Source organism: Natrix helvetica, assembly GCF_964273705.1.
Source record: "Natrix helvetica genome assembly, chromosome: 9".
Taxonomy (NCBI): Eukaryota; Metazoa; Chordata; class Lepidosauria; order Squamata; family Natricidae; genus Natrix; species Natrix helvetica.
The window spans coordinates 24,215,627-24,441,089 of record NC_138560.1 but is presented as its reverse complement, the minus strand read 5'-3'; the positions used below and the strand labels follow the sequence as shown (position 1 = coordinate 24,441,089).

The following is a 225,463-nucleotide window of genomic DNA, read 5'->3' as shown; positions in this document are numbered from 1 at the left end:
CACTCTACAGAGCAACATGGGTTTTGTACTGATTTTTTGAGGTCAATGTTTGTAGGCTGCCCAGAGTTAGATAAGGTGGGTAGCATATCAACCTAATACAGAAATAAATAAAATAAACCACTCAAATTGGTGAAGGGGCGTCTAAAGTTATATCATATACCATTTCTCATTTCTGCCCAATACTTGATCGGCTTACATTTATAAATCGTGATTTATCTGGAGCAGGAAGTAGATGTGGGGAGAAGGGGATCTCGCCATTTTGCTTGTTTCTCTTGATTTCACGCTTGAAGCCAAAAGATATTCTTGAAGTACAGGCAGATTTGAAAGAACTTTCAAGCCAAAGCTTTGGTCTTAAGTGACTTCTATACCTGGAAAAAATGTCTTTGTTAAATTCGTAATAACGAGTCTGAGGCAACTGTCAGTCCAACAAGTTTTAATGGAACAACAACTGGCTGACAGGAACACAACGCGGGCCGTCTGACAGCTATTTATACTTGCAGCTGTCAGACGGCTTAACCAATGAGAACTTGACAATTCTCCCGCCGGCTGGAGCCGCGCCTAGGCCAATCAGAGGGCTTCCCTGAACGCCCTCTGCTGGCCAGGCTCGGCAGAACTCAACACCCCTTTCCCCCAGATGGCGCATGCGTAATCGTCGAGGTAGCCTGGGCGTCTGCGCACGCGCTGGGAACGCCTAAGCGAAGATGGCGCATCGTCCGAGGTGGAAGGAGTGTCCGCTCCGCCCTTGTGACGAATCGCTGGAGGAACGGCTTCGGCGGGCCCAACCCCATGGAATGGATTCAACAGAACAGGTGAGTGAACCAGCGCGCCGGGAGGGCGATGCGCGGACTCGGAGACAGGGTTTTGTACAGGGTCGGGCCGGCAGGCGGCGTTGGCAGGGCCTGGTTGTGGCAATCCGCTGTTTGCGTGCGTTGGATCTTCTGCCGGTCGCCTCCGCAACAAGTCTAAATGCCGCCGCCAAGATCTCCCATCGTGGAGGAGGACCCTGTAAGAACAGGGCCCTGTTACTTCGGTGACTCTTCCCGGTACCCACTTCGGCTCCCCTGCGAAATTGCGGGCGAAAATTTCCTCCCCCACCAGAAAGGCCCTTGGGGGGGTAGAGGGGGTGAAGGGAGGAATAGAAAAAAGGGGATTAAGGCGGTCTAAGGTAGATCGGAGGCGACGGCCCATGAGTAATTCAGAGGGAGCTTTGCCCGTGGAGGAGCAAGGGGTGGTGTGTTGGGAACGAAGATATGTATGAATGCGCTCGGGCCATGGAAGGGCAGACATGCGGGCAAACGCATCCTTAGCGGAGCGTACGGCCCTTTCTGCCAGGCCATTGCTGGCAGGGTGATGTGGAGAAACGGGGGCATGGCGTATGCCGAGGGAGGTTAGGAAGGCGAGAAATTCAGAGGAAGAGAATTGGGGCCCGTTATCCGAAACGATGACATCGGGCAGGCCGTGAGTAGTGAAAAGAGCATTGAGGACGCGGATAGTGGACTTGGAGGTGGTGCTGGTCATTGGGAAGAGTTCGACCCATTTCGACCAGGCATCCACAACGAGTAGGAATGAGTGACCATCAAGAGGACCCATGAAGTCGATGTGCAAGCGACTCCATGGGCCCATAGGTGGCTCCCATTCCCGGGAGGCGAGGTAGGAGGGGCAGCCTGGACACCCTGGCAGGCCGAGCAGCACTGGACATAGGAAGTGATGTCTGTATCCATGGATGGCCACCAGACATAGCCGCGGCCAAGAGCCTTCATGTGGACTATGCCAGGGTGGCCGTCATGGAGGCGAGACAGCACTACGCTGCGCAGGGAGGAAGGAATGACCACGCGGGAGCCCCAGAGGAGGCAATCCTGCATGATGGATAGTTCCAAACGTCGGCGGAAGAAGGGCAGTAAGAGTGGGTCATGAGAGCAGGCTGCCCATCCTCGAGATACGGCGGCCATAGTGCGTAGCAGTAACGGATCAGTGCGGGACGCCTGAGCTATGTCCGTGACGGACACAGGCAGGGAGAGATCAGAAATGAGGGAGATAGAGTGCGTCGGGGCCGGATCTTCCAATGGAAGAGGCAGGGGGCAGCGGCTCAAGGTGTCCGCATGGGCAATGTGGCCGCCGGGCTTATAGGAAAGGGAGTAGGAGTATGCTGAGAGAAATTCCAACCAGCGGGACATGCGAGGTGACAGGATTGGGGGAGTAGGGCGGTCCCCGGCAATTATGCCAAGAAGAGGCTTATGGTCAGTAACTAGGGCGAAAGGCCGTCCATAGAGGTAATGGTGAAAACGTTTTACCCCCGCAACGGCAGCCAGCGCCTCCTTATCAAGCTGGCTGTAATTTCGCTCAGCCTTTGATAAGGTGCGGGAGTAAAACGCTATTGGACGTTCCGAGCCATCAGCGTAGGCATGGCTAAGGATGGCGCCCACCCCAAAGGGGGAGGCGTCACAAACCAAGGTGAGTGGGAGAGCCTCGTCGTATTGGGCAAGGACTGGGGGTGTGGTGAGGGAGCGCTTGATAGCCGCGAGGGCATGTGCCTCGCGGCTAGTCCAACTCCACGGAGTTGTGGAGTCGAGAAGGCGGTGGAGGGGTTCGGCCAGGGAGGCTTTGTGGGGAATAAAAGAGGCATAAAAATTTAGAAGACCAAGGAAGGCTTGCAATTCGGTCTTGTTGGTAGGGGAGGGGGCCGACAAAATTGCCTCTAGTTTAGATGGGTCGGGGTGGATGCCTTCGGCATCAATGCGGTAACCTAGGAAGGTTACGGCCGGAACCCCCAGTTTGCACTTTGTGGCTTTTAAATGTAGTCCAGCAGTGCGAAAGCGCTGCAGGACGGTGCGCAGCGTCTTGACGAGCTCCGCAACATTGGGGGCTGCGATTAATACGTCGTCGAAGTACGGCGTGACCCCGGGAATGGCATGGAGCAAGCGCTCCATTAACCCTTGAAAGATTCCCGGGGCCACACTGACTCCGAACTGCAGGCGCCGGCATTTGAATGCCCCGCGGTGAGTAACAATAGTCTGCGCAAGCGCGGTGGTGTTGTCCACGGGCAGCTGCTAGTACGCCTGCGCGAGATCCAGCTTAGCGAAAATGCGCCCTTTGCCCAGTGAATGCAGAACATGCTGGACAACGGGCACAGGGTAGGGGTGCGATTGGAGGGCCTTGTTCAAAGTTGACTTAAAGTCCGCGCAGATCCTTATGGATCCATCGGACTTTAAGGGTACAACAATAGGAGTCTCCCATGGGGAGAAATCCACTGGCTCAAGTATGCCCTGACTGATGAGCTTATCTAGCTCAGCATTGACTTTTGTTTTAAGGGCCAGCGGCAATCGGCGGGCTTTTAGGCGGATTGGAGCGATTGAAGGGTCTAGATTTAGAGAAATGGGGGAGCCGGTATAGCAACCGAGGGAGGGGTGGAAAACATCAGCAAATTCAGTAAGGAGAGAAGAAATGGAGTCAGAGGGGGGCAGAGGCGAAGGAAAGAGGGAGTGAACTCCAGCGATAGATAGACCTAGCGCCCTAAACCAGTCAAGCCCCAGCAAGGAAGATAGGGGGTTTTTTACAATGAGTAGTGGCAGAATGGCATGTCGGGAGCCGTATGTAATGTTAAAAGTCCCGCAGCCAAGCAAGTCAATGGGGTTCCCTTGGTAGTCCCGGAGTCGGCAGTCAGGGGGACCCAGGGAGGAACGGCGGACTGATGGCAGTAATGAATGGAAGGTGGCCCATGACATGATGGATCGCGCTGATCCCGTGTCCACCTCCATGGAGGTAGGAACCCCCTCAATGAATACGGGGAGGTGCAGCTTACCTCGGCCCTCCGCAGAGGAAGAGGCCGAGTCTACCAGCCATTCTGGGAAAGCTGCGTTGGGGTCGCCAACGGTGAGGGAGTTTTGACGCCGGGCAGGCATACGAGCAGTAGCGCGTGGCGGCTGCGGAGGTTGTTGTGAAGGGCGCCGGTCAGTAGGTGCGGAACGGCAAACGGCGGCAAGGTGTCCTTTTCTGCAGCATTGGTGGCAGAGAGCGGCTCTGAATCGGCATTGGGAGCGTTGGTGGCGGCCGCCACAACTGAGGCAGGAACGTGCATCTCTGGTTGATAGTGACTGCAGGCAGTCGATGGTTTGATCCACGTCAGTTCGGAACGAGGAAGCTGTAGATGGAGCATAGGTGGAGGCATTAGCCGCATAGGGAGAGGGCGGCAGGTAGGCAGATGGAGGTAGATGGCTGAGGTGGCTGAAATCCGGCGTGGATTGGTCAGCCATCTCGTAAGCCCTGGCATCGTCGACTGCAATTTTTAGGGTGAGCTCAGGGCGAGCCAGGATCCGTCGATGCAGTTTAACGTCGCGGAGGCCGTAAATAAATTGTTCTAGCAGAGCGTCGTCGAGATCGCTGAATTCGCAATGTATAGCCTCCGCACGGAGGGCTGCAATATACTGGGCGATGGTTTGGCCGTCCTTTTGAATGCAGCGACGGAAATACTGACGGCGGGCAAAACGAGATGGGGCGGGCTTGTAATGGTGTTTGAGACGGAGGATTAGCTCGTCCCACGGCAGTGCGTGGGCAGGATCCGGGGAAGCGAGAGCCCGGGCTGTGGCAAACATCTCCGGGCCGCAGTAATTCAAGAAGATTCCTCTTTTCCGTTCCATGGAGAGGCTGGTGAGGTCGTGGGCTATGAGGAAACACTCGAATCGTTCGAGAAAGGCTTCCCATGCCTCAGCCTCAGGCCGGAACGGGGAAAAGACGGCGTTGGAGGCCATTGGTGGCACCGTGTGAGGGTCCGTGTTGTATCCCACCTTCGTCGCCAGTGTTAAATTCGTAATAACGAGTCTGAGGCAACTGTCAGTCCAACAAGTTTTAATGGAACAACAACTGGCTGACAGGAACACAACGCGGGCCGTCTGACAGCTATTTATACTTGCAGCTGTCAGACGGCTTAACCAATGAGAACTTGACAATTCTCCCGCCGGCTAGAGCCGCGCCTAGGCCAATCAGAGGGCTTCCCTGAACGCCCTCTGCTGGCCAGGCTCGGCAGAACTCAACAGTCTTTGACAATAAATGACAAGTCAGAGTCTAGAAATCTGGCTTGAAAATTCTTCTGCGTTAACCCAGTGCAAGGACTCCTTGAGCCAGAAGTGAATCACTCACTGGGCAGGTCCCTGGCTATGGTCTTGTTCCAGGCTGGCTGCATTGATTTGATACCTCACACCAGTGGTGGGATTCAAATAATTTAACAACCGGTTCTCTGCCCTAATGACCAGCTGGGTAGGCATGGCTTGGTGGTCATGTGACTGAATGGGTGTGGCAACTTGACATCACTCATGTCGATGGGCACTTCGCCTTAGCTGTTACAATGTAATAAGGGTTAACCGAGAGGCAGTTTCTGTAAGCAGGGCAATAAACATTAGGCTAGAAACAACGCCAGAATGTTTCTTTCCTGCCTTCCTTACAGGATTAGCCCTGTAAAGTGGGAAAAAACCAAAATGTGATTTCTTCCAACAACTGGTTCTCCCAAATAGGTGCGAACTGGCTGAATCCCACCACTGCCCCACACACTTCTTAACTAAAGTTCTCATCCCAAAATTTGTTTGGCTACAATGCCAGGATAATAAAATGGTTACTTAAAGGTATTTATTTATAGCAAATGTATCTGCAGCTTGACATTTTGACTGTCATTGGAAAAAATTAGCAAGTAATCTTGACTGCCTAGTTGGGTGGGAAAAGAAGATGCACATTACTGGTTTTCTATTACGGTCGTACTGATATTATAATTTAACTTATTAAATATATTCTGGGTAGCTTATAAAATCTATACAAAATAAGGGAGAGTGAGAATGAAAGTGCAATAAGCCATTCATTATTGTTGGAAGAAATGTCCTTCTGGGTTCAGTTCCAAGTGGGGAAAAAGACTCTGGAAACATGGAGGCTGCTTGGAAAGATGGTTTAATGGTGGACAGGATCACATGGCTTGAGCTCCTGAACAGAGAAGGGGGATCAGATGCTTCCAGATATTGGGTGAAGAAGAAAAAGGGGCAGAGATGCTGAAAGTCCCTGGTTTTATGCCCTCTCTGGCCTTTGATCTTGATCGTGTATTCTGATTGGCTGTCAGACTCCCATGGGGCCATGCAGGGGCAACTCTCTAGGCTGTGTTTTGAGTCCAGGTTTGGTTGAGCATTGCTTCTTCCCAGGTGCCCTGTGGTGAGATGGGTAAAGGGCTAACGCTACCATGCCTTAATCCCATCACCCTGGAGCTGAAAGGGGAGATCTTTGTTATGTAGAATAGACTGACTCAGGCATTTTAATGGCCCATTGTCAAAGGTGGGGGCTATTAAGAGTGAGTCTGCTTCCTGTCTAAAAACATGTTTCTCCATTTCTTATCCAGGGAAATCTAATATTCTGCCTTTTCAATATTTCCCAGGATATTTCATTTTTCTAGGAGAGGGAGAGGTGGGTGCTAACTTCCTACATTATGATACATAATTTAATGTGATACTAATTTGTGCTCAAGAAGGAAGATAGCTCTGCTCTCTAGACTGGGCTGCCTTGAAAGGGGAAGGCAGAGGTATGTTGGACAGAAGAACTGCTGATTCCTGGGATTCCTTGGCAGGAGGAGAGAAATCTTTTGCTAGCCAGGCAGCTATTGTAGCAGTGAGAGAAGGAGCAAGCGGGCATGGTGGAAACCCCAGTTTGTATGCGGAGGCCATATGACAGAGTGTCATCTTGGAGCCTCTTTTTCTCTTTATCCAACACTTAGAATGTGGCCACCTGGTGTCTGCAGTGGAGTGGAGACCCCAAAGCAGTTGGATTCCCTGGTGGGAAAGGTCTGGAGTGGCCATGACCACCTTGTGGACAGGCTGTTTGGGGAATGGGCTGAGTGGGACTGACATTTCTTGCCAGTCGATGAGAGATGGGGGTGGGGAGGGTGTTCCCTGCAAGGCTGGTAAGTGAGGAAGATGACAACTGTTGCACAGGCTGCACTGGCTTCCAACTTCTAACAATTCAAGGTACTGGTCATCACCTTCAAAGCCCTTCAAAGGAACAGGGACAGGCTCCACGTTTTCTGAAGGACAACTACTAATCCTACCAGGTCAGATAGGGTAGACACCCTGTCGGACCTGCAACCATCTTCCTTTTGAATCTTTGGCCTGCCATACTTTCTATCATTCTACTATGCATTTTCTATTGTGGGAAAATGGGAGGGGGGATTGTACGGAGCTAGATGATATGTAGCCATAACAACATTCTTTCTAGAAAGCCAAGGTCATCCTTTGTCTCTGCACCTCTGCACCTGACCAGAACTGGAGGGGTGGAACTGCCAGCCTGGCAGTGGGAGATTGGACCATGGGATGGGCTTGTGGGTGGGTGGGGGCAAGATCTTGAACTTTCAACTGGGTGGGGAAAAACAGGAAACTTTCAGATTCGGGTTTTCCCTGATGTGCCAACATGGCTCTCTTAATAAGTTGGAACTTTGAGCAATACTTTACCTTAGACTCTGATTTACTTTTATCCAAATAAGTTATAAGCTCTTATAAGTTTTTATAAGAGTTTGCTGAAAGATGGGCAGCTATAAAAATGTTTTAAATAAATTAATAAATTACCATTTTTTTAAAATGCTGAAGTTGACATACATTTTTAACAGAGAAAAAAATGTAACCATTTAATATTAACCTATCAGGATATTTATTTATTGTTATAAACTGAAACAAAGATTAGAACATTAATAATATATTAATTACCTTCCACTCAGGATTATTAAAGATGACAATTACCCTCATTCATTATGATTATCAATAATTAGGATAAGCGGGAAGAATAAAGTCATCAATAGAACACAACAGATTACCATCTTAAATACTAAAACAGCATGAAAAACATTAACTATCAGATAAAGAAAAGTGGAGGGGGGAGGGGGAGAGAGAGAGAGAGAAACATCCCACATACAGTATATCTGAAGCCGTGTTTGTCCACCAGATACTGGAGACGATTCTTACGAAATGGAAGAGATGGGAGCCTCTGGAGAACCCATTTCCCTCAGCACCTTATCCAGCCATTTTAAAGGTCCATGAAGATGGATCTCCACCCAACAAGGGGTACTGGTGATTGCCTGGCGATGGTATCCTGCTCCCCAGCCCTACAGAAGAGACCAACAAATGGTAAAGGATGAGATGATTGTGGCTGCATTCTTCATTCTATTCAAGAAGACACTTTCTTGATTTTAGTCAAATACACCCATTACCTTTCCTTTGCATTTTGAAGTACTAAGAAGTCATTAAATTGTGGATAGGGTTAGGATGCATCTAATAACTGTCAGGCCTGCAGCCGTCTTTTCTTTTGGATCTTTGGCCTGCCACACTTTCTATTATTCTACTATGCATTTTCTATTGTGGAAAATGAGAGGGGGGATCGTACGGAGTTAGATGATATGTAGCCATAACGACATTCTTTCTAGAAAGCCAAGGTCATCCTTTGTCTTTGTGTCTCTGGAACTGCCAGCATGACAGTGGGAGATTGGACCATGTGATGGACTTGTGGGGGGGGGGCAAGATCTTGAACTTTCAACTGGATGGGGAAAACCTGGAAGCTTTCCGATTCGGGTTTTCCCAGATGTGCCAACAAGGCTCTCTTAATAAATTGGAACTTTGAGCAATACTTTGCCTTGGACTCTAATTTACTTTTGGATGCTATTTGGAACCCTGACAATAAAAATATGTGGACTTGGAGCAAATTGCATTAGTATTACTTCAACAACTCATACAGCATTCTTCAGCAAGGAAGAATTAAGGAAGCTGAGTCTAATACAGCGCTACATCTGCCAGGCTTTCAATTCATTAAATGATTTTTCATCTCCCTCTGGGGTAGGCCTGATTTCTATTCATACTTTTCCTACTTAAACCACACAATGCTGTTGTTTAAATTATGCCACTTTTTGAAGATGTAATGATTATGTAAGTGAAGTCTCTATTATATAGTTTCTCATAATGATTGAATTTTTGGTTATATTTTCAAAGTTAAACCTGAATCTGAAGAGAGTGAGTTCTCTAATACAGAAGCCTTTGTGGAATTTTAAGCAGATCTACCATCTCCTTCCAGAAATCAAATTCAGAATGAACTTCCTGTTCTAAGTTAAAACAGAGGGATGTAGGAGAAGAAGTGGCAGAACCTGAGGGCAGAATGAAAAGAGGGATCAGCCTAGGATTCCTATGTAGCTATAAGTGAAGTCCAACCAGTCCCTTGATTGCCTTTGACTCTTATCTAACTCTAACTAAGTGCTGACCATTAGTTGAAAAGATTCCTGCGAATAGGCTTTTAGCAATAAATCAGTTTCATGGAACCTTCACATATGGTCTCGGTCTTTAGCGCCTGACAGTTTGACTGTTTTGCCTTATTCATAATATTGACTAATTAGTTTAATTTGCTTTTGATGCCTTCCGATTCCACCTGACTCTGCAATCCAATCTAATTTTAAGTATTGTGCTAGTCTTGTTTATTGGTTGTTCTTGTTCTGCCTCTTCAGAGTGTGGCCTGTGCATATTGTGCAAGGACTTCATCAAGTCCTTGACTGCTGCGAGAATGAGCTCTCACCCTGTCTGTTAGATGCCTCTGACAGTGAAGGGAGCCATGAAGACTCCTTATTTCTTTTTTTAAAAGTTTTTTTTTTAAATTTTAATACAACTTTATCCATATTATAGAAACAAAGTGTTGACTGGGTCTTTCCTTTTACATCCTCTCATTTACACAATCCATTTTACATCATAGCTTAGCTTTCAGTCAAATTATTTTCTTCCATTATTTTCCATTTTTATACTCATTTTTTCTTAATACATAAACAATATCTTCCATTGCCCCTTCAAACATTACACCAAATTATCATTCCATATTTCTCTATTTGTCTACTTTACTATAAGCAATGCACATCCTGTAGTTACGTTTTGACATTGAGAGGGAGGAGCCTCCTTATTTCTTGATGGAGAAGGAAGAGGAGTCATGTTTTTCAAAACAGTGCTGAGCAAACCCTGGGTTAACTAGGCCTGAAAAGAAGACCCCCAAGATCCCTTCCATCTCTATGGTTCCAAGTTCTATGAAAAGCCTTTGGGGGCCAGAAAGCAGAAGAACCGGTATAGAAAAGCCCAGATCCCACCTTTGCTGGAGAGGCTGTGTTGGCCTTTTCTTGATGCAGAAGTCACTCTAGAGAGGAAAGCCAATCTCTTCCCAGTGTCTGTGTCCAAGGAAGTACACTGCAGTACCAGCAAATTTGGTCTCCAGACAATTATGAAAGCTGCATGTCTTATATGAGAGGCTAATACTACCTTGTAGCTACCTTTTTCTCAATGTCCCTTTTCTGCAGTTCCAATGTATACCATTGAAAAGGCAGAAAAATGTCCCATTAATTCATTACCCCCCAACAGGTGCTTTCCTATTGTCATTGGCAGCACAGGAGGGTAATAAAATAGTCTTCCCCAAATGTGAGGCATGGGCAAGCTTTTCATGACTCGATCTGGTCTTTCTAGATTGCAAATGCCTAGAGGGGTGACTAGAGTAGTGAAATGCCAATGTGTTGGGATATTCTGAGCTGCAAAGCCCCAAATCTTTTGCAGACACCCTAGTGATAGCAACCAAGAAGTTCCTCAGTTGAGGATGCGCCCAGTGCCTGTTTGAAAAAGGCCTCTGGGACCATGTGAATATGATGGGGCTGCATCCCCAAAGAGCTTCTCGACAAGCTGACAAATAAAAGCCACCTCCGCTGCTCGCCTCGTCTTTAAAATATGTGCCAGAATGGAAAACTTCACTCAAAAGAGAAAGTACGGCTCTTCCAGAATTAAAATGCTGAACTCACACAAACACATAAATGCTCACAAAATCCTATCAGCCACAAGAATATAACCAGAGGTGGGCTGTTGGGGGTTCGCAGGGGTTCAGGAGAATCTCTAGCTAAGGTTCTGTGCAGTTCAGAGAACCCCCCAAATCCCACTCCTGGCTGGCCCCGCCCACCCCTCCCCTCCCAGGAGTCTCCACGCAGCCCGCTTTGGACGCACAGAGGCTCAGGGAAAGTTTGGGAAGGCCTTCTGGAGCCTGGGGAGGCCGTTTTCGCCCTTCCGGAGGCTCGAGAAAAGCATTCAGAACCCAGGGAGGGTAAAAACGCCCCCGCCCTGGTGCAGGAGGCCAAGTAGGCCACACCCACCATGGCCACGCCCACCCAGCAACCAGGCAGAGAACCCCTTGCTAAAATTTTTGAAGCCCACCCCTGGCTATAATCATTTACAAGAGCAATGAAACCATCAGCAACATTCCTAAACCCCAACTATTTGGAGAAAATATATCTGAGCTTAGTGAGTCTCACTCCCAAGAAAGGAGGTGCAGGATGGCAGCCTTTAGAAATGGTTTTAGCTCAGGTCCAGTTCTGAGAGTCCCCAAAAGTTCAAGGAGCATGGAGATGGTTTTAGACTGAGGGCTGTTCTAATTTTGCATACAATCTTGAAGAAATCATAACTAAGGGAGTCGGAAGAGCGCTCTTGAGAAGGGAAAAGTAAAACATATATTCTGTCTTCCACAAGACCAATGAATTGCTATGGCTGAAAATGGAAAGGCAGCCAAGGAGCAGCCCATGTATGGTTCACTTGGAATAATCTTGGACATAAATTCAAATTTAAAGAATTTTTTATTCCCTCTTGTTAGAGATCACTCGTAATTGAAGTCACTAGTGCTAAGACAGTGGCACAAATTTCAGAGAGTTGTGATCATTTTTCACTTCTTACTTGTTTATGGAGAAATACGGAGATACAAAACTTAGCGCATCTCTTGATCTTCTGGGAGGGAAATAGGATTAGAATTAACACAGTGCAGGAGGCTGAAGCCTTCATTAAAAAGCATCTCTCCCTCCTAGAGGACGGACACAGCGAAGGTAGTGAAAAGGAGAGCAAGGTACAAGACGAGGGGGGGGGGTTGAGCCTCCCTCTGGAGACAGGGAGGAAGGAGCAATATCGAAAAGGCTCAGGTCACAAAAATAAAAGTATTTGAAATAACAGTAATTGGTGATATTCTAGAAAGTGACAAAGGAAAAATGATTAAACACATGGTTGACAATATAAGAATAAGACCTTGTTTCCTGCTTATCTTTTATATTTTGTTTTTAAGATTGTAAAAAGTGTGAGTTTTGGATGGATTTCTATCACTAGCGTGGGAGCTGCCAAAAATTTTTATATATCCCCTTACCTTTCCCCATAAATGTATAAAAACCAATAAAAATTTTGGGGGGAACAAAAACTTAGCACATCTCATCCTTTTAAAATGTCCTTGTAACGAAGAGGCCAATCCCATTTTTTCAGCTTTATAATTCAAGACAAAGAAAGTTCTTACTTTAACAAAGCTTATCCGGATGAAGCACATCTTGGTGAGCTCGGAGACTGCCTCAAAACCGTCGTTAACCGACTGGGAAAGCAGCTGTGCAAAGAGTAGGTTGTTGAAAATCTTCAGGTTGTATCCACTGGGGATTTTGCAGATGGTGCTCGGGTGGAGGCCGCACTCACGGTTGGCATTCGAGCTCTGGACAAAAACGCTGCAGTCGCTCAAACACTCAACAAAGACCTCTCCCCCTACATAATACAGGTGGACACCTTCAGGAGACAAGAGGGACCAAGAAGGATGTCATCCAACACAGATCGAAGCAAAAAGTCTCTTGTTCTAAACTACTTCATGATACACTAAGATTGGGGTATTGTTTCGTGATGGACAGAATCAGTTGGCAAGACAAGCAGACTCGGCAGTCCCAATGCTAAAGATACCATTTTTGCTGTGTGGCAGTCTTTTCAGGAATCCTGTCAGGACTGCTATCCTGCTACGCTATGCACTGCCTCCTTTCAGCCTGCCATGCTTAATGGGGAGGGAGAGCTGCAGGGTGGGATTGGGGGGGGGGGGGGGGTTAGCATGAGAAGAATCAAAACTAAGCATTGGATGATAGCCATAGGCCATTGGTCACACTAAGGAATGCAGAACCATCCAGCCGGCAAAGACAATGACTGTTACCCAAACAGTTTGTTTGTACCTAATTGGACACTAGATAACCATGGGGGAAGGTGGGAAGAAGGGGACGTCAACTGTATGCTTTGGGTATGAAAACCTCAGATCCAGCTTTGTTTCTTCTGTAACCACGTGGCTTTTGTAAAGTGTACTTTTGCCTGACTTTCTGATCTAACTGACCAAGTTGGTCACTTCTATGGACAGCAAAACGCTCCATTTAGCTTCCATATTTTTGACATGGAGCCCACTTTTATCTGGGCAACCTCTTGTCAACTGTGGCCTTGCTCACCATTCTGGGGGGTTAAGACCAGGGGTGAAATTCAGCAGGGTCTGACCAGTTCTGGAGAACCGGTAGCGGAAATTTTGAGTAGTTCAGAGAACTGGCAAATACCACCTTTGGCTGGCCCCAGAGGGGGGGGATGGAGGTTTTGCAATATCCTTCCCCCAAGAATGGGGAGTGAGTGGGGATTTTGTAGAATCCTTCCCCTGGAGTGGGGAGGTGTTAGATTGGGTAATGGATAGGCACACACAAGCTTAATGGTAACAACAGCTCTTTATTAAGTACAACAAATGAGAACAATCCAGCGAAGGTTGAGTCTGACAGCAGCCCTTTTATAGGGAGCTGTCAGGCCCTTTGACCAATAGAATTAAACCTCTGTTCCCGCCAGAACAGAGGACCTTGGTGGAAACCACTGCAGTTAGAACAAATATCTAAGACCCCTCCCCTCTTGGATGGAACAATTCTACTTGTTACGTAGTCACTCAGGTAGACGGGCTTTTGGGTAGCTCTGCCTGACCTGCGCAGTTCAGTAGGAGGGGTTTCCTAGGACAGGTCGCACAGACCTGTTTGCTCCACAGCTCCAGTTGGTGGAAGCTCCTGGAACCTTTCACAGGCCGCAGCTGGAGCTTCTAGAGCCAGTTCGCTTGGAGCTCACTGCGGGCCTGCAACAAAACCAGATAAGATTCCTGGTACCCTTGGACTTGAGCTGGCCGTGGAAGGAGTGAGTGTTTGCTCCGTTTGGGTAGGGCTTTGGCTAACTCGTGCAGGAGTTACCTCTGGTTGTCTTAAGAGTGGAGTTGGAGAGGTGGCCACAGAGTTGGTCAATATGCCTTCTCCAATTCCTACCGTCCTCAAGCTCTAGGAGGTAAGAGTGAGGGCCGGTGATGCCTATCACTGTGGCAGGAATCCACAGAGTTCCCCCGGCGTAGTTGTGGGAATATACCGAATCCCCGATGCTAAATTTCTGAGTCTTGCAAAATCTAAAGTTTCGAATTTTGCTTGTGGAGTCTGGGGATAATGAGGCAGAATAATTGGAGAGTAGCCGGTCTAAGTGGGACCTTAGCCAGCGACCCATGAGAAGCTCGGAGGGGCTTCTCCCTGTAGTGGCACTGCGTGTGATGTGCTGAATTAGCAAATAGTGGTCAACCCGTGTTTGCCAATCACCCGGGTCCATCCTATAGAGGGCCTCTTTTGCAGATCTCACCATTCTCTCCACCTGACCATTGGAGGCTAAATGGAATGGTGCGACCAGGGCATGCCTGATTCCCTGAGCTGCTAGGAAGGTCTCAAATTGCATGGCCATGAATTGGGGCCCGTTGTCAGAGACCAAGATGTCGGGCAGGCCATGTGTGGAGAAAAGTCTCCGTAGCATCTTGATGACCGCTTCTGCCATAGTGGAGGTCATCAGGACTACCTATAATCATTTCGAGTAGGCATCCACAACTACGAGGAATGTCTGGCCATGAACTGGGCCAGCAAAATCAATGTGCACCCTAGACCACGGTGCTTGAGGTCACTCCCACTCCTTAGCGCGCGCCTCTGGGGGAGCTGGTCTGGACTCCTGGCATGGTGTGCAGGTAGCCACCCATTCTTCAATCTCCCTGTCCATATTAGGCCACCATATGCAACTCCTAGCCAAAGACTTCATCCTGACAATTCCAGGATGCCCTACGTGTAAAGCCTCTAATACTGCAATGCGCAGTTTGGGTGGAACAACAACCCAGTCCCCCCACAGTAAACAGCCATTTACAACTGATAACTCATTGCGTTTGGCAAAATACATTTTGAAATCAGCCCCAACAGGCCCCTTGGGCCACTCCCTCCACACCCAGTTCAAAATTTGTGTGATGGTGGAGTCCTTTGCAGTGACGGGCAACGTCTCAAGGCAGTTAATGAGCAGGACTGGCATCTCGGGGGTAGAGTCAGCAAGAAGTTCAGGCAGCGGGCAGCGGCTTAGAGCGTCAGTGCCCCAAAGTGGAGCCTTGTCGGTGGATGAGATGGTAGGAGTAGGCAGCTAGGAAGATGGTCCATCTGGTCATGCGGGGTGATAATGACACTGGGGTAGGTCGGTCCCCAGCCAGTAAGCCCAACAACGGCTTGTGGTCCGTAACCAGTTTGAAGTCCCGGCCATATAGATACTCATGGAACCTCTTTACTCCGGCCACTGCAGCCAAAGCCTCACGGTCCAGCTGGCTGTAGTTCCGCTCTGCGGCAGACAAGATCCTGGAGTAAAATGCAATAGGAGCTTCAGTTCCGTTGGGCATGCAGTGGCTGAGGACGGCGCCAATGCCAAATGGGGAAGCGTCGCAGGTCAGTACCAACGGCAGGGTCTGGCTGTATTGTACCAGGAAGGAGTCTGCCGCCAGGAGTCGTTTTACCACAGCAAATGCGGCAGGCTCTGCTCTGCCCCAGGACCACTTTGCGTTCTTAGCCAGGAGACGGTGTAAGGGCTCAGCAATGGTAGCATTCTGTTTAAGAAAGACGCTGTAGAAATTAAGGAGCCCGAGGAACACCTGCAGCTCGGTTTGATTGCGAGGTGTGGGGGCGTCCTGAATTGTTTTGTTTTTTTGTGTGGTCGGGTGAATCCCAGAGCCATCGATTAGGTACCCTAAGAATTCAACCCTTGGCAGGCTAATTTGGCATTTCTCTTTTTTGAGACGGAGACCTTTGTCTCCAATTCGAGCCAAAACTGTTCGTACACGTTTGAAAAGTTGCACCTCGTTTGCAGCCGATACCAAGATGTCATCGAAATAGGGGATGACTCCTGGAATCCCCTGCAAAGCCATTCCATGACACTTTAGAACAGTCCTGGGGCGATACTAACGCCGAATTGCAGGCAGTGACATTTTAATGCACCCCTTTGCATCACAATGGTTTGGGCCTCTGCCATAGCGCCATTTACAGACAATTGTTGGTATGCCTGCGCCATGTCCAATTTCGCAAAAAAATTTCCGGGGCCTAATGAATGAAGGAGGTGCTGTACAATGGGTACAGGGTAGGCGCTTTGTTGTAGTGCTTTATTTATTATGCACTTGTAGTCCGCACAGATGTGGACAGACCCGTCAGATTTGACAGGTGTCGCTATAGGGGTCTCCCAGCATGCGTGATCGACCGGCTCTAGGATTCCCTAGCCTACGAGCTTGTCAATTTCCCTGTCAATTTTGGGGTGAAGAGCAAAAGGTAGTCTCCTGAGTTTTAGCCTTATTGGGAATATGTTGGGGTCCAAACTAAAGGAAATTGGAGTCCCCACATACTTACCCAGACTGGTGCCGAAGACGTCCTCGAACCCCTTAAAGATGGCTTCAGTACCGTCGTCTTTCAAGGCCACCTCTAGGCCCAGGGCTTGGAACCAATCTAGCCCTAAGAAGCTCTGCAGGTTGCCGCTGACCACTGTCACTGGGAATTTCCCACTGAACTGCTTGAACTTCACCTGGAAGGTGCATTGGCCCATGATGGGACCTGGTTTCCCTGGTAATCGCGTAGGCGTTTGTCAGGGGTGCCAAGATGCTGTTTCTTTAGGCTAGGGATAGCCTGCTTTAGGGTAAACCACAGCATGATGGTCAGTGATGACCCGGTGTCGATCTCCATCTCACATGGAGAGTCCTCGATGAGGACTGTGACCTTCAGCTTTTTTGGCCGCCTAGTGTGGACTTGGCTGATTGACATGTGGTAGGTGACTCTGTTGTCGCCCTCTGAGCGCGTGGTGGTTTCTGCCAGGCCCCTTGGTTGGGCCTCTGTGGGCGGTTTGGTTTTGCACCAAACCTTTCCAGGCAGTGGCAGGAAATTTGCTTCGGCACACCTTGACGATATGCCCCTTTCGCTCGCAGCGCTGACAGGTTGCGTCGCGGAAACAGCAATCCGATCTGGCATGGTCTCCTCTGCAGCTAGCACAAGGCAGGAGACGCGGTTTGAATTTGCGCGCCGGCTGGGCACGGCTACTGCGCATGCGGCAGCTGTCATCTTCCTTGCCCTCTGAGCTCTCGGGTACTGCAGACTCGCGATGTATGTATGTACTCTTTCGTGCGTTTTGTGGAGTGCTTTGATGCTGCAGAGTCTCAGTAGATTTGATGGCTGATTCAGATGCCCTGGCCTTGTTCAATGCGATGAGCTGAGTGAGGTTAGATTTAGTGAGTAACCTCCTCTGTAGGTTAATGTCCCGCACGCTGCAAATTATGCGGTCCAGTATCAGCTCATCCAGGTCTCGGAATTCACAGTACGCTGCGGCCTTGCGGAGCGCTGCAACGTACTCGTTAATTGACTCACCCTCTTTCTGATTTCTGATGTTAAACTCATGCCAGCGAATGTGCTTGGATGGCTTGGGTGCATAGTGGGTCCTCAGCGTCTGCTGAAGTACAGACCAGGCGGCTGATTGTAGCGGTGTCGGCTCAGAGAGGTCTTTCGCTGTCTTGAACACTTCTCGGCCACAGTATCTGAGGAACATGTTCTTCTTGCGGCCTTCAAAAAAGCCCATGAGGTCGTTTGCCTCGATGAAGCAGTCAAATTGTAGCATGCACGAGTCCCAGTGCTCAGTGATTGGGTCATACGGAGTCGGTGGGGGGGCATGGCTATTTTGTGTTCAGAGAGTGTTTTGAGTTTGCTGCTCAAAAATGGCTGCTCAAAGCCACGCTGCCCTCCAGGCTGGATGTACTTGCTGGATTGCTACACTCTTTCAGTTCGCCTACTTGCCTTCCAATCCCATCCTCGTCGCCAGAGTTAGATTGGGTAATGGATAGGCACACACAGGCTTAATGGTAACAACAGCTCTTTATTAAGTACAACAAGTGAGAACAATCCAGCGAAGGTTGAGCTGTTAGACCTTTCGACCAATAGGCTTAAACCTCTGTTCCCGCTGGAACAGAGGAGCTTGGTGGAAACCACTGTAGTTAGAACAAATATCTAACAGGAGGGAATGGAGATTTTGCAATATCCTTTCCCCAGGAGTGGGGAGTGAATGGAGATTTTGCAATATCCTTCCCCCAGGAGTGGAGAGTGAATTGGGATTTTGCAATATCCTTCCCCTAAGAATGGGGAGTGAATGGGGATTTTGCAATATCCTTCCGCCAGGAGTGGGGAGGAAATGGGGATTTTGCAGTATCCTTCCCTCGGGAGTGGGGAGGGAATGGGGATTTTACAATATCCTTCCCCCAGGAGTGGGGAGTGAATGGAGATTTTGCAATATCCTTCCCCCAGGAGTGGAGAGTGAATTGGGATTTTGCAATATCCTTCCCCTAAGAGTGGGGAGTGAATGGAGATTTTGCAATATCCTTCCCCCAGGAGTGGGGAGGAAATGGGGATTTTGCAGTATCCTTCCCTCAGGAATGGGGAGGGAATGGGGATTTTGCAATAGCCTTCCCCTAAGAGTGGGGAGTGAATGGAGATTTTGCAATATCCTTCCCCCAGGAGTGGGGAGGGAATGGAGATTTTGCAATATCCTTCTCCTGCCACAGCCACCAAGCCATACCCACAGAACTGGTAGTAAAAAATTTTTGAATGTCACCACTGGTTAAGACATTGCTGGCCAGACCACCTTCACTCTCTTTCCCTTCCCCAAAGGTGGCAATCATAGTTTCTCTCCTGCTCAGACATCCCACCTTCTCTTCATGTATATCAATCTATTAGAAATATTGCTAATATTGTGAGGTCCTTCATAAAAAGCCAAGCCAGTCACAATTTCACTGATTTTCTTGCAGCCCAAAGAAGATTTTTTTGTAAGCCATTGAGGATGACCTCCCTGAACAGATACCACACTTTGACTCAGGCTGGCATGTGAGATGGTGTGCCAGGAAAGAGGACTATCGGATGTACCATTGGTTCTACCTCTAGCCTAATCTACCTCTTTCCTTCTATTACTATCTGAAAGGGCTTTGTGTATTGACAGTAAAGGTTTCAGAATCCAGCCAGAGATTTTGCTAAGGATTTGAGCCTCCTTTAAACATTCCACATGTGGATCTACCACAGCTGGCAGCAGCTTGGTTAATCCACCCTTGAAGTAGGATCAGATCTCACTTGTGTTTGCTACGAAACCACTAGGATATTTCCAGGCTGTATATAAAGTGGGAAGAATAATAAGAGTTCTATAACAAGACAATATTAAACCATATATATGTCATTACTTAGACCAGGGGTGTCCAAACTTGGGAACTTTAAGACTTGTGGACTTCAACTCCCAGAATTCCCCAGCCAGCCATGCTGGCTGGGGAATTCTGGGAGTTGAAGTCCACAAGTCTTAAAGTTCCCAAGTTTGGACACCCCTGACTTAGACAATTACTCAACTTGGGACCAAATTGGGACCCAAATTTTCATTGTAAGTCATCATGGTCCCAAAGTGAATATAACATGAATGAACTATAAATTTTAAAATTATATTGACTTTCTCTTATATTTCATAGTTTTATGTTGTCAAAATAGAAATGCCATGCATTCATTCTTATAATAGCTTAAAAAATAAACAAATAATGTTTACATTTTAGGAACAGACTTCCTAAATCACGAACAGAGCTTAGGAACAGGGTTCCTGAATCAAAGGGCTGGAAATAACCTTGGAGGTCTCCCTGCCCAAGACAGGAGACCCTAATACCATCCTGGACAAATAGCTGCCCAGTCTTTTCTTGAAAACCTCCAGGGATGAAGCATCCACAAACAACTCTGGGAGGCAAGCTGTCCATTGACTAATTGTTCTCACTATCAGGAAATGTCTCCTTAATTCCAGGTCAAATCTTCAACTGACAAGCTTCCATCACTGCTTCTTGTCCTATCCTCAGGTGCTTTGGAGGATAAATTGATGCCCTCTTCCCTTGGGCAGCCCTTCAAGTATTGGAGGACTGCCATTATGTCTCCCCTAAGTCTTCTCTTTGCCTAGTTCTCTTCGTCTCCGGACCCCTTATCATTTTTGTTGCTTTTCTCTGCACTGTAGAAAGTGTCTCAGCATCTTTTTTATATCATGGTGACCAGAATCGGACACAGTGTTCCAAGTGTGATCTCACCAGTGCAGTATAAAAACATTACAATCACTTGATATGATTTTGATGCTATCCCTCTTGATACTGCCTAGGACTGAATCGATTTTTCGGTAGCTGCAGACACTGCTGGCACATACTTAAGTAGTGGTGCACTGGGACTTCTGTATCTTTTTCTCAATTACTACTGTTGAGCCAGGTGCCACTATTCTATGCCTGTGCATTTGGTTCTTCCTGCCTAAGGGCAGGACCTTATTTTTCTCGCCACTGAACTGACCTTGTTGGATAGAGCCAAATGCTCAAGCCAAGTTCCTTCTGAATCTTGAGTCTATCTGATGAGTTCCCCTTTTATCCCCTTGTCTGGATCATTTATGAGGATATAAAGAGCACTAGGCCAGCGGTGGGTTCTGGCTGGCTTTACTGCCGCTTCGCTCCTGTGTGCGCGCATGTGCAGTTCAATTAAAATTGTTCTGTGTGTTCACAGAACTCAAAAACAAGATGGCGGTGGTGACGGCAGCGACCAGGGAACCGGTTTGAGGGCATGGCAGGCCTGGGTCGCTGCCGATTCCAGCAACCCAGGCCGAACCAGGCTGATCCGGTAGGAGCCCATCTCTGCACTGGGCCCAAGTCAGAACACTGAGGTACCCCACTGCATGTTCCCCTCCATGTAGATATAGTTCCAGCGAGGACTACATGTCACAGCAAGCTGTGAATCCGTCTGATGGTGGTACTGTCTATCCCACATTGTTCTGTCTTCCCAAGAAATAGGCTGTGGTCTATTTTGTCAAATGCCTTACTAAAATGCAAGCATACTATATCCACAGCATCTTTTTTATATCATGGTGACCAGAATAGGACACAGTATTTCAAGAGTGATCTCACCAGTGCAGATTCAGTCACATTATCAAAGGCGGCCATAAGGCTGGTTTGGCCTTATTTGATTTTAATAACCATATGCCGGTTTCTAGTGATCACCTTATTCCTTTCTAGATGTTCATAAATCCACTGCTTGATTATCTTTCCCAGGATTTTCCCAGGTATTGATGTCAAGTTTTGAACTGAGCCATTTCCCAGCAGTGTTTCTTTGCAATTACCTTTTCCGATGTGGTTTCGGGTGTTTTCTATGGAAGAATTCCTGCCAATATTAGAGAGAAATCCAAGGCAGAAGCGGTCCTTGTTTGAAGGATCTGTAAAGCCATCTATTAGTATACTTCGAGAAAAGGCCTGAAAAGTCTCTCCTACTCTCTTATTGAGTTCGTAATAGGCAATTGCGCACCACTGATCTGGTTCCTCATAGCTCACAGGTTGGGCATCTGGAAGAAGGTTTCACAGGTGCATGTAGGTAGAAATGCAGTAATAGCAATGTCATTTGTTTCATATCCAAATACTCTCTTCACATACACATTTAAAGAGCTGGCATTGCCAGGACAGAAAAGAGATATAAAGGCTAATCCTTGATTTATGAGCACAATTGGGACTGAAAGATTCTTTGCTAAGCAATATGCTCATTAATGAGTCACACCTGTCTCAAGATTTATAATCTCCCCCCCCCCCAAGTTGTTAAGCAAATCACTGAAGTTGTTGAGTGAATCATTCAGTTGTTAAGGAAATCTGGCTTCCCTTATTGATTTTGTCAGAAGCCCACTAGGAAAGTTGCCAATGGAGATCATGTGACCCTGAGATGGTGCAACTGTCATAGATACATGCTGGTAGCCAAGTGCCCAAATTCTGATCAAGTGGCTATGGGGATGCTGCAATGGTCATAAGTGCAGAGATCAGCGTCATAAATCATTTTTTTTCAGTTGCTAAATGAATGGTCGTAAGTTGAGAACTACTAGAAAGGACAATGAAAAATAATGCAATAAAACTAGTGTGTTGTGTCAATTAGTGTAATTAACTGAGTGTGTTACTTTCAAAATGTGAATTTCATTATAGCAATCAAATATATTTTTATTACTTTACTTACTTTTATCCTACTTTTATATGTAACTCAAGGCAGTGAACCTATCTAATACTCCTTCCTCATCCTATAATATTCCTATTTCAATCTAGGGTGTGACTAAATACGGAATATGTGCACTGTTCTGTTCTCATCTCAAAGGGCTTTTCTGAACTTGGAACAGCACAGGAAAGAATGAACTATGAGCCTATTAGTGTAAAATAAGGCAAGCAACAGGAAAACATGATTTATATAAAACCGTAGGCAGCAAAATATTCTTCCTTCCACAAGACCAGAAACTCTGGGTCATACTCAGGAATGAATGGCAGATGTTTTTCTTTCTACGAGGCAAAATCAATTGATGGCCTTTCTTGTTATCAAATGAAGCCACTATCTTCAACAACACTAGCAATAATCAAACCAAGTTAAGCCTATTCTGGTTTCGGTCTACTAAGTAGAACTATTTTGGCTAAGAGCCCTTGGGAGGAAAATCCAATCATTCGTGGGCTCATGAGCAGATCTTTCCCTAGGGGAAAAGCACAAGTCTTGACCTACCTCCAGGTCCACAGGGCAATGGTGGTGTTGATGAACTGCTTGGGACTTCCTCCTGTGCAGGGCATTTATTGGGCTTTTGTGGCATCTCTTTGGCATTAGAAGGAAGAAGAGATGCGGCAGCTGAAAAGAGAAAGCTATTTCATGACCAGCCTATATAAATAAAAGGAAATTACCTCAGAGCCATAGATATTTACTAAGCAAATTGTATTACTGCATTCAGTCAGATGCTTGCCAATGTCTTGCCATGCATACAAAGCTCACATTTCCAAGAACAGCATTGTGTTAAGGCTTCCCTTGATTGTATGAATAAATCAACTTAAGGTATACCCCAATTTTGTTAACAAGAGCTCAGGAAAGCTATTTTTTCGTACCACAAAAATAACCCTGTGAGTTAGTCTGGGCTGAGCAAGTGGCCGAAAGTCATCCAGCTCTTCTGTGCCTAAGAAAACTGAACCCATCTGCTTGCTCTGGTTTAACACTTTCATCAATTATTCCTCTTGGTTACTGTTGCTTTTATAATGCTGTGTTGCAACCCATCCAGAAGCTTCAAAGGCTGATTGAGCTATTTAAAAACTGTAAAATAAATAAATAAATAATAAATATGCCATTCTCCAACCCAAATTCGCAAAAGTAATACAGTTGCTACTACCAGAATTGCATGAATTTGTAGGCAGCATTGAATAGCATTAGCACTTAAGACTTATATACCGCTTCACAGTGCTTTACAACCCTAAACGATTTAGAGTCTCAGCATATTGCCCCCAACAATCTGGGTCCTCATTTTACCGACCTTGGAAGAATGGAAGGCTGAGTCAACCATGAGCCTGGTGAGATTCGAACTGCCAAATTGCAGGCAGCTGACAGTCAGCAGAAGTAGCCTGCAATACTGCATTCTAACCACTGCACCACCACGGCTCATTACGTTGGTTCTTATTTTATTTATTTTGTCAAGCATGTATAAGATAACAAATATGTATAAACATGATTATGAATACATGAAATGGATACAAATAAGTGGGGACAGTAGGACAGGGACGGTAGGCATGTTGGTGCGCTGATGCACGTCCCTTAAAAAAAGATGGAACATTTCACAAATGTGTGTGTCTTCCAGTTTAATGGCACCAAATTCTGCATTTTCTAAAGAGAGGTTGCAATAGATTCACTCCCACTGAGTGTCCGGGTACTGTTTTGCATACCTGTGAGCTCATAAGTCCTTTCTGGGGCAGCTGCATTTCCTCGGGTCACTGAGTAGCCCATGCTGCTTGTTGATGGTGTGTGCATATTGTGGGATTCTGGGAAAGGAGTGCAGGGAGGCTGCTTTGCAGGGTGAGGATCAGGATGAGTTGCACTGTTGGACACCTGTTGCTCACTCTCAAGAGACGCATTTTGGAATGGGGTCAGGAGGCTGAACCGTGGGCTGAATTCACTCTGTCTTGGAACCAAGACTGGAGGCAACACTACAAGAGAAGTTTTGAAAATAGAAAGAAGCTCTTTGGTGTCAGGCATACATATAGATTAGATATAGATAGACCATAGGGATATAAATTAGACGATAGATGAGAGCGAAAGAGAGAGATTACAATGCTAGATAAATAGAAATGAGAGAAAGACAGATTGAAAGAGACAGATAGGAAGAGATGACAGAATATAGAAGATATTGATTATATTGATGATATAGATAATAGATGGGCATGATACATAGATATAATACATAGATATTATAGGTAGGTAGATAGGTAGGTAGGTAGCTAGGTAGGTATGGAGAGAGATTGGGGAGAGGGAGAAAGAGGAGAATGATAGATGATAGAAAGGTAAAAATTATTGATGTATGACATGATATATAGGTGAGATAGATAGATAGATAGATAGATAGATAGATAGATAGATAGATAGATAGATAGATAGATAGATAAGATAGAGGATAGATAGATAGATAGATAGATGATAGATAGATAGATAGATAGATAGATAGATAGATAGATAGATAGATAGATATAAACATGATCAATAACAATGACAGATGATGGATGGATGGACGGACAGATAGATAATAGGCAGGCAGGCAGGCAGGCATAGATACTGTATATTTAATGTGGGGAAATGATGACACGATAGAGTTAAAAAATCTGCATGGACTTATCCAGGCATTCACCTTGAATTAAGAATGATTGCCAAAAAAAATTAAATTAAGGATCAAATGGTGCTGAATTATTGTTCTATCATCTAATCTAGAGTTCTCTGTCAATGATTTCAATTATATCTTTCCTGCATAACATTCAATACGTCCTAAGAAAGGAGCGAAAGGGACTTTACTATTTCAGCACCTTGGACAAGCACAAAACACAGGGAGAGGCACCAACCAAGGGCACACAATTACAAGATTTTCAGTATCCGCTTTGCTAGATCCCAATGGTCAGAGAGTGGCATCATAATGGGTTTTTAAAAGCACACAACTGTTTGTTTTTTATTTTTGTACCTAGCAGACAGCAGGCCAATTTACATGATCAAACAAGCAGGTTAAATATGATGGTAGAATTCACTTAGACCAGGGGTGTCCAAACTTGAGAACTTTAAGACTTGTGGACTTCAATTCCCAGAATTGCTGGCTGGGGAATTCTGGGAGTTGAAGTCCACAAGTCTTAAAGTTCTCAAGTTTGGACACCCCTGACTTAGACTAAGCTGCAGTTGAACAATTTGTTGAAGAAATTCTTGTTTGCATCATTAAAATTCACCTGCAGTTATAAAAAAAAATGCTTTGCAAAATTATCTGATTAAATGTAAAGAATCCAATTGTTTAAAGGGGACCCTATTTTAATACCAATATATCACTTCTTATTGCTACAGTATTTTCTGCCATTTCATCTGCTGAAAACTCACTCTCATAAAATATAATCAGCTACATAAAATAAGTAGCCTAACAAAAGGTCAAATCACAGCAACCAAACAGGAGAGAAAGACAATCTAATCTGGGACTATTGGGGGCGAATTATTACTATTGCCAGCACGTTGCCAATGCACTTGCAGTAAAAGTGAACTGGTCCCAGGAGTGAATTGCAACCCTTTGTATGCCCGTGGTCAAGACATGCTCATTCCTATTAATAAGAATGGCGTCTGAATCCCTCCTGTCTTTTCTTCTCTGGGTCTTGGTGACCTATCCCTAACTAAAAGTTTGCCTCTTGGATCTTTGATCCCTTTCTTTCAATTAAAGTTTCTGTATAGCTCCCTTTTTTTTTTGCACATAAGAATAATGATGCAACCACGGCAGGGCTCTGTCCTTTCCTAAACATGCAGCTGGCGGAATCACCTGGGGCTTCCACCCTTTGATAATGGTAAGGGTTGATGCAGACGTCCTTTGGCTTAGAGCCAAAGGGGAATTCACAGCAGGCTAGAGGTTTCAATTCATGCTGGGACTGCAAGTCAGGCCAGCGCCATACTCGGCAGTAGATGACATGCGGGTATCCTTTGCGGTGGAAGACCTGCATCCTTCCGTCCAGGGAGTGGGGGATGGTCACACATTTGCTGGGCTGCCCAGGACAGCTGAGGGCTCTCTCCAGTTCCTGCAAGGCACCCCTTTTCTTCATCAGCTTCTTCACCAAGGAATCCACTGCCATTTCAGCCCACTTTTCCTCCTCGTCCCCTTGCTTCCAGCCCAACAGCCTCTTCACAGCAGGGCCAGTAAAGGAGAACAGAGAGGTAAAACAGCTGTTGGAATGCATGAGGACCAGTAGATCTTCAGTGATCCAATTTCTTCTTCAGTGAGGAACTTCAGTACTAGAAGGGATGCTCCTTCAAAATCAGACTGGATTTTGCTTGACCGGTCTAAGTGTCTTCAAGAAGAGAGGAGTTCTACAACAGAGGGAAATTATTGTTATGATTCTCTTTTGAGTTTGTCACTTCCATTTTTAATCAGTATCATAGATTTTCAATCACCAAGAGTAAGGTGGCAGTTGCTGCAAAAAAAATTATATTATATAAATTACAATAATTATAACTTTGTATCTTCTCACAAAACATTTTTTTTAAAATCTAGGGAATACCTATCAATAAAGTTGGAAGAAACCTTTTCTTCTGATATTTCTTACCCAGGAAATGATGAATTAAAAATACATAGCAGACCTTTCTATTAATATTATTTTCATATTTTGGAAGCAATTACCATTCTCTGCACATTAGATATGAGACTTCGTGGGGATGCGTAATATTTACCAGAATGCCAGCAAGAGTCAACTGCAAACAGCAAAACAGGTTCAGCCCATTGGGGTAGGTGGCTATATTAAGTCTAATAATAATAATGAGATTTCAAAAAATCAAAATGATGGTAGCTGATGCTCCTTCTTTAATATGGTCAATTGACTCATTGATAAAGTATACTCCTCCTCCTCCTCCTCCTCCTCTACATTGGGAGGATGCCCAGGTTAGCAGAATCTCTGGCAGCCTCCTCTATGGAAGTACAAGTGAGATGCCACTCACTTCTGTGATCACCGTGCTGAAATTCATCCTATAGACAAACTCAATTCTGCAGGTTGGTTATGTGATCATGTATCACCACATTCAATCAATATGAACAAATATAGATATCAATGCACTGTGCTGTAATTGTGAAAGAAAACAGGAAAAATGTCAAAGGCCATGTTTGCATTTATGGGAGAACCAATCAAATCTAAGAAAACTATTATTTTAGAATGTGGACAAGGTATCCCTCTAAAGACAACTGGATTCTTGCTTTTTTTCTTGAAGATGTTTTACTTTTTCACCCAAGAAGCTTCTTCAAGTCTATTAACTGGTGGGGAATGGAAGATATTTATACTCTTTACAGTCAACTACTTAGAACTGAAGAAGCTTATTGGATGAAAAGTGAAATGTTTTCAAGAAAAATCAGGAACGTCCAGTTGCTTTTAGAAGGGGAAAAAAAGCACCTTTGGGACTGGATGACTGAGACCCTCCATAGAAATGTGGACAATATATATTTCAAAACTTGCTGTTGTAGGAAAAAAGCGACTACAGCAGTGGTGGGTTTCCTTTTTTTTTTTTTTACTACCTGTTCGCCTGTGTGTGCACGCACCATGTTTCTGTGCATGCCCAGAAGCGTCTGGGTGGGTGGGTGGAGCCTCCCGCCGTTGCCACCACCGGATCGCCCGAACCAGGAGCAACCCACCTCTGGACTATACAGGCCCCTCCTTCTTTCACCAATGGAAAGAATATTTGCATTGGGTGATGTGGGTTCAGCCCTTAAACCAGATGTGACTGCAGATCATCAGCCATGTGGATCCAGGAGAAACAGAGGTGGCTTCAGGAATGGCTGATTTCCCTGGACCGCATGCGCAGCATGGAAAATGCGTTCTGCTTTAACCAACAATCCAGCCAAGCAGTTTTGGTCTGCATCAAACTCATCTTGTTCTTTCCACTTCGTTCTGCCTTGGTCAGGTTCCATCTTTAGTACAGGTAGTCCTTACCACGGTTCATTTAGTAACGGTTCACAGTTACAGCGGCACTGAAAAAAGTGACTTATGATCATTTCTCACACTTACAACCTTTGTAGCCTCCCTGTGATCATGTGATCGAAATTCAGACGCTTGGCAACTGGTTCATACTTACGACCGTTGCTGTGTCCCAAGGTCATGGGATTGCTTTTGGGGAACTTCTGACGAGCCAAGTCAATGGGGCAGCTGGATTCACTGAACAACCGTGTTACTAACTAACCTCAGTGATTCACTTAACAACTGTGGCAAGAAAGGTCGTAAAATGGGGCAAAACTCACTTAACAAATGTCTCACTTGACAACAGAAATGTTGGGCTCAATTATGGTCGTAAGTCGAGGACTGGTTCTGGGCATCAGAGGGAGAATGGGGGGTTTGCAATGGGCTCTCTTAACCTTGAATGCAAAGGCAGAGCTGGCCGCCCTCGTGGTTGAAGCTCCAGTTGCAAAAGCTCTTTGGACCCAGAAGCTTTTTAAAGTGCAGGGAAAACGTTCAATGCGAAATAAAAGTTTCAGATATCAGGGCAAGGGAACGAGCACCTCAATGCTGACACGCACAAGCGCTTCGCCTCCTTTCCTATCAGGGACATGAGGGGGGAAAAATGCGTTTTGCAAAGCTGAAGCGATGCGCGGTTCAACCGCGCCCAAGAGCCCTTCCAAAACCAAAGAATTATGGGCTTCATCCAGGTTCCTCCCACAAGTGAAGTTGTGCACAATCGTATTGCCTTTTTTAACTGCAACTTTTGAGGAGAGTTTGAAACTTGAAGCAACTTATGGAGAAGAAACCTGGGTCGCTTTGCTTTGCTTTTTGGGGGGTTCCAGCAGCTCCGGCTAACCGTGGGAGTTTCTCCAGCCACACCGTTGCGCGCAAGGGCTGCTCCTGGAAGTGTTTTTACGCGGTGGTCTAGCTGGAGACTTACGGGCTTGCTAAGCGGGCGGGTGCAGCGAAGGGCCAGGTCGCACTCTCCCAACGACGGGAAGCTCCGGACTGCCTGATCTGGGGCCTGCCTCCCCCTCAATCCCCGGGCCGCGCCCCTCCCCACAACGCCTCGCCGCTGCGCCTCGGACGCCCGGCGTCCCAGGAAAGGCTGCGACCGCTACTTCCGAGACCCCGGCGGCGGCCCTGTCCCCAACCCCAGAGCAAAGCCCCAGAAAGTCCGCCCGTTTCTCCTTCCAGCGGGTGGTTGGAGCCGAGGGCCGGGAGGGAGGGAAGCAAGCGGCGCTGCATCCAGAGAGGCTGCGCTTGGGGAACGGCGCGTCCTGCAGAGCTGGACAGGGTGACAAACTTTGCACTATGCCAACCAGTATTAAGGTTACAATTTACTAAGCTAGAATTAGTTACTAACAACTAATTTCTGACAGTATGCAATAATATAAGCAGGAGCCAATCACAAAGCTTAATGGCTAATAAATGATTTCTAGCAGTCTATCAGCAGCAAACAGCAAATATTGGTTTAATCGGTAACAATTCTATCAGAGGTCTTCAAACTTGTCAGCTTTAAGACTTGTGGATTTCAACTCCCAGGATCCATGCTGGCTGGGGAATTCTGGGAGTCCACAAGTCTTAAAGTTCCCAAGTTTGGACACCCCTGCCGTAAACCCTAGTTAAAGAAAGCATCGCTCCATGCAAGGCGAACTTAGTTAGAGCTAAGTGCATGAGGTGCGGCTTTTTTTTCTTCTTTTACCGGGCTCGGCCGATTTCTGCTCCTTTTACAGGAATTTGTGCCGATTTTGTTTTACCATGCCGGGTCAAAAGGACTATGCAAAAAGTGTGCCGGTGTGACACTGGGCATGCAGGGAGACACACGTGTAGGGAAGAAGAGGTAAGAACACTCGCTCCATTTGAGCACCCCAAGGAGGAGTTCTCTTCCGAGCAAAGGGGCGAATGCAGACTGGTTGTGTGTGTGTGTGTAAAAAGTGTATTGTTTTTAATCTCATACATACATTTACAGGTATACATTCTCATAGTTATTATTCACATTGTGTATTAACAATTTTGAACATTCATTTTTCCATATGAAAATTAAAATATATAATCGGGATTGCTTTGCTTACCATCCCATACACCTATTTTATTTTACCACAACTCTGCTTTTCTTTCCTTTTCTCCCTCCCTCCTTTGTTCTCTACTTTCCTCTTTCCTCTCTCCTTTCCCTTCCCTTCCCCCCCTTCCTCCCCCCTACTCCTCTCTTCCTCTTCCCCTTCATACTCTCTCTCCTCCTCTCCTCTCTTCCTTTCCTCTTTCTATTGTTGTGGTTGCATATTTTCCTTTTCCTCTGGTGTATTTTCGGGATGATGTTCCAGCAAACCAGGTTCTATCTTTATGTTTACCATTTACATTCCCTTTTCCTCTTTATATTTTCCTATCTATTATTTACACATACCACATTCTTTAAACATATACTTGTATATTAATATTTTTCTCTTTCCCCCCTCTTCTCCCCTTTTTTCATTTAATAGTGTGTCATCTGGGTTTCTGTTTCCCTAATTTTTCTTTTCTATATTCTTATTCATACTCTTTTTCTAACCAATCATAAAATCTTCCCCATGTCTTGAAGTACACCGATTCCTCTTTATCCTTTATTCTCAAAGTTAACCTATTCATTTCCACACAATCCAATATTATTATTTTTTATTCTCTCTCCTCCTGAAGGGATCTTGTCTGCTGCGAATGCGACGTTTAAGTGAGCTTCGTCCCTTCTTGCGATAAAGGGTGAACGGGTGCTGAAGCTGACATTTACTAGGCAGAGGGTTGGAGTAAGGGCTTTTCCGAAGGTCTGGAAGGGAGGGTCCAAGGCAGGAAGACGAGCAAGGAATTTGGGAAGGATTGGACTCGGGAATGTTCCCAGCGGGTGGAGAGGAGGAGGGGAAGAAGGTCCAAATTCAAGTCCAGTTTGGTGGCAAGGCTCTTCATAAGGTCTCCTCACCTTTTCCCACACGGATCCTGAATTATTTCTCCAGAAACAACTCTGGGGGTCTTTCCCCCCCACTACCAGTTCTGGGGGATTGCAGCTCAGGTAGGCCACAAAAGAAATGGTGATCACTGCCAGGAAGTCACCCTTTGGGGAGGAAGATCATCCTGGATCAGGTTTGGAAATGGAGCGTTTCCTAAACCTACTTGGACTCTTTTGAGAATGCAGTTTTGAAGGCACCTCGTGGTCCGGAAGAAGGTCAACCATCAACAGAGAGATAAATGGTTGTTTATGGAATCAGTTGAAGGCGTGACTTTTAAAATGTTATACCTACAAATGAACAGACCTCATTTGCTCATTTTATTGCTGCTCAAGAGTCACTTCCAACTGTGAGATGGTTGGCAAATAAATTTAATAATAAACAATAATTAAAAATAATAATTTGGTCTTTTTTATTGTACACTGTCTTCACTCCAGTGCGTAGAACCACAGCTTATTCTTCAGAAATAACAGCTGATGTTCATTTGCCGATAAAGAATTGCAAAAATGTTATTTCTCTCAAATTTTACTAAATGACTTCATCTAGCCATTTTTTGCATTTTGCACCTCGCCCGTCCTGCAGGCGCCATCATTCGCCTGGCGCAGAGGTCTTTTTAGGTGGGCCCAGAAAGTGTGTGAGAAGGGATGCCCAGCTCGCGGAAGTGCCTGCAAGGAGTACCACGCGGCCCAGGAGCGGTTGCCTGGCCTGCCCACCCACGGGAGACGACTTGGGCTGGCCTGGGCACACAAGTGCTGGAGAAGTGAGGCATCTTTTGCGTTCTGTCTGCATCATGGGAGAACGCATCACCTGCCTCCCCTCAGCTCTACTCTAAGGTGCAGCAGCTGCTTTGCAACCAGTGGAAGGAAAAGATGGGCAGCAATTTTAAAAATTATAATAAAATTATTATTAAATAAAAAGATGGGTGTGTTTAATTCAAAAAAGAAAAAGACACGATGCACAGGAGTTGGGGAGCCTAGGATAGGATAGGATAGAATTCTTTATTGGCCAAGCGTGATTGGACACACAAGGAATTTGTCTTTGGTGCAGATGCTCTCAGTGTACATAAAAGGACAAGATACATTCATCAAGAATCATAAGGTACAACACTCAATAACAGTCATAGGGTACAAATAAGCAGTCAACAATCAAGAATCAAAAAGGATACAAGCAACAAAGTTACAGTCCTGCAGTCATAAGTGGGAGGAGATGGGTGATAGGAATGATGAGAAGACTAATACTAATAGTAGTGCAGCCTTAGTGAATAGTTTGACAGTGGTGAGGGATGTGAGGGACGCATAAATGATCCCCCCTTTGATTTATAACATTGATGAGAGCATTGGTCATCCATCCATCAGACACACTGGTCCTCATTGGCAAAAGGCGGCAGCGGAGGGCGAAAAGGTTTTGGATCCTGGCCCTCCGCCTCAGGTAATAGGAAAGGGGTTCCCCAGGAAGACACCCCACCCCCGGCCTCACCTCCCACTCTCTTCCCAGGCGCTGAGACTTAAGGGGGCCGCTTTGCTGCAACCTTTGTCAGGCGACTTTTCCCAGCCCTTCACTTCTGGGATTTAAGAGCAAACCCTTCACCCCCCCCACCCCCCCAAAATAGTTTGCTTTACTAGGGATAACGTCCCATTAACCTTGAAAAGCTTCATGTAGCTTGGCATGTTATCTTACAAAATAATACCTGTCAATTGGCCTTTCCGGGTGTAGAAAGGCCAGCAAAGGGGGCTGTTTGCAAACAGCGTTTTGGAAAATTGCTCTCCACAGCCACGTGCCGAGGCTGGCTTTCGTCTTCTGGTTTTCTGAAAAGATGATTTTCAATTGAACTGATTAGCTTTGTGAAAATCAGTTTTGCTGTCTTTGGCCCTTGGATTGCTGAGTGACTGCAACTTTTGGAATGAGTTTCAGTTAAAGAATGTACTTTCTTCTTCATTCCTCTCTCACCCCACCTTCTGTAGGCATGGAAGAATCACGTGCCAAAATGGGAAGAAATGAGTCCTTAGGTTGCTCTCACCCCAGAACCAAACCATGCTTATCTGTAAAGAAATGACTCCTTTCTGCATCTTTTCCTGACTTTCCTTTCTCCACTTTTGTTCTATTGAGGACACGTCTTATCCTGGCCAGCCTTCTCTTCTGCTTTCAGGGAATCTTTTAGGGGACAATAGCATTTTAAGTGAGCATGGTCTTCTCACTTGGGGCACAGGACAAAGCGCCTGTTACAAATTCTTACAAAACGGTTAGACACACCTTGTAGAAGGAACCTTTGTGTCGCATCCTTCTCAACATCTTTCCATGTGCCATAGGTTTGGCCCTGACTTCAAGGCGCTAGTTGTGCAGGCAACAAAGTCTTTAGTATGGCTTTAGAAAATGGTGGAACTTTTCAAGAATCAACCGAATGGTTGCAGAAATCCCTGGCAGAGGGGCCACTGTTATCAGCTTCTCCTTGGAGATGTGAAAGTGTCAGGCAGGTAGAGTATCACCAGATTTGTTCTAATAGCCAATTTCAATATGGGCAATTCTCGGCTTATGACCACAATTGAAGTCATGGTAGATGTTGTGGGTGACTACGGGAGACACTGAAAACATCCATAAATGCACGCTGGTTGCCAAGTGCCCACAATACAATTGCATGAACTGTCAAAACTTTGCAATTGGAAAATAAATAGCTCTAGGATGGTCTGTCAGTAACGGAAGATGATTAGGGGACTGGAGCCTAAATATATATAAGAAAAGGAAGGACTAGGGGTTCCAATATTTAAGGAGTTGCCCTAAAGAAGGAGTCAACCTATTCCCCAAAGCATCTGAACTCAGGAAAGAAGCAATGGATGGAAACTATATCAAGGAGAGAAGCATCCTAGAATGAAGGAGAAATTTCCTGACAGTGAGAACAATTAATTAGTGGAACGACTTGTCTCCAGAAGTTGTGGATGCTCCAACATTGACAGTTTTTATGAAGAGATTGGCAACTATTTGTCTGAAATGGTATGGGGTTTCCTTCCTGAGCAGGGGGGGGGGGGTTGGACTCGAAGACTTCCAGCTTTGAGGTCTTCTTCCAACAAGTAGCTTCCAACTCTGTTATTCTATGACTACTAACAGTGACTAAGTGACCAATCCTAAGTGGAAGACTACCTGTAAAGTATCATACAAAATCATACAATTTTGTCTATACTCTCACTTTTTTATTTTACTTCATACATTGGAGTAAATTGACCATAAGCAATATTATGGTAAGATGTTATAAGAATGTAAAATAAAATGTTTAGAATGATAAATATATAGAGACTTATGTTAGAAATATGGAAACAATAGTTATGAATACGATACTGTATAAACAAGACCTAAATGGTTGCAATTAGGTGGCATAATAATATGTATATTGTAAAAAATTGTGGATATAACCAGTATATTGCTGTTGCAAAGCTGAAACTGTGATGTAAAATGAAGAAAACTATATAATAACAATATATACATAAAAGGCGGGGGGGACTTGTATTAAAAATACTTTAATCAAAGCTCTGGAGAAAAGAAACGATAATCGGTGTATACAACAACTGATTCATTTTAGTTTACTGCAGTGAATGAATTTGCATTTATGTAAAATCAAAACATGTTAAATGAAGCACAATCTGTGGAGTCTTTGGTACTCCCTGAGCTTGGTTATTTTCTTACAGATGTTTCATTACTCAACTAGGTAACATCATCAGTGCTAGAGGGGAGTGGGGTCTGCTCTCTGGTTATAGACAGTTCAATCCAGTCAAAAGACTTCACAGTTCAGAGATATTTCTCTGGGCACAAAGTTCCGCGTAGGCATCAGAAAGGGAGTCTGGGCAGTAAGTGCTCAGTTTTGAGATCTTTCTGCCTTCCCTTAGAGGCTCCTGATCTTGCTGCTTCCATTAAAGCAATTTTGGGGGTCCCCAAAGTTTCTGGCTAGCAGGAACATCAAGACAAGCTGTAGGGACCCAGGGCCCTTTGGAATCCAAGTGCATGAAGGAGCGATTGCCAGGATATGAAGAATCATGCTCTCTCTAACATGGAGTCAGGGATTGTTTACCCCAGGCTGCAACTTTTGAGGGTGGCATCAGCAGTTGCACAGATTCAGAATGGTCTTCCACAGAATTTCCACTCTTCTTTGGAGATCTCTCATGGATTTCTGTGCCCAGACGCAGCTATGCAGATGGCAACGCCCAAGACTACCAAGACCATTCCCAGAACGGCCCCTATCAAAGAGAAAAAGCAGGAAATCAACCAAACCTGCAAACTTTGTTCTTGGGAGAGAGGAACAGGGAATTTTCAATTTCAACCCTGCTTATTTTGAGTAAATACAAAGCAACGAGGAGGAATGAATTTGCATCTGATCAAGTCATTAGACACCTACTTGGACCACCTATGTTTTCTCCAAGAACTTTCCCTGTTGCCACCGTGAAGACCAGGGCCAAGGAATTGCAAAGAGGCACAGCCAAGGTTAGATCTGAAATGGGAAGTGGAACATTTAGTACAGAATCATCGGATCAAAAGAAATAAAAACCACTGAAGAGGAGATAACCCTAATCAAATGGAAACTTTATCTGAAGGTTCTGTTTGGCTGGTGAATGCTGGGGGGTAACTCTGGTAGGCAATCCTTCTTCCTAAAAGCGTGTTAGTAAGATCTCCACATTTAGGGATTTTCACATAGGACAGTATTGACAAGGTGGCAGTTACTTCCAATACTTTGATTCTGCAGCATCAATCCAGCAAGCTTCACTTATCTATCTATTCTTTAACTGATCTCTTTCAATCATATGGGATCGGAATTCAAGAACTGCAATGAACATATCTTGAGAACAACAAAGTTGTCCACAGTGGGGCTCAAAGAAATTTAGATAATGTTTGATCATGTGATTAAAATCTGCTCCTTTTGAATGTGCATTAGAATTCTCAGTGGTTTTTTTTTTAGGTAATCCTGCTCAGAAATCTATTAAGAACTGAGTTATTCCCATTTTGGTGATACAGTCACAGAAATTAGATTTTTAAAAGTATGCCTTTCTGCAGTAGGTATCTGAGTAATCCCCCACAATGATCAGCGTTCCCCCCCCCCCAAATAAATCTTGACACTGGCAATAATTAATTAAGGACCAACCTGTGGATGCTAATGCGAGATAGTAGATGAATGAGCCACACTGGTTTACAATAAATGGTAACATGTACTGCAAGGGAAAAAAACATAGTTGGATGGAGAAAGCTTCGGGGGTTACTTAATTTAAACCAATTTCTGATCACCAGGAACAATGCAATCCCTGGTGTTCCAGTTATTGTAATGCATCATATATTCTTTTTTTCCCAGTTGTGTTCCTGGGTCAAAACAATTTTAAAAGATCATTGCTGACTAGTGGCTTTCTGAACAGTCTTCTGAGAAGAAAAGGGGCATTATTTTTTTCAAATATTCTGAATTAGAGAGAAATTTAGACAAGGAATTACTTCTCCATTGGGAAAGCTACTTAATGCTGTAATCAAAGAAGCAGTTAACCAAAGCCTGATTATTATAAGAATATCATCAAGTAAAAATAGAATTACATTTAATACCATACTAGTATCTTATTACAGTATCGTGTTAAGATTTAGAAAAAAATTATCTTGTGATGTGAACAGGCTGGTGCAGTCCAGGTACCTTCCATAGTATTTCCTTCCCCCAAACCTGGCCAGTGATCATTTACTTCTTGGGTCAGTAGGAACAGTTTGAATCTGTTTCATGGGCATGAAGGGATAATGTTTATCGTGAAGGGCATAGCCATTCAAAAATCATCCCTTTACTTGCTGCCAGTGCCCCAGAAAGTTAGTTCCTATTTCTAGTTTATCTTCCCTTTTAAAGAAAAATCAGCTTCCAATCCCATGTTTTAATAAAAAGACTTTTTTTTAAAAAAAAGGCAGGAGGGATGGTCTAATGAGCATGAAAAGAAATATCTGCAGGTGTAAAGATGCCCAGGCACAGGCAACCCAGATTCCTGTTGCAAAGGAGCTTCAGGTAATGGTAGGGGTGCCAACTGACAAGGACTGGGCTCTGTGAGCAACCTGGTCTCAAAACTGTGGGACACTCAGCATAGGATTGTTTTGAATTCCATGATGGAATGTTTCGCACTATAGAAGAGGGTTTCCCGTGACAACCTTAAGACACGTGGACTTCAACTGGCTGGGGAATTCTGGAAATTGAAAGCCACGGATCTTAAGTAGTTAAGATTAGAAAAATCAGTGTGAAGAGTGCTGTGTAAAATGGCAAATACCTTGTAATTCAGGCAAAGGAACTTTATTTCCGCCAGCATCTGCTGAGGTCTGCTTTCTCTCTTTACCTGCTCCAGACCCTCAGTTCCTCTTTTCAAAAATGGATTGGTTGTTCCCCAAAGAATTGCTACCAAAATCAAAGTGGCAACATCACCTGCAAGATGACATCTCATTGACAAATTGTTTAATGAAGTACTCACAGCAGGAGTTATTCATCCATTACAACTGTATTCCTTCCTAAGACAGTAATCAATGAATAATCATCCTTCTCTTTCAATACAAATGTACTGATGTTTTACAGATTTTAAGCTGCATGAAGTACATTCCATCCTGTTTAGCGTTAAGTCCTATTATAGGCAGTCTTGAACTTACCAACAGTTATTTAATGACCTTCAGTTACAACAAACCTACCTTGAGGCTTTATGACTTTGTTCATTTAATGACTGCTTAAAAAGGTTGTAAAATCATATTGGTCACATGACTGACCCACTTTTATAACTGTCACTACGTGCAACTATAGAGGGGAGGCTCCAATATGGCTGTCTGTCAAGGGCTACCTGTATATTAGTGAGCTTTGCTTACACCTAAAATCAAGGAGCAAGTGGTACAAAAACAAACATGGATACAAAATGCAATTGTTGTAAGATCCAAAAACTATATGGAAATGTTTATGCCAGAAATGTTGCACTATGTCCAATGTTTTTAATGTGTATCTAATAAAAAAACTTTTTAATTTAAAAAAAACATTCTTGAAGGAGAAATCCAGGGCTGCAATGTTACATTTTGCGGACTGGCGCAACCCACAGATATGAATGGAAAAGGATTTGCAGCACTTGCTTAATCCTCCTTCCAATTGCCCTAATCCTAACCCATTCACCCAGGTCAATAATCAAATTCAAATCAAGGCCAATAGATGAAAAGCTCTGTACCAGAAACACTTGGCTTTGGATGCACAAGAGGCCCTCAGGTCGAACCTTCAGTCTCTGGCCAGAAAAGCCAGGAGATCCATTTTCCTTGAGCAGATCCTATGCTGAAACAGTCCCTCCCAACTCACCTGCACTTCCTCCCCTCCCTCTTTGTACTTCTTATTTTGCCAACTTGGAGGGTCAGTGTCCCTCCCCAATTTCTAGAAGCCCCCCCCCTCCACACCTCCCAATCTTTGGAAGCAATTCTGAGTTCCCTTTGGGGGGGAAAAGGACAATACACACATTTATAATGGTTTCTGGGGGGGGGATGAGGGGGGGGTGAAGCACATGGCATGAAGCTGAGTTGCTTCGGCCTAGTGATTAACCTAATCTTGTGAAGCTTCTTCTCCGGTAATATTGTACTGCAAACTAGGGCATACAAAACCTTTGCCAGACCAATCCTCGAATACAGCTCCTCTGACTGGAATCCACACTGTATATCAGACATTAACACAATTGAGCAAGAAGTATTTCATGAGAAGAGTCATCCATTCCTCTGCTCGCAACAGAATCCCTTATGCCACCAGGCTCGACATTTTGAGCTTGGACAACCTGGAACTACACCGCCTACAGTCTAGCTTAGTAAGTACACAAAATTGCCTGCTACAACATCCTGCCTGTCAATGACTACTTCAGCCGCAACCTCAGTAACACACCAGCCAACAATAGATCCAAACTCAAGGTAAACGGCTCCACACTTGATGGCAGAATATACGACTTCAGCCACGGAGGGGTCAATGCCTGGAATGCTCCACCTGACTCCGTTGTTACATCCTCAAACCCCCCCACAGCTTCCGCCTTAAACTGTCTACCGAGGACCTCGCCCCATTCCTAAGAGGTCCCTGTCCTATTGTTTCCTTGTATTCGTATTCATTTCATATAGTCATAATCATGTTTATATTTATCCCCCTTATCTGGTGCATGTTTGACAAATAAACAAATTAGATTAAAATTAGCGTCCTCCGCAGGCGCTGGAGCTACAACTCCCATCCTCCCCAGCTAGCAGGACATTCACGACATTATCCCTAAAGGCCTCATCAACCCTTCGCCCCTTAAAAGAAACATCTCCCCCTCTGCCCCCCCATCTCTGAGGCACCGGAAGCGGCTCCCTCACCCAGCGACGCCATGGCGACGGGGGCACCATAGAGTCCCGCAAAGCCTGTCTTCTTCCTCGTGCAAAACAGCCGTCAGGGGTGGTGCTCTAGGCATACACCTCTATGGCTCAACCCTACATTGCGCTAGGATTCAAGCCTCGCTGGGGGGGGGGGGGGGGCGGGGAGTAGCGGCCCAAGAGACTCAGTCACTCGTGTATTGCCAAACTTTTGTGGGAGGCGAATTGGGTCTCTTTGCGGAGAGGGAAGAGGAAGCTTCCCAATGCAAAATGGTTCTTCGATCTCAAACGATTCGGTTCATTCCGACTCCTTTGGTTGAAATAAAAAGCCGTTGAAGTAGAGCGAAGTGTTATGCAGGGGTCAGTTTTCCTCTTCGTCTTCTATAAAATGACACATTCTTGATAGGAAACTCTATTCGCCCCGCCAATGGAGGCACTCCGAACAGCACCGGAAGTGGGTGCCTAGCCAACACTCTTCTCTTCTCTCTAGGCCTTGCAGGGCCGCTTCCTTTCCGGTCTGACCCGGAAGCGAAGCCTTCGACCTCACACCGGAAATGGTTCTTCGTGGTTTCCGCTCGTGCTGCCGGCCTTGTCCCCGCAGCCATGGTGAGTCTCTGCGTCTCTCGGATTCCTTCAGGCGAATAAATCGTTAACTAGATTCAGTTAATTAAGTCAGATAATTAATTAATTCAGACGTTGGTTGGCTTCCATTGGGGTGGGAGGCGAGCCCACTAGTTTTCCTAAGGCTCAAAAGGAAAGATTTCGCAGGTCTACGGGGAGAAGCGACTCGGGTTGAACCGATTGGCGCCTCTTCCGGCAGAAACGCAAAGGGATCAGGGCCCTCAGGACGAGGAAAGGTTCCCTAAAAGAAGGAACGTTTCACTTTGGGCCTAAATCAGGAGTCCCCAAACTTGACCACTTGTTGGACTTCAACTCCCAGAATTCTCCAGCCAACAGAGCTGGCTGAAGAATTCTGGGAGTTGAAGTCCACAAGTCTTAAAAGTGGCCAAGTTTGAAGACCTCTGCTCTAGGCCACCATGCTGCTTATGCAAGGAAATTGACATTATTCATATACAAAACAAACCTTTGTTTTTCAACCTTGGTAACTTGAAGATGTGTGGACTTCAACTCCCAGAATGCCCTGGGAAGCTGGGGGAATTTTGGGAGTTTTAAGTCCACACCTTGAGTTGCCAAGATTGAGAAACTGGACTAGAGGATTAGATGACAGAATCACAAGGGATCCTGAAGCCTAATTTAAGACTTCTGCTGGCTGGATAATTCTGTTTATTTATTTATTTATTCGATTTATCAGTCGCCCCCTCTCCGCAAAGGGACTTGGGGCAACGTACAATCAAATCAAATAAACAGGTGTTGCATGGAGGAGGTAACATCAATGTTTAACAAATCAGATACAAATGGAAAGCCATTAGGTTAAAATAAAGTTAATAAGTTAATAAGCAATAAGTGAAGACAGTTAAAACAATTTAAAAAACCCCAAAATTTACATTTACAATAATTAAAATTGCCAGGGAGGTTAGAAGGTTCTGATTAAGCCAGGCCGGCTAGTTGGAACAGGTGGGTCTTGAGTTTCGTGTGGAAGGAGCGGAGATCGGTCGTTATCCTGATGTCTGGGGGGAGGTCATTCCAGAGGGCTGGGCCCATCACAGAGAAGGCCCTACTCCTGGGCGCCGCCCTCTGACACTGCCTAGTGGACAGCACCCGGAGGAGTCCCTCTCTGTGAGAGCGAATTGGTTGCAGGGATGTATGGAGCAGAATGCGATCCCGCAAATAGCTAGGTCCTGTGCCATGGAGCGCTTTAAAGATGGTAACTAACACCTTGAAGCACACCCGGTAGACCACAGGGAGCCAGTGCAGCTCGCGCAGGAGAGGTGTTATATGGGAGTTGAAGTCCACAAGTCTTAAAAGTGGCCAACTTGGAAGAGCTCTGGACTAAAGGGATATTTTTATAAGCATTGTTCCTGTGCTTCGATTCAGAGGAGCTTGCAATAAAATAAAAATTAAATGAAGCTGCCCCAATAAAATCGAGGCATAACAATGCAGGCCTGCCATCAGTTCACACCTTGCCATGTGGCAAGGATGCCAGACCATCTCATCCATAAACAGCTGCTCTATGGTGAGCTGTCTCAAGGAAAGCGACAAAGGAAACCATACAGAGACATGTTGAAAGCCTCCTTCAAGTCCTTGGATATCGACACCACCTCCTGGAAAGCCCTGGCACCAGACCGATCGACGTGGCGCACGCTGATCTACCACAGCTGCCAGACCTCCGAGGATAGAAGAACAACTAGAGCACAAAGAGAAGGGAGCACTCCGCCAAGCCAGAGCTGCAAATGCTGCAACAAGGGTGCCCACACACGTCTGTCCAACATGTGGCAGAACATTCCGTGCCCATATAGGCCTTACCAGCCACCTGCAGACACATCGTGGACAACCCACAACCTGTTAGATGTTAAGGTCCTCTTCGAACATGATGAACGGTCATCATCAATGAATAACAAGAGAAAACAGAATAGCAAGATTCACTGCTTAGGAAAGCAATATACTCTAACCCTAAAAGATTTATTCCTGGATTTGTTTTGTATCCTAATTAATAGTAGTTCAAAGAAATAACAAAAAGCAATGAACCTAAATGTTCTACTAGAAGCTATATCCTGCTATATCTCTGGGCAACTCATTCCTGTTACTAGGGAAAGACCGAGCACAAAAATAGGTTGTAATTCTGGGCCTATTTGCTAGGAAGTATATCCTATTACGTTCACACTAAATGTATGGTCAGTTTTGATTTCTCAGTTGTTAACCTTTTAAGGGATACTTAGCTTTTCTTTTAACTTGGATGATCTCATCTTTTCTCACCTGTCCCAGCACCTATCTACACATCTTCATGCTTGAAATAAATAAATTTAAGGTATTTCAGTATATCTTTAGAGTAGAAAGGCATCCTGAGGGTGGAACTCTGCCTCACAACAGGAAGCTGTGAGTTCAATCCTAGGCGGATATTTCTCTCTCTGGGGACAAAGAATATCTGCTGCAGGTGCCATGTAGGCAGCTAACAAACAAACATTCAACTCCATTCAGTCACCCAACTTTCCCCCAGGTCAGGTGACTGCAAGGGATTACAGGATTGTTACATCTTTAAACTCTGTTGTCTTTTCATTTTATTTCTTTATTATTTTCTTATAGAAGAAATGTGTCACCTGTTTCACCCCTTAAAACCAACACCTGGAATTTCAGTTCTGTTGCCCAGCACATTATTATTTCTTCCATCTTTTCACAGCTGAATAGCAGCTGCAGCATTATGAATGATAAGGATATTTTCTAACATTGTCATTGGCAAGTAAACAGTGTTAACATCTTTTTTAAAAAATTCTCTTTACAGAAACCTATTTTGTTGCAAGGCCACGAGAGGTCAATTACTCAGATCAAGTATAATCGGGAAGGCGATTTGCTTTTTACAGTAGCAAAAGATCCGGTATGTTATCATTGAATGGTTACCTTAGTTTGTGTGGTTTTTTCCAGTTAGCCTAACGGAGAATCTCTTCCTACTATCCTAATAGATAGGAGAGAAAAATGGAAGGAAGAAAAATAGACACATTTTACTTCAGAATCAATTGCATCCTATATGCCAACTATGGATCCGTATCTTGTGTTTCATGAAACTTGGGAACCCTGATTTTTAAATCTTTCTCCCCCTAAAGAAAGGTGCACATGATGCATCAGCCCTATGATTGTCTTTGAAAGAAAATTTAAAAAAAAACTGTGGTGGATGGACACAGATGGTTGTAGGGTGAATGTGTCAGCCAAAGTTAAAGGTTTTGTTTTATTTCAGTGAATATTAGTCACCACAATCTATTGAAATCTAGTCAGAATGGCCTGTTCACAATATTCTTCCCAACCTATAATATCCAAGTGTTAATAATTAAGAGTTTGTGAAACCTGTTAATGGATTTAGTTTTATTAATGATTGTCCTTCATTCATCGTTAATTAAAAACTTACTACTTTCTTAATTTTACTCCATTATTATATAATCAATTCCAAGTCAATTTATCTTGTCTGTAAGTTATTGACTAATCAAAATATTTAATCAGGAAGTTGTTACTATGTACAGTTTTAATATTATGGTTTTATTAAATGTACCTTATTTTTCGTTTATCAGACTGTTAATGTTTGGTACTCTGTCAATGGTGAGAGGCTTGGCACATACCCTGGCCACACTGGTGCAGTCTGGTGTGTGGACGCTGATTGTATCCTTTGGTTTTAGTGTACAAAATCACATTTTTTCAAAGTTGCCTGAAAATAGCGCATGTATATATTGGAGCTGATCCTTCTGCCTGGCCCTCTCTCTCTCTTCCCCACCCCACCTCTTTCTCTCTCTCTCTCTCTCTCTCCCTCTCACACACACACACACACACACACACAATCATTGTGTCATTATTTTCAGAGATATTTTCCAGCAGATTCTTGAATATCTTGGAAGTAACCGATGTTGAACTGTATAGCACAGTCAAATGACAGTAGTTGATCACAGGAATTGTTTTATTTCATTTTGCATTCTGAAATAAAATGCATTATGATAATGCTTGTCATAATATAATTTGCCAAAGGTCAGTTTCACAGGAATCCTGGGTTTCGGCTTTTGGAAGCATTTCGTGAGTAAACCCATTTGAGTTTCCTTGGTTGAGAAAGTTCTGCTCTGCACTGCACTCTTTTTCCTGCTTAAAGGTTGCAAAGTCTTAGTACATGCATTTAATTCCCAGGGTTTGTATTTTGAAGCCATGCAGTAGTTCATGTCTTTTTCCTTCTGCTGCTCATTGTGTGTTTTGTGTGGCTCCTTGACTGCTCTTTTCAGGGGACACCAGGCATGTCTTGACCGGCTCAGCAGACAACAGTTGTCGGCTCTGGGACTGTGAAACAGGTGAATGTTAATGTCTGAGGAGGAGGAGGAGGAGGAAGAATGTTCTGATTATGCAGGATGAACAATGTCATGTTAGGAGAGCGGAGAATGGCCTTTGACTGCTATTCCCTTTGTGTGCTGATACAGTACCTGCATCTGGAAACTCATCTCAACACATAGGATTCATGTCTGAATATTATAAACATTTCTAAAAGCTGTAGTGGGGGTCTCGCCTGAATCAGCTTCTACCCAGATGGTTGGTAGCAATATGCTGACACCAGTGGTGGGATTCAAATTTTTTTTTACTACCGGTTCTGTGCGCATGGCGAGGCTTGGTGGGTGTGGCAGGGGAAGGTTACTGCAAAATCCCCATTTCCTCCGATCAGCTGGGACTGGGGAGGCAGAGAAGAGATGGGGGCGTGGCCAGTTCAAGGTGGTATTTACCTCTTCTCCAAACTACTCAAAATTTCCACTACCGGTTCTCCAGAAGTGCATTGCTATTGAGCATGAGTGGCGGGGAAGGAGCACGCGGATCTCACTATGTGAAAAGTAGCCCTCTGCTTTTATGCTAATGCAATGTTGCAGTCCTTGGTTTTTCTTGCTGCACTTGTCTTTTTACAGTACAGGTAGTCCTTGTTTTACAACCATAGTTGGGGGTCAGAATTTCTGTTACTCAGCAAGGCAGTTGTTAAGTGAAAAATTTACCTTTTTGTCATGGTTAAGCAAATCATTGCAGTTGTCTTTAATCCTATTTCCCCCATTGACCTTGATTGTTGGAAACCAGCTGGGAAGGTGGCCAGTGTTGGTCACACGAACTCAGGATATTACAACCGTCGTAAATAACATCCTGATTGCCAAGCCCCCAAATGTTATGGGGACGCTTCAATAATTATGAGCGCAATTTATGACTGGTCATAAATCTCTTTTCAGTGCCAAACTCCAAATGGTTGCTAAACAAATGATTATAAATTGAGAAAAATATTTGTATTGTTATTGCACTTTCTCTTATCTGCTGCTGGTGGTTTTTCCAGCAATCAGCTAAAAAGTTCTTCGTTTTTCCCCCCATCATGAAAATATTAGGAGCACTATCTCCTCTTCCAGTTAAAGTGATAATGAGCTATTGAGGTCCCATACCCTCAGGTTTTAGAGGTGTTTCTGAATCCATTCAGGAATAGGATTCGATCTAAGAATCTGCGATCTGTTTGAAGGCATCCTTTTGTGCAGCCTGTTGATGAATCTAAATGTATCTGGGGTGAAGAACTGTCTGGTGATGAGGAAAGTTGCTTTATAGACATGTGGTCTCAGTGTTTGGACTCCCACTTTTCTAATTCCAAGCGACCTCACTTGCAGGAATGGAGGATCTCATTCTGGCTGGATATACCTAACACATCTCAATCTGATGACAGAATTAAAATTCATTTCCAGGAATCCCATGAACCATAAATGAAGTCAAACAAGCTGGGTTTGCACAACATGCTCAGTCCTTAAAAAGCAACCCTGTTAATATTTTGCACGCATCTCTGATGTCTGTAGCTGACTAGACCTGTAGGTTGTGTGTAGGCACTTTCTGTAGACCTGAGGTTTTAGAGACCCTTGGAGGAGATATTTCTGAGTTTGAGGGAGCAGTGGGTCTTTCAAGTTGTACTTACTGCTTGTGTTTCATCCCCTCTTTAGGGAAGCAACTTGCTTTAGTCAAGACCAACTCAGCTGTGAGGACTTGTGGTTTTGACTTTGGAGGAAATATCATCATGTTTTCCACAGATAAGCAAATGGGCTATCAATGTTTTGTGAGCTTCTTCGACCTTCGAGACTCCAGCCAGATTGGTGAGACCTTCAGGTGTAGTTAGAATCAGGGTTAGGGTGGGAAAATTGTCTTTCCTCAAAGTTGGTGTTAAAGAATCTTTTTTTTCCCTTTTATCTTCAGAGAATAATGAACCTTACATGACGATCCCCTGCAGCGAGTCCAAAATTACCAGTGCGGTTTGGGGGCCCCTTGGAGAATTCATCATTGTTGGGCATGAGAATGGGGAGTTGAACCAGTTCAGCGCAAAGGTTGGTATGGAGGGTATTTGTGCCCCATCAAGAAGGTAACCTAACATCAAATACAAAAAAGTGGAGCACCACAGTCACCCTATCCCAAGGTCTGGGAGGGCAGATACACTTCTAAAGACATCAACAGGGTCATAGCCAGGTGACTCTTTGGGGGATACCATTCCAGAAGGCAGCCATCACGACAGAGAGAACATGCTCTTTGGGTCGCAATCGATTGATCAAGGGGACCTAAGTCCACCAGCTCTATCCGATCTGGAGAGGCGGAAACCATAGCAGATAGGTGGCCTCTTGCTCTGGGCCATGAAAGTTATTAGAGGCAATGACCCTTTAAATCTGTTGATGAGTTTTATTGGTCACCAGTGCAACTTGTGCAGTCACATAGGCAAAAGGTAGATTTAGAGCATGGGTGTCAAACCTGTGGTGTCACGTTGCCATCCCATGACATTTTGCAACTTTTTTCCCATTCAGGGAGTTGGGGTGGGGCTGGCTGGCTTGTGACGCATCCAGCCCATGTGCGGCCAGTTTGACACTCCTGATTTAGATTTTAACTACTGGAAGACACCAGGCCTTCCCTGACCTGGAATAGGTCAATAGTTGCCATGCAGACCATGATCTCCTGAACTATCACTAGGCAGCAAATTGAAGTTCCAAGTAGTAAAAGTCTTGGGGGGTCTCTGCTCATGAATTCCAGCAGATCAGGAAGGGATGTTGCTAAGTAGTAGGAAGGGGAGTATACCAGCAACTAACTCATCTATTCTCTAAAGACCAATTTTAATCAGAGTGTTGATCTGCAGATGAGGGCCATACAGAGCCCTTAGGGATTAATGGTGACAGTCATTTTATCTGATGAGCCCAGCCAACTTGAAATCAAAGGGGGATATAATTCTGAGAGGAGACCCTTCCTTGGGCCTTCCATCTTGTTTAAACAAGCTTCATGGGTAAAGGACATTGTCAAGTTCAAACATGTCTTTGATATTATTTTGATAAGATTGCCTGTGAAATATACAAAAGAAATTCAGTATTTAATATTACATATAATTACGGCGGCAAGGTTTGCCTTTGCCCAGAAATGGAAAAACAAATTAATTCCAAGCAAAGATGAAATAATAAGAAAGGTTATGGACTGTGCTAAAATGGACAATTAACAAAATAAATCCAGGGATAGAAGAAACAGAATACTACCAGATATAGGATAAATGGTATAGGTGGAGGGAGGGAGGGAGGAAACAAGGATCAATGAAGGAAGACAACAAAGCTCAAAAATAGTAGTTAAGGAGAATTAATACATATATATGTATCCAAGTGGTTTAAATTTACTAGAGGTAATCAGCCGATATAGCAGACAGAGGAGTACGATAAGAGTGTTAAGAATGGTGAAATGCAAATGAAATATAATAGAAGGGGAAACAATATAAGATGAGAGATATCGATTGGCAATTGCTATTAAAAAGAACAGGAAGCTTCTGTACGTATTGTATTGTGTAAATGTGGTGTACGTCTAAGTTTTGTGTGTGTGTATTTTACATGTTTGTAAATAAAATGGGGGGGAAAAGATTGCCTGTGAAGAATAAACGATTCAAAAGAAGTTGGATGTCATTAAATTATTGGGTGTCATTTGCAGCTGCTGGTTTTCTCCATTTCTCTGTAGTTTCTGCCTTCTGCCTTCAGAGCTACAGGTGGGAACACCCAAATGGCTCCTGGAGAATAGTAATTAAAAGTAAACATTTGTCCAGAATGGTATAGGGTGCCATGCTTGAGCAGCGGGTTCGACTAGAACAGGGATGGCGAACCTTTTCGGCACCAAGGGCCCAAAAGGGAATGTGTGTGCACGCCTGCGCCGGAAACCCGAAGACCAGGTGGCCGGTGCACACGCATGAAGACCAGCTGTCCAAAAGAACAGCTGGCAACAGCGCGCGTGCCCACAGAAGGGGGTCTGCGTGCCACCTCTGGCACACGTGCCGTAGGTTTGCCATCACGGGACTAGAAGATCTCCAAGGTCCCTTACAACCATGCTATTTTATTAATTATTAACTCGATTTGCCTTCTGTTGCTTAAGCAAGATGGCAATCTCTCAGCTGAGGCTTCTGTATTCTTCAAAAAGAGGATGGTAATCCTGCCATTATTATTTTTTTGTCTGGATGTTTTAGATGATATTTATCCAGAGTGGGATTCAAGGACTGAGCCAAGAATTCTCAGTGGACACCTTGCTTTATTATTGCCCTGCTTAATTTAGCACCAAGGTGGTGGTGATTTCATGTGACCTCAGACCATCCCTTTTGCTGATCCTTGCTAACTGACAGTTATAAGGACTGAAATAATATAATCTACCACTTATTGATTATTCTATATGTAACATGATTGTATCATTCATATATTCATATATATTTTAGATCCCACCTTTATTTTTGTGAATAACTCAAGGTGGCGAACATTACTAATACTCCTTCCTCCTATTTTCCCCACAACCTACCACCTTGTGAAATGGTTGGGCAGAGAGAGAGTGACTGGCTCAAAGTTACCCAGCCGGCTTTCATGGCTAAGGTGGGACTAGAACTCACAATCTCCTGGTTTCTAGCCTGCTGTTTTAACAACTAGGCCAAGCATGGCTAGAGTAAAGTAGCAATGTCTTTCCTTTCTTCTCTTCTAGTCAGGAGAAGTCCTCATGAATGTCAAAGAACATACAAAGCAGATCAATGACATCCAGACTTCCAGAGATATGACAATGTTTGTCACTGCCTCCAAAGATAACACTGCCAAGGTGAGTCTTTGTTGTTGCTGCTGCTTGCTGCAAAAGGTGGTGTCCTGTGATTGACCTGCATTTTTCAATTAAACCCAGGAAGAGAGGCTGCTTAGACAAGCTAGCTCTTCCTATTACTTTTGCAAAAGTTTTGAGATAATAAAAGTTTTGCTCTAACTTCAGTCAGATCATTATTACCCTCTGGTGGTAATTTTCATTAATATTTAACCTTCCTTTGCTGATGCCTAAACTGAGCCACTCTGGAGGTGGAAAGGGAAAGAAATCTGCCCCCCAAAACTCCCCTTTTCATGATTTGAATTTCAGAAGAGTTGTTAGGTCTCATAAGGATGAGCCTCTTGGCTGGAGACAATGTATTAATAAAGTGCTCTAAAACACTCATTGGGATAGTGGCATTTTCTTTGATGTTTTTACTCTTTGGCATCTTTCCTACAAATCGTAAATGTAAGCATCGGCACACAAATTAGTAGCCACAGGAAGCTTTTTCAACTTTCACCGGAACTCAGGAAGAGTTGGGTTTTTTGTTTCTGTTTTTGATTTCCTGGGCTTATTCTGGTTGCCCTGTTCAGCTTCCAAGCAGTGCTTTGTTGGGACAACTGTTGTTCACAGGATTGGGAAGGGGCTGTGCTCTGCTGCATGGCACTGATGCTGTACTTGGCATTTTCAGTTGATACTGGGGAAATTTAGTGCCTCCTTTAAAAGTCCTGATGCATCTATTTTTCTTGCAGCTCTTTGATTCCACAAATCTTGACCACCTAAAGACATTCCGAACAGAACGGCCGGTGAACTCCGCAGCACTTTCTCCCATCTTTGATCATGTATGTTGGTGGGCAACGTGTTGGGTTTCCCCCTCCCCCTTATATTTCCTTTTGTGAGATCTCCTTAGAGTGAGATTTGTATGGCTGTTGTGTGGTTTGTATGGGTCCTTCGCAAAGGTAAGTTTGTCTGTGAGATAGAAGTGTCTGGGTGTTTGCTTTTGGATGCTTTGCTTCTTGGCAGCTTCTGGGCTCTGCTTGATTGCTGTACAGGAAATAGGAAATGATAGAGAGAGCAAATGACTGTACTCCGCAAATGAGCAAAGTTTCCTTAGTGGGAAGCAACCAAATTTTAAGCCATGGCACTAAGCTGATCTGTATCCTCTCCTAATGAAAGGAATGTGAACTGGATCTCGTCCTCTTATTTTTCTTCTGGCAGGTGGTGTTAGGTGGTGGACAGGAAGCCATGGATGTGACAACCACCTCCACCAGAATTGGAAAGTTTGAGGCCAGGTGAGCTTGTTTTCTCTTCTGGTCATGAGGGATGTGGCATTGATTCACCCTCCTCTACTGCGTTCCCATGAAACCCAACTCTGCTTTCAAAAGATGTAAGGCGTTGCCTCACAAGCAAGTTACGCTGAAGAGCTATCCGACGTCCTTTTCTAATGGTGTCTATCTCTTTGTATCTTACTTACGGTTGTAGATATTTCCACCTGGGCGTCGAGGAAGAGTTTGGAAGAGTCAAAGGCCATTTTGGGCCAATTAACAGCGTTGCTTTCCACCCTGATGGGAAAAGGTAAGAGTCATCGGTACTTCTGGCTCTTTAGTTTCACCAAGACTTGGACTAAGAGCCCCAGGAATTTCACTCCCTTTTTTCTGCTTCCAGTTACAGCAGTGGTGGAGAGGATGGCTACGTCCGCATCCATTACTTTGACCCCCAATACTTTGAATTTGAGTTTGAAGTTTGATCTGGCTGCTTCCTTGACCTCTGATGCCTCTTTGGTCTTTGTGGTTCCAGCAGGATGGAAATCTTGTTTGTCCTGAGAGATGCTTAAGGGCAAGAATCAAACCGAAGCGGAGAATGACCTGCTACAGGTTCTCTGTGGGAGAGAATCTCTCTACTTCTACCCTGTTGAAACGGCTGCAGTTGCCCTATTTATAATGTGAGACAGGGATAATAAAATCTTCCTTTGCAAACATGAAAAGAAATATGTATGAATGTGGTAGCTAGGAACAAGCAGATTACTACTTTTTAAATAATGTTTCCATCATGTGTATGATTTGTTGACTTCAGAATTCATTGTTATCATTAGGGGTTTCCATATTGGTGGTTTTGCTAAGTAAAGCCCAGGTTAAACATATTCCAGGGTTTACAGTGTATTGTGAAATTATTGGGTCAGTTTATTGGGTTAGAGGAACATTTTTCAACCTTAGCAACTTTAGGTAGGGTAGACTTCAACTCGCAGAATTCCCCATCCAGCACAGGTGAGGCTTGACTAATATTAACATTTAAAAAGCTTAGCCATGTCAGCTTTATTGTCCAAATATAGCTATTGGCTCTAAGTTGGGAGGTGGTACGTATGAGCATCCAGATGGCTTTCTCGTTACCCAAAATATTTTATCTTCCATTTCTTTGATCTAAAATATTTTTTAAAGAGCTGTGTTTTATTTGTAACAGTTTTAAAAATAGACTTGGAAAATAGATCTACATATTCACAGTGCCACAGATAAAAGTGTTTGCTCTCCTTGGTGGATCTGTGTCACCAACTCTCCCTCTGTTTTCAGCTCTCCTCTTTTGGGGTGACCAGCCCATTCTTTGATTACTTCATCTAAAAAGGGGGTGATGCAGTGTACTTTCATGTTGCTCTGTGCAATTGTTGCGAGTCGGTTTGGCTGTTCGTTGCTATTTGCTGAATTTCTGCCCATGCTTCATCAAGATGCTGTGATGAACGGACCCAACGGAGAAATAAACCTGCAGGGAGAAATAATGGCCAGTTATCCATCTCTTTCACAAGGACAGACAGTCACCTTTTATATCTTTACAGCAATTCTTTATAAAGAACATCAGCCAGTAGACTCACTTAGCTTCCAGCCGCAGCATCTGGGGGAGACAGCCAAATCTTTCATAATTGCCCCAGAAGAACGGCACTGCCTAATTTTACATTTAAGGTCCTCAGAGTGCTTAGATATCCTTCAAATCTGCAGGTTTACAAATATATTTAGTAGACTTTTGAAATTCTCACTGAAATCTGGATAGGGAGAGCTTTAAAGAGGAGTCCTCTGAAGACCCAGGATTTGGAAAAACTGTTAGGCGTGTTTTTTACGTGTGAACTTGTATATCTCTTAAAAGCACGTAAAGGAAATGAGCAAGCAGCAAAGTGGATAAGTGGGTGAGGTTTTAGTTTCTACCCATCAGATGTGATTTGGAAATTTGATGATGTTCAGACAGCTGAAGTTCTTGAAACTATTAAGGTTATAGTAAGGTTGCTTCGGTATTACAGGTAGTCGACATATCCATTCATTTAGAGACATTTGAAGTTAGTGATGGTGCTGAAAAAAAAAGGATATGTCCATTTTTTGCACTTATGCGTATTGTGACCCTTCAACCACATAATCACAATTTGGTTTTGTATCCCTGCAGTTGCATAATCATAATTTGGGTGCTTGGCAACCAGCATCTACTACGACAGTTGCAGTATCCTGGGGAGAGTGTGTGTGTGTGCCACGTGATCACCATCTGTGACCTTCCCAGTCAGCTTCTGAGAAGCAAATTAATGGGGAAACAACAGGAAAGGTCGCAAGTTGTCTTGCATAATAACACATTTTTGTCCCTATTTGGTCATAAGGCAAGGACTGTACAGAATTCTGCAACACATGTTCAGACACCTTCCAGTCCTCCCAATTGCCTTCTATATCTTCAAAATCTGTGGAATTATTGCATCAACCTGAGCAAACGCGATGAAGATGCTTATAAAAGTCAGGCTTATTTTCTTATTGGTGTGAGATGTTTCACTGCTTATCCAAGCAGCCTCTCCAGCCTGAACAAGTTGCTTAGGGGAATCTGAACAGGCCATTGGAGTGTACCAATTCTTTTCGCACCAAGCTCAGGTTTTCTCCTCAAAGTGGAATAGCAATAGTACTGTCAGATCCGTGAATCTGCCATTCTTCAGGGGAAGAGGGGGCCCCTATACTTCCTTTAGACTTAACTATCTTTCCTCCCTGTATATCCTGTACCATGTAATTAATTGCTTTATAACTTCTAGCCTGGTGCCTAGAGGCCTGGCATTTTCTCACCTTTCGGGGAATGTGAGGAGGGAGGGCCATGTAAACTGCATCGCTCAGGAAACGACCCTGAGTAAGTCAGCACTTTCCCAGAGCATCTGTTACAGAAACATCTTCACACCTATGGATTGGACTGTTGGGCGGGGACTCTAATTTCCTTTAGTCCTGTTGTATTGCCTTAAGGACGCCAGATCCTGCTTTCCCTGCGCCCAGCTATCCCTCCTCTTTCAATAAAGGGTTCCTTTTGAAATGTTAAGTTTCAAGAGTCTTTACTTCTTTGATTAAGGCCTTACAAGCACTTAGACTTATATGCCGCTTCACAGTGCTTGACAGCCCTCTCTAAGCAGTTTAGAGAGTCAGCCTCTCGCCCCCAACAACCTGGCTCCTCATTTTACCCACCTCAGAAGGATGGAAGGCTGAGTCAACTTTGAGCCTGGTGAGATTCGAACTGCCAAACTGCAGGCAGCCAGCAGTGTCTCAAACCAACAAAAAAAAAGTCCAGTTGCCATGACTCATCTCAGACAACTTTTCCTGGATGACTGAAAGCCTTCATCAACATAGCACCACGCACTTTGGGAAAGAAACTTCTGAGGTTGGTGCAGGAGTTGCCAATGACTGTGTAACCAACTTGCCTGGCTGAGGAAGCTGCTTGGATGAGCAGCAACGAAGTGTCTCAAACCAACAAGAAAACAACTTCAGTTGCCATGAGTCAACTTCCAGACTCAGCAAGCCATCTTGCCAATGTTGGTCTATGAAACTGAAATCTAGAAGGCTTAATTTCATCCAAATTACAATGTCTCTCGCATGTGAGTGCTCTGTTCCAAAGCTTTGGACAATGTGAGTTTGTACTTCATATGGTAAAAACAGGGGTCCCCAAACTTGGCAACTTTAAGACTGGTGGACTTCAACTCCCAGAATTCTGCCAGCTATGCCAAGTTGGAAGACATCTGGGTAAAAGGAATGGTGGGTAGACCCCCTACCTTGCCAGAGTATCAAGCTCTGTGGCTCAACGGAGGGCCAGATGACCAGGGGGTTGTGCATGTAAAGGGGGTTCAGGTACTTCTCCCCATGGTTTATCCAGGGCCAGAGGCAATGAGTCTTCTCCCTCATTTCACACAACCTCCTGCAAGGAAGCCAAGAGCATTTTAGTCCCTCATTGGGTACGCCTGGAGCACTGGTTCTCAGCCTGGGCCACTTGGAGATGTGTGCACTTCATTTCCCAGGGGTCCCCAGCCGTCTTCCCAATTATCACATCCAACCAGAAGCCCACCATGTTAGGGAAGGAATACAACATTAATCTGATACAGGGGACACATGCGCCACAAAAATTACAATTGGATATCTGGGGAAGACTTGAGAGAAGCAAATGCAATCTAACGACTTAGTTGCTTTCCTGTAGCTTTGAGGTGTCCTTCCTTTCTTGTGGGTCACAACTTCATTCAAATGGGATTGTTGGAGATGCAAAAGCATGAAAGAACTATACTGTAGGTCCGTGATGGCGCACTGAGCCATATTTGCTGGCACGCCCGCTGTAGGCTCCGGTGCACACGCATGGTCTGGCCAGCTAGTTTTCGGCCTTCCGTAGGGCCGGGGGAGGCCACCTCCGCCCTCCCCAGGCTTCAGAAAAGCCTCCGGAGGCTGGGGAGGCCGAAAAACGGCCCCAACGGGCTAATTGGGAGTTTGGGAACGATCCAGCTTCTGTGGCCCCCAAGGAGACTGTTTTTGCCCTCCCCAGGCTTCAGGAGTCCGGACAGGGATGGTGTGCACATGCAAAAGGGGGTCATGCGTGCAGATGCAGGTGGGCGGGGAGGATTGAATTGGTGTGGGCATGCATGTGAAGGTTCCAAGAGTTGCCCTAATTAATTTACGAGCCCCGGGACGAAATTCAAAGTAAAACCATTGGTTTATTAGGACTAACATTTTTGCACGGACTTCTGTGTAGCTGAAACTAAATCACACTTAATGGCGTCTGACCATTCATCAATCACATTCTCCAACAGGACGTTATGGCAGAGTTCTGGACATGCGCATTCACATCCCAGTACAGAAATATGAGACTTTTACTCTGGCCAAAAGTATGCATGGCATTTCCCTCCCCTTCTCAAGGTGATAGTAGTCACGGAAACGCCTTAGGCGTTGACATCGCATGCCTGCACAATAGCACGCACGCACACAATTTTGGCACGCCATAAGAAAAAGGTTCGCCGTCACTGCTGTAAGTGTAGGTACTCCTCGACTTACAACCGTTCGTTTAGCAACCCTTCAAAGTTAGGACAGCACTCAACAAAGTGTGTTAGAACCAGTCCCCACACTTTTATGGCTATTGCTTCATCCTCACAGTCGTGTGATCAAAATTGGAGCACTTGGCAACTGGCATGTACTTATGATGCTTGCAGTTTCCTGGGGATCATGTGATTGACACGTGTGACCTTCCCAGCTGCTTCTGACAAGCAAAATCAGTGGGGAAGCCGGATTTGCTCAACAACCACGTGACTCACTTAGTAACTCTAATGTTTCTCTTAACAATTGTGGTGGAAAAGCCACAGAAATTCTGGTTCCAGTTTTCGTCATAGCTTGACTACCTGCACTTTTCCCCTCCGTAGCCATAGTTGACTCGGATCAATGAACCAGAATTAGACTTACTGCTTTTTATACAAGGTACAAGGAAAACTGGCCAAACTGGATTTGTTTTTATTTAATGATCTCTTGAACTGGAGCAACAAGCAAGGAACTTTGGTAGGGATGTCCACAAGGTCTGGTGGAAAAAGTCAATATGATGACCATAAAGGTATGATTGAAGCTTCAACTGTAGTACCAGAGGTGGTATTCAGCAGGTTCTGACCAGTTCTGGACAACCGGTAGCGGAAATTTTGAGTAGTTCGGAGAACCAGTAAATATCACCTCTGACTGGCCCTGGCCCTATCCTCTGCCTCCTGAGTCCCAGTTAATCGGGAGGAAATGGGGATTTTGCAGTATTCCCCTATGACACCCACCAAGCCATACCATGCCCACCACACCATGCCCGCCAAGCCACGCCCAGAGAACCGGTAGTAAACATTTTTGAATCCCACCATTGTGCAGTATCTGTACGATGTACACAAATAGGTGAGTTTTGATCCCACTGCTGTGACTACCAGTGACCACACACTGCAGGGTCCTCTGAACCCTGGTTCTGTGCCTCCCCGTGAGTGTTTTATCATGGTTGGTTTAGCCATTTTTGTGGGAGAAGCGCCGAGAACCACCAGCCAAGAGATTCCGAAATCTTGGTCCCCTTCCTTGCAAAAATGGCTGCTACTTCTATGTGAAACCATTCCACTTCCCTAGGTTGATTTTTCTCCTGGAGAACATCAGGTCCTAATGCTCAAATCCTGTGCATCTCAATTCTTAAAAGTAAAGGGAGAGTTCTACCAGTGGGAGGATGCTTAGGGCATCTTTGGTGGCTCAGATCTCTTCACCTGAGATATTTGAAGTGGCCAAATTAAGTGCAAGGCCATCCCTCCATGTCTTTCAAGGCCAGAGGCAGAGTCTGTTGGCACAGAATTCTCAGCCCTCGTCAGGAGGATTTGAGCCATCTTACTTGGCATCCTGCTCTCCCAGGTTGGCACCCCCAGCCCTGCCTGCCCCTCCTGGGTCTGCTCCTGCTTTACCTTTCTTTCTCATTGTTGCCCAAGAAGGTGCCACAGGGTGAGGCATAGCAATGCTCAAAGAGTGCCAGCAGAAGATGCTCACTGAATGCCAGTGAGAAGGGGAACTGGCGCCCCAGTTGCCAGATGCAATCAAGGAAAAGGAGAAACGTGGGCGCCTCCTGCTTGAGCCGGGCGTGTGCATAGGCGGAGTGGGCGCAGCGGAGCTGGAAGGGATGCCCGGCCTGGAAAAGTAAAAAAAGGTTGGCATCTAGAAGCAGAAAAGGGCCTTCCTGCTTCTTCCTGCTTCTTCCAGTAAAATCCAGGAAGAGGACAGGGCTGGAGACAATCTTTCAACAAGAATGAAAACTCAATGAAGTCAATCAAAGAAACCCATAAATATCAGCAAGAATGAAAACTGTTCCTCCTTATGATCAAAGGCCCATCTGTGTCACACAAGAGACGGCTAGCGTGTTTTACTGTGTAGGATGAGAGGGGGAGCCTGAGATCCTGCAAACGTTTCTAAAGTACAATTCCCAGCAGAGAGTTAAAGGCATGGAGCACTGGAAGTTGTACTGTGTAGCCCTGTGATAGTGAACCTATGGCACGCGTGCCAGAGGTGGCACGCAGAGCCCTCTCTGTGGGCATGCGCACCATTGCCAGCTGCTCTTCTGGTTTCTGGCACATGCATGCCTGCCTGCCAGCTAGTCTTCGCACGTGCTGAAGTGTCGGAATCCAAAGACCAGCTGACTGGTGCACATATGCCTGCTGGACCCCTGGTTTGAATGTGCACACTGGCTAGCTGGTTTTTGCACGTACCGAAGTGCCTCGTCTTCGGGTTTCCAGCACTCCAGCATGCGTGAACACTGCAGGTTTACAGCGCTGCAGTGTGGGTGCATTCCCATGCCTTCCAGTTTGGGCACTCAGTGCCAAAAAGGTTCACCATCACTGGTGTAGCCCAGTGGTGGGTTCTGGAACTCGTTGCAACTGGTACGGTTGCAAGTGGGCCTGGCATCCTCCACATGAATGTGCATGGCGCCCGCATGTGTCTTACCATTCAGCGAAGCCTCCGCGAGCCTCAACAACGCTGCAGGTGCTTGGTGGAGTGTTGCGCAGGCGCTGTGCGTGCATGCGCATGGAAGCGCCGAAGGGTTTAAAGACCGGTAAGGAGCTCGGGTGGGAGGGTGGATCCTCCAGAGTACCGTACCGGAACGATACCTGGTGCTCCGGGCAGGCTCCGGTACGCCCGAACCAGGGTGCACTGCCTGCAATCCACCACTGGTGTAGCCCCAACTGGAGAGCCAGAGGCTCCCTCACTGGCTCTGATGATAATATTCAGTGGCCACACTAAGCCATGGTTAAGAAATCCTTAACTTCCATTTTGTAAGCTAACCCAGAATCGGATGAGTAATGTGTAACATAAATACCCTCTGCCTCCACTTAGAACAGTGGTTCTCAACCTGTGGGTCGGGACCCCTTTGGGGGTTGAACGACCCTTTCACAGGGGTCGCCTAAGACCATTGGGAAACAGACACCAATTTTATGGTTGGGGGTCACCACAACATGAGGAACTGTATTAAAGCGGCATTGGGAAGGTTGAGAACCAGTGACTTAGAAAGAATTACAATCGCTTCCAATTTTGAAATTCTCTCTGTATTACTATTAGGAACTGTTGAGTTAAAAAGTACAACATGTACTTGCTTTCCAGTCATGGGAAGCGTGGACCTCATTTCCCAGGATTCCCCATGTCAATCCCCTTTGAACTGTCTCCTGCTAGTACCTGTATCCATTCCCGCTCCAGCAGTCCTTGGAACCCTGCCAATGTCCGGCAGGATGGATCCAGGATAACTTGGGCGAGAGCTGTCACCAGCAAGGTGGCATCCTTCCCTTCGGCTCCATGCACCAGGACGCAAGCCTCCTCTCTGGAGCAAGACACAGAGTATCTGGTTACACGGACCGTCTCCCTGACATGAGCCCATCCCCAAAGGTTGGGGCGCAGGGGGGACTTGCCCAAACGGCTTCTCCTAGGGGCTCCTCTCCAGACCCTTTCTGGGGGAAGGACCACAGGCAATCCTACCTTTCCAAGCACTGGGCTGCCAGGCAGGCAGCATTCAAGGCTTCCTTGACGTGGGACAACCATTTGGAAGCTTCCAGCCTGCTCAGCCAGCGGTCCATGTGGGCAGACGGGCCATTGCAGGCTTCTACCAGCTTGATGAAGCTTTCCTGGAGGGAGCGACCCCTGAGAGGTGGGGAGGGAGGAGAAAGAGAAGGAGAACTGCTTTGGTTAGAGAGTCCTGCAGCCAGTGGTGAAATTCATTTTTTTTTACTACCGGTTCTGTGGGCGTGGCTTGGTGGTTGTGTTGTGACTTAGTGGGCGTGGCTTGGTAGGCATGGTGGGAGAAGGATAGTGCAAAATCCCCATTCCCACCCCACTCTGGGGCCAGCCAGAGGTGGCATTTGCCGCTTCTCCGAACTACTCAAGATTTCCGCTACCGGTTCTTCAGAACCTGTCAGAACCTGTTGGATTTCACCCCTGCCTGCAGCTCACAGTCAGGGGTTTCTCCCACGGACCAGCCTCGTCCGGCTGGAGAAAGTGAGGTATAGTTTAGGGAAGGCTGGTTTCAACCTTCACAGGTGTCCATCTTTCTGGATAAGAAAAGCCACTCAGATATAAGCACCCACTGAATGCAAATGCCTACCACCCTCAACTTCAGAATTCACTCTTTCTTGCAGAAAGCATAAATTTGACTGAAAGCATATGGTTTTCTATCCCTGTTTTCTATTTCCTTGCAGGGTTTTAGATTTTATTTTCAATTGCTGTGCTGAACAAAGGTTCCATTAACGTGGGCCATTAGAAAAATTCTGGTGATCAGAGTTCAGGCATAAGGTAAAAGAGGCTTCCAGTTACATGAGTGAGTCATTTCCCGCAGGTTCTGTTTCCATTATTCTTTTTTTTTATTTAAAACAAAAAACAGCCCTGGAATTTGCATTTCTCCAACTGTTTGTTGTTGCTGCTGCTGCTGCTGCTGCTATTTCCTCTCTTACTAAGCCTCCAGCATGCTGAACGACTTGGTGAGGTTGGAAATCCACACATGAATCTTCTCTGGACTTAAACATTTTATTCTCCCTCTTGCTAACTAAAAGGGGGTGGGGGTGGGGTGGGAAATCTGTGATGGGAGAAAATTGCAAAAGAAATTACCGGCCAGTGGGTCACCTGGAGAAAACATAGGTTGTTCCAAGTATGAGTTAGAGCAAGGTTGTCCAAACTTGGGAACTTTAAGACCTGTGGATTTCTACTCCCAGCTGGTAGGTCCACAGTGGTCCACAGATCTTAAAGTTCCCAACAGATTGGACACCCCAAATTAGAAAATTTTAATCTCTTTCCCAAGCTTAGCTTTAAAAAAAGTATTTGTTTTATGGAATAGTCCTTTCACTCTAAGCCAGGGGTGTCCAAACTTGGGAACTTTAAGACTTGTGGACTTCTACTCCCAGAATTCCCCAGTCTGCTGGGGAATTCTGGGAGTTGAAGTCCACAAGACTTAAAGTTCCCAAGTTTGGACACCCCTGGCTTAAGCAATCTGCAAAGAGCAGTGATTAGGAGTTATCAGGCTGGTTTCTTCCACAGCTTTTCTAACAACGGGGAAGAATCCTACAATTAATCCGAGACAGTTCTAACTAATGCCCTCCAGATATGTTGGTCTACAATTCTCACTGTTTCTAGAAGTTTTCAGGGCTGATTGAGAAATATATTATTCAGTAATTCTTGGCCAAGATGACAAAAATCTAACCATAACACCAGTCTTTCACAGATCATCCTTTACTTAATTGGGGTAGGAATCGTTTTCAAGCTGGCTCATCCTGCTTAGCATCAGAGGCAGTGACGTGCGGTGAGCTTTACGGCTGGTGAGGCTGGTGACATCATCAGCGTGAGCTGCGGTCCCCTTCATGTTGACTCAGGAAGGAGGGGAATGGGACCACATCAGCCTCCCTCCTGCGCACGTCCCATTCCCGCCTTCCTAAGTCAACATGAAGGGGACCGCGGAGCGCGCTCCGCAGGACAGTAGCTCACGCTCCGCGATTCCCTTCATGTTGACTCAGGAAGGAGGGGAATTCCCCTCCTTCCTAACTCCTGAGTCAACATGAAGGGGACCACGGAGCGCGCTCTGCGGGAACGCAGCTCACGCTCCACAATCCCTCCTCCGCGATCCCTCCAGCCTCCCTCCTGTGCACGTCCCATTCCCCGCCTTCCTAAGTCAACATGAAGGGGACCACGGAGCGCGCTCCGCGGGACCGCGGCTCAGGCTTCGCGGTCCCCTTCATGTTGACTTAGGAAGGTGGGGAATGGGACGTGCGCAGGAGGGAGGCTGAGGCTAGAGGAGCCTCCTGCACACGTGGTCCCATTCCCCTCCTTCCTGACTCCTGAGTCAACATGAAGGGGACCACGGAGCGCTCCCTTTCCCGACCACGTGTGCAGAAGGCTCCTCAGCGCCTTTCCCCCTTTTTTTTAAATTTTCATGATGAGAGCGGTGCGGCTCTGCCTCCCCTGCCTCCCCTGACCGCACGTCCCTGATCAGAGGCATGGGTCACACCCATGTCAAGGAATTCTCAGGAGATCTTTTGATCAATGGCCAACTTGGTTGACCATTTGTGGGTTTTTTTTTTCAGTTTTGCTTTTTCGTGGTCATGATACACTGAAAGCACAGAAATCTGTTTTAAAGGGGTGAAAGAGGCTTCCGTGATGCTTTCAGAATATTACTTAGATGGGCTTTGTCTGGGCCTTCTGTTTAATATCTTCCCATCAGGCACACAGCACAAATAGATAGAGGGGCTTACCTCTCTAGAGCTCGGTGCAGCCTCTTCCAGCCGTGGTAGCAGCTTCGGTGCTCCAGGCCGCCCCCCATCACCCGGGCCTGCTTTGCAGCCTGCAGTGACCTGGTGTCCAGAATGAAGCCACGTTCCCCACCCTCCAGGACGGTGGTCAAGAGCAGCTCATCCTCATAGCAGCGTTTCCGGTTGGGCCCCACGAGGGGCTGGCTGCTGCGAAGCATCACCTTTATGAGCAAAGGATGGAGGCAGTGATGAAATTCAATTTTTTTACTACCAGTTCTGTGGGCGTTGCTTGGTAGGCATGGTGTGGCTTGGTGGACGTGGCTGGTGGGTGTGACAGGGGAAGGATATTGCACAATCTCCATTCCCTCTCCACTCCTGGGGGGGAAGGATACTGCAAAACTCCATTCCCACCCCAATCTGGGGCCAGTCAGAGGTGGCATTTGCCAGTTCTCCAAACTACTCAACATTTCTGCTAACGGTTCCCCAGAACCTGTCAGAACCTGCTGGATTTCACCCCTGGATGGAGGAGAGTGAAGGGGGGAGAGACTCCTGGGGAGGAGTGCAAATTGATCCATTGGAGGTTTTCCCAATGCACCTTGTGGCCATTGGTCAAGGACGCCTCCTTAAGCTTGGTCTTTTTTGAAAAGCTCATCCTGAAATGGAATGGGTTTTGGGATATGTTTTCCTTAAGATTTTTTGTTTATAAATCTGTTTTGTGCTCGATTTTTGCAACCCATTTTTTCTATTTTAGAGCATTTCATGCAGCTTTTGGGTTTTTAAAGCAGACTTCTCTTGATGACATATTTTCTAAAATGACAATATTGATGACCTGTGTTGCAAAAGTTAGAGAACTATGAATTTTGAATAATGGCTATGTTTCTGCATATTGGTTTGAAAAAGTGAGATTCTGAAAGTTTCCCCTTTTGGGGCAAATGAAACACATTTCTACATTCTTGTTGTGCTCATGAATGACCGTGATAAAGTCATTTCTTTCTGAATTCTCAATTCCGAAGCAGCACTTGGTCTGTTTTTGCCTGCTGTCTGCTGGGTGATGCTCAAATTCCTTTTGAGGGGGTCAGTGAGGGGTCTGGAGGCTAAACTGTACCTTGAATGGTTAATTAGGGATGTCCTGCCTATCAAAGAAAAGGCTTAGGGGTGATATGATAGCAGTCTTCCAGTACTTGAAGAGCTGCCACAGAGGAGAGAGGGTTGACCTAGTCTCCAAAGCACCAGAGGGAAGGACAAGAAGTAATGGGTGAAAGATCATCAAAGAGAGATCCAACCTAGAACCAAGGAGAAATGTCCTGCCAATGAGAACTATTAATCACTGGAACGTCTAGCCTGTAGAAGCTGTGGGAGCTCCACCATTGGAGGTTTTGAAGAAGAGACTGGGCAGCCCTTCGTCTGCAATGGTAAGGGGTCTCCTGCTTGGACTAGAAGACCTCCAAGGTTCCTTGCAACCCTATTATTCTATTCCTATGAAAGAATTATGTACATATTGATGAAGGTGACGCAGGCATGTTTAGTGTATCTGTTGGGTGTGCCAAAGCTGCCTGGTTCACTTCCCAGCATCTCGTGGTACAGAGGAGGAGTGTGGCCACTGGAGGGCATCTCTGTCTTCTCCTACCTAGTGCCCTCAAGTATTGGAGGATATGAATGCTAGGCATTGCAAGAGCTTCAGGTTGGAGGAGATTGCTGTTGCTAGTGCTGAAATGGAAGGCTACTTGTATTCACTAAAACAGTGTTGCTAAGCCTTGGTGACTTGAAGGTTTGGGTGATTCTGGGAGTTGAAGTCCACACATCGTCAAGCTGACAAGGTTCAGAAACACTGCACTAGGGTGGACAGCTATGGGGGTGAACAGCTAAGGATGTGTTGAGTACTGAGGAGCCTATCCAACAGGATGCAAACAGGATTTGTGGGGAAGAGAGAAGAAAAAGAGGGTTGGCAGTTGGACAGAATAAAAACAGGGAAAGGAAAAGGAAAAAGCATATATTTAACCACAAGGCTAGTTTATGCCCAGACGTTGACTGCCACAAGTGAAACGGTGAAATGAGAAAGGAGGTAGACCCACCGTCCCATTTTTTTTGTGATAGTAGCTGAGAACTGGGAATCGCCTCCCCTGACGAAATCGGGCGCTCTTCTGAAGGACTCCATCATCCAGTCTTGCTGGGACGATCACCAGTGGTGGATAACTGGGACAGACTCCAAAGTCTGCATTGATGGAACTCAGCCTCCAAGCCCCTGTCTGGGGGGAATAAAGAATGAAGGTGTTTGAAGAGCCAGGTCAAGTTCTGGTAACAGTGAGGCTGTTGGCCTCCAATATATTCTTGCTGAACGTCCATCCTACCAGAGGACATCAGTTGGCTTCTGATGGGGGTGGATTTTGAGATCTATGGCCACTGCTGTGTGCTACCAGGCTTGCATACGCTCCAGAACTCCCCTGGTACCACACACTTGTCTGGGTCCAGGGCCTCTTTGAAGTGGTAGATGAGGAGGCGTTAGGGCCAATCCCTCAGTTTTCCAGTAGCCTCTGGAATTCCCACACTAATTCGCTTGGGGGCCAGCCGAACCCAAACCCTAACCCTACTTCTCTTGATTTATTTTTTTTGCCACCATAGACAAACATGGTTCTCTTCCTACAAAGCTTTCAATGTTTCACATTTCCCACTTCCTGGTTGGTGGCATCAATGGACAACACAGACACACCCACACACAAAACAGAGTTAAATAATTGCATTGGCTTTAAAACCCAGCTTTGACATTGGGAAAAAAGTGGTGACCTGGAAAAAATAGGGTGAAAGTAGGAATACAGTATAGGCTGTCGACCAATTGGTAGATGATGAGGCTGAACTGGTAGTGAAGAGGATAGTCCTCAAGTTATGACCATAATTGAACCTGCCCCATGTAAATCATGATGGTTATAAAGTGGGCCTGTTTGTCACATGACCAACCCAATTTTATGACCTTTCTTCTGCCAGTTGTTAATTGAATCTCTGATCTTTAAGAGAATTCTGTAGTCATCAAACAAACCAAAGTTCACTATGGATGTGGTTTTGCCAAAAACTGGAAATAAACACTGATTTTGGGCAAAACCATCATAAAACATGGTTTATAGTGTGGGATGCTATAAAAGGCTATAAAGGTGGCCTGATTGCTCAGTGCCTGAAGTATGATCATGTGACCGCGGGGGGGGGGGGACTATCAGAACTTCAAATCCAGATCATAAGTAACCCCCCAGGTAGATTCATCGGAACTCCAAACAGTTGCTAAGTGATCAGTCACAAGTTGAGGTCTACCTGAATTCCATGCTACAAGACTAATATCATCTATTAGATGTAACTCAGTGGCAATATTTACAATTACAATATTTGCTAACACTATTGTTTGGGCCAGCATCATTTTCAACTTCTGATACAGCAGAGAGAGTAAGAACTTGTTAAGTCCTTTAAAATTAAAAAATAAAATAAAATTATTTTTAATACATATTTCTTATCAATAACATGAAAAGTCCTTGACCCCAGGCCACAAAATGCCCTGCTCTAGCTGTCAGTTCTGCCAGCCCTGTTTCCCTTGTGTGCAGCTACGCTCGGAGGGGGACCTATACTTCTCAAGAAGATCACCGGCCACTCTACTCACATCAGTTGCAATCTGCTTGTAATACTGCTCAGTAATGTGCGTCAGCCACCCAGTGCCCAGTGTTCTGTTCTGGGGTCTGTAGAAGAAGGGGTACATCATCATCACCGATTCCAGAGAAGAAAGAGCCTGTGGGAACATGGTTGGCCCGGCATGGTTAACAACAGGCACACTGTCAGGGTTCCAAGTAGCATCCAAAAGTAAATCAGAGTCCAAGGCAAAGCATTGCTCAAAGTTCCAAATTATTCAGAGAGCCATGTTGGCACATCTGGGAAAACCCAAATCTGAAAGCTTCCCGGTTTTTCCCACCCAGTTGAAAGTTCAAGCTCTTGCCCCACACCCACCAGTCCATCCCCTGGTCCAATCTCCCACTGCCACGCTGGCAGTTCCACCCATCCAGATCCGGTCAGGTGCAGAGGTGCAAAGACAAAGGATGACCTTGGCTTCCTAGAAAGAATGGTGTTATGACTACATAGCATCTAACTCCGTACAATCCCCCCTCCCATTTTCCCGCAATAGAAAATGTGTAGTAGAATAATAGAAAGTGTAGCAAGCCAAAGATCCAAAAGAAAAGATGGCTGCAGGCCTGACACACACATGACTTTCTCTATTTTGAAGTGTTTCTTAAACAAGCTTAAGACATTTTAAGATGCATGGAGTTCAACTCCCCAAATACTCCAGCTAGCATTGCTGCCCTTGATCCTTAAAACCCAGGCACTCATTTTGTCTACAGGAAGTCTTCAACTCATTCATTTAGCAACCATTCAAAGTTACAATGGCACCGAGAAATGTGAGATACAACCGGGGGTGGGTTCCTACCAGTTTAACAACCAGTTTGCTGAGCGTTTGCTTTGCTCACACATGTGCCAGGACTCACTTGCTCATTGGAGCGAACCAGTTCACTCTCAGCTTATTTTCAGAGCTACAGGTTTGCCCAAACTGGTCTGAACCAGTAGAATCCCACCAGTGGTGGGATTCAAATAATTTAACAACCGGTTCTCTGCTGTAATGATTCCTTCCAACAACCCATTCACCAAACTGCTCAGAAAGTTAACAACCAATTCTCCTGAAGTGGTGCAAACTGGCTAATCCCATCACGGATCCCACCCCTGGATAGAACCAGTCGTCCCACTTGCAACCATTATAGAATCCCCATAGTCACATGATCAAAATTTTGATGCTTGGAAACCAGCATGAATGTACAATGGTTGTAGAGCCTCAGGGTCACAGGATTGCCATTGGTGACCTACCCAGCAAGCTTCTGACAAGCAAAGTCAACGGTGGATGCCGGAATCATTTAACAACCACATGATTCATTTAACAACCACGGCAAAAAAAAACTTAAAATCAGGTGTAACTCACTTAACCGCCATCTTGCTTAGCCTTAGCAACATAAATTCTTGTCCCAATTGTGGTTTTAAGTCAAGGACTAACTGCATTAAAGTCTATCTGGGAAAAGGCAATCCATTTGGGTTTCATCAGTCTTTTTATGCCATCTAATATTTAACCAGTATGAAAGAGCTGAAAATGTTGTTCCTGGCCAGGTGTGAGATGCTTCTAGGATGGTAGAGTGAGTATGGGGCAGATGTTACCTAGCTGGGTCATGAAACATCTGCAAGAAAGCTGCCAAGCTCAAAGAGCACCAAGGACCTTCTCACCAAGTGAGAACCATCAACCTATGGAACTGAAGTTGCCCTCGGAAGTTGTGGGAGCTTCATTACTGGAGACTTTCAAGAAGAGATTGGACTGCCATTTGTCAGACATGGTGTAGGGTCTCCTACTTGGGTGGGAGGTTGGACTAAATGACCTACAAGGTTCCTGCCAACTCTGTGAATTTGTTTAATCTGTAAGACCATACTTACAGTGGGGTACATAGCATGGGACTAGGTTCCTTGAGGCTGCTTCCCATCAATTACATTGACCCATCTCCTTGGGTCCAGCAGGAGAGGCATCTTGCAGGTCCCATCAGCCAAGGAATGTCATCTGGTGAGACCCAGGAAGGAAACTTTTTCTGCCCACCATCCTCCAGACATGTTCCACATCCTCCATAGCCCTGACTCAGCTGGCTTTGGCAACGGGCAGAGGACCCTGGGGGGTCTGGTGGAGCTAGTGCAGTGCTGCACTGATTGCACTGATCAATGGGGATTCTCTTGGCTGTGAGTTCAAATGCTTTATAATGGGTTTTTTAAAGATATACTTTTATGTTATTTTGCTTGTTTTTAAATTAAATTGCTCTTTTTGATTGTTGTAATATTTGTTTTAATTGGCAGCGTGAACATAGCACCAATCTGCAAACTAAGCAGATCTCAGCTCCTTCAAGCACTTTTTATCTGTGTGAAAGAAACGGGGGCTTCTGGGGCTCCCCTGCACATGTGGGCCTGAAGCCAGTTTCATCGTCCACAAGAAACTGGGGGGAAACAGCCCCAGCTAAGCCCCTGCCGCGAACTCAGTGCAAGAGTTAAGGTTGGGTTGGCCAAATGCCAAGCACCACAAGATTCCCGGGCCGCCCATCAGCTTCTTTTGCAACCCTCCCTCTTCTTTCCTGTGCGAAATGAACCAACAGGAAATGGAGAGGAGGGTGTTGGAGGGGGGGAGGGGCTTCCCTGTTACGATTGCAAAGAAAGTGGTTGAACAGCAAGAGTTAGGAATATTTCTTCTCCTTCTTCCACATTCACTCCTCCTCTTACTCCTTGATCCTCAAAGCTGCAACATTTGGAACAGTGGTGGGATTGAATTTTTTTTACTACTGGTTCTGTGGGCGTGGTTTGTGGGTGTGGCATGGCTTTTTGGGCATGGCAGGGGAAGGATACGTAAAATTCCCATTTCCTCCCCACTCCTGGAGGAAGGTTACTGCAGAGGTGAGTTGCTCCCAGTTTAGCTGAACCGGTAGTGGAATTCAGGCCTGGGTCGCAGAACCGGCAGTGACCCAGGCCTGCCACGCCCTCGAACCGGTTCCCTCTCCACAGCTGGGGTGCCGACATTTTGTTTTTTAGTGACTGTTCATGCGTAGTTCACTGTAAATTGTTCTGCGCATGCGCAAAGAACAATTTACATTGAACAGTGCATGCACATGTAGCACATGTCTGGCATGCATGGGTTGCAAACCAGTAGTAAAACCGGCAGCAACCCACCCCTGGGTTACTGCAAAATCCCCATTCCCTCCCCACCCCACTAACCTGCTTTCCAGCTCCTCTCTCCTGTTCAAGGCAACAAAGGAAGATCAGCTGGGAGGCAGCAGGGGCGGGGCCAGCCTATTTGCCGGTTCTCTGAACTACTCAAAATTTCCACTACCGGTTCTCCACAACCTGTCAGAACTGGCTGAATGCCACCTCTGATTTGGAAGCAACTAGGTTGAGCTGAGTTTGGGCATGAGTTTAACCAGGGGAGGGAGCTGCTGGGTACAGAATAGTTTTGATATCTGGTTATAACTGCTTCCCAGAACTGCAGAACAATACAGGTGTGTTTTTTTAAATATAAAATGTATGTCATGATACATCCTGGATGAAACGCCGGCTGAATTTGCACAACCTTCAAGACCCAGCTAAAATCTGATGGGGGATTTTGTGGCTGAGGACAATGTAGGTGGGAACTAGGTACTTGGCCTTGGTCCTAAACCTTCCACTTGCAATAAATCAGGACAGGCACTCTGTACATGTTTAGGGACTATCCCTCCTCCAATGGTCTGGCAGCAGCTGGCTTCTGCCAAAATCCGGATAAGCTGACCTCACCTCAATGGAGCTGGCAATGTTCAGGCACTGCTCCATTCCAGGGATTTCCAACTGCAGAATTTTCAGGTCTTTGCATTTGAGGGTGATGGTGCCAGAAGGGTTGGCCAGCCTGTGGGAAGAGGGAGAAAAGAGACCCCGTGAGCTGCCTCGCAAGAGGCCACAGGCAACTTCCGGTAGTTTGCAAGCAGAAAGAACCTCATGTTTGTGGCAAGGGAGGAGGGGCATCAACGATGGAGACCTTCACTTCACAGCCCCCCAGTCACAATCGGAAAGTCGGGTTTGCGGATGAACAGGAAGTAAGCAACTCATTAACCCAGAAAGAGAGAAACAGAGGACTGCAAAGCTGTGATGGCTTCCCACAATACCACTAAGTGCATCATACACGGATGCAACCGATGCTACTTACATTACTCACATCATTGTCAGCTCATTTGCCCTTTTATCACCACCCTACAGAAAGTCCTAGGCCTACAACCACGATTGGCACTAGAAGTTCTGTTACTAAGCAAGGTGGTTGTTTAGTGAGCCATGCCCAATTTTACAACTTTTTTTTTTGCCATGGTCGTTAAGCAAACCACTGCAATCGTTAAGGGAACCGCTGCAGTTGTTAAGGGAATCTGGCTTCTCACCACTGCTTTGTCGGAAGCCAGCTGGGAAGGTTGCAAATGGTGATCCCATCAACCCAGGATGCTGCAACTCTTGCAAATGCATACATGCCAGTGGTCAAACACCTAAATTTGGATCATGTGACCATGGCGATGTTGTAAGGGCGATGGCTGCTATCAGTCACTTTTTTCAGTGTCATTGTAACTTCAAATGGTCTTTAAACTATGGTTGTAAATCAAGAACTACCTCTAGTGCTGTGCATCCTTTTTCCATCCAGATAAAATAAATCTGGAATAACCACCCTGTGTGGTTCTCGAAAACTACTATACAGGCCTTAATGCCAGACGAGAATGGCTTCGAGAACAGTCCATAATTTTTGGCATCCATTTATGGACAATATTTGGTGACCTTCTGATCTTCCAAGGGGCAGCTTCCCCCCTCTGGTGACATCCCTGGAAGGGTGAAGAGGTATCTATTTTCCGTATTTTCCAAACTTTTAGGTCAGAGGGACGTGGGAGGCTACAGGAAGCCTAACCTTCTTGACCCCACCTCAAACCCTCCTAAATCTAGCTACTATTTAAAATCTACAGATAGCCCTCAATTTACGATTCCTTTAGCAACTGTTCAAAGTTACAATGGTACTGACAAATTACAATTGTTGCTGCATGCCCATGATGATGTGATCACAATTTTGTGGTTTGGCAGTCAGCAGGCATTTATAACACAATATCTCAACTGCTTATGGAAAAGAGGCGCAAGGCCAAGAAGATAAGCACTCTGTGCATGCTTAAAAATATGCTCTCAGTTGAGATAATAGCCAAATCTGGGCTATGCCTGGCAAGACGTTGGATCTCTGATTATGGTGCCTGTTGCCAGTTCTCTCTACCCACTCCACCAAATTGTCCTGTCCTCGCTATCCATCAGGTAGAAAAAGGATACCAGGATGGCTGAAAGGTCATTCTTCACCTGTCTGGGATTCATTCACTTTCATTCCTGAAGCAAGACCTGGAAAGATGGGCTTCCCCCTCCCCGGTTGTGCAAATCAGCTGCAGAAGCCGAAAGTAGAAGAGGCACCATCCTGTCACCTCACTTGCTTGCATGTCTTGCGGTGTGAAAATGGTTAAGGCAAACCTGTTCTCTGGAGGGGAGGCGTTAGTCCAGGAGCTTTGATACCAGCTTAAATTCTGAATGCTGAGAGTCACGGGAAGGAAAGGAGAAAGGTTAGCATCATGTCCAAAATGCAGAGAGGTTAATGGGCACTGAGGTGGAGAGCACCCGGTGCCAACTTCAGTGCCCTCCCTCTTCCAGCTCGCTCTTCACTCTGCCACTCTGGGGGATGCCCAATTTTGCCTAGGCCGTGCCAGGAAGGTGTAAGACTCCTGGTTTCTTTTGGTCTCTTCTGCAGCCCCCCCCCCCTCAGTGAGCAGGTGATTCTTCTTCCCAAGTCTTGCAGAAAATTGTCACCTCTTAAACCCACATTTGGCTGCCTTTTGAAGAGCTGAGGAGCAAAAGGGGGCAAGAGGGAGCTTCAGCAGGGAACAAAGCCAATCCATTAGCCGTTAGAATAAGAAAAGCACACTGTTTCGCTCCCACCAGCCAAAGCCCCAGCCCAAGCCAGCCAATGCAGGATATTTGGCCTCCTTGCCTGATCTTTGCTTCTGATCTCACCATCCATGAGTGTGAAATGCAAAGAACCCTTGAGAGTGTATGGTGATATTTGGGTGGGCAAATCTCCTTCATTTGGGTCTGAATGGTCCACCCAAGTAGTTCAGATTGCAAATGAGAGAGTTTAGAGCTGCAATGGCATATTAGTTAGGCTTCTTCCGCAAAGCAGCAAACAAAGATTCTTCTAATTGTCCAAGATTAACTAGTGAAGTTTGATAGTGCAGTTCAAACTCTGTTAGGCGACATTTGCCTAGGCCACTTATTTCTCAATCTTGGCAACTTTGACATGTGTGGACGTCAATTCTGCAATCAGCCATGATGGCTGAGGAATTCTGGGAGGTGAAGTCCAGAAACTGGGGTTGGGGAGTGGAGAGAAACCATGATGAGAATTCCAGCCATGCAGGACAAAGCTATTCACCTTTTTTCAATGGCGTCCACATTGCGAATAAGGAGCCACAGCTCAGTTCTTCTCTGTTCCCTATTCCCTTCTGCCTGGGATGAAAAGAGTAAGTGATGGCTGGTGATAGCCAGTGTCCCTCGGATGGTCTGGAGCCCTGGACATGAGAGAACCACGCCATCCACCTTGGTGGTCTTGATCAGCTCAGCAAACTCCATGGTGGGAGGAGGTGAGAGAGCGTCCTGGAAGTGTGACAGTAAAGGAGGAGGAAGCTATTTCAGGAGAACCTCGGAGGTTAGGAAGAAAGCTGGCAAAGGCCACCTGGTCCTTCTGGTCCTTCTGTTGGCTTATGACCACAATTGGGGCAGGAACTTTGGTTACTAAGTTAGGTGATAAGTGAATCATGCCTGATTTTATCATCTTTTTTTTTTGCTCTGGTCATTAAGCAAATCGCCCCTGTTGTTAAACAAATCACACAGGTGTTAAAAAAATGAATGGTTGTAGGTTGAGGACTACTGAGGACTACCAATATATTATGTCTGTAAATGAAGGAATAATATAGTATAATATAGTCAGAGAGATCTGCCTGGTAAATAGACTTTTCCAGGTCAAAAATGAATAGAGGGTAATGCTTAAAACTAAGATTTGTGAGGTGCGCTGGGCTGAGAGAGAGTGACTGGGTCAAAACCAACCAGCTGGCTTTCCTGCCTCAAGCAGAATTAGAACTCGCGCATTAGAACTGGTGACTGGCCTCAAGGGACACAGATAGCTTCATGCCTAAGGTGGGAATAGAACTCGCCATCGCCTGGAAGTTGGCTCAAAGCCCCCCCCCCCCCCCCCGTTGGCTTTCATGCCTAAGATGGGGAAATAACTTACAATCTTCTGCTTTTAGACCAGCACCATTATTAGAATAAACTGGCTTACTTGCATTACTCCAGGGGTGTCCAAACTTGGGAACTTTAAGACTTGCGGACTTCAACTCCCAGAATTCTCTAGCCAGCATGGGGAATTCTGGGAGTTGAAGTCCATAAGTCCTAAAGTTCCCAGGTTTGAACATCCCTGAATTACCCTTTCTCTGCCCAGAATCCACCATTCTGTAGGCCCACAAACCCAGGGTGGTCTCCCCTGTTTCCATCCCGCCACCCCCACCCCCTCCTAGTCCTACTCAAGCAGCAGAGACAGCAAGAGAATTCTTAACTCTCTCTGGTTTCTGGGCAACATCAGTGGCAGTTGCCAATTGACCAGGACAGAGGCAGTTGAGCCTGTTCTTGTGCCTTTTACAAGCACTTGGATTGCGTCTGGTAGGTGGCTTTTTGATCTGAATAGCAAGGAGGAGGACAGCCCCCATGATAAACAGCACAGCTCTCTGTGGTTAAAAGTTGTTGTTATAAGGCCAGGATGGAAAAATTGGAAACTCAAACGAAGCATTCTGTTAATTTAGGGGTGGACCACACACAGTGTCTGCCAGATTTGAAAAACGGAGCTCCGTTCTATTTATAATAACCCAACTTCTGTCCAGGAAGACCAGCAACTGCCCTTTAGCTGGTAACAAACCGGGGTGAAATCCAGCAGTTTCTGACAGGTTCTGGAAAACCGATAGTAGAAATTTTGAGTATGCCACCTCTGACTGGCCCCTGAGTGCGGTGGGAATGGAGATTTTGCAGGATCCTTCCCCTGCCAGGCCCACCAAGACACGCCCACAGAACCAGTAGTAAAAAAAAAAATTGAATTCCACCACTGTAACAAACCATCTGGTGCAACTAAGCTTTGCTGAATGTAGTTGCACACTTTAGAGCAGCCCAGATCTTTCGCTGGTTGGCAGGAGCTTTTTAGTAAAAGAATCCTCTTTCTCAGAATACGGAAGTATTCCTCTGGACCGAGTTAGTGTTGGAAGAAAGCAAAAGAGCTGGGAGCGCCCACTTCCCTTACCTGAGAGCTGAATTGGGAACTGGATCTCCTCTGGGACCTGCAAAGGATCCCCCACCTAGTGGCAAAGACTGCAGGGGGCAGAGATCGGTCGCTCCGTTCCTGCCCCAGCCAGCCAGCCAGCCAGTCAGCCAAGCGATATTGGAAAAGGACAGTTGTGGAGAGACCTTGCAACAGCTGTTTGTTATGTTGCTGGGAGCTCAAGCTGGATCTTATATTGTGAAAGGGTAGAACAGGAACTGCACAGCACTTGGAGGGGGAGAGGCTGAGCAGGGAGGGAGAAAGAGAGAGCGAGAAAGAGAGAAAGAGGATGTGCCGCTTAAGGTAGCCCGGCTGTAATTTGTTTGTTTTCTTTTCCACTGTTAAAGAACTAGAAGAGATGTGTGAAGATATCAGATAAAGCATCGCTGTGATAAACAACTGCCACAAGTATGGTGGCCTTGTTGTTTCCTAGGACAGATGATGAGAAAAAGAGAGGCACGAAATTACCGGAACATTGGAGGAATTGAAACTCTGGGGGCGGGGGGGCGGGAGGAGGATTTATTGCATGATGATAAGATATATGTGCAGAATAATGCTTCATGAGCAAGATCTTCTTGACTCTCAGATATTTCCATGAAGAACTACAGGGCTGCACTCTAGTGCAAAAGTAAATTAAACAGGAAAAAAAATCTGCCAATACAGTAACTTATTTTATTTTATTTTATTTATTTATTTTGTCAAGCATGTATAAGATAACAGATATAAGTATAAACATGATTATGAATACAGGAAATGGATACGAATAAGTGGGGACTGGTTTGACCTACAATTGAATTATCATCCATGGCAACATTAAGATGTGTGGACTTCAACTCCCAGAATTCCTCAGGCAGCCAACATTGGTCCAAGGCAGGAGTCACCAACCTTTCGGACCTCAAGGACCACTAAATTCATAATTTTAAATCCCAGGGACTAGTAATATGATCTGCCTAATGACCGGCTGGGTGGGCATGGCAAGGTGGTCATGTGACTGGATGGGCGTGGGCAACTCGATATTACTCACATCAAGGGGCGCCTCCCCAGCCTCTAATTGTCCCTCTCCTCCCAGCCACTCCTGGCCTCCCCGCCTGGGCTCCTTAGGGCCCCAACAGGAAGCAGTTGTTGGAGCTAAGCAGCCACTCGGAGAAAAAGTTGGCAAAATAACTGGCTCAGTTCAAATTTGATCTGGCCGAGAAGGAGGCTCAGCAGAAGCACCTCACTGAGGACTATGAGCATAGGCTTTCCAAGCAGAGGGAAGACCTGCAGGAGGAGAAGGCCAGGATTCCGGCGCCTGGAGGCTCAGTGAGCTGAGAGGGTCAGTCAGTTCTAGGCCGTGATGCTGTCTCCTTGGAACAAGGCCCTCCGGCTCTTCACCACCAGCGTCGCTTCCCTCCAGCCTTCACCCAAAGCCCTGCACCAGGAGGCTGAAGAAGACCCCAAGTCAGAATTTCTGTCCCCCCTCCAACCTGCACAAAAAGACCCCGAAGGGGGAGATTTTCTGCAGCAACACAAACATTCATTGCACGTATCCAGCCCAGGGGCTCCTGATTTAGTGCAATATAAAAAATACAAATAATTTTTCTGTGGACCCCCAAAATTTTCTCATGGACCACCCTAACCCTAACCCTAACTCTAACCACTGGTCCAAGGTATTCCCAATTACTTTTTCTGACATCCAGCTCAAAGGCATTGTTTTCACAATATGTATCTTTGGAGTCAATGGGATGTCTCTGCATTTTAAAAGTCAGTCTAGACCTGTTGTAATCTCATAGCTGCAGTCCAAGTCCCAGTGAATTGAGCCCAAGATACAGTCTTTTATTACTTCAGCTTCTCAGTACTTGCATAAAATTAGTGTAATTTGCTGACATGATCTTAGTTTTTTAAAAATCTTAAGGAAGAGTTCAAGAAGAGATTTGCCTTGTTATTTTCAGACCAAGTAGTATCATCAGCATAGCTGAGTTTTTTGAGGCTTTCCTCAACTATTTTAGTTGCCTATTTCTTCTAATCCAGAATTTTTCTTGATATATTTGTTAGATCAGGGCAATGAGAGGACAGATATCTAACAATATTCTTCATGTTTGCTAAAGAAATAAAGTAACTTGACACTACTCATTCCCATCTTTGAACCCATTTTATTGTTCCATATTCCATTCTACTTGTGGTTTCTTGTTCTTAATAATGATTTTTCAATAACCCTGGCATACCCGTGCTTTTGAGAGCTGTTCACATTTGGTTGTGGTTTCCACAGTCAAAAGCCATTGTAAAATTAGTAAAGGTACCCCTTGCACATATGTGCTAGTCTTTCCCGACTCGAGTGGGAGGTGCTCATCTCCGTTTCAAAGCCCAAGAGCCAGCGCTGTCCGAAGACGTCTCCGTGATCATGTGGCCAGCATGACTAAACACTGAAGGTGCACGGAACGCTGTTACCTTCCCACCAAAGGTGGTTCCTATTTTTATACTCGCATTTTTTATGAGCTTTCGAACTGCTAGGTTGGCAGAAGCTGGGACAAGTAATGGGAGCTCACTCCATTACGCGGTGCTAGGGATTCAAACCATCGAACTGCCAACCTTTCTGTTCGACAAGCTCAGCATCTTAGCCACAGAGCCACCGTGTCCCTTTCTTGCAAAATTAATAAAGTCAAAATAATCTCTTCTGGAACTTCTTTACCTCTTCCGTTATATATTAGACCCATGTTTCTCACCCCAGCAACTTTAATATGTGTGGGGTTGAATTCCAGATATCTGAAAGTTGTCAGGGTTGAGAAACACTGCATGAGACATTAGCAAGATGACCTTGAAAACCACTGTCTGTTCTGAATCCATTTGTACTTTAGATAATACTCATTCCATGTATTGCTAAAATTTAAATTACAAAATCTTCAGCTTTAAAAGTTGTATATTTTATTCTGCAATGATCAATTGTACAGTAATAGGAATGGCATTTCTTATTTACATTAGGGAAAAACAGAACTATTGTGTTTTACCAACTGATGTATCCCAAGCAGATTGGGTTTTACCTCAGTAAGCCTGTGAGATGTAAGGATCTGCTGTGTTTTTCATTGCCAAATGCCTAGACGTAAATCAAGATTAATTGACAATAAAGAGTGGCTTTGCAGATGCTTGGACAGTGTATAAATTAAATAGAACAAACAAAGAAATAGTAATAAGGCATTGATGTTCTCCCTGATGGGTTGAAGACACTTCTAATAGTCCTTTGCTGTTGACAATAACGGATTGCAATGGATGAGTCTTGTCCACAATCCTTGGAAGACTCCAGATGGTTCATTCCTGATGAAGCATTGTGGATGCTGTCAAGATGATTAGGGGACTGGAGACTAAAACATATGAAGAACGGTTGCAGGAACTGGATATGTCTACTTTAATAGAAAGAAGGACTAGGGGAGACAGGATAGCAGTCTTCCGATATCTCAGGGGTTGCCACAAAGAAGAGGGAGTCAAACTATTTTCCAAGGCACCTGAGGGTAGAACAAGAAGCAATGGGTGGAAACCAATCAAGGAGAGAAGCAACTTAGAGCTGAGGAGAAATTTCCTGACAGTTAGAACAATTAATCAGTGGAACAACTTTCCTCCAGAAGTTGTGAATACCCCAACACTGTCTAGGCAGGGGGTTGGACTAGAAGACCCCCAAGATCCCTTCCCTCTGTTATTCTGTATAATCTATGTAAGGTGGGTGCTATTCCTCACACTCCAGATGTACACAGAAGAGTCTGGATTTGGAAGCCAAAGATGTTTGTAGCCAGTTACATTTTCTCTTAGGTCTTTTTCCACTCCCCCCCCCATCTGCTGTGACAAAATGAGCCTCTCCCTCTGCTCCCCACATGGATTTCCCCCCACCCCATCTGAACTTCCCACCTACAGGATTCTACATTTCAAGGGAGGGTTTCTTGTGGTGGTTAAAATGTAGGACTTCTTCTCAAACTAATAAATACCACATTTTTCCTTGGCTTGAGGGAAATGGATGTTCGATCAGCAGCTGTGCTGTGGGAATCCCACCTGGGTGGGGGATGTAAAGTTCAGTATGTCACACAAACCCAGAACTTTGGATTCATCAAGATAAAATGCTTCCAAAAGAGAGCTGGGAGTTTGTTTTTGAGCTGTTCCAGAAAAGTGAAAGATGCTTTGTGCTTTTGCCCCCAGGGTTCATTCACCCCAGTTCAATGCCCAGGGTTAGGTTCCTGCTCACCCTCTGGGGGCCGGCCTTTCAGGAAGGGGGCTGTTTGAGGGTCAAAGGTGAAAAGGCAGCAGCTAAAAACCAACACCAGCTGTGAAGGCTTGGTCCCATCACATGAGTGCTGGAAAGAATTCTTGAGCCCACGGAAGCCAAACGTACAGCATTATTTAGGAATGTAATATACTATTAACACTCTTATTGTCTGTTTGTGTTCCCAAGTTAACCCAAACAATGCATTATACCACAATGATTTTTAAATCAAGGCACCTAAAATCCACCAACTTAAAAAATGTGTAAAAAATCCAGGACCTCTTACGCTGGAGGACTTGAAATTTCCACAATGTTCAGACCGGTTTTATTGTCAAAGTTGTGGCTGTTCAGGCATCCCCAGGGCCAGGTGATTTGACTTGAAATGCTACCTGCCAGCTTCCCACAAGCAAAGTCACTGGGGAAGATGGCAGAAAGTCAGAAATTGCTCCCAATCCCACTGGCTTTTTTGCCTAAATGAGGTCATTCTGTTTATCTGTTTAAATAAGCAATTGTTGATTTATCACTGACGTTTGTTTGCTACTAAGAGGTTTTTTTTTTCTATTCATGATATACTATATTTCATAGATAATCACAGGACTATCCAGCACTGGAGTAAAAACAATATTGTCAGCCTAAAACTGAATGTTTCTTCTGGTCACAGCAGACAGCGTTACCCTCCGCTCAAAAATGTCCCAATGAGTCACAGAATTAAACCCATTGTCTACAACCATCATGGCCAACAGGGAGAGGATTTTCACGGGCTACAGTTCTCTGCTATCAAAAGGGGAGTCGCCTTGAAGGCACATTGTCCTTTTGGTTTTCCAACAGTCTACACAATTGCTGTTCCTTTGGACTTTCACCTTTCAAAGGAAATCAGGCAAGGCCTGGAATGGAACGGTTTGCCTGCTTGAAATGCTTGAGAGAGCTTGGTTAATGCAGTTTTATCCTAAGAGTGGGCAGTTAGAGTGCAGATAGCATCTCTTTTTCCAAATCTCCCACAGGTGTCGGACTGACAAAACAAACATTTAAAACTTGCCCAGATGGGATTGCCTCTTCTAGGTATTCTGTTTGAAGGACATGTTTTCCCTTTTTAGCTGTTTAGCAATGGATCCTTGAAAAAATGAACCTGAATGTTATCTTGGCCTCCAGCCAGGTCAGAGCAACCAGAATCAGATATCATTTCTCTAATGAAGCTTTACCCAAACTGATACCCTCCAGACAGCCTGGCTTGGAATTTAGAAATTTCCAGCCCCAGGACATCTGGAAGATGCCTGGCTGGGGCAGAATGATTAAATATGTTCAGGAAATCCAGTTGTTTGGTTCCACCTTAAATGAAGTGCAGGAACGAGACTGTGGCAACAAAGAAGTGCTCCCAGGCGCAGCAGAAAGTAAGAGTTCTCCACGGTAGACCTATGATAGGATTACACATGAAGAAACCCCCCATAAAATTGATTTGGGGGGGGGGTGGAGCTCCTACCTGCCAGCTATGGTCTTTCTTTCTGGGGAGTTTAAGCAAGCTTCTCCACCTCCAGAGCAGCATTTCTAAAGCTTGGCAAATTTAAGTCATGTGGACTTCAGCTCCCAGAATTATCTAGCTCCCAGAATCCCCAACTGAGATTGAGAAATGCTGTTCTGCAATATCCTCATTGAATAAGGAACTGACTGGTTTTGCAGGAAGCTGAGACAGAAATCATGAGAATAGTAGCAAAAGTTTCTAACAGCGGTGCTTAGGGTGTGTTTGTGGGGGGAAAAGGTCAAAATGGCAGTTTGTGATGAAAACACCACCCTTTTCTTTAAAAAGTACAGAGCTTTGATCAATTGGACCCCTTTGGTTTTTCTGAACCCTCCTGATTTCTAAATTTAAGAAAGGTGTTTGGATTCCCCAAACCACAGAGGTCAACTTCTTCATCATCAAAAGAAAAATAATAGCTCAAACTGAGAGATAGTCTCTGCATTCTGACTGGCTCAAGGTTGACTCAGCCTTCCAATCCTTCCGAGGTGGGTAAAATGGGAACCCACATTGTTGGGGGCAGGAGGCTGACTCTGTAAACCACTTAGAGAGGGCTGTAAAAGCAATGTGAAGTGGTATATAAATCTAAGTGCTATTGCTATTAGGAGCAGGCTAACTCTGCTCACTGCTAGGAGCTTGATCCTGATTGGCTCAAGGTTAACTCAGCCTTTCATCTTTCCAAGGCAGATAGGGCTGTAAAAGCAAAGTGAAGCGGTATATAAGTTTAATTATTGTTATTGCAATTTAAAGTGAAGGTACCTAGAAAAAAGTGCCACCGTCTTTCTCTTTTAAAAGACAGTCTTCATTCAATAAGGCAACAGTTTGGCTGATCCAGTATTCTGTTCCTGCCCAGCAACTTTGGATCTGGACTAAAAATCTCAGACAGGTGGGAAATCAGCAGCAGCCCTGGGAAACATACCAAGGTTACTCCAGAAGACAAAACATGTTCTATGCTATTTTTATTTTTTATTTGTAAGCCAACCAGCCTTTATGAATGGGTAAGAAAAATAAAATAGCAAGATGGATGGACTCAGCTGCAGAAGAGGTGGGTGCAGCATTAAAAGACCTGAAAATCCAGGTTGGGTGTAAATTGCCATGGACACCATCTATCTATGTGGTTCCTAGGAGTTAAAAATGACTTGACCACACATAATGAAGCAAATAAAAATAAAATATTTTTTGTAAAAAAGAAAACACCTCTTCTGGGTCAGGAAAGGCCTTAGAGAAGAAAGTTCCCTATTTGCATACTGAAGTGCATCAAATGGGTTGGTTTGTTAGAGTCAGCAGGAGGAGCTGCTGCTTTACTTTCCTTGTTGTCCCAGGGACTAAAAGAGGGCAGAGAAGATGTGGTAGGCCAGTGCCCCAATCAAGGTCTCCCCGCCTCTGGTTAGCTAAAGCCTAACTTTAACTAGCTCGATAAAAAATATTGTACTTTGCCCTTTCATCTTTCCAACTCATTTCAGATCTGGGTGGAGGATCCATGACTCTTCTTGGCTGGTGATAAGAAAAGGAAGCAGTGCCCACGCAGGATAAATTACTTTACACTCTTGCTGACTTATGTTCCTACTGAAACTTCCTTTCAAAGAATAGAGTGTCCCCGCCCAGCTGAAGACAATAATAGTATACTTCAAAAAAAAAACACCCTGTGCCATTCACCTCTGGATAATTAAAGTTCCTGCTCTTTTTTATATTTCCAAGGACTTCATTGTTTCAAGAATAAACAGCTTTTGTCCATGCACGCACACGTATATGCAGCGTGTACACACCGAGAAGGAGAGTGAGTTTGTTATTTTGTCCTCTGTGGAGAGACACTCTGTGCTTGGCATCTCTGCCATGGCCCTGGTGAGGTTCAAGGAGCTGGGGGAAGATGACCTGAACTTAGAAGAGGAGAACCTAGACAGCGTCAAGGCCTTGACAACAAAGTTGAAGCTACAGACACGGCGCCCATCTTATCTGGAGTGGAAGGCCCATGTGCAAAGTCCCTCCTGGAGAAATGGGCTGCGGGATGGAGCTCTGAAGACCCACCTGGAGAAGCAGGGTGAAGAGGCAGTAGGAGAGGAGGCTCAGGCCCAGGGACCCTTGAAGTCTGTTTGTGGATTCCCCACCATTGGTATGGCCTTTGAATGGCTTCGGATGGAACTGGTAAGTAGTTCTTTGGGTCTCAGGATTAGTTGGTCTAAAAGGGTCAGAAAGTCAGATAGTTCTACCAGGAAGCTACATTTGGGGTAATTATAATTAATGTCAATGAAATTTACTGGAAGACAGGGCAGCAAAATCCTGGTTTTTCAACCTCCAACCAGGAGCACCTATACTATTCATTCCTTTAACTTAATCTCTGCTGTTTTTCTGGGCAGTGGGCTTCTGGGGAACATAGGCAGAGGGGAAAACCCTTTCAGGTCAGTAGTTTTCAAGGACCACCACCCAGTCAGGAGCTTTTTACAAGCTGTGCTTCTCTGCTTCTGCTCCAGCTGTAAGTGAGAGCCTAAGCGTCCTGTCTGAGAAGGACCAACCTCTAGTTGAAGCCACAACAACAATATTGGATCATGATGATGATGATGATGATGCCATGTCACAGGTGACATCATTGACACACCTAGTCTCCTCTGATTATTAGAAGTGGGAAGTGTTTGGAAATGCTTTGAAACCTATTAAGTCCACTGGCGCTGGCTTCCTCACCTGGTACCCTCCTGGCAAGTTGGGGCAAGTGGTTGGATATATACAACTGAAAACTTTCAGGAACAGAGAACAGATCCTAATACAATGACCATAAAGTGCTGTGTTTGAGATCGAGCCATTCTATGGTGACCGTGATAGATATATACATCATTTCTTTTAGTTTTGCTTCCAGCTTTTTGCCGTCACAGTCCAAGCAAAGGAGTGGCTTGCCATGTTGAAGAAAGTGTGTGCTTAACACTACATTAGAATCTCTGGCTGCTTGTAAATCATTAGTTGGCACCACCAACGTCTTTTCTTCTGGCAGATCATATGGCCATTGTTGACTACAAAATTGCTAAATTTTGCCTAGCAACTCTGAGGACGTGGCAGTAAATATTACCCAACATTGCTGAGGTCTTTTAAAACTGTTAAATATTTTAAATATTGCACAAATCATTTGTTGTTGTTGCTCCCTCTTGAATCTTTACTACTGTCGAATCTTACTATGATGGATTTTGGGTGCATCTGCTGGTCAAGTAAACAAATGAATAAAGAAAAATAAACACATAAAGACCCAAATAAATCTTAGTTAGTTACCAACATATTTTATAAAATGTGGCAATATTCAGTGGGTAAGTAAATTGTAGCAATGTGAAACTCAGCAGTTTTCTCTCAATACTATATGTAATCAGAGTGCAGTCCCATATTTTAAGAAAAAGAAGAAGGGGAGCAAGATATTTGAGCAATGGGGAGTCCATGGCCATCCTGGACATCCTGGGGGGGGGGGGAAGTCCTAATATGTTATGTTACACCACTGTGATGATGTGAGTTTGACACCCCTGCCCAATATCATTCTGGACAAAGATAACTAGATAAATGGATAAAAAACAAAATAGTTTAAGGTAAAGTTAAAATACATTTCTAAAACAAGCTAACTAACATCTATGAATGAGATCCATGATGCAGTCTGTATTAAATTATAAAGTAGACACTAACATTATATTCCATGTAATATCATTTAAAATTCCCCCAAGAATGATAACATCTAGAATTTAGATGAATTATAGTTACCTTTGGCCAGCAAAAAATGAGCTCATCGGATCTTTCCTACTTCTGCGTAAAACTTAGCTGTATGTGCTGCAATGAGGGATACTTCCATCTATCAGCAGCATTTGACATAGGCTGAACCTGGGCGAACGGGTTTTCTACTAATCTGGTTCAGAGAGAATCTGGTTCAGAATCTGCTCCAGAGAAGGAACAATGAAGAAGAACATTTTCTGCAGTTTCCAAATCTTTAGAATCATAGGCACAAAGCAGTGGTGGGATTCAAATTTTTTTACTACTGTTCCGTGGAAGTGGCTTGGTGGGCGTGGCAGGGGAAGGATACTGAAAAATCCCCATTCCCTCCCCACTCCTGGAGGAAGAATATTGCAAAATCTCCATTCCCTCCCCACTCCAGGGGAAGGATACTGCCAAATCCCCATTCCCTCCCTACTCCTGGAGGAAGAATATTGCAAAATCTCCATTCCCTCCACACTCCAGAGAAAGGATATTGCAAAATCCCCATTTCCTTTCTACTCCTGGGGGAAGAATACTGGAAAATCCTTATTCCCTCCCCACTCCAGGGAAAGGATATTGCAAAATCTCCATCCCTCTCTACTCCAAGGGAAGGATACTGGAAAATCCCTATTCCCTCCCCACTCCAGGGGAAGGAATCTGCAAAATCCCCATTTCCTCCGAATCATCTGGGAATCAAGAGGCAGAGAATAGATGGGGGTGGTATTTACCGATTCTCCAAACTACTCAAAATTTCTGCTACCGGTTCTCCAGAACCTGTCAGAATCTGCTGAATACCACGTCTGGCACAAAGCCTTTCAGCCAATGGTACTTTAAAAAAAATTACTATACAAGACTGCAGAGGGGAGAGCATGGCGTCAGGCAACAGAGAAAGCTTTCCAATGGCTGGGTGTTTCTCACTATGTAAAGTAGCTGGCAGCAATGACAGGATATCTGTTGTGAGCTGATCACAGGAAAGCTGGGACCTTTCCTGAAGTTGCAGCTCAGGAATCACTTTGTGGGAGTAGAGTCATCCTGTCTTAAAAAGTCAACTCTCCTTGGAGACTATACACCAGGGGTCCCCAAACTTGGTAACTTTAAGTCTTTAAGCAGAGCTGGCTGGAGAATTCTGGGAGTTGAAGTCCCCAAGTCTTCAAGTTGCCAAGTTTGAAGACCTCTGCTATACATCAACCCCTGGTGATTCAATGCATAGCTCTCTGTAATTTTCTGAACCTGCAGTCATGTTTCTCAACCTTGCCAGCTTTCAGATGTGTCCCAGAATTCTAGGAGTTGAAGTCTAAAAGCAACCAAGGCTGGGAAACACAACTGCAATGAAAATGAAAGGGTGAATTTTGTCTTGAGAATTCTACTGCTCAAAGCAAAGTCTGCAGCTGAACTGATGGGTGTTTATTACATTTGTGTTTGCTCTTCTGGGAACAGGTGTGTCTGCTGGGCTAGGAAAGTGAAGATAGGAGCTGCAACAGTGCAATGAAAACTCTCCCCCGCTTTTTTTATGTGCATCATGAAACTTCAAGTTGTGAAACCCACTACCTTGGCATTTTTGGCCATAGCCTCTTTGTGGGCCTAACAGTTGTTCACCCTTCTGTCTGGAGATATTTTGTTAACCTCCTTCAAGAAATTAGGTTGTTACCTGTCCCTTGGGGCTATCTTGGTAACCCTTGGCTCTGTTTGGCTGCTTACTGGCCTATTTGCATTACACCTCATTGACTTTAAGCTGCTAGATGGAGAGAAGTAAAACATACTTCTCTCTCCTTCCCTCTTTCTCTCCCTCTCTCCCTCATCTACCTACCTACCTATTCTATCTATCTATTGGATCTCTCTCTCTCCCTCTCTCCCTCCCCCTCTCTCTCTCTCTCTGTCACACACACACACACACACACACACACACACACACACACAGTCTATTTACATAACTGCCAAACTCAATGCATAAATGACTCCAGGAGTCTCACAAAATTTTAAAAAATCAATCATATGCCCTGTTTTCCCCCAAAATAAGACCTCCCCGAATAATAAGCCCAATCGGGCTTTTGAGCGCAAATATTGCAACACAGCAGCAGCCATGAGGTGACCACGCTCGCCGCCTCCTCCACCTCAAAAATAATACGTTTCCCCGAAAATAAGGCCAAGTGCTTATTTCAGGAATCAAAAGAAAATAAGACCCTGTCTTATTTTCAGGGAAACACAGTAATAAAAATTCATAAAAACCCCAGTCTACCTCCCGTGGCAGCAGCAGCAACATAATTAAATCAGCCATTTCATTGTTTCCATCTTTTTGTTTCAAATCAAATTGTAAAGTTGATTAATGAACTGCAAGTTGTTTTTATTTGTTGAATCTACAGGGGTCCAATAGAAGCACAGTAACTTCTGTGCAATGGCACCGTGTTGCAGCCAATGTCATTTGCCCTCCTTTGCAGTCCCAGCAACACCCTCGGATGCAGGGGAGGCAAGTGAGGTCACATGGGTCGTGGGATTATCAGGCAATTTGTCAACTTAATATCAGTTGTAGAATTTGATCCCATGTGGGAGGGCATCACAATGTGTGTAATGTCACTGGCTTTCCCTTCTCCTCCTTCTAGGACCCCGTGCTAGGATCCAGCCCAGATGTTAGCATTCTTTCTTCAGTGAAGTGATGGATGTTAGATACTTCTCTCTTCAATTATAACCCATTCAGACCCAATTTTATGCAGTGGTTCTCATTCTGCCTTAGGCATGAAAGCTGGGACTTTGGGCCAGTCACAGTCACACTCTCACCATCCAGCCAACCTCACAGGGTTGTTGTTGTTGCTGCAAAGAAAATAGGAGGAGGACAGATTATTATGTAAAATTGAATCTGGGTTGGTGTTGGGTCCTGCCATCAAAGGTTGGAAGGGGTGAGAAGGTGACAAATGGGCAATATGATTGAGTGTACGAAATGACAGGTGAGGAAGTCCAGAGAAGCCCAGAACCAGTTTGTACCAGAGGCACCAAGGCCATGCACCCTGGGAAAGGAATGCGAATTGCCCACAACATTTCAGTGTTCTCATAACATTTTGGCGAGCTGCTGAATTGATGAAATGCAGACTGGACGCAGGGGGATCAGAGACAGGAGTCTTTTCTGTATCCTTTTCATGCAAGGAAATCTTAGAACAGTGATGGCTAACCTTTTTGGCACTGAGTGCTGAAACTGTGCATGTGCTGGAGCACCAGAACCTGGAAGAGAGCAGCTGGCCGGTGTGAAAGTGTGTGGCAGCCAGCCGCTCTTCTGGGTTCCATCGTGCACATGCGCACTGGACAGCTGGTCTTGGTGCGAAGACCAGACGGCCAGCCTGCATGCGCACACTGGAACCCAAAAGATCAGCTGGCCACCACACGCATGCATGCCAGACCAGTTGTCCGGCGCGCATGCACGTGATGAAACCCAGAAGAGCAGCTGGTGATGGCATGCGTGCCCATAGAGAAGGCTCTATGTGCTACCTCTGGCATGCGTGCCATAGGTTTGCCATAGGTTTGCCATTGGTGTACCTTAGAGTTAGTCTGACTTTACTGCAATCAACTTCCTTCAGTAAAAGAACCTTTTATTTCAACCTAATGGAGTCGAGAGTCTTCCTTTCCTAAGGGATCAGATTGGGGCAGGTCTGACAGTTGGTCAATGGGTCCAGAAGTTTATTCTTCCAAGCTTTTGAACTCATGCTGGAGCCCATCTCCAGGGAATTTCTTTCTACTGGAATATTTGCTTTGGGCTTTTCTGTGAGTTGTATTCATTTGGTGCCTTCCTGTTAGTTGATTGGTATGTTGATGGCTGACAATTTGGCTATTGCTACTTAGGAGTCTTCAGCTCCTAAGTAGCTAATAAGCTGGTGGTAAATCAGCACTCCTGTTAATTGACATGAGGTCTATTTCCCAGGCTTCAATCATTTCCCTGGACATCTTTGTACCTATTCGGCCAACAATCTTAGTAGCTGCGAAATTGAATGCCTGTCCTTGTTCAGGACAATGAGAGGCTACCAATATTCAGGTTTCCTCGTCTGACCGTCGCGTGTGTTCTTCCTATCTGGTAGTAAGTTCCTCCCTGTCTGTCTTACGTAGTCACAGGGGCAATCCATACAGGAGATCCAGTAGATTTGGTAGATTTGCCTTCATTCATGGGTATTATGTAAATTTGCTGTCTTATTTATAAAAATAATAAAGGCAGGATAAAAATCGAATAAATAAATACATTTGATCTCAGGCCAATCCTTTCTTCTTTCAGAGGAAGATGCAGGCTCTGGATCACCAGCTGGCACGGCAGCTGATGGGGCTGCGGGCCCAGATCCATCAGCTGAAAGTGGAGCAAGCTTGCCATCGTCACAAAGAGATGCTGGATGATGCCACCTTTGAACTGGAGGGCTGCGAGGAGGACTCAGACTTGCTCTGCAACATTCCCCCCAAGATGGCCTTCCTCTTGTCTACCCCTCTCAAGCACATTGGAGTCACCCGCATGAATATAAACTCCCGCCGCTTCTCCTTGTGCTGATGGACCTTCACCCCATTGCATGCTTGCTTGGCGCTTGTGGCTGCTGGCAACCAGAGGGTATCTTGGCTCCCATTGCCAGCACCTATAGATTTTGCACCTGTGTAGAGCAGTAGCTGATCTGCTCTGGGCTCACAAACATACCTGGACTGGCAATCTCAAGGAGGTGAGATGATAGACAAAACACATCCTAGTAGAAAGTAGGGAAGTCTAGGGAACTGCCTGGGGCAGCTTTTCTTTGGGTGAAGCACCCCTCAGGGAAGGAAGCTTTGCTACTTAGAAAAAGGAGATGAAGAGCAGGGAGCAATATGGAGCAAGAAGGACAGTGGGTATCCTTTTGGTGATTTGCAGGCTTAAGAAGGTTCTGGTGGAGAACAAACTCCAATCTGCAGGTTCAGAGAAGGGCAAATCCAAAGTTGCCAGCAATGCATGCAAAAAAGGAGCAGGATTCACAAGCTGCATTTTGACCTTTTTGACCTCCCCTCCCTTAAGGCAGGGGTGTCCAAACTTGGGAACTTTAAGACTTGTGGACTTCAACTCCCAGAATTCCCCAGCCAGCTACAAGTCTTAAAGTTCCCAAGTTTGGACACCCCTGCCTTAAGGTCTTCTATGCTGTGGCTCTCTGGACTGTCCTGTGGGCCTGGCCAAGGACACAGGAGGGGCACTGACCCATGGGTGAAATCCAGCAGGTTCTAGAGAACCGGTAGCGGAAATTTTGAGTAGTTTGGAGAACCGGCAAATGCCACCTCTGGCTGGCCTCAGAGTGGGGAGGGAATGGAGATTTTGCAGTATCCTTCCCCTGCCATGCCCACCAAGCCAAACCACACCCACCAAGCCACGCCCACAGGACCAGTAGTACAAAAAATTGAATTTCACCACTGCACTGACCTCAAGGGGAAAAAAATTTGCTGGTTGATATGACTCTTTTCCCTGGAAGGCTGATCTCCCCCTCGGCTGCTCCTCATTTATTTTGCCTACTTGTGTTTTAAAAGCTTGCTAATTGTTTATTATAAGTCACTTGGTGTGGCTTTGAGAAGCTGCGGTAAGTGAAACACTTCAAAAACAGCAATAAAAGGTGCCGTCAGATGAGCATGGTGTGTTGTTTATGAACGTGTACCTTTGCACTCTGCCTCAGTCCGGCTTCACTTTGGCTTTAGACTGGTTGGGCTTTCCCAGAGCTTTCCCACTTTCCTCTCTGTTTACAAATTCTAAAATGGAGCAGGAAATGAGCTCAGCTGAGTACGTAGTCTACACTCTGGTCCGCCCCCAACCCCCTCCCCCATTCAGAGCAGCTTTATCTTTCTCTGATTGTCTTCTAATTGTGCAAGCTGTTCTTTTTCGGGGGTGAGAATGGCACTAAGTCCATGTCCCAGGGAGCACAACCATCACCCCTGCTTTAATGTAAACCTTGGGTACAGGCAGGGCTGCCAAGAGGATTATTAAGTGCTGGAACAAGACTAGTATGCCCCCCCCTCACCTACACATGGACACATAAATCAATAATGTCCTAATTGTACATTTACAATGCACAGCTTTTTTGAGCTCCAGATTTTTGAGATGGCATTTTGTTACCATTCATAAACTGAAATGAAATATAAAATATATTCATCAATGAAATGAAATTAAACTTGCAAACTTAAATAAATAAGTAATGAAATTAAAATTCAGTAAATGACATCAATAACTGTTCACTGAGTTTCAGATTAATGAAGGTTATGTCAAACAAGGCTGCAAGGCGGTTTTTCTATATACACAAAGTACAGAGCTTGAAGTATATGTCCAATATTGTTTTTCTTTTTAAAAATTTGCTTTTGTAAAAAATTTTAAGAAAATCCCCTTCATGGGCCCCCTTTATGCTCCTTGGGCCCTGCAACAATGTACCGGCTGCCCTCCCTTCTCCTCAGGCCTGGGTCCAGGGCCTGTACGTTGCAAGAGCCAAGAGTCTCATGCTGGGTGAGTACAGGTGGACCTATGACCGGTTCCTTAAGGACTGTTCAAAGTTATGACCTACCTGCAAAAAGGCAGTGATGTCCCAGTTCCGAAGTTCCCATGGTTGCCTCCCTCGCCCACCAGCAGTCATACGACCATATTTCAGGCACTTGGCAACACTCTCCATTTACAGCTGTTCGTAGCAATCACACTTTATGATGATTTTGCTGAAAACTGAATGTTACTTCCGGGTTTTGGCCAAAACTGTGAACAATGAGTTCAATTCATGAGCATGGCGTTCGTTTTACGACCCTGGAGTTCTCTTAATGACCACTGCAAAAAAGTTTGTAAAATCTTCACGGTTTATGACCACCATGACATACAACTCTAGCGGGCAATCTCCATTACGGTCTTATGTCAAGCACCACCTGTAATGCTTCTTCCGACACCTTTTGGCTTCGCCTGGCAAGGATTTTGCTGCAAACCGAAGGGATTGGTGATAGGAGTTGAAACCACCATACTCTTCCTCTGTCCCACTTGCTGCCTGGAAGCTCTCATCCCTCTTCTGGTGATGTTTGGAAGGAAAATGATGACAGGAAATTGTCAGGCACAAAACATTGGAAACCAAAATGAATATAAGTGTATTTCATGCTACGTCTAAACAAGAATCTGAACTACTAACGCAAGGCAAATGGGCAGTAGATAAGGGTCAACAGAACAAAGTGGGCTGGACATAGATTTCTTGAGGGCAAGAAGGGAGTCTAAACTGATGATATGCTTGACCCCCTCCCTTGGGCTCAGCATGGTCATCTCCTACAAGAATCTGCCCATCCTTGTCCTTAGCAGGTCTTGCCCCCTATAAATGAGGAGAGCAGCCATTGCTAGCATCTTGCCTCTGGCAACATGGAGATCACCGGGGGGGGGGGGACCCCAAATTTTATAGATACTTTTCGGTGGCTTAAGAACTGATGGAGAATCCTGTAACCCAGCCACAAGGAAGAACTGAAACACAACTGTGTTAGCAAAAAGTGTTGCTGAACTTTGAGGATTGTCAAAATTCCCTTCCTTCAGCACCATTGTAACTTATTCGCTGAACAAATGGTATTATAAAATATTTTATATTGCATTATAAAATCAACATCATTGAACATTCCTTTGTTATTTCAACACATTATCATCAGTAATTTCACAAAGCTTATTAGTTAGTACCAATAGGAATCTTTAAGCAGTTTAAATGTTTCTGTTAGTAATGGGGTCATACATTATTACCCAAAGAGAAAACACTTTTATCCAATTTGGGGAGATTTCTCCTTTGGGAAGCACTGCTGTAAAGGGTATTTCCTCTGTTCAGTGACTTTTCTATTAAGATACCTCCATCAACACACCACATCCTTCTCGGCCCTGCCCTTGCCAATTTTCACTGAGTGTGCAACCAGTGTGCTTGTGTTTACGTTAGCAAGCTTGGCACAATTAATAAATTATATGAAAAGAAACCCCAGAGATCATGATTCTGTTGCTCTTTGTGATTTCTGCTCAATTCCACTTTTCTTCCCCCGGCAGTATTCTTTATTAGCAATCTTTATTATGGTTTATTAACCAGCAGGAAGCAAATGTAACCATGTGGTAATTGTAACTCTGGGTCAATGCTTTTCAACTTTAGAAACATTAAAATGTGTGGATTTCAATGTCCATAATTCCCCAGCCAGTATGGATTAAACTTATTGGTTTAAAATAAATAAATAAAAAGAGTACATAGAAGAATTTCCAACTAAAAGGAATATTTGGAACAGAAAAGGCTAAGATTAATGAGTCACAATAACACAAGAGTCGCCTTCAAAATGAAACCAAAAAATTCAGAGTGAAATCAACGAATATTTTTTTAAAAAAACATTTTTTAAATTTTGAAACAAACAAATACAGACAAACATAAAACAAATTTTTTTTCCAATTCCGTACTTTTTTGTACTTTTTTGTACATTCTCACCATAGTCCTCACTTACACTTTATATAGAATCTGTTATTGTCAATCTGATCTATATGTATACAATTATTATTATTATACATTTATCTGACTATAATTGTCATTACTTCATTTTATGTGAGATATTCCACATTTTAGGTAAATTTATATTAAGACATTTCATTACATCATCCTAAATCCATCCGGTAATAATACATTTTTATAAAATTCTTTGTCTAACCATTAATAAGTTAATAGTTATAGTCAAATAAATGATTAATAATGATAATACTGTATACATATATATTAGATTGATAATATGAAATTTTATATAATTTGTAAGTGAGGACTATGGAGAGGATGCATAAAAGTTTGGTAACCAAAGATAAACAATTTTATAAAACAATGAAAAAATTTTAAGGACTTCACTTACAAATCAGTCTCTGACAAACCCAGCAGGAATATATAATGATTGACTGGATCCACAGAATACAAAGCACAAACTCCATCGAAAAGACTAAGACAAAAATCGGTCCAAAACTTAAAGTTGAGCACAAGCCATGTTTGACTAACCGTAAAGAATTGTGTTCAGCTGCTCTTAGTGATGATCATAAAGATTATTTTATAGGCATCCATACAAAACCAAGCTAAATTGCCCATAATCTCAAGATTTATGTCCAAAAGGAGGAAATGCTTTGCAAGATTGCCATTGGGCGTTGTTCTTGTCACTAACCCGGAAAGGAAAAGGTTCACGCAAGAGCAACCAAATTGATGAAATTGGAGTAGGCAAGTGAAAGAGAGTTTATATTGCTGCCCATCTTGGAGATGTGACTCTCAGTAGTGTAAAATTTTTTTAAAACAAATCTAAAATCTAAAGTTAAATCTTCCTTCCTCCCTCCCTCCCTCCTCCCTCTCTCCCTTCCTCCCTCTGTCCTTCCCTCCCTCTGTCTTTCCCTTCCTCCCTCCCTCCCTCCCTCTGTCCTTCCCTCCTCCCTCCTCCCTCCCTGTCTTTCCCTCCCTCCCTCTGTCCTTCCTTCATCCTCCCTCAGTCCTTCCTTCCTTCCCTCCCTCCCTCCTTCCCTCCCTCCTTCCCTTCCTTCCTCTGTCCTTCACTCCCTCCATCCTTGCTCCCTCTGTCTTTCCCTCCCTCCCTCCCTCCCTCCATCCTTCCCTCCCTCCCTTCCTGAAGAGAAAGACAGAAAAGCTCCATACTGTTTTCATTGGATCCATTCTTATTTTTTCCAGTCTACTCACTGTCCTCATCTCTCCACCATAGAGTCCAGTGCCCTAGTTTATTTTCAATGTATCCTCTCCTTCCTAGCTAATTATTTCGGTGATATATTTTTGTGTGAAACAAACAAAAGTTGGCCTTATTCATCATCTCCCTCTGAAAAATCCCCCCTAGGCATTTTGTTCCAGAAAATATCCATAAACACTATCCCTTTTCAAATAAGAGAACAAACCTTTGAATCATTCAGCCACCAAGTGTTGGGCATGACTTTAAGTTTCAGAGTATTTGAATGAAATTTAATTAGTAGGAATGTCAGGATGAGGGGCCAAAAATCAATGCGGGGGCAGCGTAATCATCTGAACCTTACTGAGGTTAATGTCACCATGTCTCCTTTTTCCAATAGAAGAGCAATTCTCTAAACAGTTTCCTGGCTAGTCAGTTTTTTCCCATTCAGAAGTGAGAATCACTAGCTCTCTAGTGATGTTTTGTGAGGAAAATCAAGCCAAGAGAAAGCAAAGAGATCCCTTTGGACCCAATCTGGAGCATGGAGCTCCTCTGACATTTAAATAAATGTCTGGAAGCATTCCTGAAACATCCTTTAAATCAGGGGTGGGTTGCTGCCAGCATTACTGCTGATCGGCACGCAAAAAATGTGTGTGCACATTTGTACCCAAAAAGGTCTGCGCATGCGCACAACGTTAGAAAAGGAAAGAAATTACATTTTTGCAATAAAGATTGTTCTGCGCATGCGCAAAACAGAAAATCAAAATGGCGCCACCATAGAGCCAGTTTGGGTGCGTGTCTGGCCGAGTTACTACCTACTCGGCAGAACCGGGCCGAACCAGTAGGAACCCATCTCTGCTTTGAATCCATACCGTCTCTGTGTTCTTCCCAGTGTGATGGTTCCCAGAATTCAAAAGGCACAACAGTACAGTATGTCTTATGGCTCAGGAGATCCATAGGGGGCCGTCTGCAACACTCAACTATAGAACTACAGAAGGCGCCGGGGGGGTGGGGGGTGTGTTTGGCGCTGGCAGGAAACTTTTGGGGTTTGTGAACTGCTTTAGAACTTTTTGTGGTCAAACAAGTGCTACAAACAAATTTCTGGTGCTGCCTCTGCAGAGATCTTAGAGGGCAGGAAATCAGCAGGCAAGGTGGCAAGAGAGAAAGAGAGAGAGAAAGGAGAGAGAAGTGAAGAAAGCTTTGATCTTCTCATCTGCAGTCCTGTCTCTGGCTAAACAGTTAATGTGGATTAGCTCTGTAGTGTGATGACGAAGACCTTTCCCTCCCTTTCAAATTGTGGGAACCAAGGAGAAACTGGTTTCTTCCACCCCGACTAAAAGTAAGTAATGGAGAAGAACTGAGAGGAGGCTGAGTTCCAGACCCAAGCGCAGGGCAGGGCAACTGTAAGTTTCCAACCAATGTGTCAGTCAGCAACTATGGCCTCTTTATGTGGACTTAAACTCCCAGAATTCCCCAGCCAGCAAGAAGAAGGTTACCCTTTCCTTAGTTCTTTAGGTGGAATTTTCTCCCAAGGGGTTACCTACAGATGTTCTCCTAACATTTCCTTCTCTGGGAGTTGTAGGTGACATTTGAGGAAAAGTGTTTGGGCTGTAAGCGAATGTTATTATTGTTTGCGTATCTTTTTTGTTTGCTGGATTCAATTTAACACTGACTCTCTAGAAGTTATAGTTAAACGAGTAGTTTAACTACTAATGATAAGTAACTGATTTGTAAACAAGAAGTAGAAGATGACATGACTGCAATCTTTGTCCCAAATGTGCTTTCTTTCAAAAGGCAACTGGACAGAAGAAAGCCCCGTTGCCTTTTGAAAGAAAGCACCTTTGGGACAACCATCACCTGGAAGACTAAGAATCTCCGTAGACCGCCATCTTTTTTCTCTGTTTTAAATTAAGGAGATAAGTGTGTTAAGTGTACGAGGGAGAGATGCTAACAATATTCAGGCTTTTGTTCAACTTATATCTTTTGTTTGGGTTGAATTTTCAAGGCATCTTATGGCAGCAAGCTTGCAACCAACACAAGAGAAGATAGGATCATGGCAAACAGGCCCCTCTGTAACATAAAATGTAGGTGCTCAATAAATAAATGCTTGCCTGTAGGAATTTTATGAAGTAAACCTTAATGGAAAACAATAAATGCAATTTAGGGACCGCAAAAGAGACATATGAGAAATACAAGGGGTACAGGAAGCATTCAGGACTTCAAGGAAATGAATTTAGATATTGCATGAAATGTCAGACGGACTCGTAGGTGTCTTCTAAATGTGATGAGCTGCAATTGCTTTCAAAATCCAGCCAATTTGTTGGGGAAAGGAGGTACTTACAACGATTCACATAGTGACTGTCCAAAGTTACAATGGCCCTGAAAAAGTGACATACAACTGGTCCTCACACTTATGACCATCACAGCGTTCCCACGGTCACATGATCAAAATTAAGGCACTGGGCAATTGGCGTATATATATAATGGTTGTAGCATCCTGGTCATGTGACCGCCATCTGGGACCTTCGCAGGTGGCTTTTGACAAGCAAAGTTAATGGTGGAATGCAGTTTTGCTAACAACCATTTGATTCACTCGAAAACTCTTGATTTGCATAACAATCACAGCAAGAAAGCTTATACTATTGGATGCAACTCATCCAGCCAGTCCATTCAGCTTGACCGTGAGACAGTTTTAGAGCAGCATTTGATAGATTTTCCCACCGAGCATCACTAACAGGAGAGACATCCACCAATGACAACCACTTTGGAATGAGTGTGGCTGGGGGCTTAGGATGGAGGGCAGGTGCTAGGTGCTCCTTGCCAGCAACCTATATCTCAGGCTAAATATGAGTTTATTGATATCCTGGGAAACTGGGAAACTTAGGTCCAAAAGTAGTCCAACTGATAGGTTGGTGGGGCAAAAGAGGAGGATGGGCTGAAGTGGGAGGCAGTTTGCATAGCACATTGAGCGCACTCCCTGATTCTCTATATCTCACCAACTTTCAGGTAGGGTATATTTGGACACAGGTTTACTGGTCTTCCTATCACTTGGGGTGGAGTTGAAAATTAGCCAGACTTTTACCAATTTCTCAGCAGCTTCCAAATTGCTTAGGAGTTGGTAGCAAGTGGGTGATGGTTATCAACTTTCTTCTTTTTCATTTGTTGTAAACATTTCTTTTTTTTTTAAGATAGAAAGATCTCTTTTATTAATGAACCCAACAATATTTCTTCAGATTCAGGAATTGTGAACTCAAAATACTTGGGGGGAAAAACCAAGTTAATATTGCATTATTACCATAAGAAATACTGCAGCTCATAACTGGTAAATATATTGCAAAGCAAAACAGCTTGAAAAGGGGAAAGAAAAGAAAGAAAAATGGATCAAAATGGAATTAAAGTATGTTTTAATTTTTTTTTAAATTAAGTCCTTGCAAGCACAGCTCGATGCCATAGATCACTTTCCAAACTTGTGTAGAAAACATCACCCGATTACTTCCTTAATGTTGTAAACATTTCTAAAGCCCTTTCTATATTTTGCTTATTTCATTCTCTTCTATTGCTTTGAAGACCTTGACAATTTAATATAAAGCAATGCATTTTATACTTGCTTGATATAAAAAAAATGATTAAGGTTGTAAAGAGAGGAGAAGAGGAAGAAGACTCCAGATTTCAAATGCCTGTTCAGAAATTTCTTTCCCAACTCTGGCAAAATGCAAAATGTTCCTTCTACCGGTGACTCCCAGCCTCCTATAATTAGTGCTGGACAGGTAGTCCTCGACTTACAATGGTGCTGAAAAAAGTGACATGGTTGTTTTTCGCATTTATGACCATTACAGCATCCCCATGGTCATGTGATCAAAATCTGGACGCTTCACAACTGACTCATATTTATGACGACTGCAGTGTCCCGGGGTGCTGTGATTTCCCTTTTGTGACCTTCTGCCAAGCAAAGTCAATGGGGAAGCCAGTTTCCCTTAACAACTGTGGTGATTCACTTAACACAGGGGTGTCCAAACTTGGGAACTTTAAGACTTGTGGACTTCAACTCTGGGAGTTGAAGTCCACAAGTCTTAAAGTTCCCAAGTTTGGACACCCCTGACTTAACAACTCTGGCAAGTAAGGTCATAAAGCAACTGTCTTACTGAGCAACAGAAATTTGGGGCCCAATTGTGGTTGTAAGTTGAGGACTACTTGTACTGCCTCTTGAGGGATATCAGAATTGGTTGATACTAGGAAAATGCGATTTCCAAGTATTGCCCCTGTTTCACCAACTTAGTGTACCCACTATGATATGACATGCTCCAGGCAAGTGATTGTATTGCAATACAATAGTTGTGAATATCTGTAGCTCTGGTGTAGGATAAGGGGGAAGGTTTGTTCTCCAAGCTTGTGGGTAGGTTTCAGAACATTTTGTTACTAACTACTGAAGTTTGCAGATGATACAACAGTGATTGGTCTCATTCGAGACAACGATGAATCCGCATACAGACGGGAGGTTGAACAACTAGCCTCGTGGTGTGACTGGAAAAATCTGGAACTGAACACACCCAAAACCTTAGAAATGGGGGTAGACTTTAGGAGAAACCTTCCCATATTACCACCTCTTACAGAAAACTAGACAACACAGTATCAACAGTAGAGACCTTCAAATTTCTAGGTTCTATCATATCTCAAGACCTAAAATGGACACCTAATATCAAAAATGTCACCAAGAAAGCACAATAAAGATTGTTCTTTCTGCGCCAACTCAGGAAGCTCAAACTGCCCAAGGAGCTGCTGATACAGTTCTACAGAGGAATTATTGAGTCTGTCGTCTGTACCTCCATAACTGTCTGGTTTGGCTTCTGCAACCCAACAAGACAGACACAGACTTCAGAGGATAATTAGAACTGCAGAAAAAACAATTACTGCCAACCTGCCTTTCATTGAGGATCTGTACACGGCACGAGTCAAAAAGAGGGCCGTGAAAATATCTACAGACCCCTCACATCCTGGATGTAAACTGTTTCAACTCCTACCTTAAAATGATGCTATAGAGCCCGGCACGCCAAGACAACTAGACACAAGAACAGTTTTTTCCCCAAATGCCATCACTCTGCTAAACAAATAATTCCCTCACCACTGTCAAACTATTTACTAAGTCTGCATTACTATTACTATTAGTCTTCTCATCGTTCCTATCACCCATCTCTTCCCACTTATGACTGCAGGACTAGAATTTAGTTGCTTGTATCCTTACGATTTATATTGATATTGTTTCCTGATTGTTTATTTGTACCCTATGACTGACACTAAGTGTTGTACCTTATGTTTCTTGACGATTGTATCTTGTCTTTTTATGTATACTGAGAGCATCTGCACCAAAGACAAAGTCCTTGTGTGTCCAATCACACTTGGCCAATAAAGAATTCTATTCTATTCCTTATTCTATTCTATTTCATTCCATTCTCTATTCTATTCTACTCTACTCTACTCTATTCTACTCTATTCTATTCTATTGTTACTAGGAAACATCTTCAGCAGAGTTTAGGGGATATCAGTGTTGGTGTTCTGTTTAGAAGGGCTTCAGGTGTGGGTGTTAGGGTTGTAACCCTAGGCTTGGCTTGGCAATGTATTTAAGCAATGATTGTAACAAATGTATCTGTTACTTTAAATGCTAAAGAGATGTAATTGGTTTGTTACCTCAAGCAGCCATAAGAGGGAGCCAGAATGGCTGCTAGCTCTCTGTTAGATGCTGATCGGTGTATTGTGAGGTACTGTGGTTTGCTAGTGTTATCTGTTTTGTTTGCTAGACTGACTATTTGATAACTGAATGACTGAACCGTGTATGACTTGGACTGTTAACTGGACTTTGAATACCTCTATATTTCCACATAGTAAACTACTATATTTTATACTATTCAGTGTCCCTGTATGCTGGTTTGTGCGTGTTCTTGCCTACCACTCTCACTACGCTTCTCTGCGTACTCGCTCTCCTAACGGGGAGCTTACTTACTTAACACTGGTTATGGGCCCAGAGTGTACCAGACGTAGCTAAAGAGAGAGTTGGTGTTGATACGCATTACCGTATACAGATAGCTGTTTAGTTTGTAAGTTTTGCTAGTATGGAGATGATGACACACGCACCATCAGCAGATCTATCACTGATAACCCGGTTGGATGGAACAAACTATGTTTCCTGGTCTATGAAGTGCAGCCTACTCCTGCATACTGAGGAATTGTGGGATGCTGTACAGAATCCACCGGACGTGACTTCTTGGAATCCAGATGTTGAGGATGATGCCAAGAAGATAACAGAGTTTCAAAGATGCAATGAACGAGCATTGTGTATAATTGGTCTAACACTGACTGACCAACAGTTAGTTCATATTCGTGGGGAGAAATCTGCAGCAAGCTGCTGGGAGAATTTGAAGAAGATATATGTACATGACACTGTAGGTGCACATATATATCTTGCCTGCAAACTGTTTAGGGCATGTCTTCTGAAGGGTGGAGATATGTTAGCTCATTTAAACTTTATGAAAGGAGTTTTCTAAGAGCTACATGAAAAGGAACTTATTTTCTCAGAGTTACATCAATTTTACATCATTCTGTCATCACTGGATGAGAGTTATGATGATTTTGTATCGTCCCTCGAGGTCATAACCCGAAATGAACTAACATTGACTGACATAACTGCACGACTGTTGAAAGAGTCCAGAAGAAGGTTGGAAAGAGAACAACTGAGAGAGAAACCACCACAATATGAAGAGTCACCTTCAACTGCCTATACTGTTAGAAAATGTTTTTCTTGTGGGGCTAAGAGGCATATAGCTAGATTCTGTAAACATGCAAAACAACAGAATACTAGAAAAGCTAAGAAAAATGATAATGTCAAGTTAGGTATGTCTACTTTGACTATCTCTAGAAATGCACCAATAAGCCATGATTCATGGGTTGTTGATAGTGGAGCATCAGAGTGCATTTGTCAGCCTCTGCTTTGCTGCTTGCTTTCGGCTGCCATTGAAATGGGGAGGGGGGAGATAACATGGTATTTGGGAGGGGAAGCTTAAGCACAGGAGTGAATGAAGAAGGGAGTGATTTTCTCACCATCTACTGTGCATGCTGCAGATAGTGGAATTGCCGCCAAGGCCAACCGTCCGGCATACCAACCTGATGATGGGTTTTAAAGCTGCAGCCCACATGACACCTGTGGGGTGTGCGGATTGGACTGGGGGATGGGGTTACTAGGGGGAGGGAGTTGGGTCACACATTGATATCTATGATTACGCGCGCTTTTGCCTCAGATCTTGCTTTGCTAGCTGCTTTCTACTCATAACCAGTAAAAGTACTCTTAATTCTGAAAAATGGAATTGAGTGGTTTCTTTCTTGGTTACTGATGGAGGCTGCCCTGACAGCATTACTAGAAATAAGAATTGTTTTATAAAAATGTCTTCCAGCAAGCAATATGTATCTTTGGCAAATGGATGGAGGGCGAAAGCATCTGGTGAAGGTATGGCAAGGTGTTCATTTGTAAATGAGCATTTATCCATGTTGTATATACCTAAACTGAAATTTAATTTGTTATCAGTAAGAGCTCTAGTGAAGATTGGCTATGTAGTAACCTTTAGGGGAGATAACTATCATAGAAAAGGAAGGTAATAGGATTGCTGCCAAATTAACAAATGGTTTATATATTACATCTGATGACCATACTGCTAACTCAGTGTATGATAATGTGAAGCCACATGATGAATGGATACATCTGCTACATAGGCGTATAGGGCACATTAATTTCAAGATGTTGCAACAAACTGTTAAATTGTCAGAAAGAGTAAAGTTAAAACCTTGCAGTAAATATTTAAATTGTAATGTGTGTAGTCAGGAAAAGAGCAAGGTTACTCCAGCAAACAGATGTAATGGGTTTAAAACAAAGGAACCTTTGGAAGTTGTTTTTGCTGATCTAATTGGACCTATAAAACCCAGTTTGGGAGGTGCCTGTTATGTTTTGAGTATCATGGATCATTATTCAAGATACGGTTTCTGCTATTTAATGAAAGACAAGACAGAAACATTTCAACATTTCTTTAATTGGTTAAGGTTTGCGGAAAGAAAGATAAAAGCCAAGGTTACTACTGTAGTTACTGATAATGGGACGGAGTTTACCAATTATAAGTTCCAAACTATGTTAAAAAAAGCTGGTATTGAGCATAAACATTCTGCTCCTTATAGACCTCAACATAACTCGCTTGTAGAACGAAGGGGGCAAACGTTACAAGCCATGACTAGAACCATGTTATCCGATTCAGGATTGCCTGAAACATTATGGGGTGAAGCCATAATGTGTGCTAATCATCTACTGAACAACGTTGTAAATGCTTCTACTGGAGAAGCACCATTTACTCATTGGCATGGTAAGAAACTTGATTTGAGCTGCTTGCACATGTTTGGAGTTTCTGCATGGGTGCATATTCCAGCACAGATCAGATTGAAGGGACAACATAGAGCTAGGAAATTATTTTTCGTAGGTTATGACTCAAACCATTAGATCTTATAGGTTCTGGGAACAAGGTACAATTAAGATCTATTACAGTGCTAATTCAAAGTTTCTAGAGCATGTTGGTTGGGATAAATTGGAATTTAACAATGACGTAGTTATTGAAACCCAGGTATTTCCTAGTGGTAAAATAGAAAGACCAGCTATACAAATTAAAGAGGAAGTGCAAAGTCAGGATGAAGTGAAAAGTCAGGAGGAGTTAGAAGAATGGGAACAGATGCAACAAGAGAGTCCAATAGTGAGCCCTGAGTTGCCTAGGCATTCTACCCGTGTAACACGACCACCTGAGAGATATCAAGCTAATATAGCATGGCAAGTAGATAAAGTTCCTGCAACGTATCATGAACTATCCTAAAGAGGAGCAAATAGTCTGGAAAGCAGCAATGAACAGGGAACTGAAATATTTACAAGATCTGGAGGTATATGAGAATGTGAGATTACCACCAGGTGAAAATGCGATAGGGCAGTGATAGGGAACCTATGGCACATGTGCCACAGGTGGCACGCAGAGCCATTCGTCAGGGCACGCAAGGCGCTCTCCTGTCAGCTGGCCAGCGCTCATGCGCGCGCTGGCCAGCTGTGTTCACACTTTTTAAAAGCCCTTTTTCACCCTCCCCAGGCTCCCCAGGCTTTATGTGGAGAGGGTCGTTTCAGTGGGTCGTTTTGAGAGCTCCGAAGGCTTCAGGGACCATCTGGAGGCTTCCCTGAAGCCTTCGGAATGCTTAAAACAACCCTCCGAGCAAACTGGAAGTCACTTCCGATTTGCTTGGAGGGTCATTTTGAGTGCTTTGAAGGCTTCAGGGAAGCCTCTGAATGGTCCCTGAAGCCTCCAGAGGGCCTCCGGGGGGGAGAGGCTCTTTTCCCCCTCCCTAGGCTCCTATAAAGCCTCTGGAGCCTGGGGAGGGCGAAAAAAGCATGTAAAAATGGATGTCGTGCCTGTAGTTGCGTGCATGCGCACTGGGGGGTCGCGCATTGAATTATGGGTGCGGCACGTCTGCACACGATCCCCCTGCGCTCCCCTCACTTGTGGCACATGAGCCAAAAAAAGGTTCGCCATCGCTGTGATAGGATGTAAATGGATTTATAAGATTAAAACAAGTGTAGATGGGACTGTTACCCATAAAGTTAGATTGGTAGCACAAGGTTTCAACCAGTCAGCAAATGATTATGATGAAGTATTTGCGCCCAGTTTAAAGCCATAACATTACGTGCATCGTTAGTTTGGGCAGCTAAGCATGGATATGTAGTAAATCATTTAGATGTTGAGACAACATATCTCCATGCACCATTGCAACACACTATTTATTTAAAGAAACCTGAAGGGTTAAACACTGATAGCAACAATGATTGTTGGAAGTTAAAAAAGAGCCTGTATGGTTTAAAACAGTCAGGCTACGAGTGGAATCAATGCATAGTGAAGAAATGAGCAAGGATAGGGTTTAAAGCTGGAATGGCTGATCCTTGTTTATTTAAGCAAGAAAGCAATGGTATGATTTCATTATTGTTATTGTTTACAGACGATATAGCATTGATTACTAAAACAGAGCAAAAGGCTATTGAGATTATTACACTATTAAAAAAGCAGTTTAAAATAAAACACCTTGGTGAAATAAAGAAATATCTTGGTTTGAAGATAGATAAGACTAGGGGAGGATATAAAATATCACAGACTGAGAAGATCAATCAGTTACTCAGGAATTTCAAAATGAAACTGTGTAAACCAGCTAAAACTCCTATGAGTCAAGAATTTAGCAATGATGATATCAAAAGCCCAGTTTTTGATAAGAATATTTATCAATCCCTAATTGGTAGTTTATCTTATCTTAGCAATTGGTCTAGACCAGATATTGCATATAGCGTTAATCAATTGGCCAGGTTTTATGCCGAACCAACTGAACGGCATTGGCAAGCTGCTAAACATGTATTGAGATATCTGAAACAAACAATGCACTACTTAGAGCCTAAGGATGAGCTGATATTAACCACATACGCTGATACAGGTTTTGCAACTGAGGTTTCCACACGTAAATCTACATCAGGTATTGCGCTATTCTTGGGAAAGGTATTAATTGGATGGCGGTCTATTCGTCAAAAGCATTTAAGTTTATCAACAATGGAGGCTGAATTTTCATGTTTATCTTTGTTATGTACTGATTTAATTTGTTACAAGCAACTCCTGATAGATATGGGAATTAATGTTCGTGAGCCTATTGTTGTATATGAAGACAACCAAGCAGCGATACAGATGGCATCAAATATTGCTGTAAAGACAAGGACAAAGCATACTGACTTAAGATATATGAATGTACGGCAAAGTGTTAGCAGTAAAATGATTACACTAGAGTATTGTATGTATGAAGGAAACATTGCTGATCATTTTACCAAAGCTCAAGGTATGATCAAACATAAACAATGTTGTGATGTTTATGGATTGAGAATATGAAGTTGTGTGTAAATACATTGACAACCCAAGAGGGGAGAATGTTAGGGATGTAACCCTAAGCTTGGCTTGGCAATGTATTTAAGCAATGATTATAACAAATGTATCTGTTACTTTAAATGCTAAAGAGATGTAATTGGTTTGTTACCTCAAGCAGCCATAAGAGGGAGTCAGAATGGCTGCTAGCTCTCTGTTAGACGCTGATCGGTGTATTGTGAGGTACTGTGGTTTGCTAGTGTTAGCTGTTTTGTGTGCTGTGCCAGTGATGGCGAACCTATGGCATGCATGCCACAGGTGGCACGCAGAGCCATTTGTCAGGGCACGTGAGGCGCTGCCCTGTCAGCTCCCCAGGCTCCAGAGGCTTTATAGGAGCCTGGGGAGGGCGAAAAGAGCCTCCCCCCCCCCGGAGGCCCTCCGAAGGCTTCATGAGCTTCCCTGAAGCCTCTGGAGCACAAAAAACCAGCCCTCGGGGCAAACCGGAAGTGACTTCCGGTTTGCTTGGAGGGTCGTTTTGACTGCTTTGGAGGCTTCAGGGAAGCCTCCTGAAGGTCCCTGAAGCCTCCGGAGGGCTTCCGGGGGGCAGGGGAGGCTGTTTTTGCCCTCCCCGTGCTCCTATAAAGCCTCTGGAGCCTGGGGAGGGCGAAAAAAGCATGCAAAAATGGTGGGGCTCTCGCCTGTAGTGCGCGCATGCACACTGGGGGTATCGCGCATTGCATTATGGGTGTGGCATGCCTGCACACGACCCCCCTGAATTCCCCCCACTTATGGCACGCGAGCCAAAAAAGTTTCGCCATCGCTGTGCTAGACGGACTATTTGATAACTGAATGACTGAACCGTGTATGACTTGGACTGTTAACTGGACTCTGAATACCTCTATATTTCCACATAGTAAACTACTATATTTTATGCTATTCAGTGTCCCTGTATGCTGGTTTGTGCGTGTTCTTGCCTACCACTCTCACTACGCTTCTCTGCGCACTCGCTCTCCTAACGGGGAGCTTACTTACTTAACAGTGGGTGTGTCAAGTGAGGTGTCAAGTAATTGGTGTATTGCTGCTTCCAGTACCTATTAGTTCAGGGGTGTCCAAACTTGGCAACTTTAAGACTTGTGGACTTCAACTCCCAGAATTCCCCAGCCAGCTGGCTGGGGAATTCTGGGAGCTGAAGTCCACAAGTCTTAAAGTTGCCAAGTTTGGACACCCCTGTATTAGTTTATTCCAGGACTATCATGAATGAGGGGCACTATATTTTGTTACAAATTCATTTCATTTTGCATTTATTTATTTTCATTTCTAACTTCATGTGATTTGCTGGAGATCTTAGACGTTCGGGATTTTGAATCTGGGCTCATGACTCTGTCTCCTCTCCTGCCTTTGCAGACATTATGGGTTGCTGCTACAGTTTCGACTATGATGATGACTGGGCCATAGACGCTGAGATTTGTGAAGTGTGTCACTATCCTATTGATCCAGCCACCAAGCCAAAGGTGAGAAATTGCTCTGGTGTGCTCATCTGGACATTAATCCCCTAACTCCTTTTTGAAAACTCATTGAGGACCTATTGAATCCATGGTATACTTTAGTGTCCTGTATTGTTGGAAGAAATGTCCTTCTGGGTTCAGTTCCAAGTGGGGGGAAAGACCCTGGAAACATGGAGGCTGCTTGGAAAGATGGTTTAATGGTGGACAGGATCACATGGCTTGAGCTCCTGAACAGAAAAGGGGGGGGGGTCAGATGCTTCCAGATGTTGGGTGAAGAAGAAAAAGAGGCAGAGATGCTGAAAGTCCCTGGTTTTATGCCCTCTCTGGCCTTTGACCTTGATCTTGTCTTCTGATTGGTTGTCAGACTCCCATGGGGCCATGCAGGGGCAACTGTGTAGGCTGTGAGTCCAGGTTTGGTTGAGCATTGCTTCTTCCCAGGCGCCGTGTGGTGAGATGGGTAAAGGGTTAATGTTATCATAGCTTAATCCCATCACCCTAGAGCTGAAGGGGGATCTTTGTTATGTAGAATAGACTGGCTCAGGCCTTTTAATGGCCCATTGATAAAGGTGGGGGTTATTAGGAGTAAGTCTGCTTCCTGCCTAAAAACATGTTTCTCCGTTTCTGATCCAGGGAAATATGATATTCTGCCTTTTCAATATTCCCCAGAATATTTCATTTTTCTAGGAGAGGGAGGGGTGTGTGCTAACTTCCTACAGTATAAAGCAATGTTTCCCAACCTTGGCAATTTTAAGGTGCTCGTTTTAAAACTGTCACGGTTGGAAACACTGGTATAAAGTCTCACCCCAAAGTTTCCCCACCCGCTTATGTATTCCGACTTTTCTTTGAAATACGTGTTTTATCTCTGGCCAAGTTTTATACCTGATTTCACAGCCGACAGGATCAATTTTCATTTTAGCCAGATCAGGAAATATAGAGCATCATAAAACTACCAGAGAATAATACTAATCTCATTTGGGTGAGGAGGAAGCATTTTAGTTTATTCCATTGCATTTAAAAATGTTTCTACCTCACTTTTCAGCTCTCTTGCAATTACAGTCTGTTTGATTTCAGTTAGCATTGTTTCTCCTGCAGAGGCCCAGTTTAAGTGGTTATGAGTTGCACACTCCTCTGTTGGCAGCCGAAGAGATTCTACCTCCTGCTTCACCCCTTCAAGGTAAGCGTTTTATTTTCCTTTCAACTTTGGATGTTGGCCAAGGCCTTGCAAAGACTTGGATCTGTGCAAAGACCGGAATTCTTAGCAATGCAAGACCGGAATTCTTAGCAATGCAATGCAATAAATTTGTGGCATCTTAGGATTGGTTGGCAAGTCGAGGGGTTGGGAGGGGCAAACGTAGGGCAGAGAACAAAATAAGGGGACTGCATCCACAGGTGGGAGAGATTGCAGAAATGGGATTCACGTCTTATGAAAATTGTTACTCAAATTTGTTGTTGGCAACTTCTGGGAGTTAAAGTCCACAAGTCTTAAAGTTGCCAAGTTTGGGGACCCCTGCTCTAACTATTGTTTCAGCTGTTTCAGTCTCTATTAATGTAATTCTTTGGCATGTCAAAAGTCAGACTGGGCAAGAAATCTGATTCCCATTGAGGCGTCTGTGACATATTGACATATTGACACCTCGTGCACCACCCTGGGGACCTCAAGGACAATTCTGTCCTTTTTGGTGGGCATAGCATGGCGAGGCTTGGTGGGCATGACAGGGGAAAGATACTGCAAAATCTCCATTCCCACCCCACTCCAGGGGAAGGATACTGCAAGATCCCCATTTCCTCTCGATCAGCTGGGACTCGGGAGGCAGAGAATAGATGGGATGGGGCCAGTCACAGGTGGTATTTACTTTCCAAACTACTCAAAATTTCCATTTCCGGTTCTCCAGAACTGGTCAGAACCTACTGAATGCCACCTCTGCTTTTGTAGTATCCTTCTCCTGGAGTGGGGTGGGAATGAAGATTTACAGTATCCTTCCCCTGCCATGCCCACCACACCAAGCCACACCCAACAAGCTATGCCACGCCCACCAAGCCACGCCCAACAAGCTATGCCACGCCCACCAAGCCATGCCCACAGAACCAGTAGTAAGAAATTTTGAATTCCACCACTGGTGGCTTTGTACCTAAGACAGGACGAGAACTCTCATTCACATGATTTCTAGTCTTCTCCTTAACTTCAATCCAAAGCCAGTTCTTGTTAGTTCCCAAAAGATATTGTCCTTCAGTATTGTGGACTCTTAAATTCTCCCATAGAAAACCAAAGACATTTTCCTCATCTCACCTCTAGCCCTGCAAACCATGTTTGCTACTACCATATCCATAACTCCACTTCTTTGATTGCTTTTTTTTTTTTGTTCTTCAACCTTATTTTTGTTTCACTTTGGGATCCCCTCAGCTGCATCTACTCATGACTTTCTCATTCTTCTTCTTTTTGACCCGTTGGCTCTTCTTCCATATATTTATTATATTTGATTCTCACTCAACTCCTTGTCAAGTTTTCTTAACAAGGATTTTCAGATATGGTTTGTCATTGCCTTCTTGAGGGAGAGCTGAGAGAGACTGACTGGCCCAAGGTCACCCAGATGGCTTCGTGTTTGAGGAGGGACTAGAGTGTACAGTTTTCTGGTTTCTAAAATAGTGTCTTAAAACTACATCAAATTAATTGCCTTTGCTGATAAACCCAAGTCTCATTTCTGTAAATCTAAGTGGACAGTAGCAGCTAATTTGCTGTTATTTTTTCTTCTTTCAGCAAACTTTCATTCTTTGATATTCCCAACTTTTCAAAAGCATGTCTTTTCAACAAATATTTTACTAGGGCAGTAAATTCATGTACTTCCTTTAATTGTTCATCATTTATGTAGAATTTGCAATTCTCTGCTCTCCTGTTAGACACCCATACCTTGATATTGGATAGATTAATTTCAGATTCACATTCCTTCTTACATCAGAATAATCTTTACAAATGTTGCTGCAATGATTTGGAATCTGTCAACAATATAGCATTATTTACATGCATACACATTTGTCCACAACCAATACATGTCTAATGTCACAAACAGCATTTTAAAAAATATTTCCCATAAACCCATTCAAAAGCAAAAATGACAATAACCCTCCTTGATTTCTTCCTTGCTCAAATATTAACTATTTGCTAAGCATTTAACTGATTCACATGTTCTTTTCTTCTGTCATATACCACTCTCATTGTTTTCAGCTATCAACCAATTCCACATTCCATAACTATTTGCTTTAGGATACACTTTCTCCAAACCAACAAATTCATAATAAACTTCCTCACATTCATACATGCTTTAATGAATTGCTGAAAAGGACACATCTGTTCAACCCCGCCTAGCATAAAGTCACACTGCACTTTCTCAATTTTGTTAATTGGAATGGGGAGGTAGTGACAGATTTCATTTTCCTGGGCTTCAAGATTACTGCAGATGCGGACTGCAGCCACGAAATTAAAAGAGACTTGCTCCTGTGGAGGAAAGCGATGGCAAATCTAGACAGCATACTAAAAAGCAGCAATATCACCTTGCCAACAAAAGTACCAGTGGTAGATTCCTACCTGTTTGGATCGGTTCGGCTGAACTGGTAGTGGTATGATAGCCTGGGTCGCTGGAACCGGCAGCAGCCCAGGCCTACCACGTCCCCGAACCAGTTCTCCAGTTGGCGCCGTTAGGGCTGCCATCTTGTTTTTTAGTTCTGTGCATGTGGAGAACAATTTCTATTGAACTGTGCCTGCATGAGCAAATCAGCAGTAGCCCCAGCCAGAACCCACCTATGAAAAGTACATATAGACAAGGCTACGGTTTTCCCACTTGCAATGGATGGCTGTGAAGGTTGGACCATAAGGAAGGCTGTGCACCAAAGAATGGAGGCCTTTGAATTCTGGTGCTGGAGAAGACTCCTGTGAGTCCCTTGGACTGCAAGGCGATCCAACCAGTCGGTCCAAGAGGAGATCAACCCTGACTGCTCTTTAGAAGACCAGATCCTGAAGATGAAACTCAGACTTTGGCCACCTAATGAGAAGGATGGACTCACTGGAGAAGAGCCTCATGCTGGGAAAGATGTAGGGCAATAGAAGAAGAAGGGGACAGCAGAGAAGGAGGTGGCTGGATGGAGTCACTGAAGCAGCAGGCGTGAGCTTAAATGGACTCCAGACGATGGTAGAGGACAGGAAGGCTGGAGGAATGTTGTCCATGGGGCCGCAATGGATCGGACACGACTTTGCGACTAACAACAACAACCTTTTATACTCATTCAGTTTGGCATTACCTTCCAAGGACGAGTAATGCCCGTGTAGTTTTGCAAATTTCTTACTCCTATCCCTAGATATAAGAATAATAGAAGGATGTTTCTAGTCACAGACACAGTTTTCACATGTGTGTTAAATAAATTGCACAGATGATCCATAAGCATATTTTAACACAGTTTTATTGTCTGTACACACCTGTAGCCTTATTTCTGACATACCCACAACATTCATGGCTTCCTTTTCCTTCTTTTTGAATATTGATTGCATTTCTTTTGATTCCATTCTTCAATGCACGACTAGCTTTTCCATATAAATATTTAAAATACTCCTTTCAGCTTTTCCTCTTTTCAATTTAACTCCAGTTGTTTTCACCACTTTTAAAAGTTTTTTTAAATTGTTTCACTGTGTTGCAGGCTTCTTACGTAGCTTTCTTCACCCACTGGAAACAACATTTTGTGCAGAAGATGACCAGGCTGAGTCCGAGGGAGGGGTCAAACATATCATAAGACACAAGTCCCTCAAGAGATCCAAGTCCAGCTCACTTTGAATGCCTCTCTTATCTCCCGTTCATTTCCCTTAACTACCAGTTGGTCAGATTCTTGTAGAGAGCTTAAGGTTGCAATAAATCTTTATACTCATATGAATCTACCTGAATTTCCTGAAAATTATACACACACACACACACACACACACACGTATATACACACATACATACACATACGCATCTATACAAACACATACATACATACATACATACATACATACATACATACATACGTAAGTGTGTGTGTATTTTGACTCATTTGTTCTGGCAGCCATTATCTTCAATACACCTTCAGCTTCTTTTATTTCTGCATTCTCACGTTATCCTTCCCCATGGTCTTCACACATGTTCATAGTCTTCTGCAATGTAACTCATTTCCTTCTATCCTTAGCAGCCTTTACTCAGAAACCTGTTTTGTGTTTATGCCCTTTTTAGATAAACTGGTGGTTGCACTCTTTGATTATGAAACAACTCATGAAGGAGATCTGCCGCTTCGGACAGGAGAACAGCTGAGGATACTAGAAGAGTAAGCTGGCTTCCATTCTGGGGCACGATGTGATTCATCAGCAAAAGGAATGAACTCTTCTGTCTGGAAACAGCTGAGTTGCACTGAAGGCTTGCATTCCACTAAGAATTGTGTTATTGTCAGTAATATTGGCCAATAAGGACGTAGACATTTATTTATACTGTGAAGGGTTTCTAAGAGGGCTGTGAGAACCCTCAAGATTAATTCAGCTCAACTGATATAAAACTGCAAGGCCTTGTAAGTATGTATGTGTACACACACACACGCACACACACACACACACACTGACACACACACAACACACCATAGGTGGGTTCTTACTGGTTCAGACTGGTTCGGGCGAGTAGGTGGTAACTTGGTCTGCCATGCCCCTGAACTGGTTCTCTTGGTGTCGCCTATGGTGTTTTGTGCTTCTGTGCATGCGCAAAAGCAATTTTTTTGGTACACGAAGCACATCTCTGAGCGAACCGGCAGTAGCAGCCAGAACCCACCCCTGACACACATGCAACCACACACAAACACAAACCAAAACAATGTAAGAATTCCATGTTTTTGTCATGGTTGAATTCAGTCTCTGAGTATGGACTTTCTACCAAGACACACAAGTTCATTTACTGCTCCTAATCGTTCGTATATGCATAAGTTGTGAAGTATATTTAAAAAAGGGTTGGGCTTTGATTGGCAGGCTGCACTAGCCATCTTGATCTATTGGACACCCCGCTCTCCCCAATGGATTCTCTGGTGTTGGAGTACATCCCACCAGGTTCATTGCCCCGAGTGGAGGGATTGATAAAACACATCACAAAAATTCATTGTGCAAAAATTATACTGTGATAATAGGAAGGAGCTCCTTGTTTGGGACAGTGGTGGGTTTCGGATTCCGTTGCAACCAGTACGGCTGCAATGGGGCCCGGCGTCTTCCGCATGTGTCTTACCCTCCAGCCACGCCTCCGCGACGCTCCAGCTGCTTCGCAGAGTGTCACGGAGGCGCTGTATGCACCGTGTGCGGAAGCGCCGAAGACTTTAAAGACAGGTAAGGATGACGGGCGGTTGGGTGAGCCCTCCGGAGCACTGTACCGGAACGGTATCCAGTGCTCAGGGCAGGCACCGGTACACCTGGTACAGGCAAGCCACCACTGGTTTGGGACTAGTGCTTTGTGTCCAGCTGACATGACTAAAGGAACACAAAATGGAAGTAGTAGAAATAGGGTTGTCCAAACCTCCATTGGGTTCATTCTCTGCCTTTGTCTCTTGGGTAGGGATGGGGTTGAAGAATAAGGAGATGGACAGACAATTCTTCTCTCTTTTAGGACAGGAGAATGGTGGAAAGCTCAGTCTCTCACCACAGGACAAGTGGGCAATATACCATGCAACTTTGTCGCCAAGTTGAACACACTGGAGCAAGAGCCGTGAGTAGCAAGAACTGTTCTTCTCCATGCCCGTTAGCTACACACAGGCTGATTTTTAAGGGTATCAAAACAGGTAGTCCTTGATTTACAACCATTCATTTAGTGACTGTTCAAAGTTACGATGGTGCTGAAAAATGTGACAACTGGTCCTTTAACTGTAGCATCCTGTAGTCGTGTGATCATCATTTGTAACCTTTGTAGCCAGCTTTTGACAAGCATCAAAACAGGTTATAAAATCAAGTGTGATCACCTGATGCTTCATTTAACAATCACCACTTAACAACAAATCTTCTAATTATGGTTGTAAGTCAAGGATTGAGTGTAATGAGGCTTAAACCTCAGCCCAAATCATGCTTATTCAAATTTAGGCTATTGGTAAATTAATGTATTGATAAATCTGTCTAACTGTTGATTGCATTAAGAAAGTTTCATTTTTATTTTCTTAACAGAATGCAAATGTTACTTATGCAGGTACACTACTAAAGGAATGCATGTGTTTTTGTGTGTTTTATATATTTTTCTGCGGAATGAAAATTTATGTGTATTGTACTTTTAAAAAATGTAGCCACTCACACAAATACAGTTAGTCCTTGATTTACAACAGCAGTGAAAAAAGTGACTTATGGCCATTTTTCACACTTATGACTATTGTAAGAGCCTGTGATTTATATTTGTGATAAATCCTGTGATTTATATTTGGATGCTTGACAACTGACTCATATTTGGGACAGTTGCAGAGTCACAAGCTCATGTAATCCCCTTTTGCAACCTTCTGACAAGAAAGACAATGGGGAAACCAAATTCACTTAACAACCATGTCACTAATTTAACAATTGCAGTGATTCACTTAACAAATGTGGCAAGAAAAGTCGCAAAATGGGGCAAAACTCACTTAACAAATTTCTCACTTAGCCATAAACATTTTGGGCTCAATTGTGGTCATAAGTTGAGGATTTTCTGTATATTCAATTGCTAAAGTTGAGTCCTTCTCTGTCAGCTCAGCTCCTCTTCTCTAACCTTATACCCAGTAAAAAGAGTTAGACATCTACGTTCCAGACGTGGTATTCAGCAGGTTCTGACCAGTTCTGGAGAACCGGTAGCGGAAATGTTGAGTAGTTCAGAGAACCGGTAAACCGGCTGGCCCCACCCACATCTATTCTCTGCCTCCCATCCCAGCTGATTGGGAGGAAATGAGGATTTTGCAGTATCCTTCCCCTGCCACACCCAGCAAGCCATGCCATGCCTACTAAGCCATGCCACGCCCACCAAGACACACCCACAGAACTGGTAGTAAAAAGAATGAATCCTACCACTGCCATATTCCTAATATGTGGTCCAACAATCTCAATCTCAGCAACTCTGGACTTCAGCTCCCAGAAAGAGGAATTCTGGAACCAACTGCATTAGAGAAGACTGAGGTTAGAGAAGACTGAGCCAGGAGACCAAGGAAGAAGATGATGCTATCACAGACTATTTCATTGATCCTATGAATTTCTATTGTGAAACAAAGCAAATGAATAGCAAATCTGAGTAGAACTACAAAAGGTGAAGAAATTTGCATATATCACATGTGAACAAATGGATCCAGGAAACTAGAAACCTATCAGCCTGATATCAATACCTGGGAAGATTCTGGAAAGGATAATCAAACAATGAATCTGCGAACAACTAGAGGCAAACAAAGTCATAATCAAAAGTCATAATCATAATCATAATCAAAAGCCATCATGGTAGAAACAGATCATGCTAGACAAATCTTATTGCATTCTTTGACAAAGTGACAAAATTACTGGACCAGAAAAATGCGGTCAGTAAGGCATTTGATAAAGTAGAACACGGGTGTCAAACTCGATCGCGTCAAGGGCCGGATCATGATGCATCGCAACATTTCTTGCCTTTATGGAATCAGGGCGTGGCCTGCATGTGATATGTGATCCACGGACCCCCAGTTTGACAGGCCTAAAGTAGACCATAACCTACTACTTGATAAGATAGAAAAAAATTGGATTAGACAATGTTAGGTCGGGTGAATGGATGAGACAAGACTCAGGTTTCAGTGACAAACAACAGCTCTTTATTTGACAACTATTTACAAATCCAGCACTGTCCTGTCTGACAGCTAGCCCTTTTATAGGGAGCTGTCAGATGGCTCGGCCAATCGGCTTCGAGTATTCTCCTGCCGGAATGGAGGACCTTGGTGGAGCCTATTACTTGGCTGTCAATATGTAACACCCCTCCCCTCTTAGTTGGGCTAATCCAACTAGTGACGTACTGACCCAAATAGGTGGAGTGCTTAGGAACCCTCTCAGACCTGTGCAGTTCAGTTGGCGCCAGTACTTCAGTCAGGTTGGATGGACCTGTTGACTCTCCGGCTGCAACTGATGGAAACTCCTGGAAACTTTCCCGGGGTGTGGATGGAATTTTCAGAGCCAGTTCACCTGGAGTTCGCTGCGGGCTTCCAACTTCCCCAAATAAGTACTCTGGCTTTTTCAGGATTGAGAAGTCTGTGGAAGGAGTGTACGATTGCTCCTTTTGGGGTAGGTCTTTGGCTAACTCATGCAGGAGTTACCTCTGGTTGCTTAAGAGTGGAATGGCTGAGACTTCCGCTTCCGGGACCGAATGGCGACGGACGTGTAGTCTGCCGATCACTCCCTTGGTGGGCTCCGAAAGGAGCACAGGAGACTCGAACAAAGGGTCTCCTGCTGAAAGGTGGCTTGTTGGGACTCACCACAGTTGCGGCAGCCGGGGGGGGGGGTATTTTTCCCAGCTTCGCCTAGGCGCCAGGGAGCAGTGGGGGGGCGAGTGACGTCGCCTCTTCGCCGGACGGCCCTGGGAGGTTTCAGATCAAAGGAGAAGCGTGGCTGAAGGTTGGCAGCGCGGATCCCACCTGGTTCTCTTTGTTTACTTTGAAAGAAAGCTACAGATGTGCATGAGTTGGTGTGCTCTGGCTTTTGAAATGGAAATTAGAGGGGGGTGGTTCCTCTATTACCCCCCCTCGGAATAAGTGGCATTTAAAGGGACTCTCTCGGAGAGAGAGAATAATGACTGATTAGTTACTTGGACAGTGAATGAGAATGGCTTTTTACAATTGCCAGAAATGATTCTAAAGCTGACCTTCGCCTTTAAAAACAGGGAAAGAAAAACTTTTTGTGACTTCTCTCCCTGCGGAAGGGAGGGCCAAGATGGCGCCCGCCCTCCTTCCTTTGTCTACATATGAATGAAACTTATCCTTTGAAACTGCTCCCAAAGAGAAAGTAAAGTGGATTGTTTGCTGTACTCTCTCAAAGGGAAGCTGGGACCTCTTTCTATGGCTCTTCTGAGCTTTGATTATTGGAATTACTTCTTGGATTATCTCTCTATTGGAATTGTGGGTTTCCCTGCTTTTATTTGCCTTTTGAGGCCTGCTCCGCTGTGGAATCCCCGGACACCATTTTGCCTGGAAAGGATTTGCATCTCTGAACCTAACCAATGGCTGCAAGAAAACCACCAACTGGCAAGGCGCACTCAGCTCCGTCATCTGCTGCCCCCAGCCCCACAACGCAACAGTCTAAGATCACCTCATTGTTGCAGAAAGGAGGGGCTGGAGAGGACACAAAGGAACTATCTGTTACGGAAATGTTTAACGAACTTATGAAGGGGCAGAATGAAATGAGGAAAGAAATGGCAGAGGTTAAAGAAGAGCTCAGAGACGTTAAAGAACATATTGCTGGGAATAAGCAAAGAATTATGGTGTTGGAGGAGAGAGCAGCGGAGATGGGGGAGGAGCTTAAAACAACATGCAAGGAAAACGCAGATGTAGAAAATTTTCTGACAAAAATAGAATTTGAAAGAATGTCCTTTTTTCTTATATTCCAGAACCTGACAGAGGAAGAAAATGAAGATCTTAAAGAGATTATGAGCACAATTTTAGCAGATTATATTAAGGGAGATAAGAAACAATTATGGTGGGATATGGATCTAGCATATAGGATAAACTCAGCATATGCCAGAAGTCACAACGTTCCCAGAGAGGTACATGCTAAATTTGTCAGGAGATCCACAAGGGATGAGGTGCTTGCGACCCAAAGGGAGAGACCATTGAAATACAAAGAGGAACAGGTCACCATTCTTAAACAGATCCCCCCAAAAAATAAGAGAGAGAAGGAGGAAATATTCCCCCTTATCAAAAAAATTATACAACATGGGGGTCTGGTTTAAGTGGTTGTTACCAGAGGGGGATGATGGTCTTTTGGGAGGGAAATAGGCTCAGAATTAATACAATTCAAGAGGCAGAAGCCTTTATTAAAAATAATCTCCCCCCCCCCCCAGAGGAGGAATTTACTGGGAGTAGGGAGAAGGACAGCAAGACGCAAGATAAGGAGGGGGGGCGCTGAGGCCCCTCCGGGGGGCAGGGAAGAAGAAGCAATATCAAAAAGGCTTAGATCACAAAAATGAATGTATTTGGAATAATTGTAATTGTTGATACTACAAAAAGTAACAGAGAAAAAATAGTAGAGCACATGTTTGATAATATTGGTTAAATTTGTTCTGATGCTTTCTTTTATATTTTATTTTTAAGATTGTTAAATCTGTGAGTTTCTTGGGGGGATTTTCGCCACCAGTGTGGAAGCTGCAAAAAATTTTCTGTACACCCTTTTACCCTTCCCTATATATTTTAAAACCAATAAAAATTTTGCAATAAAAAAAAAAGAGTGGAATGGCTGAGCCGGCCTCGGAGTTGGTCAATGTGCCACCTCCAACTTCTACCATCCTCGAGCTCTAAGCAGTAAGAGCGAGGGCTGGCAATTTCTACAATTGTGGCAGGAACCCAGAGAGCACCCCCAGGGTGGTTGTGGGCATACACTCGATCCCCTATTCTAAATGACCATAGTTGGCTGGTTGAATCAATGGGTGATTGGCAGAATATTTTAGGTGCAGCCAGTCTAAGGGAGACCCATTAGTAATTCAGAGGGGCTTCTGCCAGTTGTGGCACTTGGCATACAAGTAGGAATTTTATCGATTCGGGTTTGCCAATCACCAGGCCCCATTCTGGATAGGGCTTCTTTTGCAGATCACATCATTCTTTCCGCCAGGCCATTGCTAGCAGATGGAATGGGGGACCCAGGGCATGTCTGATTCCCTGCTCTGCTAAATAGATCTTGAATTGGATGGCCATGAATTGGGGCCCATTGTCCGAGACCAGACCATCGGCAGGCCATGCATGGAGAAAAGTCTCCGTAGCACCTTTGCCATGGTGGTGGTCACGAGGACTACCTCTATTTCGAGTAGGCGTCCAGCACTACGAGGAAAGTTTGTCCATGCACAGGGTTGGCTAAGTCAATGTGCACCCTAGATCAGGGTGCCTTGGGCCTCTCCCATTCATGTGCAGGCACCTCTGGGGGAGATGGTCAGGATTCCTGGCACGGTGTGCAGGTTGCTACACATAACTCCTTGCCAAAGATTTCATCCGGACAATCCCCAGATGCTCTACATGCAAGGTCTGTAATACTGCAACTCACAGTTTGGGTGGAACAATCACCCGGTCCCCCCACAGTAAACATCCCCTCAATGCAGACAGTTCATTTTGTTTTGCAATAAATGGTTTAAACTCAGCCCCAACTGGTCCCTTGGGCCACCCCCTCCACCCCCAGTTCAGAACCTGAGAGATGGTTTTGTCTCTCACTGAGTGGCGGGTGACCTCATTTGATGACACTGGGCCAGCCTCAAGGCAGTCTATGAGCAAAACAGGGACCTTAGGAGTAGGATCATCCAAAAGTTCAGGCAAAGGGCACCTGTTGAGGCACCTGTTGAGCATGGCCCAAAGTCTTACCTGGCCGATGAATGAGGCGGTAGCTGTAGGCCACGAGGAAAACAGTCCAGCGGGTCATATGCAGTGAGAGGGATGCAGGAGTGGGTCGGTCCCCAGCCCAGAGCCCCAACAGCGGTTTATGGTCTGTGACAAGTTCAAAGTCTCAGCCGTGAAGCTGCTTGACCCCTGCCACCGCAGCCAGTGCTTCCCGGTCCAACTGGCCGTAGTTGCCCTCAGCGGCAGACAGGGTCCTAGAATAATATGTGATGGGGGCTTCAGTTCCATTTGGCATGTGATGGCTGAGGACTGCCCCGATGCCAAAAGGCAACGCGTCACAGGTTAACACCAATGGGGGAGTCTGGTTGTATTGCACCAGGAAAGTGTCAGCTGACAGCAGCTCTTTGACAGCAGCAAACGCAGAAGCTTTGCTTCTCCCCCATGTCCACTTGGCCTTCTTTCAGAGGAGCCGGTGCAATGGTTTGGCTACAATTGCTTTCTGTTGCAAGAAAATGATATAAAAGTTGAGAAGTCCGAGGAACGCCTTCAGCTCGGTCTGGTTGCAAGGTGTGGGGGCGTCCTGAATAGCTTTAATTTTAGCATTTGTTGGGTGAATTCTGGAGCCATCTACCAAATACCCCAGGAAGTCAACCCTTGGTGCTGCAATTTGACATTTCTCCTTTTTCAAATGGAGGTCCTTCTCTCTAATTCTGGCCAAAACCACTCGCAAATGTTTGAAAAATTGCTCCTTATTTGCAGCGGATATCAAGACATCATCAAAATAAGGGACAACTCCTGCTATCCCCTGCAAAAACAGTTCCATGATGCTTTGGAACAGTCCAGGGGCAATGCTAACGCCAAATTGTAATCTAGTGCATTTGAATGCACCCCTATGCATTGCAATGGCTTGGCCCTCCACTTTGATGTCATCTACTGGCAATTTCTGCTACGCCTGCACCAGGTCTAATTTGCCAAATATTTTTCTCGGGCCTAGGGAATGCAGTTTTTTCTCGGGCCTAGAAATGCTGGACAAGTATGCGCTCTGTTGGAGAGCTTCATTTAGGGTGCACTTATAGTCTGCGCCTATGCAGACAGACCCATCAGGCTTTACTGGGGTCACAATAGGGGTCTCTCAGCATGCATGGTCAACTGGCTCCAGAATCCCCTGACCAATTAGTTTGTCCAATTCTTGGTCAATTTTAGGTCGGAGGGTTAAAGGGATCCTCCAGGCCTTCAATCGAATGGGGGCTATGTTGGGATCAAGGTTAAATGCTATAGGAGTCCCCACATACTTGCCAAGACCTCCGCTGAAGACGTCCTCGAACTTGCGGAGCAACTCTTCGGTGCTGTCATCTTGGATGGCATTGATGCCGATTACCCCCATACCCAGGGATTTGAACCAGTCCAAGCTGAGTAGGCTTGGAAGGGAGCTGCTGACCACTATCAATGAGGGCAGTCCATCAAAGCTCTTGAATTGGACACAGAATGTGCCACAGCCTAGTATGGAGATGCGATTCCCCTGGTAGTTGCTGAGTCTCAGCTCTTGGTGCTTTTCAGACTCAGGATGGCCTTCTTGAGTGTGGCCCAGGATATGATGGTCAGGGATGACCCAGTATCAATTTCCATGCTGCACGGTGACCCCTCAATGTGGATGGTGACTCTCAGGTTTTTGTTTTTTGGTGTGCTGGCTTGCCAGATTTTTATCTGGAATGCTTCAGTTGATTCTGCTGTCTCTTGCTTCCACCGGGGCTTCCAAACCTCTCATCTGGATTGCCTCCGTTTCCCCAACTGGCTAAACACATTCTTCGGTTATTGAGCGGATGGTAGTTCCCCTTTGCAGACTCAGACCAGGTGCTCTCTTCGGTCACACTGCTGGCAGATGTTGTCCCTGAAACTGCAGGCTGATCTTTGGTGGTTTCCCCTGCAGCCAGCGCAAGGTGGGAAATGGTTTTCAATTTCACGTGCTGTCATCTTGTCAAATTGCAGGCAAAAATCCTCATCCTCGCTGTCAGACAAGAGGCCTCGCTCGATGTTCTCACAAAGGACTTCGACAACTCTGTGTGCGCTTTTCGGACTGCCATGTTTCTACAGCGTCTCTGTTGATTTTGTTGAGGATTCAGTAGCTCTGGTCTCATTGAGGCTACAGCTATTGAATCAAGGTTCTAACCCATGGAAGTAAATGGCTCTTTTTTTTTTACCGCAAGGCATCCATCCACCTGAATCATTTTGGCTGATGAGATTTGAGGGCGTGCTGTGGACACTACAAGGAAAGTAGTCACAGGGACTTTGGTCTTTGTGGTAACCACACTGGAGGCCTGACTGCAAGATGTTTCTCAGAAGCTATACTTGGAGAGTATTTAGAGGTTGCACAAAAAAGACAACCTCCATCTTGATCCATCAGGATCGTGGTCTAGTCATCACTGAGTACAAGTACAATCCATTGGGGTCCTTACTTTCTGTGCTCTAAAGTTGAGGAGGATTTTTCTCAGGGTAAAATGGTCTCAACTCCCAACCTAGTTCTTTAGGTCTTCTTGTGTTTTATCTTTCACCACTGTAATTGAGTCCCTCCACTTTGCTGTTGTTTGTCCTCTTTTCCCCCCTCCTTCCATTTTTCCCAACAGTCTGGACTTTCAAAGGAGCTGGGTATTCACCTAATATGTCAAAACATAACAATTGAATCCTTTGTGCCTCAACCAAGGAGTCTCCTTCAACATCAGTATTTGAAAGTGTTCTATTTTTATTTTTACTTTATTTATTTGTTTTGTCAAGCGTGTATAAGATAATACAGTATATATAAGTATATACAAGATTATGGATGCATGAAATGGATACAAATAAATGGGATTTATTGTTGGTGTTTTCTTTCTTTAAAGTCCAATGTTCACTCTGTTCACTTTCACAGAGGGTCACCAAGAGCATCTTTGTGAATTGCACAATTCTGATCTTTGTAGTATAGAAGCATAGGTCTTTAATTCAACAGTAAGAAAAGAGGGGCAACATTTAGGGGTTGAAAAGATCTTTACTGGGCAAATGGTAAACACTTTTTTTCTTAAGGCAGATGGGCTCATTTGGGAATGGTTTTGCAAGAAACAAAATATTTTGCCCTATATATGTTTGGATTGTGTGACACTACAATTTTCTTTTCTCTACTTTGTTCTTGTGAATCAATATAAATACATGGTTTTTTTAAAAAATAGTATATTTTATAAGCTATAGTGGAAATATTTATTGTATATATTCATTTTGCAGAGTGGCCAAAAAGGTTTTAAATTAAAATGTAAATGTGGCCTTTTCTTCTGTAATAAACAACCTTGTTTCATTTTAAGTCAGAATAGCTGCGGTTGCTTACGTAAAACTCTAAAATGCTCTAAGATGGGCTGTAGATAGAACTCTGTAATCAACAATGTGTTGTTTTTTGCAGTTGGTTTTTCAAAACCCTCGGCAGGAAGGATGCTGAGCGCCGCCTTCTCACTGCTGGTAATACACATGGTGCTTTCCTCATTCGAGAGAGTGAATCCACCAAAGGTAATTTGTTTAGACAAGGCTCTGGTCATCATTTCCTCTGTATTAGGAAAACGACAAAAAGATTGGAGAGGGAAACTTTAAAACAACTTTGGAGAAGTGTCATTACATGAGAGCAGCCTTCCAATATTTGAGAGGCTGTCAAAGAGAAAATGGCAGGATAAGAAGTAATTAGTGGAAGCTTATCAAAGTGGAATGGGGCAACTTGCTACAGCCAACTTGCCCTGGTCCCCTCGCTATGTCCAACTCCTCCAGCCAACTCACTATGGGACAACTCGCATTGGGCCAACTTGCTGCAGTTCAATTCAATTTAATCATTTTAAATAATTAAAAATTATTTTAATTTTTGTCATTCACATTTCATTTTGTCCCTCCTTTGGCATCCTTTCTTTAATGATTCTATTCCACCCTTTCTTCAATATTAGTGTAATTTTTGTCCCTGCAATGAGTTGGCCATGGTGAGTTGACTGCGGCAAGTTGTGGTAGACCCTCTCAAAAGGAGATGCGACCTAGACTTGAGAAGAAATTTCCTTTTCAATGAGAAAAATTAATCAGTGGAACAGCTTGCCTCCAGATTTCATGGGTGCTCCATTACTGGAGGTTTTTAAGAAGAGATTGGACAGCCCTTTGTCTGAAATGGTATCGGGCCTTCTGCTTGGGCAGGGAATTGGACTAGAAGATTTCTAAGGCTCCTTCCATCTCTCCTCTTCTGCATTCTGTATATCCCACCAGCCCCTCTGTCAACAAACATGGGATTCCCTACACCAGAAGCCCCACTTTTCTCAAGAAAATCATTAATTCCAACACAAAGGGATATTTGCAGCTGAGGAGTCCTTGACACTGTCTGAGCTTGGTTGTTAGCTCGCAGAGACATTTAATTACCCAACTAGGTAAGATGTTCAGTGTGAGGAAGAGTGGAGTTTGTTTCCTTATCCTTCATGCGTTGGTAGGTGAGTGTGGTTTTCCCATCACTAGTTCCTTGATTAGAGTATCATTGTATGCTAGAAAACATTAAAGCTTCTCCTTTATTAGCATTTTGTTTGTATGTTGATCATTTATGGAAAAATGTGTTTGCCTTTTTATGACTTATCCTGGGTCCCAGCCACTGTGTTCTGCTGGGGGGGAGTTTAAGGGGGGCAAGATTGAGAACCACTTCCTTCTAAGCTTCAAGGGCTTCCAGTCATGCCTATTGTTGCACAATTAGTCTGCTTTCTGGTCAGCCTTCCATTGTGGGGTGGGGGGAGGGAAAGGAGGGAGGAGAGATGGCTGATCCTTTGCATTGACAACATGGGTGCCTTCTTGGAAGCAGCTGGAGTCAAGGCTGGCCCTATCGTTGAGCAGAGGGAAGCTGCTGGCAGGAGCAACCATGAGAGGGTTATTTAGTTTTCTTGGAAGTACCAGCAACCTACTTTTCTTGCCACAAGAAAGCAACTCAACTGACAGAAAAATATGTGGGCTAGCCAGCTGCTGCCTCCAGGTGCATTGGAGAAGGTGAGCCCCCTTTGCTGTTGCAAATAGGAGATTCATTGGCTACTTTGGTTTACGTTCTGATATGGAAGCTGGCATAAAATCTATGGCATAGAAACAAACAAATAAGCAAAATGGGAAAGAGAGTAACCTTGAGAGCTAGTTTAGTCTTTTTTTTTAAAAAAAGTTTATTTTTAAATTTTTAATCTCTTACATACAATTACAGGTATACCTTCACATAGTTATTGTTCTTATTTGTATTGATCACTTTTACACATTTGTTTTCCCATATAAAAGGTTAAAATATACATTCTGGATTGCTTTGCTTACCTTCCCATACACCTATTTTATGTTATCACCAACCTATTTTTCCTTCTTTTCTCCCTCCCTCCCTTCTCTACTTCCTTCCTTCCACCTCTCCTTTCCCTTTCCATCTTCCCTTGCCTCTCACCTACTCCTCTCTTCCTCTTCCCCTTCCTATCCTCTCTACTTCTCTTTCTATCCCTTCCCTCCTTCCTCTCCTTTCCTCTTCCTTCCTTCCTTCCCTTTCCTTCCCTCTCTTCTCCTCTCCTCCTCTCTTCCTATCCTTTTCTGTTGTGGTGGTTATCTCTTTTAATCTCTCAGCTGATGTATTTTGGCATGGTATTCCCGCAAACCTATTCATACCGTTATACTTATCATTTCCTATTCCCCTTTCTTCACTATCATATCCTAACTATTTTATTCTATGTCTCATTCTTGAATATATACTTGTATATTAATACTTTAGTGCAGTGTTTCTCAAACATGGGCACTTCAAGATAGGTGGACTCCCAGAATTGTGCTGAGCTGGAGAATTCTGGGAGCTGAAATCCACCAATTTTCAAGCTACCATGATTGAGAAACACTGCATTAAAGTAGGTATCACTGTATCTACAGGCTTCCTCCTGCCTCTGTCTGATGGCTGACAAATCCAGACAGAGAATTTTGTTCAGCAAAGTTGCAGCCTCTTGTTTGCTCTTGCACAATCTGACCTAATTCCATACTGTCTGTATCACAATTAACAATAATTGTATGTTTTTAAGCTGTGATCTTTGTCTCCGATTGCTTTTCCCCATCCAGTTTCAGTAGCAACTTTTCAAGATGACCTATTTCATCAAAAGGCAGTTTTTGGGAGCAAAAAAGAGAAAAACTATTACACTGTGCCCTTCTGAATGTTTATTTATTTATTTGTCAACAAGTACAACAAAACAAGTATGAAAAAAATGGCACAAATAAATGGAGATACAGTAAATAAGCAAAACATACCCATAAACATATAAAAAGATGTAGGACAGTAGGACAGGGACGGTAGGCATGCTCATGCGCTTATGCACGCCCCCTTAGGAACCTCTTAAGAAATGTGTAAGATCCACGGGAAACAGCTTAAGGTAAAAGGTACAGGGGTTAGAGGAACTAACCACAGGCTCAGGTAGGATGTTCCACACATTTACTACTCTGTTGCTGAAATCGTTTTTCCTGCAATCAAGATTAGAATGGATTACATTCAGTTTGTATCTGTTGATGGCCCTTGTGTTATTGCAGTTGAAGTAAAAGTAATCATTAACAGGTAGGACGTTATGGCAGATTATCTTGTGCACTAAGCTCAGGTCGGAACGTAGATGGCGTACATGTTCGCTTGTATAGATTGGTGTAGTTCTCTTCAGACAATACACATTAGATTGATTCCCAAGTCCTTTCTTAACTGTCCTCTAAATCTCATATCCTGGCTGCTGCTTTGCAGATATCCGTAAAGTTTTCCCTTCTTTTACGGGGAAGCTGGAGGTGGTGTTGGTGCCACCAGCTTCTCTCTGTCAAAGACTTGAACATGTTGGGGTGAAAAGATACAATAGCAGAGATATCAAATGCTGAGCCTCGAACTAGCAGAACTGTGGGTAGTCGTCAACTTACAACCATTTGTTTAGAGACATTCAACAGCACTGAAAAAGTGACTTATGATTGGTCCTCACACTTATGACCATTGTAGCTTTCCCACAAATATGTGATCAACCTTTGGCCGCTTGGCAACCAGTGTGTGTTTACCACGGTTGTAGCATCTTAGGATTATGTGATGGGCAGCTTCTGACATGCAAAGTCCATGGGGGAAGATATATTTGGTTAACAACTGCACAACTCACGTAAAAAAACCGGCAGTGATTTGCTTAACAACCATGACAAAAAAAGTCATAAAATTGGGGGCAACTCACTTAACAGCCCTCTTGCTTAGCAATGGAAATTTGGGTTGTAATTGTGGTTGTAAATCAATAATTACTTGTAAATGTGTGCCTTGGGCAACTGCTCAAAGAAAGTCAAGAAGGCAGCCACAACAAAAAGAGGAAAGACCTACCCCATTCAATCCCATAAAAGGGATGGGGCTTTGATTGCTTCAGTGTGGCGGCCATTTTGACATTTTTGACTGCTTCCCTGTGTCCACTGACTTATTTCATCAAAAGGCAGAAGCTTTTGTGAGCAAAAATGAAAAAAAATACTATTAAAATGTCTCTCTCTGAACGTTAGCTTCTATAGATGGATGTAGCTCTCTTCCTACAATACACATCTAGTTTGGACTTCAAATTTCACTCCCAAGTCCTTTCTTAACTGTCCCAGCCAAGCAAGGAAGCATTTGGGAGCAAGGAAAGCAATGCCTGCTTGCCTCTCTCTCTCTGAGAAAGGGACAGAAAAGTAACCCCATTCTGTTTCTCCCCAGGCTCCTTCTCCCTCTCCGTGCGAGATTTTGACCAGAACCAAGGAGAAGTGGTGAAGCATTATAAGATACGAAATATGGACAATGGCGGGTTCTACATCTCTCCTCGTATCACTTTTGACAGCTTGCAAAGCCTGGTAGAACATTATACCAGTAAGGCTAAAGAAACTCCTAGAGAATCTCTTTTGGGTGGGGACTGGGCTGCCTGCTCTTCTCCTACAGAAAGACTTTGGGTCTCCCAATGCCAGAGATACTAATGTAGGGGCTGCCAAGTAGCCCGTGGTTTCTGTGGTTTCAGCACCTAATGCACTAAGGTAGTTGCTGTCCTGGAATTTGTACCATCCAGGGCAGTGTTTCTCAACCTCAGCAACTTTAAGATGTGTGGACTTCAGCTCCCAGCTCCCAGCTCCCAGCTGAAGTCCACACTTCTTGAAGTTGTCCTGGTTGAGAAGCACTATTCTAGAAGATGCTTTTTATTTGTAAAAATGGCTCCACCTATGAGGACGCTCTGGGCGGTCTTCTTCCATGCCCCTGCTTGTGAAGCTTCAATGCCAGGTGCAGACATGGTCCAGGGCCATCCCTTTGGCCTCCCTCTGATCTACTTACTCTTCTCCTTTGCCTCATCCTTTTCATAGGTAACACCGATGGGCTCTGCACCCGCCTTACCAGGCCCTGCCAAACTCAGAAGCCACAGAAACCCTGGTGGCAGGATGAGTGGGAAGTGCCCAGGGAGAGCCTGAAGCTGGTGGAGAAACTGGGAGCAGGGCAGTTTGGTGAAGTTTGGATGGGTGAGTGGGCTGTGGATTCATGTATACTCTGTCCAGCCATGACTTTCAATTCAAGAAGCCATACCTTTATTAGAAAAGGCTGCTATTATTATTATTGTTATTGTTATTGTTATTATTATTATTATTATTATTATTATTATTATATTTTTTGGAGTATAACACAAACAAGGTTTTGAAGAGGCAGATTTTAAAAAAAAAGTTTTTACACTCTGCAAACCTCCCAAAAATTGGCCCGTTTTTTGTCAAAAAATGGGCATGGATAGCCTTTAGGAGGCTTTCAGAGTGTTCCTGGGGGCTGGGGGGGGGGGCAAAATTGAGCAAAAAACAGCCCATTTTCCCCTCATTTCTGCCCTCTCCAGCCCCCAGGAGCACTCTGAAAGACTCCTAAAGGCTATGCATGGCCATTTTGGTAAAGGGGGTGGGAGGTTTCGGGAGGCCAAAAAATGTTGCATTCAGTATATAAGACGCACCCAGATTTTCAGCCTCTTTTTTGAGGAAAAAAGGTGCATCTTATACTCCGAAAAATACAGTATTATTATTATTATTATTATTATTATTATTATTATTATTATTATTATTATTATTATTATTATTATTATTATTATTATCCCATCTTTATTTTTTGTATATCCTTCTATGTAATCCTTCTTCCTCCTAATATCCCCATAACAACGACCCTGTAAAGAGGGTTGGATTGAGAGAGAGTCACTGGCCCAAAGTCACCCAGATGGCTTTCATGCCTAAGGCAGGGCTAGAACTCAGTTTCCTAGGGATTGGCCCAAAGTCACTCAGCCAGCTTTCACACCTAAGCAGGACTAGAACTCACTGTCTTCTGTTGATTGGCCCAAAGTTACCCAGCTGTCATTGTCTTAATTGTCTCCTATTTAAAAATTACTGAAGTAATTTTACATAATTTAAATAATTTGTTTGATGAAGTAAGATTTTCAGTATATACCAACTTTGCTGCTGGACTTTCAATTTAGTTCCTATCAAACTTTTTGTGGCAGGAAGTGACTGCTGAAAAACAGCGGCTGTGTTGGTATCACAATGTTAACCAGATCAGTTGCAACCCTGGAGGCTACATTTGCAGAAAATGCTGTGTGTCAGTGTCAGCTAGCTTCTTTATGGTGTGTCTTTATGGTGTGTGCTGTGTGTCAGTGTCAGCTAGCTTCTTTATGGTGTGTCTTTATGGTGTGTGCTGTGTGTCAGTGTCAGCTAGCTTCTTTATGGCTTGTGTGAATCCAACTCCTTTGATTATAGCACGTTACAAGGCATTGTGCAGATTCAGGAAATGAGTTAATTTCATACCCAAGTGAAGTATGTTGTATGAGCACAGCGTTTGGGTTCAGAGAGGCATGAAGGGCTCAAGGCTTGTGTCATCTGAAGAGAGGCATCCTCGTGTTTGCGTGCTGAAAAAGTTAAGATGGCAGTCACAATCCCACAACGGAAGTCCTACTCTGTTTTCACATGGACTATGTGATCCATGAAGAAAAATCCATGGCTTCAGTTGAGTGGTCTTGGTTCCACTCTTCATGGTTTACCTGACCCCCTTCCCCCACAAAGAGGCCTGCGGCTAGATCAAAAGGGTGGAGAGGCTGTTTTGATGACCAGAAGACCCTTCAACTCTTGACTTATGTCCAGCAATGGGGAAGTCAGGCTTATCCCTGGGCCCATATCTTCCCTCTCTCCCTCCGCAGGCTACTATAATGGCCATACAAAAGTTGCCATCAAGCGTTTGAAGGAAGGTGGCATGTCACCTGAAGCCTTCCTGGCTGAAGCCAACCTGATGAAGAAACTGCGCCACGTACGCCTGGTGAGGCTCTACGCAGTGGTAACTCAAAGGCCCATGTTCATCATTACAGAGTATATGGAGAAAGGTGAGCTTCTGCTAATGTTTCCTCCCACTTCACATGGATGCAGTTTGGTTCTGACATGGAAGTGGGGAATTTTGCAGGTTCCTTCTGATTCTAATATTGCTTTCAAATTGTGCTTTCCATATTTTTCTAGGGAAAGTCTCCCCTCCCCTCCCCCCTCCCCCTCTTCTCTTCCCTCCCCCTCCCCTCCCCCTCTCCCCTCCGTCCCCTCCATCATCTCCCCTCCCTTCTCCTCTCCTCTCCCCTCCCTTCTCCTCTCCTCTCCCCTCCCTCCCCTCTTCTCTCCCTCTTCCTTCCACTCTCTCCTCACCCCTTTCCTCTCCCTTCCCCTCTCCCCTCCCCCTTTCCTCTCCCCTCCCCTCTCCCTCCCCTCTCTCCTCTCCTCCCCTCTCCCCTCCCTCCCCCTCCCCACTCCCTCCCCCTCTCTCCTCTCCCCTCCCTTCTCCTCTCCCTCCCCTCTTCTCTCCCTCTCCCTCTCCCTTCCCCTCTCTCATCACCCCTTTCCTCTCCCCTCTCCTCTCTCTCATCCCCCCTCCCCTCTCCCCATCCTCTCCCCCCTCTTCTCTCCCCTCTCTCCTCTCCCCTCCCCTGCCCTCTCCCCTCTACTCTCTCCTCTCTCTCCTCCCCTTCCCCTCTCCCCCTATCCTCTCCCCTCCCCTCCCCTCTCCCTCTCCCTTTCCTCTCTCCTCCCCTCTCCCTCCACTCTCCCTCCCGTCACATGCACAAAATAGCTTTCAGTCAACTGTGCATGTGCAGTAATGTGTGGCACATGTGTGTGGGAGCGAAGTGAGCAGCCCGCGTGCAAAACACCCTCTTAGCAAACTGGTAGTAAAACGGTTTGGAGGAACCCACCGTTGTTCCTAGGGATCACTTGACTGTGTAGCAATGGTAAAGCAGTGATGACTTTGGGCGACTTGAGGGACCGCAGCTAACACAGAGCAATCAAGAGTGATGTTACGTTTCCTCAGCTGTGGGTTGGGGACCAGATGAAGGCATCCTGGGGACTTGGCCCAAAAAAAGCGGCCGGGGGAGGGGGGGATGTTGCTAGTCATGAACATCTAAACTCTAATTAGATGCAAGTGGAGAAGGTTCTAGAATTCCCATTCTGCCCCCATTTTTGATAACATAAAAATAATCTGCTCCATGATGAAACATGGAAATTCTATGGAACTGTTTCTTAGGCATTTTACAAAGATTCATTCAAATCTAGCATCTGCTTAATTATATTGGATAAAATGGCAGTATTGTTACTCTCAGTTTCAGGAAACTCCTGTCTCTTCTCCAAAGATCACCCAAATTGGGTGACCCTATCAAAATTTGGTCCAGTTTGATGGTAGAAGAATTGCAATCTTGACTGATCTTGGAAAACTAATCAGGATTGGCCTAATTAGGAGTTGGCTGGGAGACAGCTAGGAAATCCTAGGACTGTAAGCTAGATGGGAAGTTGAAATATAGCCATAGAAGATAAGACAATGGGAAACTATTTCTGTAACATTTCCAAGAAAAAGACATGGATATTTCCATGAAATTCTCAGTAACTGGGCTTGACATGACCTTAAACAAAACTGGTGAGCATTCCAAGGGATCATTGCCAAATATTTGTCTTCTCCCAGATAAACAGAACAGAACACTGCAGGTAAGTTTTTTTTATACTGTCACCTATTAGTATAGGTAATTCTCGACAATTGAGCCAACAATTTAAATTGCTAAGCAAGATAGTTTAGAGTGATTTTTGCCTGGTTTTAGGACCTTTCTTGCCACAGTTGTTAAGTGAATTGCTGCAGTTTTTAAGAGAATTATGCGGTTATGAAATAATCTGATGTCCTCACTGACTTTGCTTATACGTATAATGCTTAAATTGAAGAAAGTAGGGAAAAGCACTAGGCCACTCAGGTATGAACTAAATGATATCCCTGATGAATACACAGTAGAGGCAGGGGTGGGTTGCTACCGGCATTACTGTCAGTTCGGTGCATGTGCAATTCTATTGTCTATTGTAATTTTGAATTGGTCACTAAATGAACTCTTGTAAATCAAGGACTACCTGTAGTCTATTATTCCCTCTGTTCTTTCACAGCCAACCAAGTTATTCTGCACAGTTCCCTTTGCTCTAGATAGTCAGGCATGGAAGAGACCTTGCAGGATTTGGCACGAGGCAATGGAGAAAAGGAAGGAAATGAAAGGGTCTTGCAATTTAGCTATCTACAAAAGGAGCAAAGCCTGCCAGGATACAAAAATAGCTGGGGGATCTGGGAGGGGTTTCCTGCCAACTATTCTCTCCATCTTCAGAAGGCTGCAGCAAGGCTAGGCTCTCTCCAGCCCCGAATTAGCCATCAGGCAGAATAACAGCATGCTTAAGGGAAGGGGGGGCATCCCAGAGTACCACCCCTCTAGCTGTCCTGCTGTTAACTCTCTCCTGGCCACAGTTAGCATTCAGCATCCATGGAGTCTTAATGTCTTTGTCAGTTAAGCCATGAAATAGCCAAAGGACACCACTGCTTAAGGTATCAGTTGGCCTTCATCCAAATCTGGACTCTTCTCACTATGAATTAAACTAGTGGGGGGCTCTTGTATTTGAACTTTATAGTCCACAATGGTAGCCCCTTCCCTGTTGCACCCCAAAGCCAAAGGGTCAGAGGTTCTGCATGTTTGACACCGAACCTGCAACCCAGAGATGGATATACAGAACGGTAGGCAGAATCCACACCCTCTATGTACAGGCAGCACTGAAAGGACAAATCTTTTCCAAAATCCTCTGGGCATGAGGCAGATGATGAAGGGGGCAGCAAAACCCATATTATCTTCCCTGTTAAGCCTAAAATGCACACATCCAAACTGCAGGAGGACAGGTGCGTGAACAGATTCTTTGGCTACCAATAGACTTGTGGGTGTGTGCTCTGGTTGTTACTGGGTTAGAATAGAATAACAGAGTTGGAAGGGACCTTGAAGGTCTTCTAGTCCAAGTCCCTGCTTAGGCAGGAAACCTTGCACCACTTCAGACAAATGGATATCCAACATCTTCTTAAAAATGTCCAGTGTTGGAGCATTCACAAATTCTGGAAGCAAGTTGTTCCACTGATTAATTGTTCTCACTGTCAGGAAATTTCTCCTTAATTCTAGATTGCTTCTCACCTTGCTTCTTGTCCTACCCTCAGGTGCTTTGGAGAATAGTTTGACTACCTCTTCTTTGTGGCAGCCCCTGAGATATTGGAACACTGCTATCATGTCTCCCCTAGTCCTTCTGTTCTTCATATGTTTTAGTCTCCAGTCCCCTAATCATCTTAGTTGCTCTTCTCTGCACTCTTTCTAGAGTCTCCTAGATCTTTTCTACATCATGGCGACCAAAACTGGATGCAAATATTCCAAGTGTGGCCTTATAAAGTGGTATTAACACTTCACGTGATCTTGATTCTATCCCTCTGTTGATGCAGCCTAGAAGTGTGTTGGCTCCTTTGGCAGCTGCTGCACACGGCTGGCTCATATTTCAATGGTTGTCCACTAGGACTCCAAGATCCCTCTCACAGTTACTACTATTGAGCAAGGTACCACCTATACTGTACCTGTGCATTTTGTTTTTCTTGCCTAAATGTAGAACCTTACTGTAAAACCTTAGTTCTACAGGTTAGTATATTTCAGTTCAACTTTCTGTTCCTGAAAGTGCATTGGGCCAAACCTTCATCATTGCGTAGCATAGTTTTTCTTTTCTTAAATAATTTTTCTTTCCATGGGAGAAACAGTTCGCCAGCTTGGCACTTGCACTTTCTGTGGTCAGTTTCACCACCTGCCTGTTTTATCCCATTTAGTCAATTCCATCCCTCCCTCCCAATCATTCCCCCAAGCTCATAGAAAGCTCCCACATTTGATTTGCCAGTGGGATCCTTGCCCTATGTAGGTAGTCCTTATTTAGCGACTTTTCACAGTTATGATGGTGATGAAAAAGTTACTTTACAACAATTTACAACCTTCACAAGCCTGTAAAGCAAAGGACAGCTGAAATCAGATCATAAGCACAGTTAAAGTTTCACTTAGTGACCATTTTGCTTAACCACTAAGTTGCTGGTTCAAATTATGGTTGCTAAACAAGGACTATCTGAAGCCTAGAGTGCAAAAGTGATAGCAACTAGTGTCCAACAAATCTGTTGTGAAAAAGAGTGTGAAAAAAATCTGCAGAGGGGAGGGGGGTCAAGAAAGTCACGATGGCAGCCACAGTTTTATGATAGAAGCTCCAAATCTGTATGTGAGTTGCACAAACGTTTAAAAAGGGACAAGGTTTTCACTGTGCAGCTGCAGAATTTCCTTTGACTTTTTAAATCATATCTGCACATGCCAACAAATGATATTAGTAACTGTTGCAGCATATGCTATGAGTAAATCAGCTTTTACAGTGATAGAATAAAATGCCCATATCTTAAAACTGGCCATCTGGGAGGCCCACAGACATAACCAAACATTGGGACTAACATAAGAGGGCTGGATATTCTGACTCTCAGCAGCCATGCGCAGCAAATGAGCCGCCATGAATAACTGTACTCTGCCTGCTATTTGACCCTACAGTGTTCAACCTTGTGGAATTTGGAATTCTTGTTGATGCTGATAAGCTAGATGATATACTAGCTGATTTCCATCTCTCGGTTTGGGCCGCCAGGGTTTTAAATACATCAGTGAGAACGATTTCACACTCCGCTCAGCTCAAGAGCAAGCAATTGGATGGGGGTGGGTGGCAAAATATTTTGGCTCTTGTCTGTCCAAGGGATCATTTGCTTTTGTGCTGCTGCTGCTGCTGCACTTTCTTTCTGGAGTTTGAAAAGAAAACCAGAGATTTTCATTCTGGTTTACGGCATCTGGAACATGGTCGCATTTTTTTCCTGTGAGATATTGTTGTCCCCGCAGAAGAAATTGGCTTTGACTCATGACTGAGAAGGCTGGAGGAGGGGAAACACATCCAAATAAAAGGGGTATTTTGGTCTTTTCCTAGGATGGCAGAATACATAAAAAGAAATAAAAGAAGGATGTTTACCCCCAAAATGTGGCTTCTAAATCTGAGATGCAAATTTCTACATGGTCATTAGATAGCTGCAGAGGGATACTTTATGGCTCACTCTATTGGCCATCCTGAATTTTGCAACTTAGTTCTAGTTCAGCTACAGTTTGATTATCTCTGAGAGGAATTTTGTAGAAATAACGGAGCTATACCTTCTCTAGACCTTACCTGCCACTTGCAGAGAAATAATGCTTCAAGGATATGTTTTTTTTTAAAAAAATATAACCTTATAAGCCATCTTTCCCCAGTAGATTTCCACCAGATGTGTTGGCTTGGCATTATGGGAACTGTTGTTATTACATTTGGGGAACATTTTATAGAGATAATTTGGCATATGGCATAATTCATCTCTATTATGAAAAAAATAATAATGGGTGATACACAAAATCATTTCACTGTAGCAAAATGAAGAAATGACCTTCTACCCCAATTCTGGAATAGATCTCCCCACTCTATTGGGAAGAACAATAGCAAATGCACTTAGACTTGTATACCACTTCAGAGTGCTTTATAGGTCTCTCTAAGCAGTTTATAGAGTCAGCATATTTGCCCTCAACAATCGAGTCCCTTTTTGGGAGAGGGGGCGGTTTAAAAATCTAATAAATAAATAAATAAATAAATAAATCTGGGTCCTGAGACATGGCTTGAAACTATAAGCTATTTTCAAGCTATGTCTCTTGGAACAGAAGTACCTATATCAAATTCAGCAATGTAATTTATAAAAGCAGAATCTTGGAATGTAGCACTCCATCCTGCAATATTCCATTATTATTATTATTATTATTATTATTATTATTATTATTATTATTATTAGCGTTTATATACCGCCCCCTCTCCCGAAAGGGACTCGGGGCGGTGTACAGTCCGTACCAAAATACAACAGATTAAAACGTAGAAATAACTATATAAATACATGTATAAGAGGAGGGTAAAATATGCCAAACTGTACAGCTAATAAATAAATCAATACAAAAGTTTAAAATATCAAGTTAAATTTAAAACAATATCCCTCTAAAAACCAGTAAGAATGTGTATGCCAGGAGGTAGACGTTAAAATTATGCCAAACCAGCCAGTCGGAACAGGTGTGTCTTCAGTTTCTGTCGGAAGGAGCGGAGGTCAGTAGTGGTTCTAATATCGGGGGGGAGGTCATTCCAGAGGGTGTCGCCCGTTGGCATTGCCGCATGGACGGCACCAGGAGAAGGCCCTCCCTGTGAGAGCGGATTGGCCGCAGGGATGTATGTGGGAGGATGCGATCCCGCAGGTAACTAGGCCCTATGCCATGGAGCGCTTTAAAGATGGTGATCAGAACCTTGAAAGATTGAGAGAATGATTAGGGGTTTAAGGGTATCCAAATGTCGATCTGAGTTCCCAGCAGTAGCCCTTCTGAAGAACATTGGGAGTATCGGTCGTGTTGTGCTGTTGGTTGCTAAGGTCAACTACTGAAGAGGCAAGTAAATGCTGAGAATCGGAGACGGGAACATCAGTGTCAAAGAAGATAGCTCCAGAGATGGCCTGGGACCTGACACCAGGCGTTTGGCTCAGCCAAGTGCTGGAATGAAGGTTCATCACTTTTACCAATTTGATCTTCAGCATCCCCATCTATCCCCCATAAGGAATTTGCAATCAATTTTGGGGGGAATGCAATTGAGGAACCATACTGTAGGTAAATGTTGGAAGCACATCTAAATTCAACGAAAGCATAGAGTGAACTTTTCTTTTGGGGAGTGGGTCTTTGTACTGTAGGAAGTTAAAACCCAGCCCTCTCCTAGAAGAATGAAATATTCTGAGAAATATTGAAAAGGCTGAATATTATATTCCCCTGGATAAGAAATGGAGAAACATGTTTTTAGGTAGGAAACAGGCTCACTCTTAATAGCCCACACTTTTGTCAATGGGCTATTAAAAGGCCTCAGTCAGTCTCTTCTACATAACAAAGACCTCCCCCTTCAGCCCCAGGGTGATGGGATTAAGGCATGATAGTATTAGCCCTTTACCCATCTCACCACAGGGCACTTGGGAAGAAGCAATGCTCAACCAAACCTGGACTCACAGTCTACAGAGTTGCCCCTGCATGGCCCCATGGGAGTCTGACAACCAATCAGAATACAAGCTCAAGATCAAAGTCCAGAGAGGGCATAAAACCAGGGACTTTCAGCATCTCTGCCCCTTTTTCTTCTTCACCCAACATCTGGAAGCATGCGATCCCCTTTTTCTGTTCAGGAGCTCAAGCCATGTGATCCTGTCCACCATTAAACCATCTTTCCAAGCAGCCTCCATGTTTCCAGTGTCTTTTCCCCCACTTGGAACTGAACCCAGAAGGACATTTCTTCCAGCAGTACTTAGAATTCTCTAATTGTTGCAGCAATTTTAAGAGAGCAAGAAATCTAAGGAGAATTTCTTCCACATAGAACAGCATGGCTGAAAGAGTCTGGAACACTCACATCAAAGAAAAGAAGAAAGGAGGGAAGGAAGGGGGGGGTGTCAACCTTGGGAATTCTGGGAATTGAAGTCCAGAAGTCTTAAAATTGCCAGGCTTGGATGCCCCTTGTCTAGAATACAGAAAAGCCCTTCAAATTTATGTTCCAAATGTGAATAATGCAAGGGAACATTTTATCATCTTTGGTGGAGATGTAAAAAAGTTAGAACATTTTAGATAAAGCTATATATACCAATTCCAAGGATTTTAAAGGTTAATATACAACTGAAGTTGGAGAGTTTTCTTTTAGGATTGATGGATATGATATGTACAAAAGGAAAAGATTTGACACAACCCACAATGGAGGAACGGTTGGTGAAGATGATGAAGCTTGCAAAGTTGGCTAAATTGACTTCCTTGATTAGAGGAAAAACATCTACATTTATGGCTGACAAGAAATTCCTTATAGACTTTTTGTGGGAAACAAAAAAAAAACCCTTACAAGTTATGATTTTGATTATTAGAAAAAAAGATAAAAGAAATATACTAATTTTGACATAACTAAGGACATAACTAAGGCAGAATATCAGCAAACAGGCCCGAGCATGTAAAGATGAAGTGAGGAAAGCTAAGGCTCACAATGAAGAAAGGCTTGCCACAAAAGTAAAAATTAACAAAAAAAGCTTCTTCCAACATGTTAAAAACAAGAAAAAAGTTAAGGAAACAATTGGTCCATTGCTAGGAGAAAGTGGCAAGAAGTTGACAAGCAACAGGGAGAAAGCAGAACTATTTAACTCATGTTTTGCATCTGTCTTTACACAAAGGGATAAAACAGTCCAACCTATTAAAAGCAGCACCACAAAAATCAGATTAGGAACACAAATTGAAATAGGGAAGAAAATAGTAAGTGAGCACCTGTCTACCCTAGACGAGTTCAAATCACCAGGACCGGATGGATTACACCCCAGGGTTCTGAAGGAACTAGCAGACGAGATCTCAGAACCACTGAATTATATCTTTCAGAGATCCTGGAACACCGGGGAACTACCAGAGGACTGGAAAAGAGCTGATGTGGTTTCCATCTTCAAAAAAAGGAAAAAAATTAGATCCAGGAAACTACAGACCTATCAGCCTGACCTCAATACCAGGAAAGATTCTGGAAAAAATAATCAAGCAACGAATTTGCAAACACCTAGAAGCAAACAAAGTAATAGCCAAAAGCCAACATGGATTTGTAAAAAACAGATCATGCCAGACTAATCTTATTGCATTCTTTGATAATGTGACAAAATTAGTGGACCAGAGGAATGCCGTCAATATAGTTTACTTGGACTTCAGTAAGGCTTTTGATAAGGTAGACCATAACCTACTACTAGATAAAGTAGAAGAATGTGGGTTAGACAGCATCACCACCAGATGGATTCGTAACTGGCTGACCAACCGCACTCAACGTGTAATCCTCAATGGAACTGCATCTACATGGAGGGAAGTATGCAGTGGAGTACCCCAAGGCTCTGTTTTAGGCCCAGTACTCTTCAACATTTTCATCAATGATTTGGATGAGGGAATAAATGGGGAACTCATCAAATTTGCAGATGACACCAAGCTGGCAGGAATAGCCAACACTCCAGAAGATAGGCTTAAGTTACAGAAGGATCTTGACAAACTTGAACATTGGGCACTATCTAATAAAATGAAATTCAATGGTGAAAAGACTAAGGTTCTACATTTAGGCAACAAAAATGGAATGCACAGGTACAGTATAGATGATACCTCGCTCAGTAGTAGTAACTGTGAAAGGGATCTTGGAGTCCTTGTGGACAAGCATTTGAATATGAGCCAGCAGTGTGCAGCAGCTGCCAAAAAAGCCAACACAGTCCTAGGCTGCATCAACAGAGGGATAGAATCAAGATCACGTGAAGTGTTAATACCACTTTATAATGCCTTGGTAAGGCCACACTTGGAATACTGCATTCAGTTCTGGCCGCCACGATGTAAAAAAGATGTGGAGACTCTAGAAAGAGTGCAGAGAAGAGCAACAAAGATGATTAGGGGACTGGAGACTAAAACATATGAAGAACGGTTGCAGGAACTGGGTATGTTTAGCTTAAGAGAAAGAAGGACTAGGGGAGACAGTGTTCCAATATCTCAGGGGTTGCCACAAAGAAGAGGGAGTCAAACTATTCTCCAAAGCACCTGAGGGTAGAACAAGAAGCAATGGGTGGAAACTAATCAAGGAGAGAAGCAACTTAGAACTGAGGAGAAATTTCCTGACAGTTAGAACAATTAATCAGTGGAACAGCTTGCCTCCAGAAGTTGTGAATGCCCCAACACCGGAAGTCTTTAAGAAAATGTTGGATAGCTATTTGTCTGAAACTGTATAGGGTTTCCTGCCTAGGCAGGGGGTTGGACTAGAAGACCTCCAAGGTCCCTTCCAACTCTACTGTTGTATTGTATTGTATTGTATTTCTGTACTTATAACTGTGAAGAGGCGCTGAGCATATTCTGACTGATTTTTTCCCCTTCTTTCTTCTAGGCAATCTGGTAGATTTTCTCAAAACTGCGGAAGGCACTAAATTAACAATTTATAAACTGCTAGACATGTCAGCACAGGTATGAACAAAATAATATAATGGGGTGAGAAGCAGACGGAATGACTGAGGAAGAGCAAACAGTAGAAATCTTTTATTGGGGGGGGGGTGTTAATGGGTAAAAAAACCTTATTTTTAGGGATGAAAAGAAATGGAAGAAACACTGAACCTGGGAATTTAGTTGGCTGTAGCTTGAATATCTCCAGAACAACAGTTTCATAAGATCCTTAAAAAAGAGATCTAAAGTAGAAAAAAGGAGAAATGTTTTGATAGTGAGAACAAATAATAAATAGAACAGCTTGCTTCCAGAACCTGGGATGCTCAATCACTGGAGGTTTCTAAGAAGAGTTTGGACAGCCATTTGACTGGGATGGTATGATGCCCCTGCCTTGAGAGGGAGATTGGACTAGAAGACCTCTGAAGAGCATCTAGCCTTATGATTCTGTGTTCTATGGCAGGGGTCCCCAAACTTGGCAACTTTAAGACTTGTGGACTTCAACTCCCAGAATTCTCCAGCCAGCTAGCAGGCTGTCTATCTTGGCTCAGGAGCTTCCATTCTGAGGATACTTAGAAAGTGATTTCTGCTTTAATTAATCTAGTCTAGTCTTCATTGTCACTGTACAAAATAAATACAACGAAATTGGTTTTAGCCTCACTGGTGCAATCACATGACAACAAATAAAAACAACATACATAGTATAAGGAATAATCCCAATGCAAGTAATTAGGGAAAAAGAAAAAGAAAGAAAAAGAAAAACTAGTCAAACATTTAAACGTGTGTGTGTGGAGTGATTGTGGTTGTGTTTAAGAGTCTGACCGTCCAAGGATAGAAACTATTTTTAAACCTATTTGTTTGGCTGCTTCGATCTCTTCTGCCCGATGGTAGAAGTGCGAAGAGACACTGACCAGGGTGCGAATCCTCTCTGAGTATCTTCCTTACTCCTCTAAAGCATCTGGTGATGTCATCCAGTGGTGTTAGAGGGCAACCAATGGTTACTTGTGCCGAATTTATCACACTCTCTAGTGCCTTCCTGTCCATAGCAGTTAAACCAGCGTACCATACTGTCATGCAGTATGTGAGGACATTTTCTATCGTTTTCTTCTTCATAACCCTATGAAAAGAGCAGAATAGGACATTCACTGATTTGGGGCAGCCATTTGGAAGCAAGGGAGGAGGATCCAGAGGGCTGTAAATAAATAAATAAGGGTTTTTTCAGTCTGATTTATAGCAGGCTGGTTGTGAGGATACAATGGAAAGGAAGGGAGTTACACTTGACCTGCTTGCTTGGGAGGAAAGCTGGGGTGGAAATGCAGCACAAAAGTATGTGATGTATATCTCCTCTTTGTCCACCAAGATAGCAGAAGGAATGGCCTTCCTGGAGAAGAAAAACTACATCCACCGTGACCTGCGGGCTGCCAATATCCTGGTGTCCGAAAGCCTCTGCTGCAAGGTTGCAGATTTTGGGTTGGCTCGCCTTATGAAGGATGACGAATACACTGCTCAAGAGGGTGGGTCTCTTTTGCCTCTTTGGCCTTGCCAAGCAAGCAAAGCTTCTTCCTTCTTTTGGGGAGTGGGGGGTAGAGGACTGCAGAGGGGGTGTCAAAGGATTCAAATTCGTAGCTTCAAACACCCAATCCATTTTTACCTGTGGGGTGCATTGCATGTCAGAAGGAGGAGGGCTTTAATGGTGCAGTTTTGGTGATGGTGCACACTTTCTCAATCTTTTGTTAACTCCCTTAGAAACCCTCCTGCTAAGACTTCATTCTTCTGAACGGGCAGATGAGGGTCCACAAGTTATTCTGAAGGTGGAATTGGGCTGAAGTTGGGAGGGAAGGAGTTAGGACAGATGACCTTATGCACAGGTACTAGGCACACTGATTCCAAAAGGGTTTCTCAGCCTTAGCCACTGTAAATTGGGTGGACCTCAACTCCCAAAATTCTGGAGTTAAAGTCCACACAGCTTAAAGAGGCCAAGGATGAGAAACACTGGACCACAGTTGATCCTTAGGATGCAGGTGTGTGATGCTTGCCCAAGCTTGGCCAAAGGGTCAGAATCCTTTCTCTTGATAGGAAAACTGCCGCACTGTTTTAGAGCTGCAGCTGGCTGGCTTTGAGTTAGTGCCCCAGCCTGTTTCCTGAGAAAGTTGTAGCCCACTGGCTTTGCCTTGTGCATCAGCCAGGAAAGGTAGCAAGAGAAAGCTCCCTGCAACCCCGAGACAATGAGATCTGTGATTCCAAGTGCAGCTCTTTAAAGAGATCCCTGTGAGCAAATTAAGTCTTGACCTCAGCAACCTTTAAGAGGTGCAGACTTCACTTCTTAGAATTTTAAAAGTATTTTGAAGACTGCAGTGATTCCGTGGGGTTCTGGGGCATGTTATTTATTTAATTTGTATCCCGCCTTTATTATTTTTACAAATAATTCAAAGCAGTGCACATATCCATTATACTTTCCGTCTCCTATTTTCCCCACAAGAACCCTATTGGTTGAGGTGGGTGGGCTGAGAGAGAGTAGACCTGGCCCAAAGTCAGATATATTAAGGATGACTGAAGGTCCAGGAATGGGGAAATTCTCTCCAGTGTGTTGATCATCAACAAAACTCCGATTTTATAGATGAGGAACATTTTTGATGATGTGCACATCAAGGACGCATGGCATAAAATGCTGGCATTCCACAGTGTGCAGCTCCTTCTTGTGGCCGATGCAATGAAATTTACCAGTTTTCCTCCTGGGGAAAAGTAGTATTTCTTTTCCAGCCTTCCAACTCTCCTGATTGGCTGGAACTCAGTTTCTGAATTCGCAAGCCATAGAGCTAAGGGAATTCTGGGAATTGAAGTCAAGAGGGAAACTGGTGAGTCTATTCTGCACCAAGCCATCATTCTTACTCTCTTAAGATTTCTTCCTTCAGGAGCAAAGTTCCCAATTAAATGGACAGCCCCAGAGGCCATCAATTATGGAACATTCACCATTAAATCAGATGTCTGGTCATTTGGGATTCTAATGACTGAAATCATCACTTATGGTCGGATCCCTTACCCAGGTCAGTAAGTAGTGATCTATTTCCATTTGTGATCTATACAAAATACGTTTGCCTTTGTCTAAGGCAGAGTTTCCCAAACTTGGGCAGCCTTAAGATTTGGGGATTTCTTAATCAAGTTTCCATCTTTAGTGATTTCTTCAGCTTTCCAGTTTTGTGCAAATACAATTCTAGCCACAGTTATTACATGAATATACATTTTCTTTACTATATTTCCCTGGTAAGATACCCAACAAAAACAATACAATACAATACAATAGTAGAGTTGGAAGGGACCGTGGAGGTCTTCTAGTCCAACCCCCTGCCTAGGCAGGAAACCCTATACCATTTCAGACAAATAGCTATCCAACATCTTCTTAAAGACTTCCAGTGTTGGGGCATTCACAACTTCTGGAGGCAAGCTGTTCCACTGATTAATTGTTCTCACTGTCAGGAAATTTCTCCTCAGTTCTAAGTTGCTTCTCTCCTTGATTAGTTTCCACCCATTGCTTCTTGTTCTACCCTCAGGTGCTTTGGAGAATAGTTTGACTCCCTCTTCTTTGTGGCAACCCCTGAGATATTGGAACACTGCTATCATGTCTCCCCTAGTCCTTCTTTCTCTTAAGCTAAACATACCCAGTTCCTGCAACTGTTCTTCATATGTTTTAGTCTCCAGTCCCCTAATCATCTTTGTTGCTCTTCTCTGCACTCTTTCTAGAGTCTCCACATCTTTTTTACATCGTGGCGGCCAGAACTGAATGCAGTATTCCAAGTGTGGCCTTACCAAGGCATTATAAAGTGGTATTAACACTTCACGTGATCTTGATTCTATCCCTCTGTTGATGCAGCCTAGAACTGTGTTGGCTTTTTTGGCAGCTGCTGCACACTGCTGGCTCATATTTAAATGGTTGTCCACAAGGACTCCAAGATCCCTTTCACAGTTACTACTACTGAGCAAGGTATCATCTATACTGTACCTGTGCATTCTGTTTTTGCTGCCTAAATGTAGAACCTTACTTTTTTCACCATTGAATTTCATTTTATTAGATAGTGCGGTTGGTCAGCCAGTTACCAATCCATCTGGTGGTGATGCTGTCTAACCCACATTCTTCTACTTTATCTAGTAGTAGGTTATGGTCTACCTTATCAAAAGCCTTACTGAAGTCCAAGTAAACTATATTGACGGCATTCCTCTGGTCCACTAATTTTGTCACATTATCAAAGAATGCAATAAGATTAGTCTGGCATGATCTGTTTTTTACAAATCCATGTTGGCTTTTGGCTATTACTTTGTTTGCTTCTAGGTGTTTGCAAATTCGTTGCTTGATTATTTTTTCCAGAATCTTTCCTGGTATTGAGGTCAGGCTGATAGGTCTGTAGTTTCCTGGATCTAATTTTTTTCCCTTTTTTGAAGATGGGAACCACATCAGCTCTTTTCCAGTCCTCTGGTAGTTCCCCGGTGTTCCAGGATCTCTGAAAGATATAATTCAGTGGTTCTGAGATCTCGTCTGCTAGTTCCTTCAGAACCCTGGGGTGTAATCCATCCGGTCCTGGTGATTTGAACTCGTCTAGGGTAGACAGGTGCTCACTTACCATTTTCTTCCCTATTTCAATTTGTGTTCCTAATCTGATTTTTGTGGTGCTGCTTTTGATAGGTTGGACTGTTTTATCCCTTTGTGTAAAAACAGATGCAAAACATGAGTTAGATAGTTCTGCTTTCTCCCTGTTGCTTGTCAACTTCTTGCCACTTTCTCCTAGCAATGGACCAATTGTTTCCTTAACTTTTTTCTTGTTTTTAACATATTGGAAGAAGCTTTTTTGTTAATTTTTAACAAACAATACAGGTTTTAAGTCAATATGTTGCTGCATCACCTTCTCCAATCACAGAAAATATTAGAATGTACAGAAATGAGTAGATTAACACTAGAAATTAAAGGAAAGGAAGAATATGATTATTATAATATATGGGGGTTATTTTATCATTGGTTAGAAAATGAATATGGATAAAAAGTATAAAATTAAATAAGTTAGGAAGAGAAATGTTATAACAGAAGATATGTTAAGTTGTAATGTTAAAATAAGAATAGATGTATATAAAGAATTTGATGGTAAGCTATAAGTATTATGACACAAAAAAATTGTGCTCAAGACGACACACCGATTAATGAATGATGAAATGTTTGTTTTAAAGGGAAAAACATAAAAAAAACTTTTACACCAAAAAAAATTGGGGAATTTCAACTCCCAGAATTCTCTAGCCAGCCATGGTTGCTGGGCAATTCTGCAAGTTGAAGTCCACGGTTCTTAGTTGCTGAGTTGAGAAACTCTGCTGTAAGGTAGGGATTCTGGGGAAAGCACCACCCCACCTTTTTGGGGGATGCTTTATGATGCATTGGCTTTGTGGGGGTTAGGGTTAGGGCCTCACTTGGACCCCATCCCCATTCTCATTTGCTGCCTCTCTTGTGACTCCAGGAATGAGCAATCCAGAAGTCATCCAAAATCTGGAACGAGGCTATCGGATGCCGCAACCGGACAACTGCCCAGAAGAGCTGTACAAATTGATGTTGCAGTGTTGGAGGGAAAACCCAGAGCAACGCCCCACTTTTGAGTTCCTGAAAGGGGTCCTGGAGGATTTCTTCACTGCCACGGAAGTACAATACGAGCAGCAGGTGTGAAGATGCTTCAAGCCAAGATCCATGGGACACTCTTCTCACAACCAGCAGAAAAGACACTGTTGAAAACTTCGCCTTGCATCCAAGATGGTGGGGAGGGTGTGTGGGTACGGCAGAGAAGAAGGGCTTTATTGGGAGCCCAATAACTTCCTGAGAAGTTCATGGCTCATCTCTGGAAAACTCCCCCCCCCCTTTTTCAAAAGGAAAAGAAAACCAACATTCAAAGGTACCCGAAGGAACTGAGACGGCTCAGCTGGCGGGAAGCAAGCCTTTCTTTCTAAATTATTACTTTTTGCTTCAGCTGCTCTGTAGGAGGCACATGCACCTGGTATAAGTGGCAGTCCTTGACTTATGACCATGCCGAACCTGGCAATGGCGGTTCTAAGTTGTGAGAGTCATAAAGCAAATCACTCCTGTGACCGGACCTGTTTTTATGGCCATTTTGCAGCAGTCATAAAGCAAAAACGTTATGTGGTCATTAAGCAAGTCTATTTTTGCTAGTTTTTTTCCCCAGAAATTTAAAATGAATGCTGGTTTTCAGCAAAAACCATTGTAAATGGCAACCATGTGATTGTGGGGAAGACGCAACCTCAGAACTTCAAATCTACCAGTAGGTCTTAAGTAGTTTTTCAGGGGCAGGTTGTAATTTTGAGCAGTCGCTAAGTGACTGGTTGTAAGTCGAGGACTACCTGTACAAATAAAGAACCACTGTCTAGAAAGCTGTTTCTTAAGGCAAAGGTCCTCTGCCCCTCAAAGGTATTGGATTTCCTGGGATTGCTGTGCAACCAGGCCTGGCCATCCCAATGGTGGTCGAAGCTCCACCTTTTTTTATGTCTGTGGTGACCCTCATGAAGAAGAGAGCTTTGCTTGCACGGTTGTGGCTGCCATTTTGACTTTTTTGACCACACGTAGGACCTGACAAAGAGGAGGAAGGTGGAGGAGGAAGGAGGAAAGATATTTTACAGGTTACTCTAAGCGAGTGCATTTTTGAATCATTGTTTCTTGAACAAGACACAATAATTTTGGGTTCACATGTGACCTTAATCCGTGGCTTCCAAAATCACAGCAGTTAGGAAATTATATAATTTGATCTTTTCTATATGCACACATGCTTAATACATATAACTTATACTATGGAAAAATAAAATAAAAACTTAAAAAAAAATACATGTAAGTTATACATGCAAAAATTCTGGGTTTTCAATTGTGGATGATTGGTTTTGGTTTAGTTTAAAATTCCTAATGAGTTTTTTTTCTCAAAAGAACAGAACGTGCAGTAAATTGAATCAGGGGAAGCTTAAAAAACGGAGGGCAAATCATCTAAGACAGGGGTGTTGAAACTTGGGAACTTTAAGAATTGTGGATTTCAACTCCCAGAATTCTCTGGGAATAGCTGGCTAGGGAATTCTGGGAGTTGAAGTCCACAAGTCTTAAAAGTTCCCAAGTTTGGACACCCTGGTCTAAGATAAAAGTTTCGATAAGTTGAGTTAAAATAAGAGCAGCGAATGAGACTTTTAACTCAACTTAAGAATCTTTTAAGAATCCTTTAAGATTGAATCTTTTAAAAACTTTGATGCAGGATGTGTGTGAATTTTTCAAAAGGCGCAGAGCAGTTTTAAAAAGCAGAAGATATATTCATGTTTCCCCGCTGCCGGCCCGAAAACCATACATTATTTACTTGGGGGGGGGGGGGGCGCTTCGCAGGGGATACAACCAGAAGAATGTTTCCCCCTCGTATGAAAAATGGTACCAGCCCATCCTAAAAAAAACACCCCTGCGTTTCTCCTGCAACAATGGTACAGTCGGAGCAACTACTCGCCGCTCGATCTAACTTGTTGTCGCGAAACGCCCCGCCCTTCCAGCCTCCCTATTGGCCTTCGGCGGGATGCCTCCACTTGTGATAGGCTAGCGGGCGGGGAAAGGCTTCGCTGGAGGACCCGCCCTCTCCTCCCTTGCCCAGGCGGGCTCGGTTGCGTGGCGGGACTCTAGTCCGGACTCAGGCGCCGTCGGGACGCGGCCGCGGCGGCGGAAAATGGCGCTGACTCAGGGGACCAAGCGGAAAGTCTGCTACTACTACGACGGTGAGTGAGGGGGGCTCCGCGCTTCGAGGGCGGGGCTTAGGAAGGAAGGGGAGGGGTCAGGGGGGCGGCGGGAGAAGAAGAAGAAGGGGACTACACCTCCCATCGTCCACAGCGCTCTCGGCGGCCGCCACTGCGTCCCCTCCTCAAACCCTCGGAGCGGCCGGCTGGCTGCTTCCAGAGCTGGAGTCTTGGACTCCATCCCCCCTGCTTCCAGCCGGGATGCATGTGGGGCGGGTGGGGGTGGGGCTGCAGGGGCGGGGAAAGGGGGATTTTGGGGGGTGGGGTGGGGGGAGATGGGCAGGCGGGTAAGGGTGGGGAGTCTGATGGAGGGGGGAAGGGGCTTCCGCTCTCGGCACAACAGCCCTGCGAGGTCGGGCAGGCGCTGGCCAGAGGGACAACCCTCCCCCCCGCCCCATTAATTGTGGGGGAAGGGCCTGGTTGGCAAAAGCCTCGCCGGATTTGCACCCTCGCCTGGCAGGTGGGGGGAGGGGAAAGGCTGGGAACGGTTTGTGTGTGTGTGCGTGCGTGCGTGCATGCATGCAGTTGCCAGAGGTCCCCAACCTTGGCAGCTACATACACACGTACATATATACATGCATACATGTACCAGAAGTCCCCAACCTTGGCAGCTACTTACATACATATATACATGCATACATGTACCAGAAGTCCCCAACCTTGGCAGCTACTTACATACATATATACATGCATACATGTACCAGAAGTCCCCAACCTTGGCAGCTACTTACATACATATATACATGCATACATACACCAGAGGTCCCCAACGGCAGCTACATACATACATACATACATGTATGCATACAGGTACCAGAAGTCCCCAACCTTGGCAGCTACATACATACATACATACATACATGCATGCATGCATGCATGCATGCATGCACCAGAGGTCCCCAAACTTGGCAGCTACATACATACATACATACATGCATGCACCAGAGGTCCCCAACCTTGGCAGCTACATACATACATACATACATACATGCATGCACCAGAGGTCCCCAAACTTGGCAGCTACATACATACATACATACATGCATCAGAGGTCCCCAACCTTGGCAACTTTTAAGACTTGAGCCCAAGAGAAAATGGATAAAAGATATAAATAAGACGATGAGAATAACGATGTTTTATATGTTTATATGATATTATTACAAGAAAATATTCAGAAGAAAAATGGGAGAGTTTTATAACGTTTAAATGCTCAATATATTGTAATACTAAACTTAGGGAAATAATGTTAATATGAACGTGAAAGAACTGGCAAAAGAGGAACAATGTGGCACGGAGATGTTTGCATAAGGGAAAGATAGGATGTTTATTTTTGAAATTGAAAAATAATAAAACTCATTAAAAATGGATAAAAGAGGAAGAAAGGGGGAAAAGTTGCATTAGTAGATTAAAGGGAATTGTAATATGATTGGTATTGCTATGTGACTGATTAAGAAATGAAGAAATCATGATATATTGTTAATTGTAGAAAAACTGAAAGAAATGCTCTCTATGTTAAAATTTAATTAGAGGATATATATTGTTTGTAGTAAAATAGGCCAATAGAGAAATATGAAATGATAATTTTGGTGTAATTCCTGAAGGGGTCATTGAAGATATTGTTTATGTATTAAGAAAAAATAAAATAAAAAAATGGAAAATAGTGGAAGAAAATAATTTGGCTGAAAGTGAAAAGCAAGCAATGGTGTAAAATGGATTAGGTAGGTGAAGGACAGGATGTAAAAGGAAAGATCCGGTCAACACTTTGTTTCTATAATATGTGTAAATTTGTATTTAAAAAATAAAAAAACCCTTTGGATCAAAAAGAAAGAAAAAGACTTGTGGACTTTAACTCTCAGAATTCTGCAGAGCTGGCTGGAGAATTCTGGGAGTTGAAGTCCACAAGTCTTAAAGGGGCCAAGTTTGGGACCTCTGGCTATGGGGCCGTGCAGGGCTAAGGCTGACCCTGGGCTGCCAGGAAAACTGCAAGAGCCTCTTTACCCTTTGCACGTGGGAAGGGAAACTGGGCTCGGGAGGGTGGAAGGGAAGGGAGCCTTGGGGGGCAGCATGGAAGAAACCCCCCTGATGTGAGGCTGGGGGCTGCCCGGTTGCAGAGAGAGCAACTCTGATCAGAAGAAAAACATCCCCCATAGTCGCTAGTGCCCGTTTGGGGTTTTTCTGGCGCCATAACTTTAACCTTAGACTGTCTACTGTGGACCTCACCCCTTCCTAAGAGGTCTGTAATGGGGCGTGCATAAGCGCACCATCGTGCCTAACGTCCCTGTCCTACTGTCCCCACTTATTTGTACCCATTTCATTCATATTCATGTTTGTTCTTTTACCTATTATCTTGTAAACGATTGACAAATCAAATGGAAGGAAGACGATTGTAAGTGTAGAGAATTCCTGTCCCAGCTTTGTCTGGGCTCTGTCCTTCTCCTCCACCAGCAGCCACCTTGTAGGTCATGGATGTTCAACATTTTCTCAGGTTTACTCTCTGGGCCACCTGATGAAGTATATCCACAAACACGTATACGGGAAGAAATGACTGGGCGTGTAATATGCAGCTCACAATAGCGTGGCATGCTGTCACTTGGCATGTAATATGCAGCCTTTGGTGGGTAAGCCAGGCCCAAAGGAGAGAGCCTAGAGCAGGGGTCAGCAACCCACAGCTCTGGAGCCGCATGTGGCTCTTTCATGCCTCTGCTGCGGCTCCCTGTCGCCGGTTGGCTCCACAATTGATAGGACTTTCAGTTAGGACAGGAAGAGGAAAAAGGGCGCCGCACTAGAAGGAGACTCTATGGTGGGGTAACCAGACTTCTGGTCGGCTCCAGAATTGAACGGGGGACTTCCGGTTAGGACCTTTGTGGTTCTTTGAGTGTTTAAGGTTGCCGACCCCTGGCCCAGTGGCCCCAAGTAACTTTCATGACTGATTTGAAGAGAGGCTCCCAGTCCTGATCCGACTGCAACAATGGAAAGGTTTTACCAAGCTGACCGGAGGAGTCTTTCTACTTGCTGTAAGCATCTAGTAGGATCAAGCTCAGGATGTGAAGAGGGAGAAGACCCAGGGCAGCCATGGAGAGAAGGAGCACTGGATGGGATGTTTCAAGAAGCCGGGGTGGGGGTGGGGAGCAGCTGGTAGCGCGTTGTTGGTAGGGAATGGGATGGAACAGTGCTGTCCAAGTGTATTGGAAAACAATCTGGAGATTTAGCAGGGCTGAAAAAGTGAGGAGGGAGCTGGGCATGGACAGAGGAGGAAGTTGGTGGAAAATGAAGGGAAGGTGGTTGGTTTTACCATTGTGGCAATACCTTGGAAGGCCCCTTTTAAGTTCCAGGGACCGTTGTCCTACTCCAAAGAAATTCTTGGGCCTGTGATTGCAGGGAGGGGGGGGGAGAGGGAAGAGCTTTGTCTCCTATGTTTTCTGGATGAGGATAGGTCTGAATTGGACTCTAGGGCTTCCCCAGCTTCTTAAGCTAAATTCCCAGTTGAGGGATCTCCATTTCTTTCCTGTCTTCTCTGGCCTCAGAGCTGAAGATGTTTATCCTTGGAAGAAGCTCCTGGTTCTTTCTCAGGCCATGTATTTCCTGTTGTCACAAAAGCAATCCCCATTTCCCACATTCGCCTGGGAAAATCGGTCTGTTTCTAGACGGGGGATTGGTTTGCTGGCAATCACTTCTTCATCTCAGCCTCCATGGATGGGGTATTCAAAGCAATGCTAGGGACTTGTTTGCCAGGAAGGCAGGCCGTTTTCCAGGGCAAATATGTAATCCCACACAATTATCAACTGGTTTTGCAGAAAATGGGAAGTAAATGCCTATTTTTGGCAAGATGTCATGAAACATGGTCACATGACTGCAGGGCGCTAAATGTGGGCCACTTGCGGGTCACAAAACTGCAGGGTTGGCCCCCATACCTTTGTAACCAGGTCCTAATTATTCCGTGGCATGAAACTAAGCGACTGGCCATAATTTGAGTGCTATGTGTAAGTCAAGTAATCCAGGCATTTACTGTATATGGTGGCCCATTCCAGACTGAAAGGCTTTGCCATATAAGAACTCTGTGCCAGTTTGAAAATGGCTCCAGGCCAGTTTGATCCACATCACCTCTGTTCAGTAGCAGAACTGATTTATTTTTGGCTTGGCAGCATCCTACTTGAAACCACAGACAAATGCTATTTACTTGTTTATGGAAGTACTGTGACTTAATGAAACTCAGTGGTGGATTTCCCCATGAGGAGGAGCTCTTGCCTCACCCTTTCCCTTCTCCTGGCACTGGCAGGGCAGAGTTGGCTTAGTTGGCTCCACGGCTCCCTTGCCATAGGATCCCTTTGCCCTTGACCCAGAGGTATGCAAAGCCTGTTCAATACGGATGTGTGTCTGTGTGTATACTAATTGATTTTATTTTCCTTTCTCTTTAGCGGCCTCAGGGATTTTGTTGCTGTAGGAGCAGTATGTTGATTTTTCTCTCTCTCCTTGTTCTCAATGTTGTGAGGCAAATAGCAGTGAGGAGAGTCACAGAGGGCTTTTGATTGCCTCTTCTTGTAGGGCAGTCTTTCTCAAACTCGGCAACTTTAAGATGTGTGGACTTCAATTCCCGCCATTGATGGTTGGTTAAGAAGTTCTGGGAGTTGAAGGGCACACAACTTGAAGTTATTAAGTTTGAAAAATACTGAATTGGAATGTGAAAGTGGTCCTATAGTTGGGCCACCCATCTATCCTTGACACAGAGGGTTTTGCTTAACTTACTTAGATAAAGGTAAAGCTTCCCCGCGCACATATGTGCTAGTCGTTCCCGACTCTAGGGGATGGTGCTCATCTCCGTTTCAAAGCCGAAGAGCCAGCGCTGTCTGAAGACGTCTCCGTGGTCATGTGGCCAGCATGACTCAATGCCAAAGGCACACAGAACGCTGTTACCTTCCCACCAAAGGTGGTTCCTATTTTTCTACTTGCACTTTACGTGCTTTCGAACTGCTAGTTTGGCAGAAGCTGGGACAAGTAACGGGAGCTCACTCAGTTACGGGGCGCTAGTGATTTGAACTGCCAAACTGCTGACCTTTCTGATCAACAAGCTCAGCATCTTAGCCACTGAGCCACCGCGTCCCTTTTGCTTTACTTACTTAGCACCCTTTTATAGGTAATAATCAACTTACAACCATTTGCTTAACAGACAAAGTGACAACAGCAACGGAGAAAAATTGCTTATAATCAGTCCTTGCACTTACGATTGGTCCTTGCAGCATCCCTGCTGTCATATGAATGCCACTTGCAAGCTTCCCAGGGGGTTTCTGACAAGCAAAGTCAATGGGAGAAGACAAAGTTGCTTAATGACCACACAAATTGCACAGTGACCACTGCAAAAAAGGTTGTAAAATCGAATGTGGTTTATTTAATGAGTGCATCGCTTTGCAACAGAAATTCCAGTCCCAATTGTAGTTGTAGGTTGAGGACTATCTGCACCCTCTTCCACTCAGAAGTACATTGCTAACCCAGTTCTCCAACTGAAGGACACTCGAGAGCTGTGGACTTCTTCCAAGATGCTCAGCAATGGCTGTATTGGCTGGGGAGTTTTGGATGTTGGGCTCCATGGTCTTCAAAAAATACTCTGTGTGTTGTGTTTCATTTAGACCAGGGGTGTCCAAACTTGGGAACTTTAAGACATGTGGACTTCAACTCCCAGAATTCCCCAGCCAGCTATTCCCAGAGAATTCTGGGATTCCTTGAAATAAACATTGGCGAAATGACTTCGGTTGTGGCCAAGAAAACCACATGGAGGTTTCCATGAAATTCAGTAGGAGCTGAGTCCAGCTTAAGGAATTCTTCAAGGCAAGGGGAAGCTGCTGCAGGCTGCTGCTTATTATTGACAAAGTCATATTGTATGGGAGTGTTGCGTTTTGGGGTCCATCCCATTCCTCTTGCCAAGTTCTTATATTCCAGGTGTAGCACTTTTCAGTTGTCTGTTCTGAGGAAGGAGTTTTCTCCCCTTTGCTTTCTGTAAAAGAGGGCTGGGACAACTTGGAGCAGTTGGTGGTTGAACCCTGTCCCTTAGTTGAGAAAGGCTGAACCAACAGGCTCTCAATATGCTTTAAGGGGACCTGATTGACTCTGGGCCAAAGCATGCGTTCTGTCTGATATATTGAATAAAGCAAAGTTCACCACACCTTGGAAATCAAAACAGAGCTAATTGTATTACAACTTATGTTTATTCCTTTAAATAACATAAACATTTTGAGGAACACTACTTGGGGATTCGGCATGCTGCTTCTGCTTTTTGTTTTGGAATTGCCTCCTGTCCTGGTGGGAAATTGCTTTTATTGAGTTGAATTTGTGTTGAGATTTTGGGCGCGATTGAAAAAGATTTTTACTTGTAGTAGATTCCACACAACGAAATTGTGAGTGGATTCAGAACACCTGCTACCATGCGGTCCATGTCTCTGTAAAATGGGACGGCACCCCTGCCATGAAGGAAGGCGGATGTGCACGCGGGCCTTCAGAATTCCTCTGCTCTGCAGTTTTCATTTTGAAGGACTGTTTGGAGAGCTCTCTTACACCCCATTTTCATCCCACTTGCAGAGCAGAATTCAGGAGCTTTAAGAAGCTGCCCTGCTGGTTACCTACACTCAGAATCAATTTTAACCCAGCCTTGGCTGACTTATTCTGCCAGCTGAAGTCCAAACTTCATAAAGTTGACAAGGTTGAAACACTCTGCTCAAGAAACCTATTAAACTGAGGACTGAAGCTGTACTTGTACACGGAACAGTTCTTGCTTTGATGAGGTTACCTACCGTGTCTTATTTTCTTTTGACCGCCGAAATATGCCCTTGGCCTTACTATCGGGGGTAGGGTGGGGTATTGTCTGGTTTTGGGGGTGCAGGAAGCCCCAAGAGGCCTGTACACTCACAGCCGGGAGTCTGGCAGAGAGCGGCTCCCTCCATCTGCCGCCATCAAGCCCCTCCCCCCCCACGGTGTGTGTGTGTGTGTGTGTATTGTGAGCAGCCTGAAGATATCAAACCGTGCGTGCCCCCGTGTGGTGCTTCTGCTACTTCTGCTTTTGGCTGCACGTAAGGAAAGCAACAGAAGTGTTTCTTTCTCTCCCCAAACAACTCCTCTGTGGCTTCCAAACCACCAGCCAGGGCAGTGGCCCCTCTATGGTGATGGTCGCCAGAGGTCTCCCATTCCGCCCCTGCTCCGATTGCCCCACGGTCTCCCCAGCCAAGCACTGACCGACTGGAGTGCCTGGGGAGTCACCGGATGGGACCGTGTCCGGGCGCCTCGCAGGACCCTTGCCAGCCTCCCTTCCTCATGCAAGCCCCGCATGCTCTTCCCAGGCACCCAGCAGTGAGATGCTTGGCAGCCGTGCTGAGGGCAGCCCCAACAGACACAGCTCAGCCGGCCCAACCATGGCAAGCACTCCCCGCCCATGGCTGAGCTTGGCTGCAAGGGGCCGGCCGGGGCCTCCGCAGGTGGTGACGCCGGCGGCTGCAGCACCCGCAACGCTGCAGCCATCCCCGCCGAGAGAACTGTGCCCGGCTGCAACTGCTCCACCATGCAGTCGCCGTCCCCACTGGAAGCATGGAGGCCTCTGCTGCCACCGCCCGCCCTGCTGAGGAAACCCTGGCACGGCAACGCTTACATTGGGGCCGCTGGGGCAGGCGCTTGGTAGCGAGGCCTATGTGGATGCGGCGCAGGGGTGAGAGCGGGTGGCTGCCGCCATGGCAAGGAGCAGGAACGGGCGCTCAAGGTCTACAGTCGGTGCCGCAGGGAGGGGTGGAGGAGTTCTCAGGGATGTGGTTGCCTTGGGAGGGTTGGGGGGGGGGAGAGGACCTGTATGTTTGTGTGAGAGAGGGGGTGTGTGTGAGAGAGAGGGTGTGTGTGTGTGTGTGTATTTTCAGGGCAGGGCACATATTTTTGCCCACTTCCATACATCTGGCATGGCTTTATTTTCAGGACATGTCACATTTTCAGGGAAAATCCCTGAAGTTAAATTATGAAATGTCTACCAGAAAACAACCAAGCTCAGAGAGCACCAAGAGTTCCACAGTTGAACCCTGAACTCTTCCATTGGACCAGATCTTTTAACTCAAAGCTCCTGTATCCCTCCTTCTCTTCCTCCCCCCCCCCCTCTTGTTATGCTGCTGTCCATTCTTAAATACCTTTCTAACATTTCATTAGGTTGACATTGTAATGATAACGTTGTACTCCCCTCCCCCCCCTCTTTTCTTTGCCTCTTAGGGGACATTGGAAACTATTACTATGGTCAAGGTCACCCCATGAAGCCCCACAGGATCAGAATGACTCACAACCTTCTTCTCAACTACGGTCTTTACAGAAAAATGGAAATTTATGTAAGTTTTTTTTTTAAAAAACTGAACATCAAATTCTCCACCCACTGTTACTGACTGGGGCCTGTGGCTCAGAAAGAAGACGGAGAGCTACTACAAGGAAGCATTGCCGTCCCCTGTCCCGTCCCCCCCAATCACCCCAGCTGGAGGTTGTGATCAAGAAGGACCAGTGGACTTTCCTCCCATCTAGGGCTGAATCCTGACTGGAATAGAATAGAATAAAATAAAATAGAAAATAATAGAATAGAAAAGAAAATAGAATATAGAATAGAAAATACAATAGAAAATAGAAAAGAAAATAGAATAGAATAGAAAATTAGAATAGAATAGAAAACTAGAATAAAATAGAAAATAGAATAGAATAGAGAATAGAATAACAGAGTTGGAAGGGACCTTGGAGATCTTCTAGTCCAACCCCCTGCCTAGGCAGGAAACCCTACACCACTTGCTGGTGTACCTGGAAGAGGTACAGGTCATCTCTTTATTTGAGGCTTTTGTGGCTGCTCAAACGGCCCTTTTCAAGAACCTCCATAAAGCCAGAGCTGTGCTTGAACAATGTTCAGAAGTGACGGCCTCACCAAGTTCTCCTCCTCCCTTCTCTTGTCATTTCAGCGACCTTACAAAGCGAGTGCCGAGGAGATGACCAAATATCACAGTGACGATTACATCAAATTTCTGCGGTCCATTCGCCCAGATAACATGTCCGAATACAGCAAGCAGATGCAGCGATGTGAGTGAAAGCGGAGGGTGTCATATTTGCTTGGAAATCCTCAGGCATGCTTGGCTAAAAAATGGGCCCCTCTGTGGGTTTTTACTGGGGAGGGGGGGGGAGGTTAATGCGCTGATCAGGCTTATAACAGCAAGGATGGATGATATCGCCCCTGTAAAATCCATTTGCAGTATCTAATCCTCATCCCTTAAACGAGGCTCCTGATCCCAGTTGGGAAAAGCCTGGCCTGACATGGAATGGGTGGTTGCTTTCAGGTGGGATGGCAAACTGGCTTTGCACTCTCAGACTAGCCCCAACAAGCCTTTGATGTGGCTGGGACCTGCCACCTCTTCGTCATTTGCCATTCTTTCAGAGGAGGGGGTCCCCAAACTTGACAACTTTAAGACTTGTGAACTTCAACTCCCAGAATTCTGGGAGTTGAAGTCCACAAGTCTTAAAGTTGCCAAATTTGAAGACCTCTGCTTCAGAGTGTAACTTGTTAATATCCACTGTTTGTGTGCCATGGAAAGTTTGGTCAGTCATGCAAAAAACAGGTTTAGGCTTAAGAAGGAATATAGTTGTGTTGCTTGTGTTGAGTTAAAGCTTGAGAAATGTGCAGTAAAAACGTTCATCCTTCTGCCCAAGACGGTATGTCTTAACCACAGCAACTTTAACCTATGTGGACTTCAACTCCCAGAATTCCCCAAAGGCCAGCACCTTGGGGTAGCCTATTTCCCTGTGGTGTCCTGCCCAAGTACGGAGTACCTTGGAGATCCAGTGTGGAGTTCTGCCAAGCTCTTAAAGCTCTCAGTTGGCTAGAGCTCCGGCAGGTGGCGCCACCCCCAGCATTGTTAAATGCCAACGGACAGCTTGAACAAATCTGACATCTCCCTGTCATTAATGAGCATCTTGTGTTGGGGTTTCCCCCCCCCCCCCTGTAAGCAAGATATGTCAATGTAGTTGCTCAGTTTTTGCCTCATATTCATGTTTTCAACTCCAGTGGAAGGGCAGCTTTATCACACATGGTTCACAAATTATATATTTATATTTATTTATCAAATTTAGAGACTGTCCGTCTCACTCACAGAGTAACTCTGGGTGATGTACAGTTAAATCTCTCCTTCCCTGTCCTCCTTAATCAGTTTTCCAAACATAAGGGAAAGGTTCCCCTTGTACATATGTGCTAGTCGTTGCCAACTCTAGTGGGCGGAGCTCATTTCCGTTTCAAAGCCGAAGAGCCAGCACTGTCCGAAGACGTCTCCGTGGTCATGTGGCCGGCATGATTAAACGCCAAAAGCGCATGGAACGCTGTTCCCTTCCCACCAAAGGTGGTCCCTATTTTTGTACTTGCATTTTTATGTGCTTTTGAACTGCTAGTTTGGCAGAAGCTGGGACAAGTAACGGGAGCTCACTCTGTCATGCGGTGCTAGGGATTCAAACCGCCGAACGGTTTTCTGATCGACAAGCTCAGCGTCTTAGCCACTGAGCCACCAAACATATTCCCAGACAAATCTCTCTTGTTCTGGGTTTTTTTGTTTTTGTTTTCAAATTCTGATATTTCTATTTCTCTTTTTGTCTGAAATCATTGATGTGTTGTGATTAAACAAGGATTTCTCCTGTTGCTCTCTTTTTCAAGTCAATGTTGGAGAAGACTGCCCTGTGTTTGATGGACTGTTTGAATTCTGCCAACTATCTGCAGGAGGGTCTGTTGGTAAGTAGCAATCACAGTTTTAAAAATAAAAACCTCAAAGGATGTACGGTACTAACTGCGCTGCTTGTTCTGCTGAGGACCTCACTTTCATTGTGGAATTGCAGGCTGGGTGTTCTGACATCTGATTCCTGCTCCTTTTAGGCCAGGCAATGATGTGCAAAGTTGTTCTGAATTTAAAACATCCCTTTGAATGCAAACTATTTCAGACACTTTTGAAAAATGTCAGGATATTGATACAGGTGCTCCTCAAACTTAGAACCACGAGTGGGCCCAGAATCTCTGTTGCTGAGCAAGGTGGTCATTAAGTGAGTCACGTCCAATTTTATTACCTTTTTTGCTGTAGTTAAGCAAATATCTGCAGCTCAATGAATCACAGGATTATTAAGTGGATCCGTCTTTCCCCATTCGCTTCGCTTGTGGGAAGCCGGCTGGAAAGACTGAAAACGATGGTCACATGATTTCGGGATGCCAAACCATCATAAATACAGGCCTGTTGCCAAGTCCCCAAATTTTGATCATGTGATCATGAGGAGGGTGGGAGGACTTGTTGTAAGTTACATTTTTCAGTGTCATTATAACTTTGAATAATTGATTGTAAGTCAAAGACCGCCTCTTGTCCTCTCGAGCTCACAGAAGCTTATGCCTTTTAAGAAAATTTGTTAGTTGGAAAAGAGGCTATCAGAAACCTGATTTTTTTTAATCCTCCTATTAAGCATTTTGCTAAAGCAGCTGTTTTGAGCTTGAGACATTCTGTTCCATGCTCAGATCACTTTCAAGATGCTCAAAACAACTGTTTCCACACAGAAAGGAAGTGTTGTGGATTCAGAATAACTCCAATCAAAATGTTTTGTACATTCCATATGATACGTTCATGGATGAATGTTTCCAGAGAATGTTTTCTCTCATGCTTCCATGAATAGTCATTTCAGAATTTCAAACCAAGTGAGAGAGCAGAGATGACAAAGCAGCCATCCCAACCAGACCCCTTCAGAGTGCACTGATGATGTTATCTAGTTTGGTAATGAAACGTCTGTAAGAAAACCATCAAGAGAACACTAAGGACACCACACTGCAAATATTCTCCTCTATCGGTACCATTTAGAGCAGCGGTCCCCAACCTTGGCAAATATAAGACTTGTGGACTTCAACTCCCAGAATTCTCCAACTAGCTGGAGTCCACAAGTTCTAAAGTTGCCAGGTTTGGGGACCCCTGCTCTAAGCAGACACAAGGAACACTCCTGGTCAGGCATAGTTATGCATCAAGGCAAGGTCAGGGGATATGGGGGGCACATCCCACGCAAGCTTCCCCATCTCAGGCCAACAACGGCATTCATGTTTATGAAACGTGAGACATTATATAAGGCATGGGTAGTTGTAAAAAGAAGCAGATGGCAGAGGGTGGGATGGTTAAACAGGGTCATTGACACAGTAGTCCTGAGTTTGGGCAGATTCCGGGGGGGTGGGGGTGGGGGGCGAGGCTGGTTTGCTGTCGTCCATGGGGTCAAATGTCGTCCAATGTCAAAAGAGACCAATCTTTCCAGTTCTCCCTGTTTTGAGAATCGTTTAACATCTGGTTCGATAGCAAAAGTGGGCAGTTCCTTTGGGCAAGTGGGCAACTTGAGAACAGCTGTGGGTGCTCTCACAAAAGGGATACCAAGGAGACCCATGGGCAAAACGCCAACTGCTCCTCCCTTCTTTAGCCAGCCAGTCTGGTCCTTATTGCTCTAAGTCAGTGATGGCAAACCTTTTAGACACTAAGTGCCAAAACTGCACGTGCACATGCCCAAACTGAAAGGCGTGCGCCAGGCATGCAAGGGGACAGGCGCACATGCGCAGCAGAGACCCAAGACCAGCAGGCCGGTGGGAGGCGGGGCATCCCAATACCAGAAGTGTGACAAGAGGTAAGATCTTTTTTTCGTGAGCTTCTGTTTCTTCGTTTGCAGGGAAGCAGAAGCTTACAAAACAAACACCACGGAGATCTGACCTGGTGCGGTGGTGCGCATGCCGGCAGAGAGGGCTCTGCGTGCCACCTCTGGCAAAAGTGCCATAGCTTCGCCAGCACGGCTCTTAGTGATCCAAATTGACTTTTTCCCATCGGGGGCACCTACTTTTAGAGACTATTGTGATAGCTGCCATCAGGCATTTTTAATTTCTAAGTCTGCTGAGAGAACAAGTATGTGGCTCAGGGATGTTTTGACAAATTACAATGATACCAGAGGACACGGTTATACTTTATGCTCTAGCTTGCTATTATTTTCCAGATTATTTTTTAATTAAAATCAGGGAAGGTAGAGAAGCTGGCAGACACCAAGGGAATTTCCTCTGGATTCGGGGATCCTTAAATCCCTAAATATTTATCCAGATCTGTACAAATACTGTTCTCTTCCACAGCAAGCGCCGTGAAACTAAACAAGCAGCAGACAGACATTGCGGTGAACTGGGCTGGAGGCTTGCATCATGCCAAGAAGTCAGAGGCGTCTGGCTTCTGTTACGTCAATGACATCGTCCTGGCTATCTTAGAACTGCTGAAGTATGTGAAGCTGCCACTTTTATATGCTGGACCTAAATGAGATCGTCATCTTTTTTTTCTTTTTGAAAAAGTTTTTTCTTTTATTTTAATTTCATACATATAACCACAAGTATACCATTCCATCTGAACAGAAATTTGTTTTGTATTGTCCCTCAACCCAGAACTGCTGTCATTTGCTCTTCTGCTTTCAGTACACCATATTATACCCTATTTTACCGCCGTCTTATCTCCTCTCCCTTTCCTCCTTCCTACCTCCTTTCTTCCCTCTACCATCCCTCTCTTCTCTACTTCCCCTTCCTCTCTCCTCCTCCTCTCTCCTCTTTCCACTCCTCCTTTCTCTCCTACTTCTCCCTTCCCTTCTATTTCCCTCTCTCCGTCATCTTTTTGGGCCACTTTAGGATGTGTGGATTTCAATTCCCAGAATTCTCCAGCCAAGCATGGCCAAGGTTGAGAAACAGTGCTTTTATACTGTGGATCTAAATGAAATCTTCACCTTGTCAAAAATATCACATTCATTCTGTGCAGGATAAGCTACTCGGATAGGGACATATCTGATATGTTTGACACCATCATGAAGGGAATTTATGTATGAGACAGCCGGGGAGGCACAGATATTTAAATCTTGGACTTGTCATACATTGAAAGGCGAGTCCAAGAAGCATTAATTGGTCTGATAATGGCTTTCCGTGGGCATTTAGGGGAATCCCTGGAGTTCTGCAGAATCTGAGCCCGGCATGAAAGGGAGACTCCCAATTGTGTTTCAGGAATGCATCCTTTTAAAAGGATCCACCCTGAACCCCCAACAGCCTGGGTGCGGAATGTGGAACCAAGATCCTTGGCAGCTCCTCAGCTTCCCTAAGAGGCGGATTGATGACAGTAATTATTTCTGGAAATGAAGGAAGAGGAAACATCTCCCCATATAGGATTCAAATATTCAGCACCTGGGCTGTGCACCGTATTTTTCGGAGTATAAGACGCTCTGAAGTATAAGACGCTTGTAGCTTTTGGGAAGGAAAACAAGGGGAAACAAATCTGCCTCTGCCTCCCAGCAATTTGCCTCCTTGCAACAAACAGCAAATAGTACAGACAATATACACTGTTTGTGGTGTTATATTTCAGACTATACTTGTACAGAAGCTGTTAAAATTGATGTGGCTTTCTGGAAGTATACATCATTCTCTGCTATTTAAAAGAAGATACAATAGCGCTGGGCCTCTTCAGATCAAGCATTTATTTTTAAAAGCTGCTTCATTTTGTTAAGTTGTCTAGAACAATAATAAAGCATAAGTCTAGTAATTGGAACGTTCTATAGGCATTTATAGTTATTGACTTACCTCCTTGCAGCAAACATCCTGTTTCATTTTCAGTTTAAGCACTGGCCTCCCGATGATCAGCTGTTTCAGGTTGTAGAGATTGCCATAGCCCAGTGATGGCGAACCTTTTTTAGCTCACGTGCCATAAGTGGGGGGAGCGTAGGGGGGTCGTGCGCGGGTGTGCCGCACCCATAATGTAATGCGCAAACCCCCCCAGTGCACATGCACACACTACAGGCGCGACCCCCCATTTTTTGCATCCTTTTTTCTCCCTCCCCAGGCTCCAGAGGCTTTATAGGAGCCTGGGGAGGGCGAAAAAAGCCCCCCCCCCCAAGGCCCTCCGGAGGCTTCAGGGACCTTCAGGAGCCTTCCCTGAAGCCTCTGGAGGGCAAAAAAAGACCCTACGAGCAAACCGGAAGTGACTTCCGGTTTGCTTGGAAGGTTGTTTTGAGCACTCTGGAGGCTTCAGGGACCTTCAGGTTTCCCTGATGCCTCCGGAGTACTTAAAACGACCCTCCGAGCAAACCGAAAGTCCGTTCCCGAACTTCCGGTTTGTCCATAGGGCCGTTTTTTTGTGCTCCAGAGGCTTCAGGGAAGCTCATGAAGCCTCCGGAGGGCCTCCATGGGCGGGGGAGGAGGGCGGGGGCCTCTGGAGCCTGGGGAGGGTGAAAAATGGCTTTAAAAAAGGGTGAACTCCGCTCAGGGCACCTCGCGTGCCCTGACAAATGGCTCCGCATGCCACCTTTGGTACGTGTGCCATAGGTTCGCCATCCCGGCCATAGCCTATAGCTGCCCCTGCAAGCCCCATTTCCCCATTTGCTACAAGGAGGTAAATTGCTGGGAGGCAGAGGCCGAAGGGTGGCGTCCGGTGGGTGGGCGGGGCTACATTCAGTGTTTAAGACGCACCCAAATTTTCACCCTCTCTCAGGGAGGAAAAAGGTATGTCTTATATTCTGAAAAATGCTGTAATTTTCAGCAGTTAAGGGTGCCCTTAGGTCTCTGGCAGCTGTTTCCACCTTTTCTGGCCCTCAGTATTATCTCGGGATGACTGAAACCTCGCCAGGCTGTCGACCACACAAGCTTCCTTTCTTCTCCACAAAGCCTAGTGTGGCTTTGGGGACTGAATTTTAAGACTTGATAATTTTGAGTTTACTTTTGGGGGGGGGGCGGAGGGCGGGGGAATGTCTAGATTCCTCATGGCTGAAATTTGTTTTTGAGGTGCCAGCCTGACATCCCTTTGCAACCTTAGGTACCACCAGAGAGTCCTGTATGTTGACATCGACATCCACCATGGGGATGGTGTGGAGGAAGCCTTCTACACCACAGACCGTGTCATGACAGCGTCCTTCCATAAGTATGGGGAATATTTCCCAGGAACCGGGGATCTGCGGGTGAGAATGGGAACTTGAGATGCATATTCCTTTTTTTGGGTTGGCTCGAACACTTTCCAGGCCCTGTTAGCAACAGAGCTTTGCCTGACCTTCTCTCCTTCTAAAACAAGATGATTCACGTTCTCTGGGTCAGAGGTACTACTAACACACCTGTTCGCAAATCGAAAAGTTTTAATGCAACAGAAATTATGTCGCAAGGTTAGTGAATGGAAGAAAGAGAGTAATCTCATTAGTTTTATTGACTGTAGGTTGTTATCTGTATTGACAGATGATAACATCTGGCTGATGTTGTTTCAGCTCAAAAGCTAGGTCAATCAGAACCTGGAATCCCAGATCTGTGCTTTAGATTGAAAGACATCCCAGAAATTTTCCAAAAATTACATGAGCATCTCCATTAATCCTCAGGAGTCGACTTTGACTTGAAAAAGGCAAGAGTTTGATTAAAGAACTTGTCTTTCTGACTTCTTTCTCAGAGTGCAGCCTTTTGCCTACTAGGAAGAGGCAAAGCATGGCCTTTGGCCTAGAAAAGGCCTGTGCATGCCTCCAGGAGCATGCAAAATGTTTTTAGTTTAAAATTTGTTTATTGTATGACTGCCCTTCCCAGCCAAGTGACTTGGGGAAGATTACAATAAAACAATAAACCCCTTAACGGAAACACGGCCCTGTTGAGTTTGAAACAGATCAGACATTTCTGGGAGAGTTGAGATGCTGTTTTGAGCTTGAAACAATTCAAATATGAAATTTTCTTAAACGCTGTTCCATTTCTCTTCCTGTGTATTTATTATTAGATTCAAGGTCACCTCTTTAAAGGTATGCTCTGATCCGGGTCTCCCTTAGGGATAGTCGGACACCTCAACCCAGTGTTTCTCAAACTTGGCAATTTTAAGATGCATGGACTTCAACTCCCAGAATTCCTCAACCAGCATGTTGTGTTAAAGCTCACACATGTTAGCCTTGGCTGGGGAATTCTGGGAGTTAAAGTCTATGCATCTTAAAGTTGCTAAGGTTGAAGAAACATTGCCTTAACCGCTACATCAAACAGGCTCTCCTTTCCATGAAAACCTAAATTACCTGAGAAATACATTGTTTTGCCTTAAGAAACTGAGGGAACCCTGCAAGCAGAATGTAGAATACTCATCTCTGTCAAGATCTCTCCTCCTCCCTCCAGAAAATAGCTTGCTCTTACACAGAGGTGGGTTCCTACCGGTTCGGTCGGATAGGTAGTAACTCGGCCGGACACGTGACCGTACCGGTTCTATCCTGGGTGCCGCCATCTTTATTTTCTCTTCTGCACATGCGCAGAACAATCTTCATTGAAAAAATGCATTTCCCCCCTTTTTTAATGGTGCATGCATGCCAGTCCCAGAGATGGGCCATTTTTGCAAAAACGGAGGAGTTTTTGCCTTATCCCAGCTCCAGAAGCACTCTGCAGGCTTCAGCAGGGCTGGGGGAAGGGAAAAATGCTCCAGTTTATGCGAAAAACAGGCCATTTTTTGCCCTTTTTTCACAAAAACGGTGAAAAAAGTTCCCCCTGCCTTCCCCCAGCCCTGCTGAAGCCTGCAGAGTGTTCCTGGGGGCCAGGGAGGACAAAAACTTTTTAGTTTATAGGCGCTCCCTTAGCTCTGGCAAGGCTGGAGACCCACCCCACCCCGGTCAAAAGTTTTCACCACCGGTTCAGTGGCCATGGCTTGGTGAGGGGGTCATGTGACTGAGTGTGCATGAGTGATGTCAACTTGGCCATGCCCACTGAAACACACACACACACACACAATCTAGCTACACCCACTGAACGGGTAGTAAAAATTTTTGAAACCTGCCCTCTGCTCTTACAGCAACAGAAAATGACTAGATAGGGAACATTTGGGCAGGATTGGGCAAAATCTTAGCCGTTGGAGAAGAAGAGATGAGTGAGGATGAGCAAATGTTGCTTCCTCACTCCTCTTCTGGGATCGGATGAGCCGGTTGGCATACGTGTTAAATCTGGCTTATTTCAGGTTATTGATTCAGCACCAGCTCACCCCCCACAGGAGAATGACTCTGCTGCTTTGGGGAGGTGTCATTGGGAAAGCCTTGGCTCTAAAGTCCCACAAGTGCTTTTTCAAGAGGCAACTGGACTTTCTGGTTTTTCTTTGAAGACATTTCGCTTCTCGTCCAAAAAGCTTCTTCAGAGCTGAAGTTCTTGGATGAGAAGCAAAATGTCTTCAACAACCCCCCCCCTTTCCCCCCGAGAAAGCCCAGATGCCTTTTGCAAAAGCACTTTCGGGACAACCATGACCCTGGATGACTGAGAATCTCCATGGACTAAGGGAGCCCAGAAAGCTTGTGGACAACCCCTTTGGGGCATTCTGGGTGACGCGATGAGGGTGCGCCAATGTTGGGCTGCAGGGCCTCTGTGAGCATTAAGAGTACCAGCAGTCCCTGACTTGGGCATCCTCTGAAGGTGGCCCCAGCTGGTATTTCAGATGCCATCTTTTCTTCTCCCTAAGGATATTGGTGCGGGAAAAGGAAAATATTATGCTGTCAACTATCCTCTCCGGGATGGGATCGATGACGAGTCTTACGAAGCCATTTTCAAGCCGGTAAATGTCTTAGTCCTCGAATGCTTCTAGTTCGTTTTGCAGGTGCTGCAGTTGCCTTGCTAAACTTTGCAGGTTTGCAGATTGTGGAGGAAGTTGTAACTTTGAGCCATGGCGATCAGAGGATCTCTGATCTCCTCTCCAAGCTAGAGGGGGTGGGAGAACCCCGAGCCTTCCGGGTTGAAGGAGCAAGTTTCAGACTGCCCGTTCAGCACCAACAAGCCCTTGGTCTCCTTCAGGTCCTGTTGGTGGGAGGAGACGGGAGGCTTGTCCCTGGTCTGCATGGAAGCTTAACGTGAGATTGGAGCTCTGGATGGCTTCCATGGGGGAATGGACTTGGTTGAAACCATTGGGCTGGCTTTTCCATCTCTGCCAGAGGCTGTGCTGAAAGGAAGGGGGTCCTAATGGTGACCATTCAGGTTCTGTGCATTGTTACCATGCTCAGGTGTTTGCTTTTACTGGCTAGGTGATGTCTAAAGTGATGGAGACCTTCCAGCCGAGTGCCGTTGCCCTGCAGTGTGGCTCAGATTCCTTATCAGGGGACAGGTTGGGTTGTTTTAATCTGACCATTAAAGGTAAGAAGGGGGCAAGTGGTGACTTATTCAGGGCGTCCTCGGGATGCTTTGCTGGTCAAAATCAAAACCGTGTGTCCTGTGGGGGGGCCTCTCAATGTTTTGCGGGAGTGCAGGAGCATCTTTGAAGGTTGGATATTTGTGTCTTATGGCACAGTGAGAATCAAGGGTTCTCTTTAAGATAAGGTGGTCTGAAATGCCTCTCTTCCCGTGGTTTTGTTCTTTTACTCCATCGTCATTTTGCTGATTGGTTGCTTAAATGGGAGCTCACTTCCAGCAGGCTGATGCTCTTCCTTCCCCCAGGTCATGCCAAGTGTGTGGAGTTCATCAAAAGCTTTAATTTGCCCATGCTGATGTTGGGAGGCGGCGGCTACACAATCCGTAATGTGGCCCGGTGTTGGACGTACGAGACGGCTGTGGCGTTGAACACCGAGATCCCGAATGGTATGGAGGACCCTTGTTTAGCTCATCTGGGGAGGGGGACAAGTCCTCGGGGAATCCCATCAGGGCAGCAGCTGCTGAGCTGCTTGAGAATTATAGAGCCAGGCATCAGAAAATCAGCCAGCCCTGGGACTTGGGGTGAGTCTCTGGTAAAGATCAGAGTTACACTTAGAAGGTGAGTTTAAGGCTTTCCCTGCCTCAATACTTGTGGTGGAATCTGGCAGTTGCAGGAGGAGAGGGGTCTTTCACAAGGAGCTCAGAGACAAATCAGCCTTGAATCCTTGTTATGCGGAAAGAGGCCCTGGAAGGATCCTCCCTGAAACGTCAGGATTTATCTGATAATTCTGCAGAGTTGTGTGTTTTGCTCTGGCAAGATTCCTGTCTATGAGTGAACAGCAATGAAGAAACCATTCTGAGCAATTCATTCTGTCGTTTTTTTGGTTCCTTGTGCCTGAGTCTTGATGCTAAGGGGACTCTGATGCTACTTGATAAAGGCGTAGTAATTGCCAGTGGACATTGTTTTAGGTTCATTTGTTGAGTTTACAAAGTGCATTTTGTGTAATCTCCAGTTTTCTGGCAGCATCTGCCTTCTGCTTTGGTTGGGCTGGGAAGGTGTGCCAGTCCCCAAAAAAGCTTTGATGACCCCGTGATTATTTGAATTTTGCACTTTCTTCAGCACCATTTTGAGGCCATGGCTTTCCTGTGTGTTCCTTGGAATTGCCTTGATGCAGGTTTAACACCCTAACCTCCATGCTTTGCATGCTTCCACAGAGCTTCCTTACAATGATTACTTTGAATACTTTGGCCCGGATTTCAAACTCCACATCAGCCCTTCCAACATGACCAACCAAAACACCAACGAATACCTGGAAAAGATAAAGTCCGTGCATTTATTTTTGGGGTGGGGGATAGATTTCTGCTGAGGGGCTTCTGCTTGACTTCTGATTACTCGGTTGCAGGCAGCGTCTCTTTGAGAACCTGAGGATGCTCCCCCATGCCCCCGGGGTGCAGATGCAGCCAATTCCGGAGGATGCCGTGCCAGAGGAGAGTGGCGAGGAAGAGGAGGAAGATCCTGACAAGCGGATTTCCAGTGAGTATCAAGCCAGAGAGGGGCCCTTTCTTTCAGCAGAGGGTTTTTAGAAAGATGCCTCTCAAATAAGTCCTGAATATGGCTTACTCTTTTCCTTCCATCATCTTCCTCTGCTCCATCTGTATTTGAATGTACAATATTTTTCGGAGTATAAGACGCACATTTTCCCCCTAGAAAATGTGAAAATCTGGGTGTGTCTTACACACTGAATACAGCATTTTTGGCCTCCCGAAACCCCGCCCTCTTCACAAAAATGGGTGTGTAAAGCCTTTGGGAGGCCTGCAAAGTGCTCCTGGGGGCTGGGGAGGGCAAAAACGAACAAAAAACAAACCGTTATTTGCCTGTTTTTGGCCCCCCAGCCCTCAGGAGCACTCTACAAGCCTCCCAAAGCCTATGCATGCCCTGTTTTGTTGCAAAAAATGGGCCTGTTTTTGTGAAAAATGGGCTGTTTTTTGCTTGTTTTTGCCCCCCCAGCCCCCAGGAGCATTTTGCAGGCCTCTCAAACTCTCTGCATGTCCTGTTTTTCACAAAAAATGAGCCATGCAGAGGGTTTGGGAGGCCTGCAGAGTGCAAAAATGTTTTTTTTTTTTTAAATTTACCTCTTCAAAATCTTGGTGCGTCTTATACTCCAGTGTGTCTTATAGTCCGAAAAATATGGTATTTCGATCTTGGGGGAAAAGATTTGAAAATTTGACTGTTTTTTTGCTACTTTCTAGGCCAAGATTTCTCAAGCGTGGCAACTTTTAAGAGGTGTGGACTTCAATTCCCAGCATTCCCCAACCAACAAGTCCATACATCCTAAAGTTGTCACGGTTAAGTTGCCTTTTCCGTTTCCTTTTCCTTTCCTTTCTCCGTTGTGAGCATTCCAGACTTCCAAGCATGCTGAAGGAACTTTCCTCAGATCCTCTTGTACCATTGAGTCTTCATTTATCTTCCACAGCCTGCTTGATCCTCTTCAATTTCAATTTAAGCAGCTCAATTGGGACAACATGCTGTAGAGGTCTGAACAATATCCTGGTGGCCAAGTCTTTAATCTGACTTTAGGGCTGATCTTTTTGGACTGGATGGCCACATTTAATATGCTTGGCCACCAGATACTGCTGTCTAGCTCGCAATCCCTGGGGATCATTCACTCTGTATTGGACTGGTTTCAATCTTGTATAGCACCCCATTGCTACACAGATATCTATTGTGGCATTTCTGGCAATTTCCTCTTGTAGCAGAGATTTACAACAGAAAATCAATCTTGTTTTCTTTGTCCTTGATTATTCCTGGTGCCCTGTTTCATTATCAGGGCATTCAGTATCATCATTTTGCTGGTGATTGGTCATTTATGATCTTTGGTGACTGGAGGGGCCTACCACAACACAGTGTCTTCTAGTGCTTCATCCTGGATACCCTTCAATGTTCACGTCCCATGCTTCAAGTGAATATGGATAAGATGAAGATTTGAGTTTTGGCCGATTGTTTTTTCTAGTCGCCTTTAGTGCTTGTCCAGTATTTGCTTCCAAAGTTCCTTATCTGACCCAGTTTTGTCCATCTTTAGGTTCGATTGATGACCAACTAATTCTGTCTCCATTTCTCAATCTTACCACAAGGGTGGCTAAGTTTTATTTGATGAATACTAATAGGACGGGCTGCAGACTGCAGCTTTATTGATTTATGTCTCTGTTGTTTCATGCTTCAGTTGCGGTAATCGTCTACTGGCTTGCAGTCCTGATTCCTCCTTTGCCCAAAGGGGTGCCATGTGGGACCTTCCACACTTCTCTTGCACTTTCCTGGCACTGCCAGGCTCTTCATTGGATGCGTACTTGATCCAGAGCCCAGAATCAATTGCAGGGGTGGAGTTTTAGCCCTCTGATTACAGTCTTCTGCCCCTTTTCTCCCACCACTGTTCTGTTTGCTCCCTATGTTCCCTTAGCACAGCGATAGCGAACCTTTTTTGGCTCGGATGCCATAAGTGGGGGGAGCGCACCCATAATGCAATGTGTGACCACCCCCAGTGCGCATGCACGCACTACAGGCGAGACCCCCCCCCCCCATTCTTGCATGCTTTTTTCGCCCTCCCCAGGCTCCAGAGGCTTTATAGGAGCATGGTGAGGGTGAAAACAGCCTCCCCCGCCCTCCACGGAAGCCCTCCGGAGGCTTCAGGGACCTTCAGGACGCTTCCCTGAAGCCTCCGGAGCAGTCAAAACGACCCTCCGAGCAAACCGGAAGTCCATTCCCGAACTTCCGGTTTGCCCATATGGCCAGTTTTTTGTGCTCCGGAGGCTTCAGGGAAGCTCATGAAGCCTCTGAAGGGGGCGGGGGAGGCTCTTTTCGCCCTCCCCAGGCTCCTATAAAAACTCTGAAGCCTGGGGAGGGCGAAAAATGGCTTTAAAAAGGGTGAACTCAGCTGGCCAGCGCGCAGGGCAGCACCTCGCGTGCCCTGACAAATGGCTCCGCGTGCCATAGGTTCGCCATCACTGCCTTAGCAGTTTTATCTGCTGATCTGGCCCTCAGGCTCTAGAAGCAGCTTCTTCTTTCCCTCTGCCTTTGTGTTGCCTTAATGGCTTTTCAAAGGGGTTTAAAGACCTTTTTATTTGACTGAGAAGTTACTCTGGAGTCAGTTTATCCCACCCTGTTCTTCTTAATGGTGGCAATTCCCAGGCTGGTACCTGTTTTAGTGTAATTTTAGTGGCATCTGTACTAGAGATCCTGTAGGAATTTTGCTTTAGATTGGTATGGGGGTTGGGTTTGCGTTTATTTTACCTGTGAATAATTGCTTTGTTGGATTTGTTGTTAGGTTCCCCTCGCATATATGTGCTAGTCGTTCCTGACTCTAGGGGGCGGTGCTCATCTACATTTCAAAGGCGAAGAGCCAGCACTGTCCAAAGACGTCTCCGTGGTCATGTGAACGACATGACTAAACGCCAAAGGCACACGGAACGCTGTTACCTTCCCACCAAAAGTGGTCCCTATTTTTCTACTCACATTTTTAATGCGCTTTCAAACTGCTAGGTTGGCAGACGCTGGGACAAGTAACGGGAGCTCACTCGGTTACGCGGCACTAGGGATTTGAACCGCCGAACTGCCAAGTTTTTTAATCAAATAAGCTCAGCATCTTAGCCACTGAGCCGCCACTTCCCTGGATTTGTTGTTAGGGGATGATTTATCCTGGATGGAATTTTGGTGATTACTGAGTCATTCTGAATTGCACTGCACCTTTGGAAAACTGTGTAACCAATAAAAATAATAAGTCATTTTTATTTTTGCAATTGGCACTTTAAAATGTTATGCCTTATAAAACACGACAGTCTCTATGGATGGTCAGTATTATTACTGGTGCTGTTATCCTGCTTTTTTATTTTTATCCAGCTATGATGAACATACTTCTTCCTCCTCCTATTTTCCTCACCACAACAGCCCTGTAAGGTGGGTTGGGCTGAGAGAGCGGGACTGGCCCAGAGTCACCCAGCCAGCTTTCATGCCCATGGGAACTGTACGAAACTTCTGGTTTTTAGCCTTCATTTACTACACTAAACTGACTCTTAGTTTACGGCTTACCGTATTTTTCGGAGTATAAGATGAACCGGAGTATAAGACGCACCAAGGTTTTGAAGAGGCAATTTTTTTAAAAAAGTAGGTAGGTAGATGGATAGAGAGGGAGAGAAAGAGAAAGAAATACAGTAGTTAGGTAGGGGGAGAGAGAGTAGTTAGGTAGGTAGGTAGATAAAGGGGGGGGGGAGAGAGAGAGAGAGAGAGAGAGAGAGAAATAGACAGAAATAAAGAGATAGAGAAATACAGTATGTAGGTAGGGGGAGAGAGAAATAGAAATAGAAAGAGATAGAGAAATACAGTAGATAGGGAGAGAGAAAGTAGGTCGGTTGGTAGGTAGAGGGATAGAGAGAGAGAAAAATAGAGAAATACAGTAGATAGGGAGGGAGGGAGTAGGTAGGCAGGTAGATAGAGGGATAGAGAGCGAAAGAGAGAAATACAGTAGGTAGGTAGGTAGGTAGAGAGAGAGAGTAGGTAGGTAGGTAGATGTTTCCAGGTGTATTTATCCATGTGCTGGAGAAGGAAATCACTGACAATCTGCAGCACCAAAGACTTTCTTTCTGCTGGCACAGCACTTGATCAATGTAATTCTCATCAATCAGTTAAAGAGCTTTCCGAAAGGGGGGAAAAAGTTTTTGCACTCTGCAAACCTCCCCAAAACGACCCGTTTTTCGCGAAAATGGGCTCGCTTTCTCTCTCTCTCAAAAAAAGGCATGAATAGCCTTGGGGGGGAGGGGGGGCAAAAACAAGCAAAAAAATGACCCATTTTTTGTCAAAACAATTGCATGCTTAGCCTTATGGAGGCTTATAGAGTGCTGCTGGGGGGGGGGGAGAAACGGCCCATTTTTTGCTTGTTTCTGCCCTCCCCAGCCCCCAGGAGCTCTCTGAAAGCCATTTTGGTGAAGGGGTGGGGCTTCAGGAGGCAACAAAATGCTGTATTCAGTGTATAAGACACACCCAGATTTTCAGCCTCTTTTTTGAGGAAAAAAGGTGCATCTTATACTCCAAAAAATACGGTAATTAGGGTTTTTAATCTTAGAGTCCTTGTGTTTGACTCCCATCTTTCCTTGTAGAAAACTCAAGTTTTTTTTATTAAGAATTTAATAATTTTACAAATATTTTCCCTTCCCTCCCTCCACCCCAACCCTACCCCTCCTCCAACCCTCCCTCCCCCCAACCTCCCAGAGCAAAAGTTTTTGTCAGTACACCAATGGATGGACGTCTAAGGACGAGACTTACTTCTTAAAGAAAAACATAGAATAATTCTAGCCTTCCTCCTCCTTTGTATGAAACATAAAGCCGCTAACGTCCTTTTCTGCTTCTCTCCCCCCACAGTCCGCTCTTCAGACAAGAGAATTGCCTGCGAGGAGGAATTCTCAGACTCGGAGGACGAAGGGGAAGGGGGTCGCAAAAACGTTGCCAATTTCAAGAAGGCTAAACGGCCAAAAACAGAAGAAGAGGAGAAGGAGGAGGAGGAGGAGAAGAAAGGTAGCAGCTATTTGTTTGTGGGGCAGTACTTTTCGTCCTGCCTGATTGGTAGAATGTGCTTATTTTTTTTTTTTTAAACAAAGTTTTATTGGTTTTTTGGTATTTTACAAAGGGAAAAGGTAAGGGAAAGGTTACAAATTTTGGCAGCTGCGAAATGCGGTAGGTGCACCCCCCCTCCAAACCCATAGTATACATTTGCATAAAATTCAATATTAAGTAGTAACATATGGTCAGTGTGGTAAATTCAATTGGTAATTTCGATCAGTTTATATCAGGTGACTTTTATATCAGGTGACAGATCATTTTTGTGATCTGAGCTTTTTTGATGTCGCCCCATCTCCCCCCGCTGGCAGAGCTCCGGCCCCTCCCGTGTCTTGTATGTCTGTTAAGGAGTCTTCTGGTTTTTCTAGGAGTACTTTGTTTTTCTCCACAAAGGCCTGCGCCTCTATGGGTGTATTAATTCTAACTCTTGTCTCCTCCCAGAATATTAACATACCTTCAGGCATCAACCATCTAAACCACACCCCTTCTGGTATAATTTATTTGCCAATTGCGAATAATTTTTTCTTTTTTCCCCTCACTTTCTTGGGGATCTGTTTCAGAATGGTTATCTCCTTATCTTTGTATGTCAAGGCTTGCCCCCTTTGTGCACTCAGAATTTCATCTCTTGTGCTTTTCCTGAGGAATTTAAGGTAGAATGTGCTTATTATGGGGAGAAAAAACCCCCCAGAAATTAGTGGTAGAGCTTACTTTTCCAGCAAGACCTCTAATCTCCCATCCAGTGAGAACTAGTTCCATTTTGCCCTTGCAGAAATGTCATGCTGAGCTTTAACATGTGTTTTGGCCTTCCGGACTAAAACTGTGTAGTTGTACTATCTGAGTAGGTGCAGATTGTTTTTAAGCAGTGACAAGTTATCACCTCTGTATTTGGACTTTTGGCTTGTATCCTATTAGGAGTACAAGTAATTTTGATTTTATGACCGTAATGGAGGCTGCCCATACATCTGCCCCAAAATAATACATTTATGAGAAAGCTTGGAGTACAAACCTCATTATGTTTGTTTTCTCCAATTTATATTACCATTTGAGGCAGTAGGCCGTATTTACTTGTTAGGTTAGAGTTCTAATGTAATCTCTTCAGTCATCACTGGCTTTCCAGTTACCTTTTAATACCTCCTGGTGCCCGCATGAATTCCACAGCTAAAATTGCTCACTTTCACAAAGAAAAAAATACAGGATCTATTAGCCAAATTGTTATCCTTATGCTCTCAGTTTCCATAATAGCCTTAGAAAATGATTAGGAGAATGGTCAATTTGGGTGTGGTGCACACCCAAATTGACCATACCAAGGAATGGTATAGGAACAAGAACAGGAACAGAAACAAACGGAACGGAATGGAATAGAATAGAATCAGAGTTGGAAGGGATCTTGGAGGTCTTCTAGTCCAACCCCCTGCTCAGACAAGAAACCATATACCATTTCAGGCAAATTGAGCTACACAGCTGTGAAAACTCCAGCTGAACTGGGCCACCCATCTTCCCGTGCCTTCTCCCTCTCCCTCTCCCTCTCTCTCTTTCAAATATGACTGGTACTTTTTCCAAAAGTCAACTGGACCCTCTTGGGTCCCCCCCCCCCCCTTTGAAAACAATTCTTTTCTCATCCAAAAAGCTGTCACAGTTCTTCTTTTTTAGTTCTTCTTCAGGTCAAAACTGAGGAAGCTTCTTGGATGACAAGGGAAATGTTTTCAAAGGACACCCACAGCATGTTAAAAGGTGTGTGTGTGTGTGTGTGTGTGTGTGTGTGTGTGTCCTATAACTGAGAGTAACAGGGCTATAATGTTCCTTCCTACAGAAGTAAATGAAGAAGAGAAGAGAAAAGAAGAACCCACAGAGGCCAAAAGGTGAGAGACCCTGGAAATGCGGGAGGCAGTGTGTCACCTCTGGAAAACTCTTTCTGTAGCTCCCAGAGCTGGCTTCTCCTCCTCCTCCTCTAAAGGAAGCCTTTTCATACCTGCATGAAAGGGCTCACTTCCCTGTGGCCATGCTGTCACTCTTCATGCAGAAGGGAAGCTGGAAATTTGGGGAGGCAACTTCTCTAGGGCTGGTTTGGGTTTTGCAAAAGACAAGGATCCATTCCTGGTGGAAAGTCTGCTCAGTATGTTTAGAAACGAGATCCCTAACCCTGGCGCTTCCTAAGTTAATATCTTGGGCCTTTTATTTCTCCAACAGCATAAAGGAAGAGGTGAAGTCCACTTAAGAAACGTTGGACAGCTGGGGAACATCACAGCTCCCTGGTTCTCTGATTCAGCACTCTGGTTCCTTCCCTTTACCACAAGATTTGTACTTTATATATTTGTGTTGATTATTTCTGTAAATCTATGGGGGACTCGGCTGCCCTTCCCTAGGTGAGATGCCAGGACAGTCCGGAAAGTGCCGTTTACAAGATTCCTGCTTCTCACGTCCCCCTTGGCTTTTGCATTGGGGAAATTTGCGTGCTTCCTTTGGGAAAGCAGCCCCCGAACTTCCCTTTGCTTTATCCTTGCTTGTGTTTTTAAAGGATGATTCTCTTCTCGGAGAAGGTAATTTTTCAGGGGAAAGCTGGTCATCCGTTCTCCTTTTCTTTTACTGCTTTAATGAGGTATGGATATAGCCATAAAACTCTGGAAGAGTTATTTGGGATGGGATTGGGGGTGGGGGTGGGGGAGAATTCCAAGCCATTTTACCCTACCCGTCTATAAGCCTAGGAAGGGTCGATCCCTTTTGAGGAACCATGAATGTAAACCATGGTTTATTTCCCCAAACCCACTGGTTTATTTTCCACTTAGTCCCTCTAGAGCAGTGTTTCTCAACCTTGGCGACTTTAAGTTCTGATGACTTCAACTCCCAGAATCCTGGGGGAATTTAGAGTCGAAGTCCACAGGACTTAAAGTCGCCAAGGTTGAGGACCACTGCTCTAGGGTTATCAGCTCTGGAGTTGCAGGGAAGGCCCTGGTCTCATCCTGCTTGTAGTAGGAAAGAATCAGGGCTTCTCCCTTTGGAGCCATAGAGGTCTCCATTAGCGATGCCGTTTGAGTTTTGTGATCCCCGATCCCCCTTTTTAAACTTCTCTTGGGGCTTTTGCTTATGAACAGGAGCCCCAGGGGGCCTTAGGACATCCACCCTGTTGCAGGACGGTTCTACAGATGGGCACCTTCCCAAAACAAAGGAACCAGCCCAAGCCTGCTCCCTGTTCTTGCAGGCGGGGCGAGGTTTCCGGGGAAGCAAGGAAGTGGGAGATAGAACAGAATGTCACTGTTTGGGGTTGACCCCAGCAATGCTGCTAATTTTGCTATGTCCCTCTTTCAGGGGCGGAGGTGGGGGAAAAGGTGGTTTATTTTTTTAAGCCTTATTTTTTAATTGCTTGGATGCAGATGCCCTCCAGTTGTTCTTACTCTTTGATACTTGTATTGGTGAAAGAAAAGATCATTGTATGTGTGTGTTCTGGGGGTGGGTGGGATGGGAAGATATATATATATATATAGTGTTTTTTAAAAGAAAAGCTTTTATTTTCATTTTTGCAGGGAAAAAAAAGTCTTTGTAATAAAATGGATCTGTTTTTCTGTTTTTGGCGGTGAATTCTTGCAGGCAGCCATCTCCCAAAGTGTATCACCACTGGAGCAGCCCATTTGAGTATCCCCCAAGGTTTCTTTTGCTCTGGGATCCTGCCCTCGGTGGGGTCAACGATTGCTGCACAGGGCTCGTTTTCTAAGCTTTCCCCCTTTCTCACCCCAGAAAAGTCCTGCCTTCAGGATGATACAGCCCAGAACCATGATGGCGTGTGCGCATGCCCGCTGGCCAGCTGATCATATGATGTGCATGCGCACCAGAACCCAGAGGTTTGGCTTTTACGGAGCATGGCCCCGATGAGAATTCACACATGACGTTACCATGCGTCCTTTTTGGCACCCAGTGGTTCGCCGTCAGTGGTCTAGAATTTGGTACATGTATCCAGAGAGTGATAAACATGGAACGATCTATGGAAGTCATGTGCAGACAACATGGAAGTGCAGCTAGTAAAGCATGGGCTCCTGAAAAGGGTTACTGACAGCAGATGCTACTTGCTTCGAGACCATGGCTGTCAAACTCCTGGCCCACGGCGTCATGCGCTGGCCACGCCCACGCCTGGTTTAGCGAAGGGGAAAGTACCAATAAGTCACGTGACGCCGCTGTGATGTGAGTTTGACACATGTTCTAGACACAAATGTGAAAAATAACTGGGAGGTTCTGGGTTCTAACAAACGTGGGAAACTGTAACGGCCTTCTCAAGTGTGGCACATTCTGGAACTCCAAAGAGGCAGCAGTTTACCAATTGTGCCAAACTTTGGCTTGCTTAAAAGCAGTTCTAGCTTTAATGCTGCACATAAACCCAGCTTGCAAATACACGTTAGGTAAAGGTTCCCCTCGCACACATGTGCTAGTCGTTCCCCACTCTAGGGGGAGGTGCTCTTGTGTTTCAAAGCCGAAGAGCCAGTGCTGTCCGAAGACGCCCCTGTGGTCATGTGGCTGGCATGACTCAATGCCAAAGGCGCATGGAACGCTGTTACCTTCCCATCAAAGGTGGTTCCTATTTTTCTACTTGCATTTTTTTACATGCTTTCGAATGGCTAGGTTGGCAGAAGTTGAGACAAGTAACGGGAGCTCACTCTGTTACGCAGTGCTAGGAATTCAAACTGCCGACCTTTCTGATCAAGAAGCATCTTAGCCTCAGCGTCCCTACTATACCTGTACTTCGCACCTAAATGGGGGGAGGTTCTGTCTGACCAGAGTCTCACATGCAGAATGCCACTCCTCCAGTATTCTAACGCCTCCAACCTTTGACGTTTCCCATGCGCTGCTTGCCACACTGAAGCATTTCAGTGTTGTTTTATCATCAGTTTTGCTTGTGGGGCATAGTTGTTGAAAAGGTGCTCAGAGCCAGGCATTTTCCAGTTTCCGTTGTGAAATTGACCAAAACGGGGGGGGGGGGGGGGGAATTGACACCACTGAGCAGAGCACTCAGGAAATCATAGGATGAATGGGCACCTGTTTTTTGCTTCCTTGGAGGAAATGATGGTGCTCTGCTGGCAGAACAGCTGAAGCCGGATTTAAAAGGTGCGAAAGCGGTATGAACACGGGGCCAGGTAATCTCTTGATAAGCTCCGGCAGCTCCGCCCAACACGCCCCATTGGAGCTTTTGTTCTGGCTGCTGCATCTACAGTACTTTTTTAAAAAAAAAAACGCAGCATATTCAGAACATCCAGGAAGAGTCAAGTGTGGCTAAGGAGCTGAACTAGGAGCAGAGAACTTGGGTTCAAGTCAAGATGCACCCATGTGACTTGGGTTAGTCAACAAGTTTGATGTGAGACAAAAGGTGGGGGGGATTGTGAGAGTAGGAGTCCAAGATTCTAGTGCAGTGTTTCTCAACCTTGGCAACTTGAAGACTTGGGGACTTCAACTCCCAGAATTCCCCAGCCAGCATTCTGGGAGTTGAAGTCCGGACATCTTCAAGTTGTCAAGGTTGAGAAACACTGTTCTAGTGTCTTCAGCTTCTGAGGAAAAGGGGGGATAGGAATTTAGTAAGTCCCTGGTACTTCTCATTTGGAGCCAATTTTCAACTGGAAGTTCATTCCAATTCTCCATCAACATCTCTACTGGAACAAGAAAATGTTTTTTTTTTACGTCTATAGTTTCTACCCAACAACTCTCATCACAAGGCTGGTGTGTCTCAACTTAGCTAAAGAGCAAACCAGGTGTTTTGGGAAGGATGAAAGCCATAGCGAGAAACCACAGCTAAGAACACTTAGCACTTACATCACCATTTTACTTGAATCCCGGAAGGATTGGTGGCCTAATAAACAACTGTTTGCCAGCCATTATCACCTATTCTCTAAAGACCAGGAATTGTTTTGTTCAAGGACGGCATTGCAGCTGCTTCTCACAGCAGCAGGTAACTAAAGGCCAAAAGACTTCACCAAATTCACCCATGTCCCACTTGCACCCTGAATGTGCCATTGCTGGGGCCAGAACAGTGGGCGCATCCAGATTCCTTAGGGTTGATCGAAGATCCTGAATGGCTTTTGAAACCGATCCGCCACCAGCATGATAGTTGCAAGGCTCAATTGTAACAATTAAAAGGAACAGATTTTGGGTGGGGCAAGTTGCTTTATTTCAAAAAAACCCAAGCCCCAAAAACAAACTTCCTGATTTCGTTGGTGGCTGCTGGGGTTGGAGGAATTAGCGTGATTAGTCCTCCACAATCCGATGTACTCCTGAAACATTGCACTACATCTCCTATCACCCTCAGCCAACACAGGCTGCAGCTTGTCTTATCATGCTTTCTAATGAAGGTGACTGCTGATCAGCAAAATATTCTCTTCCCACTTGCTCACTGGCTCTTACCTGAAGTCAGAAGATTTGCAAGAATTGAGGCAAGAAGCCAATATATAAATAGACAAACCTATGATGAAATACACAAGCATGTTTGGCCATCCCTGTCCCCAAACAAGACCTGGCAAGCCAATTAGAATAGGTGCTGAGCTCAAGACTTGTCAAAATAACAAATTACTTGGATGCTGCTTGATCACCTACCTTGCTTTCTAGAATCTCCCCCCCTCCCAAAATAGCCCAGAAGGCTAATCTTCTGTCCAGAAGGACCACCATTCTTTGTGTCAAGAGTATTTCTCGGCCCCATGACCTGCGCAGTGGGCAGTTAAAACCATATGCCAACATATTCTTTTGACACTTTTCTCTGCCTCCCACCATGGCAGGGAACCTGCAATCAGGGACAGCTTGAGAGTGGATGGTTCCTACAGCTGCAGCTCCCTGCCTCCCTCCATCTTAGGCAGGAGAAACTAGGACTGCTGCCTCATATGGTGATTAGCAGGCGCCTCTCCCTGATCTAAGATGAGTTAAAATGGCTGCCAGACCACATTCCAGCTCCACTGTCAGAGAAATGCTTCTCTTACCCCCCCCTCCCCGCCAACCCAAGCTGCAGTTTTGAAAATCCACTGAAGTGCTTTCAACATCTGGAGCCATTTGCATGCAGCACAAAACACCCTGTGAAGGCCATCCTATCATCCCCCCTGGAGATTCGAACAAGATTTACTGGTATCCATTCAGACATGCATAGCCAACGTTTACGCTACCTGCTAACTAAGCCTGGAGAGGATCGTTCTGCCTGAAGAGAGAAGCATGCAGAATCGAGTAATGAGGGCTCCCTTGCTTGGAAAGGCTGATGGCTGGAGAAAAAGCCATCTCTGCTGCTTGCCTGGCCGCCTATTCATTGAGCCACACAGGTCAAGGCAAGGAGGAAGACCCTTTGAAGGCAACTGTAGTGACAGATGTGTCTCTTGCAGGAATTCCTACTCTTTACAAAAAGAGAATCCTAGAGTGCTCTCCAACAAGTCTCTTAATAGCCTATGAAAGAAAGTGGCATGCATGATTAAGACTCCACCCAGATCTGTCCTGAAGCTTAGGGCTTCTAAGGAAATTGGTCTGCTCGTCTCCTGACATGTAGCTTGGATGGAGTAAATCTATGCCTGATTGTGATAGGCATAAGCCATTTCTTCTTGGCCTCAATTTTGGGGAACGCAAGTGCCCTCCAAATGCAGGAGTTCAACTTCCGTTGAAGAATTGGAGAATACAGAAAGAGAAACCAGCATTCCAAAGGAAAGGATATCTGGGAAAACAAGAAGCTACCCAATTATTGGCCACTTGGCCAACTGCTAGAGAAAAGGACCCAACTCCGATCCATAAAGGGATCACCATTTATTCTTTTCAAATGTTACAATAAGACCCATAAGACTTTTGTTTAGGAGTTAGAAAACTGCAGATCAGAAGTAGGGTCATTAAAAAATTATTTACAAAGACAAGGAAATGAAAATTTAAAGTCACATCATACAGCCAGCCCTCGCCCTCAACCCTCTCCCACCCCCTCCCTAAAGGTTCCCCCCCATCCCTAAATAAGCCGCCAGTAATTCTCCCTCTGATGTCAAATTAAACACAGTGGACTTACACGCTGCTTTACGGTTTTAAAGCCAAGAGCAAGACATTATAAAAAACTAACCAGATTAGCTTTTTAAATGGTTGTTTCTATAAAAAGCACAAAATATTTTTAAATGAAGTCAGAACCAGGAATGTAAACCAAGAGATAGAGAATATCCGTTTTGAAAAACGGGTCAGTTGTTGCTGGTTTGTTGGACTTTTTGGAGAAAAAAGAAAAGCTGCTTTTGAAGATTAGTAGAAACAGAAGATCTGAGGGAAAAGGAACTTGGTGTTAATAGCTGGAGTCTCATTCAATGGAGCAATTTCCAGTTTTTGTCCAGGATCAGTTATCTCTCCATATAGTCTTAAGGGGGGGCTTTAGAACTCCTGCTTGAGGGACAATGGGGCAAAGTCAGGTGGTGGTGTTTTTTCCCCCTTCGCTGTGTGTGGAGACACTGTGGAGAGACAAAGCTTGCCAACTCGATGCAGAATGCCTGTGTGTGTGGCGGGCATGTGTGGCATGTGGTCAAGGCAGCAGTTCTGTGGGGTTGTTGGGATTGGAAGGATGGCACAGTTCGCTTTTCGATGGGCAGGAGGTGGGCAGCTAAGTCAGCTCTATTCTTCTTTCTGCTCTGCAGCAGCAGCCTGGTCGGCCACAGCGCTAGGCTCCACTTCCGCAGATGTTGAGGTCTCCTCTGGCTTTACATCCCCCTGGCCCTCACTGGAAGGCAGCTGCTGAGGCTGTTCCTCCTCCTTGGCTGGCCCCTCGCTACCATCTTGCCGCTTGGCCACCGGTTCATTGTCGGGAGCAGAGGCCACAGCAGGGGTTTCCTCGGGGGCCTCTGTCTCCTCTTGGGGCACGCTGGCCTGCTCCCCCTCCTCGGTGGCAGCAGTGGCTGGCTGGTCCTCAGCCTCCGCTGCTTCGGCCTTCCCCTGCTGCTCCTCGCTGGGAGAGGAGGCGGCCGACACGTCCCCGGCTTCCTTTTTGGCTTTCCGGAAGGAAATGCCACTCAGCTTGAAGGATTTTTTGAACGAGAACCGCTTCTTCTTCTTGGGGGTCTGCTTGGAGGCATTGGTGGAAGCAGCTCCGTCGGGTTTGGCTTCCCCCTCAGCCACTGGGGCTGGCTCTATGGCATCTCCGCTGCCCATCTCGGCCTTGGCAAGCTCCTTGGGGGCCTCTGCTGAGCCACCGCCATTCAGGGAGCTCGCCTCCCCATCGGCTTTCGGGGAGACGTCCCCATTGACTTTCACGTGGCCGTTTTCCTGGAGGAGGAAAGAAAAGGGACACCAGAGTTAGGGCTCTGAAAAAGCAGCTCAGCATCTGTGCATCCCATCCAGCTGCCCCCGCCCCCCCATAGTCCCAAGGGATGGACCCTGGCAATAGCAGAGAACCTTGACTGCCCTCACACAAGGCATCCCTCCAGGACTGAATTCATGCATTTCCTGGCTTTCCCCCCAGCATTCAACCCAACCCTCCAAATCACCCGGCTTTATCCAACATATGGAGCAGCAGGAAAATGACTCTATCTGCATTTATTCTTCCAGACACCCGGCTATAAACAAGGGCTTCGGTTTTCCTCCCATCCGCAGGTGCCCCACTACAACTCCCATCATCCCGACTCCCACAGGGAGATGATGGGCAGTGGTCAGACCGGAGGGGAGGGGGGCGTCAGACGCCATTTGGCCACGGTCGATCCAATCTTTCTCAGCGTTCGCGCTCAGTTGAAAGGCGGAGCGCAAAGCCTTCGCCGCCAAATCCCGCCGGGCTCGCCGTTCCTGGGAGGCGGCCGCAACTTCCCTCCCCGAGAAAGCGAGCCTGCCGAGCGCCGCCGCTAGGGGGCGCCCCACTCCCGCCTGGGTTGCAGCGCCAACGCCGCGCTCCGGGCGCAGGAGGCGAAGGGGCAGGAGCGGCCGGGACTCCCCCACTCTGGCCAAACAGGCGGGGAGGTGGGGCGCCTTTCTCTGCCGATGCAAAGCCCCGCCATTGGGCCGCTGCGCCGGAGGGGGAAGGACGGGCGCAAGGCGAGAGGAGCCCCCGCGAGGGCCACGTTAGCAGAAGCGCCTCCCGCCCGTCGGTCCCTTCCAGGCTCCAGCGCCCCGCCCCGCCCGCCAAGCCAGAGGAGCTCCGGGCTTCCTTGTAAAAGGGCGGAAACCGGGGGGGGGGCTTCTTCGCCGCCGCCTGCAGGGAGCGCGACCACCGCCCGGGAGCGCCGCCCTTGCCCGGGAATGCGCGCAATGCAGCGGCGGGACCCAGCGCGGCGGGCCCTCCTTTGTTCCCCGCCAGGAGGGGATGCGCTCCGTCTCCAGGGCTCGGCGTCGAACAAAGGAGCAGCACGCCGGGCGGGCGCTGGGAAGAGGCGGCGGGGCGCGTCTGGCGGGCTCCGGCCGAGCGCGGCCACCGTCCCGAGAGGCTGCCGCGCCCCACTCGGATGCGGGCGGCGGCAGCGCGAGGAACAATGGCCGTTGGGCGGGCGCGCCCCCAGACCCACCTGGCCGTTGGACTTGGCGGGCGAGGCGTCGCCGGCAGCAGCAGCAACGGCGGCGTCCTGGGCCACCGCCTCCCCCTTGGCGGCCTTGGAGCTGTGGCTGCCCATGGCGGCGCGGCGGCGGGCGAGACGGGCGCAGGCGGCGATGCGGGAAGGAGCCCCGGCCGCCTCAAGGGACGCTGCGCGGTGGAGCCAGCCCAGGGGGCGCCGCGTCCGGGGCGTCGCTGGCTCGGAGGGCTCCCAGGCTCGGCCGTTGCAGCCTCGGCGCAGACCCTGCCTGGCGCGCGCTTGCTCTGAGCCCGGTGCGCAAAAGCGGCGGCTAATAAGGGTGCCGCACGCGCGGGGGCGGGGCCGGGCGCCCGAGTCCCGCCCGGGGGAGGCGGCCAGGGCGGGCGGGGGGCTTCTCTCGCTCGCTCAGCTCGCTGGGGCGGGGGGCGCTGTAGGGCGCGGCCCTGGCCAGTCCCGGAGACCTTCGCCTGCCGCCCCCGCTTGCGCCAGTGCGCCTGAACATGTGCAGAGGGCGCTTCTCTGCCTCGCGCCCTGCTGGAGCGCTTGGCAAATCAGGTTGGGGGTCCCAGGCGCAGGGCCGGGGCTCGAGCACGTGGCCGCTCCCGACGGCGGACTTTGAGGATCTGCCCCTCCCTCCCTCCCTCCCTCTTAGGGTCCGCTCCCCTTTGGTTCGGGATGTGGAAACCCCCCGCTGGGCCCCCTCCGTGTTGACGCTACTGTAAAGATGCCGATCAAGTTGCCTTAACATAGTTTAGCGGATGAAACCCGGTCCGCTTGGGGTTGACAGCACAGGTTGGAGTGTGAATTATGGACAAGCCCCAATAGTTGACTTTGCATAGCAGCATCCCGAGTTGAGCACACGTGCAAACTATAGGATGGCTTAGCCTGATGATTGCATCTTAACTTTCTTAAGGGTCAAAACTGCCTTTCTTCAAATTTTGCTTCTTTCGTTTCCTGGCTTAAATCTGAAGGTTCTCCATTCAGTTAAGGAAGTTAAGTATTGAGCTGCTGTTAGGGCTTTATTTTTAGAATTTCACAAAATGCCAATTTGGTAGCACAGAAGGTGGGATATAAATTTGTGACTGGCTGATTTTAATTAGTATACTTCCATTGATTGTGTGCGATGTTAGGACTTTTTGGATCAGATCGGTCTCTTGAAGAACTGCCAAAGTTCATCCCTTCAAAATAAGTGGACAAGATTAGATCTTTCACGGACATTTCCTATCACAATAATAATGGGCTGAGCAAACTGGAAGAAGTTAAGTTTAGGATAGTAGGTATAGTTAGGAATAATGTGTGTGTAGTGCTTTCCCTTATGTGCTCCTGTTGGCTAATCAGGCCCCATCCACACACATACAAGTGCTACCTTGGTAGTCAAGTGCTTTGAAACTCATCAAATTTGGTACTCAACTTCTTTTGACCCATAAATTTTGTCCTGGTATTCACCGTTTGTTTGGTACTCAACACAAATGTTAGAACTTCTTGGTGTCTGCTGTCTTGTGATTCACTATATTATTCTTTAATGGTTTTCCCTATAGCAGAACGGGTTTGTATATGTGGTAAAGGAGAAGTGGAAGATAATTCACATGTTCTATTACACTGCAAGCTATACAGAGCTTGTAGGTCTGCACATATTCTCCTCTTATTAGAGAGATTGCCAGGGAGGGCAGACAATTTTTATCTAGGCTTTCTCCTCCAGGACACTAACCCGGTTACCACGTATGCAGTGGCAAAGTTCTGTGTTGCTGCAATGTCCATAAGAAAAAAATTGGCTACAGAAGTATAATTGTCATCTTGTACCAATTATCTGGACATATCTCTAACAATATTTGGACCATTGAATTTACTCCTATACTTAACAGCATTGCACCCAGGTAAACCAGGGAGTGACCCGAACAATCTGAGAACATGTATGTTATTTTCCACTTTTAATGTCAATACTTTTAAATTATATCTTAATGTCAGTACTTTTTAACATATTGTAAAAACTAATGTGTATTGCTGGTCTTTGACCATAATAAAGATTTACTTACTATTCCTTAATGGGAAAAAATTGTTTGGTACTCATCATTTTTGCTATTCATCATGCCTCCCAGAACCAATTGACAACAAGTGTCAAGGTACCACTGTACTTTTCTCCTGACTCCCACCCTGTGGATACCCATTGCAAAAATGACAACGTATTAAAATTTTAAACAACGAAATGATGCCTTCAAACCTGCTGTTGATACTATTTGATTGTTTCTGGCTGCAAGAGAGGAAGAGATCTTTTCCCCTTGAAAAAGCCAGAGAGAAGATTTGACTGGGTGTAGCTTTCAAGTGTTAAGTAAGGGAACTTCCTACTGCAGAGGCAGTAGACCCCTAATCTCCATTTGTGAGTTTCCTGAGGACATGTGATTGTTTGTGCTTGGAAGTGAGAATTTTTGCTTTCTGATGCAGCCATTCCTGGGCCTTTGTACAGTATTTACCTCTCAGATTGTAAAATACCGTACCGCTTTCACTTTGAGTAGTTGTCAGTTTTGTAAGAATGGACTTGTCTGCACACAATTTGCAAAGCCTCTTCCCAAGACTGTCCTGTTTTATTTTTTACCCTGTGGGGGCAGGGTGTGAAATGGGGTGGGGGTTTAAGGAAGGGCTTAAGACTCGGTGAAGGTGAGAGAACACGACCTCACTGTGATTTAGTTGATTAGATTACCAGTGGAAACTGATTAACTTCCACCCCAAGGACAGTCTTGCAACACCAGACCCCCTTTCTTTGCAGAGGGGCACATTAGGGCACGGGGGAGCCGTGGAGTACGCTGGCCATTTGTGGGTCGGACCCCTTTCTCTCTCCTGCTGCTGCTGCTGGGACCCAGGTTGCCAGATCAGAGAGCAGCTTCACCAGGTCAAGGCCAGCTCCCAGAACCTCAAACAACAGAGAGGCTTTTAATGCTCTCCATCAGGTTGTGCCATGGGCTCGAAGAGAATTTAGTGATTTTTTTTTAAAAAATAAAGTTTTTATTTATTTTTAATACAAATAACATATTTATTAACAAAGCGTTGTCCAAGTTGTCCTCTTTTACATCCTCTTATACATAATCCATTTTAAATCATGATTCTATTTCCAATTTGAACTCTATTGTTCTCTTCTCATGTTTTCCATCTTAAACTTCTTGTTATATAAACAATATTAATTGCCCCTTCAAAGTTATACCAAATTACCACTTCATGTTTCCTCTTTTCATCTGTTTTACCCTAATGAAACCATCTAGTTTTTTTTTTTTAGTTCCTTTTTCTTCTATTCTTGTTCTTCAATTAAGCCCTCTTTTACTATCTTCTCTTCTATTTCCTGGTCTGAGTGCTCCATCTAAATTTCTAGCTTATCAGAACTAAGTAAATTGAATTCCTTCCCTCGGTTGGGTCCTTTCCATTGGAGCCCTTGGAGGTCCAAGAGGAAAGAGACCTTTTGGCTTTCAAGAGATGAAAGATGCTGGGGTGAAACTTCATTATCTTTCACAAGCCTTCTCCCTCCCTAAAAAAGAATTGGTTTCCAGGGGCATCCTTAGGGTAGGGCTCAAAAAAAGTTGAGATAGTGATTGTACAGGTGCTGTGCAAACCATATAAAAAAGGAGGGCTTTGAGAGTGTGATTCTAGCCACCATCTTAATGTTTCTGACGCACCCTGGAGATAATGTTTCTTTTTTTATAATTGTATTTAAACTTTTTTTCCCAAGATAAAAACTAATACAAAGGACAGGAGGGAGGGAGGAAGCTAAAATGCAAGAAAGAAAGTAAAAGAAAAATAGAAAAATAGAAATAAGTGGTTTCTGATGTTTACAGCAGTTATGACTAGAATTATAAATTTACCCATTTCACTATATTTACAACATGTCTCTCTTCTGTCTATAATCTGTCCTATCTGTTCATAAAAGCCATAAATCATCTGTTCGTTTTTTAATTTTTTTTGCTAAATTCCAATTGGGGTTTCCAGTCAGCACTAAGAGATGAATTTTTAAATCTAACTGCGTCGTGATGGCATTGCACAAATGGCCAAATTGCCACGACTTGTGTATTGATGTAAGAGGCAGGTGATGTCATGATGGATTTTAATGCACCCCATTGGTATGTTTAATAACAAAGTATGCAATTATTTTCTTCACCACGGACCCCCTTTAAACATCTTTTGTCGCCACAGAATCCCCCCAAGATTTAAATCATAACATTTCTTCAAGCTTTTGCTTGAAGATCACCCCCCATTGTGGTCCGCGAACTACAGGTTGAGAACCACTGCAATACATCATATATACAGTACATGTTAGATTGTGTAATGGATAGGCACACACGGGCTTAATGGTAACAACAGCTCTTTATTTTGTACAACAAGTGAGAACAATCCAGCGAAGGTTGAGTCTGACAGCAGCCCTTTTATAGGAAGCTGTCAAACCCTTCGACCAATAGGATTAAACCTCTGTTCCCACTGGAACAGAGGGCCTTGGTGGAAACCACTGTAGTTAGAGCAAGTATCTAACACCCCTCCCCTCTTGGATGGAACAATCCTACTTGTTACATAGTCACGCAGGTAGGCGGGCTTTTGGGTAGCTCTGCCTGACCTGCGCAGTTCAGTAGGAGGGGTTTCCTTGGACAGGTCAGACAGACCTGTTTGCTCCGCAGTTCCTCTTGGTGGAAGCTCCCGGAACCTTTCACAGGCTGTGGGTAGAGCTTCTAGAGCCGGTTCGCTCAGAGCTCACTGCGGGCCTGCAACAAAACCAGATAAGTTTCCCGGTACTCTCGGGCTTGAGCTGACTGTGGAAGGAGTGAGTGTTTGCTCTGTTTGGGTAGGGGTTTGGCTAACTCGTGCAGGCGTAACCTCTGGTTGTCTAAGAGTGGAGTTGGAGAGGCGGCCACGGAGTTGGTCAATATGCCTTCTCCAATTCCTACCATCCTCGAGCTCTAGGAGGTAAGAGCGAGGGCCAGTGATGCCTATCACTGTGGCAGGACTCCACAGAGTTCCCCCAGTGTAGTTGTGGGTGTATACCGAATCCCCTACGCTAAATTTCTGAATCTTGCTTGTGGAGTCTGGGGGCAATGAGGCAGAATAATTGGAGTGTAGCCGGTCTAAGTGGGACCTTAGCGGGTGACCCATGAGAAGCTCGGAGGGGCTTCTCCCTGTAGTGGCACTGGGTGTGATGTGCTGAATTAGCAAATAGTGGTCAACCCGTGTTTGCCAATCACCCGGGTCCATCCTATAGAGGGCCTCTTTTGCAGATCTCACCATTCTCTCCACCTGACCATTGGAGGCTGGATGGAATGGCGCGACCAGGGCATGCCTGATTCCCTGAGCTGCTAGGAAGGTCCCAAATTGCATGGCCATGAATTGGGGCCCGTTGTCAGACACCAAGACGTCAGGCAGGCCATGCGTGGAGAAAAGTCTCCATAGCACCTTGATGACCGCTTCTGCCATAGTGGAGGTCATCAGGACTACCTCTAACCATTTCGAGTAGGTGTCCACAACTACGAGAAATGTCTGGCCATGAATGCCAGCAAAGTCAATGTGCACCCTAGACCATGGTGCTTGAGGTCGCTCCCACTCCTTAGCGGGTGCCTCTGGGGGAGTTGGTCTGGACTCCTGGCATGGTGTGCAGGTAGCCACCCATTCTTCGATCTCCCTGTCCATGTTAGGCCACCACACGTAACTCCTAGCCAAAGACTTCATCCTGACAATTCCAGGCTGCCCTACGTGTAAAGCCTCTAATACTGCAATGTGTAGTTTGGGTGGAACAACGACCTGGTTCCCCCCACAGTAGACAGCTATTTGCAACCGATAACTCATTGTGTTTGGCAAAATACATTTTGAAATCAGCCCCAACAGGCTCCTTGGGCCACCCCCTCCACACCCAGGTCAAAATTTGTGTGATGGTGAAGTCCTTCGCAGAGGGACGGGCAACGTCACTGGACGAGACAGGCCCAGTCTCAAGGCAGTCAATGAGGAGGACTGGCATCCCGGGGGTAGGATCAGTGAGAAATTCAGGCAGCGGGCAGCGGCTTAAGAGTGTCAGCGTGCCTCAAAGTGGACCCTGGTCGATGGATTAGATGGTAGAAGTAGGCAGTTAGGAAGATGGTCCATCTGGTCATGCGGGGTGATAATGACTCTGGGGTAGGTCGATCCCCAGCCAGTAAGCCCAAGAACGGCTTGTGGTCCATAACCAGTTCAAAGTCCTGGCCATATAGATACTCATGGAACCTCTTTACTCCGGCCACTGAAGCCAAAGCCTCACAGTCCAGCTGGCTTTAGTTCCACCCTGCGGCAGACAAGGTCCTGGAGTAAAATGCGATAGGGGCTTCGGTTCCGTTGGGCATGCGGCGGCCACCGTACCGGAATGGTGCTTTGGAGGGCCCACCCACCCGCCCTGGTTCCTTACCTCTACTTGAGCTAACCTGGCCATTTGTACACGCGCACACAGTGTATGGCGCCTGCTTAACCTCCACCGAGCAGCGGGAGTGTCGCAGGACGGTGGGTGCGTATGTGTGTGCAGTGTGTGTGCCCGTGGCGGACGCCCGGCCCCGTTGCAGCGTACCGGTTGCGACGGGATCCGGAACCCACCACGGATAGAGATATGTATTCATATATTTTATGGAGAAATATCAACAAGTGAAACACCTATATTTAATATTCCTATTTAGTATGGCATTTCCACAGAAGGAAGATTTTAAGAGAAGCATCATCTCTCTAGATAAAATGGGAGAACAGATTTCAATACGTTTATTCTTGTTTGTATTTTTTGCCAAAATAATTTCCTATATTTAGTTTGCCAATGAACAAGCAGCTGAAAACAAGAAGAGGATTGTTGGATGATTTTGCCCAATTTCTTTAAATCCATTTGATCCCCCCCCCCCAAAGAAGGGCAGATTACCGTAGGCCAGGAGTGTCCAAACTTGGGAACTTTAAGACTTGTGGACTTCAACTCCCTGGCTGGGGAATTCTGGGAGTAATCCCAGAACTGTCTAATAGCGATCATTTCTGCAGAGTAGTATGTGAAATGCCTCCGTGTTTGACTGATTCAAGAGGAGTCATGATTTAAGCCAATGGTGGATTCCTACCAGTTTGGACCGGTTCAGCCGAACCAGTAGTGGTTTGGTGGCCCAGTTCGGCTGTGACCCAGGGCTGCCACGCCCCCAGTTCCCCAGTTGGCGCCGTCAGTGGCACCATCTTGTTTTAATTTTAATTGCACTGTGCATGCGTGGTGCAGTGTGCATCAAGCACATGTGCAAAGTGCGCACACAAGCGAACCGGCAGTAGTGCCGGCCGGAACCCACCCCTGATTTAAGCCATGTTTTTCAACCTCATTAAGTTTAAGATGCATGGACCTCAATTCCCAGAATTCCCCAGCAGGCAAGCTGGGGAATTCTGCATACTGGGTGGAGAATACTGGGAACTGAAGTCCACCCATTTTCAAGTGGCCAAGGTTAAGAAACACCTGTAGACCCCCTAGGAGAGCTGTGGTACCTGGCAGTCAAACATCTGGTGTTTCTGGCCTCTTGATTTCTGCCACTCTCTGAATAGCTTGTATTTTCAGTCCAAAGTGGGGTGGGAGGGAGGGAGGGAGGGAGAGCACCAACTTTGGGTAGTTGATAGAAGCTAAAGCCGCAAGCCTCTGTGCCCTGCCTTGTTGATTTATCGATTGAGCCTAAGCAACTCCCTCAAAGCCTGGCATTTTGACTACGTTGCCAGAGAGGAATGGGAGCTGGCAAACAAATAAAAGAGGTTTTCCGCGTCATTATAAAAAATAGCAACGGAATTAGCTAATTAGACCTCGCAGGGGAGCAAATTCCAGCCCATTGAAGCTGCAGATCTCCTAAGAGGAGGGCTTGGGGGGGGGGGGAGGAAAACGAAGTCCAGCAAGGCTGAAGGTGGAGAAACACAAGGGCTCCTCCCAACTGTTCTCTCTCTCTTGCCCCCCCAAATCTGATTTGACTTTGCATTAAAAACTTTGGGGGGGGGGAAGAGACTCTCCTTAGCTAATGATCTTTTGCAAAATCCTTCCTGCTGAGTGTGAGAAATACAATTTATCTTGCCCTCCTTCATCATGCTAAAACCATTCCACCTGGATTTGAGCCAGGCCCAGTTCTTACCATCCTTAGGCTGGCATTGTGGAGTAAAGTGGCATTCTGAATTCCCTTTGAGATGAGATACTGCCAGCTCCAGGTTCTCACGTTCAAGGACAGCGGTGGTCTGCAAGGGGTGGCCAAAAGGGGTTAAAATGGTGGTCAACGCACTTAAAAAACCAGATAGAGCTTCAATTCCACCACCAGGGCTGCCATCTTGACTTTTTTGCCCCCACCCTGTGGCTACTCCTGTTTAGAACTACACTGGAGGTAGCCTGGAAAGATGTTTTTTTGAAACCTTCCGTCATGATTCCTTTCTCTTTCTGTTTCCTGGTTTTGGCTATTTTTGCATGAAGGTTTTCACTCAGCTGTTTGAATTTGCCAATTGTTGGCATCCACACAATATACTGTACAACCTAGTGGAGGGATGTCCATCCTTGGCAACTTTACCACCTATAGAGTTCAATTCTCCAGCCAGCTGTGTCAACTGAAGAAACATCTTGGATGAAAAGCGAAATGTTGTCAAGGAAAAACCCAAGAAAGTTGCCTTTTGGGGGGAAAAAATGTTTGGGATTCCTAAGGTTATTGATCAAACGCATGTTCTAAGGAATTTCTGGAACATTAGTAGGGTTGGGACCAATCTCACTTCAGAGGGGATGATACTCTACAGCAGGGGTGTCAAACTCACGGCGTCACTTGACATATTGGGACTCCCCCCCCCTTCACTAAACTGAGCGTAGCCAGCGCCTGAGGCATCCAGCACATGGGTTGGGAGTTTGAAGCCCTGTGTTGGACAGTTCAACACCGAGTGCCAAAACAGGAGCACATGGGCGGAAGGGGAGTGCCAGAAACTGGAAGAGCAGCTCCCCAGCGCGCACATGAGGGACTGCCGGAAACACGCCAGGAAGCTGAGCTTCCAATTTCCAGCATGCACATGTGCGCCAGTCGCCTGGTATCCCGGTTTCTGGGGCACATGCGCACACAGAGACCAGCTGGCCAGTGTGTATGCGTGTGCCGGAAACATAAAGCTCAGCTTCCCAGGGTGCAGATGCACACCAGGGAGCTGCCCCTCCAGTTTCCGGCACTCCTGCATGTGCAAAGACCAGCTGGCCGGCGCACATGTCCATGTTGGAACCCAGAAGAGCAATGAGCAAAGGCTGGTGTGCCCAGAGAGATGGCTCTGCGTGCCATTTCCGGCACACGTGTCATAGGTTCCCCATCACTGCTATAGGATATTTAGTGCTCCCCTGTGCTAGATTGGTTTGGTCAATTTAAGTGACCAGAATCAGGGATCATCTAGCTAGCCCAATCCTTACTAACAGGTGTCTTCCAGGTGGGCTGAAAATGGCTAGAAAGCTATGCTTGGAGATGCCTCGTGCAAAACAAGCAATCCACTGCTAAGTGAATCATACTTGCGTTGTATTTTTTAATGCATTAGGTACTCTTCAAAATGATCCAGAAAGAATCTTTTGGACCTGTCCCCCTGCACCTTTGGTCAGCCGAGCCCTTTTCAGTTTCCCCCCCCCCTAAAAAAACAGTGTGGCTGCTTTTAAGAGTTGGACTCCCTTAAATGAGTAATCTCTTTAAAGCAGCAGCATCTTCTTTTTTACCCCAGGATTGGATGATCTCAGTTAAGGCTTGAAGGGGATCCAAAGCAGGTCTTCTTTCAAAGCAGGCACCGTTTTATTATTCAGAGCCATTAGGAGTCCTTTCTGGCAAATTTCCAAACAGATCTTTCCTCTCGCCCTTGGGATGATGTATTTCAAGAGCATTTGGCAAGGCCATAACTTCTCCCGTCTGTGCCTGGGGCAGGGCAGACTCCCCACCCACACACTGTCTAGAAGCTGATGTTGGGCTGTTAAGAATAGATGTGAAATACCAAGAGAACCTCGGTGGAGATTTCCATTTTTTTGTAGATCAGAGAATCTGCTTTCATTTCAAAAGCTTTGAGAATTTTTGAGGCATCGCTTCTCTCTATCTTCTGGAAGCAGAATGAAAGCAGCTATTTCACACAATCCCTAAAATAGCCCCATCCCCAGCAGTGCCTGCCTTCATCACCAAGAGTCTTCTGTCCTTTGTATTTGCAGGTCAGTGTGGTTCAGTGAAGGTCCCTTGCAAGATTAATTAGCAGCTTCCTCCTTGCTACTTTGGCCCTTTTTACTGCTTCCATTGGGGCAGCAGGCGAAATGGTGGACAATTTGATAATTGCCCCTTAACTAACCTCTCTTAATGCTCTTTTTAAGTCAGGTCTCGCTCCTGGAGAGGAGAGAGCATAATGTTCTTTCCCCACCTCTTACTGTTTCTTTTTAAATGTTATATTATAATCGCACTTAGAAAGAGTTTCCTTTGTATTAAAGGTACAGTAGACCTCCAGGAAATTCCAAGGCTGTTTCCCAGTCTACACCAAAAGCGACTACAGGTAGTCCTTGACGTATAACCAGTTGCTTAGGTGAACATTTGAACTTATTTAGTGACCTTACAAATTACTTATGACCTGGTTTCAAAATCCTGACATCGCCCCACCACCCGCAGTCATGTATCTGCATTTTGGCCACTCAGCAACTGGTTCACAAATCAGTTGTGGTTTGTGATCACGTGACTGCGATTGACAGTGGTTTTGCCAGAAACTGGAATGTACTTCTGGCTTCCAGCAAAAGCCAGCACATAATAAACAATGGGTTTGCGTAACAGTCACAGCATTTGCCTAACTGCGTTGTTCACTTAATGACCACCCCAGAAAAGGGTGAGAAAATAGGAACCATCACATACTCTTCATGGCCCACACAAATTACAAGCCTAATTATTAGGCTCAAGTCCTAGGAAGTTGGGAATTACCTGTGCTGTAATGTTGTAATAGGAAATAACTCAACACGGAGGAGAAGAGGTGGGGAAACCAATAAAAGCCAGCACAGGAGAAGCCACTTCCAAACTCAGCTGCTACATCCAAAGCTAAAGAGGGCTTCTCTGGCACTCACGTGCTTTAATGTATTTGTGCAAGTGACACACCAGCAAATGGTCTGTCATGCATGTCTGCCAAAAGAGTCTCGATGCCTGAAAATGTTGTTCTGAGTTAGGACACAGAGTAGAATTCAGAACATGGCTGGGACCAGGCGTGGAAATCCAGCAGGTTCTGACAGGTTCTGGAGAACCGGGAGTGGAAATTTTGAGTAGTTCAGAGAACCGGCAAATGTCACCTCTGGCTGGCCCCAGAGTGGGGAGGGAATGGAGCAGTTCCAGTACAGTGCTCCGGAGGGCCCACCCACCTGCCCGAGTTCCTTACCGGTCTTTTAAGTCTTCGGCGCTTCTGTACACACGCATGGCATGTACAGTGCCTGCGCGATGCTCCGCTGAGCAGCTGAAGCGTCGCGGAGGCCTGCAGATGCACTAAGATGCATGCGCGCACTGCGCATGTCCATGTGGACGCCACCGGGCTTGTTCCAATCGTACCGGTTGGAACGGGATCCAAGAGCTACCGCTGGAATGCAGATTTTGCAGTATCCTTCCCCTGCCATGCCCACCACACCACGCCCGCCACGCCACGCCCACAGAACCAGTACAAAAAATTGAATTTCACCCCTGGCTGGGACAGTCTGTGTGTATGTCCCTCCCCCTCCAGTCAGAAGTGATCTGGCAGACACACCAATTTTTCCCAGTTCTCTTTATTATTTGTGAGTATTGGACAGAGACAAGAAATCAGAAGGTAAAGAAAAGAATCAAGTGAAGCTCGATGTTTTCATGTATCCTAGGTTGTCCTTGCTTTGTGACCATTTGTTTAGTGACCATTTGAAGTTGTGGCATTGAAAAAAGTGGCTTATGGCTAGTTCTCACTGTTCCAATTAATTGCGATGTCCCTGCAGTCATGGGATTGTGATTTGAGGGCATGGCAAACCGGCATGGATTTGCTTTTTAAAATTATTTATATCTCACTTTTATCTTATTCATTGTTTTATTTATTTTTATAAATAATTCAAAGATACCCCACACACTTTCCTCCTCCTCCTCTTTTCCACACAACTATATAACACTGGAAAGTGAGTTGGGTTGAGAAACAATGACTGGTCCAAAGTCACCCAGCTGGCTTTTATAGCTAAAGTAGAACTTGAACTCAGAGTCTTCTGCTTTCTACCCTGGTGCCTTAACCACTAGACCAGGGTCCCCAAACTTGGCAACTTTAAGACTTGTGGACTTTAACTCCCAGCTCTGCTGGCTGGAGAATTCTGGGACTTAAAGTCCACAAGTCTTAAAGTTTTGAAGGCCTCTGCACTAGACCAGACCCTGCATGCAGCATCTTGGGATGACGTGGTCACCATTTGCAACCTTCTGGCAAGCCAAGTCAGTGCGGGAAGCTTGGTTCAATAACGACCGTGTGATTCACTTCATTTCTGCAGCAATAAAGTGGCAAAATTGGGCACATTTCACTTAATGGCTGCATCACTTAGCAATGGGAGTTCCAGTCCCAATTGTGCAAATAGAGTGCCTGTACGTTAAATATAGTCTCAAGGCAAAAAAAAAAAAAGTCTCAATGTCCCACTCACCATGGAGATTAAGCTCAACTAGATTAAAATCTAATAGCTACAAGTAACCACACAGAATTTGCTCTTTGAAGAAATTAGGCCCTGGTGGCGTTCAGCTCACGATAGCAGCCGAAACAGGGACCCTTCTTGCCCTGTTATTGGCATTTTAGCTGATGGGAGAACAACCTTTGTGAAAGCTGGTCGTTTTCTCTGCGGAATTTAAGCCGACTCAAGTCAGCAGGATGGAACTCAATGGAGCCTGCTCTCCAAGCAGCCCATAAAGCTGCCCTATAAAATTAATTGTGAGGTTTTATTAGGGATCTGTTTGTTTTGGTTGTCTGTGCTTTATGGTGGCCTTTTTAAAACTGGTGCTCCACTCCTATGAATATACATGAGAAAAAAGCAGGATCCTTCTCTCTCCCTCCCTCCATCCTTCCCTTCCTCTCTCCCTCTTTCTCTCTCTTTCTCTCTCTCGCCCTCTTCCCCTCCCTTCCCCTCCCTCCTTTTCTCTCTTTCTTTCTCTCTCTCTCTCCCCCTTCCTCTTCTCCTCCGTCCCTTTCTCTCTTTCTCTCTCTTTCTCCCTCTCCCTCCCTCCCCCTTCTTTCTCTTTCTCTCCCTCTCCCTCCCTCCCCCCTCTCATTCTCTTTCCTCTCCCCCTCCCTCCCTCTCTCCCCCCCTCTCTCTTCCTCCCCTCCCACCCTGACTTTGGGCATTAGGGGATGGCAAAACCATGTCTTCTGCTCAGTAATGGTTTCCTCTTATCTTCACTACTGGGAGCTCGCCTATGGCACTTCTGTGCATGCGCAGAGCGTCCGTAATCACATCTGGCTGTGTGGGTGGAGCCTCCTACCACTGCCGCTACCAGTTCGCCTGATTACCACCTCTGCTTCTGTTTCAACTTTTATTACGGGATCATGAGGAAAAGGCCACAGAAGATGCAAAGGTCACTTTTGGAATCCTTCCTTTTTAGGAAAACCATATCCAGCTTGCAAAGCCTTGAATGCTATTAGATGGCAGCAGAGAACATTTCCTGTTAAGCTTTGCTGCCATCCGGAGGTCATTTGGATTGTTGCAATCCAGATATGGTAGCCCAGCTCTGTCCCACAGAGCCTCTAAAGAGGGTTATCCAAGCTGTTGGCCTTTTTGTATGATTGGGTACATTCAAAACGTAGTACAGTGGGGGGAATTAAGTTTGATTTCATTTCATCTGCATTGAAATGCCATTAACATTTATTATGGCTTATATAATGAAACTCAAATACTTTGACCATCTAATGAGAGGCAAGGACTCACTGGAGAGGAGCCTAATGCTGGGAAAGATTGAGGGCAAAAGAAGAAGGAGACGGCAGAGAATGAGGTGGCTGGATGGAGTCACCGAAGCATTCAGTGTGAGCTTAAATGGACTCCAGAGGATGGTAGAGGACAGGAAGGCCTGGAGGAACATTGTCCATGGGGTTGGACATGACTTCGCAACTAACAACAACAATAGAATTACTTTCCAGTCTCAGCAATTTAAGGCTTTGCCCTGAAAAAGGCAAATACATTCTACTGTAGGTGAATTTCCTGCAGGGTCCAAGGAATTTGTTTTGCTTTGTGGTCCTGGGATGCTTGGGGAAGTGTGTAATAGAGCACCAGCTTTTGTGCATACAATAGAGCACCAGTTTTTCAAGCCCAAAGTCCCAGACTGAATGTTGCATATACCCTGAGAAGGTTGGGAAATAATCCTATGCCTTGAAAACCCAGGGAGCTGCCATCTATGTAAGCAGAGCAGTCTTTCTTCAGGTTGGTGCCTCATGTTAATTTAAGGTTGCAGTTTCCAAGAGTTGCCAGCCCAAAAACCAAAGATGCTGCTTATTGGGGGAATTGCAGTACTGCTATATCTAGATGAAGGGGTCTGAGAAGTTGATGGGGAGGAGGAAACGGAGGAGGAGGAGGAGGAGGAGGAGGAGGAGGAGGAGGAGGAGGAGGAGGAGGAGGAGGAGGAGGAGGAGGAGGAGGAGGAGGAGGAGGTGGTGATGACTTCAGAGACATTTGAGACATGGAAAATGAAAGCTGGCTACCTTCCCCCTGTCCTTCATTATCCACAAGATGAAAGCAACCTTTTCATCCAGCATTGATGCCAATGGATGCAACGTCAAAAAGACACAATTGATGGCCAGCTCCGAGAAAGGGAGAGAAGGAGTGAGGACGCAGGTGGGCCATAAAGACTCTGCCTCTCTGTTGCCAAAGGTTATAACTACAAAGACTAGCTTGTCCAGGACACCCCGGGGGAGGCAGGAAGCGGGGAGAGCAGTGCTGCTTCAGGAGGCTTCATTTCTCTTCCAGGCTTCCTAAGGAGGACACAGCTTTTCAAAGCAGCTTCCAACGTGTGCGTAGTCATTTCTCGTTTGACTCAACCATTGGGGTCTCTGGTTGATCAGTCTGTGGCAATGCACATTTGCAAATCTGTCATGTGCTCCAGGGATCATCACAATTATTATTTGTCGAGCACTATAAAATGATGATGACATGATATGGTTCGTGACATCATGACACAAATGTCACAGGTTAATTAAGCAGCGCTTCGAAACAGAAGTGCCATAATAGGGAAAGGCCTGAAGGGCAGAATAAATCCTTCCAAAAGATCTCAAATGTTTCTGGAAAAAACCCTATTTGAAGTAGCCAGTTTTTATGATTTATTTTTACTTGAAGTTGTATACTGTCTGACTCCTAATGACTCTGGACAGTTCACAGATTCAAAATATTTAAAACAAGATCAAATTAATCTGTCATAGTAAAAGAAGAATAAAAGAGGGTGAGTATGGGAAAAAAATGATTAAGCACAAACAGCCCTTGCAATCTAAGAGAGGTTCACTCATTCTTGCCAAGGACCTTATTGATGTCTCCTGCTTGGAATTAAAATATTACACAAGAGGTGGATGAAAGTAGAGGGCACTTTATCTTGCAATGAACACATTACACAAGAAACAGGGACATGAACATTAGCATTGGACTGGATTGAACAGACAGGAAACTTTAGGGCAGGAGAGTCTAAGGAAGAACAATAGATGGTTAGCAAGGTGTGTCAATGAAACCAATGGATTTTCCAAAGGAAACTAAGTTAAGGAAGGGGAAGAGGGAAGCAAGAAACAGAAAAGAAAAAGAGGGGAAAGAAGAGAAAAAGAATTTAAAAAGAAAACAATCAAGGAAGACAATCAAGGAATTAGAACAGGGTTTCCCAACCTCAGCAATTTGAAGATGTGTGAACTTCAACTCCCAGAATTCCCCAGGTAGCTGAGGGGTTGGAAAATATTGCCTTAAATCATGGCACCCCTTACGCCCACTGAGCACAGAGTCATTTTGGGCAGAAACCATTATGATTAGCCTATTGTGGCTTCAGAGTTTTTAATGGTGGCTGGAGAATTCTGGGAGTTGAAGTCCACTCATCTTAAAGTTGCTCAGGTTGAGGAAACGAGGTCCAGAGGGTCATTTTAAGAAAGCAGGACACATTCTGCAGCTTTTATGTTGGGGGTCAGCAGGGCAGTTGGGCCTTAGTGCAAACGGCCCCAAGCTGGGGGCGGGAGGAGGCTGAGCTATGTCTTTTATCTCAAGTTCTCCCCAGGATTTGGACTTAACTGGGTTGCCAATGAACTTGCCTTCCCATAACCGGATGGCTGCCAGCCCCGAGAGATAGAGAAAAAAGGGGAGAGAGAGAAAGAACAAGATACAAAGAAAGGAAGAGGAAGAGGGAGCAAGAAAGAGAAAGAAAGAAAGAAAGAAAGAAAGAAAGAAAGAAAGAAAGAAAGAGAGACAAAGAGAAAGAAAGAGAAAAAGAAAGAAAGGGAGAGAGATAAAAAGAAAGTGTGTGTGTGTGAGAGAGAGGGGGGGGATTTGTAGCTGGCTGCCAAAGGGAAGGGAAGTCAGGTCAAGAGGGCATTAGTCTCTCTTGGCCTTTGGCCACTGGCCCTCTCCCTCCACCCCCACCCCCCCACTAGAAGTCTGTGGCTGAGGCTGCACAGTCAGCTTTTGGCAGGCACAGAGCAGAAGATGGAGTTGGTTTCAGAGCCTCATTAAAAGAGAAACGGACAAGGAAAACAAAAGGCGTTTCAGGCCAAATGGCACTTTTCCCACCAGGGCTTTGGCACAGCTGCCACACAAGGACCCCTTGGTGCATCTCCTGCAGCATGGCAATGCATCCCGTCCTTTCTATGGGAGGGATGGCTCTTGGGCCTCACAGCAACGCCCGCAGTTTTGAAGAAGGCAGAGGAAATTTGCTCAGCCACAATTCTCTTGGCACACTAGCCCTTCGCCGGGTACCTTTGGAGTGGTAGATTCAGGCACTGAAGCTGACAATCCCTTTCCGGAAGCTACAGCTGGATTTGGCTACAGAGAACCATCAGATCAGTGGTGAAATTCAATGTTTTTTACTACCGGTTCTGTGGGTGTGGCTTGGTGGGCGTGGCTGGTGGGCATGGCAGGGGAAGGATACTGCAAAATCTCCATTCCCACCCTACTCTGGGGCCAGCCAGAGGTGGCATTTGCTGGTCCTCCGAACTACTCAAAATTTCCGCTACCGGTTCTCCAGAACCTGTCAGAACCTGCTGGATTTCACCCCTGCATCAGACCATATTTTGATGCTTTGCTATGAGGTTCACACCAGCTACTTACTGGGTTGGAATGAATCCACTTTCTGGCTTTGCAAGAAACCCTGATCTGTAAGCTAACCAAATGTGCCGAGTACCACCTCCTACCACATAAAAAGCAACTATGGCTAACCAAGACTAGAGCTGCCGGAGCTTTCCAGCTTAGATTCTCTTTTAAAAGGGATCTGCTCAGCATGAGTGCAGCTGGGGGTGGGCTTCCCAGTTGCTGTGGGGCAAGATTGTGTCATCTCTTTCCAACTTGACCTTCTAATGGCATGCAGTGGCCACACTCCAAACTGTGAGCGTGACCAGGAGAAAACTTAAAGTTAATCTAGTTTAATTAAAAGTCGATCTGGTTAATTAAATACAATTGCTAAAATTATTCTCCATTTATTCAATAATTTTCCCAGTCTATATCACACGCAAAGTTATGATTTGATGATAATTTTGCTTCCAGAGATGGGACCCATTTTGATTGGAGCCATAAGTCTCCTTTGTCCCTTGTTCTTGGCCTCTATTTATATCCTTGAATATCAGGATTTTATCCAACCAGAATGTTATCCAACCAGAAAAAAACAGGGTTGAGTTAAACAGTCCTTGGAGCAGTACAAATGATTGACAAATGGAGGAGACTATAAATCAGTAACAACAAGAGATTCTTGAGCTCTCATTGCTCTAAACTGAACTGCCATCAATTCCTCACCATAACTGCAAGACAACAGCCAATCATGGAGAGCATCAAGGACCCTAAAATTTCTCACCTTTCACTTCTGAAAACAATAAATGATTCTGAGGGGCTCCAAATCTTTGCACTCTAGTCATTTTGGACAACAATTTTTTGGGGATTGCCAAGCCATTCGCTGTTAGCAAAACATGTGACCCATTAGATCTAAAATGACCATAAAGAGGAAGCGGTGTGCCCATAGAAGTCAGTAGAAACTAGAAAAATTTTATCCCTTCCTGCCTTATCCACAACATTGTCACAAAAGTGTGTTGGGGGGGGGGAAAAAACACCACTTGAAAATTAAACTTCTAAAAAGATGACTAAATTGTCTTGCTGTGACCCGAGGCTGAGAGGGCCACATCCCAGGGTCAGAAGAGGAAGCTATTTCCTTGGGATACCTTCATGCTGTGCCCAGGGGGAGTGAGGGACAGCCCTAACCGTCTTCTCAGATTAAGATGTAGCAGCTGCACCAGTTGCACATTCTAAACCCAGATTAGCATATCGTTACTGTCTCCACATGACATGTGTACCAAAGAACCCACTCCTACCATGGTTTAACCTGGTAACCTGGTTCACACAACATATCAACCCCCCCCCGACCCCCAACCTCATTTTAGTCCCCACTGGAAAGTTATGTGAACTTGGTTAAAATGGCAGGCTCTCTTTTAATCCCATTGGGGATCACTCATCCAGGAAAACAGGAGGATGTTTCCAGAGATCTAGCTCTGAGCATCTGCGGCCAGAGAAAATAATCCTCTGATGTTCTGTCCACCAAGACAGGCTCTCCCCCCATCCCCCACCCCAAATGTGACACTACAATCTATGGGACCCTTTCTCCCTCTGAGTCAATGTGTCTTTTTGTTGCTCTACTGGAGTTTGAATCCTGTGCGCCAGCAGAGACAATGGCCGGCATTGTTTCTCTTCAGCAGCATCTGATGGCCCCAGAGAAGCCGGGGGGGGGGGGGCAGGGGAGGGAGAAAGCTGGCCTGTGCTGAGAAAGGAGGATGTGGGGGAGAGGAGAGGAAAGGCAGAGATAGAATCCTCCCACTAAGGGGGGTACATGCTGCCAACACAGAGGCAAGGAAGGGAGCAGGTAGCCAGGTCTGGGTCCTCTCTGGGAAACCAGGATGAATGAGTCATCTCAGAAGAAGCAGCCTTCAAGGCAATTGTCTATGCAAGACATTTTCCTTCCTCCCTCCCCTTTCTTTTCCTTTCTTTATTCCACATTTATTCCTCCCCCCCTCCTTCTTTCCCTCCCTCCCGCCTTCCCCTTTTTCCTTTCTTTATTCCATATTTATTCGTCCCTCCCTCCCTTCCCTTTTTCCTTTCTTTATTCCACATTTATTCCTCCCTCCCTTCCCTTTTTCCCTCCCTCCCCTTTCTTTTCCTTTCTTTATTCCACATCTATTCCTCCCTCCTTCTTTCCCTTCATCCCTCCCTCCCTTTTTTCATTTCTTTATTCCACATTTATTCCTCCCTCCCTCCTTCTTTCCCTCCCTCCCTCTCTCCTCTTTTTTCCTTTCTTTATTCCATATTTATTCCTCCCTTCTTTCCCTTTCTTTATTTCACATCTATTCCTCCCTCCCTCCTTCTTTCCCTCCCTCCCTCCCTCTCTCCCTCCCCTTTCTTTTCCATTCTTCATTCCTCTCTCCTTCCCTCCCCATCTATTTGAAATGCAGATCCACATCTTTTATGTATTTGCTTAGATGGATATCTGCCCTCCAATTTCTCCCCACAACTGTCCTGTGATGGACCCTAAAACCAGAAGAAACTATTGCTCACCATAGCTTCTGCCTTTTAACTCCAGGTGCCAAACTCCTGTCCTTCTGGCAGGTTTTGTGGCTCTGGATGAAGATGGCTGTCCTTAGTCTTCTATGAGAACCTCACTATTATATGTCCCGGAACCATCAGGCAAGGCAAAAAGAAATAACCACAAGATTCGAACAACAGGGATTTAAGTATATTGTCCTTCCTTAGAGAGGCCTCTAGAAGAAACCAGGCTGAAAGAACATACTGAGAGTTTAGGGCTGAAGTTGTCTCTCAGTGCTTACCATAGATGATGAGAAGACTCCATCCTGGACAAGGTTAATATCAGAGCACCAGCAAGTCTCCTGTTTGTCATCTAGGGCGGCTGGTGGACCAAGTCCCAACCAGCCAATTGGCTCCTTTGCACTGCATCAGCCCCAGAAATGGGCCAAGAGGCACTCTGATTGAGTCAAAGTTCTTGAGATCTTCTTCTGAACTGACTCCCTTCCAAAGAGTTGGGACTTGCAGTCCCAGGCCTCCTCGTGGACATGGATATTGGCAGGGGTGCCAGGTCAGGGAAGCCTCCTTCCTGGCTTCGGTGTGTCACCTGCCTCCCTTGCCTTGTTCAAGCCACCTTTACTGCTGTGAGCAATTCTAGAAAACTCCTGAAAAGGGGGGACACTCACGTTCTTGCATTGCATCAGGCCAATGCAACGTATGAAGCCTGGCTGCATTGAGCCGATGGCGTTCAGTGGAAGTTGGTTCGGTTCCCCCTGGAATCAGATTACAGGTAATCTGGCCAGTATACACACCTGTACCTACCTGCACATCGACTGGTGGTTGTGATGGAACAAAGGTTAGTATTCGTATTACTCTTGAGTGTTCGGGACTCCTCCGCAATCCTCTTTTGGGTCCCACTTGTGAAGATTATTTTTTTATAAACTGCCTAGAGTCACTGACAGTGAATGGGCGGGCATATAAATACTCTAACTAAATGAATAAGATATGTGCCATGGAAAAGACCTAGATTCTGCTGGTGCACAAGACTGTATTTTCCTAAACCCCCAAAGCTCAGATCGTAGGAAAAGTCAGAATGCAGGCTGTGTTTTTGCTTACGCAAAGCTGGAACCAGCAGAAATGCCTCTGCCCCACATTTCCCCCCACCAGATCACCACATTTCATGGTAATGGGCTGTTAATTTTAAAGCCTAATTACTTGGGCTCCCGGTGTCAAAGTCGTTAACCTTTGCACTGCTGCTTCTCAAATCACAACACTGCCTTTTTCTTTTCTTTTTTTACCCTCAAAGTTTTTACCCTATATTACTCCAAAAATTGGCATTCTGGTTCCACTTTAGCTATGAGCCCAAACGGTTGTTTGTTTGTTTTTGTTTTTTCAGGGAGGATTTCCCCCCCAAAAAAAGTCAAAATGTGTTTGAAGCTCCACCTCTTTTAATGTACAATGCATATAAAAAAGGGGTAGACCTCATCCCCCTGTGGACACCCCGGGGTTTCTGGGTTATCAGTTTTGAAGTGGTATGAAATCTTGATTTTTCTTTAGAAAGACAGAAGAGAGTCACTGAGCTTATGCAGAGTGCAGTTTCCTGACTCAAATAGCTATAGTTAGCCTCCTGGGATTAAGAGAAAGAAATGGAGAGGATGAAAAAATGGACTTTTTGACTCACAGCCTTTATGCCAGCTTTTCCAAAACTTGGCAATTTTAAGATGCATGGACTTCAACTCTGAGAATTTCCCAGCCAGCATGGACATTAGGTTTAGGCAAGGTTTAGAAACCTAATGTTTTCGGCCATTCCAGGAATTGGCCAGACCTCAGACTATCACTCGGTGTTACTTATAACTTTCCAACTGGAATTTTTCCCAACCAGAGATTAAAATCCCCCTTCACAAAACAAAACTGAAAGTCCTCTGTGAAGTCATCAGTTACTAGTTAAGAAAGGAGGGACTTTTTTGAGAGGATGAGGGTAAGTCTTCTGTTTTTCTGGAACGAAGACAACTCAAGCTGGAGGGAAACACACTTTTGCTGAATTTGGCGGGAGATCCAAGTCTTCTATGGATATTTTTCTCCCGCTTTAGTTAGTTTTGTAGGGGAGCCGCAGGTCAAGCTAATACAGTTAGTCCTTGACCTACCACCATAATTGAGCCCAGAATCTTGCTAAGCAAGATACTTGTTAAGTGAGTTTTGGCCCATTTTACAACATGTCCTGCCACAGTTGTTAAGTGAACAATTTGTTAGTAACATAGTTGTTAAGTGAATCTGGCTTCCCCATTGATTTTGCTTGACAGAAGGTCACAAAAGGTGAACATGTGATCTCAGTGCAGTGGGAACACGAAAGGTGGACACATGCACCTTTCTAGAACACTGCAACCAACATGGCAATTCCCAAGCAGCTGAACTTTGATCACATGACCACAGGGATGCTGCAATGGCCATAAGTGTGAAAAATTGTCATGCGTTATTTTTTTCACTAAATGAATGGTTGTAAATCAAAGGACTACCTGTAATTCTTGGGAGGGAGGGAGGAAGGGAGGGAGGGAAGGAGGGAGGGAGAGACTGAGCCAATAAGCAAGAAAGAGTACAGGTAGTCCTTGATTGATGACTTAGTGACTGCTCAAAATTACGACACACAATATTCATGATTGCAAAGGCAAGAGACTCTGCAGAAGATGCTGTCCTTCAGTCTAGCTACCCTCAACCAAGAGATGTCTTGGATACAGAACCTCCCTGACTTGGGCCCACCCCATAGTGTCACTGGGTGATCCGTGTGGACTTCCATCACGTGGTCATGTCCGTTACCTGGCTTCTTTGAACACCTTCTGCAGACACGCCCAGAACATTCCGGCTGCAAGGTGAACCTAGGCAACTACAAAAATGAGCCAAAATAGCCAAGATTAGTGAGAAATCGGGGAGACAAAAGCCTCCCATTTTTAAAATAAGTCAGAACCAAATATTGCCAGTGGGGGGGGGGTCTCCATGAAAATGCAACCTCCAAACACAATTAGGAACCGTGATGGCACAGTGGTTAAGAGTGCAGTACAGCAAGCTACTTCTGCTGACTGCCAGCTGCCTGCAATTTGGCAGTTCAAATCTCACCAGGCTTAAGATTGACTCAGCCTTCCATTCTTCCAAGGTGGGTAAAATGAGGATCCAGATTTTTTGGGGGGGGCATAGGCTGACTCTGTAAACCGCTTAGAGAGGGCTGTAAAGCACTGGGAAGCGGTATATAAGTCTAAGTGCTATTGCTATTATACAGACCTCACCGGTATCCACTTTTGGGGCAGGGTCTGCATTAGCTGAATCAAACTGGCTTCCAGAAACCCCAGACCACTTTTCCTTAGTCTGATCTGGACTTAAGAATCCTGACAAGCCCATGGTTGGACCTCAGCTTTACCTTCATCTCAGAGAGCCTGTCCTTCACCGAGGCCTCTAGATTGGAATTCCCATCATCCTTGACATGGATTTCATAAAGGGTGAGGCTATTGAGCTTTCAGTCTTAAACTGGAGACCTGGTTGGCCAAGGTCTTCTTAAGATGTTATAATATGGAGATGAGAAATGTCCATTTCTTAAGAGCTGCTTTCTTGAGTGAAGCTCCTTCCAAGACATGCTTTCATCCAGGTGTCTGCAAGATTTGATATTTAAAAAAAAAATCAAAATTTCTGTTTATTGGTCTAGGACAGGGGTGTCCAAGTGGATTCCATCAGGGGCTGGATCAGCATTGTAGTTCTACTCTGTGGGCCGGCCAGAGGGGTGGGGAGATGGGATGGACTCCTCCTGCAGCACTTTGCCAGGCAAAATGGGGCATGGGGGAAATGCAGGCAGTCCGCCCTGTGCCTTGTTTTGGCCAGCAGAGTGCTACAGGAGGCACCACGGACAGTGGTGGGTTCTGGACCCCATCGCAACCGGTACGCTGCGCATGGGGCCGGGCATCCTAGTCAGGCATGCACGCTGTGCCCACATATGCATGGCACTGCCCTGTGACACTCAGCTGCTTGGTGGAGGTTGCACAGGCACCGCACGCTAGGTGTGAGTGTGCGCAATTGGCCCAGTTACTTTAAAAACAGCTATGGACGTGTGTGGGCCACCGTACCGGTATGGCGGCTGCTGCTCCCGGCTACTATCGGTATGGCTATACTGCCCGGAAGCCACCACTGACTGTGGGCCGGTCCTTTGCTATTTCCAGGCCAGCCCTGTGGGCCGGATTTAAGCATCCCATGAGCCTTGAGTTTGACACCCCTAGTCTAGGAGGAGAGCCTTCTCTGCTGTTGCCCCTGCCCTTTGGAAGACCTTATTCCCAGAGGTGAGGCAAGATCCCCCTCTTCTGGTTTTCTGGAAGGCAGTTAAGATGCCAAGCTACATGGGGGCTGAAGAGTGTGATGCAACCTTGGGGATGGCTTGAGTGCATTCCTCCTGCCTACTTTTTGAAAGCTTTCTGAACTTTTAATTCTGACTTTGACTTCAACTTCTCACTTACGTTTTAATGTGTTTTTATCTGTGCTTTCAGTCAGGTGTTTCTATTGCTTTATTACCCTCTTGTAAACTGCCCAGAGTCCTTTAAGTGAGATGGGCGGTGTAGAAATTCAATAAACAAATATAACGTGCACATAAAGGACAGATGGTGCACCATTATCCTGGCTCTTTTCTGACCACATCTTGTGGACACCCCTTCATTCATTCCAAAGCATTTCTTTTGCCCTTTCTAGGATTTTTCTCGGCAGATTTTTCTTTATCTGTTTACTGAACAGGGAGACTGATTTCCCCAGAAAGTCCCATGTGTTGTGGTTATTTTAGTTTCTAAGAATAATGTTCTTTGGAAATAAAGATTACGCTGAAAACCAATGCTTCCCTTTTCAGCCAGGCAGCTTCATGTTTAATGCTTTTTAAAACAAACCTAAAGCAAATATCTAGACATTTAAATGAGGTGGAGACTGGGAGGCACCAGAAACTTTTCTGCAGACGTGTGAGAGATCCAGGCACCACATTGAGTTCCTCTGCCAGAAGATTCCTGCACCAACAACACCTCTTCCCAAGGTAGCCTGCCTGCCTTGGCCAATTCAAGGAATGAAAAGATCTCTCAAGCAGGTTCCTATTTCAGCAAGCAGTTTGCTTCACTCCCCCTATCAATTGCGCCATGCAATTATGAGCTGGGGATTAACCCAGTTTAGAGTGATCTGTTTTAAGGCGATGAGGCAGGTAAAATAGTAGATCATTGTCTGAGTCATTTTGAAAGCTTCCTGCTGCCTCATGAGAAGCAGCATTGGATTTCATTCAGAGGCTGTCACCTCCAGGTAAATATATTTCCAGTTGTGGGGTTAATCTCCCTGTTTGTGTCAAAGCCCAAAACACAAGGCCAGATTTGCTCTCCAGGACAACAAAGGTGCTGTTTCCCAACACGCTTCCCTCGCCAGCGAGTTTTTTCCCACCCATCCAGCTTGGAAGATAATGTTAACTCTGCTCTGGGTTGAGAGATAGAAATGTTGAACAAGGTTTCATTTGAGGAAAGATAAGTTTCAAGGGCGAAGTGATTCGAAGGAGCTGGAGAAGAGGGCTTGGCGTGACGCTCTGCAAAAGAGCACAACAAATACAGCTTCAGCTTCTCTGCCAGGATCCCCTTGGAATGTGGCTTGATCCCTGCCAGGATCCCCTCAGAAGGGGGGCTTGGAATCCATAGGTTGATGGGGGGGGCATCATAAGAGAAGCTTTTTGTACATGTGTGTTCCAGAGGTGAGTTCCTACTGGTTCGGCCGGGTTCAGCCGAGTAAGTAGTAACTCGGCCTGCCATGCCCCCGAACCAGTTCTATCATCACTGGCGCCATCTTGATTTTCGGTTATGCGCATGCACAGAACAATCTTCATTGCAAAAATTTGTTTTTTCCGCTTTTCTAACATTTTGCGCATGCACAAACCTTTTTAGGTGCAAATGTGCATGTGCACAGAGCGCGCATTTGGTGTGAGTGAAGAGCGCACGTGTGCAAAAAAATTTGCACGTCGGACCAGCAGTACTGCCAGCAGGAACCCACCCCTGGTGCGATCATGTTGTTCCGCGTTTGTCTTACAGATGTTAGTTCATCTGCATGGATTCCCCTGCATCAATTCAAGAGGGAAGTTCATACAGTTATGAGTCCCACTCGATTTCTCTGCATTTGAGAAGAGGTCATTAAGCCATGATACAGAATGTCCTACCAAAATAGTATTTCTGCCCTTTGGTCACTTTAAGACAGTGGTGGGTTTCCAATTTTTTTACTACTGGTTCACTTGTGCATGCACATGCACGGAAGAATCTAGGTGGGTGGGCAGAGTCTCCCACCACCGCTACTACCGGTTCGCCCGATCCAGGCCAAACCAGGAGCAACCCAACTCTGCCTTTAAGAGGTGACGACTTCAACTCCCAGAATTCCCCTCCAGACGGTGTTTTAAATACATGTCTAGAAGTATATTTGGGGTTTCTGCTGACACATGTCACCTTGATGTCAGTCAATGGTGTATCAACAGATCACAGACTTTTATCACCAATAGAAGAGAATAGTTATATGCGGGATCGCATCCTACCACATACTTCCCTGCGACCAATTCGCTCTCACAGGGAGGGACTCCTCCTGGTGCCGTCCACTAAGCAATGCCAACGGGCGGCGCCTAGGAGTAGAGCCTTCTCTGTGATGGGCCCAACCCTCTGGAATGACCTCCCCCCCGATATCAGAACCACCACCGACTTCCGCTCCTTCCGACAAAAACTGAAGACTCACCTGTTCCGTTTAGCCGGCTTGGCCCATTCATAGTCTTATCTTACCTCCTGGCAGATATTTTTAATTGGGTATTTTTAGGGGTTATTTTTTTAACATTGTTTTAATTGCTTTACTTTAGGTACAGTTTTTTACAGCCTCCTCTTTTAAGTATTTAGTATTTAACTATGTTTGTATTTATTCCCATGTATTTATGTGTTTTAATCTGACTGTACACCGCCCCGAGTCCCTTTTGGGAGAGGGGGTGGTATAAAAGTTTGAAATAAAGTAAAGTAAAGTAAAATAGTTGTAGTTCAGGGTGGAATTGTGGGGCCCTTGGTCCTCTCTTGGGCGTGTTTCCTTGCAGACGTTTCATTACCTAACTAGGCAGCTGTGGTAATACAGTGCTTAGAATACAGCATTGCAGGTTAACTCTGCTCTCAGCCAAGAGTTCAATCCTGACCAGCTCAAGGTTGACTCAGCCTTCCATCCTTCTGAGATTGGTAAAATGAGGACCCAGATTGTTGGGGGCAAGAGGTTGGTGCTTTCAATCATTCAGAGAGTGCTGTAAAGCGCTAGGAAGTGGTACATAAGTGCTATTGCTATTGCTAGGTAACATCAGCAGAGCTAAAAGGGAGTGGGGTTTGTGCTTTTCCCTTCTAGCACTGATGATGCTACATAGTTGGGTAATGAAAGTTCTGCAAGAAAACAATCGAACTCAGAGAGCATCAAGGACCCCACTTGTCAAGGATGACGTTCCCCACCACTGTTGCAGCCAAGCATCTCTTTAAAAAACAAGCCCCCTTTTGTTGCTGCCACACTAAATGATGGGGAACTGGGCAGCTTTCCTCATGGGGAAGCCTCTTCAGATGGATCTGTCCAGCTTCAAAGGAAATGTGCTTGGAAAACACACCATTTTCCTCCCAGGAGAAATGCCACTGAAAAGGCCTCCTCCTTCCCCCTTCTCTCCTTCAGCGGTGGATTGATGCCTGGTGGTTTGGTGTGTGCGCAATTTTTCTCCACACGTGTGCACAGTTGCCCGAAAATAGATCTGTGCATGTACAGAACTTTTAAAAAGGGGGAAAAAAAACATGCTGCCCCAACTGGAGAACCAGTTCGGGGGTGTGGCAGGCCTGGATCAGTGCTGGTTCCAGTGACCCAGGATGGCAAACCATCACTGATTAGGCCAGACCAATCCGAACCAGTAGCAACCGACCTCAGCACCTCAGCAGAGGCAAGAGTGGAAACAGTGAAGAACAGTTTGTGAGCTGCCAATTTCTCTGAGGGAGACGTGAAAGCAGAAAAGCTTTTACTAGCCCCAACATGACCAGTTTTGCAACGGTAGGGGAAGAAAAGTCAAGAGGGTGGCTGCAATGGTTCCATCGGTGCTCGGCCTGGCTTTTAGTTGCATCAGGACGACAGGTGTGAAATATGAAATAGGTGGGAGCTCTCATGGCACCACCGCAGCCACCATCTCGACTGTTTGGACCACAACTCTGCAAACATCTTTATTGCTTCCTCTCTCTCCAGTTTATCTGGGGGTGGGGGGTGGGGATTGGGGAAGGCCTGGTATTTGGGCAGAGAAGATAGAGAGGGTGAAAAACGGACCCAACAGGCCAATCGGAAGTTCGGAAACCATCTATTGCCGGCTTCCCGGGATGGTGGTGGTGGCAGCGGAGGCCGCTTTCGCCCTCCCCAGGCTCTGGAGACTTTCCTGAAGCTGAGGAGGGTGAAAACGGCCTCCCCCAGAAGGACAAAAAACAGTTGGCCAGCATGCACATGTGCGCTGGAGCTGACAGCTCCCTTGCCTGCAGATATGGGTCCAGGTTGCCACTGTGGCACGTGTGCCACTGGTTCTCCATCACAGCTCTATGAGATGGCAAAGAACTTCCCATTAGACAAGCCTTCAAGAGTGGTGCTGAAGGTGCAGCCTTAAAACGTGGCTGTGGTGGTTTGGCTAAATATTTTGACTGCTATCCTGCATTTTTCACTCACGGCTGCTCCTTCTGCTGGTGTTGTAGGGAAGAATTATTTTCCCACCGTTCCGTCTTGGACTTCTTGAAAGCCACTTCGCGTCTCCAGGGGAGGAAAACCATAAAACTGACATGCCTGAAATTTCACATCTGCAAAACTCCGTTCTTTCAAAGAGGTCCCGATCTAGCATTCCCCATGTGAAGAGGAGCAGTGGTGGGTTAGAAAGCCTCCCAATTTGCTTTAAGGAATCTCTTAGCCCTCCCCCTCCCCACATCCCACCCAGCCCCCTGTCCCCTGGCTTGGCCTGTCTTGAGTTTCATAGCAAACCTCGCTGCAGCGCTTAATGAAACCCAAACCAACATGGCTATATTAATCCCAGACCCCTCTCTTTTTGCACGCCATTCCCAGCCTGTTCCGCCAACGTCAATGACACGGCCATCTTGGCCAAGATGCGTGACTGTAGTCATGGCAACAGCAGCTGCTCGTACCCTGGGATGGTAAAAGACGAAAGAAAAAGAGCAAAGTTGGCTGAGGATGGAAAGAAGCAAGTAAGTTATGTTACCGTCCCAGAACTTCAGGCAAAATGGATGTCATTTAGGAGACTAAAGGAAAGTCTTTGACCCAAAAAAGATAATCAAAGCCACCAGCATCAAAGCTGAGTATCTTTTTTTCCCCAGGAAGCCTTGATGGATGAATTTTTATGAGAACTAAGACGGTTCATTCCATTTATTTCTTTTTTCAACCTCCCAGCTGCAGTACGATACCTCTGGCCACTAGTATGCCTGGGAATCATCCCCTCGCTGACCCGCCAGCATTTCTGAAAACTTGCTCACAAAGATAATTTGAATTTAAGTCTCAATTAAATGCTGGCATTTTTACAAAGCGAAGGGTCTTACCCCCCCCCCCCCCGAAGATTTCTGGGCACCTGAGTGTGCTTAGAAGAGAATGCTAGGCAACTGAAGCTTTTCCTGAACGTGTAAAGATAATCTGGAAAGGATGGAGGGGGCATCCTGTAATGCTGGAAAGGTTACCGGGAAACGTCTTCTGTAGGATGCCTCCTGGAAAACGCACATGTGACTGGTGATGTGGCAGCTATTTTTGGGATCAGGCCTCCAAGAAAGCCTTTTGAAGAGATGTCCAACAAGGTGCTCTCAGAATGATGCTCCTGAAACCAAGCATAGCGACAGAGGTGGTATTCAGCAGGTTCTGACCAGTTCTGGAGAACTGGTAGCAGATGTTTTGAGTAGTTTGGAGAACCGGCAAATACCACCTGTGACTGACCCTGCTCCCATCGCTTCTCTGCCTCCTGAGTCCCAGCTGATCAGGAGGAAATAGGGATTTTACAGTATCCTTCCCCTGTCACACCCACCAAGCCACGCCCACAGAAGTGGTAGTAAAAAAAATTGAATTTCACCACTGCATAGCGAGTCTCTTTCCCTTCTCCTCTCTCTATATCAGTGGTGGGTTCCTACCAGTTTGGACCGGTTCAGCCAAACCGGTAATGGTTTGGTGGCCTGGGTCGCTGGAACCATCAGCGATCCTGGCCTGCCATGGTCTCCGGGTGGCGCCATAGGAGCCACCATCTTGTTTTTTGCTTCTGCACATGCGCAGAACAATTTTAATTGCACTGTGCATGTGTGCATAGCGCACATCAAGTGGGTGTGGTGCGCACATGAGTGAACCGGCAGTAGTGCCTGTCGGACCCCGCCCCGACCAGCTCCACATCCAGTAGTAGCTGGAAGAGTGTGAGTTACTTATTAGAGGTGAGAGGTTAGCTAGCTCCAGGTTTCGGTCTGCTCTACCCTGAGCTCCCTCCAAAATGGGGATGATTTCACCGTCAGCGTCTGTTCTCCAGCAAAACGGACGACACCCTGGTGCAGGAAAATACACCCCTGGGCTTTGGGATAAACTCTAGGTTCAGCGTGAGAGTTAAAAACAAAAAACCAAATCTGTACAAAGCAACCGATATTGTTGAAAGACATCTAGTACAGTGGTGAGATTCAAATTTTTTTACTACTGGTTCTGTCACGTAGCTTGGTGGACATGGCAGGGAAAGGATACTGCAAAATCCCCATTCCCTCTCCACTCCATGGGAAAGATACTGCAAAACCTCCATTCCCTCCCCACTCCAGGGGAAGGATACTGCAAAATCCCCATTCCCTCTCCACTCCAGGGGAAGGATACTGCAAAATCCCCATTCCCTCTCCACTCCAGGGGAAGGATACTGCAAAATCCCCATTCCCTCTCCACTCCAGGGGAAGGATACTGCAAAATCCCCATTCCCTCTCCACTCCAGGGGAAGGATACTGCAAAATCCTCATTCCCTCTCCACTCCAGGGGAAGGATACGGCAAAATCCCCATTCCCTCTCCACTCCAGGGGAAGGATACTGCAAAACCTCCATTCCCTCTCCACTCCAGGGGAAGGATACTGCAAAATCCCCATTCCCTCTCCACTCCAGGGGAAGGATACTGCAAAATCCCCATTCCCTCTCCACTCCAGGGGAAGGATACTGCAAAATCCCCATTTCCTCTCCATTCCAGGGGAAGGATACTGCAAAATCCCCATTCCCTCTCCACTCCAGGGGAAGGATACTGCAAAATCCCCATTCCCTCTCCACTCCAGGGGAAGGATACTGCAAAATCCCCATTCCCTCTCCACTCCAGGGGAAGGATACTGCAAAATCCCCATTCCCTCTCCACTCCAGGGGAAGGATACTGCAAAATCCCCATTCCCTCTCCACTCCAGGGGAAGGATACTGCAAAACCTCCATTCCCTCCCCACTCCAGGGGAAGGATACTGCAAAATCCCCATTCCCTCTCCACTCCAGGGGAAGGATACTGCAAAATCCCCATTCCCTCTCCACTCCAGGGGAAGGATACTGCAAAATCCCCATTCCCTCTCCACTCCAGGGGAAGGATACTGCAAAATCCCCATTCCCTCTCCACTCCAGGGGAAGGATACTGCAAAATCCCCATTCCCTTTCCACTCCAGGGGAAGGATACTGCAAAATCCCCATTCCCTCTCCACTCCATGGGAAAGATACTGCAAAACCTCCATTCCCTCCCCACTCCAGGGGAAGGATACTGCAAAATCCCCATTCCCTCTCCACTCCAGGGGAAGGATACTGCAAAATCCCCATTCCCTCTCCACTCCAGGGGAAGGATACTGCAAAATCCCCATTCCCTCTCCACTCCAGGGGAAGGATACTGCAAAATCCCCATTCCCTCTCCACTCCAGGGGAAGGATACTGCAAAATCCTCATTCCCTCTCCACTCCAGGGGAAGGATACGGCAAAATCCCCATTCCCTCTCCACTCCAGGGGAAGGATACTGCAAAACCTCCATTCCCTCTCCACTCCAGGGGAAGGATACTGCAAAATCCCCATTCCCTCTCCACTCCAGGGGAAGGATACTGCAAAATCCCCATTCCCTCTCCACTCCAGGGGAAGGATACTGCAAAATCCCCATTTCCTCTCCATTCCAGGGGAAGGATACTGCAAAATCCCCATTCCCTCTCCACTCCAGGGGAAGGATACTGCAAAATCCCCATTCCCTCTCCACTCCAGGGGAAGGATACTGCAAAATCCCCATTCCCTCTCCACTCCAGGGGAAGGATACTGCAAAATCCCCATTCCCTCTCCACTCCAGGGGAAGGATACTGCAAAATCCCGATTTCCCTCTCCACTCCAGGGGAAGGATACTGCAAAATCCCCATTTCCTCCCAATCAGCTGGAACTTGGGAGGCAGAGAATAGATGGGGGCGGGGTGGGTCAGTGGTGGTTTTTACAGGTTCTCTGAATTACTCAAAATTTCCGCTACCGGTTCTCCAGAACTGGTCAGAACCTGCTGAATCCCACCTGTGATCTAGGACAACATTCATGACAGCTATGACTCTAGACTGGTGTGTTTTCTAACCTTGAGCACCTTAAGAGATGTGGACTTCCAGAATTCCTCAGCCACCATGCTGAGAGTTGAAATCCACCCTTTAAAGTTGCTGAGGTTAAGAAACACCGGGCTAGAGAGAGGCATCCTCTCCTTGTAGAGTGTCACTTTGAAACTGCTGTGGCTGTTGGTACCCACCCCCCAAAAGGCTCCCACCCTTCACAGTGGCAGGTGGGGAAAGGGGCAAAATGAGATGGGATGGTGGAAGGGAACCAGAAAAATTGCTGGAAGTGGGAAAGAGAAATGCTGGTAGCTAGGGAGTTTCTTGGAGGGATGGAAGAGAAGGAAAAGAGACTCTAGTCTAGACCACTGAAGTCTGGTGAGCTGCATCTCTTTGTCCCTTTTATTATGGCCACAAAGTTCCAGCTTGTTTGCTTAAATGCTTGAGCCTATCAGCTGCTATGACAGTGTCACATTGTCTGTGCAGCTGAGTTTTAACCCCCAGCATTCTTTCATCATCATCATCATCTGCTGCTGCTGGATGGTGGGGAATGGAAGGATTTCTACTCCTGGCAGACAGCTGGGCATTTGCATTCTTTTAGTGGGTCAGTAAGGTCAAGATCAAAAGACAAGAATTGGAAGCATTCACCAACTATATCAACTCCTCTGTGGACAGAAGCATCAAATTCACATGGGAAGATGTTCAGGCAATCGTGTAGCCTTCCTGGGCTGTGCAGTACACATCAAGGAAGATAGACACCTTAACACTGAAGCTTACAGAAAACCCAGTCACACAGATCAATATTTACTTTTGGATTCTCACCACCCACAAAATGGGAGCACAAAATGGGAGTCATCAGAACCTTACATCACCGAGCTGAAGACATGGCTGCCAGCAAAGATGGTAAAGAAAAAGAACATGAACACATCAAGGAAGCCCTCAGGACGTGTGGCTATTCCAAGTGGGCCTTTACCAAACCTCAAAAAAGAGGAGCTCCCCTGTAACAGACAATGACGAGAATAATAAACGTACATTGGGGAAACTAAACAACCCCTTCATAAACGCATGGCACAACATAGGAGAACAAACAGGTCAGGACTAGATTCAGCAGTCCATCTGCATTTGAAAGACAAAGGCCACTCTTTTGAAGACCACAAAGTCCATATTTTGGCAGAGAGCACCGCTGGTTTGAAAGAGGGGTCAAAGAGGCCCTCTATGTCAAAATTGAGCAGCCCTCTCTCAAAAGAGGGGGAGGGATACGACATCATCTAACTCCAATCTACAACACAGTCCCTTCAGCAGTTCCAAGAAGGCTCCAGATCAATTTGCACCACTCAGGTGACCCCTCCCCCCCCAGGACACAGATAAACATCCAGGTGACTTTAAGGACCCACTAAAGGAATGCAAACGTCCAGCTGTCTGCAAGGAGTATAAATCCTTCCATTCCGCACCATCTAGTCAGAGCTGAAGAAGCTTCCTGGATGAGAAAGGAAATGTCTTCAAAGAAAAACCAGACAGTCCAGTTGCCTCTTGAAAAGAAGCTCTTTTGGGATAAACATTATTGTACCTCTGGTATTACAAAACTGCACCCATGCCAAACACATGACCAGACACAGAACACAAGGAGTCAAATGTAAGTAAGGCAAAAGGTGTTTCAGAAACCAAGTACAATTCTTTCAAAAGTAATTGTTTCCTTGACGCCCTATCCCGGTACAGAAAAGAAGGCATGTTGCTGCTTTGCGTTTTGTCAACTTCTCAGTATGTATGTATGCACATATTTATTTATACTGATGAATTAAGGACTTATGGTGGTTTACAACTCTACAGACAAACATCCATGTGATTAAAATATTCACAGCCAAAAATAAAAAATAAAAATAAGAAACGAAAATTTGCAGAAAATATAAAATCACCACCACCCCAATAATTAATTTACACAGCTAAGTTAGAAACCCAAACCAATCAATTAATTTGGAAATAAAAACAGGATAAGATGGCGACACTCAACTAATTTCCAAACATTCAATAGAAAAATTCAGTTTTAACCAAGTTCAGGAATTCTAAGATGATGCGAGATGGAGGGCAGAGATACTTTTCTATGCTGTATGTAGTCTTCTAGGCAGATGATACCGTGTAATTGATTTTAATCCCAAATTCTTTGCAGCAAATGTTGAACAGATAGTATGAGTCAGAGTAAGCATCTGAAAATTAATGCATCAGATCAAGCTAATTGGTTTAGTAGGGAAAATGAAATGCATTGTCGTTTGTTCTTTAAAATTGTCGCTTTTTTTTTTCAGGATCTCATCAAATCTGTCCAAACTCAACTTTGTTTTCAATCTTCCAAAAAATATGGTGGTATAATGAAGCATGTTGGTATAAACTACGCTTTCTTTTTCATTTTCTCTCTCTTTCATTTGTTTGGCTTGCAGATAGTCCTCAACTTTTGACCGTTCAAGTTCCAGTTATGATGTACCCCCAAAAACCTACTTATAGATAGCCCAATTTCAAAGTTCTGATATCACCACCCCTTCCTGCACAACCACACCGCCACATTTTGGGCACTCAGCAGCCGCCCCACTTTTTCAGAGTTTGCAGCACTTGGTGGCTATGTGTCTATGATTTTTGATGGTTTTGCTGGAAACCGGTCTTTACTTCTGGTTTCTGTCAAAAAACCAACCCATTGCGAACAATGGGTTTGATTAACACCTGGGGTGTTTGCTTAATGATCATCCCCCAAAAAGTAAAATTGGGTCCGTCTTGTGATGCTTTACGTTACAATCATGATGGCTTACAACCATAATTGACTGGCTCAATGACTGTCACAAGTCGAGAACTACCTGTACCCTTTTTAACTTCTTCTTTTTCCCACACTGCACATTGTTATCCCAAAAGGGGACAATGAGCTGGACAAATATGTCTGATGGGTTGCTAAGCATACCTACAGACCATCTTCTCAGTCTCTTTCTGGCGAGGGACATCACCAGCTGTGACTCTGCTGAAGATTACTTTGGTCAGAGCAACAAAGAAAAATCCAAATTTGTTCTTCCATCCTCTGTAATGTTTAACCCACAGAACAATCCACTGCTTAAAAGGAGACATAGATAACATTGTTATGTGCTGTGGAAAAGCAAGGAGGTGACCCTGCAGAGCCATTAGAGATTTATTGGGTCAAGAGCATCACGACTTTCAGCCTTCGCCAGGCAGCCTGGATGAAAGAAGAAGCCTGCCCAAAAGCATCCATACGGCACTTGATCTCTTGGACTTCAACGCCTTTATTCCAGCATCCCATCTGGGAAATATGGAAGTTGGAATCCAACACAATTGGAGGGTGTCAGTTTGGGAAAAGACCAATCTTAGTTCCTTAGTTTCAGGAGCCTCCTTTTGAAGCTGTTCAAGCAGTAGCACACTTTGCAAAAAGAATGGGAACCCTGGAACCCAATCTATCTCACAGGGCTGTTCTAAGGAGGAATAGCAGGGAGGGGGGAGGGGAGTCCCTTGAGAAGAATTCTTTAGAAGATGGCATGTTGGAGCACTATAGATGATGAATAATGGTTACTCAATTTGGATGATTTTCTGAAAATGAATGAGAGATATTCAGAGCAGGGGTAGGTCTTCCTGCTGGCATTACTGCCAGTTCGGTGTGCAAAAATGTTTGCACAGGCCAGCTCGCTTTGCTCATGCGTGTGTGCACATTTTCACCTAAAAAGGTCTGTCTGTGTGCACAATGTTGGACAAGGAAAAAAACAACATTTTTGCAATGAAGATCGTTTTGTGCGTGCGCAGAACCAAAAATCAAGATGGCGCCACCAGCGATAGAACCACGTTGGGGGCATGTCCGGCCAAGTTACTACCTACTCAGCCAAACTGGGCCAAACCGGTAAGAACCCACCTCTGATTCAGAGTGTAGGAAGTCAGCACCCAAGGGAATATGAAAAAGGCAGAATATTATACCTCCCTGGATGAGAAAAGGAGAAACATGTCCTTGGAAAGCAGCCCCCACCCTGGTTAATAGCCCCAGAAAGACTGGGCCATCCTATCTACAAGACAAAAGACCTTGAGGTCCAGGGGGATAGGATTAGCCCTCACGCAAGATCCAAACCAGGACAAAGCCATTAAGCCATAATAGGGATTGCCCAACACCCTTTCAGAAGACATCTTCATTACATCATCACCCAGTAAGATTCAACCAAGACTGGGACCCAGACAGCCTACACGTTAGCTGGACCCCCGCAAAGTCTTTTCTTGCAAGGCCTAAGATAGGGTACAAATATATCTCACTCTCCACTCCATGTGGTCATCTACCCAGAATCACAGAACTGCTTGGTGGTTCTGCTTTACCATTAAACCATCCTTCCAAGCATCCTCCATGTTTCCAGTATCTTTCTTCCCACCTGGAACTGAACCCAAATGGACAGTTCTTCCAACAAGAGTTAAGCCACAACCTCATGTTAGATCTAACCAGTGAGCAAAGGGTATTTCCCAGGCCCAAGTATAACTTGTATAGGAGAGCTGCAAGTATCTGAGGATAGTAGTCCAGCTGGGGAATTTGAAAAACACCCTAGAAAAGCTGGGAGTGGGAAATCTTTTCCATATTACCAATAGAAAAGAATATTTGTAGCTCAGGGTTGAACTGTGGAGTCCTTTGTGCTCTCTGAGCTTGGTTGTTTGCTTGCAGACATTTCATTACCCAACTAGGTAACATCATCAGTCAGTTGGGTAATGAAATGTCTGTAAGAAAACAACCGAGCTCAGAGAGTACCAAGGACCACCTTCCATGCTGTTGCCAAATGCGAGAGCTGATTTTCACACAATCTATGAAAAACAATATTACAGCAATCTAATTCTTTTAGTCAAATTTGTTTGCTGGATCAACAATGGCTAGGTGGAGACAGACCAGCCCACTCAAAGAAAATCAATCGGTCTGTTAGAAAGGGTAGGAAGAAGAAAAAAATCCCTCAACATAAGAGGATCTAAGCAGGATTTCTCTACAGAGGGCTTATTTATTTCAACAGGGGGGGTAAGGGGGCGTTTCTACTTTCTTTGGTAAATGGACCTTATCTGTAGTTCCTGGAAATCGTTTCAGATTGGCTAAGTGGTCCACCAAGAAAACTACCTGGAGGTGTCCATGGACTTAGCAGGGGTCAAGCTTAGCAAAAGAAATCTGTTACACCACCTGGGGAAGAGCACCTGGCCAACTTTAGCTGATCTCAGAAAGCTCAGGAGGCCAGATGGGGGGATCATCCTGGCCAAGGAAATCCCCAAGCTGAAGGCGAGGTTGAGAAGCAGGGAAACAAATCTGCAGAATACAAGAGCTAATCGCTTCCATTGGTGGCTGAGAAAACACAAGGGATGTTTCCAGGAAGACACAAAGACATGAGTTTGAGGAAAGCCTTCGAACTTCTTATGTGCTGTTGCTCCCTGCTGTACTGCAGGTTGGTGGGGTGGGTTTCTGAAACCCCCCGTGGGCCACCCTTGGCATCCCGTTCTATCCCAGATGTCAACCCCTTAAACATGGGGTGAAGCAGCATGGTGTGTGTGTGGGGGGGGGGGGGGTGACTGGACCTCCAGCTGATTCAAACCCCTGAGGAAATAGGTGGTCATCCCTCCATTGAGCCAAGGTGGCACAGTGGTTAGAGTGGACTATTCCAGGCTACTCTAGCTGACTGCTGGCTGCAGTTTGGCAGTTCAAAACTCACCAGGCTCAAGGTTGACTCAGCCTTCCATCCTTCCGAGGTGGGTAAAATGAGGACACAGATTGTTGGTGGCAAGAGGCTGACTCTGTAAACCGCTTAGAGAGGGCTGTAAAGCACTGGGAAGTCTAAGTGCTATTGCTATTATACAGACCTCACCGGTATCCACTTTTTGGGGCAGGGTCTGCATTAGCTGAATCAAACTGGCTTCCAGAAACCCCAGACCACTTTTCCTTAGTCTGATCTGGACTTAAGAATCCTGACAAGCCCATGGTTGGACCTCAGTTTTACCTTCATCTCAGAGAGCCTGTCCTTCACCGAGGCCTCTAGATTGGAATTCCCATCATCCTTGACATGGATTTCATAAAGGGTGAGGCTATTGAGCTTTCAGTCTTAAACTGGAGACCTGGTTGACTCTGTAAACCGCTTAGAAAAAAAGCACTTAAAGTAAAAGCGCTAGGAAGCGGTATGTAAGTCAAAGTGCTATTGCTATCTTGAAAGAGGGAGATCCTGGGCCTTCAAAGTCAACCCAACCAGGAAGGAATGGAGCTGAGATGGCCACAAGCCCAGTTTGGATCTGAAGGCTGCAGATCAGCCAAGATCCTGGCTGTAACAGGAGGTGAAGGCTCCAAAGACAAGGGGGCTGCTGACTCCTTGTTGACACCCCCCACCCCACATAAACAAGGGAGATAAACTGCCAGTGGGCTGATAGATATTATGGTTTGGAGGGCTCTCTTTCAAGGGAACTGTCCAAATGTTTTAGACTGAGAAATGTGGTGTGTGTTTGTATATGAGCCAACTAGAAGGAGGTTAGGTGTGCAAGTAAGGGCATGAATAAGTGACAGAAGGAAGGCACTGCTGTGTCAGAAATAAAGATAGGTTTGTGAGCTAGCACATACCTGGGAAGAAAGCAGAACAACGGAGGTTGATAAATGGAAACTAATCAAGAAGAGAAGCAACCTAGAACTGATGAGAAATTTCCTGACAGTGGGAACAATTAATCAGTGGAACAGCTTGCCTCCAGAAGTTGTAAATCCTCCTGCATTAGAAGTTTTTAAGAAGTGATTGGATATCCATTTGTCTGAAGTGGTGTAGAGTTTCCTGCCTAGGTAGGACGTTGGACTAGAAGACCTCCAAGGTCCCTTCCAACTCTGCTATTCTATTCTATTGGGGGGGAGGGGAAGGCCTTGGCAGTGTGCACACATCCTCACATGTGAGCAAAGGAGGGAAGCCCCCACGGGATGCCAGTGTGAACCAGGGATTTGCAAGCTGAGGCAGGCGTGCAAGCGAATGTGTACCCGAGGGAGGCGATCAGTAAGAGAGAGAGAATGCGAGAGAGAGAGAGAGAGAGAGAGAGAGAGAGAGAGAGAGAGAGAGAGAGAGAGAGAGAGAGAGAGAGAGAGAAAGAGGCAGGGAGGGAGCCCTCACAGGCTGGCTGCTTTGTTGCAGGCTCTTCTGGGAAGAAGAAGGTTAGTGGGTCACTGGAGTGCTGCAGGCTTCCTCTTCAGCTGAGCTGCTCGGCTGCCAAACCTTCCCAATGCAAAGCAGCCTTTCCCACCAGCAGATGCAGTCGGCAGGCAGGCAGGGCCGGAAGGAAGCAAGGCAGAAACTGGGAACAGGGAGGAGGCATCAGCTGCCCAACACACACACACACACACACACACACACACACACACACACACACACACACACCTCCATGTTTTTCCAAGGATAGCAGGTAAAGCTGAGCTGCCTCCTTTCCCTTCTCCAGGCTCAGGAGTCCTGGGAGCCCCATTCTGCAAGGCAGAGAGGAATAAGGAAAACTGCAGAATGAAAGATTGGAATTCACTCTTTTTTGTTGAAGGATCCTGGGTTTGCAAGGGTTGGGCACAGAGGGGGGGGGGAATCCAGAGCTCTGGAAGGTGCATACCTAAGTTGCATTTCCACAAGGGAGGAACAGGAACAAGCCTCTGAAACAGGCACCCCTCCCCAGAAAAACCAGTTCACACGTGTGTGCAAAGTGTTTACACGAGCAAATGATACACCCTGGGTCAGGGGTGAAATTCAGCAGGTTCTGACCAGTTCTGGAAAACCGGTAGCAGAAATTTGGAGACGTTGGGAATACTGGCAAATGCCACCTCTGGCTGGCCCCGCCCCCATCTATTCTCTGCCTCTCGAGTCCCAGCTGATCAGGAGGAAATGGGGATTTTGCAGTAACCTTCCCATGGAGTGGGGAGGGAATTGAGATTTTGAAATATTCCCTTGTCATGCCCACCAAGCCATGCCCACAGAACTGGTAGTAAACAAAAATGAATTTCACCACTGCCCTGAGTGCTGCCCCCTTTCCAAGAGGAAGACGGGAAGTACTTAGTTATCTCCACTTGTACAAATATCTGCTTGCAGATATACAGTATGTATGGCAATTAGTGCACAAAACAAGGGTGTCCCCTGGATTTACTGCCTCAGGCACTCAGCTGCACAATAATCACAACAACAGTGCCAACACTTCCTGGGCAAGTGTCCTATTTTGTTAAGTACCAGGTTCATGCTTTGAATCAGGAATGTTGCAAAGAAGGGGAATGCCACTGGCAACCTATAGCCAAAGTAGGACTTCCATGTAATCAGGGTCAAAGTCATCCCAGGTACTTGGACGCAGCACACACTGGACAGGCTCTGAGCAGCTGACCTGCCCTTAGCAGAACAAGGGACCAGAAATTCACTGGGGATTTAAAAATATGAACAGATTAGTGAGAGAAAACCATCATATTCCCTTCCCTTGGTTTTCTCCAACTGAGGCCTTCCAGCTGTGCTGAGACCATGAGTTTAAAACTGAGATCTCCAGACACATCTGGAGCCCCAACACATCTGTTGGCAGCTTCTTTGGTGCTTGCAAAGTTTCCTGCCCCTCCAGAGTTTTTGCTATTATAGTTTGATGTACAAGGACACATACAGGTGAAACTTGAAAAATTGGAATATCGTGCAAAAGTTCATTTATTTCAGTAATGCAACCCAAAAGATGAAACTAAGATATGAGATAGACTCATTACATGCAAAGCAAGATAATTCAAGCCATGATTTGTCATAATTGTGATAATTATGGCTTCCTTCAAGAACGTCTTCAGCACCGGTCTAGGTAAGTATAATGGGACTCCAATATCCTTTAACTTGGACCCTAATGTAGCCCCAATCAGGCTAAAATTCAGGAGAGTACCTTTCACTCTCCACCCTAAAATTGATTTGGAACTGGACAAATTAATAGGCCAGGGAATCCTAGAGCTGGTAGATCACGCATGCTGGGAGACCCCTATAGTGACACCTGTCAAATCTGATGGATCTGTCTGCATCTGCGCGGATTACAAGTGCACAGTAAATAAAGCTTTACAACAAAGCGCTTATCCTGTACCCATTATACAGCATTTACTACATTCATTAGGCCCCAGAAAAGTTTTCGCAAAATTAGACATGGCGCAGACATACCAGCAGTTGCCTGTAGATGGCACCACGGCGGAAGCCCAAACCATTTTGATGCACAGGGGTGCATTCAAATGGAACCGCCTGCAATTCAGAGTTAGTATCGCCCTGGACTGTTCCAAAGCGTCATGGAACAGCTTTTGCAGGGGATTCCAGGAGTCGTCCCCTATTTTGACAACATCTTGGTATCGGCTGCAAATAAGGTGCAATTATTTAAAAGATTGAGATCTATTCTGGGGCCAGAATCAAAGACAAAGGCTTCTGCCTCAAAAAGGAAAAATGCCAAATTAACATGCCAAGGGTTGAATTCCTAGGGTACCTCATCGATGGCTCTGGGATTCACCTGACTGACAAAAAAATTAAGGCAATCAGGACGCCCCTACACCTCGCAATCAGACCCAGTTGCAGGTGTTCCTCGGGCTCCTTAACTTCTAAAGTATCTTTCTCAAACAAAAAGCCACAGTTGCTGAACCTTTACATCGGCTTCTCACAAAGAACACAAAGTGGTCCTGGAGCAAAGCCGAAGCTGTCAGCGGACAAGTTTTTAGTCCAATACAGCCAGACCCTGCCACTTGTTCTAACGTGTGACGCTTCCTCGTTTGGTGTCGGAGCCGTCCTCAGCCACCACATGCCCAATGGAACCGAGGCGCCCATCTCCTATTACTCGCGAACCTTGTCTGCTGCCAAGCAGAACTACAGCCAACTGGATCATGAGGCTCTGGCTGCAGTCGCCAGTGTTAAAAGGTTCCACGAGTACCTCTACGGCCGTGACTTTGAACTCATTGTGGACCACAAACCACTATTGGGCTTGCTGGCTGGGGACCGGCCTACTCCTACTTCTTTGTCGCTGCGAATGACCAGATAGACAATCTTCCTCACAGCCTATAGTAATCGCTTCATCTATAGACCTGGCTCTACATTGGGGCATGCCCACACCTTGAGTCAATGCCCAGTCCCTGAACTGCTTGCAGACCCTACCCCCGAGACGCCAGTCCTCCTCATTGACTGCCTGGAGACTGGTCCTGTCTCGTCTAGTGACATTGCCCACCACTCTGCAAAAGACTCTACACTCAAACAAGTTTTGAACTGGGTGTGGAGGGGGTGGCCCAAGGGGCTTGTCAGGTCTGAATTTAAAATGTTTTACTGCAAACATGAGGAACTGTCTGTAATAAATGGTTGTTTACTGTGGGGGGACCGGGTCGTTGTTCCACCCAAACTGTGCATTGCAGTATTAGAGGCTTTGCACGTATGGCATCCTGGAATTGTCAGGATGAAGTCTTTGGCCAGGAGTTATGTGTGGTGGCCTAACATGGACAGGGAGATCGAAGAATGGGTGGCTACCTGCACACCGTGCCAGGAGTCCAGACCAGCTCCGGCAGAGGTGCCCACTAAGGAGTGGGAGTGACCTCAAGCACTATGGTCTAGGGTGCACATAGATTTTCCTAGCCCTGTTCATGGCCAGACTGGGCTATGGTAGTTGTGGACGCCTACTCGAAATGGCTAGAAGTAGTCCTCATGAGCTCTACCACGGCAGAAGCGGTCATCAAGGCACTACGGAGACTTTTCTCCACTCATGGCCTGCCTAATGTCTTGGTCTCTGACAATGGGCCCCAATTTATGGCCATGCAGTTCGAGGCCTACTTAGGAGCGCAGGGAATCAGACATGCCCTGGTCGCGCCATTCCATCCGGCCTCCAATGGTCAGGCGGAGAGAATGGTGAGATCTGCAAAAGAGGCCCTATCCAGGATGGGCCCGGGAGATTGGCAAACATGGGTTGATCAATTCCTCCTCATACAGCACATCATGGCAAGTGCTACCACTGGCAGAAGCCCTTCCGAGATTTTAATGGGTCGCCGGCTAAGGTCCCACTTAGACCGGCTACACCCAAACTACTCTGCTGCAT

General features: G+C 45.4%; 8 protein-coding genes across 14 annotated transcripts; 4 read left to right on the top strand and 4 right to left on the bottom strand.

Moving 5' to 3' along the window:
* Positions 1–7,972: 7,972 nt before the first annotated feature.
* LOC309396524 (mothers against decapentaplegic homolog 9-like) lies at positions 7,973–26,445 on the bottom strand (the record flags this gene model as incomplete). The annotated part of the gene is made up of 5 exons (XM_081961682.1): positions 7,973–8,116; positions 12,340–12,596; positions 21,330–21,548; positions 23,926–24,186; positions 26,034–26,445. The coding sequence occupies 5 exons, from the start codon at positions 26,443–26,445 to the stop codon at positions 7,973–7,975; spliced, it is 1,293 nt and encodes a 430-aa protein (XP_081817808.1).
* Positions 26,446–34,644: 8,199 nt separating this feature from the next.
* TMEM234 (transmembrane protein 234) lies at positions 34,645–39,604 on the bottom strand. The gene is made up of 5 exons (XM_081962753.1): positions 39,492–39,604; positions 37,415–37,566; positions 36,277–36,343; positions 35,536–35,628; positions 34,645–35,377 (listed from the first exon to the last, which is right to left on the bottom strand). Exons 1-5 carry the CDS (start codon positions 39,502–39,504, stop codon positions 35,301–35,303), a joined length of 402 nt encoding a protein of 133 aa, XP_081818879.1. The 5' UTR covers positions 39,505–39,604; the 3' UTR covers positions 34,645–35,300.
* A 398-nt stretch (positions 39,605–40,002) lies between these two features.
* On the top strand, positions 40,003–51,172 carry EIF3I (eukaryotic translation initiation factor 3 subunit I). The gene is made up of 11 exons (XM_081961780.1): positions 40,003–40,094; positions 42,886–42,978; positions 43,664–43,751; positions 44,357–44,422; positions 46,076–46,225; positions 46,326–46,453; positions 49,101–49,211; positions 49,937–50,026; positions 50,403–50,476; positions 50,667–50,759; positions 50,850–51,172. Exons 1-11 carry the CDS (start codon positions 40,092–40,094, stop codon positions 50,929–50,931), a joined length of 978 nt encoding a protein of 325 aa, XP_081817906.1. The 5' UTR covers positions 40,003–40,091; the 3' UTR covers positions 50,932–51,172.
* Positions 51,173–51,381: 209 nt separating this feature from the next.
* On the bottom strand, positions 51,382–74,108 carry LOC309396569 (myotubularin-related protein 9-like). Of its 3 annotated transcripts, XM_081961779.1 has the most exons (13): positions 73,658–73,752; positions 72,528–72,582; positions 71,750–71,970; positions 70,798–70,857; positions 69,061–69,169; positions 65,336–65,461; positions 63,771–63,944; positions 61,702–61,919; positions 58,946–59,107; positions 58,649–58,790; positions 56,893–57,113; positions 54,226–54,368; positions 51,382–51,935 (listed from the first exon to the last, which is right to left on the bottom strand). In XM_081961779.1, exons 2-13 carry the CDS (start codon positions 72,528–72,530, stop codon positions 51,820–51,822), a joined length of 1,695 nt encoding a protein of 564 aa, XP_081817905.1. In that variant the 5' UTR covers positions 72,531–72,582; positions 73,658–73,752; the 3' UTR covers positions 51,382–51,819. The 3 variants fall into 3 exon arrangements, with proteins under 3 accessions (XP_081817905.1, XP_081817903.1, XP_081817904.1); XM_081961777.1 differs by lacking the exon at positions 72,528–72,582 and having other exon boundaries at positions 73,658–74,108; XM_081961778.1 differs by lacking the exons at positions 70,798–70,857; positions 72,528–72,582 and having other exon boundaries at positions 73,658–74,104.
* Positions 74,109–80,882: 6,774 nt separating this feature from the next.
* On the top strand, positions 80,883–89,187 carry FAM167B (family with sequence similarity 167 member B). The gene is made up of 3 exons (XM_081962690.1): positions 80,883–81,549; positions 87,371–88,123; positions 88,234–89,187. Exons 1-2 carry the CDS (start codon positions 81,157–81,159, stop codon positions 87,632–87,634), a joined length of 657 nt encoding a protein of 218 aa, XP_081818816.1. The 5' UTR covers positions 80,883–81,156; the 3' UTR covers positions 87,635–88,123; positions 88,234–89,187.
* Positions 89,188–93,942: 4,755 nt separating this feature from the next.
* On the top strand, positions 93,943–144,643 carry LCK (LCK proto-oncogene, Src family tyrosine kinase). Of its 3 annotated transcripts, none has more exons than XM_081961613.1 (13): positions 93,943–94,093; positions 105,111–105,217; positions 106,304–106,385; positions 110,461–110,551; positions 111,862–111,960; positions 121,167–121,270; positions 125,460–125,609; positions 126,092–126,244; positions 127,942–128,121; positions 138,113–138,189; positions 139,523–139,676; positions 141,075–141,206; positions 143,655–144,643. In XM_081961613.1, exons 2-13 carry the CDS (start codon positions 105,116–105,118, stop codon positions 143,855–143,857), a joined length of 1,527 nt encoding a protein of 508 aa, XP_081817739.1. In that variant the 5' UTR covers positions 93,943–94,093; positions 105,111–105,115; the 3' UTR covers positions 143,858–144,643. The 3 variants fall into 3 exon arrangements, with proteins under 3 accessions (XP_081817739.1, XP_081817738.1, XP_081817740.1); XM_081961612.1 differs by lacking the exon at positions 93,943–94,093 and adding an exon at positions 94,791–94,838; XM_081961614.1 differs by lacking the exon at positions 93,943–94,093 and adding an exon at positions 103,933–103,949.
* Positions 144,644–145,772: 1,129 nt separating this feature from the next.
* Positions 145,773–175,146, top strand: HDAC1 (histone deacetylase 1). 3 transcript variants are annotated; one of them, XM_081961774.1, is made up of 14 exons: positions 145,778–145,935; positions 154,180–154,292; positions 154,902–155,019; positions 156,635–156,709; positions 159,101–159,239; positions 161,802–161,943; positions 164,430–164,522; positions 164,986–165,094; positions 165,395–165,535; positions 166,304–166,412; positions 166,492–166,622; positions 171,495–171,647; positions 173,503–173,548; positions 173,877–175,146. In XM_081961774.1, exons 1-14 carry the CDS (start codon positions 145,887–145,889, stop codon positions 173,902–173,904), a joined length of 1,446 nt encoding a protein of 481 aa, XP_081817900.1. In that variant the 5' UTR covers positions 145,778–145,886; the 3' UTR covers positions 173,905–175,146. The 3 variants fall into 3 exon arrangements, with proteins under 3 accessions (XP_081817898.1, XP_081817900.1, XP_081817899.1); XM_081961773.1 differs by having other exon boundaries at positions 173,500–173,548; XM_081961772.1 differs by lacking the exons at positions 173,503–173,548; positions 173,877–175,146 and adding an exon at positions 172,340–172,622 and having other exon boundaries at positions 145,773–145,935; positions 171,495–171,695.
* A 4,271-nt stretch (positions 175,147–179,417) lies between these two features.
* On the bottom strand, positions 179,418–182,431 carry MARCKSL1 (MARCKS like 1). Its single transcript, XM_081962664.1, has 2 exons — positions 182,138–182,431; positions 179,418–180,911 (listed from the first exon to the last, which is right to left on the bottom strand). Exons 1-2 carry the CDS (start codon positions 182,240–182,242, stop codon positions 180,264–180,266), a joined length of 753 nt encoding a protein of 250 aa, XP_081818790.1. The 5' UTR covers positions 182,243–182,431; the 3' UTR covers positions 179,418–180,263.
* Between the last annotated feature and the right edge of the window lie 43,032 nt (positions 182,432–225,463).

Excerpts from the sequence above, each read along its gene's own strand:
- LCK (XM_081961612.1), top strand. The coding sequence starts at position 94,808 with ATGGCAAACAGGCCCCTCTGTAACATAAAAT. Across the intron at positions 111,961-121,166 it reads AACACACTGGAGCAAGAGCC|TTGGTTTTTCAAAACCCTCG; the intron begins GTGAGTAGCAAG and ends TGTTTTTTGCAG. Across the intron at positions 125,610-126,091 it reads CCTGGTAGAACATTATACCA|GTAACACCGATGGGCTCTGC; the intron begins GTAAGGCTAAAG and ends TCCTTTTCATAG.
- HDAC1 (XM_081961772.1), top strand. The coding sequence starts at position 145,887 with ATGGCGCTGACTCAGGGGACCAAGCGGAAAGTCTGCTACTACTACGAC. Across the intron at positions 156,710-159,100 it reads ATCTGCAGGAGGGTCTGTTG|CAAGCGCCGTGAAACTAAAC; the intron begins GTAAGTAGCAAT and ends TCTCTTCCACAG. Across the intron at positions 164,523-164,985 it reads ACGAAGCCATTTTCAAGCCG|GTGATGTCTAAAGTGATGGA; the intron begins GTAAATGTCTTA and ends TTTACTGGCTAG.
- MARCKSL1 (XM_081962664.1), bottom strand. The coding sequence starts at position 182,242 with ATGGGCAGCCACAGCTCCAAGGCCGCCAAGGGGGAGGCGGTGGCCCAG. Across the intron at positions 180,912-182,137 it reads CCGCCAAGTCCAACGGCCAG|GAAAACGGCCACGTGAAAGT; the intron begins GTGGGTCTGGGG and ends TTCCTCCTCCAG.
- LOC309396569 (XM_081961777.1), bottom strand. The coding sequence starts at position 74,059 with ATGCTTTATCTGATATCTTCACACATCTCTTCTAGTTCTTTAACAGTG. Across the intron at positions 69,170-70,797 it reads GCCTCCCCTCCAGAGAACAG|GCTGGCCAACCCTTCTGGCA; the intron begins GTTTGCCTTAAC and ends CTCTTCCCACAG. Across the intron at positions 65,462-69,060 it reads ACATTGCCAGCTCCATTGAG|GCTCTTTCTTCTCTGGAATC; the intron begins GTGAGGTCAGCT and ends ATGTTCCCACAG.
- EIF3I (XM_081961780.1), top strand. Across the intron at positions 42,979-43,663 it reads TTACAGTAGCAAAAGATCCG|ACTGTTAATGTTTGGTACTC; the intron begins GTATGTTATCAT and ends TTCGTTTATCAG. Across the intron at positions 50,760-50,849 it reads TTCCACCCTGATGGGAAAAG|TTACAGCAGTGGTGGAGAGG; the intron begins GTAAGAGTCATC and ends TTCTGCTTCCAG.
- TMEM234 (XM_081962753.1), bottom strand. Across the intron at positions 35,629-36,276 it reads TCTCGCATTAGCATCCACAG|ATCTAACCTTGGCTGTGCCT; the intron begins GTTGGTCCTTAA and ends TTCCCATTTCAG. Across the intron at positions 35,378-35,535 it reads AGAAAACATAGGTGGTCCAA|GGGCCGTTCTGGGAATGGTC; the intron begins GTAGGTGTCTAA and ends TCTCTTTGATAG.
- FAM167B (XM_081962690.1), top strand. The coding sequence starts at position 81,157 with ATGCAGCGTGTACACACCGAGAAGGAGAGTGAGTTTGTTATTTTGTCC. Across the intron at positions 81,550-87,370 it reads AATGGCTTCGGATGGAACTG|AGGAAGATGCAGGCTCTGGA; the intron begins GTAAGTAGTTCT and ends TTCTTCTTTCAG.